The following is a 264,263-nucleotide window of genomic DNA, read 5'->3' on the forward strand; positions in this document are numbered from 1 at the left end:
GTCCATCACACTTTGTCAGGAAGCCACTGGATCTAAGAAAGTTGCAACATGTGCAGTGATGGGCAGCTGGAGTGGGGAGCAGGAAGACACCAGTGCCATATGGGAGCTGGGACAGGCTAAGTCAGGAGCCCTACAGGCCTGAACCAGGGCAAGGGCATTTGGCTGAAACAACAAACTCCTTCATCTCCTTGAAGGAGACCCACTTGGATCCTCTCCAGGCAGGAGAGGTGGCTTTAGTCTTAAGAGTTCTGTGTCATCTGTCATACTACAAGTCACTGCTACACTATGTTGGCACATAGGTATTCAATAAATATTTGTTGATTGAGTGAGCATACTGTGGTGATCAGGGGACTTGGGAAGGCAGGGATGGGCTTTGAAAGTTTGACAGGCAGTGAAGGAGATGGCTGGCAAAGCTCTGGGTGGGAGCTGACTCCTGATATTTTCAGGGCTGATGGACCTGTCTTCAGAGGTGAGCTCTATCTTTGTTGCATCAGCCCTCTGGGACTTTCCACTGCTATTTGCAGCCCATTCCTGTGCTGTGTGGCTGCATTCCTAGTGATGGCCAACAGGTGGCAGTGCTGCCTGTGCCATGAGACAAAGCTCAAGGATCTCACAGCAGGGCAGGCTTCATGCCCTCACTCTGGGTTAATGTCCTCTGTGAAAGACCATATAGTCCCCAGGGTGGAGTAACCAGTCATCAAGGACCTACTGAGTCCAAGGCAGGGATAGGGGAGAGTCGAGAACTGAAAGGAGCCAGCCCAGTGGGCACTGGGCATTACCCACGTCTTTTCCAAACTCAGCAGTCACTGTGGCTGCTCCACCATGACAGGCCACATACATTGCTCAGAATCCTGGGCCCCAGGATCCTTGTATTCAGGATATTTGGTGCCATCAAGCTTGGCATGGGCCTGTGAAGGGCCTTTGCAAGGGTGACGTCATCTGGGTGCAGAGGGAGGTAGGAGCTGCCAACTGGACCCGGTTCTGTAGTAGTCACTGGGCATCGCAGAGGAGATGGGTGTGTCTAAGGCAGGAGATTTGGGAAGGTGGTAGGTGGGCCTGGTGTGTAAGAATGTGTAAAGGGAAGGAGTCGGAAGTCATGGAGATACTCTGGGGTCAAATTTTAGCAGAATCTTGTTTTCTCAAAACAGCTTTCTGTGGTGGGCAAGGCCTCATGTGCAGCTTCAGGCACCTGCCCAAGCACTCAGGATGCTGATTACTGACTGGCTGTGGGCAGCCATAGGGATGATCTGACAAAGTGCCATGTCCAGTGCTAGCTGCCCAGCCTCAGTTCCCTGACTTGAAGGTCCAGCTTGGATAATAGGGTTTTCTACTGTTTCCATTTGTCCCAGGCAGAAGCTATACCCAGCTGTTGCTCAGTAGGATGGAGAACACAAAAGCCATGGGGGGCTTAAATGGTGGTTCCTTTTTTGGTCCCTGGCTCATTTCACATTTCAGGGGACTAGAAAGGGGTAGAGCTTTGGGGTTTATGTTTTCACTCAAGCTTATAGCTGCTCCTGCCCTAGATTGGGGGATAGAGCTTGCATCCCCTCTGTACCCCCAAGCTCTGACCTCTTCTGTGATTAATGAGCTGACGATTCTGCATCGATAAGAAATTAACCTGGAGCCCCTACCCATCAATAGTCAGGAGTCCAGGTCCTGAGCCCCACCCCCAACCCCAACGGAGTGCTCCAGGGCCCCTGAGCAGACCAACCCTGCATTGCTTTACACACCCACAGCCAAGTTCTTCCCCCACACTGCTGCCAGGAATTAACCCCTTAACTGCCTCTGTCCACACCACCCCATCACCCACCCCTCCCTACACACATACACACAGGCAGCAGCTGTTTATATTGGTTTAATCCATGTCAAATGTAGTTTACAAAGGGAAAGGACAAGTACCTTTGTATAGAATATACAGACACAGCATCACACCATGGGGCCCACGGGAGGGGCGGGGGAGACAACACTTCTCCCTGGGAACAGCAGCTCTAATCCCAGGAAAGGTTCTTGGCAGAAGGCTGGGCAACCAGGAGCACCCTCACCCAGCCCGGATCTCAGCCCCTGCGACAGCTCGGTTCCCATTTCCTGTGCCTCCCCCCTCCCCCAACTCCTTATAAAGAGCCCCAGGAGCTAAGACTAAGGAGAGGATCATGTCCCTTGGGGCATGTGCCCCATGTCTGGGAGAAGAAATATACACCACTGAACACCGAGCACATGGGAGAGGGAAGGGACACCATGGGAGAGGGCGAGGCAGGCACCCCAAGAGGTGGATGGGCCGAGCTCCCAGCCAGCCCTGAAGGAGGCCCTGCTTTCAGGTGTTCTTAAAAAAAAAGAAAATCATACAACCAAAGGGGAAGGTACGGGGTAGAGGGCAAGGAGTTGTCCCATTTATACACAACATTGTAAACATACATGGTCTATATTACATGTGCTTCAGTCTGGTGTTTGCATGTCTGTCTGTCCATCTGTCAGTCTGGGGGCTGGATCTCAGGAGCCTTGCTGCTACTCCCCCCACCCCCACCTCCCTGCCCCACCATGGGAACAGAACCCGGAACAGGTATGGTCCCCAATCTTGGTGGGAGCCAGCAGGCAGGGCCTGGGCCTCAGCCTCCACTCTGGCTCCAGAGTCCTGTGTGTGCGCGCGCGTGTGTGCATGTATGTACACGGGGAACCTGTGTGCAAGTATGTACAAGGGGGAGGGTCACGTCACAGAGGCGGGGCAGGCAGGCTGCTGGAGGCCAGGCCTGCCTGTGGTGGCTAGCTCACAAGTAGATTCTCCGCAGGTCTCCGGGCGCTGTGATGGTGTTGCACTGAGGGCAGAGCTTCTTGGCACCCTGCAGGGAGAAGAGGGCGGGCTCTGGTTATACACACTGGGCTGCATGTTTGCTTGTGTGAGCACCTGAGCCTGCAGCCATCTCCCTGCACCAGCTGTGTGCTGGGACCTCGGTCCTGTCAGCCCAGGCTGGGGATGCATGGGCAGCCTCTGTGAGCAGGCAGGCACGCTCCTGTGTTGGGGGGACGCCAGGATCAAACCGCCTGGCTAGCCCCGCAGCGGGAGCCCCGGTAATGAGAACAAGGCTGGGTCCAGCTGTGGCTGCCGCGGCCCTAACGAGATTACATGCGGCCTTTGATCAGGACACAGAGCCCACGTCCGGGCCTTTTATTGCTGTCTCCGGGCGACATTTTAATGGCTGCTCCTGAGCAAAGAGCAGGGGCAGGAGCAGAAGGAGCTTGGTAATGGGAGGGGGAGGGGATGAGGCCCTGGTCCTGCTTATCCAGACCCAGCCTCCTCCTGACCCAGGATCTCACCAGTGTGTGTAATACAGTGGGCTTTCTGGGGGTTGGGGCAGGGGGAAGGGAGCAGGCTGTGAACCCGCAGAGGGGGAAGGGCTGGGGAGGAAAAAATGTAGTGAGTTTGGGGGATGAAAAACCTGGCTTCTGGCTGTGTTCTATGTTCCTGCTCCCCCCTGCCCCTTGCTCCAACCTCCCTCAAGCATGCTCAAGCATATGCATGAACACCCAGGCAGTACCCAAAACAGCCACCCACTCCCCAACCCCCACGCCACCTCACCAGGGTCCGTAGCCAGCACTCCTCGCAGTGCACATGCCAACACTGGATGGACGTTAGGGGCATCGAGTATGAGTCCTAGGGAGGGGGTGGGCAGAGAAAGGTCACTCTGAGGCTGGCCCACCCTCTAAAGAGCTCAGATCACAGTGCAGAGACCCTCTCCACCGCCAGGGGGCAGTGAAGCTCGAGCAGGGGCATGCCCAGGCTCCCTTCCTCTCACCATGCAGATGAGGCATTTGTAACGGTCCCCACGGGATAGCTGCCGTTCAAGTTCCCTGACCCGAGCCTTCAGGGCCTCAAACGTGGTCACAGCTGAATCCTCGGTGATTCTGTAAAGAGGACGGCATAGTTGGGCAGGTAGCAGGCTGGCATCCCTAATCTGAACCTCCAGCTTACACCTCCTTTGAATTCCAGAACCACATATATAAATGTCTCCTAGATATCCTCGCCCCACTACCCCACCCATATCCTGTATCTGCAAATTCCACATCCCAGAACTGAACTCCTCACCCTTCTAGTTCCTCCACCCCCATCCAGGTGAATTTCTAAACCAGATACCTGGGAACCATTCTCAAACTATTCCTTCCCAGTCACCCCGACATCCAAAATCTGTCACTAGCTCCTGCTATCTCTGGAATCTCTCTACTTGTACCGCAAGTCCAGGTTCTTTCATCTATTCTATGGATTATTCTGCTAACCTGAATGGCCTCTATGCCTCCAGTCCCCTCATCTCCATTCCATTCTCCCAGCAACTAGAATTTTAGAAATCTGACCATTTCTACTTCCAACATGTCAGTGTCTCCCTCAGAGTAAACGCTACCAAACTCCTCACAAGCCTTACAAGTGCCTCTGTGGTCCAGCTCCAGCCAGCAGCACCCCTTAGCACCCTGCTACATACTTTATGCTCCATCCATAGGGAACTACTAAGTTTCAACACACCACCATTTTTCATTTCCTTGGCCTCTCGCACTTTCTGCTCCTCTGGATCACCCCACCTCCTAACTCACCAGCTCCACTGATCTCATCATTCAGGCCTAGTTGCCACCTTCTCCCAGCAGCACCACTGGTGGCTGCCTTTTCTAGCACCTTGCACTGGACTCCACCACAGCAGCGTAATGGCAAATGTCTCTGTCTCCTCAGCTAGACTGTTCCCTGAGGGCAAGCTGCTTATTCCACCAATACTGACTATGGACATTAACCCACACTAGGCATGTGAGCAGACGTAAACACTTGCTGAATAAAGAACCAGTCCAACCCCCCGGGAGAGTAAGGGATGTGGCGACGAAGAGTCTTCATAGTCTAGGTCTCTGGGCTACAGGCCTGGCATACCTCAAAGGCTCCTTGTTGTGTTTTCCTAGGCATATCAGATGCCCAGGTAGTCCTCACCTGTTGTCCAAGTCCTGCACAAGAAAGTCCCTACAGCTTCTCACAGACTCTTTGGGCTGCAATACTGAACAGGGAACAGCTAGGACTATCTCAAGGAGTGGTCCCTCCCACTCCGAAAACAAGTGAATAGAACCCAGAGGAGCTCACAGAGGAAGAGTCCTTCCTGGAGGAACAGAAAAGATGGTACTGGAGAGAGGCCTCAGGGAAGAATGATGATGATAATACAAATAAAAGAGCTAAAACTTAGTAAGCACTTACTAAATGCCAGGGGTTGCACTGAGGGATTGATAATTATCTTATTTATACCTCACAAAAGCCCCATGAGAAGATTCTAATATTCCCATTTTATATGAGGAAACGAGAGCACAGAAATATTAAGTAGCTTGCCCAAGTTTCATAGAGAGTAAGGGAGACAGGATTGCCTGTCTCCAGCCCTGGCAGATGGATTCTGTGTGACTAACCATTACACTACACTGGCTATACCCAGGAAGAGATGGGTCTCCAGGCCCAGGCAATAGTAGGAACAAAGGCCAAAAGGCCCAAGAGCCCCATCTGGCTGGAAGGCTCACCTGTGGGTAGGCAGAAGGTGCTAAAGTGGGAAAGGAGGTCATATCCAGGAAGACCTTAGATGCCACAATCAGAAAGTAAAGTTTATCTTACAGGCAATGGGAAGTTGTTGAGGATGTTGGAAGAGGGCTGTGAGAGAAGAAGAGCTGAGGTTCAGAAGATGTGTGGTATGATGTGGGCAAAGATCATCTCCTAGGGTGGCCTGTTCTGCCAATGTCGGGGAGACAACTGGCTCAGAAAAGTGGAAAGCTAACAGGTGGTCTGTCCCTGCTGGGCATAAATGGCAATGGAGGGCACGAGGAGGATGGTGGGTAACATTCCAGAGGCAGAAACAAACTTTGATCTCTGACCTTTCTCTCTTAGGGCGCTAGCAGCAACACAGAATGTGACTTTCTGATGGCTGTGTCCCTATATCAGGAATGCTCTAGATCCATCACTTCATGGTCCATGATTCTCTCTGCCTGCCTCTCTCCAGGGAAGCTGGGAAAGCCTGTGGCTCCAGCTCCTTCTAGTACTGGCTGATTCCCTGGAAGTGTCCATTCAACTTTCCAGCTTTGGAAGCCTTCACCACCCCCTCCCTCCTGACAAGAAGCTGCACAGCTGTCTCCTCCTCCGGCATTTTGCCCAATGCCATATGTGCCGTCCCTATCTAGATTGCTGGTAAATTCCAGAGGAGACAAGGATGGGTAACTATGCTCCCTTCCTCTGCAAGGGCCAGGCTGGGCATTTGCCTGGTCCTATGTGGTTACTTCAAAGATGGGGAAACAAAGGCCTTGAGCTGGGGGCAGCCTACCCCAGAGTAGAGAACTAACTTTCCAACCCCAAACCAGAAAATGAGCTAGAGTTGGAAAGGCAAAAAGGATGGGGCCAGGAGAGAATGAAGCCATTTCCTCCTCCATTTTCAAAAGCTCCAAGGCCACATCCAACTCCAGAGCCCACCCTATCCTGGATTTGCTAAGCACATACCTGGTCTCTACTCTCTGCTCTGGTGAAATACACAATCCTCCAGCCCCTGACCTAGGTTGATTGTGGACTATTCCTAAGCCCATCCAGGGTATAGGGTGGAGAATTTCCTGGAAGAAGCCACGGCATCCTGCTGTCCTCCTTCCCTGGGTTGTGAAACAGATCTAGAGTGGGAACCCATATTGTGTACAACAAAGAGAGAAGTCATGGGGACCAAAGGGCCCCAATCTTGGCAGATCCAGAGCCAATGGAGATCTCTGCATATGACTGAGCCAGTCCCCAACTCATCCCAAAGAGCCCACCTATTGGTGCCTGTGCTCACACAGGTGGGACAGAAATCCTGATGTCCCCCAGCCTTGGTTGGGTAGTGCCTTCATGGATGGCCACTGGCTCTGGCCCCCACCTCCCACTTGGGCGCCATCCCTGATTAATGATCTTGTCTTTCTGATTTATGAGCAGCCCCTCTAGACGAGGGTGGGCGCCCCTTATGGCCCCGCCCGCCCCGCTCAGCTGGAGTAGAAGAGAATTATTAAATAAACATCCATACGTCATTCCACCCCCCACAAGCTGGTTGCACCGAACCCGTGCGGCCCGCTCTGGCGCTGACACGGAGCAGCTGCGGTGATTCATGGGCAGCCGGGCCCCGTGCTGCGGCCCATACATCATGCCAGCAGCACTTGCGGCCCCGGCCGAGATAAACTGATCAACCACAACGGGCTGGAATGAATTTATGACAACACAAAATGGAGGGAAACAAATGGGAGGTGACCCTGGGCCACCGACCTGGCCCTGCACTGGCCTGCAATCCACTCTCCTGGCAGGAGGCAAGATGGAACACTGGCCCTGGAATGAAGAGGCTGCCTTTTAACCCCAGGCAACCGAGCCTCCAGTGGAGGAAGGGGTGGGTGCAGGGAGTTAAGCAATGGCCAAAGGCAGCAGCTCCAGGCAGCTAGAACCGGACAATGCTACCTCCTGGGGCCAGACCTGCCCTTGCTTGGGCTTTCTGGAAAGGCAGTAAGGTACCCAGCTGATTCAAGTCCTTGTGGCTCCTGGGGATCCAGGCCAGGGGCTGCCTAGCCCTGACTGAAGCACTCACAGGTCCCCTTTTCCCCTGTTAGAGAACTCAGGCCAAAAATTCCTACGGAAGTGATGAGACCCAATGCTCCTGCCTAAAACCCACTGCGAGCGCCACCCGGGACAAGAAAAATGAAACCAATTTAGCTTCCGATTAAGAAACAGAAACTGGAGATGAATCAAGTGCGCCGGCTGGGCTGGGGGGACATACATCACGTTTCCCGGGCGGAGGCCGCAGCAGCGAGCAGGCAGGCAGGCGGACTGCCTCCTCCCTCCGCCAAGGCTCCCAGGGCTATGGCCCAGTGATCAATTCACAGAGTAACGCTTAGCACCAGCTGGGCCCCGGTGCCGGCTGTGTGCCCAGGGCTGCAGGACTAAGCTGTGCTTGAAAGGCCCAGGAGCCCTGGCAGCAGGCTGTCCTGCTTGCAAAGGGCCCATCTCCTCTCACTGAACTGCTGTCCCAGAGACCCCCGCTCCCGGCCAAACACTCACTTCTCGATGTCGCTATTCTTGCAGGTCTTCTGCATGGCCTCCTGCTTGCTGCTCTCACCGTTGCTGGTAGATGGCATCTCTGCTGGGACAGAGAGGCAACTCATACTCTGGCCAGACTGGGCAGCACAGGTGAGGGGTTGGGTTTGAATCAGTCACCACTACCCAAAGGATATCCCCTCTTCCCCATTACTAAGCTGGCTTGGGACTTACCATCACTGGCCCATTTAGAGAACTCAGGTGTGATGCGTGTGCTGGGAGGGCCGCCACTAGGGAAAGGAAGGAGAAAGAACACAGTGAGCCCTGAAGGCAGGCAGGACAGCCCTGAGGATGGGTACTGGGTTGACCCCTGCCTCAGGGCTTCCCATCCCTTTACCCCACCCGCCCAAGCCTGTGCCCACACTTGCTTTAGAACTGCGCCCCGGAGTGCCTCTCTCTCCTTGGCTTCACCAGGCTCCTCGCCTGTGCAGGGGATGACGTCAGCCTCCGTGTATCTGGCATGATGGTCAAGGACAATGGATCCTAGTTTGCAGTAGGCCATGAGGGTTGAATCCTCAGGAGGGCTTCCCCTGGCTAAAGCTGAGACACTGACCCTGGGTGGGTGGTAGTGTGGGTGAGTACCAGAGGTGCTAGCTACTTCTCTTATTTCCTTTGGCCTGTCCCACCAGCCCCACCTTGTCCCACAGTGCCCCAAGGATACTGTGGCTTCCCATACTCCAGAGTGTCATCCCCATCCACATCCAAGTCAGCATCACTGTCCGGATTTTCTTTGCCGCTGCACATGACGAAGCCAGAGCCTGTGGGAAGCAGGATGTGAGGAGGGCCAGGGGCCAACAAGACTAGGCCAAGGGTGCTCCTTCTGTTGCCTCTAGGTAGAGGTCAGGTTTGGGCCAGATAAAGCCCAGACAGAAATTTGGGCCTGGAATATAGAGAGCCACATACTTAGGTGCTCTTGACTCTGACATTTCAGTCCCTTTCACTTTGTATACCGCATCCTTCTCTGCCACAGCTTGCTGCTCCAAGTGGTCTCTGCTCATAAACTAGCCCATTCATACACTATGTCAGGTCCTCAGGAGATGCCTAGTCGAGGCCTGCTGTATACCTGTCTTCCAGGTCTAGGAAGAGCAGGAAGAAGACAGAGAAATTCAGGTCTGTAAGGCCACGCCCACCCATGACCTGGGTATCCTGTGTCCCATGGTCCAGCCTGACAAGTCCATTGGAGGGGAGAGTCGGCTGGCTAAGGCCAGTCACAGCCATACAGCAAGGACCCCCAGCCAACGTCCTGATTTTGGCCGCCAGGTCCTTGCCAGCAAAAACACCAGGCAGCTGTTCAAATATTTGGTGTCTGAAGCGCCTGACATTAATTATTCATCTCCACCTCACTCAGCCCAGATTCCTGGACAAGCGCAGTTATAAAGGGATTAGGAAGGGCCAGACGAGGGAGGATAGGCATGCACACCTGCTTCTCAAAGCAGTCCACGAAGGCACTGAGGCTGGGCAGAGGCAGGGCCAAAGGCCAGGAGGGCAGCTAACCCCACTAAGGTGCATTTGGCTCAGCCACAGGCAGACTCTTGGCCCATGGGGAGGGGTGAGTGGCTCAGGCTACAGAAGGCCTCCTCACCAGTCTGTGCTCTGACTCCCAGGACCACCCTTCCTGAAAGCCCAGGGTCAAGGGCCACAAAGCTGCTTCTCCCTTCCTGGCCTTGCCTTCTCCCAGTGGTCTCAGACAACATCTCACTAGCCAGCACAACAGCCCTGCTAGGACAGAAAGTGATGGAATTTGTGGTGAGTGGAATCAGCATAGAAATCCTTAAAGGGGTGAAGAAGCAGCTCGGGGTTCTGCCTGATAATCTCAGAAATTTCTTTTTATCCATTCTTTCCACTCAGGTCCTTACACTCTCATCAAGGTAACAGTTTTGTAATGGGGCCTCAAGATTCTTGTCTGTTCCCCATCCGTCTTACCATATAGTTCTGACCCTTCTTTTCCCTGCTCCAAAACCATCTATGGCTTCCCACTGTGTGCACAATCAAGTCTAGGCTCCTCGGCCAGATCCATGAAGATGTGGATGTACCTTCTTCTCTACATTCACTCTTTTCCTCACTTCACTCCATAATCCCTATGCATATGGACAGACTACCTACTGCACCTCAAACATAACCCCGTATGTCCTGCTCTTAAGACTTTTGCTCATGCTATTTACTCCATCTGGCATGCTCTCCTTCTGAAGCCCATTTCAAAAGCATTTTCTTCCTGATCCTGCTTCTCCCTTGTATGCCTCCGGTCTCTGGTCTCACAAAGGTCCCAGTCATCCCAGAGGTAAGCAGCACCCGGGAAAGACAGAGGCTAGCACAGCCTATGCTCCACCTCTCCCTGACACTCCTCATTTGCCCTCCACACCAAGGCACCAACTAACTTGAGGCAGCAGGCAGGTCAGCAGTGGGGCCATTAAGCTGAGAAAACACCAAGTTACAGCTCTGTCTCCTGCTCACAGCCAGGTGTCCTGACAAGCAATTCCCACCTTGTGGGTGAGTGGCACCTCTATAAACCCTCTGACAGTTTGGGAGACAAACTCTGCCATCAATCAGAATGTAGCTATCAGGTTCACTTACAGCCTGTGCCGAGCCCTGCCAATCCCCCTCCCCCAAGTACACCCAGCTCAGCGCTCAGCCTCATGTCCTCGGCTCACCCTGCCCTGCCCAGCCTGCCTTGGGGGTGGGCAAGAAGGAAAGCAAAGAACCCATGGCAGAGCTGAGCAAACAGGGCCCCCAGAGCTGCCAGGAAAAGTCCCAGCTTCTCAACACACAAAGCAGCCCTGTGGCCCGAAGTCCTTTCCCCTGCAGTCTTACTGCCTGCCAGGCCCTCAGTGGAACGCAGGTGTTGTGGTTTCTGACATCCTGCAGGTTTTCTCATGTCCCCAGGCCTTCGCACCTCCTGTTATCTCTGCCTAGAACCTTCTCCCTTCTAGTCTACAGAGCAAATGCCTGCTCATTCTGCAAGTCTGACTCAGCTCAACCATGCCTTCTGCTATTAACTCAGTGTCCACACAGAGTAGTTGCTCTATAAATACTTCCTGAATGACCTCTCACCTCAACAGCATCCTTTCTACCTTTACTGAGCTCATCCTCTGCCTGGCTTGGCACTGAGGACAGAGAGTTTCAAGATCTGATCCCTGCCCTCAATGTGCTGAGTGGGGATGAGACTTCCTCAGGTACTTCTACATAGGTGTCCCTTCCTTGGTATCCACCCAGACTCCTGTGCAACTCCAAAAACATATTTATTACCAGTAATGTCATTGTCTGTCACCAGACTGAAAGTGCAAGCCTGGCTCATTGCTGTGATCTCATCATCACCCAGCACAGGGCCCACAGTAGGTGTCATACAACGCGCTAGCAGTAATGGCTAAATGCCGACAACACTGTTCTATTGGATCCTGGGAGCCCTGTAGCAGAAGGAAGGCTGAGGCCTGATTGGCTGCTGGCCTAGAGAAACCTCTTAGGACACAACTTTCCCTGTCGGGCCCCAGCTCTCACCTAGGCAACAACCTTATGCTCCTCTGACCCTTGAGGCGGTATAGAGAGCACAACATATCCTGTTCTCCTGTTTGCCAATGCAAAGGCCTCTCTGTGTCTCTGGTCTGAGTAGCTTACTTTGACCCTGACCCCACCCCCCAGTGGAGACAGATGTTGGGAACCTCTCCCTACCCCCACAGGTGTTCAGAACAGGCTGTCGCTGCCAATTTCACTCTTGTGCTGCCCTAGCCTGTTCCAACCTCCTTCCCAGCACATTAAACTTTATTTTCTTAATGAAATGTCACTTGCTGACTTCTAGCAGAATCATAATAAAAAGAAACGGCCATAAAGCCGTTTTATGCAGACAGCGCCCCCGCCAGCTTGCCCCCCCTCCTGCTTTGAGAGGAAGGCTCCACGGTCATTTTATGTTCTCAGCTGCTGGAACATCCCAAGCCAGTACTCAGAGGCAAGATGGCACAGAGAACTCCTTTCCAAGCCTCTGGCTCCTGTTCTGTGTAGGGGATAACAGGCAAGCTGCCACTCCTGCTGCTACTATCCAGGGAAGCGACGCAGTCCCCAGAACCTCCAAGATGACCCAGAGTACTCTTTAGTCACCAAGGAGCCCCCCTTGCTACAGCTTGGCTCCACCTTAAAGTGGCACAAAGGCCTGGGCTACCACCCAGAGGCAAACTAAGCCTGATGGTCAGTGATGCTCAGCAGAGCAGGTACCCAGTCCTGGGAGGGTAGGCAGTGCAAAAAAAATCCCTTCCCTCCAAGTCAATACTCAGCAATAGAGAGGGAGAGGGTTAAGTGCAGAAATGATAAGTCTAAATTTTATAAAAACGACCCCTCTCCCATAAACTCATTTCTTCCTGGGTCATGGAGAAGAAGAAAAAAAATCAGTGTTAATTTAATCAATTGATTAGATGATCGATTGAGAAACTGGAGATGCCCGTTTACTGGGGCCAGTAACGTCCTGGAACCTGAAACCACAAAAAAGGAGCCATTGATTTCCTCACCTGCTACTCCCAACAAAACCAGAGACCAGGGAGAAAGGAAAGTCTTGGGGCCCTCCAGAGGCCTGTGCTCTCCAAAGGGGCGGGGGGCAGGGGGGCAGGGGGGCAGGGGCAGCAGCTTCCGGAGAGTTTTACAGTGGAATTAGTTACAGATGCAGTTACGGTGTCTTGTGTAAACGCCATCGATTGGGGAGCTGACAGTCTGGGGAGCTGCGATGCGGGACAATCAATCGGCCTGCAGTGTCACCTGCCACCTCGCTGAACAGTTGACAATGCAATTATCCAGTGTGGAGGCAGGGAGTTGGCGTGTGTCAAACGCACTTAGCCACTTTCCGGGCCTCCTCGATAGCGTGTTTCACTGCCTCATGTCAGGAGAGACGCATAGAGACAGACGCCCTTTAAAACCATTGATACTTGCTCCTTCTGCCTGCACTCCCTCTGTCCCAGCTTAACAATTGTGTTCCAAAAGGTGATTAAATCCCGTCACTCGCCACAGGGGACAGAAGGTACCCTGCTCCTTGCCACCTCTCCTCAGCTCTCCCTCCAGGCAACAGTTCTAACTGAAGGTGGTAAGGAGTCAGAAGGCAGCAGCCCTAACCCACTCCATCCCAAGACTGCCTCCAACAGTCAGCAGTTCCCACACCTGTCACTCACTGGACCAGGCAGCAGGGCTGCGCTGGGGCACATTTTGGGCATCTGGGGCTCCCATCTTTTGAGAACCAATGCCAAAGGAGGCAGCAGCTAAGGCCAGGCCTATTTCTCTGTGCCCTTGGACTCACAATACCTCTCACTCTCTTGACCCTTCAACAGGCGCTCAAGTTTTATCAAGCAACAGCCACTTAAATGATCTAAAGATCCGTGCCAAAGCTGCTCTGCCTGTCCTCTCCATGATATCTCATCCCAGGTTAGTTGGAACCAGCCTAAATCTGAGACAAGAACTAGAGGAAGATGTAGTCCCTAGGCCAGGATCTGGGCAGGAGAGAGGCCCTACATAGCTGCTTCTCTTGGTACCCACCCTCTCCCTCCCCTCTGCCTGTTTGATTTACAGGGACTCAAAGATACAGCTGCAGACACCTTCCATTTCCTGTGAAGCCTCCTGGGAAACTCTTTCATCTCGCCACTCTTGTCCCTATCACATCATTGTCACCTTATCTGAAACCAACCATTCCCATGTCCTCTCTCTAGCCTGTCTCTTCTAGACATGATGAGCTCCAGGCTCCTCAAATCCAGCTGGGTGAACTTCTCTGGCAACCAAGACAGGGGAGGGATCAAAGCTCAGTGCCCTAAGTCTTCTCCAGGAGATGGAGATAGGAAATGAGGAGAAGGTATGGCTCATTTGTCACATACCTGCTTTGACTACATGCAGGAATAGGTTTGTCCCCATGGGCTATATAGTTAGGTTTTTCCTGTGGCCTGCTGCTCTAGCCTAGAGGCCCCTTGCTTTGCCTAGGCCTGGCATGGTACCCCAGAAGAGAGTCCTTTTCTAACTGCTGAGCTCTTTTAGGGGAATGTGGTGAAGCACCAGGCTCTGTGTGCTGCCCTTCACGCGATTATAACTCTGGCTGGGGAGAAAGAGCAGCAGCAGGTTCATAAACCTAAGGTTCTGAGCGGACAATCAACAGCTTAGGCACACAGGCCAGGGTTTCTCCCAGAACTGGGAAGGCCAGAGTGTTTCCTAGACACCAAATGTTTCTTCCAACCGACTCTCTGCCGTCTTTGCTTATTTCCTTTAATCTCTTAAAGATCTATCTTTAAGACCAACCGGACTTATCTCAGTGCTTACTCAGTCCTTCATTTTGTCCTAAAATGCCAATTTCACTCCCGGGCCTGAGCTATCTGAACCTCCTGTCAGTAACCACAGGTCCCATCTCCAAGGCCCATGCCCCTCAGCCAAGTGTCTCCACCAAAACCCTTGCTTGTTCACTGGCTCCACAGCCGATTACATTCAAGGCAACTGACTTGCTCCAGCACACCAGCTTCCAGTGCGCCTGGTGGGAAGCTTTGCTGAGGACGATGAAGGGGCTCTGGTCTGGGAGGAGGGATAGGGGATGATCGGATACAGGAACTTATCTGCAATTCTTCAATTCTTTCATATCTAACAAGGACAGCAATCTCTGTTCTGTCAGCACGCACAGTGCAGCTTAAATGGGCCTCACCGCTCGCCTGCTCATCCTGCCTCTGCTCCCTCTCTCTGAAGTTGGCTGGGCAGCTTCTTCAGCCGGTGTTATCACTCCCTCTAACCGGTCTTGGCAGGCAATCTAATTCCTCCTGAAAAGGTCACCGCCATTTTAACTGCCTTTCAATCACATTAAGCACGCGCTGCCCAGCTTGCGGCCCGGCCCGCCCGGCGGGCGATCAATGCGCTGTACTGACACCAGCCCGCCTGGCGGAGCCACACCCAACCCCCCAAGAGTTGGGGCCTTTCGGTCCTGGCCAGGGAGGGTAGACTGACAGATGGCCAGCTTCTGCAGATGGGGTTTTGGGGGCAGAGGCAGTCAGGCTCAGCCAGGGCCTCCCTTTGATAGCCCCCCCCACTGAGGAGCCTCAGCCTCCTCCGCTCCACTGTGCCCCACTCTCTGCCTTGTGGCCCCCGCTGATCTCGCTGTAAAACAGCCTTTCAAGTCTGCCCGTCTTTTGACTGCACTAAGCTGTTTAAGAGGCGGCAGCGGCTTCTATCAGGAAAGCTGGAGCAATTCTCTGCAGATAAAGGCACCTCCGGCCCCTGTTCCCTCTTCAAGTCTCACTCTCATTCTCGCTCTCCAAATCGCTCAAAGAAAAGCCCCCTTTGAACTCCCCTCAGGAATTCTTGAAAGGAACAACCTCACAGTGTAAACACTCAGGGAAAACTGACACCTGTCCAGAGCCTAAGAGCCCCTCACACCCGCTCTGCAAGTGCATCCTGGTGCAGGGGAAATACTCTGTCAAATCAGCAGGCCCTATGCAGCTTTATCCGCCTTAAGCCTTGTCTGGTGCCCAGAAGCCATCAGGTCCAGTTATGTGCCAAGAAACCTAAGAAGTTGCCACAGCAATGGAAGATGTGACTATCTGCAGCTGCCAACAGAGTGAACCCAGAGCAGCATCCTGGAACTGACCCTGCACGTGCTGTCACCAGACACCTGTGTGTACAGTTCACAGGATCTTGGGCTTTGCTGCTCATCCTCCCAGGGCCTCAGGCATCTAAACCTCCAGAACGGGACCAGAGTGAAATGGCAAATGAATAGGCTCCAGCTCAGTGCTCAGGCTCGGGGAACAGTTTGGTCTGATGAACCTTCCTGATTTACACTTTGGCTTGCCCCCAAAGGCTTGGGTAATATGAGAGAAGCCCAGAGGCATAATGGCCCACCTGGATCTGTAGCCCCTTCATGCTGCCAGTCTGCACTGGATGGCACTGCGGAGACCACTCCTCAGCACCAGCCCAAGGAGCACAGCCCCAGTGAGGCAGAGACCCTCTTGTCAGCCGCCGTGAGATTCCCCAGGGAGCAGACACAGCAACACTCCCAAGGGTGTTGCCCAGAAAACTGGAGGCAGATGGGAAGCAGATTGGCTCACTTAATGACCACAAGCTGCAGTGCCAGCTGTGCTTGTGCACAGAAAGAGAGAAGATGGAGACCAGGAAGCAGACAGCTCCCCCTTTCTCCCGCCCAAGGCAGGGGAGTTAGACAAGAGTATGTTGACTGTGGGCACCTACCAGCCTGCTGTTGGACCTGGTGGGGGACTTCCACTGGACGGAGCCATATCCCTCCAAGGAGCTGAGAGGGCAATGGAGCTGGGCAGGGCCCTGCAGACCCCTCTGCAGCCAACTGGGGAGAGCCCAAGGGAAGCAGGGAGCAGCTGGGCCCAGGCCCCTCTTGCTTCAGGGCAGAGGGCGCCCAGGGAGAAGGGATGGGATCAGAGCTAAAATTAGATTCACCAATGAAGCTCATGGGAGGTCAAATTTTGCCATAACTCACTCTCTTCTCTGTAACTGATTTCCCTGACATGAGGCTGAGGAGGAGGAGGAGGAAAATCCAATGTGTTTGCCTGGAAGCCCTCAGGGCCCTCAGTGCTGGAGGTGTACAGCAGGTTGCTGGATTCTCATTTATCAGCCTTAAGAGGGATGGAGTGATAAATGCATAACCGTCCCTTTAATATTTTATGCAGGTGCTAACGCGGCTTGGCTGTCACCTTCAATGCATCACCCGAGGCTGAGAGCCCCCCTCGTCACTCCTAGCTTGCAGCCTCACAATTCCATTTCCCCACCCAAATACATCCATTTTAATATGCACATCACAGGCAGCGGCACGGTCACAAAGGAACCCCGCCAGCAGCAGTTCCCACATGGTGGAACGGATGACCAGCCACCAGCCCTGGACTCTTGGCTCCCAACAGATGGATACCCAGGAGAGGCCTGGCCACCAGAGTGCCACTGCCTATGTGTCAGCTGCTTGTACCTCGGAAACCACCTTCCAGGAGAGTGGTGGCCCGTATCCGCTTCTGCCCGCACCACTCATACTCCTCAAAGCGGTTGCTGTTCTCATGCTCGATGTCCACGGCATCATCCTCAGCCATGCAGGAACCTTCCCTCTGTGAAGAGCAGAGCAGGATCATGCGGGTCCCAGGCCACCCCTACCAGTTCCCCAGGGCCTGCAAGGATTGCACAGCTCTAGCTCCCAGTTGTGGTATGCCAGACATGCCCCCAGCTCTAGGGCTCCTGTGAAGTAAACGGATCTAGAGCCTGGGCCTCCTCCCAAGAATTTTCTACTAGAGCCCCAGGGGAGGAGTGGGAGAGTGAAAGTAAAGGAAGAGGGCAAAGAACAGAGAAGCAGCAGCTGCCGAGACCACACAGAGACCCCAACAGCCCATAGATTTGGGGGCAGACAGCAGCTAGTGTCCGGGGAAGGGAGGGAGAGGAGGGGAGGTAGGTGGTGATGGCCCCTCTACCTTAGAAAGGCAATGCTCCACATGCCTACTCATCTCCTGCTCCGATCCTGCCAGGGGGCGGTTGCACAGGGGACATACCTGCCCTTCATCTTGCTTCCTCCGTTTCATTTTCCCAATCCGAGCTGCATGAAGAAACCGAAAACAAAGCACAGAACAGGCAGACAGTCACTGTAGCTCCCAGGGTCCCAGGGGGCGTTAACATATCCTGACCTCCTGCCAGCCATTAGCCCTTTTGTTCAGTGCCTGATCTGGCCCTCATTATGCAGCACCTTCTGCTCCTTTGGAGAGTGAGCCTTGCCGAGAGCACCTGGGGAGGAGACTGGTGCTAGGCCCGCCAAGTGTCCACTCTTTGCCCACAGCTGGCTCAAGCTCAGCCCAGACCTCTCTATTGGCAGTGCTCAATGAATCAATAAGCAAAGATACTCCATGTTGCTGGGTATCTCCCCAGAAGGCCAAGACCATGGGCTCTTTTGGTGTCAAGAATTACAACTTTTGAGAACATCTCTTGGCTAGAACACAAGGTCCCTCCAGGGGCCTAATGTGGCCTGCTGTTCACCCATCAGCTAAAACCCCTTTTGTTCCTGCGCTAAGAGCCCCGAGGTACAGCCCTTAGTGTACTACCTAGAATTCCCTCAGGAAGAATTTCTCTCATGTCCTCTGGTCCCATTATACAGAAGAGGAGATCAAGGCCCAGTCACAATAGTATAGAGGGTCTGAGAGCCCAGGATACCTTGAGAGGGCAGACCTTACTGTGCCCACCCAAACCTGTTCCATCATTTCTAATCAGTGCAGAGGGGCTGGCAGGCCCCTGAGGCAGAGGGCTGCCTGCCATGCTGTCCCACAGGGGGCTCAATTCCAAAGTGCACACTGCAAGCCCACAGCACTACTAATTAATGCTGAGAGATGCAATCATTTCTAATTAGCTCACTAATCCCTCTCTGCAGCCGTCCTGTCACTGAAGCAGGAAGGGGTCAAAACAAGGGACTCTGTTCCCTCTGGCCCCTCCCTGGATGCAAGAGCAGGAGCAGAGCTAGCCATGCTGTAGTGGGGGTCGGCGGTGGGGGGGGCCCACCAGTGGGGAACCATTCCCCACCACAGGGCCAGGAAGAACTTTCTCATGAACACTGACCCTGGTGGGAAGCTCATGAATGCAGTTTCGGGAGGGGGACACAGGTGAGAAGTGACACAGGTGAGAGCTGATACAATTTAGAGCTTCAACTGTGTGTCAGACTCAGAGTCAGCACCTTATGCATGGTAGCTCATTGAACCCTATATGCTGAAGCTACGCTGCATTATCCCTTTTAACGGAGGAAGAAACTCAAGGCTGAGAGAGATAAGGCACTTTCCAAGCAGCTAAAAAGTGGCAAAGGCAGGCTAGGAAACCACACCTGACTCCAGAGCTTGGAATGCTCTCCTGTCCTAGGAGTGCCTCACAACTTATCAGCATCAACAAAAGCCGATCCCGTGAGTGTGTAAAGGTCGCAAAAATATAGACTTGAGCCCCAACTCCTGCCTGTTGAGGGTCTGAGGCAGGGGGCTACTCCAACTCCAAAACAGAGTAGCTCTAGAAAGATCTGAACCAATAGGAAAGGCATCACCCCAACAGGACTGAGCATGGAGTTGGAGAAGCCCTGGTCTGTAGCCTGGCCCATCTCTTCAATTTCCTGCCCTCTCACTATGGGAGAGATGACTATGCTCTGGTGCTCCACTTGATTTTTGTGGACAAAGATCTCAATCCCTTCACCGTGACTGCCCTAACCCTTGGAATCTCAAGCTTGAGCCACCTTGACACTCTAGAGCCAGGGCTGGGATGGAGAGGGGATGCTAGATAGCACAAAGGCAATGAGGAAGGGACCCTGAGAGTTCTAGAAGCCTGTATGGAGCAGTGTGCCAACAGAAAATTTCCTCATCCACCCTGCCGAGAGCATGAGGGAGTGCCTCCCTGGTGAGAAGGGGCCTATGAGGGACACTGTGGATGACTGAATAAAGAAATGAATCTCAAAGAATTGCCAAGGAGGGCGGCGATGCTGGACGCTCTCCTTGCTCAGGTCACTCAGGACAGAAGACCCCTGGGAGTCCCAGGAAAGCACCCTGAGGGACTGGGCATCGCCTGGAAAGTCTCAGACAAGCAAGGCAGGTTTGGTTTTTGTCTCAACACTCATCTTCTAAATCCTGAACTAAATTTACTAAAGCATGGTAGGGAAAGTTTTGCTCCCTAGCTAAAGGCTACCTCCGAGTAGGAAAAAGCCAAGTCTTTGCAAGGAGGTAGCATAATATGGTCGGAAGTAAACAAACTTCAGTTTAAATCATGGCTCAGTTACACCCCAGCTGTGTGATTTTAGACGAATCACCTTCTCCTCTCCCTGCCTCAGTTTCCTTATCCACAAAATGTTAACACTTTCAGCTCAGAGGTGTTATGATACTGATGCTTAACATGGTGCCAGCCCAGAACGAATGATCTTCCTTTCCCAGACTGGGGCTCGGACAGGCAGCAGAAACCAAGTGGCAGGAGCTGGGGATCCTGAAATGTCCACGGCCTCAGTCACTCACCAGCTGGCCCAGAGACCCTAAGCCCCTTACAGCCCACCCCTAAACATACCACACCCTAGTCAGCACAAAAAGCTGGATCATTCAATTGTGTTCAGCAAATAGGAATGCTCCAGAGGTTTGAATCCGGAAGGGGGGCCACCAGGTAGTGCATCCATGGCGTGCTTTCAGAGAAGGCCTCTAAGAGCTGTCGAGCCCACGCTGATCACCTTTGTGAAATGTGGGCCGACTGATAACTCAAAGAGCGCTGGGATGAGTTAGTTCCTGTTGCCGTGGGAACTCCAGATCTCACTGCATTGTCAAGTCTCAGCAGAGAGGCTGTATTCACACTACTGGGCGCTGATTAAAAACTGGAAGAAAAACATTCTCAGCGCCCTGCCGGCTTGTACAGTGAGGTCCCAGCAGTCTGCAAATTCAAAGCTGAGTTCCCGAGTGGAATTGTGTAGCTTGTTCCTCATTCTCTGGTACTTATTGCCCCCCCAGGGTTCTTCAGGGCCTTTAGAGAGGCTTGCGCCAAGAGTGGGAACCATAACCTCCATTGGACAGACAGAGAAACTGAGGGCAGCCGCCTTAGTTAGCACGTTGTCAGGCACTGTGATTGCAACGAAGCCAACAGGCCTCAACGTCGAAGAGACCCAGGCAAGCCAGGAGCTGCAGGCAGCGAGGAGGGAGGAGGCCGGGGGTGGGGCGGAGGGAGGGGCCGGGCGACACTCACCATTCAGTCGGGTCTGCCGGTTGGCTCGCACTCGCAGGAAGGTCTGGGAGAAAATCCCGGGCAGATGCAAAAAAAGAGGAGAGAGTGTCAGGCGCGGCCTGGAGTCCGGGCCCCCACCCCAGCGCCGGACCCCGGTCCAGGCCTGCCCCGCCCCGGACAGCCCGTAAACAAACCTACTTCCTCCCTCCCGCCGGCCCCCCTGCTCCGCCGGCCGCTCCGGGCCCTCGGCATAGCCGCCGGGGGATGCTCTAACGGGACCCCGTGGCCGCGGCGCGGTGCCGCCCCAGCCCCGGCCTCCGGCGCTCCGGGCCCCGCGGCCGCCCGGCCGGCGAAGGGGGCGATGCGGGCGGATTCCCCCCGGCTGCCCGGCGGCGGCGGCACCTCAGCTCCCAGCGGCGGCGGCGGCCATGTTGGCCCTGATCACGTGACCCGCCGCCGTCGCGCGCTCGGGGTGAAAGTTCACGGTGTGGGGGGCGGCCGGACCGGGACCAGGAAACAGCTGCTCGCGCTCCTGTAGCGCCCCGCTGGGGCCGCCCTGGGGTCCCGCCTGCTGCCCGCGGAGCATACCCGCCCGTGTTTTAGCGGCTCCCGGGTCCTCCCACCCCCTCCACCCGCCCGCCCAGCGCGGGGCTCCTTCCGACCCGGAGACCGCTGTCCTAGGGCAGCGGCGCCGAGGCTGGCGCTTTGCTGGAGAGAAGGCATCGGAATTCCTGATCGCCTGTGGGTGATCCGACCGCATGTCCCAACTGTCCCGCCCCCCGCCCCTAGCCCTTCAGCACTCCCTTTGTGAGAGGACTCCTAACGTTTCAGCTGTCTGCTGGACATCCCTTGGAGCTCCCACAGGCACTACACACCCACGCGGCCAAGGTGGAGCTCGACATCCCTCAAACAGGCGCCTTCCTCCTGGGTTCTCCATTCATAAGGGATACCACTGTCCACTCGGGTTTGCCCACACCGGAAACTTGAGAGTCGTCCTTGACGCCACCCTCCTTCATTCCTCACACTCAGTCCTCTAGATCCCAGGGAGTCTACCTTTAAAGGTCTCTTAAATCTTTTCATTTCTACCTCTGGGCATCTCTTACTCATCCTTCCAGGCTTAACGGAAAAAGACCTTTTCCTCCCATTAGAGTCTTTCCACCCCTACCCTCATTATAGCTCATACACATTTTTATCGGTGGACTGACCGCTTGGGGTCACCTATGAGTCATATGGGTGAACCCAGAACCCAGCACAGCACTTGGCATAGGCAAGTCATTCCTGAGTGTTTCTTCAATGGCTGTACCTATCTTGAATGTCACTGCTCTAGTTCATAATTTTATGAGCTCCATAAATTTGCAGCTGTCTCTCTTCTGGAACCCATCCTCCACATTACACACAGTGTGATCTTTGCATCGTGCAAAATTGACCTTGTGTCATCGTGCCTCCCCCCTCCTCCCGCCCCCAGTGTCATGTCGTCCCCTCTCCACCCCCTGTCTTCAAAGGTTCTCCATCTAGGAGATCTGTGACATAGCATGCAGGCCTTCTCTACCTGCTGTGTTCTCCAGATTCTTCTGCCACTCCTGCTCGTTCCTTTTGCCATCATGACACAGCTTTGCAGAGCTACCATAGCTCTTTGAGGGCTCCATGCTCTAAACTCTGGGCTAGATTACCCTTCATGCCCCCATATGCCCTGCTTGGTTAACTGTTGTTCATCCTTTCAGGACTATGGGAAGGCTTCACTTTCACCCCAAGGTTGAGTTGGTTCCCTTCTCTGAGTTTTCATGGTTCCTTGGCTTCCCTTTACATAACTGTCCCTTCTACTTGGAGGGGGTCATCTTTATCCACTTACCCAGCACAAGGTGTACCAGGGAGCAGATATCAGTGGGAAAGGGAGGAGAATATGAGGGAAGCCCTTGAGCCAGTGCAGGGCTGGGAAACAATCTAGGATTCAGGGCCAGACAGACTCCAGTTCAAATCCTGATTCTGTTACTCATAATTTATATGTTTTTAGAAAAGTCACTCCCCCTCTCTAGGCCTGTTCCTGTAGCAATAAATTGGGGGCAGTCAATCCTAGTCTGCACAGTTGCTGTGAGGGTAAAGTGAGGTAATGGTTAAGAGGGTTAGGTAACCCAGCAGGGGCTAAGTAAATGGGAATCCAAACCAGAAACCAATACCGCTTGCTTTCAAGGCCTAGTTCAATGACTTTTGAAAAAAATCCTATGTAACTGAGTAACTACTACATGCCAGGTATTGCCTAAAGATCAGGGGATGAGATACCCAGCTAATCCCTGGGGTACTTTGCAGCTTTACCTCCTACCGGTTTGCCTTGTGTTTTACATTTTAACAAAACCAAATTGCTAGCAGGTCCCCACATACATCATTCTGTGTTATACCTTTATACCCTTTGCACATAGTATTACCTTGATCTAGAATACCATCTTCCTTGTCCCCCAAAGTAAACTCCTACTCATCCTCTGAAACCCTGTTCAGTCATTACCTCCTCTGTGAAGCTTGCTCTGATTTCCCCCTCTTTCCACATGCTATCCTAGAAACTTATTTATACCCTGTCATAGCACTTAAAACGCTGGGCTCTAATTACCTATTGCAGATCTCACCCCTTGAATGCAAGGACACTGGGCTGAACATGAGTGAGTACTAGATGAATGTTCAAGTAAAGGAAGGGAGTAAAGAAGGATAAGACAGGGTCCTTGCCTTGGAGGAACTCCAGGTCTAGTGGAAGAGTCAGGCTTATTGTGAGAGATTAAATATGGCCACAATCCTTTGCAACTCCTCCTATCAAGAGCTGCATTTCCTTCTCCCTTGATTATGGGTTTGTGCAAGCTTTGCAACTTGCTTTGCCAGGTGATGTGTGAGTTTCAGAGTCTAGGCCTCAAGAGCCCTTGCAGCTTTGGCCTTTGCCCTCTTGGTGTGACACTGCCCTGAGACTGCCAAGTAAGGAAGCTGATCTAACACCCTGGAGGATGAGAGGCCACATGGAAGAGAAGCAAGACAGCCCCATCTCCCAGACATGTGGTGAGGCCATTTTGGACTTTCTAGCCCAGCTAGAACTCCAGTTGAATGAGTTGCATGAGTAAAGAAAGGCCCAGTCAACTGACAGAATCATGAGAAATAATAAACTGTGTTAAGCCACTAAGTTTTGAGATGGTTTGCTATGTACCAGTAGATAATAGAAACATACCTAAACAGGTGATCACAAAAGAGGATGATAAGGGCAATAACAGGGACACACAGGGGTCATGAGAAAAGATAGCTAATCCAGAAAGGCTTCCTGGAGGAGATGGTGTTTAGGCAGAATGTTGAAGGATAAATAGAAATTTGATGTTGTGGAGTAAAATAGTCCCATTAGAAGAAACAGCATGTGTAAAAATGTGGAGGCAAGAAAGGAATGGCATAGCTGGGGAGTGGTTAGCATTAATTTGGTGTGCGTGGCCCACAGGATTCACAGAGGGCAGTATTGGGAATAGAAGCTGGAAATCCAGGTGGAACCTACATCACAGAAGGCTTTGGTGCCATGCCCAGCACGCCTGGCCTAAGCCTGGCAGTTACTCTTCCTAGTTTAGTAGATGGTGAGGCTGAAGGCTGTGGCTGAAGTAAGAGGAAGGGCCTCTGAAGGCAGGGCTCTGTCTATCCCTTTGGAGTGGAACTCTCTGGGACAGAGCCTTGTCTCCCTATCAGACCAGAATTCCCTAGTGTTGGGTCATTTCTCCACCTAAACCGGGGTTGTCCGAGTGAGGGCAGTGTCCCCTAGGGGCTGGACTGGGCTGCCTCTCTCAAACCAGGGTTCATCAGGGCAGGGATCCCTCCTCAGGGCTGGCACTTTGGGTCCCATACAAAGGCATCCAGCGGAGAGCTGCCAGTGGAGGCTGGTGTCCAGCCCACCCTTGGTACTCCACTCTCCAAGCTCTGCACCCCAATGCTGGGCTCTGTCAGCTGGGAGGAAAGGGTGCCCAAAGAGAACACCTCGATTCCAACAAAGCCTTCGTGTGTGCCAGCATGGCCCCTGGTTCTCTATGCTAGATTATAGGTCCCTGCTGTCTTGTCTTTCGGCATCAGCTCAGCGCTGCTGAGTCAGGGCCGTTTTTCCCTTTTCACATGGGGGCTCCCTGAGAAGCCCTGTTGCTATTTAGATGAATGTTTCTTGGAGCAGGGCCCTGTTTTCTTCCATCTGACTGGGGCTCCCAAAGGCAAGGCTCTGTCTCTCCTCAGACAGAAGCTTCTGGGGGAAGTTCTTTCTCCTTCCCACCCAAAGAAGGTCCATATAGAGCTGGGATGTTACCTGTGGGCCCTGCTCCTGCTGTGATCCCTTAGGATTGTGTGATTACTCCCCTCCTACTCACCCAAGGCCCTCATGGGCAAATCTGCCCCTCTCTCTCTGTCTCTGGGTCTGATACCACCGTTTTGCAGGACTGAATAGGTATTTGTTCGAGGGATCCTAGCTTTGAAGTCGGAAGTCTTCAGGTGATTCTGGGCTAGGTCTCTGGGCCATTCATGAAAACCCACCCCATAGGATACCTCCCGATGGATGCGATGCTTCAGAGGTGCTCAGAGGCCACCAGAGCCCAGGGGACCTTGGCATCACTCCCTAAAGTCTGTCTATTTAAGGCCCACTCCCTGACACCTGTGCCTTCTGGGTTCAGTATGGGGCATTAGACACAGAGGGAACCAAGCACAGTTCAGGCTTCTCCCGTCACAGCCTGAGGAGGGAGGAGTTCGCACTGGCCCATCCTCTAGGTTCTCATCTAAGCGAGCTTCCTGCTCACACCTCTCCCACCCTCCTCACCTGGTATCTGTCTGAATGGTGCAGGTCGTCCGTGGCAGAGGAGTGTGGTGACGCTGTCGGAGACTCTCCTTCCCTCTTGATGGAAGCAGACAACAGGAGGGACTGGAAGAAGAAAAAGGACATGTGGCCTCAGGCTGAATGAGACCTATAGTCGGTCCCCTAGGGTTCCCAGTCCTATGGGGATTTTGAGAGACAGGCAGAGAGGAGGAGGGCAGAAGGACAGAGGGACCTCTCTTGAGTTTCTGACTGGCTCTGGTGGGTGTGGTCAGGCCCTGGGAGTGTGGTTGTGGGAGAGGATGACTTGATTCCAGGGATGGGTAGAGACCCCCTAAGAGGGTCCAGACCTTCTAGACCCCAGCTAATCTCTGCCCCAGTGGGCCAGGACTCACAGTCCACTCTCAGTGGGCTGAGTTGATACATGCTTTGTTTTCCCTTAGCGAGCAGAGACTCTGGGACCCCCCTGAAGGGGTGGGGGTAAAGCCACATACCTGCTGCCCTGCCTGCCCCTAATACAGGCTGATGGCAGCCCTGCTATGGAGACAGTAAATTAAATAGCATGTATGAGTTTCCTATGTACAGCTAGGGATGTACACTGGGTCCACTTATCCCTGCGCTGTGGCGATGACCCCAGCAAAAACCCCAGCAAAACTAATCCCCCCATGTCAATCCTGCACGGCCTCTTCTACATACGCCCGCAGTTTAGATTAATAAACTGTCTGCTTTAAATTGTGTACGAGCACCACAATTCTAAATACCACATGGCACGTTCAGCCTGCTCTTGCCGGCTCTTGCCAAGGCCTGTTCAGCTGCAAACTGGGGGCCTGGAGGCCTGAAAGCAATCCATACTTCCTCCCCCCCCTTCTCCAGCCTGCACAGCTCTGAGCCGGAAGCATACAATTCCCTAGGAGGCCTCCCCAGCCTAGAAAACCATGCCAAATCGCCAGTGACAGCCCAAAGAAAGCAATTTGGAAAAGATGGAGCAGCCATTTATCCTTCATCTCCGACTGAGCCTTAGGATGTGATCCGCATGCGGTGGCCATGCCGCACATCCTCAGGCAAGGGCCCTGGGAGGGAGGGGCGGCTGCTGGTCTGGCAGGGAGCCCTGACTTGGCCTCACCCCAAGAGCCAGAGGAGAGAAGAGGCTGGGAAGGGCCTGGGGTGGGCATCCCTGCCACTTAGAGCCCCTTCCTCACCCACTCAGGCCCAGTGAGAGGCCTCGTGGGTGACTCAGCTCCAGCTCAAAAAAGAGGTGGGCTTTTAGGCAACGTCTTTCTCTTTCTCTGGTCCCAAGGAGGATGCTGAGGAAGGGAAACAATGTGGGCCCTCGCTCCCCACCATGAGAAAGCTCACGCTTGTGTGCTTTCTCTCTCTCATTCTCTCTAGGTTAGAAGCCCTGAGAGGCCTCGGCATTACACCTGGGGCAAGCGGAATAAAAAAAGGTCACTGGCGCTTTTTAAACATGGACCAAAAAGCAGTAAAATGTGTTTTGAAAAAAAAATCCCGGCATTAAATCATGACTTTTTGCCTGGCTCTTCGCCTCATTAAAAGTGGCCTTTTGGAAGGTAAAATTATCATTGTAAGCGATAAGATCTTTAAGAAAATAATTCACGGCTTCTTCACCCTTTAATATGATAGCCGCCACCGGCTAATTTTTTTCTTAATGGCAACGAGGCCATCAATCTTGTCTAAGGCCCCCTAGCCCTCTCTGCCTCCTCCCTCCCTCCTACTCCCTGTCCTCTCAGTCTCTTGCTTGAACCTTCTACCTTATGCCTCTTCTGCCCATGACCTGCTTCCCTAAAGCCTCGGTCAAGGCAGAGCATAGACCCTGGAATGGTCAGCTTTGGGGGTGTGAGTGCATGTCTGGAAGTGGGTGAGCAGTGGCCCTGGCCTCTGAGTCTGATTATCAATATGCCTGTGTTGGTGGTTGTGGGAATCTGCATGTGTTTAAGGCTTCCTGTGTGAGTATCCTGATCTAGGTCTGTGTGTGCACCTGTGTATGTGGGGATGTAGGTATGGACATGGATTGTGTCTGTGTTTGTCCTTAGACCTCACTGGGGTCCAATCTCCAGGCCTGCCAGTCATGCTCAGGTGTCATTGGTTGTGGTGGCCCACCTGGCAGCTTGTCCATGACCTACCTTCCTTAACCACAACCATTGAATGCTGCAGGCTGGCTCTCTCCTCTATGATGCACAGCTGCCTGGCACCCTGACCTTTTCTCTTTAGGGCTGGGAGGGCTTTGCTTCCTTGGCTAGGGCCTGCACCAACCCAAGGCTGGGCTGGGTTCTCTGAGCCTCCTCTGTCCAGCTTGCTGTGTTGAGCAATTTCCTGAATGAAGGTGCAAAGTCCACTCCCAACCTTTTTAAAGGCCTTCAGGGGAGTAGGGCCAACCCCTGGAGGTAATATGGTCACCCTGGCTCCTTTTCCCAAAACTGCCCTCTCAGCGGTCACCACTGTCTTTAAGACTTCTACATACAATGGCCTCCTTCTCCAGCCCTTCTCTATTTGCCTGCTCACCACCCCTTACGTTTTGGAACTGTTTTCCCTTGGGAGTCTGGGATACCATGCTCTCCTGTGCTCCTCCTGTCTCGTGACTGTTCCCCCTCTGTCCCTTCCTGGCTCTGGTACCTTATCTTGACCCTAGTGCAGGAGTCCCCAGATTGTCTTCTTGGCTTTTGCTCTGGTCTCTCCATACACTCTCCCTGATGGATTTCATTCTCTTCAGCAGCTTCAATACTCACTCCTCGCACCTATAAAAAGGGCTAGGGATTCCTGCCTTTACAAGTCACTGGGAGAACTCTTAAGAAAGCATGCCTCCTTACTGAGGGGGGGGAAGGGAACACTCAGTGAGTGAGGGTTTAGTCCTTCTCCCCAGGTCCCCACTCCCTCAAAATCATCACCTTTGGGGAAGCAGTACCATCTGCCTCTGTGGCCGCCTATGGGAGTTCCTGGTGCAAATTACGTTATCGTGCTGAGGCCTCTCTGGTGCCTCTTTTGAGCCACCTACTTGCCCTTCACTCTTCCTTTCTCCATCTCATGCTTTCAAGACTCTCTCCCATTGTGTCTGTTCAGAAAGGGCAGGCTGTCTCCTCAAATGAGCCCAACATCTTCCCTGGCTCCCCATTACCCCCAAGACAAAGTATACACACACACACACACACACACCTATGGTCTGGCTTCTAAGGCCCTGCACTATATGTCTTGACCTGCACTTCTATAATTTCCTTTACCTGCTACAGGTCACCTTCCTTCTTCAAGTCTCCCCAGCCTTAGTGTCTGAGTCTCCCACCCCCCAGGTCATTCTTGCCTTTGAGCCCTGTCCTGACTGGACGAGAAGGAAGTCAGATGAGCATACTCTGGCTCACACCCAGGCCACACACACACACACAAACACTCACACACACACACACACACACACTCTCAAGCACACAGGGCAGCCTAGATCTCAGGCTGACTATCAAACTTTGGAGATAGTTGGGGATCTAGGAAGAGTTCCTTTTTCTCAAGAGGAACCAGTTCCGGGTGGGCCTAGGTTCAGATGAGTAGGAGGAAAACAGACAATTGTCCACCTACCTTGGGGGTGCCTGGAGCCATGGCATCCTTCAGAAGGGAATTCTTGCTGCCAAGAAAGAAGAGAACAGGGTGACCACTCCACTGACTGCCCAGGGCATGCAAGAGTAGACTATCGAGAAGACCCCAAAGAGAGAAGGCACAGCCAGCCTAGCCCAGCCCAGCCCAGCTCAGCCAAGCTCCACCTGGTCCAGTCAACCCCAGCTGGCCCTGCCTAGCTCAGCCTCCCTCAGGGGCCAACGGCCAGAGCTGGCTCCTGGGAGGGGGTACAGACACCAGGCATCGTAGGCTCCCTGATGGATCTGAGGGAAGGAGCTTTACCTGACTCCTGGTATCAGGCCTGAGGATTCTGCCTGTACTGGATGCCCCCTTCCTCCACCCCCATCCCTAGCCTGCTCTTAGCTCCTATGGGATTGGGGTGATGGAGCTGACATGGCTCTTGTCAATTCTCCCTCCAACACGCTGCAAACTGCGTTAGGCCAGGAATGATCTCCCCCTGATTCAATTTGTCAGCCCCAGGCCCTCCGGCATCGGGCGCGGCAGGCGGGCGGGAGCTGGGCCCTGAAATATGGTGGGTGGCTCGGAGCAGGCGGGGGCAGGGGCGGGAGGTGATGGATGGGCTGTGGGGGAGGCGAGGACTGTGTTTAATAACAAAATTGGTATGCAAGGCCACATCCCGCGCTAAGCATGAGTGATCCAGAGCCACAAAGTATTACAAATCCCCGCTAAACAGATGCTGACAATGGAACAAGACGTATCAAATCAGATCCACTTCAGAAACATTAATATCCCTGTTCCTGTCCCTCCCTCCCTGCTGCCCCCACTATGCTCACCACATCTGTGCTCATACATTCACGCAGGTGCACACGCACGCACACACACAAATACATGCACACAGAGATGCTGGCTGATACATGCAAAAGGCAGACACAGCCCATTCACCTAGGGGCCCTGCACAGACACACAAACAAGCTATACAGGTAGAGCACACCCACAGAGATTAATAAAGCACAAAAGACACACAGACACACATCCAAGGCAGGGCACACAGTGACTCACCGGGCACATACACAGGGAACACCCACAGGGTCAGACATAGACACACCCAATATGTGAGCAAAGGCATAGGCAGATTTGGATAAAGTAGCAGTTCTCACCTGGGGCCATTTTGCCCCCAGGGGACATTTGGCAATGTCTAGAGACATTTTCGATCGTCCTAACTGGGGGCAGAGTGCTTGCTACTGGCATCTAGTGGGTAGAGGAGATTACCCATCCTACAGTGTACTGGCTAGCCCCTCACATCAAAGAATTATCCAGCCCCAAATGTCAATAGTGCCGAGGTTGAGAAACCCTGGTATAAAGGCAAATATACACATATCCTATCCACTGTGTCTCTAGAATTCTATCCACAGTCACACAGATGCACAAGCACAGAGTCTTATTCCCAGAGACATGTCCATAAAGGCACATTCACAATAGTCACCCAGACCTGAATGAAGTCATGCACCAACATCCACATAAACACGTGCATAGATCCAGATGCACATGTGCACCAACACACACCCAGACACTCACATACCCACAAATGCAGAAACATGTGGACACATACCCACACAAATAGACACGTATATCACAGTGCAGGGGCCACCAGACTCGGCAGCAGGGTGAGGCCAAGGTCTGAGTGTAAAAGCAGAGCTGTCTGCCTGTCTCATCACACAGGAGGGGCATCACAGACTGGGAAGGACAGCCAGTCCAGGTTCCATTCAGTTACATTTTGTTCATAAATGGTCCCTGGGTTCCTGCTCCGTGCCAGGCGCTGATCTAGCATTGGGGATACAGAGAGGAAACTGAGCTGCTCTTGAGGAGCAACTCGTTTGTGAGTTCATTACTTTCATCATTCCCTCACTCAGTCAGCAAATACTGACATTACCACTGGGCCGGGCACCGTGCTGGACTGATAGGTACAGAAATGAGGCATCTGCTGTACAATGCTGTTCTCCCTGGGCCCCTGGACTGAGGTCTGATTATTATCTGAGTGGGATCAGGTTGGAACAGAAGAGGAAGGAATGAACAATTCTTGTGCACCCACCACATGTGTCAGGCATGGGCTGGTACCTTATGTGTGCCATCTCTTTAATCTTCACGAAAACTTTACAAAGTTGACTAACAGAGGTTAAGTGACACCTCTATGCTCACACAGTCCGTGCTGAGTTTGGGATTTGAGTTCATGTCTGACCAAGTCTGAAGGACTGCTTTTCTATCGCCCATGGCTAGGATGGAGGGCAGAGCTCTGAGTTCTGTTTCTCTCTCTGCTTTGGGGAGGGTTCTGCTGGCTCTGGGCTTTAGTTTACTCTGCTGGTGAGTAGAAATGGGGACATTTCGGGTCAGAACGTCCAGCCTCTCTTTTTGCCAGTCCTCTGAATCTTTTCCCGGCCACCCTCTTCCCTTTCCCTGGAGTTGGGCTGGTACTACCCTAGACTCCTTCCCTCTCTCTGAGCCAGCACCCGGGCCCTACCTTTTCTCCAACAACCTGATCAACTCCACGTGTGCTTGGTCTCCTAGAGACAGGAGTCTGGCGAAGGGGCCACCTTAGAGAGGAGAGGCTAGAACCCAGGAGCCGCAAGCAGCAGGGCTCCCGCCCAGCTCATCTGCTCTGTCTTCCGTCCCTCCCTGTTTCCACAGCCCACCCCCAACGATTTCCTCCCTTCTCAGTCACTCGCTGCCTAGTGATCCATGGGTTTTAAATTATAACTGGGACCCAGGAAACGCGTTCCTAAGTACAATATTCATGGGCTGGGCTGACACTTTTAATTAAGGTGATTTACACTGAATTATCCTTGGAAATAAAGAAATGGTGTGCTGCCCGGGAATAAACCATCATCACCAGCCGCCTTTGTAAGTTACACTTCGTTTTAATCTATTTGGGGAATTGTTTATCTAGTTCATTACCCAACCAAACACCGAGGCCGGCCTTAAATAAGGCTTAAGTGGGGGTGGGTGCACTGCCATCTCCACACCCTGCCTCTCCTCCAGAGTCACCCAGCCTCCCTCTGGCTCCTTCCAGCCCTTTTAAAGCACTGACGAGACCTCTGGTTTCCCAACCTAGAGGCCATATCTTGAAGTGGCTCTGGAAACCTCCCAGAAAAGGTCTCTGAGTTCAGGCCCTGCCAAGCCATGCCCCACTTTCAGCTCTGTGCAGCCCCTCCATGTCCAAGGCTCTTTCCTTTCTCTGGGTGGAAAGTCCTGTCTGAGGGCCACAGAGAAGTCTGGGAGCCACCCCCAACCTGCCCTTCAATCTACAGCCCCTGTGAATATTTCTGCCTTTCTGTCTGTACACTTCCAGTCTCCACCCCCTCACCATCCCTGAGACATCTTAGCTTAGCATGCCCAGAGCCCTGTCCGTTGTCCTCCTTCCCTCAGATACTTGCTTCTCTGCCATCATCACCCAAGTCAGAAAGCTCTTTCTAGTAAGTACCCCACAAGTAATCAGCTAAGTTCTCTTGCTTTTCCTCCACCAGTCTCTCATCATTCCCTCTTCTCTGTTCCCACTGCCACTGCCACTGCCACTGTCCTAGGTCAGCCTCATCACCTAGTCCCTGGACTCTGCGCAACCTCCTTACTTGCCTCCCTGTTTCTCCTGGTCTCCAGAGCAATTCTACAGCTCAGCTCTCTGATCAATGTTCTAATTCCCCTGCTACATCCAGGGCAACCCTCCAGCATCGAAGGTCCTCCACTATCTGTCCTCAATCTAACTTTGCTCTCCTGGTTCTAACTAGCCCAGTCCTGGGGTCTGTTGGAGTCCCGGTGCAGCACTGAGAAGGTGAAAGGCAGAGACTGGGGTGAGGGAGGGTGTGTGGGCACAGCCTACAATCTTGAATGTAAAAGTGCTTTGAAAAGTGACGCTTCTTCCTGTAGCCGTCTGCGTGTCCATGTGCCTGGGGAATGAGCATCTGTGGGAAGGGGTTCTTCCAGGGCGTGTGTGTGTGTGTGTGCGTGTGTGTGTGCTCATAACTGTGTGTGTTGGAATGTGGGTGTGTGTGTGCCTGGCTGTTGTGTTCCGTGTTTGCGCCTGTGTCCGTGAAAACCAGCCAGCCCTAGTTTGGGAGCTGGAAGGTCCCTGCTTCTCTGTGTGAGCTCTTGGGTGTGTCTGAAATAGCACCTTGCTCCAGGGGGCCTGCTCTGTGCTGGGAGGCAGACGGAGGCAGAAGCACAACACCAGGCCCACCCTGAAGAGCTCCTCCAGGAGCAGCCAGGTGGGAGAGAAGGACCCAGGTGATAGACAGGCACCCACAGACTGAGGAGCTGGCTAGGCTGAGGGAGGGGAGGGAGGGCAAGGGAGGCAAAGGCAGGGTAAGTGAGGGAAGGGGACAGCTGGAGCGAAGAGGAGAGGGAAGAAAAGAGGGGAGCCGAGAGGAGAAGCCAGCATAGAGCGGAAGGGAAAGCGGAGGATTGGAGAGCTGGGGAGGAAGCCTCTGGCTGCATGCCATGAATGGGGGATGCCCTCATTTGGGCTCTGCCCAGGACACTCTGAGTGATACACACACAAGCTCTGCCCTCCTGGAGGACTCAGTTTCCCCATCTGTGAGATGGCTGGTCGAAGGTCCCTGTCAGCTCGGGGAGCTGATAGCAGGGAGTGGAGGAGGGAGAGGGGTCTCAGGAGCCAGGGTGCCACATCGTTTCCCAAACTCCTCTGCTTTCCTTCTGCCTCCCGGAGAGCCAGCAGGGGCGGGACAAGGGCAGGCAAGGCTGGGGACCTCCCTGCGCTACCCAGGCAGCGCACAGCCCTCAGCCCGGAGGGAGCTGACACGCTCCTTGGGAATTTATCACGCACCCAATTACAATGTTAATTGGCAAGTTCCTGAAATCAATTAATTCGCAAATTTTTTCCAATTAAAAATCCAGATAAATCACGAGGGCGGCAGCGGGCCGGTCCAGCCTGCAGTCCGGTGGGCGCAGCGGCAGCAGGGAGGGGAGGGCAGAGCGGGAAAGGGAGGGGGCGGCGGGCGCGGCTGCCCTTGAACGCCTTTGCCGGCCGGTCGGACTGTCAGCGCGCCGGGCGCGGCGGGGCCGAGACAGATAAAACCATCGACCCGTCGCCGCCAGCGCTTCGGCTTTATCGATCCGACGGGAATTTCACTTGCTGTGCAGATCCCGCTGTCCGGCTGTCAGACACCGGTTGGAGGGGGGCGTGCCAGGGGTTAGGGGTGCTGGGCTGGGCCTGGACGTGAGGGGCACAGAAGTGGGGGACGCAAGGCATAGCCGTGAGGGGCGGAGCAGACGTGGGGGCTCTGCGTGGGGAAATGGACATGGTGGTAAGGGTGTGGAAGTAGAGGATGCTCTGGGAGGATGTAGGCGAGGAGCGATTGGTGCAGGGTCATGGGTGGGGGTGGAACACTTCTGTGGGTGGAAGTGGATGTCCTGGACAGTGCAGGGTGGGGCCACCGGGACTAGGCTGCAGTGTGGCCCCCCCTGAGGAGGCAGAAAGAGAGCTTGGGTTCCCATTTGGGCACCCCATAGACCCTTAGGGGTGCACTGCTTTTACAAGGCGCTGCAGGTCCCTCCACATGACTGCGTCTATTCTCTGTTCCTGTAGAGGGAAGTCCTCCATTGAAGCAAATTACCCAGGGACCCTCCTGGACAGCCAAGGTATGGAACTCAACTGCAGAAGGATGCTTCTTTCACTCTCTGCCTCTCCTAGGCTAGTCCCAGGTGTGTGTGTGTGTGTGTATGTGTGGTGGAGGTGGGGGGGACAGTGGTTAAGAGCATGGCACTAGAGTCAGATGGCTTGGGTTTGAATCTTTACCACTTTACAGCCTTAGAGAGGTCACTTAACCCCTCTGTACCTCAGTTTCCTCATTTGTAAAATGGAGTTAATAATTATTAGCTACTCCAGAAAGTTGTTGTGGTGAAGATAAAATAAATTAATGCAATGTAAAGTACTGGGCACATAGTAAGTCTTCAGGATTATTATTATTAGCATTAGTATAGTGTCGTGGTAGTTTTAAGTGTTCCCACAAATTCTTCGATATTCTTCGCTTATAGACTATTTTATTCTCCTCACTTGATTGTGGGCTGGACATGGTGACTTGCTTCTTTTTTTTTTTTTTTTTTAAAGATTGGCACCTGAGCTAACAACTGCTGCCAATCTTCTTTTTTTTTTTTTCCTGCTTTTTCTCCCCCAAATCCCTCCAGTGCATAGTTGTATATTTTTTAGTTGTGGGTCCTTCTAGTTGTGGCATGTGGGACGCTGCCTCACTGTGGCCTGATGAGTGGTACCATGTCCGCGCCCAGGATCTGAACTGGCAAAACCCTGGGCCGCCAAAGCAGAGCGTGCGATTTTAACCACTGGGCCACGGGGCTGGCCCATGGTGACTTGCTTTTTTTTTTTTTTGAGGAAGATTAGCCCTGAACTAACTACTGCCAGTCCTCCTCTTTTTTGCTGAGGAAGCCTGGCCCTGAGCTAACAACTGTGCCCATCTTCTTCTACTTTATACATGGGATGCCTACCACAGCATGGTATGCCAAGCAGTGCCATGTCCACACCTGGGATCCAAACTGGCGAACCCCAGGCCATTGAGAAGCGGAACGTGCGAACTTAACTGCTGCGCCACCAGGCAGGCCCCCATGGTGGCTTGCTTCTAATGAATAGAACAGAATATCCTGGAAGCAATAGGATATGATTTCTGAGATTAGATCATAAAAGACATTTTGGCCTCCTCCTTAGCCTCTCTCTTGGATCACTTGCTCTGTGGGAAGTTGGCTGCCATGTCATAGGGAAACTCAAGCGGCCCTGTGGAGAGATCCGAGTGTCGAGGAACTGAGGCCTCCTTCCAACAGCTATGTGAATGAGCATCTTAGGAACGGATCCTGCAGTCCCAGTCAAACCTTCAGATGGCTGCAGCCTTGGCTGACATCCTGACTGCAGTCTCATGAGAGACTCTGAGCCAGAAGCCAGAACTACCCACAACTACCCAACTAAACTGTTTCTGAACTGATGACCCACAGAAACTGTGAGATAATAAATGTTTGTTGTTTTAAGCCACTAGGTTTTGGGGTAATTTGTAACACAGCAAAAGATAACTAATACTTCTTCCTTCAAAGTTCAGCTCAGGCCTCACCTCCCTCAGGAGGCCTTCGCTGCTCTGAGCTGGGTTGGGCCCCTCCTCGACGGTCCCACAGCTTCACTTCTTCCCACAGAGCAGTCTCTAGCCCTCGGGGTTTCTATTGCTGGCTCTCCTTGCTCTCAGATTATGGACTTCTGAGGGCGGGGCCATTTCTCATTCACCTTTGGATCCCTTTGGGATTAGAGGAGAGGGTAGGAGGAAGGAGAATCAGTCAAGTCTGAAGTGGGATCAGGAGTAGTGGGGCAGGCTGTTTCCCTGCGGCAGACGTATTTTCCAAAGATGGCTGCGACCATCTCTCCCATCCCACATGCTCTTCTATAATGTGAAGAATACGCCACTTCTCCCATCAAAAGGTGGGGAGGATGTCCGCTCCCCTTGAATCTGGCTGGGCTAATACTGCCTCGACCAATAGAGTATAGTGGAAGTGACCTTAAGCGATTTCTGAGGCTAGGTTATAGAAGATGATCCAGCTTCCATCTTGTTGGCTGGAACATTTGCTTTAGAGCCCTAAGCTGCATGTAAGAAGTCCAGCTGTCCTGAAGCTCCATACTATGAGAAAGCCCAGGCCACATGGAGAAGCCAAGTGTAGGAGCTTTGGTCACTGCCCCAGCTGAGGTCCCAGGTGACAGCCAGCAGCAGCCACCACACATATGAGTGAAGGCGCCTCCAGAGGATCTCAGCTCCCAGCCATCGAGTCTTCCCAGCTGGAGCCCCAGACATCCTGGAGCAGACGTGAGCCATCCTCGCTGTGCTCCATCAGAACTCCCGACCCCACCGATTCCACGAGTATAATGAAATGGTTGCTTTAAACTGCTGAGATTTGGAGTAATTTGCTACACCCCTCCTCTGCTCCCTTTGATAATCTGGATCTTCCATGAGGCTGTCCAGGGGGCTCTGCCCAGTCCTTCAGGCAGAGACAAGGGAGGTGGGGTGGAGCAGCGGGGGACACGGCTGGGCACATTCTCAAGATCGGCACCTTTTAGCCCTTGAGATTCACAGAGAGGGTAGTGCTTCCTCTCTCGGATGGCAGCACCAGGCTGCACTTCTGATGGGGCGGCCAGGCCCGGGCCCTGCTTTCTGTCACCCTGCCCTGAGGCTCAGCATGGAAGTGCAGGGCCTGTGGCAGTGGCTCATCCCCTTTCCAGCTCCTTTTGTGCCCTTTTGAGGCTGAATCCTGAAGAGGAGTTACTCTCCTCCCATCTCCCAAAATAGAGCAAGAAGAGAAGGGCATCACCATTCAGCTGGGGGATCTGAGGACTGGAGCAGAGTGGAGGAGCATGGCGGCAGAGCCTCGTCTCCTACTGAGCAGCTGGGGTGTGGGCCAGGTGGCTGTTCCTGGAACATGGTGGTGGGAACCCTGAGTAGAATTCTCTGGCAAGCAGGCTCCCCTGGTAGGTGGCTTACCTGGTGGGCAGTTGGGCCAGCTGTTCCAATTCTTGCTCCATATGCTCCTGCAACTCGCTGGGCCTCAGCAGGACCTGGCAGATGGGGCAAATAGGGGCCTGGCTGTCAAACAATGCAGCTGCCTTTTTCTTACCTGGTGAGGGAAGGAGAAGAGACAGACATATAAGCTGGCACAGTCTGTGGAGGGAAACTCAGCGTTCCAGTCCTCCAACCCAAGCCTGCTGCTGCCTCCTAGGGCTTCTCGGTCTGGAGGAGAGGTGAGCCTGAGGGTCTCAGAGCCCATAAACATCACTGCTCTTTGCAGCTCCAGAGGCTGTGGCCATGAACAGCACCTCCTCAGCCAGCTACCCCTCTCAGAAATCTATCGGGACACAATCGATGCTCTGTGGAAGCAAACCTTGATTACTTCATTTCACACAGGTTAGTGAGGAAGGTCTTGGTTTAATCATACCATCCCCCGGGGTATCCAGTGCCCCCTCTGTCTCTCCCTTCCTTACTGCTTCCACACTCCCCAAATCTGAAGAAGGAAGAAAAGAGGGAGAAAGGGGATTCATTCCTGCAGTCCTTCAACAAACATTGTCTGATGTCTACTCTGAGCCAGGCCCAGAGCACAGCAGTAGGACACTGAACATAATCAGATTTAGGCCCTGCCCTTGAGGCCTTCACAGTCAAGTAGGAAAGACCAAAAGGACCCAGGTGACTTCCAGGGAAGTGTTCACTTCCAGTTCCTCACTTTTCTCCGGGGTTCTTTCCACAGCCTCTTCTCTCCTCCTTCTGCATGCTAGACCATCTTGTTCCTTCTTATGGCCCTAACTCCCGCCTGTGCCCTGTTGACTCCAGACTCTGTATCTACCCCGGATTCCTCCGGCCTTCTCCAGACCCCTACATTCAAGCACCTAATAGACATCAATGCCTGGATGTCTCATACGCATCTGAACTCAACAACCCCAAATCGGGCTCTTCAGCTTTTTCACCCGTCTAAACCTGCTCCTCTTTCAGCAGTGCCCATTGTAGTTAATGACACTTGCGTGCACCTAGTCACCGAAGCGAGTAACCTTCGCCTCACCCTAGGCCCCTTCCCTTGCCTTCCCACTCCTCCCACATTCATTTAATCACCAGGTCCTGTCTGTTCTGCTTCTTCAATGTTCCTGGAGTCTATCTTCTCCGTGTTCAGGTCTTCACTACCTCTCGCTTGGATAGCTTCATTGGCCTCTTGCGATTCAAACAGATTCTGGGTTCTCCTCCTCCAAAATGCCCTTCAAATTGTGTGCCCCCAGTACACAGGCACATGTGGGTACAGCGCTGGCTCTGCAGGTGTTGGGGCCAGCCGGGAGCCCAAACTCCATTCCCAACTCTGTCACTGATGGTAACTAGAACACCCCATGCTAGGAGGGAGCCTGAAGGTTGCCTGTGCACTGCCCTGGGGATGCCTACACCTTCTCCCTTGTCACTGTCCCCACCAATGCTCCCCCGGCCTCTGCTTACAGGCGTGGGGTTGGGAAACATCCCTCCCTACCCATGTAAACTCTGACTGTAGAAAGGACTTCTTTAGCTTAAGCATGGATCTTTCTCCCTGCTTCTTCTTCCCATTCGTGCTCGGAGAGGGTCAAAATCAGCTTTCAGAAGGAGAAAGGCCAGTGATGACCAAGATGGTTGCTTGAGTAGGGTTGGCAGATTAAATACAAGATACCCAGTTACATTTGAATTTCAGATAAATAATGAATAATTTTTTGGTATAAGTATGTCCCAAATATTGCACAGGACATACTTATCCTAAAATTATTCATGGTTTTTCTAAAATTCAAATTTACCTGGATGTCCTGTATTTTTATTTGCTAAATCTAGCAACCCTATGCCCAAGGGAGCTCCCAGTTCAGGCTGAGCACAAAAACTCACCTCCCTTTGACACAAGACTGAGGATGATCACAGCTCTCCTGGGTGCCCAGACTGAGTCATCTGAGAGCTCAAAGGAGGGAGGAATTCATTCTGGGTGTGTGTTTTCAGGAGTGGAAAAAAGAGAAGGCTTAACCAAAAATGAAAAGTAAGTTACACCTTGGAGTGTTCCAGGCAGAGAATGAGAGTGAATGAATGAATGAATGAATGAGTGAATGAGTTATGAACTCCTTGTGGGCAGGGGCCATTTCTTGTCCATGTTTATGTCTATAGACAATTGAAAACAGACCTGGCACAGACTAGATGCCTAATGATGAAGCAAGAGAGGAAGAGAAGGAAGAGAGGCAGGAATGAAGACCAGATTGTCCTAGAAGCTAGATAACCTTCACAGAGCTGGGATGTCAGCTGTGGAGGCTTTGCGTGTACCAGGTGGGGTGGATGTGGCTCTAGTCTGTGTGGCTGGGTCTCTGAGGAGAGGAAGGGGCCCTACTGATTATGTGCCTTGGTGGCTGTGCCTCATATGCTCAGGGGACAGCTGGAAGGCAGCTCTGAGTAAGAGCAGCAGATGGGGCCCTAGTCTGGGAATTGGGAGATGAGGATTCTAGGCTCAGCTCTCCCCGTAACTTCACTCAGCCAGGGAATCTCGGAGGTGAGAGAGACCCTCGAAATTCCCCAGGCCACTATCTTTATTTTACAGATGGAGGAACTGAGGCTCAGAACTGGACCAGGACCTCTGTACTTGGCTCTTGATCTCATTGCTTCATTTATTTATTCATTCAGCAAACATTTATTAGACAATTTTTCTACATCAGGTCTTATTCTAGGAGAAACTGGGGCTCAGAGATAAATAAAACACATTCTTGGCCTCAAGGAGATCACAAACTAGCGGGAAAGCCAAAAAAGCAAGTCAGTGTTTGCAGTCAGTGCAGCCCCTGGCAGGGGTGAGGGAAGCATGAACAGGTGAGCTGGGGGGCAGGCGGGGGGGCAGGGCAGGAAGGGGCCAGAGGAGGGTTGGTAGGATCCAGGGGGAGGCAATGTTTCACGGGAGGCCTGAAGGACAGTAAGGGAGAGTTGACAAGGCTGTTGAAACAGATCATTGAGGCAGGGCCTAGGGCATAAGGGGCGAAATGGTAAGAGAGGAGTCTGGAGGAAGAGGAGGATGCGGGGCATGGGGTCTGAGCCAAGGTGGAAATATCAGGATTTCAGCCTCTTTCAGCCGGAGACACAAATCTGGCTCTCAGCCCAGAGTCCTCTCTCCAAGCCTGGGACCAGACACAGCCTTCTCATAGAGCTCTTCTCAGTTCATCTGCTTTGCTGCCGCAGGGATCTGCCACTTTTCTGAGCTTGGTCTCAGTTTCCCTATCGGGACAATGGGCCCTTTTCCTGGCTCCTAGCTTCAGGAACAGCACTGACAGGGATCAGCTGAGGGATCCCACAGTCTATGCCCTCCATCCCATCTCCATTTTCTCCGGGTTTAGAGTGGCAGGTGTCAGCACGGCCATGGGCCCCCTGCTTCCCCTCCCCCGCTGTGTTCCCTATAATTTTATATTGAGACCTGTGGTCATGACGTGGGTTTTACTGCACTAACGACATGGCCTGCCCAGGTTTAATGACAAAATCCATACTCTGGCCCTGGGCCTGCTCCTCGTTTGCATAATTCCCAGAATACAGCTCCCTGAAGCTTTTGACCTGGGCCATTACAGTGGCCATAAAATGGGCCATAAAACCACTGGGGATGGCCAAGAGGAGGGGGCTGTGGTCTTGTGGGGGTGGGAATGAAGTCCTCAACCCCCTACTCTTCCCAGGCCTGAGAGGGGGCATCCTCAGTCTCTTTTCTTCCACAGTTCCCAGAATCTGGGAGTCCATCTCAGGCTGGAGAGGCCTCCGGAAATCTTTGGGCCAGCTGCCCATCCGATGCAGGAATCATCACTGCCAGCATCACAGGTAGGCAGACGGAGCCCACCAGGGGCAGGCTGTCAGAAACCATCTTCTCCTTGAGTATTCCTCACTCCTGCTCATGACCCCCCCCCCACCTCATACCTGGCCAAGCCCTTTGCCACAGATGGGTCCAGGTCATGCGGGCCTAGGTTGAATCCTGTCCCACTTCAGGAGGCCTAGCTCCCCAGGGAGGTCAGGAGCCAGGCTGAGCAGCATAGTGGGGAGACGTGGGAAGCATGAGGGGATGGGGACAGGGACTGGGACGGGCTGTCAGTGCTAAAGATGATGAATGGGGGAGGTGAGGCGGGAGGCCCAGTGTTATCGGCAGTGGATGGCGGCTGCGGGCGCTCGCTGCTCCTGCTAATCCCCGGGCGCTGCCTCAGCCCTTGCACTGATAACGAGGAAATGGGACTGACAACAATTTTTAGCTGAGAGATTCTTCACCAAAATGCCAGGCGGCCGGAGGTCTGACAGCGCCTGATTGAGTGTGTGAGTGTGTGGGGGGAACGCCCGCAGCCCCCTCCCCACCCATGCAAAGATGGATCGCTCATTCCGCCTCCCGTCCACATTCATTACCGCACCTCCCTCCCGCCACCTCAGTCGCTGCGGCGCCTGCCACCTCCGCTTCTCCGCCTGCCGCAGGTGTCCCCTGAAGCAGGAGGAGAGCAGGGAGCGGAGGGGGCCCTGCCCTATCCTCAGCCTTGCCCAGGGCAGCTCCAGCTCAAAGGGGTGAACAGTGCAGAGTGGGGCTGAGGGTCAGGTGCTACCTGGAGGCTCCCTAGTTGTGTGACCTCCAGAGGGTCCCTTTCCCCTTCTGAGCTGCTAGAATACCTTTCTCCCCAGAAAACAGGAGGCTCCAACAGGAAGTGACTGTGGGCTGTGAGGGCGATCGTCATGCTGAGGAGAGAGGAGAGGTCAAGCCAGGTAGCCTTTCCCTGTCTGAGCCAGGTCTGACCAGTCCAGGTGCCCTCAAGCCTTGGACCAAGGCCTCGGGTACCAGGGGTCCCAGATCAGCCCTCTGCTGCCCCCCTCTGTTGGGAACTGCTGACCATCGGGAGCAGGCAACTCCATGGCCGGCACAGCTGCTCCTTCTCTGCCATCTTCCATAGTGACGCCTGGCACAGAACTGGACATATGGAGATTGAGGGTCTCCTTCAAAGGGAAAGCCCTCCCTTCCAAGATCACCACGCCCATCCGGCCCTGGAACTCCCACCATGTGACTGACTCTCTGGCTCGGCATGTTTGGTTTTATCCTAGTTCTGTTGCTTGTGCCTTCCATTCTTGCCTCTCTGCTTGTTCAAATCCCATCTCCGTGATCTCTTCTTTACAGACCACGAAGGCAAGGCTTGCCTGCCTGGTGCCTGATTTAAGAATGAGGAGGGTTAAAATAAGGGTGAGGGTAATTCTAGTGACAAATGGCAATGGAGGCTGAGACTTTGAAGAGTATGCATGTGTGTATAGGTGTTTGTGTGTACACACGTGTGTCCCGCCCTTCTCCTCCCTGCACCCCCAGTAGAAGGGCTTCCATTTCCTAGTGACCAAGATGCAGAGGAGCCTTCAAGCAGAATTCAACAGAGGTGCTCTTACTGGCTGTGAGACCTTGGGCAAATTGCTTAACACTTCTGAGCTTCAGTGTCCCCTTGTGTGTGACAGGGATCCCAGGATCCAATTAAATCAGGGCCATGTACAAGTGACGAGTCATTAGTTATCTCTAGTAGGACACTAGCACAGTTTGTTGTTTGGGCCTGTATCTACCCCATCGTGACACCAGCCTGGCCTTGCCCTGTCTCCGGCCTTCTTCCCTGCTATGATCAAGATTGTGTACCACTCAGTAGGTCCTCTGGCCCTGGCCCTTTTGGCCTCCATGGAGTTCCTTCTTCCTATCCATCTCTACATCTATTTATTGGTTTATATGTCCCTATATCCATCTGTCCATCCATCCATCGATCCAGTTATCTATTATCTGTCCATTAATAACAATAACTATTTATTGAGTGTTATTATATGTTAGGTTGTAGGTTTGATGCTGCACATATTTTATCTCATTTAATCCTTACAACAGTCCTGTGGGGGAGGTATTATTATCTCTATCATGCTGATGAGGAAAATGGGCTCACAACAATGAAGTGACAGAACTAGAAGGTTCCGACAGGGATTTAACTCCAGGTCTGTGTGACTCCAAAGCTAGTGCTCTTAACCATTGTACAATACCCAGCTACCTACCTGCCCACCCACTCCCCCAGGTAATGATTCAATAATATTCAACAAATGTTAACTGGATACCAACGATGGGTCTGCTATAGTATGGCTGCCATGAAATAATGAGCAAGACAGACAAACTCTCTGCCCTTAGGGCGCTTCAGGCCTAACTGTGCATAGAGACAGTAAACAAATGTCCCCAGAGTGGTCTTAGAAAAAGGGAAGTACATGGAACTATGGGAGTATATCATCTGGTCTGGGAGATGAAGGAGGTGACATTTCAGCAAAGGCCTGAAGGATGAGAGGGAACCAGTCGGTCAATGATTGCGAAGAAGTGGTGTTCTAGATAGAACACAGCATGTTTGAAGCTATAGAGGGGTGAAAGCCTAAGCAGAGAATGGAAAAGAGTCCAGTATGGCTGGAGCAGAGAGAGTGAGGGGCCAAGTATTGAGAGATGATGATAGAGAGGCTGGATCCTGGAGGACTTTTTAACTACGTTAATGATTTTAGTTATTTTTTTTTTACACATACAGTGAGAAGTCATTGAAGAGTTTTAAGCAGGGGAGTGACATATCAGACTTGCATTTTTTAAACTTTTTTGTTTTTTTTTTTGGTGAGGAAGATTGGCCCTGAGCTAACATCTGTTGTTGCCAATCTTCTTCTTTTTTTTTTTTTTTTGGTGAGGAAGATTGACCTTGAGCTAACATCTCTTGCCAATCTTCATTTTTGCTTGAGGAAGATTGTCATTGAGCTAAAATCCGTGGCAATCTTCCTCTATTTTGTATGTGGGATACTGCCACAGCATGGCTTGATGAGCAATGTGTAGGTCCATGCCTGGGATCTGAACCCATGAATCCCAAGCCACCAAAGCAGAGCATGTGAACTTTACCACTATGCCACCAGGCTGGCCCCTAGACTTGCATTTTTAAAGGATCATTCTAACTACAAAGTAGAGAACGGTCTAAGGGGACAAGGGCAAATCCAGGAAGGCTGTTTAGGAGGTCATCTCACTAACTCAGGCGAGAGATGATGTGACTCGCTCTAGCGCAGTGATGATAACGGAGATGAACAGAAGCAGATGGATTGGATATGGGGGTTAAAGCACTGAAAGGAGTCAAGGATGACTCCAGGGTTTCTGCTTGAGCAACTGTTAGCTGGTAGACCATTTACTGACTGTGGAACAGGAGGAGGAGCAGTGGGCTTGGTAAGGAAGAAAATGAGTTCAGTTTTGGATGTGCTTAGTTTAAGGAATTGTTAAGACATCCTCGTGAAAATGCTGACTAGGTGCTATTTGTGAGCCAGAGCGAGAATCACAGAACTGGAGACATTGACATACAGGTAAGAACTGAAGTTCACCACTGCATCCTCTGTGCCTAGAGCAATGCTGGTGTACGGTAAATACTCAGTAAATATTTATTGAATGAATGAATAAATGAATGAAGTTAAGAGTAAATGAGATCAGCAAGGGAGAAAATGTACAGTAAGAAGAGGCTGGAACAGAACCCTGAGTAACTCCAACAGGTGGAGGAATTTAAGTCATCAAAGACTAAGAAGGAGCAGCCAACAGGAGGAAGAAAACAAGTGTGATGTCATGGAAGCCAAGAAGGGAAGAGTTTCAAGGAGGGGGAGTATCATAAATAGGGTCACATGCTGCTGAGAGGGCAAGAACACAAGGCATGGAAAGTGTCCAACTCACCCATCATATCCGCAGTACAACCATCTACCCCCCACTCCATCCATCTGTCATCCATCGAAACCGGCTAATTACTCATCCACTCTCCCCTCTCACTCGTCCCTTTCCTCCTTCTCTTCTCTCCAGAAAACCATGATTGGCGCCTCTGCTGAGTGTGGGACAGGAAGAGTTAACATGCTGACAGACGGCATTTTTTTACCTTCAGTCAATATGAACAAGGCCCCAAGACTATGATTCCAAACATCTGGATTTCATCAATATGTGATCTGTCATCATATATTGGCATTCCCCAGTCCCCGCGCCAGAGCAATGCGGCTGGTTTTATTAATACGTCAAATACATTATCCGTGTAATACACTTGTCTGGCTGGGGCCTCCCGCTGGGGCGGGGCGGCGGATTTGAATGTATGATGAATCAGTTTGCATTACATGTTCGTAAGTCATCATTTGTCAGGATTAATAGGCATCCTTGGTCGAGGAGGGGGGAGGGGCGGGAGGAGGAGAGACGAGTGCTTAGCTCTCGCCCGTGCTTATCTGCCAGTGCCCAGGGATGCCCTGAAAACAGCTGTGCACCCTCCTGCCCAGACCCCAGGGTAGTGCTGCTGCTCAAGGGGCAGAGGTGACATTTTTAGCACTCCCAGGGGCACTTGGAACATAGGCCTATTTGTCTCTGCTTTGGGCTTGCCGAGCAACCAAAAAGGATATGGCAGGGGCCATTTGCTTAAGCTGGCTAACTTTTACTCATCCTTTAGGACTCAAAATTCCTTCTTCCAGGGAGCCTTCCCTAACTCCCCCAGACTGCACTAGGTGCCTTCTCTGTGTTCCCACAGTCTCTTGCGCTACCTCTAGGCACACGGTGTTATAATGGCCTATTATGTTTCTATCACCCTCTTTCGACTGTAAATTTCTTCTTCATTTTTTTTTCTCCCCAAAGCCCCAGTACATAGTTGTATACCCTATTTGTAGGTCATTCTAGTTCCTCTATGTGGGATGCTGCCTCAGCGTGGCTTGATGAGCAGTGCGTAGGTCTATACCCAGGATCCGAACCGGTGAACCCCATGCCGCCAAAGCAGAGCACATGAACTTAACTAGTCGGCCGTGGAGCCGGCCCCATGACTGTAAATTTCTCGAGGGCAAGAATGAACTTTTTCGCTGTGATAGCCCCAGCATCTAGCAGAGGGCATAGCCTAAAGTAAGAGAATAGTCATAGTAACAGCAGAAATCAATAAGTATTCCTTGAATGAATGAATAAATGATCATTGACCTTGCTAAACCCCCCCAAAGATGCAGACGTTAGCTGGGAGACATTGTGGGAGTTTTCTCTGATTCCTTGCCCTGACTCTGACCCTGGTCATCTATCCTACTATATATGCTTTTCTTCACTTGCTCCTCTTCCTTCCATAACACGTGTGTAGACCCCCTCTCACAGCACCAGTTTCCTTACATGCAACATATTTACTCAGATATAATACACAGGGTGACGCATTCATGCCCACATGCCCTTGCCATCTTCCCTTCTCCCCCCACTCTACCTGCAGAAGCTCAGATTGGCACTGCCCACTCCACATGGCCTCCTGCCAGCTCCAGGTCCTTGTGAAACAAGGACGGTTTCACATCCTTCCACATCCTGGCTGATGCCCTGACCCGTATTGAGATGGATGCTATTTACTGTCTCTGGCAGTGGAAGGCGGTTAGATTGAGTTAGACATGGCTCCTGGGTGGCCACTGGCAAACATCTGCAAGACAGCCAGGTGGCGGTCAGCTTGTGGACAGGTTTAAGCTCAGACTTGGGCTCGAGCTGGAGCGAAGGGCTCTGGGCCAAGGCACAACCACGCTCACTGAATCTTGGGCCTGGAACCTGAATCCTTGGCCTCATGAGCCTTCACTCCAGCCAAGTGCACCAGCCAACCTGTTTAGAGGCTAGTGGGGCTTCAGAGGTCACAGCTATTTCACACCACTGACCTTGGCTGTCCCAAACACAACTGTGGCCTCTCTCTTCTTCTGGAGCTACAATTCAGTTCCCCTTCTCCCTTAGCTAATAATTTCCAGACAGCGCCCTGTGGTGGGTGGGGCAGGTGGGACCTCCCAGAGTTCCCTGGGATGAGGCTTTACAAACTGCAGAAAAGGGCCCAATTCAGGAAAATATCCACCTATGGACATGCACACATCTCTCAAATGTCTGGAAACACACAAGCCCTTGCAGGCATCGGCGCAAACAGGTGCTGCTTACACAAGTGTGGGTATTTTTTCACATCTAGATAAACACACCTGAGCACCTAGGCATATGTTCAAGTGTAGACTGAGTCTACCTGTACGTGGACTCCCGCCAGCATGCCCACATACTCCACTCTCCCCCAGTGCCTGCCTTGCCATTGAGCCAAAACGCTAGTACTGTACTGTTTAAAGTAAAGTAAATCCAAGTGTGCTTTACCCCCCGCTGGCTCTGACTATGGGCTTATAAAAATGAAGTGGGAACCTCCGCAGCTGTGGGCAATAAATCCTGAACCGCCGAGGAGGGCAGTGTTACCTGCTTTCTAGGCTGATGGGTGGAACTTGGGGCACTGATTACAAGTGCCGGCGGGGATGGACGGACAAGGGGCCAGCTGTGTGGCCTCAGGCACTGCCTGCTAGCCCAGCTCTGGCCAGCTGTCTCCCACAGACCTGTGGGGCCAGGAGACCCAGGGCCCTAGGGGCTAAGCAAGCACCAAGAGAGGAGCAGAGAGAAGTAAAGGAAGAGAAGGGCTGGGGTGGGCAGAGTGAGCAAGACAGCCACGTGCTGCTAAGGCTGAGGGGAGCCCTCGCATCTGGAGATCAATTAGCATCAATTACTGACTTCATTTAATTGTCGTCCAAGATGAATTTGTCATTTTTAGCTGGGAATTAATGGGAGACCTTCACCTCTCCCTGGCAGCAGCCACGGAGTCAACAGCGGTCACCTCAGCCTCCTAGGAGCCCTGAATCCTGCCTGGGGCTGGGGCCAGGCTGGGGCAGACAGTTAGTGGGGCTTCCGTTCCCCGGGCCAGCTCTGGCCTGCCCCAGGCCCAGCCGGCTTGGCCCACTGTAGCCCAGGGCCAAGGTGGGGGCCGTGGGTCTTGCATACCAGTCTTTTGCAGCCTCTGGCTTCAGCCAGAAATTAATTTGCTGGGCTGAGCATGTTTACCTTTTCCCAGCAAAGGCGAGACAGTAAACAGCAGACCAGCGGCTGAAATTGAATTGATAACTGCATCAACGTGCCAGATAACGCCTAAAATAATACGCCGATAAGGAAATTCGATTTGATTTGCTGCTGCGCATCAGATTGGCCCCATCTGTAGCTGCCTGTAATCATTTTCAATTGCGTTGGGAAACCTTATTTGTCCTTAAATATTTCTGTCATTTTTCATTGCTGGCGACAGATCCTTGGGCAGGTGGCAGGGGTGCGCTGCCTCTGTGGGCGCGGGGCGGTGGCCCGAAGAGGAGGGGTGGTGTGGACTCGCAGGGAAGGAGGCAGGGAGCAGGCAGCCGGGCGGTGACAGCTGTTCCTCCAATCAATCACGCTGTCGACAGGGAGGGACGACTGGCTGGCAGAAATTGAGTTTGCCTCACAGGGGACGATTGAGCAAATTAATAGCCCATTAGCCAAGCAGTGACCTGAGAAATGAAGGTGCAGGGGTTCCTGCTCACTCAGGCCGGCTGGGGTGGGGCAGGGCAGGGGGGAGGGTTTGGGGAGGGGAGAACCGGGAGGAGGTGTGGGAAGAGAGGAGGGATGTGTGGATGGGCTGGGGAACATGTGTGTGGGAGGTAGGGTGGGGAGTAGATTGTGTAGGAGCAGAGGTGTCAAGTTGGGGGAGGTGGGCTAGAGATGTGGACAGTCTTAAGACAGATGCTGGGGAAGGAGGGGGCAGAGGTAGCTTGACTGATGTCTCTTTACCGTCTTCCCATCATGCCCTCTGGGACTGAGTACCATGCCAATGAACTCTCATCCCTGGTCCCTAGAAACCCCCTTTCCTTCCTCTCTTCACTTTCTGGGAAACCTACATATCCCCTGGAGACACCACTCCCTGTAGTCCTCTCCAGTGCAGACTGTTTATTCTCTCAAGTCCAGGTCCCTCAGGCCAGGAGGTGGGGTCAGTGTGGGGGTCAGTCTCCCTTAGTGCCCACTGTCACTTCCAGACCGCTGCTTCTCCACCCTGTGGGCACTGAGGTCAAGCGCCACCTGGAACCCTCATCACTGTTAGCCCCCATTCTCCACATTCACCGAGGACTTTGACATTTACCTGTCTCCCCCAAGCCGTGTCACTGCCCTGACCTCCTCAGCTCTTGTTATTATTTCCTGGACTCCACTTCCTCCTGGGGGACCTTGTCAACAACTTAGTTTGCTCTGTGAAAGAATTCCCTCTCCCCTAAGCCCTCTCATGGCCTTGCACCATCATACTTCTCCCTCCATCCTTCTCACATCTCCCCAGGCACCTCTTACTCACGGATTCTAGCCTGGACCCCAGGGAGCATCCTTTCAACACCGTCTTGCCAACACACTCAACCTCTTTACTTCCTTTACCTTCTCCACAACCCAACCATTCTCCTTTGTCTCTTAGACACACAGGCGGCTCAACGCAGCTGGGGAAAATCACAAAACCACGCAGATATGTGCCAATAAAAATTCACAGTTTCCAATCTCAGCACTACTAAGCAATCCTTTTACATGCCCTTGGTCAGCTGTGTCTCCTCTTTCCCACAGAGACAATCCAATAATATTTTATTATCTTGAGTCTCCCTCCCGATCTTCCGTCCCTCTCTCTCTTACTAGGTGGCCTTGCCTCCTACTTCACTCAGAAATTTGAAGTCCTTAGGCATGAATTCCCTCGACTTCCGCGTTCACTTCCTTTCTGCCTCTTGCAGTTTCAGTGGAAGAGGTATTCATCCTCCTGTTTCAACTTAATCCCTTCTCCTGGACTTAGAATCCCATTCCTGCCCATGTTCCCTGGGAAAGCTATCATGGTCCACCCCGCTCCTGCATCCTCCCCTTTCCCTCCTCATGCTTCCCTTACCCAGCATATACACGCAAGTCTCTGCCATCACATCTCCTCCGCCATTATGACTCATCTCCCTCTTTCACATGGCACCTTGTAGCTAATGCCCTTTCCTTCTTCCCTTTTCGCTCTAAGATGCTCCAAAGAGTCTTGCTTGCTGTCCATGCTCCTTTATCTCCTAACCATTTTGTAACTCATCGCAGTCTGATTTTCACCCCCCTTACTCTTAATCACACTGTTCTCAATCAGATCCTTGATGATCATCATTTGCCAAATATAATAGATACTCCAGCTATATTCATTTATTTGTTAATTCAATAAATATCTGTTGAGGGTCTTCCAGGTACCAGGCACTGCACCAAGGACTAAGGATACAATGAAATCTCTGTCCTTAAGGAGCTTACAAAGTAGTGAGGAAACAGACGCAATAAAATAATTATACAAACAATTGTAAAATTATAGTTATGCCAAAGAGAGGTGAATAGTGCTGGGGGAGCCTTATAAAATGGAGATGTGTCCTGCTCAGAGTAATCCAGAAAGGCTTCTCTGGGCATGAGACACAAGCTGAGATGGAATGGATAAGCAGGAGTTGAACAGATGAGGAGGAAGGGAAGTGAGAACATTGATTAAATGCTTATTTTGTGCCAAGCACTGTACCGTTTTATCCCCGTTTTATAAAGGAGGAAACAGAGGCATAGAGAAATTCTGTGACTTGCCCATGGTTACTGGTAAGTGGGGATTCCCGTCTTTCAACCCGGGCAGTGCAACACCAGAGCCCATGCTCTTAACCACTCTGCTCCCTCTGATGTTGGCTATTATCTTCGTCATCACCCACTCCTCTCTCCGCACCCTCTATTCCAGTTTCATCTCCTCAGTTCGTACCTCCAATCCTGACCCACATGTATGGCCATGTACCAAATTCTCTCCTCGGATGTCCCACAGGCTCTTCAAGCTCAGTGTGCCTGAAACACGACTTGTCTTTCTTTAGACCTGCCCTCCACTGCTTTTTCTATTTCAGTGAATGTCACCACCACCCACAGACGTCCCTAAATTGGCAATCTGGACTCTTACTTTTTGCTCAGGCCCCTGTATCCAGTAAATCAACCTCTTCGCTGTTTTTCCCTCTTAAGTACCCTCTGAACCATCTTGTTGTCCCCACCGCCCTAGTTCGGGCATCATCTTCTCCAGTCCTTCCTATTAAGTTTCCTAACACATCTCTCTCCCCTTTAACCCATTTCTAGCTCTACAGCTAGAAGGATCTTCCTAATACACAAATCAGATCCTATCATTCAGCCACTTAAGACCCTTCTTTGGCTCTCAAAGCCCGCAGTGTAAATTCTGAACTCCCTATCATACAGCCCCTCTCCAGTCTCATACCTCCTCCAGCAATGCTGTGTGCTATGGCTGCTTAAGACCTAGCTCTTCATGTGTTATTCTCACTGCCAATAATGCCCACGCCATCCATCTCCCCATGGGAAGCTTGTAACTCCTATGACCGTACTCAGACACTGCCTCCTCTTTGAACCTTCCCTGAGATTAATTACTCTCTTTTTCATGCTATGTTTCTTACATGTCTATATCTCTATTATTGCACACATCATATAGTATCACAATTATTTGTTTATCCCTCTGTCTCTCTGGGTAGACTCTGAGCTCCTTGAGGGCAGGGAGAGTATCTGATTCATCCTGGTACACTCAGGACCTGACATAGGGCTTGGCACAGAGTGGGTAGTTGTGATTATTGAATGATTCGGTGGCCAAGTTAACGGGAGGAGGACTTGAAGGGACTGCAGGAGAATGTCCCGAAAGAGAGTGGGAAGATGAGGGCGGGTGGGTGGTGGAGGTGTGGGGGTGAGAGGGGTGGGAATGGGGGAGGAAGGCGATTGAGGTGATGTTGAAAATTCCTTTGGCTTAAATGAAGCCCGGCTTCGTGGTCAGTGAGAGGCAGAGGTCTCAAGGGTTTCCATACGTAGAGGCTCTCAAACCACAGAAGCTCCATAGCTGCTGTCCCAGAAAAATACCAAGTGTTCATCCACCTGGTGGGAAGAGGGTCGGCAGAGACCACGTGAACACAACCAGGCGGTAAAACCCGGATCCTAGAAACATTGACAAACAGACACACCCACCAGGACAGACAGACACCCACATGCTCAAAGAGAGTCCCCAGCAGCCTCCCCCATCTCAGAGCCCTCACTGGGCCTCTAAGCTGGCCCACCATTCCACCCGGAACCCCTGGGCTGCTCTCTCTCTCAGCAATTTCCCTACCCAAGAAAGCTCTAAGGGTTTCAATTACCGGCGCGTGGGATTTAGTGCCCTGGGCTTCTCTGACTGGAGGAGATTTATTTGAAGGTTTAGTGTCGTGGAGAATTCACGTCTTCACTCCCAGGAGCCCAGCTTCCGTCCTGAGCCCCTAAATCAGGAACCAAGATGGGCTATTGTCACTTACCGCATTAGCCTCGTTAGCGGACCAGGAGGGGTGATTAATAGCAATGCACACACAGCCATCCTGTGTGCTGGCCCCTCTGCCGCTGCGTGTGACCTGGGGAGGGGGTGGGGAGTGGCTGAGCCCAATCTAGGATAACTAAGGAGTCTGGGCTAGAGCCCCCAGCCCATTGCCAGGCAGGAAAGTCCCTGCAGCCCTTCCAGATCTGGGTACACTTCAAAGATTAGCAAACCTAGCCAGAGAGAGCCCTGTTAGAGGCCACTGGGGCCTGACTCCTGGAGGGAGCAAGAAAGCAGGAGTGCACAATGGGGGGCTGGCTCTAGGATAAAGTCCAGAGTGTACGCCTGTGCGTCTGAGAGAGAAGGGTGTGTGGGGTGGGGTGCAGTGGGGAAGCAGAAGAGTGGGGTGTGTGTGTGTGTGTGTGTGTGTGTATGAAGGATGCAGACAGGGATGAGTATGTTTATTTCATTTCCCACACACTCTGAGTGCTTACGACGTACGGGCCAAGTGGTGTTCTAAGAGCTGGAGATTCAGTGCTGAAGCAGACAGACAGGGCCTGAAAAAGAGCAGGTGTGTGTGTGAGAGAAGGAGGTATGGACAAGCAAGTGAGAAAGAGAAAGAAGTGTGTGAGAGAGAAATAAGGAAGAGTGGCTGAGAGAGAGAGAGATGTGTGAATCTATGAGTGTGAGAGGGAGAGGCTGGATGTGTGAGCAGGAGAAGAAGGGCAGGTGTTTGAGAGAGGTGTGTTGAAACAGTGCAAGAGAGTGAGTGTGTAGATGGGGACTGAGAGAAAGGGGTGTAGGATGGAGAGGTACTGTGGAGAGGGAGAGAGGTGCAGATGGGAGAGAAGTATGGGGGAGGGAGAGGTAGGATGGAGGTTTGTGTGTGTGTGAAACAGAGAGGAAGAGAGAAGGATGTGTGTGTGTGTGTGATGAGATCAAGAGGATGTGTTACAGGACAGAGAAAGAGCAATATGTGTGTGAGAGGGAGTGTCTATATAAGGAGAGAGATGGTGCAAGAGAGAATAGTGGGTGTGTTTTCTCTTTGTGTCTGCAAATTCTCCTCTCCATACTGCTTTTGTCCCCATAGTTTTTGGACTCAGGCTAACCTGGGTTTCAATTTCAGTTTGGGGTACTTCATTCATTTATTGATCCATTCATTCACCAAAATGTCCTGAGCATCTACCAGCTTTTCCTTTCTGTGTCTCATTTTTCTTACCTACGAAATGGAGATCAACAGGGTAGTGATGATAACTCAGTGATGTAAGTTATTAAAGTGTCCTCTGAGGGCATAGCGTTAGGAGCTGGGTGCACCTGGCATGGCACCTGGCACGTGGAGCAGGAAAAGGTAGCTGGAGAGCTAGGCCCCTCTGCCAATCCTGTCTCCTTTTCTCCTTTTTCCATCTCCCTTACCTATCTCTTGCCCTCTTTCAACCACAGCTGAGCCATAGTATTAATTATTAGAACCAATTGACTGTTTAGACTCTGATGTTTTAACTAATCACTGCTAATGGCAGACACTGGTGGGCAATCACAATCATTTAGTTCTCAGACAAACCCCTTCTCATGGCTGAGGGCAGACTAGAAGGGGGTCCAGCAATAACCGGCATCTGTGGATGATGGGAGAGAGATTACTGCTGACAGAAAGAGGCTCCCCTCTCCTCCCTGGTTCCCTGGGCCAGCAGCCTGGAGCCCAGGGGGCCCTCTGGACCAGCCAGGTCCCCTGGGGCAAGTCAGCTGAGCCCTGCCTTGGAGGTGGGTTGACTTCCTTCCCCATCCTCTTACTTCTCTGCCCTTTGGCCTCAATCTCCCCTTTGGACTTAGAATCCTGACATGGGAGTCTCCAGCAACCACCACCCTAGACCAGAAATATCCTAGCTGCTCCCCTTGCCTGACTTGCTTTTCAACTGTTGTAGTTCCTAAAAGTCCCCTTCGAGGAAGAGTTGTTTAGACATAGGTTCAAATCCCACCTCCTCGTGGGGCATCAGCTGGACATTGGTTGGGATGGGAAGCTGTACCCTGTCCATTCTGGCTGAGGGCTTAAGTGAGGAGAGCAGAAAAACATGTGCCACGTGCTGCTGGGTGTGGAGAGAGCTCCATGCTCGGGCTGTGACCTGAGCGCTGTGTGCCTGCAGGACACTTGCTTACTTGCCTGCCTTCTTCATATTGAGGCCCCAGAACCCCAGCCCGCACACAGCCCTGCCCGCCCTGAGGCCCTGACCCACTCCACACCTGCTCCCGCCTAGCTGGGGAAGCCAGATATCCAGAACTCAGGAATGCCAGCTTTGGGGTACAGGCCAGGCAGGGCAAGACCACAGGGTCCAGATGTCCTGGAGGGGATGGCCTAGGTGCCTATGGCCAGTAGGTGTCGCTGTAGCTCCAGCACTGGGAGGGGGTATCAGGCAGGGGGCCCTGGAGCAGGCCCAGGTGCAGGGTGCCCCTTGGCCTCCCCTGACCCCGCCTCAGGCCCTGTTGCCAGGAAAGCTTCCCCAGGACTTCTCAAACTTTAAGTGTAAGCAGAACACTTAGGAGTTCATGTTAAAATACACACTATGATTGGGTAGCTCTGGAGATCCCAAAAGTTTGCATTTCTACAGAGCTCTGAGGGGAAGCTGACGTCGCTGGTCTGTGGACCACCCTTTGAGTAGAAGGTCCTAACCTAGCCGGCTCCCTAGTTGGGGGACACTGACTCTGCTCCCTGCCAAAGCCAATCCTCATGCTCAGTCCTATTTCCTCAATAAAGCTCCCAGAGCAGAGGTCACGGGTACCTAGCAGGGAGCCCCTCTTTTTGGAGACGGGCTCAGCAAGACCAGCGTGGAGCAGGCAGTTGCTAGGGAAGCTCTGAAGCAAAACCTAACCCCAGTCCTCACAGCCAACCCAGCCCTGCCTTCTAGCTCAAATCCTGAACTTAAATCTAACCCCAAATCCAACCCTAATTCCCCAAATTAACCCCAGTTCCCACCCTCAGAGTTATATCCCAATACCAGACTCAGCCCAACTCTTGTGCCCCCTTAAGTCCAACACTTGGGCTGTCCCTGCTTCAGTCCTGTCCCAAGACTGAACGCCCCCTTAGCCTCTCTGACAAGCTTCCTGGTCCCCTGCAATACTTTCTTCTCAATACCAGCCTGAGCCAGGACAGTGGGGCAGTGGGATCTGGCACATATGCCACATCAAGTGAGTCCAGGCCTCAGCAATGGGGCCCGGGCATTTGCCCCAGACAGAGGGCAAAAGCAATTTGGCAGGCGAGTTGAGAATAGGCATCCCCACATGCTTCCTGGGAGGCCCCCTCTGTTGGGAACAGGGGGGCTCTTGTCCTTGCCCCATGTCCTCCTCTGTCCGAAGGGCTCCATTTCCTGGGATGTGGGGAAGGCAGGGAGGAAGTATGTGCATTGCCCAGCCTTGACCACAGGTGGAAAGGCAGGAGGTGAGTATGTGTGTGTGTGTGACTGTGTGTGTGAGTGTGGGAGGTAAAGGGGAGAGTGTGTGTGTGTGTGTGTGTGTGCAGGCAAAACACCCTCTAGGGCTTTTCTTTCTAAATCAAGGTTTCTCTGAGGGGCCCTTCTCTTTCCCAGCCCTGTCTACTGTCTGGCTCTCCTGGTCACTACAGAAGCCGATTCATGCAGGGGTGGGTATGATGGGTTGTATGAGCTGGACTGTAAGAGTTTACCCCTGCCAGGTCTAACATTTTGTGATTTTCAGTAGGAATGCTATTCTAAATAGGAGCAATGTGGCCTTGCCCTGGTGGGCTACCCATTGTGACCCACTCCCCAAGTCCGGACTACAGGAGGTGGGTCCAATCAGAGAAAAGCCCTCTCTCACACGGTGAAGTATCGTGTCATAAGAAACACTCCTGAATGTGCCAAACACTTCTGCCTCTAAAAGGCCCCCACCCCTCTTTCATAAGTAGCTCTGTTTAGGAAAACTACCTCTGCCTTTATAAAGCACGTCCACATCTACTAAATACCTCTACAGTTTTACAAATCACTTTCTCATCAACCATTTAAATAAAAAGATCCTTTTGAATATCTTGGAAAAGTTACTTAACTTCTCTGTGCCTCAATTTTCTCATCTGGAAAATGGAAAGAATAAAAGTACCTACGTCACAGGGTTTTGCACAAAGTCATTCGAATAGTGTCTGGCACATACCCGCCCTTTATGTCAAGTGTTTGCTGTTACTAGTATTGTTATTATTATCACTATCCTGTGATATTTAGCACCTTAGATAGGGAAAGGTAAAGTACTTGCCTGAAGTCTGCTGCTAGGAAGCTTAAAAAGGAAACTTTTGGCTCCTACTGTCCAGTGCTGTGTTCTGTCTATTACACTGAAAACATCTGGCCAGAGTAATCATATCAGGAAGAAAGACTGACGGGGCAGGACGGTAGGTCCCCTGGTCCCCTGCCCTCTGCTGGCTCTAGGGCATGGGAGGGGACAGGCAGGGGGGGTCTTGCCTCCGCTTGTTGAATCCTGGGAACTGATGGGGTCTGCGTGCAGGAGGAGACCGGGTGGGCTCTGCTACTGGGTCTGTTCTGTGGCTGCGTCCCAGGCTTCCATGACCGGGAGAGACAGCTGGAGGAGACACTTACCATGGCAGGTCTGGACCCAACCCCCCACCAGAAACATTTCCCTCTCCCCTCAGGCTTGTGTCCTTCTCCTTTCTTCCCACGTTGGTACACCCCTCCACTGGCACTCCTTGCATTCTGCCCTGGTGGCTCATCCATAGGCAGAACGCAGGGCCAGGGCTAGGCTGAAGGTAGGGAGCAGGAGTTAGGAAGGAGCCTGCGAGGGTGGAACGTGAGTTCTGGAGTCAGAGAGACCTGGTCTTGAAACCCAATTTGGCATTACTAGCCATGTTTCCTTTGGGCAATGCCTTACTCTATCTGAGTCTTCATTTCCTTATACCTAGAGACTGAGGAGAATAATACCGGCCTCCCAGGTTGCTTGAACAAATGAATGAGATGAGTGTGAATAGGCTGAAGCACAGAGATTTGCACAGAGTAGGTCTCAGCATGCCTTTCTGTCTTGCTGGGGAAATCGGGGAGCAGCTGTGGGCCTGGGAGTGCAAGGGGGAACAGACTGACAACCGGGGAGCCTTGGGGAGGCTTTGCCCACAGGCTCTAGAGTTCCTCCTTCCACGCAGGCCTGGCTCTCCCCCAGGCGTAGTGGTCAGTGGTCATCAGGACAACGCAGGCCAGTGTCATGAGGAAGGCAGCTGCATGGGGGGTTGGGCTGGAGATAATGTGCAAAGAGGGCCCGAGACAAGGGCAGCTGAGAGGCCTGGCCAGGCACAGCCTGTTACCAGCTGCACGATGGGCCTTTACGTCCTGCCACCACCAGCACCCCCTAGCTGAAAGTCACCAGCCCAGGCTCCCTTGTCCTAGTTCTCAGTTCAAATTGTGGAGTGGAGCTGAGGGAAGGAATCTGGGTGAAGTCTGACACAGCTCAGGCTGGGTCTGCTCAAGGGTGAGCCTGCCCTGTGCCCTCTGTCTGTCTGTCCATTGGTCTGTCCCTTTCTCTCTCTTTCATTTTTATCCTGAGCAGTTCCAAGCTTAGTCCTGGAGTGCCCTCACCGTTTGGGGGCCAGTGCTCTGCGGTGTGGAGAGAAGCGAGGCACAGTCTCAGAAGCTCACAGGCTGGGCACAGAAGAGACCACTCAAAGGCTGAAGTGAGAAGGAGAGGGAGGTCGGGGCTCAGAGGAGAGGGCTTCCTGGAGGAGGGTGTGCAGGAGGTCTGCAGTGTAGGATGGCAAGAGAAGGAAGGGTGGCACAACCACCGAGACAAAGGCGGAGAGACAGTCCAGCAGAGCTGGTGAGTGTCGCGGGAATAGAAGGAGGATGAAGGGACGAATGGGGTCTGGGCCATAGGGGTTGGCGAGGGCTTCCCCGGCCTTTGCGCTGTAGGTGTTTGGAGCCAAGGGTGCGCTGTGAGCCAGGCAAGAACGTGGCCTTTGCATTTCAGAGCTGGAAGAACTTACAGACCATGTTGTGGACCCCCTCGATCTTCAGACAGGGAATAGAGGCTTGTGACTAGAATCGTCCTTTGCAGAAGGACACGCCTTGTTTATGTCTATAAACCCACCCTGATGAGCCAGGCGCTGGCCCGGCAGTTTGCTCCTTGCACCTGGCAGGGGTAGCTGGGATTGTTATTCCCGTTTTACTGACGAGGGAACTGAGGCTCAGAGGAGTCAGGTGAGATACCGGAAGTCCCACGGCAGCACACAACGGAGCCAGGACTTGAAAAGGCCTGGGTTCCTTAGCAAGGCCGGCCAGGGCATTCCTGTGTGGACCGCTGCTTACCTGGCCAGCCTCGTGCCTCCCTACTTCCCCCGTCCACACCATTGCTCTGGTCACATCAAATTTTTCAGTTTCTCAGATGGGCCATTTCCTCTCACCTTTGGGCCTTTACATGCATTGTTCCCTCTGCCCGGGAAACCTCCTTTCAGATCTTGAACTCTTCTAGGAAGCAGTTTTATTTGAAACTTAGGCTAGACTATATGTCCCCATAGCCTCCAAGACTCACCTGTCACATTGTCATCACACTACTTGTCTATTTTCTCAATGGGGACTGGCACAGGGAGTGATATGAAGTGAATGAATGATGGAGGGTGAGCTAATGCCCACCCCAGCCTTCCTATTCGCTAGCTCTGGTGTTGGCAGCACCTATTCCCCATGGGATCCTGAGTAGGCAGCTGGGAGAGGGGCTGGGCTCAAAGAACAGAGATGGTGCTGAGTACGGCGCTGGGCCTGCCGGGAGTAAACACTCAGGAGGGGCGCACTGGAGAAAGCAGGGACTCATCAAGTTTCAGTTCAATGCGAAACCTGGCCTGAAGCAGGAAGTATTCAGGGCCCCAGTGGAAGGCCCCATTGGGCTGGGAGGGCTCCCAGGAAGAATGGGGCTCCTAAAGGTTGACAAAGTGCCATGGAGAGGAAGGCCCTTGAGCGATAGGGAGTACCAAACTTCACGGAGAGCAGAGCACTAAAAGTCTGGGAGCAGGGGGACAAGTGGGAGCAAAGACAGACAGAAGAAAGAATTCAGCCCCCTACCTACACTCTGCTTGCTGGGCAGGGCCTGGGCTGCCCACCCCAGCAAAGGGCATCATGTGGGTGATTGCCCAGGAGGCTGGCCCTCCTAACATGCTGAGTGGATGAACTGGGATGTCATAAACCACACCTGTGAATCCTGGCACCAGATGCCTGATCCCCAGCTCAGGGCTTACCACAGAAAATGCATTTTCTGAGGACCAGCATCCCCATGGTTGCAGAGCCACACACATCAGCCCCAATGTGCCCTGTCCACCCCTGACAGTACCTCTGTCCTCATATCTGGCTTTGCCTGGGGCCCATGACCATCACCCATTTCTCCTATAGCCCTTTGCATCTTAACCTGCACACCTCTCCACGCGGCCTTAATTCAACCGGCTAATCGATCACAGCACCCCTTTTCCCTGTGCTGTACCCTCTCCAGACCAGGAGCTCCCTGAGTGCAGGGGTCTCGTCTTAGAATCTTCTTGTTCTTTGTAGTTCCCGGCCTAGGTGTTGTGTATAAATATATGTTAAATTTAACTATTGGGAGAGACAGAGAAGTAAAAGACACAGGGATGAGGGTTTTGCCTTCCTTAAGCCTGTTTTGTTATGTGTAAAATGGAGATAGTAATTTCCATCACCTGGGACTCTTGGGAAGCATAAGTGAGATTAAGTTTGACCTTACTCCACCTTTAGGAGGTGGACATCCTTGTTGTCTCTGTTTCACAGCTAAGCACACTGGGGCTCAGAGAGGCTTGGTGACTTGCCTAAGGTCACATGACAGGGAAATAGAGAGCCTGGGATTCAAATGAATGCTCTCTACACCATACCACTCCCCACCCTCCTGGGGGATGTGAGTTTGGCTGGAGGTAGGGAGGTGTAAGTCATGTTGGGGAGTCAGGTAAGGCTTCTTATCTGACCAACTGGGTTTAGAGTTGAACCTGAAGCACGCAGCAGCCAGGCAGGCGAGTCAGAAAGGAGAAATAGTGGGAAGGGGCATGCTGAAGCCAGGGGTCTCCTCAGGGGATTTCTCCTTGGCCTTGTCCTCTGGAAGGCTGATGAATTCTGGGAGGTGAGGTGGCCTCAGGCGCAGTAAGGGCAGTGTGAGGGCTGGTGTAGAAGTGCATGGTGGTAAGGGAGGCCCACGATCACAGGGTCTGAAGGTGGGAGAGCCATCGGATGGCAGAAGAGGTCCACCCAGGCCTGGGACTCTACACGCCCTGGTCCCGCAGGCAGGGGCAGGGGTTGGCCATCTGCCACCTTCCTCACACCTGGGCTGGGCCCCGGCCCATAGGCAGCTCCAGCCACCTCTGCCCCTGGCCCAGCAGCAGGCCCAGCTGGCTCCCCTTCTCAATCAATACTGCGCTCTTAATGGGCCCAGCCACCAGCACCAACCAGGGGCATTAAATGTTAATTATATCTATTTGGATTTGAAAAATTTTATTACTCGAGTTAATTATGGCTGGAGTCATAAAAAGGTTTCAGAGTGAAAGGGCTGCCTTATTGGGGCCACTTTCCCCAAGACAGATTGGAAAGGAAAAGAAGAAATAAAAGCATCTGGCTCCAAGGGCCGGGTGCTCCACATCCACCAGGCTGAGAGCCCTGCGCTCAGGATCTGCATCCTCCAAGACCTCAAGCAGCTCACACATGGGCAGTGCTGGTGCCCGGAACACAGGAGAGGCCTCTCCTGGAAGGGCAGCCCCATGGCTCTCAGCCCCGGTGTGAGTGGTGCTGTCGGCAGAGAAGGGCCCCCTGCCAGGGGAGGCTCCAGGGAAACTGCCACCCTGCTGAGAACAGGCGGGCTCCCAGAGATCTGGGATTGCAGGATATGCCCCAGGCTCCTCTCCAAGTGGTCCTAATCCTGGGAACTCCTCCAGCCCAGCTCCCCACCCTGGCCTGGCCCCACCCAGCCCAGTCTGATTGCTTCCTGCCAGCCCCACTTATGATTCATGGGCCTGACCTTGGGCTATAAAGTGTTCACTCCAGCGGGCATAGAGGCAGGATTTACAGCCCTGGGGTCGGCTGTAGGCAATGACACACACAATAGCTGACTCACAAGGGTGCCCCATTCTCAGCCCACACATAATTCTCTCTTGCACACACACGCGCACACACACACATCTTGACAGAGACACAAATGCACATTCATGCCCAGGAGGTGTCCTACTACTGCATCCAGTCATGGGAGTTCCATTCGTGGATCTAGTACTGGGTATAAGGTGCTTTACGAGCATCTGTCTAATCCTTAATGCTGATCCTGTAGCGGAGAAGTCAGCGTCACTCATTTTATACAAGAGGAAGCAAAGTAAGGCTCAGGCAGTTTGAGTTATTTGAGCACATGTGCCCTACAAGAGAACCAGCTCTACAGAGAACCCCATGCCCCGACTGTTGGTCAGGGAAACAGTAACTACACTGGAGAGGCGGCGCTGGAGCAGCCTGGAGGTTAAGAGAGGCCATCCCATCCCTCTTTCTCTTCCCCATCAGAGGAGCTGGAGTATGGTTCAGAGGGAGAAGGAATGTTCCAGAGGCAGGCCTGCCCCCAACCTGCAAAGCGATAGAGAGGTGGGATAAACACCAGGTGAGAAATGCCTTAAAGCAGATAGGAGATTGGAGTTCAAACTGCACAAACTTTTAAAAAACAGACGTAATTGGGAATTAGGGGGGAATTTGCCCATGTCGTTAGGGGATCAATTACCAATCCAAGAAAGGGTATTTGCCAAGGTATAGTAGGTAGAGACCGAGGGGAAAAGATCTCATATTTGTACCTCCCAAGTTGAGCTACTCAATAAACTGTTTTTATTATTATGATTGTCATTATTGCTATTATTCTGTTACTGAGAAGACCAAGTTCAGCTCGAATACTGTTTGCCTTGACTTGGTTCCTGCCATTTTATCAGGTCTCCGAATTTCTACCTTTTCTCCAAAACCAGTGCCTACTGTCCTTTAGAGCCAGTTCCCTCTGTCCTCAGGGGGAATTCACCCTCACGTCTGTTCCTTCCACTCTTCCGTTTTTGCCCCTAGATTAGTTCTTTCTCTTCTGTTTTCAAACTCATGTGTAACTTCTCTCTTACAAGGGCCAGCCCTTCCCTTGACCTTGCTAATTCCTCTACCCCCTTCCTAATTTTCTTTTGTCTCTAATCTGCCTCCTGGAATAAGGGCCCCTGTGGCCTCCTTCTCAGACACCTGTGGCTTTTCCTCAGTGCTCCTGCTCTGCCATCTCACAGGGCTGTCTACCTCTCCCTGTCCCTCCTGCCTCTCTGGCTGACCTGACGCCAGTATCTTGTCTCCTCTTCCCAGTTCCCCTGACTCAAGGCTCACTCCTGTGCTCTTTGCTCTTGAAGAATTTATCTTCTTACCCTCGTGGACCTCAACTTTCCTCTCTGTACATGACTTCCAAAACTGCCTCCAATTTGATGTCTCTCCTGAATTGCCAACCTGATTGTCAACTGCCCAAAGGACATATCCATTTGGATGCTCTACTCTACTCTCAAATGAAAAGCTGAAAATTAGAAGTAATAATCTCTTCAAAATGGTTCCCTTTCCTCCACCTCGTTTCTATCATTTCTGGTCACCTAGCCTCCCCAAACACAGAGCCACTGATTGTGTTAATGCATTGAGCAAATATTTTCCAGGTAACTACCATGTGTGAAGCTCAAATAGCCCAGGGCACTGGGGGGGTGGGGTGGTGGGGGGCAGGAAGAATGGGGAGGTAGCTTGCTGCCACCGAGAGTGAAGGCTCTGGAATCAGGTAGCTTTGGGTCCAAAGCCTGGCCCCCCCATTTGCCAGCTCTTTGATATCAGGTGAGTTACTTCAAGTGGACGTGGACAGGGGACTTGCTATGCACCACACACTGACCTAAGGGCTTTACTTTATAATTCACTTCATTGTCACAACCATCCTCACAACACCATCATTATTCCATTTTAGAGATGGGACAACCAGGCACAGAGGGGTTAAGGAACTTGCCCAAGGTCACATAGCTTAGTGAGTGGCAGAGCCAAGAGATGAACCCAGGCAGACTGGCAGTCTATGCTTATGACCCTCTCAGGGTCTCAGTTTTGTTCTTTTTTGCTTACTATTGCGTCACCAGCATCCAGGAACCCATTAAATACCTGTTGAGTAAAAGAGTACAAATAAATGACTAAAATGCACCTATTAGCTTTGATAGATTGGGTAGTTGCTGACCTTGGCAATAGCAGGGTCAAAGGAGAGGTGGGGCCACAGGTGGAGCTGAGGCAGTGTAAGGAACAGATGAGAGGGAGGGAGGGAGGGTAGATGGTATCAAGTGTGGATGACCATTCCAGAACTTGAAGGGAGTAATGAGAGGGGCACAGGGTCTGGATAATGACTATTGTGTGCTTCCTTTCAGGGTATGGAAGAGTCTTGGAGGTCCAGGAGGGTGCACCATTGCTGGAGCCAGGCCTCAGAGAGGACATGAGGAAATAGGACCCTAAGTACCAGGAGAGGGAACAGGCCTTGCCCATGAGGCACATTCATCTGTTGGAGAGAGAGATGGGTTACACAGACAGTGGCAGCCTTACCAGGGAAGACGCAAGCTTCAGGAAACCCCCAGGAGCTACGAGGCAGGAGAAGGGAGATGCCACCTTAATACCATCTTTGCCGAGAGAGCCAGGTGACCTGGAGGGTAGGCATTTGAGCTCCTTTCCTTTGCTTTTCCCCTGGATGCCTACTGCCAGCTCCAGAAAGAGGGGCTCAGGTGGCTGGATTAGAAATGGTTACATCTGGCTGTGCCAAGACAAGCTGGGGGCAGAGGGGGTGAACTCTGAGGCTACATTATCTGAGCCCCAAGCCCCAGGCTTGCTGGTATCAGAAACTACTAAGGGGCAGCCAGCTAAGATTTCCCCAGCACCCTACACCCTGAGCAAGGAGCCAACTCCTATTTCCAGAGCTGGAGCCAGCTAGGCTTTCCTCGAGTGAAGCAATAAAAGGGGAAAATCAACATCCCAATGAGCTTGTTTATGGTGCTAAGTAAGCTGTACAGCTTAATCCATTCGAGGTTAATGAATTTACGACTTGCTTTGGAATTTGACAAGGGCTGTAAAAGAGGAATGAACCTCTGGGCAGCTCCTCCCCTAGTGGCTGCTTAGGGGTAGACTAACCTAGCTTGGCCCACCCTGGTGAAGGAGGGGAGAAGATTTAAGTGGTGGGTTCATGGCCAACTGTCTGGGCTCTGAATTGAGTGGACCAAAGGAGGGACAATCCAAGGGCCTTTTTGTAACCCTCTGGTGGGCCGCAGTGAGCTGAGGGCCCCAGGCCCTCAGGCCCTTTGTATTTTGGGCAAGTCATTTAACCTCTCTGTACCTCATCTGTAAGAGAAGGATGATAGCATCCACCTCGTAGCATAGCTGTGAAAATGATGTGAGGTAAGGCATGTAATGAAATTAGCATTAGTCCTCAATAAATGTTAGCCATGGTCATGATCATTTCATTCAGTCTTACGTTGTCATTTGCTGTTTACTGGTTTATATCCTTCACCGTTTATCTATTCATTTAGAAATCCAATAAATCTTTATTGAGAAGTTACAGTGTGTGCCAGGTCCCGTGTCAGACACAATTTGGTGCGAGAGGCATATATCCTAAAACACATTAAAAAGAAAGGGAGACCCATGCTGGGAAGGAGGAATGTACAAGTTACTCCGGAAGCACAGAGAAAGGAGGGGCTCAGCCTGCCTCTCTGATCTAAGCCAGTTAGAATAATGCCTTCTGCGGATACAGCACTTGGCAGCTCACAGAATACTTTCATGTGATTAATTTTTTTGATTCTCACAACAATCCCATAATGACCACATTTTCTAAATAAAAAATTAGAACCCAGTGTGGCCACCTGGTACAGCAATAGGTCAAAATATTTGGAATTGGGTCAGTCTAGAAAATCTGGGACATGCCAGAGTTCCATAAACAGAGAAGGCAGGGATTTCTAGTATCTGTTTGCACAGTTAGGAAAATGAAGCTAAAATCGTCGGTGGGAGAGCTGAGGCTTCATATCACTCATTCACTGATTACTTTTCAATGCCACGGTCAAGGGCTGTGCTGCATACTTCTGGGTACATAGCGCCTAGTACAAAACCTCGCAGGGATTAGGGCCTCAATAAATGCTTCTCGGATAAATAAATGAACCTTTGTATAATTGTATATTGTCTCCTCCTGGGAGCAAAACTCCTCAGAAGAGATGTCAATACAGTATTCCTCATTTCTCTTCCTTCCCTTCCATCCTCTCTTGAAAGTGCTCTTGCTACGATTGCCAGTGACGGCTAGTTGGCCAGTTCCAATGGTGGAATCTCAGTAATTCTCATCTTATTCTACCAGCAGCAACTTTAGCACAGATCACTTCCTCCTTCTTGAACACTTCTTTTACTTGGCTTCCATCACAACACATTCTCCTGTTGTCTTCTCGCCTCATTGGACACTCCTTCTTAGTCTCCTTGCTGGAGGCCCCTACTTTTCCTGTCCTCTAAACACTGGAGTGCAACAGTAGATACATAAGAAGGTGCACACGAGTGTGTGAGTGGACCGGTGCCGCAGTTTAGGATCCAGGGCCCTCTCTGCTTGTGCTGGGGTGCTGGTTTCTCAGGCTTTCCCTGAGGGAGTATCTCTTTCCTGTTTCCCTCATCCTAGCTCACTGACCCCCACTTCTAGTGTTTTCAAAGTCATCTCTTCTACTTGGACTGTCCTCATTCTTCTACTCGGAATCTAGAGTTCCTCTGTGGTCTATTGGTAACTCCCAACAAACAAACCAAGAGCCCAGGGATCAGGCAGCTCCCATTTAGCTGGTAAGGAGATTGCCTCCTAAGGTGAGTGCTGGCTGTTTCATGCTGACCCAAGACCAACACAGGTCACACACAGGAAGTGGAGGAGGAACGGATGCTGGTGCTGCCTGGCTCGTCCCTTGGTCACACCAACGCCAGCACTGACAGATAATGCCCGTTCCCATGGACCTGGCTAGTGGGCACAGCTGCTTCATACCTAGAGGTGAAATCCAAGAGTGTAAAGAACATAAGTGTGGAGTAAGAAGACCAGGCTCGGGTCCCAGCTTTGCCAAAGAGGAATGAATAAAATACTAGGAGATCCCAGGTTCCATCCAGGTTCCCCAAAGAAAGGCCCCGGATCCTGCCTCTGTGGCCTGCCAGGCCTCTTTCTTCCCCTGCAGCCTTTAGCTCTTCATAGCATCCACTCTGTACCTCAGCTCTCTCTCCAGAGTCCCTCAAATCTCCTTCCCTCTGCCCCAAAGATGATATTCTTAGGAAAACACTGAGGTTTCAGCTCTGTCTTTCCCCTTCCCATGCACTCCAGACCTGAAAGCTATGGTTGCCTGGCTGGGGGCTTTATTTTGCCTGGCTACCACCCCTCCCTACTTCTCAGGCATGCATGGGAAAGAGCATAGCCGAAGCAAGGATTCCCTGGCTAGCACCCTGGGGAATCCTTTGCTCTCCAGGGAGGGTCCCTGTGGGCTCCACCTGTCCAGCTGGCCCCACTGCTGGGGACAGGCAGCTGGGACCCGTACTGCAGGCAAAGAGGCTGAAACAGGCTAATGAATCCTGATGGGAGAAGTGACCTTTTCCAAATGCCACATGTCATTGGATTTTATATCACACAAGGACAATGTGCCATGGGTATTAAAATCGTTTTTCCAATAGTTATATATGTGTGTGAGTGTGGTGCAGTCTGTATGACGAGAGGAAAATCCTAATGAAGATGTCATCAAATGAGCCTTCCCTCCTCAGCACCAGACAGGCAGTCCTTCGGGCCACGCCCTCTCTCAGCTAGGGTGTGGCCCTAGACCTTAGCTCTGGAGCACAGACAACCCTTTCTCTCATGAAGTTCCCCCTGGCCCAGATGCTGGCTCTAGGCCTGGCCTTGGCTCCACTTCCAGGACAAGGAAGTTCTACCCAACGTCAGAGGAAAAGCAAGACCTGGAGGAGCCGGTCACCCAGCAAGTTGCAGCCCTTCTAGACACAGGCCCTAGGCATGCTGGTCTCCTCTCCTCTGTCTTCTAGAGAAGCTGGACACACTTCAGGAAGGAAGGACACACAACCAGAGAGGGCAGGCAGGTGGCAAGTGTGGTGTTCAGAGGCTTTCAGAGCTCTGAAGACCAGGAGAGGCTGGACTTAGTGCCAAGAACCCCAGACTATTCTGTTTAAAGCCTCAAAGGGTCTCATGGTCCAGCCTAGTTCCACAGTATTCCTGACAGGTGGCCTGCCTAAACACCTCTAGAGCCAGGAGGCCCCAGACATCTCCAGGCAGCATTTCTGCTCTGGAAAGCTTTGGCTGTTTAGAGAGTTTACACACTGTTTGAGCTAACATCTATTTCTCTAGAAGTTCCACCCATTGGTCTCTCTTTAACCCCTTGGGCTCAGACAGAAAAGATTTGATCTCTTTCTCACAAAATAGCCTTTTGGGAATCTGAAAATGCTAATAATGTCCCCTGGAGTCTTCTTTTCTCTAGGTCGAGCATTTCTAGTCTGTTTGATGATTCCCAGTATGACCCAACTTCTAGTATCATAACTCATAGGCACTCCAGTTCTGTTCCACTGAGAACATTATGCCCATTTTCTGTTGTCATGATGGAAAAAGGAAGTCTGTATGATAAAGGGGGAAAAGCAAGCAAGAGTCAGAACCCAAGCTTCAAAACCCCAGCCTCATTATTTAATGGCAATATCAATTTGAGTAAGTTACTTCACCTTTTTGAGATTCAGTTTCTTTATCATAACACTAGATGAAGGGACAACTTCCTCACTGGAACAACTTCTTCAGGATGTCATCCAAAGACAGGCCAGGACCTCACTGGAGACCTATCCATGCAGAGGAGGTCAGCAGAGGTCACAGGATGAGGCGAGGGGCAGAAAGAGTAAACAATATGCACAGATAGCTGCTTGTCCCAGCGAGTGCCCAGAACTAACTGCCCCAAAGTCCCAGTAAATAGCTTCAAGCATGCAGTTTGTGCCCGTTCTTGTCCTTTATACTCGGACAAACAAGCCCATTTGTAAGAGGCTGCTCCTCTCAGCGATGGAGCCACTTCCTTCGTAGGCCCCACACCACAGAACTCAAGTGTCCTCAAGTCTAAGGAGAGATTAAGATCCAGCCTTGCACTTCCTGCCAAAGCAGCTAGTGCTGATTCCCATAAAGACTCCACATCTTTGGCTTGCTCAGACTCTTCAGTAGTCTGGGTTTGAAGCTTGGTCCAACTGCTCGCTGATTGTGTGACCTTGGCCAAGTTACTTAACCCTGAGGGCCTGTTTCTTCATTTGAAATATGCAGACAATTTACCTACCTTGGGGTTGTTACAAGGATTATGTGATTTTTACATGTATAAAACACTTAGAACAAAGAATGTTGGGCACATGGTAACCACTCAATAAATATTAGCTATGATTATTATCCTACTCCCAGGACAGTGTGAAGGTCATGGATGCTAAATAATAGGAATGTGTCATTCTTGGCAAACTATCAAACTCTGTGTTCCATGGGGGTGATTTAGTTGCTGGTTGGTGCCCATTCTCCCACCTTGGACACAGGCCTCCAGGGAGGTCCGACCAGTGCAAAGTGGAGCAGAACTACCTGTCCCCTCAGTTGTCATGGGATCCAAATGACACCAGATGCTTGAGGGAAGCCATAGCACTTGCTGGATTCTTCTGAATTTACTATCCAAAATTCCCCAGAGCTTCTCTAGCTTTGTCTCCTTTCCCTCTGCATGTACTCAAATTCAAATATTTATCCCAGTTGCATTTCATTTGGCTGAAAGATTCTATTCATTATTCAAGCCAATCAAGATCATTTGATATTCTGATTCAGTCATTTTTCACAATTCTTCAGAATTGTGCCTTCTGCGGGTCTCATCATCACGGTTCTAGGCCCTTTGTGAAATTCTGTAGTTCAGAGCCAACAGAGAGAAAGCACACCCACTGCCGGGCAGCCAGCTGTCTCAGGTCCTCCTCGTTCACCTGGTAAATTCATTCTCACCCTTCAAGACCGAACTCCAATGTCAAATTTCCTTGAGAACCCCTGGATTAGTATTTAGTTTAAAAAACATTTGTCAGAACACTTTATACCCACTAGGAAGGCTATAATCAAAAAGACAATAACAAGTGTTGGTGAGGATGTAGAGAGACTGGAACCCTCATTATTTGCTGGTGGAAATGTAAAATGGTGTGGCTGCTTTAGAAAACAGTTTGGCAATTCCTAAAAATATAAAATATAGAATTACCATATGACTCAGCAATTCCATTCCTATGTATATATCCAAGAAAAGAGAAAACATATTTCTACACAAAAATGTGTATGTGAATGTTCATAGCTGCATTATTCATCATAGCCAAAAAGAAGATGCCATTCCAATGTGCATTAACTGATGAAGAGATAAATAAAGCATGGGCATGGTATATCCGTACAATGGAATATTATTTGGTCATAAAAAGGAATGGACTACTGACACATCTTACAGCATGAATAAAGCTTGAAAACATGCTACATGAAAGAAGCCAGTAACAAAAAAACACATATTGTAGGATTTCATTGATATGAGCAGGCAAATTTATAGAGACAACAGTTCAGTGGTTGCTTAGAGCTGGGGTGGGTGGGGGGAAGGAGGGAGATTGCTAATGGGGTTTCCTTTAGGAGGGACAAATGTTTTAAAATTAGATTATGGTGATGGTTGCACAACCCTGGGAATATACTAAAAAAACCCACACACACTAAATTGTACACTTTAAATTGTATATTATGTGAATTATATCTTAATAATGCTGATTAAAAAATTTATCAATCATCTTCTAAATGCTAGACATTGGTAGCAGTAGGGTTGCAGGGCTGGGAGAGAGACTGGGGAAGAGCGGTAGGGGAATGTTCCCCTAGTGAATAATTCTTGAGCTCAGTCTTTATGGATGAGTAGAATTAGGCAAAAAAGTGGAGATGAAGGGTGCTCTCAGGAGAGAAACAGCAGAGCAAAAAGCATGAGCTCTGCAGGTAGACTGACAAGTTTTGAATCCTAACTCTACCATTCACCAGCTGTAGTAAGTAACTTAGCCTCTCAGTGCCTCAGTTTCTTCATCTGTAAAATGAGGATAATTATAGCATAGTATGTATAGTAGTAAATTAGAGTACAGAGTAATATACTGTGGTATGGATCATGGTGGTGATGAGTTAACATATGTAAGATGCTTAGAACAGAGATAGATACATAAGAAGTTCTCAATAAGTGTTAGCTATGTTGGCTATTTGGTACAGCATGTTTTGGTGTTAAAGGAAAAGACATAGAATGAAGAGAGATGAGGAGGGAAAGGTAGAGATCAGACCACAGGGGGACTTGTATGCAGGCAGACAAGCTTGGTCCTGAATGAGAGGAGGTAGGCCTCTGGGAAAGCGAGAAGGAGAGAAGAAGGGTTTAAATGGAGTTGAAAGGAAAAGGCTCAAAGTTGAGGGACGTCCTAGTTTTCTAGATAAAGTAGGAAGTGGGAGTGATAGAGGCATAGAAGAGGGTCAACACTGAAACACAGATGATTTGGGGGAGAGGTCTGCAGAGTCGCGTCATTTTGCTGGCAGCCTTCAGCTGTGGGCAGAGAGGTGGATCACAGCAGTGCTGCAGACTTAGGGCTTGTAAGCTCATTTTATGGGACAGGTGCAGAGGACTCGAGGATTAGTGGTTTGAAAATAGTTCAGGGGTTGAGTCTGGGTGAAGAAACAAGTGAGCAGGGTGTACTGACTTCTCGCTGGGAGAAAATGTTAGAATTAGGTACTGGAGGTCTTGATGAGGTCAAAGGAGAGGTGTTCAACTGTCTGTTAATTTATTTGATTATTCATTCCCTCATGCAAACAAGATTTACTGGAAACCAACCAGGTGCCAGGGACACAGGGGTGAAAACTGATGGAGGCTGACTTTGCCTTTCTGGTGGGAGGGGGGTAGGAAATGTAGTGGGAGCATGGGTGTGAGAGAGAGGAAAGCACAGGATACTGGAGTGAAATTTTCAGAGGTAATGTACTTTTATCTAATGACTTAAAAACCTTTAAATAGCTTCCCATTGTACTTAGAGTACATCCAAGTTTCTTGCCATAGGCTATAAGGCCCTATTTGTTCTGGCTCTTTCCTTCCTCTCTGACTTCTTGTACCACTTTCCTCTTACTACACTCTGGCTGCTCCAGCCTCCTCATTAGATCCTTGATCACTCCCAATTCTTTCCTTTCTTAGGACCCTTCTTTGCATGTCTGACTCCATTTCACCCATCAGTTCTCAGCCCAAATGTAATGTGGAGGGTCCTTTCCCTGATCATCCTATATAAACTAGTCCCTCCCACCACACCCTCTATCTTATCAGGCTATTTACTTCCTTCATAGTACTGATCACTCTCTTAATTATCTTGCATTTTTTTCCTTGTCTCTTTCCTACCTCTAAAGCAAAAGCTCTTTGATAATAGGGTTTTGTTCACCAATCTATTTCCAGTGTTGAGAACAGAGTAGGTGCTTAATAAACATGTATTAAATGAAGGAATGACATGGGACCAGGGATGGACAAGTAAAGCAATTGTAAAGGTCACTGAAGTTGAGATGGTCAAGATGCGGGAACTGAGGTGCTGGATGGTTCATCATTTCCTGGGCCCTGAGATCTCCTAAGATGAAGGAAGGAAATGGGGTAGAGAAGACTGACAGGTATGCATGTTGGGGAACAACAAAGAAGCTGGTGGATGATAAAGACAGCAAGTGATAAATGGTCTAACCAAATGTCAAGAGCTTGGAGGGAAAAGGGATTCTGTTTACATGAAGGTAGACTAGCGACAGCCCAAAAGTGGTGCAGAGAGGAGAACAAAGCGGGGATCTTGGGAGAATGCATGGCCTCTGCTGGAGAGAGCTGCAGATGAAGCAGACGCCTTTGCAGAGAGTTGACTTTCAGTTTCCTTGGGAAGAAGAGGGAATATTAAGCAGAGAAGCTGAGGTTGTAGGGGAGTTTATTTGTGGCTTAGGTGGCAGAGGGGAAAAGCTAGGAGGGCAGGTGGCAGCGGGTAAGGGGAGGGAGGGCACAGTAGTTTGGAGAGGAAAATGCTGCGGACAAGGCTGCAGGGCTTGCACTTGGGCAGTGACCAAGGATGACGGGGATGTGAAGCCACATAGGCATGTCAGTCCTAGGGTTCCAAGTGGAACTTTGGGATCAAGATCACTGCAAGGTTAGAGTGACCTCGCTTTGCAGAGTCAGAGTAGGGGTGTCCGAGACAATGTTGTTCAAGCCGTCTTGACTATTTCTATCTCTGCTTGACGTTCTCACAGTACCTTGGATACACCTCCATGCATGTACAGAAAGTTGTCAAATACCCAACTTCTTACCCTCCCATCAGCTCCTGGAGCCTGCCCCCACTTATTTGCAGTCCCCAGCTTTGGCCTCTTTCCCAGAAGTGAGCCTGGAGTAGAGAAGGCAGAGTGAGTTGAGGCGAGGGGAGAAGAGAGAGATGAGGTAAGGAAGATTACTGAGACTTTACCTTGGCCCAATTCAACCAAACTAGTCTGGCCCAGCCCAGCCCAGCCCAGCCCGGCAGTCAGCACAGCAACTGTCCGGCTGAAATAACAAGTCAGAGACTAAAAAACTGGCCGGCCCTTTTTGTTTACTCAGCTTTTTTACCCCCTTTTTCTTTGGACAATGCCCTGCTGGGCTGGGGCTGTCCTGCTGGGTTGTCGCTGGGGCTCCCCTGCCAAGATGGAGCCCAGCTGCTCAGCTGTTTACAAGGCGAATCCGGTTTACACTGGGGCCCGTCCTGTCCTGGCTGAGTTGGGAGCTTGAGTCAGAGCCCAGCCAGTGGCCTCTCCAAGCCTACAGCACCTCAATCTCAATCTTAGGCTGAGCAGCAATAGGGCTGGGGGGATCCTATATGCCCAAGAGCCAGGAAAGGCACTGGCTTCAAGATGGAGTGAAAATGGAGTAAGACTTGCTCCCAGAGCCAAACTTCTACCCTTAGGAGCCCCTGAGAGTGGAGAACTGCTGGAATCCCATGGCCTCCATCTCTCTTCTTTCAAGTGGTGAACTTGTGACAACAAAGATGGCGGCCTCCCCCTCCCCCCATTCTTCCTAGTAGCTAAGTTCTGAGAACTAATCTCTGTTTTATCTACCACCCCCCTCAAACTGCTATGAGGATCAAAGGCAATTATGTACATGCAAAGACTGGAAAAGCATTTGTTACTAGAATGAAGTGATCTATGGTAATTCATTGAAGTGAAACAGCTAGTCTCTAGGGAAGAGGATAGGAGCCCCTAGATTGTCAGGGCCTTTGTCCTTCAACCGGGTGGCCCCAGGGCCCACCATGGAGCATGGCACACAGTGGGGGCATAATTATTTCATTTTTTAAACAAATATTTCTCAAGAAGCTCTCAGCCTAGTGGAAGAGACAGGTGATAAACATGGTGAGAGCAATGATAGGACAGGGATGTGCATGGGGGTGCTGGGCAAGCACAGAGGAGGCAGTTTCCTGGGCTGGAGGGCAGGGAAGGCTCCTCTGAGGCAATAGCATCTAAGATACAGTGGACAATGTGCTTATTAAATGAAAGAAGAAAGGACTTGCAGAATCCCTAATGGTGGTGCTGGGGCAGGTGGACCTGGGTGATCTCTCTTACTCCCTTATCCTCCCAAAATAGCACTGAAGGGTCAGGCCACAGGCTCTTGGGCACTGGGGCCAGTGAACTCTCTGAATTTGGTTTCTCTAAGCACATTTATTAAGGAGTCATGTGAAGCCTTGGGAGACTTTTGTCTATGCTACCCAATCTTCTTAAACTGAAGTATGAAGGGATGTGAGATGGTGTAGGAAGCACAGGATAAACATATGTCCTCCTGGACTTAGAGCATCAACTTTCTCAATGGCAAGCAATTTACAGCTTGATTTTTAAATGTGATCTGGAGGACAAGCAGGAGTTAGCCAAGTGAAAGGTAGGGCAGAGGTGGTTCTAAACAGAGAGGAGAGCCCAGGAAATGGCCTGCAGGTGGAAGAGCATGGTCCAGCTGGGGAAGTCCAAGAATTACAGAGTGGCCAGAGGGGAGAACAGCTGCGAGGGGCACTAAGGGATGCTTCTTGAGAGATAAGGAAGAGTTAGCTGAGGAAGGGCCTCGTAAGCCCAGTTCTTTGTCCTGAATGGGGACACACTCCCACGGAATCAACTGCTATCTATATTCTGCTGACTCTAAATTTTTGTCTTTACTCTTGAGCTCTCTTGGGAGTATCAGACTCTTATATCCAACTATCAGTGGCTGTAAACTCCCTAAACTCAAACTATCCAGTATGAACTCTCCTGATCTCCTTCCAAACTTGCTCCTGATCCTAGTTCAAGCCTCAGCCCTGGTTCAGGTCAGCTTTCCACGATGGCCACCTTTAGCTTCCTTTCGTGGATTCTGGTCCCTTCTCTTCTCTCTGGCCTGGTGGCCCCATGGACTGGTAGCTCAGTAATGACCTCATGTTTTTCCCCATCTTGACATCTCCCTTTTTTGTATGCTGCACTCCACGTGCGGACCCTAGACAAATCCAACCATGCAACTCTCCTCCTTCAAAGCCTTCAATGGATCCCCATGCCCTCAAGACAAACAAGATGAAGTTCAAACTCCTTAGCCCCTAACTCATAAAATTCTAGTGAAGGGTAAATGAGACAACGTACGGAAAGCACCACCTGAGGCATTTTAGGCGTTCAATTAATAATAGCTATTATTACTATTAAAATAATTTAGAATTATATGGTTTATATCATACATATTATATTATAAGCTTCCCCCAATCTGCGTTCTGGTGCCCATCTTTCTCTTCAGTCTCCTTTCATGTGGTTCTCCCACCTGCTTTCTTCCATGAGCTTCTTTCCATGAGGTCCTAGAGAACTCCTCTTTCAAGCCTCCATGTCCTTGTCCATTTCATCCAAAGTGATTTCCACCTGGAGGACCCTTCTCTTTATTGTTGTTCTTTTTAATTATTTTATTGAGGTCATATTGGCTTATACCATTGTGTAAATTTCAGGTGTACATTATTATATTTCAGCTTCAGTATAGACTGCATCTTGTTCACCACCAATAGTCTAGTTTTTATCAGTCACCATATGTATGTGCCCCTTTACCCCTTTATTGTTTACTTGGTGAACTCCCCATCATCCTTCCTCATGAGCACCTTTCCCCAAACAGAGCAAAATTCTACAGACAAATGTTTCCATTGAGCAGCAATGATTCCTTGGCATTGTAGAAAAGAGAGGTGAGAATGACCTGAATCCTTAGCGGCAGTAGCTGATGGTAGAGATCAAAAGTTACCCTGAGGCAGTAAGTCACAGACACTAAGAGAGCTGAGAAGTGGCTGGGCCAGCGATCAGCCTGGTAGAATGGCTGGCTTTCCTGCTGTGGGGGCTGGCTGGTCAGAAGGAGTAGAAGGATCAGGAAATAGGACATTGCAGTGTACCAGGGAGAGATTCAGTCTGCCATTTCATTAACAAACATCACTGAGCACCCACTCTGTGCTGACAATTTAGCTGAGAAAGAGGGCTCATCGGGTAGCGAGGAATCAGACAAGTAAACAAGAATTACAGTACAATATGATAAATATTATAATTGCAGTGGTGGGCTGCCATTGAGGCATGGATTTCGGAAAGAGTCCCTTCCCTAGTGAATTTCAAGGTGACAATCACATGCCATAAACATTCATGAGCACCTGCTCTGTGCCAGGCACTGTGCTGGGTCCTGAGGACACAGAGGATACAAAGATGAATGAGACGACCTCTGCCACCTAGTGGGAGGAGACAGCCAAGGTAAAAAATGCCACAAAGGCAGTCAAATGTCACATGTCCCCAGACTGCCTTCTCTTCCATTTAATGTGCTAGGAGTCATTATCATCTAATTCCTTAAGCTAGAAGACTAGACATTATCTCTGACTCCAAGATTTATGTTTTAGATAAAACATAAAACATCCTATAGAGGATGGATTAGAGGGAAAGGAGACTGGAGGCAGGGAGACCAGCTAGAGGCTGACGCAGTAACTCAGGCGAGAGATGATGGTGGTGGCCTGGGTTAGGCTAGGAGCCTTGGAGATGGAGAGAGGTGAATAGATCTGAGAGCTATTTGAGAGTAGGATTCACAGAATTTGGAGATTGAACGGACAGAGTGAGAAAGAAGGAGGAGTCAAAAAGGATCCCAGGCTTCTAGAGTGACCATCTAAGACTGGTGCCATTTAATGAAATGGGAACTAAACGAGGAAGAAAAACCATATGTTCAATTTTGGATGTACTGCTCTTTAGGTATCTTTTTGGGGAGACGTCTAGTAGGTGGTTGCAAAGTGACTTGGAAGCTCAGCAGATTGATTTGGGTTGAAGTTAAGATTTGGAAGCCACTGGCATATTGGAGCAGCATTTGCATGGGAGCAGATGAGATCGCCCAGACCAGAGCGTGTGCAGAGAAAAGCAAAATGAAAATTCATTCATTCATTCGATAAATTTATTGAGCACTTACCATGGCCCAGGTCCTGTTCCAGGCGCTGTAACTATAACAGTGAATGTGGAACTTACCTTCTCCTGGTGGAGGTAGATGACCAACAAATAAAAATACAATAGGCGGGCAGAAAGGGACAAGTGCAATGAAGAGAAATAAAGCAGGGTGAGGAGATGCTGAAAGCGCTGGTCAGAGGTCAGGGAAGATACCTCTGAAGAGGTGACATTTGAGCAACTGTCTGAACGGAGCGAGGAAGAGAATCATGGGAACCTGTGGGAAGAATGTTTCAGGCAGAGGAGACAAGTTCCAAGGCCCTGATGGGAAATGTACTTGGTGTATTAAGGAGCAGCAAGGCTGATGTGGCTGAAGTGGAGGGAGCACATGGGAGAGTGGTAGGAAATGGGGGAGGAGAGAAAGCCAGGAGCCAGACCATGGGGTCCTGTAGGCTAGGACAAGGACACTGGGTTTTATTCTATGTGTGATAGAAAGGCCTGGGAAAATTTGAAACAGGGGATTCATATAATCTAATTGATGTTGTAAAGAATTATTCTGGCTGCTATGTGCAAATAGATTTTAGAAGGGCAAGAAAGAAAGCAGAGAGACTATTGCAGTGGTAGAGGTGAGAGACGCCGGCAGCCTGCATTATGATATAAGCAGTGAAGGTGGTGAGTAGTCTGAACACCTTCCCATTGGCTGATATACCGGACAATAAAGACAAAAAGAGGTGCTAAGAATCCTAGGGGAATTAGAAAGGAGGAGACTTCAGTTTTGGTCTCTGCTCTGCTCTAACTATGTGGTCTCAGGTACATTATCTGACCATTCTACACTCCACTGCCATTCATCCGACAGACATGTATGGAGTGCTTACTGTACGCACGCCCTGTTCTAGGTACTGGGCACCCAACGTTGAATGGGACGGACAGAGAACTTAAATTCTAGTAGAAAAGAAAACAAGCAATTTTGAGAAGTGAGAAATGTTGCAGAGGAAATCAGAGTACTGTCACAGAAAGTGAGAAGGAGAGGGGGTGGTGCTAGATGCGATGTGTAAGAAAAGCCCCCCTGGAGGTGACATGTGAGCTGAATGAGGAGCGGGAACCGCACCCCTCGCTGGGTCTGCCTCCCAGCTTTGCTGGTGTTCGTTGAGACGACGGATAGAAAAGCATACTGACTAAAGCAGTTACAAATGATTGTCTTAACTTGGCTCGGCTCTCCTCCTCATTACCCCAAATATACACCATCATTTCCATTAAGACCTGGGAAAAAACCAAACCACAACTTCTCCCTTTGTGCTAGGATGGCCCTGAGGGGCACCACCTTCCCCAGCACGTGTCTCTAGGGGCCTTCACTGGATTAACCCAAGGATGCCAGATCAACCAGGAGTTCTTGGTATCTAGAACCACGGCCAAGTGCCATCCCACAAACTGTCATGGGTCTGAGCTCCCCTGGGGCCCAGAACAATGAAGGCAGAAGGCATCTAAGTAAATGACTATTGAAAGAATGGTCTAGAAAGGAATGCCCCTTCCTTCTCCGTTTCTCTCTCCTCTCCTCTCCCCTGGGCCTCTCTTCTCCCTTTCTCTCTGTTCCTCTCAGCAGCGCCCCCACACCTTCTCACCAGTCCTCGGCAGCCACCGCCTCTGGAGGTAGTGCAAAGATCCTGGGCTCTGCCAGGGTGGGGTCTGGGCTAGCCGGTGCCTAAGTCACAGCAGCCTTCGCCCACAGCCCCACCTTGACAGGCGGTGCTTCTGGCAGCAAAGTCATGGCCCTGATTCCTCTGTCTCCACGTTTAAGAACATCTCTAACTGCTCCTTGGATAGCTCAATTAGTAAAGTGAATATATTATATAAAGTCTAAAAGATTAAACTATCATCGTCAGCCCATAATTTCATGAAGAAGTCAGGGGACCGTATCCCTCTTATTAACTCTATAACAAATGTGATGAAAATGTTCAAATAGAATGTTAATGCAATGTTACGTGTAATTTTCCCAGGCGATTTTCTGCTGAAATATTTCTTTATTAATAGTAATTGAGGGTATAAATTATGAATGAGGCGATTTTCTCCTTTCAGTAGGAAAGACGTACTAATGGCAATAATTCTTTATAATAATTTTTGGGGAGAGTGGGGCGGGGAGAGAGGCGAATCTCAAAACAGACAAAGCCCCTTTCCAAAGTCTCCCTTGAGGAGACGCCACCTTTGCCACGGTCACCTCTCTTTAGCTCCACACACCCCAGATCTCCCGCAAGAATAGTCTTTGTTCTTCAATTTTCCAAAAACTTCAAGGTCTGTTCGGAGGGCATGGAGGAAGTTTTTGCCTCTAGTCCTGAAATGGATCAAGTTCTGAAGCCAAACTTTTCTGCCTAGAAACTGTTCTGCCCGCAAGACCAAAGCCAGGCTCCTGTGCTGAGCTTCCAGACCCAGTCAGTCTGGACCCAAACTGTTTTTACAGCATCCTAGAATATACAAGAAGGAATGGCCCTCGGAAATCTTTGCATCTGATCCCATCCCATTCCATAAATGAGAGGATAAAAGGGCGGCGATGGGGGATGAGTTATGCTGAGCCACACAGTATGTCAGCGGGAGAGCTGGGACTCGGCCCAAGTGACCTTCCGCACACCTCTGCAGGAGGACAGCCTCCAAGCCTGTCCTCTCCTGCCTCCGCGACTCCATCCCCACTGGTTCCCAGCCTGGGCATCTTCCTCGTCTGTCAAGACCCAGCTCAAATGCCGGAGCACCTACGAGTAGTGGGCCCATTGCTCATCAGTCTTAGTCACAGGGCCTTGACTTCTGTCCGTCTAGGGTGGCCAGAGGTCTGGACAGAGCTCCAGGAGGGCAAGGGTTGTAAAGAAACACCTTCCAAACTGTGCGGAGGGTTAGACTAGGACATTTCTCCAGGATCTTTCTCTATTCAGGATATCCCGTTTGGCACTTGCCCATTCATGTATTCAGCAGACCTTAAACAAACATCTATCATGTGCCAGGCACTGTGCTTGAGCACTAGGATTACGAAGATGAATTTATCCAACAAGAATTAAGATAAATTCAGTGTTGTCAAGATCACAGGTGGGAAAGCCAAGAACAGGTACACAAATGCCTACGTGAAATAATACATGTAATTAATACATGCCTATTTCATAGCGTTTATTATTATCACTGGAATGTCTAAGGAAGTGCCAGGTGATGTGGCTGGAGCAGAGTGAGGGCGGGAGAAGCAGATCCTGCAGGACCCTGTGGCCACAGGAAGGATGTTACCCTGAGTAAGAGGAAGGGTCACTGGAGGCCTCTCAGCAGAGGAGTGGCATGGTGTCACCTACATTGTTGAAAGGGATACTCTGATGGATCACTAGTTGGATGTAGAGATTCAGGGTGAAGAGGGAATCTAGAGAGAGCTGGAATTTTGGCTCTAGCGACTCAGGGTACCATTCCCTGAATTAGGGACTTGGGGGCAAGGTGACAAGTTCAATTTTGGACAAGTTGAATCTGAGGAGTGTGAGGGTCAAACGGGGGGAATGTCCAGGAATCCAGGTGAGTCTGCAGGGTGAGAGGTTGGGCTCTTCACGCTGGTTTTAGCCGGGGACCTCTGGGCTCACACAGCGCCTCACATACTGGATTTCATCATTTCTTTACAAGTCTATTTCTCTTTACCAGACTTGAGCTCCTTGGGGGCAAGAACTGGGCCTGGTTAATTTCTCCACCTTCAGTTACCAGTACGAAGCAGATTACACAGTTGATGACAGCAAGAGTACACTGAATGAGCAAATGAATGAATGAATGAAGGGAGGGAGGGAGGTAGAGCAACACTTATGCCCCCTGAGACTCCTCTTGGGGTCTTAGGGGCCACCTCAGAATCTCTCTGGATTGCTCCTAAACAAAGGCTATTGCCACCCCTCCCATCCCCCAATCCAGAAAGGATAGTCTCTTTCCAAGTGACCTGAAAGATCAGGGGAGAAGTGCTATTGATGACCTTAACAACTGCCATATTGGGCATTCTTGATGTCATTCATAGGGTTCAGTCTGTCACTGTGATGAGTGCTTGGCTCTTCTCTGGAGCAGGAGAAAAAGTCCCCTTCAAGACTCTGGCTGGGGGCTATACGGCTGACTCATGTCCCTGGGCCAGGATCCCACACAGCTAGGAATCTCACCACATGCCCTTCCCTCCACCTTCTTGCTCTGTCCTCCTCATCACCAACAGCTGGTCAGAAATGGGGTACCTATAACAGGGAAATCTTGTTTTGTTCATGATAACACTCTTCTGAGACTTCTCCTTGGATTATTCCTGGTTGCCTAACCAGAGCCCGCAGCAGGAACATCTCACCTCCTGCACCCTGATAAGGAACCCTGGCCTACCCCCTTGATCCCATTCCAGAGAACCCAGATTTCAGAGAGAAGCCTGGAAAGTGCCTCATGGACCATTCCAGGATATTTCTCCACTAGCTCTTCCCTGCCCTTCAATATCTCTGGTTTTTGCTCCTCTTTAGACACAAGAACCTTGGCAGGAATATTCTAGGAGTTCTTGGTAGGGGCAAGGGCATGGGCCTACATAACTAGGTTGGCTCAGCTTTCTGCCCTCAGAAAACAATAGGAGGATGGGATGGGAAATAGGGCTATGTTAACGATGTTCTTTGAGTGGCCATAGTGACCTCTTGACCAGAGGCCACTGGGGTGACCTCCAAGGGCATCTCTATGTCTCTCCAAGCAGGGCCCTGGGGCCAGGAGGCCGGGCAGAGCTCCAGAGGTCTTTTCTCCCTCCCTCAGGGAAATCTATCCATTAGCAGTTGCCCTCCAAATTAGGGTAATGCATGTGCTCCTGCACAGACCCCCTACTGTATAACAGCCGGCCCTGAGGCTTCTCCAGCTTCTGTCTCAGATCTGTAGCACTTGTCTGGAGACACCTCATCCCCTATTCAATATGAGGTCACTTCTAGATAAAGAAAGCTCAAGTGTAGCCCAAAGCAGCCTTGATGGGGAGGGGGAGATGAATCTGACAGTCAGGATGGAGACTCCTAACTCCAGAGCCTACCTTCTGGTCCCTTCCATGCCCCATAGGCCAGGGACTTGGAAACAGGCAGGCTTAGCCAGAGAGGGGCTGGGACTTCACCCCCCGCAACTCCCTCCCCCCATACACACACACTTAGTCTTGGCTCCCGTGGGCACCCTCCTCCCACCTGGGCCCCCTTCCTTGTTGAGCCAACAGCTCGATCTTGATCTCTTGAACGGGAAGGTCGACTCCAGAGGGGCCTTCTCTGAAAGCCAATGCTAATCCGGTTAGGGGCCAGGCTGGGCGCTGCATTCCCTCTGTAGGACCAAGTGCAAGTGAAAAAATGCCAATTACCAGATGACAAAAAGGGTCCCTGCCCCTGGGGAAGGGCAAGCTGGGGGGAGGGATGGGAGGGGCACAGTAACTGAACACCTTGCCGGAAATAGCTCCTATCAGTCCACTTAGAGAGCCATCAGCCCCGGCAGATTTATGGGCAGCGTGTGCCCCTCTGATAGATCGGACTATTTAAAGGCAGCCGAAGCCTCCATTTATATCAATGTGGAGCAGAGAGGGAGGGCGAGAGGCTGTGAGGTGGGGAGTGAGGAGCAGCAATGGGGGCCAGCCCTGAGGTGGCATTTGGCTTCAGAGAAGAGGTAAGGCTGCCAGCCAGGAGGACTGGGTCACACGGTGGGGATGAGAGTCTCTGGATCAAGTCCCATCGGCGCCCAGGGAGGGACAGGGAATGGGGGGGGTTCACAGGTCTCCCAGCTGCATCTCTGTCCCAGTCTTAACCCAGACTCTTTGCCAGCCCCTCCAGCTAAAATGGGTAGCTCAGGCTAATACTGAAGTGGAACTCCTGATTGGATTTCTAGCCATGCCCCCCACCCTCCCCAGCTGCGGGGCATGCTTGCCCTCCATGCAACCTCCCCCGTGCCTGGGCTGAGGGAGAAGGAAGGGGTAATTGTGTTAGACTGGGGGCATTAGCCGCTGAGGAATGGCCTGCTGCCTCCTGCCTGCTTGTCTCCAGCCTGCACTTCCTGGGGGCAGATTAAGCTGCTCCCATTGCTCTCTCTGGTTCTGCCCGGGCCTTCCTCCCTAACTCCATTACTCCCTGGCTGAGGTGCTTGCCCGACCCATGGTGGTCCCTCTGATAATTCACCTCTCAGGAAACTCTGCCTTTCTGACCTCTTACTGCCTCTTCCCTCCTGCCCACCCTCCCTCCTGTCTGGTTTTTTCCCCAGGCTTCCAGATCTGTACCCAACTGGCCTTATTCTCTTGGCTCAGCTGCTATATAATTCACCAACATATTCCTGGGCACAGAACCAACAGTTATCTGTCAGTTTGTTGACCGCTGATTCATTAGTTCATTTATTCATTCATTCATTCACTCATTCATTGAATGCTGACTGAGCACTCTTTACAGAGGGCCCTATGCTAGGGACTGGGGATACAGAGCTGATTCAGATATAGGCCCTGTTCTGGAGGAACTGAAAATCAAAGGGCAGGTAAGCAACGGAATAGCCTGACCAGGCTTGTGTTTTATAAGGATCACCCCAACTACACATGGCGTGGAAAGCAGATTAGTGGGGATGAGAACAGAGGCAGAAAACAGAATAGTGGTTGTCAACCGTGGCTGCACAATAGAATTAACTGGGAAGCTTTAAAAATGCTGATACCCAGGCCACACCGAGATCAATTAAATCTGAACCTCTGGGGAGATCCAGGCATCAGATTTTTTTAAAAAAAACCCTATCCCATCAGGGGAGTCCAATGTCCAGCCAAGGTTGAAAAACTCTGAGTTAGAAGGCTACTGCAATAGTCCAGGCGAGAGATGACAGCGATCTGAACAGGGATAGCAATAACAAGGGTGGAAGGGAGAGGGAATTTGAGAACTATTTCTCTTTCGACTATTTTTAACTGTTAACACTGTCTGCTCCCCTAGTCATCCTCTACTCCCACCACTCTTAGACTTCTCACAGAAGACACCGAGGCCACTGGGTAAAACCGTGGGATTATACGTCCTCGAGGACAGGCACCAGTTCTGAATCCACAGGGGCCAGTAGAGGTCTCACAGGATAAGTGTCTAATGAGTGCTGAATTGGACTGAATCTAGTGGGCACCTAGAAGTGTGGGTCCCCAACTCAGGAGAGAGATAGGAGGACAAGATACAGATTGGGGGGACGCCTGCCCTGGGCAACAGTAAGGGGCTTGAGGAAGAAAAGGAACGCAGGAACAAGGCTGAAGGGACAGTCAGAGAGGCGGGGAAAGGTGGAGGTGGAGGAGAAAGACCAAGTAGTCAGCTCTCCGGCAACACTGTCCTGGGCGCCTAAGAGCTGTCATCTGATTTGAACTGCGTGACAATCTTTCGCAGAAGGTTCTCTGTTTCAATTTTCCAGATGGAGACACAGGTTCAGGGAGCATAACTTGCCTCAGGTGTTATTAGGGGATTCAGATTCAGGAGCTAAGATTTGAAACCATGTCTGTCCAACTCTAAGGCATCTTTGCACTATGTCATACTACAGGAAACAATAGGGTCACAGAACCCAGTGACAGGGAATTTCAAGAATGAGGGAGGAGTGAATCATGTCAAATGCAGCTGCTTCCCCTCTTCCTGCTCACCTGGCCCCACTTCCCTGGATGGCCTTGGAAAAGGCCACATCAGGGCCGGGGAGGACAGCCCTGCACCCCTCGAGTCCTCAGCTGTTTTGGATAGAGCCCCTTTCTCCACAGTCACTGTGCCACTTCAGATACTTCCTGCAGCAAGGGCCCCAGAACCCAGTGGGTCTGCTTAGCCTCAGCTCAGCCCAGTTAGAGCAGGCTCAGCTCGAAGGAGCCCAGCCTGGCCTTGTCTCTGCGAACCTAGGACCCTGCCAGGAAAGAAGGTGCTGCCTTGCCTCGGCCCCAGCTCACAAAGTCCTTCTTATCCAGCAAGGTTCAGGCCCATTGACCCCTTCTTGGTTAAATATTCCCCAGCTTTTCCCCATGGCCTTGGCCTCATGAGGTGCTCCATTCTCTGCGTTCCCACCACAGCACTTCATTGTGCCTATGAGAACTTTGACGGCAATGGATTCTGGTTCCTTGGTTGGTGTCTGTCATTCCCAGCCTCAATCAGATCACCAGCTGCCCAAGGGCAGGGAGCAAGTATGATTCTTGACTGGATCCCTGGCCTCCTTCTGTGGTGGCGTTGGATAAATACATGTTGATGGAATGAATCAAGAAAGTGAAACTCTAGGACAAACCAGGGCACATGTTGGGTGGAGGAAGAGAAGGTAGGAGAAATGAGGCCCCTTTTCATTTACAATGGTCCCAGCCTCTCCAGCAACAATTTCCAGTCCTTAGGAAGACCCCTTGGGGACGTAAAGGCAGCTTGCGCCTGCCTTTTGGGGCTTCCTGGAGCTAAGCGTGTCCCTGTGTCCTCTCGGCAACCCGTCTTAGTCCCTGCGGTTGTCAGCGACCTGCTGAGGCTGAGCCGGAGACTGAAGCAGTGGCAGCAACGACATGGTGAGGAGGGGCTGAAGGCGCTCCTATATCTTTGCTCAGGAAATGGCCTCATAAAAGTGACAGGGAGACGCACCTATGGATGCTTGTTAAAGTTTTATTACTAATCACCTCCAAAGTCAGCGAGGCAGAGGGAGGGAGCTGGAAAATGGAGTCATCAAGGCCTGGGAGCAGGTGTCAGCTGCCTCGGCATCAGAGGCAGGGACTGCCATGTGGGTTGGAACAGTCCCAGCTCCCTGCAGCGCCCTCGACCCCTCACCCTGCCCTGGGTCCGCCTGGATGGGGCACTGCCATGCGCTCTCCTTCCTTGTGAAACGGAAACCGCCTCCTTCATTCCCCAAATCTAGCAGATCTCTGAGCCATCTGATCCATTCTGGGCCCCCCTTCCCAGTGCCACTGCCCTGATGCCTAGCTGGCACCATCTCTCACTGAGTCCATGGAGACGGCCCCCACCTGGGCCCTGAATTTGCTCGGCTCCTCTCGACAACCTCCGCCACTGCTGCCGAAGTGGTCCTTCCCCTTCAGTGACCTCCAGTCGCCTTCAGAATGGGTCTAACTCCTTGAATTAGCGTGGAGATTCCTTCAGGACTTGGGCCCCGCCTCATTCTCATAACACCATTTTCCACTATTGCCCTCCATGGCTCAATGACTTGAATTTCCCCTCAGATCCCTGTTCTGTCTGCCTAGAAATTCCTTCTCCCAGAATGCTTGGTAAACATCTGCTCCTTTTTAAGGACTCAGCTCAAACATCTTCAGGAAGCCTTCCCTAATCTCTCAATGCATCTCTCACACTGTTTGAGAATTGTCTGTTTCCTTGTCCACGTGCTTCCTAGACTGCAAGCTTCTCTAGGGCAGGATTCCTGTCTGATTCATTTCTCCGTCCCCAGGAGTCTGGCTTGGCATCATTGTTTGCTGAACGAAAGAATTAGTGCAGAATTGTTATGAAGTTTGCTTTGCATGAGGGTAGGGGCAGTAAAGGCCTCATTGCCAGCAGTGACCCCAGGGCTTGGGCAGCGCCGGGCAGGTAACAGGGGTTCGACAATTATTTTCTGAACAAGTGAATGAGGATTAAATGAGATTATGTGTGTGAAAACACTCTGAAACTCTAAAGATACAGTTTTTATTGTGCTGTTCCCATACATTTCCTGTCAGTGTCCTTTTTCTTATCAATTTGGTCACCATGACCTCTACTCTCCAGGAGTCAAACTGAGGAAGGTAAGAAAGAAATTTGAAGATAGTGGAGAATCTTGAGGCTGTTTTTCCGGTTTGGAAACAGTGCCTGCTCCTTGAGTCACGTCATGATTCTTCCCCCTGCCAATGCCTAAAAGGGTGGGAGGGGCGGGCAGAATACTCACTCACTCAACCAGCCATGTATGTAAGCCTTATATGTAAGAAGCCCTTTTTTGGGCCAGGTTCTGTGCTGGTGCTGACAGAGTATCAGACACCTTCTTGCTCACCACGGGTTCTCGCCATGTCTCAGGAGGTGATACAGTCAGCAAGTGGCTACAGCTTTTTAAGCTTTTTTTTACTCTGGAGCTCTGAGCCCTCTGGGGCTACCTGGATGGACACTGAAGAGGAAAGAAGCCAGAGAGTGGGGAGGGTGCTGAAGGAGCCATGACTGCCTGGGCTCAGCGGGCTCAGGATGCCTCTGCTCCCACCAGAGGAATGGCCCTTCCTGGAGGAAGCTCAGGGCTGACGGAGCTGTAGGCAGGGGAGTGTGGGGCTCTGCCAGAGAGAAGGGTCCCTCAGAGGGGTCAATTATGGGGCAGCTTCACCCCACTTCTCTGTACTGGCTCATTCTTCCTGACAAAGCACGAGTCACCCTCTTGCCTTCACAGTAGGCCAATGACCAGGGTCAGAGTTCTTCAGAAATTATGTGCCCAGGGCAAAGGGAGCGATATTTGATACAGAGAAGTGAGCATTCTCAAAAGTGGGCCAAGATGCCTCGACCCCCGAGGGCCAAGTCCCTTCCATCCTCTGCCCTACATTGACAGCAGCTTCAGTTGGCATGGCTCCCTCCCTCTGCTCTCGTTCCAGTGAGTCAGAGCTGTGACTCTCTTCCTCACAGGCGCAACCCACCTGCTCCAGCCCCACTCCTTTTCCTTCTGGGCTGGACAGAGGTTCCCCCCCCCCCCCCAGATGCCCCCTGCCTGGCCCCCTTGAGCTCGGTCTGATCCTGCGCTGCTGCCTGCCCTCCCTTCCTCCTTCTCATCTCTATATATCTGTCTAATGAACATTTCAATAAGCCGAGCACAGCTTTTTCCACTTAATAAGCAGAGTGCTGACTTCATTGCGGGTTTGCTCTTCACTTATCTGTTCGGGGCCTTAAATCATCCCCAGGAAAAAGCTTAGCAAAGGGAAACCTGGTATCCTGGCTATTGGCTGCTCGTGTCAGCACCCTGCCCTGCTGGGGTGGAGGGGTGCCCTGCTTCCACAGAACAGCACAAAAGTACAAATAAAACTCCTGGCAACCCCAGAGAGGGAAAGGCCGAGGACTGAGGCGAGGGGATGTCGGAGCATCACCACTGAAGTAAGGTCTAGAGGTGAGGTGGAGGCGGCAGAGGAGGGCTGGCTCGGGGTGTCCTCCTCCAAGTGGGGGCAGAGGCGAGGGTGGAAATCCACTGAAGCTCCATGAGGGAGACATTCTGAGAGGTAAGTTTAATGAACATCTACTATATGCCAGGCTGTATGCTCAGTGCTAGGGACAAAACAGTGAACAAAATTGTCATAGGCCCTGCCCTCGTGGGCTTGCCTTCTAGGAGGGAGGGAAACCATGAAACAAACAATTGCCTAAATTCAGCTGTGAGGGACAAACACAGGTGTTAGGGAATGAATAATGGGGGCTGGGGAAAGCTTCCCTCAGGAAATGAGGTTTCAGCTAAGGTCTGAAACGATTAGCTTGAGACAGGTGACAGGTAACCTGGGAGGGACGAGAAGAATCCCATGACTGATCACCTTCACCAGAGCGACGTCATGTCGTGTAACTGTTCTGTGTTGAGACGGTGTAAAGTAGCGGCAAAGGACAGATTTTGGAATCAGACACATCTGGGAACAGATCCTAGCTGTGAACTTACTAGCTGTGTGATCTCGGGGAAGTTATTTCACCTCTCTGTGCCTTGGTGTCATCTGTAAAATGGGGTTAAAATACCCACCTTGTGGGGCTGTTGTACAGATTAAACTTGATCCTCATTATAAAGAATGTACACAAAGTACCCGGCATGTAGGACATGCTCAATAAGCAGTAGATGCTACTAAGAGTGCTATCATATGTGTCTATTTTTTCCCCCAGGCCTACAGCGAGGCCCTCGGAGGCTTAGATAAAGTCTTATAGGTTTTGTGTCTTATTAGACAGACAGAGAGAAATGGAAGAGATTGCTATTTCACATGGTGCAAGGACTCTCCCAGAAAAGAACCCCAGGCATCCAGCCAAAAGTATGACCCTTGGAGTGTAGATGCCTATGTGGTGGGGGATGGGCTAGGGGATGCCGTTTTCCAGGATCCTTCTGGATCTGGTTGGCAGGAAGACTTCAGGGCAAAAGGGTGCAGACTCAATTAAATGTGGGCAAGTGCAGGCAATGCCTTTTGTGATAAATACATCAAACCGGCTCTCCAGTGTTCAACTCTGCATGGTCAGCCACAGTTCTGGCAAAAGACCTGGAAATCCTTCTTCATTTAGACAGTTCCCTGAGGCTGTTGGCCAAAAGACTAAGAGAACTGTGAATAAGATATTAAAGATGGAGAACACATGGCTCGAGGTGTCCAGCTGTGTGTGTGTCCTACCCACTGGGCTCTGCCGTGTCGTTCTGTCCCGACCCGGAGAAGACCCAGGGGATGCGAAACTTCCTTAGTTGGAAAGCCTAATGATTCAGTCTCAAGTCTGCAAATGTGAAGGCTGCTGGGGGACGTGGAGGAAATCACAAATGGTGTAGAGAAGGTGACTAGAGACTTATTCACGAAATAAGTCTTATTTCTTATTCCTGAAACCCTAGGTGGAGGGGGTTTGCTTTGAAACTTGAGGACATTTAGGATGAACAAAGGTGATTGCTATTTTACACAGTAGCCAATAAACTTAAGAAATTCATTAGCCCAGGTGACGGGTCTAGCAGAAAACAAATGAATTAAAAAGTATTCGGACAAATTTATGAAAGACAGAGTCATACATGTTCCTTAATTAGGGTTTATTCATTGAATGAACAAATGAATATGGATGAACCTGGTTCTCAAGGTATTTCAATTCAATGCAATAAATATTTGTGCAGTGGCTACTATGACAAAGCATTGTGCACGATGTAAACCTCAACAATTTCTATCCAGAAGCTTACACTTTCATAAGAGGATTTGAAAGAACACTGTCAACAGAGGGTGGACATAGGGAGTGCTGTAAGGAAAATGCAGGAGACTCTGGGTACTCACAGAAGGGAGAGATTCGGTAAGGTTTGGAATAGGGATCAAAAGAGATTGTGTGGAGAAGGTGACATTTGACACGAGCCTTGAAGAACAAGTTGGCTTTTAGCAAGTGGAGAAGGAAATAAGGCATCCCAGCAAGAGGAATGACAAGTCAGTCCCAAGATTTGGGGGTGGAAAAATAAAGGACATGTCTAGGTATAGATAATAGTACAGTGAAGAGGATGGGGAGGAGAAGAGACACTTGGAAGAGAATAGAGTAGTGTCAGATGAACAGCAAAGAAATATCTAGGCCACCCGATGGAGAGTAGAAACAGAGTCAGAATTCACAAGGCAGGACCCTCAAGATCCTATGACAATCAGGCCCTGAGCCAGAAAGGGGCAGATGGGGATTCCCATAGCTCTCAAATTTAAGACTCACAATAACTGGTAGATTTCAGAGCTAAGCAGAAAGAAGCTCCTTCAGCGCAGACCCTAGAGAGATGCAGAATGAGGCCCGAGGGTTCTCCATTAGCACAGGGCTTGTCTTCACCTTTTCTGGCCTCCCGGGGTTCTCAGTGAGCAAGGACATTCAGCTCAGTGATGCTGTGAGCTCCCTGGGTACTCCCTTCCCTGTCCAGCAACATTTGCACAGAGGGGAACTTTGGTTAAAAATGCACATTAGGAGCAGCCAGGAAGAGACAAGAGAGGGAAGGGGATCTCCTGAATAGGTCCAGCCTGTCTGAGGGAGTTGCATTAAAAAGTGGGCAGGTGTAGCAGAGGACAGCAGCCAAGTCTTGAGATCCAGAAGGGCTCATTTGTTCCTTCAGCTCATCATTAACTGGCTATTAATTGAGCACGTTTTGTGTACCAGACACAGTGCTAGATCTGAGGAAAAACAGTACCTATCTTTAAGAAGCTTATAGTTTGGCAGGGGAGAAAAACACTTGGACAGATCATTAGAAGATGGTGTGGTGACAGAAATAAGTTCTGGGTAGAGGCACAAAGGAGGGAATGATCAGCAACATCAAGGAAGACTTTAAGGAGGAGGTGTCACTTGAGTTGGGTCTTGCAAGATGAGTGGGAGTTCAAGCGGTGGATGAAGGGCCAAGGGCATTCTAGTCAGAGGGTGGGGTGTGTGCAGTCACAGAGGTAAAAATAAATTGGCATTTGCAAATGAAGTATTTCAGTATAGCTGGAATTTAGGGTATGCATAGAGGAGCCCTAGGGGCTGAGACTAGGGGGGTAGCTGGACAGATCATAAAAGGTTTTGAAAGCTATGTGAAGGAGTCTGGACTTGGTCCTATAGGCAAAAAAGAACCATTGAAAGGAGTTAAGGAAGGAGTGAGACATGTTGGATTTGCGACATGTTTAGAAATATCACTCTTGAAACAGTGTGGAGGAGGAATTAAGGAATCAGAATTGTTGGCAGGGAGACTAGCTAAGGAGCTATTGCAGAAATCTAGGAGAAAGGATGAGGACAGGTCTGAGCTAGCACAGTGGAAGCAGTAGAGATAAAGAGGAAGAGACCAAAACAGAGTAAAAAGAGGGGTGGGGAAGGGGAGCTGGGAAGGCCAGTGCCTTTCACCTGCTCGCTATGAAATTCCAGCTTGGACCTAGAGCAGCTCCCCACCTGGAGGCATGCAAGAAACTGCTCTGTTAGGGGGCATTGGGTCCCCTGGCTCACAGGTTTGCCTCAGATGATGGCTACAGAAAAGATAGATCTTTCTCTCTCTCCATTCTCTTGTCAGCTTGTTCCAAGCACCAGATCAACACCCTCCACAGCCCAACTGTTTCCAGTTCTTGGGTCTGACCCTGGAGCCCTTCACTCCACACACACTGAAGAAGCTTTTGGCAGGCTCTCAGCTCTTCCAAACAGGGAGCCTTGTTGAGTATGACTAGATCAGGAAATGTAGTTGGAGGTACCTGCCAGGATTCCTACTCAGTCTTAGTTTGGGGCCTGGTGCTATGCCAGAGGAAAGAGGTAACAGAAGAGTAAGGGCAGGTAAGGTCACGCCCTATGCAGTGGTGAGTTCCTAGATTTTTGGCTCAAGTCTCTCCTCGGTGCCCACCAGGCTGCCAGAGCCCCAAATTCTGGGCTTTGCCTCTTCAGAGGCTCTTGCTCTTTGTGCTGGGTGAAGCCTGAGTGGATAAGGAGACCCAGTCCTCTCCATCTCCATCCTGCCTCCATGCTCAGGGGCAGGAGCTGGCTGGATATCTATTTATCCCTCCAGCTCCACACGCCACCCTTCTCCATTCTGTCCCGTGCTCTGGAAGCTGACTTCTACGGACTGCCTCAACCAAGCTCTCGCTTTCAGGATTCCTATTGGGTTCGGCACATGGAGGACGCTGGAGGATAGGAGGAGAGAAGCAGTCAGGATAAATATCATATCCTGGGTCCTTCTTTCTCTGCTGAAGGTCACAGCTCCTAAGCACAGTCACAGCCACAGCTAAATAGCCACAGCTCTTTCTGGGATCTGGTGCATGCTCACTCAGGCCTGGGGTAGTAACAGCTCTCCTGCTGCGCTTTACCTTCTCTTTGTAAATAGTCCCTTCATTCAACTTTCCTCAGTTGCTCCATTTGTGGAGATCTGTTTCTTGTTAGAACCTAGGCTAGTATATCAGGGATCCTCAGAGATATGACACTAACTGGACACGTATTTGTTCTAGCAAGTTCTCTTTGGTCCCATCCTATTTTGTCTACCATGGGCTGTATTACTAAGTGCCTCTCCCTCTTGGGTTGATGGGTAGGCTGTAGAGAAATGAAACAGAAACCTAATTCCGTGCCCTTGGCCTGGCCAGCTTCCCATAGCTCTACTTAGATGTTCATTCCTACAGCTTTGCAGAGAGTACAACGGCTAAAAAGAAGTTAAATTGAAACATGGAGAATGTCAGACCTGGGGAGCTGTATGGCTTGGAGCATTCATTCATTCATTCATTCTCATATTCATCAAATATTTGTGGAGCACTTTTCATGTTCTGGATACTGTGTTAGGTACCATGGATACAAGAAATAGTAAACGAAATATAATCCTGGTCTTAATAAGCACAAAATTTTGTTGGAGAGACAGATGAGTAATCAGGCAATTATAATACGATAACCTTTTCAGAGGGGTGAGTATGGGGTGATGTGCAGATACACAAAAGTGGCACCTGTGCTAATCTTGGGGGTGGGGCGGAGAAGGCGTCCCAGAGGAAGGGAGTCTAAGCTAAGATCTGAAGGAAATCTTGGAGTTGACTAGAGTGGGGCATTGGGGAGAAGGGGAGGGAGGGGCAGGGAGGAGGAGGGAACAGCAGGGGCAAAGACGAGGAGTTGGAACTCAGTGCCTTGGAAAAGTCAAAGTAACTCAGTACGGCTGGAATTTGTAGACCAAGGGGGAGAGTGGAGCGAGATTAGGCTGGAAAAGTGGTAGAGACCAGATCCTATAGCCTTCTAGAGATATTGAGGAGTTTAGACTTTGTTCTGAGAGCAAAGGGGAACCATTGGGGGTTTTTAAGTTGGGAAGGGAGATGATCAGATTTGTGTTGAAGTAACTGGCTGCAGGGTGGTGAATGTATTGGAAGAGGCAAAATAGGCGCAGGGGGCCATCTCAGAGGCCGGCACAGTAGCATGGACAGGGACAGGGACAGTGAGGCTCGATAGAACATGAACTAGTGAGTGATAGATGTTGGGGAGAGTGAGGAAGACAGAGGAATCAGCGACTGCTCCCATTTCCACCGTAGGTGAGTGGGGAGACAGGAGGCAAAAGAAGAGGGGGAGGAGCAGGTCTGGCAGGAGGCTGAAGATGAGGAGTTTCATTTCCATTCTTGAGGAGATGCTGAGATGCATAAGTCTGAGGACAGCCTAAAGGAAGCCCGTTACAGGTATCCGGAGTTTCCACATTCACAAGTTCTGAGCCTGCGACTGAGCTCCTTTCTCTGAGCACCCTGAGGTCATCTTGGATGAGGTTAATCAGCACCGTCAAACAGCCTCCGTACTTCCTGTTTCAATAGCCTGTCCTTTGATAACATCTCCCAGGCACTGGAGGGCAATGGCTTTCACTGGCACACATCAAATCCGTTCCAACTCTGGGTCAGGCCCTTGGAGGGACTAGCTCCCATCCTTCTCCCATAAGGAGGTAAAATGGAGATGCATGTCAGGAGGAGACAAAATATAAATCTTGGCTTGTGAAATGTCAGCCTGCGGAGCTCTAGTTTATGCAGGAGGCAAGTCGGGCAGCAGGAGCAAGTCTGAGCAGGGAAGGAACATGGCGAAACTGTAACCTTAGGATGTGAAACCTGGTGATGACGCGAGGTGAACTGGAGGTAGGAGACCAATGGACCGACAGGGAGGTTGCTACAATAATGCAGAAAGTGGTCTTTTGTTTGTTGTTTGGGGTTTTTTTGCTAATCAAATTAGTAAAGATTTAAAAATTGATAATGTGGATAATGGTTTAAGAAAATGGGTATAATCATTCACTGCTGATGACATTGTGAATTGGTATAACCTTTCTGGAAAGCAGTCTATCAATACGTATCAACAACTTTTTCAAAGTTCATACCATTTGATTTCTTTTCTAGGAATCTAACCTAAGGTAATTATCAGAAGTTCTCAAAAATATGGATGTTCAAAACTCATCAATGTGTTGTTCATAATAGCAAAAAAAGAAAGAAAAAGCTAAGGGAGAATACTTAAATGTATTAAAATACACTAAACAATGAAATATTTTAACATCACTGGAAAAAACAGTTTTGGAAGCATATTTAATGGAAGTAGAAAATGCTCATGATATAGTGATAAGTAGAAAAATCATGCTACAAATGGAATGTAGTATCCTGGATTGAATCCTGGGACAGAAAAAGGACATCAGTGGAAAAACACGGGAAATCCAAATCCGGCTGGGGTTCCATATCCACGGATTCGGCATCTGTAGATTCGTCTGTACTGAATGTGTGCAGACTTTTTTTTCTTGTCATTATTCCTTAAACAATACAGTGTAACAACTATTTACATAGCCTTTACATTGTATTAAGTATTATAACCAGTCTAGAGATGATTTAAGGTCTACGGGAGGATGTGTGTCGGTTACATGCAAATATGAAGCCATTTTATGTAAGGGACTTGAGCATCTGCAGATTTGGGTATCCCTGGGCATCCCGGAACCAATCCCCTGCGAATACTGACGGACGACTGTACAGTCTGTAGTTTAGTTCATAGTAGTTTAATAGTTTAGTTAACTAATAACATCGTACCAACGTTAATTTCTTAGTTTTGTAAATGCGCCGTGGTGATCTAAGATGTTAACATTAGGGGGAGTTGGGGGAGGGGTATACAGGAACTGTTTGTACTGTCTTTGTAATTTTTCTGTAAATCTGTAGCTAACATTTCTTGAGCCTTACTACATGTCAGGCATTGTGTTAAGCACCTTCCTTACAATATTTCATTTAATCTTCACTACTATCTTATGAAATAGATACCACGATAGCCCATTTGAGGAAACTGAGGCTCAAAGTCATACAGCATTTAAGTGGTAGAGCCAGGATTCAAATTCAGACATTCCTGATTCTAAGGTCTGTGCTTTCTCAATTCTGCATTGAAAAAAGAAATACGGTATCAAATGGTGAATAGTGGTTATCTCTGGGAGGTGGGATTGTGTTGGTTTTTTCCCCCCCGTTGTGGGTGGTTGTGGGAAGGGAAAGGATAGAGGAAAGAATAGATAGGACTTAGGTCTGATTAGATATCTTTAGATAGAGACAAGAATTGAAGATGACAGTAAATTTGGTGCTACTTCTTGAATCACAGAGGAAAGGGGGCCAATTTTGGGGACGGGGACAGGGACTAGGGGAAGACAATGCCTTTAGCTTCTGCTTTGCTGAGCTGGAGGTGCTAGGGGATATCCTAGCTGTTCCGTGAACAGCGTGAGTGATGGGTCTGGGCCTGCCTGAGTCCCCACGGTTCTGGGAACCCCGGCTCAAATATGCCATGTGACACTAGGAGAACACACACATTTGGCGATGGAGGGTGGGGATGAGATGACCAGGGGACGCATCACAGGAAGTAGGACAGGCCCAAGAACTCCCTGAGCTTCTCTACTGAGTTGCCACTGAAGCCACTTGTAGGTTCAGGACTAGAAGGCTTGGATGGAATCTTCATTCGTAGCCCAGCTATGATGTACTTCAGTACGGCCCCTGAGGCCTAACCTCTGTGCCGGGACAAGGTGGAGCTCGAATCGGGGGCAGCTCTTAATAAGGATTTTGCTCTCTAGAGAGGTTCCTACTTCTACAGGTGGAAAAGCAACCTTTCTGCAACACTTAGAACCTCTGGCTCTCCTGATTTCCCTGTTGCTTCTTGCTCCCATCAGCTCTTCATTGATGACAAGCCCTCAGATTCTCCTTATGCACCCAGAGGAGGAGCTTTGCCCTGTTGTCCCTGAGTTCAGGGAACTGAATGTTGCCCCCGAATGCTGTGAAACCAAGGGCAGCTGCCCGGCACCTGGTGGCTTTCCCAGCTAATGTGCACTGAGACTGGCACATAGTAGGCTCCCCCTGGGGGCATGTCTCCCTAACCCCAAATTATCTCCACCTGCCTCCTCCTTAAGGCTGCCTCACTTGGTTGTAGTAGGAGAGGTCAGGTCTGAGCCTTCTTCTCTGGAGCAGCCTTGGACCACCTCTCCAAAACCTCCTGAACCTCCTGGCCTTGCCAAGAAGACTATGGAGGGACACCAGTCAGTGGTCATGAGGGCTCAGGACTGCACTTATGTTCCTTCTTGTTCGATTTGCTCTTCCTATCTCTCTGGACAATTGTGCCTTAGGGCCTGAGGCCCTCCCAGGCTTTGGCCCTACAGCGGAGCAAACTTCTCAGCTGGCTCTAGGTCCCTGCAGAGCTGCAGGCTGAGGACAGGGCTCCTATGGCGGCTTGGAGTCCTTGCTGCTTCTCTTTTTGGAGGTTGGACAGATGGAGCCCAGGCATAGGATAAATAAACCAATTAAATCTGAGAAAACAACATCCTGCTACTTCTCTCCAGAGCCACTGCCCACCCCCGACTCAGGGTGAGCGTGGGTCTGTCTGTGAGCTAAGAGGCTGGTGTGGGGACTCTCCTGTCCCTGGCTGGAGACCTCCTCCCTCAGGTGGGCTCCTGCAGCTTGGCGTGTTTTCCTAACGTGGTGAACACATGCTGTCTCTGGAGGATAACTATTTTTCCTCTGAGGCCCTCGGCCACACTAGGGGAGGAACAGGAGAGGCCATGAGTCCCCCAGCTAAGAGGCAGAGAGAGGAAGGGGAAGGGGTTGCTAAGGTTGGGGAGGCAGAACTGGGAGAGATGACAGATCAGGCTGGTCAAGGGTGGGAGAGAGAGGGGGCCCAAGACTTCAGGAACCCATGGCTGGTGAACACCTCCTGTCACTGGACACACCAGAACTGCTCTAGGAACAATGTGATGCAAGACAGAGATTATTGCTCTTGGAATCTGCCCCTTTTGAGAACCACAGAAAACGTGGAGAGGGAAAATTCCCACTGTAGGTAGATGAAGCGTCCTTGGTTTGCTGTGCCGCCTTTACTTAAACGTGACCTGTGTTTAGCAACCATTCACAGAGAGCCTCCTAGGTGGAAGGCACTGTGCTGGGTGCTGGGGCTGATGAAACGAAGAGGACGCTGCCTAGCTGGGGAAGACGGCCATGTGTACGAAGCATTACAAGGCTACAAAATAGTGGCAGGAACAAAGGGCTTAGTGGAAAGAAGGGGCTCATTTATGTCCAGAGGGGGAGGGGAAGACTTCCTAGAGGAGAGGACCTCAGCACTGGGTCTTCAAGAGTGACCGAAAGTGTTCCAAATAGAGGCTGAATGCAGGGTCAGGGTGGGGAGCCTGGGTGAAGGAGAGCATGGCAGATAAAGGGAATAGTGTGTGCAAATGTTGGAGGCGTTAGAGAGCTTGGATATTATCCTGGGGGCAATGAGGGGAGGCTGGCGGGTTTCAGGCAGGTGTTACAGTGGCATTTTAGTGAGATCATGCTGGCAGCAGGGTGGAGGAAGATGGTAGAAAGGAGGACTGGCTGGTGAACACTAGCCGGGAGGATTTTGGGACGATATAAGTGAGACATATTGAGGACCTGAACTAAGTCAGTAGCAGGGGCTGGAGATAAGGGGGCATATATAAGGGATGATAAGGGATCTCTAGGATTTAGTGACTGATGGGACCTGGGGGATGTAAGGCCAAGATAGAAGAGAGCAAGAATGCCTAGGCTTCTGGCTTAGGTGCCTGGGAGGAGAGTGGTGCTGTTCATGCTGAGAAAGAAAGAAAAGAAAGAGAACAAGTTGTGTGTAGGCATATGTGTGTCGAGGCGTAAAATGGTTGTGTTAAGATCGAGGTTTGGCCCTGGTGGAGGATATTCAGTATGCAGTGGGTATATGGGTCTAGAGCATCTACACCAAAGATCACTCCAAGATTTCATGACTGGGTAACTGAAAGGATGATAATATCATCAACAGAAATAAGGACCACTGAAGGTGAATTATGATGGGAGTGGGGGCTAGATGATGGATTCAATTTTGCGATGTCTATGGGACACAGCACTGAAGACATTCACCAGGCAGTTGGAAAAATGGGATCAGAGCAGCAAGAGGTCAGATTTGGAGCTTTATATTCAAGAGTCCTCTAAATAAAGATGATGGCTGCAGCGGCAGGAATGGATGAGATCATCAGATTAAAGTGTACACTGAGAGAAGAGGGTCAAAGACAGAACACTGGGAAACACCTACTTTTATTTAGGGTGGGAGGAGGGCAAAGAGCCAGAGATGGAGCTGTCTGCAAGGAGAACCAGGAGCGTGGTACCAGAGAGAGAGGAAGGTTTCCAAAAGGCGGCCAGAGGTCAGCTGAAGAGATGCTGAGAATGGTGAGGACTAAGATAGACTTGGGGGTTCAGATTAACGACCTTTAAGAAAACAGATTCAATAAAGAGGTAGGGATGATGGTAGAAATGAGCCGGGGGTGAGAAGTGGAGGTGGTTAACTATAAATAAAGCTTTGAGCAGTGAGGCAGTGAAGGGGACAGAAGCTCAAGGAGTGATGAGCATTTACGTGATTTTTCAAATGGGGAAAACTTGGTCCAGTTGCATTTTTGTGATACACACAAGGACACAACTCCACTTCAGCTGTCTCACACGGCTCTTGGCAATGACCTTCCCCTGTCCTGAGGCCTCTCGTGTTTATAGGTCCCCAGGGTGCCAGTGACCCTGGAGGATGGACACCCTTCAACCTGTGACACACATGAACACCCTGACTCTCTCCTGCTCTCTCTCTGCCCCGACTCCTCTTTCTTTCTAAAACAAACATTTATTGAACACCTATTGTGTGCCATCTGCATGAGGTGGTACAGTGCAGGGATTAGCACAGGTGAGGAGGACAGCAGGGGGAGACTGGCGAGGCTAGTCACAGTGCAGTGAACCAGGAAGGAGCAGGTGGATGGAGAGGAGTGTGGATTTGAGAGAGATGTTTGAAATGGGGACTCCAGGGCTTGGAGGCTGACTGGAAGTGGGCCGAGGGGACCGAAGGAGCAGACGCTGCCTTAGAAGTCCCAGCTTTGGTGTGCCAGTGAGGCATCAGGAGTAACCCCTGAGGCCGCTCCTGCCTGCTCATAGCCAGAGCTGGGTGCATCAACGATTCTGAAGCAAGCACTCCATCTCGGGGTAACATGATCCTGTAACGCAGGGCTCCTCTGATGTGGGCTGCTTGCCTTTTACAGCATTAGGGGAGCAACATTTCATGGAAAATTCAATAAATCCCCCTGTACAGCCAGACGTCTGTAAACAATGGCTTCCAAATTCAATCAGGCTGGGGACCCGCAGCAGCATTTATGAGCTCTAACGTGGAATATTATATAGGGGAGTGAGTAACAGGGGGCTGGGGGAAGGGACTTCCTGGAAGATGAAAGCTCCTATGTGGCTCCTGCTCTCAGATCCATGCAGTGGAAGTGATTCTCCAGGTGGACGTCCTGGCTGTGGGGACTCTTGGGCTAGGCCTGGGGCCACTAAGCCAAGGCTCTGGGCTTAGGGAGGAGGACAAGGGATTCAGCCTTCGGTATTGGGTGTAACAAGGTTGAGTGGTCAGAACAACCAATCTGAGAGTGAGCTCCCCAATTCCTCCCACAATCTGCATGAGATGCCCATCTGGCCGCGTACGTGAGCTGTCACATGTGCTTACCATCTTTGTCCCGTGGGAAGGCCCTCCAGCTTTCACATCTCCTTTCTATAACCCTTCCCCCCTTTGGTTCTATGGTCTGGCAATGATCTTCAGAGAACTGGTCCCTCTCCCTCTCTCAGGTTCAGAGTGCCCCTCACCTAGCACAGAAAGACGTGCATGAGGTAGGGGCAAGGACCAGGACTATAAGGTGGGAAGGGAGGCTCAGAGGTCTCACCCACGCTTTAGGCCCACCGAGATTTCTCCTCTCCCCTGCCTTTTAATACTTCTGTGCTCTGGCCAGCTCTCCCAGCCTTTGCCTCCTCCCCAGGTGTTGCCTTTGAACCCTCTGGCAGGCCTTCTCCAGCAAACCAATATGGCGCATTATGGGGCAGAGGAAAGAACAAAGGCTCTGGATCCAAGTCCAGTTCTTGTCCTTTACCAGCTATGGACCTTGAGTGGGTCACATACACCTCTGAATCTCAGTATCCTTATCTGTATGGAGAGAATAATTTTAACTGCCTTGTAGAGTGCATGTGAGGATGAAATCGGACAATGTATGTAAACATGCCTGATGTTCTGCATGGAATAAGCACACAATACGTGCTAGCTTCCTTCTCCGTGTTTCTCCTCCTCTTCTCAAACCTCCCTTCAACAAAGCTTCTGTTAATCATCAGAAACTGCCCTCCCTCCAACCAAAGGTGCCAGATGTTCCATCAGCTCTTCTCTCCTGTCCTGCACATCTCCCAGGCTCCCTTCGTGAGGGGCTTTCCTGTGCGGGTCTGATTTGAATCCAGTGGAAGAGCATCAAGGATCACAACAGGCTATGGCCACATTGATAAGCCCATGTAAAGGGTGGCGGCAACTCTGAGGTGTCCCAACACTGAGGTGCTTTCTTAGAGACTGGAATGTAAGCTTCAAGAGGGCAGGATTTTCACCTGCTTTGTTCATGGCTCTATTCCTGGTGTCTAGAGCAGTGCTTGACACCGGTGAGTGTTCAATAAGTATTTCTTGAATGAATTAATTACTTCAGCTTCTCTCACCATTTTCCTGTGGTTTTTCTGTGGTCCTAGAGGGAGAACGGTGAGTTTGCCTTCCAGAAAAACAAACCATAAACCCTCCTGAAAGCCAGGAATCCTCTCTTCCCTCTAAATGTCCTTGGAATGTTGGCCAGGCTTCCCTCCACGGAGTGGATAGGAAGCAGATTCGCGGCCAGCAAGGATTCTCCTTCAAATCACTGCTAGACACACGGGTTTGGGAAGGATGAGGGGAAGGGGGCCATTCTTGCAGGCAGGGTTGTATGAAGGCTCCAGGCTGATCTGCGCAGCCTCTGGAGACAGTGGGGATCTAACTTTTGTGAATATGACCTGGACATGCACTTCCCTCCCTCTTCAGAGGATAGTTCCATAGAGCCCCCTTGTCAAGCTTAAAACATGGGACAAAAGGGAGAAAAAGGCGCAGAGCAATACCAAGTACCATTTATAAAGGGGTCACCACATGCCAGACTCTGCACCCAGCACTTCATGCATTAGCTCATTTAAACCTCACATTGGCCTATGTGGAAGGTATTAGTATTAGCTTCATTTGACCTATGAGGAAACTGAGGCTTAGAGAGGTTAAATAACATGCCAAGATCGCAGGGCCAAGAAGAGGGACAGGATGGGATCCCAGGTCTGTCTGACTCAAGAGTACGAGATATTAACCACTACACTCTGCCACCTCAGAGAAAGGTGATGGAGAGTGGTCCTCGGCTTGAATGGTTCTGGGGCCGTGGCAGAGATCAGGCATTCTCCACCTGCTCTTGCTCCATCCCACTGCCCCTGCCCCCCCAATTTCCAGTGGGCAACTGAGATTGTTTGGGAGAGGTTATCTCCTGGGTCTCCAGACCTCCTGCTGGGCACTCCCTGGGGAAGAGAAAAGAGGTGGGATGGGGCCAAGGGAGAGCTGCTGCTCCCTGAGCCCAGCTACAGATGCAAGTGGGATGCTCTGCTGCCCAGGTGGGACCAGTTCCAGCCAACTGGGCACACTTGCAAGAGCCCCGTCTCCAGTCTCAGGCTCGAGAAAGGCTGCTTGCTCCACCACTGTCAACTACCCAGTAATCCCACCCATCTGGAGGGAGGAGATCCTTCAGGATCGGAGCCAATGTTGACCTTTTGGTTTTCCATTTGGCAGGAGGGGGGAGGGGGTCCAAGGAGACAGATCCCAGGGGTATCTCCCCCCACAGCCAGATACCCAGCTTCTGGGGCTCTGGGGTTTACTCTGAGGCAGTCACGCAAAAGGCTTGTTTTTTTTTTCAAATGTCCAAAATATGATGCCATGTTCCCTGTACACCCCGGTCACGCACCCATGTCCGTGCACAGGCGGCTTCAGCGGCGACTTCGGTGACTAGCTCAGTCTGTGCTCAGGCTTGCTTTCTCTCTCTCAGCTGCCCCTCCCTCTCTCTCTCATTCTCCCTGCTAGCTGCAGTAAGGATCAGTCCCCAAAGAAAAATGCCCAATTTGTCATGTCATGTCCAGCTGTTAACCTCCCGTCGGTAAGCCATGGGGAAGACTTACTTTCTCCTATTTATTTATTTGCCACTTGGACAATAGAAGGCCCCAGGCCTGCTGAGTTCTCCATAATAAAGCCACCAACGATCTCCCCCATCACCCCTCCCCTCCCCCCACCCCCATGTCAACAACACTAGCCAACCTGCAGGTGTCACTGGGCATTAACCCCGGGCTTAACTCTGGCTCAGCTGAACCGGAGGGAAGGGGGAGGGGGTAGCGAGCGAAGGTGGGGGGTCTGACGGGGAGGTCTCTGCACAAAGACGAAGGCCTGGGGATGGGCTGGCTCATAACCATCCCTCCGGAAAGCTCACTGTGCGGAGGCTGGGGGAGGGAGGGAGGGATCAACCAAATAATGCCGCTCCTTCTTCCCAGCCTCCCCAGTGGTCTCCAGGCAGAGCCTTGGCCGGCGGGTGGCAGGCACCCCGCCTCACCGCACCTAGCAACCCTGCTGAGAGACGGGGCCCTCCAGGAATGAGGCTCAGGGCGGCTGGCAGGCCCGGGAGGGGCTGGGGCAGGGCGGGGAGGCTCAGACCCTCCAGACTCCAGGTGGCTCAGGGAGCCCTTACTTTCTTTAGCACTCCCTTGCTCTCTTCTCCAGGCTCCTTTGGCCTGGCCCAATTTGCAGAAGAAGGGCGCTCAGGAGGAGCAGCTAGCAATACCGCAGGCCGGGCTCCTGGGCATTAAATAAAAGGTGGGGGGTAGGGGATGGGCTGCTCTTTAGTCATCGGCCCTTCCTTCTGTTCAGATGTCAGAGTGAGTTACGGATCGCACTGAAGTGCAGCCCCTGTGGCCTTTATCCGGGGCTCCCTGCCCTGTGTTGTCAATAATAGCATCTTCTCTTCCTGGGATCCTAGCTTCCCCTGGACAAGCTGTGGAGGGGAGAGCACAGATTAGGATTAGCCAGGATTGCCAGCCCAGCCATCTCTGCAGTGGTTCCCTACTTCCTGGTGACCACCCCTCCACGCCAATGTCCTCCCCATCCCTCAGGGCAATCTAAAGTATAGAGACATTAGCAGGGCATTTTCCAAGTCTAGCCACGGGATGCTCAATTTGTAACCCACCCCTGACTGTGTCCTCAGTGAGGCCTCGACCTTGGACTAGCGGCACCTGGATTCACATGAAAGATTTGGTCCGCTCCTGCCCACAGAGATTTCTTGTGCATCTTTGTTAACTGTCTGCTTCACAGTCGGAGCTCACTGTTTGCTGAATCAGAATGGAAAAAACTAGGAAAAGGAAAAATGATGGTTACTGTAGTGTTGCCTCGAGGGTCCACGGGGTTCTGCACTAGTACTCACTCTCTTCTTGGCCCAGTGCTGCCATCATTTATAGGAGAAACAGCTAGAGAGACTATAGAACCTAAAGAACCAGAGTGCAGAGACAGGCGTCAAAGATCATGGAGAAATGGGCCAGCCAGGGATAGTTAGGTCAAGCCAAGACTCTCCTGTAGAATGGGTCCTGGTTACCACAGCAAAGGAAGCAAGGACCACCTTCCATCAAGGGACTTCAAAAGCTAAATTTTTTCTCAAGAGGAATTTCTCAATATTTCACTTTATAAAATTACCTGTATCCGGGAGACGCATGGTAGGAGGGATGCTGACAGTTGCTATGTTCCAGAGTGAGGTGACTGGAATGGGAAAGCACCTGACCAAACCGAAGATGCTCAGATCACTGTTCAGCGTGAGAAGCACTTGGGACCATCTAGAGCTGTTCTACAGTACCCTGGGCTCCCTTAAGAAACATCACCTTTCAGCAGGAGCTTGGTGATGACCTGTCCAGGACAGAAAAGGGGAAACTTCTATGATGGGCAGAAGATGGGACTATGAAATAGTTCTCCGAGGAACCTTCCAATTAGTGCTCAGAAGTCATGAGTCTAGAGACTTCATGATTCAATCTAGGAGACAATGTGTACAGAGGAAAAGATCCAGACAATGGTGTGAGATAGGCCTGGATTTGAATCCCAGCTCAGTTGATTACTAGCAATGTGACTTTGGATAAGTTACTTGACTTTACTGATGTTCAGTTTCCTCTTCCACCAAATGAGCAGGAGGATACCTAACTGCCAGTCGTTAAAAAGATTAAGTGAAATAATCTAAGTGAAAACACCTAGAATAATGCCTGGTGTATAGCAAACACCATAATAAATGTCAATTACTGTCTCCTTTCCTTGCCTGAAACTTACTTGATTTAGTCTCTGCCTCACAGAGGAAATCCTATTGGTTGTATCCAGCAGCCACCCGACAAGAGGGAGATACGTTAAGTGCCCCTATTCGTGGCACCAGGCTTGCCCTCTCAAAGAGTTTGGTCTTCCTCCCTCCCCACTTCCGCATCACCCTCCATTCTGGACAGAGACATTGCAGTGGCTGGTTTGTGTGGGAGGCATATACACATTTCTTATCTGGCCTGAATAGCAGGCATTAAAATGCATTTTGGTTCACCCAGGACAATAAAGAAAAAAAAGGAAGCTTTAAGTCACTAATAAAAATCAAATGTAGGCAGTTTGCAGGAGTGATCAGCTCAGAGCTTTGCTGTTCTCTTGTTAAGGGTCTGGAGCCATAAATAACTTCCCCATAAGAAGGCAGAGGCGAGGGGGAGTGAGTGAGAGGGAACGCAACAACACAAAATTTTTCATTTTTCTCCATAAATCATTTCAGCGTGCGATAATATTTGTTTTTTCTAATGAGTCTCTTGTGATCCATTCCAGGAGCTAACATCAGGGCCTGTCAGGGGGTGATGTGTGGTACAGTTCAACGCTTTACAAAAACTGCCTGCTACACAGATTTTTTTCTTCTCTTCCTTATGCTAAGTATTCATGAAGCCCATTATTCTGTGCTCACGCTTTACAGATTCTTCCTTTCTGATCTCTCTCCTTTGGGCAGCAACCACCCTGCTCTCTCTTCTGTCTGCCTGTACTGTAGGGCTTTGCTGCACCCTGGGAAAGAGATCTGGGCAGTGGGGGAGGAAGGCGGCCCACAGGTAGCCTTAGGAGGTCTGCAGGTGTAGACTTTGAACTTGAGTGAGTAGGGGGAGCACTCTTTAAAGTTCAACTGAAGCCAATGTGGGAGAATGCCTTTATAGGCTGGATTTCTTATGGCCAATGGTGGTGGACCCTATCCCACCTGCCGAGCCAAAAGCCCCCAGAGAGAACTGGCAACTAACCAGAAGCCGGATTTGTAAGAAAGACTGTGCATACCATGCTGAAGAGTTTGGAGTTTATCCTGTAGGCAAAGGGAGTCAATAAAGTATTTTACAAAGAATCAGATTTGCATTTTAGACTCTTCTGCATGATCAGCGTGGATAATAGATGGGGGAGGGGTGCATGTTGAAGGGAGCAAGGAGTGAGATGGGAATCAGAAAATTTTGGAAGAGCATTGCAGTGATTCAGATGAAAAATGATAAAGTAGTGGATTCAGAAATGAGCGATTTTTAGGAGAGCTTAGTAAACCCCTACTCATCCTTTTAGGACTGATTTTAGCGTTCCCTTTTCTGTGAAATCATTTCCACCCTCTCCGGGTTGGCTCACTCACTCTTGTTGGCTCCTGTAACATCTTTTTCATACCTCTCCTCCTTCAAGCACTCATCACATTGTATCATGATGATCAGCCTGCGCTCCTGGAAGGGAGGGACTGTGCTGCCTGAATCCTCATATCGTACCAGTGCACCTCACATAGACTTGCTCAGTGGTACTTATTTTGAATAAGCAAACAAACAAATGAAGAAATAAAAAGAACAGAGAAGACAGAACTATAGGTAGAAAGCCGAGGGCTTCAGGGGCAGGCAAAAGCACAGCAGCCACCCAAGGAAACTGAGAGGGAATGCTCAGAGTTAGGAAAGATCCAGGAGAGTCACGTGGGCTCACGGCCAAGTCATGGAAACAGAGCTTTTTAAAAAGAAGGCAATGAGTTTTGGTGCCAAATGCAAAAGTGATACTAAATAAGACAAAGACAGAAAAGCATCGACAGGGTTTGGCAATTCAGAGGTCGTTCCTGATCTCTGTGTGAGCAATTTAATTGGAGTGGTGAGGGCAGAAGCCAGACCAGCTGGTTCACTTCTGGATGGGAAGTGAGAACGCTTAGACTAGTCTTTCAAGAAATGTAGCTTTGAAGGGAATGAGAAAAATACGGGGTAGTTTCAGAGGAAACACAGGACCAAGGAAGGAGGAGGAAGGAGGAAGGGTTTAAAAAATGATTATAGGGTAAATCAGATAGAAAAGAGAGGGTGAGAATCGCAGGAGAGAGAAAGTTAGGCAGAGCCAGTGCTCACTGGGTGACCATACCAAAGGGTACTGATCAGTGTTTGAAAGAGGTCTCCAGTGACATATGACAGGACATATGTCCTTTGCCCTGTTCAGCATTTTTATCAACAACTTTAAGCTGTAAACAATATGGCTAACAAATTTACAGTGAAACAAGGCTAGGGACAGTCAACAAGATGCAGTATAGAATCAGAATTCTAAAGTCACTTCCATAAATTGGAACCCAGGTGAAAGTTAATAGAAAAAAGTAAGTGTTCTACATCTAGGCTAAAAAAATATAAATTCTGAGAGTGTAAGTTGGAGGAGTTACACCTTGAGAAGAATTCATGGGAAGAAGACCTGGGAGTTCTAGGTGAATTTACACTTGCTAAAAGACTTCCAAAGACTTTGGCCACATTAGCAGAGGTACAATGTACAGAACAAAGGAGGGCTGGTCACACCACAAGCACAGTGGGAACATTCTGCTCTGATTTGGGCTCTTCATACTATTTGAGGGACATTGATGACTACGGCAGGTTTGGTCAGGATGGAAATATGTCTTCAAACCATGACTTGTGATCATTGGCTGGGTAAGCTGGGGGAGGGATAATTTGAGAAATGTGATAGGAATTCTTAAATATTTGCCAGTTTATCATATAGAAAGAGAATAGTTTTCCTCTGAAGCAATTCAAAGGGCAGAACTTTAGTCCCAGGGTGAGAATTAAATAAAGGCAAATTTGGGGTCAATATGAGTAAGAAGTCTATGGACCCCCATCTGTGAATATAAATATTGTGCATATGTGGATATTTATGTAGTCCATGACTTTCCACGAATTCTTAAATGGGTCTCTGATACACACACACACACACATTAAGCACCACAGAAAAAGGGAGAATTTTCTTTCAATTATGGCAATTGGAATGGAACTATGACTTCTAGAAGGAGCAAGCTTCCCATTACAGGAGATGTTCAAACAGAGGCAGAAAAACCTAGTTAAACCTCTATCAAGTTTGGAGGTCTGATTCGAGAAGAGGTTGGTTGTAGACCATGCAAAGGAAGGGGTGTGTGTGTGTGTGTGTGTGTGTGTGTCTGTGCAGAGGGGTAGAGAGAGAGAGAGAGAGAGAAAGGAGAAGGCAAGACAGAGGTAGTGAGATAAACACTGTCATGGGCCGTTTCCATCATGTACTCACAAGAGCATAATAAAGCCCTTGTAATATACTAGAACTTGTGTGGTCCCGGGGCCTAATTTGCATACTAATTACTGAGTGCAAATGGGACCGAGGGGTAGGGAGGGAGGGTGGGGGAGGCATGCAGGGAGCGAGGGGCCTGGACTGTTTGCTCTGCCATTTCATATCATGCTAACAAGCTAATCCGGCGTGCAGTTAGCTCCTGATATATAACTGCTCATTAGTATTATAATAAAGTACATGAAACAACCATAAAACGTTATATACTGCACAAGTGTTGTTTTCTTGCCAATTATCTGCAGGCGGATTTATCACCACAGTTGTTTCGAATTCCCCTTGGTGAGGTTTGGGCGGAATAAAGAAAGGTGTTGGTGGCGGCAGCAGCAGAGGGGGGCCTTTTCAAGGGGCAGACCATGTGTTTTCTTAAGTAGCACTTACTGATGCGCCATTTCATGAGAGTGAAGCAATGAGATCCCATCCTTCCCCATCTCCACAGCTCAGGAGGAACGCAAGGAGGGCGAGCGCTGAGGAAGGCTGCAGGCCTACGCTTCTGGGACGAGGAGAAACAAGGCCCACAGCCCTTTGGACAGCCCAGATCCTCCAAGCATAGAGGCCTGTATCAATCCCACGGGCCGTTTAATGAGATCCTGTAAATTTGTACCACTTGCCCTTCAACCTCCAGAGTGGCCGCTCATGAAACCCCGTTCAAAGCAACATTTCACCCCCACTGCCTTATCCCAAGAGTGCTTATTGAATGAGTTGAGTGAAGGCATCCTTGTTCTGGGAAGATGTTCTGGAGATCAGTGGTTCTTGCAAAAAGTTTCTGTCTGCCTCTGTGCCCTCAAGGTACAACCCAGCCCCCCACTCAGTGCTCCCAGAGAAAATGAGAATAAGTGAGGGAAGCCCAACTTTTCTGGCCAGTCTATTGGGCCCAAGCCATACCTCCTAAGGTCACTACTTCATCACCACCAGCGATCAGAGGAAAGGCTCAGCACAGTGCTGGGAGGGGAAACAGAGAAGAGCCCCCTTCCCAGGTTTGTATGTGAGATTTCAAGAGCTCCCCTATTTAGTAATGAAGCAGGAAGAGGCTTCAGGGCTCTGTCATACTTCTTCACCTCTCCCCCCTCGTCCCCAGCTGAAGGAGAATTTGCAGAGTTCTCACTATATTCTACCAGAAAGGTCTCTTTTTGAACTGCCTACACCCACAGCATAGAGCCAGCTCCCAACAGCCTCAGTCAGGAACGGGCCACAGGGTCAAAGAAGCCGAATCTTAAAAGGGAGCTCTCTGACCAGAGCCTTAACTACGCCCCATATGTCCTCCCAGACCTGTAAGGGGACATCAACTTTAGTAGTTCCCCAGGAGCCGTGGCAGGACAGCGAGTCAATTCCGCCTTGCTCTGTGCTGTCTTGGTGCACCAAAGGATGCATGTGGGTATCAGGAAGTGGATGTTAACTTCAAAGGCTGGGGATGTACCCCAAACAGCCATACTTCCTTTAGGGATCAATAGTGGATCTGCTAATTCACAAATTAAATTCAAACTTTGAACACCCAGAGTCTGTCAAGAACCCTAATGGTGAACAAGGCAAGGCAATACCAGCAGAAGCGCCACACATTTCTCAGAAGCAGGGGTCTCCTGAAGGGAGGGCATATCAGAAGCCCCATCCACATGGAAGGAAGGAAATGGAATGAAGCTGTTCCTTCTATACCACTACCATCCCCATGAAGCCAGAAAGCTTTACTCCTAACAAGAGGGGATGCTGCAACTACCTCTAGTCGTATACAATCTGGACAATTCAACAGCTTACCTTTTCCCCCTTTGAATGACATCCCTACTTGAAGAGCTTAATATTATGTCACAACTTTCTGTTCTAGATATGTTCTTTGTTGCTAATTCTCTACACCCTTCAAATATCTGCCTGAATCAGACTACAAATGGCTACAGCAGCGACCATTTGGCTATTTCCTAGTGCCAGAAGCATGCTTTGATGTATCACAGACTTTGGGTTGATGAAATGGAGGATCACAATTCTCTCCCATATGCCATTCCAAGTTTTATTATTCAGTTATTATAATGACAACCATCATGATGATGATGGCACTGACGATAAAGGAATGACCACCTCATTCTGATACTTGATAATCTCCAAATCTCAAGAGAGAGCAGTGAGCCAAAGGGGGATTCACGTCTCTAAAGCAGACTAAATACCAGCGCTCTGGCAGAGTCCAACAGTGCATACATAGTATTTGGGATTTAGCTGCAATGGTTATGTGAATTGACTCAAGAATCCAGTTCAAGCTCTTCAGCAGAGCCGACAAGATCTTCCATTTGGGGCTGGCCCTGTGGCCAAGTGGTTAAGTTCGTGCGCTCCACTGCAGGCGGCCCAGCATTTCGTTGGTTTGCATCCTGGGTGTGGACATGGCACTGCTCATCAAACCACGCTGAGGCAGCGTCCCACATGCCACAACTAGAAGGACCCACAACGAAGAATATACAACTATGTACCGGGGGGCTTTGGGGAGAAAAAGGAAAAAACTAAAATTAAAAAAAAAGATCTTCCATGAACTGGTCCCACCTCCCTCTTCAGCCTCACCTTTTGTGCCCAGCCCCTCACCCAATGCTGAATTGGGTCTAGTTCCCCCTAACAAAGAATGCTTTCTTGTACCTCTCTGATTTTGCTCATTCGGATCCCTCTACCTGGAATGCCCATCCACTTTTTCCACTGCCAACTCTTCATCACTTGGGTCAGGCGTTATTTCCTGGGGAAGCATTTTCAGACATCCCACCACTAGTCTGATCTAAGTGCCCCTTTACATGCCTGTACCTACTTCTGTCTCATTGTCAATTTGTAGCTTCTGAACCTCTTCAGGGCAGGTGTCTTATTCTTTGCAGTCCCAGCTGGTCTAGAGCCTGGCCCAGACCAAGCACTGAATGCATGTTTTTACTTATTGCACAGTTTTAGAGAACCAACTTGGACTGAAACTTTAAACTCATACCAATATAGTCAAGTGCTGCATAACAACACTTTGGTCAACTGTGGACTGCATATACGACAGTGGTCCCATAAGTACCATATAGCCTAGGTGTGTAGTAGGCTATACCATCTAGTTTTGTGTAAGTACACTCTATGATGTTCGCACAATGACAAAATCACCTAATGACACATTTCTCAGGACATAGCCCCATGATTAAGCAACGTATGACTGTACACCAAACCAGAGCCTTCAGTGGACTTTTCTTTGCTCTCCAGGCAACAACCACTAATTCAGCATGGGTTACGCACTCAAAGCCAGGCGGTCCCCTCCAGAACCAGAGAGAAGGGGCAAACCCCAGTTTCTATGACATGGAAAGCCCTCTACTTTATTGTCATCTACTCTGTCCTCCCTTTGAGTCTAGTCCTTAAAGGTGCAGGTCCAGGGACAGCTCCACTGTGTCTCAGTCCTATTGAGCTGGGCAGGCTGCCACTGCGGTTCCCCCAGGACAATGGAGCTCCTTCTTCCTCTCATGTAGTTGGTGGGTCTTCAGGGGCTGATTGACAGAAAGCCTCAGTAGCCCCCTCTGCTTTGGGCTGCTCCCATCTGCAGGAGACTTCAGTGGACCGCTAGTGGGCCACCAATGCCTTTCACAGCATTGTCATGGGGGTTCACTGAGATACGTGATGCAGTGCTCCCAACGCTGTGTCAGTCACAACAAGCGCTCGAGTCATATCGTCCTCGTCCTTCTTCCCCACTGAAAGGCGCGCTGTGATAATTTAAAAAATAAAAGAATCTGGGCTTTGAAGTTAGAAAACAATTCTGGCTCTTATTCAACCTTGGGAAAATTGCTTGCCTTTCTTAGCTTCAGTTTTTCTACCTGTAAAATGGAAATAATAATGCCCACCCATAATTTTAGAAAGGAGTAAAATATTTGATAAAGGATATCAATATATGCATATATCTGAAGTGGCTACCCCTGGGATATAGTACAGACTCAATAAATAGTAGAAAATAATAATAATAACAGTAAATGTAAAGGTCTGAATTTGGATCTGAAAACTCAACAGTGTAAGAACAAGATGAGAGACATGACTCAGCAGTGAAAAGAGTTCAGGGTTTCTGTTGATTACAAGCTTGATATGCACCAGCAGCTAATATGATATTCAGCTGCATTCACAAAGCAGTGACGAGCTGGCCCTGCTCTGCCCTGGATTGGCCACCTGGGGCAGGGCAGGTCCGGGCACCATTCTTTGCGAGGCCTATCATATAGCATGGAGTTTTCACATCCATAGAGCACTATTATAAACCACCAGCAGTGCAATCATAACTGAGGTCGAGATAACGTGTACTGACTCCAGAGGGGAGTAAAGAGTACTTCAAGGGAGGGCGGGAGACTTAGCACCATATAAAGAAAGGGGGAATCATCAATTTGTGAAAAGGAGGCTTATAAAGGGTTGATAAGGGCAGAGGGAGCTGATTCCTGTACGTCCCCATGAGGGAAACCAAGAAGAGTAGGGGAGGGTTAAAGCTAATTTAGGCTCATTATAAGATTTGGGTTCATTTTAAGAAAAGTATTTCCGAACAATCAGAGCTGTCCAAACAAGGACGGCTTTGAAAAGTAATGAGCTCCCCCTCATAAAAGGTATTCAAGTAAAGATTGGATGATGATACTTGCTCCACTAGAGGGAATTCAAACATGGAAGTTGGGACCGGATCACCTTTAAGAGCTCTTCGGACCCTGAAATGTCACGGCTAGAGGGGCTCCCTCCCTCCTGGTCTCTGTCATCAAAGGGGCAGGGAAGAGTCAGAAATCCTTACTGTCATCACTTGTCCGATATTCATCAAACATCTACTACATGCCAGACATTGTGCTAGGTGCTCAGAAAATAAACAATAAGGAAAAGGCTTTGTTTGTGGGCTCTCACAGTCTAACGGGGTTACCTGCTATGATGGAGGTCTGGCAGAAGACTTTGGGCGCACATCAGAGAGAATAACTAAGTCTTGGAACACGGAGAGCCCTTGAGCTGAGGTTTGATGAAATACTCTTGCTAGATGGAAAAGGGAAGGGAGAATACAGCATGTAGAAGGGACAAGATGTGCAAAGCCATGGAATCGTGCAAAAGCAGGTATGTTTAGGAGAAGATGAAGTACATGGGAAACAGGACTGAAGGACTAGGTTGGGGCTGGATTGAGAATCACTAAGTGCAACTCACTGAGGACCTTGAATTGACCTTGAGGATTAGAGAAGGATTCAGAGAGGAATCTGAAAAGAACGACACAGTCACACCTGCGTTTTAAAATGATCACTGCCAGAGGTGGTAAGGAAGGATTGAGGTGGAAGGAAGCTCCAGAAGGTGTAAGCACAAGCATTGGAGGATGTGTGGTGACTATATAATCAGAAGTTTTTAAATAATATTTTTTCTGATTATAAAAGTAATATATACCCATTGTAGATAATTTAGAAAATCAAGAGAACTCTAAAGAAAGAAATCGAGTGACCTATTATCCACCACCCACTGTAATATGTTGGTGTAATTCCTTTTATTTTTTTCTATGCATAGTTTTTACTTACCATTATTTTAGGATCTCTGCTGAAATATTCCTCGAAAATATGATTTTTTAATGGCTGCCCAAGATTCCATCATATGATTGTATTATAATTTATGTAACCATTCCTTTGTTGTTGAACATTAAGATTGTTTTCAGATTTTCCCTGCTATGAATAATACTGAAATGATTATCCTTCTACATAAATCTTTGACCACATTTCCAACTATTTTCTTAGAATAGATTTCAGAAAGGGAATTACAAAAATAAAGAACATGAATATTTTAAGGCTTTTGCTACACATTACAAAATTGCTTCCAGAAAGGTTACACAAATATATGCTTTCACTAATAGTATATAAGAATGCCTGTTTAACTCTACCCTTATTAGCACTTAACTTCGAAATTTTAAAAGTTGCCAGTTTGTAAAGGCAAAATGTTATATCATTTATTTAATTTATATTAGCTGTATTAATTTGAAGATTTTCACATTTCATTTTTGAACTGCTTGTTGGTGCCTTAGTTCATTCTATATTGAACTATTAGTGCTTTTTATTGATTGGTAAGAGCTCTTTACATATTAAGGATATTAAATGTTCTGCTATGTTTATTGCAAATCTTTGTTTCTCAGGTGGCATTTTGGCATTTGCCTTTGATTTTTGTTTATGGTGGGGCTTTTGTTGTTGTTGTATAGAAATTTCAATATTTTGGTGACTTTTTCCATCATGTTTATTCTAAGAAGGTCCTTTCCTAAGCAGATATATATTCATATCTGATACAGATCTAGCTACAGCTCTATCCTCAGCATTTAACTTCGTAATTCATCTGGAATTTGTTTTGATATGAGGTACAAGGCAAGGGACTCACTGCTCCTCCACCCCGTAAGATTTTTTTTCTTTTTAGGTAAAAGAGGATAGGTAAAGGGCAGAGAAAGAGGGAAGAATCTAGGTTGAACCAGGTTTCTGCTTGTGTGTTTGGCTGGATGGTGCTTATGGATCACTTAGGTTGCAGGCTTGAAAAATATGTTATCAGTTTGAATACACTAAGCAGAGGGCCTCTGCAAGGATCCAGGGGAGATAGTGAGTTGGCAGTTGGAATATGGGCATGAAACTCAGGAAAGAGGTTGAGGCTGAACTTGTAGACATGGGAGTCATCAGTGTTTAGATGGCAAATAACACCACAGGCATGGGTGAGCTCCCCCGGGGCAGATGTGTAAGGAAGAAGAGAGGAAGCAAAGTGTGGTACTCTGGGCAGCAACCATATAGGAGGGACATGGAAAGGAGGAGAAGCTAGGCAATGAGAATGAGGAGTAGATAAGATCCAAGAAATGAGTTGGATAAGCTAAGGAAAAAGAGAATTTGAAGAAGGAAGAGGTGATCAAAATATCAGTAAAGTAGCGAGATACAGCATAGCCTGCAATGGGCTGAGTGAACTGGAGATGGGGGAGTGGAGGCCACAGAGGAAGACTGCTTTTGAACAAGTTTATAAGAGGAAGAGGAAGACGAAGACGAGGCAGTAAGGTACTTGGAAGATAACATTAAAAGAAGCTTTAAAGGGGCCCCATGAGCGTGTTTGAAGGTAGAGGGAAAGGTACCAGGAGGAATGCAAGAGAAGAGATGGAGGTGCAAGATATCAAGGAGCAGGAGTGATGGGCGCTGGAGTGCAGGTGGAAGGATTAGCACGGAGTCAGGATGCAAGGCAGTGAAGGCGACCGCCGGGGCCAAAGGTCAGGTCAGGAGGGGAGAAGAGTTGAGGCTTTTGGTCTCTGTTCTCTCTGTAAAGCAGGAAATGAAGTCATCTTTGACGAATGAGGTAAACAGAGGCAAGGAAAAAATTTTTCTGAGGGACGGAAAAGCTTAAAACAACTGCTGTGGGAAGTGGGAAGGAGAATTGATTATGGGACCAGCCAAAGGACTCGTGAGAAGCGTCAAGGGCTGGGCTAAAGTTGATACCAGGTGGAACGGTTATGCAATTTTCTCAGTCAAGTATCGCAGGCCAGAGGTAAAGAGCAAATGCTTATATGGATTTGGATCTGAGATAGGCAGATAGGTGGGACAGAAAGGCTAAGGAGTAAGGAAATTGACCCAAGCAATTCTTTAAAGAGATTGATCAAAGGGTCAAGGTTGGGTAAGAAAGGAAGTGAAGCTAGGAGGGGAATGATGGGGCTTGTTAAATGAGGAACAGTCCAATGGTCTAAATAAGGTCAAAAAACAGATTCACTGGGAGTGAGGAGGTAGAACAGATGTAAGGATAGAAGGTTCTGGTTAGAAAGTGGGATTTCTGAGTTCATGATACTGAGGGGAAGAAATTCTGGGAGGTGGTCAAACAGAGGGTGGGGCCAGGTTCCTACTGACTTCTGCTGTAGGAGTGAAGGAGATGGGAGTAGAGAATCCCAGGACTTGCATGGTCCATGCAGGTGCTGAAATTCCTAGGATGAAGGCAGGAATAGGGGTGAGCAGGGAGATATTGAGCCAGGTGCCAAAGTTCACACTGAATAGAGGGGAGATGTCATCAGTAGATGACAGTGACAAGAAGGTAGAGAGGGTGGCATAGCCTCAGAGAGCGGGGTTGATTGTGGGAGAGTGAAAGAAGACTTACGTGGACACAGAGGTGTCACTGCTTACGATACTAGGGGGGTCAACAGGTACGGGGCACAGTTAGGCCAGCCAAAATGGGACAGCGGCTTCAAGGCTCCATTTATTTTGTTGGTTGGTTGGTTCAATCACCCATTCATTCAAAAAGGATTTCAGGAGATGTGTCTGATGAGGCCGGAACACTGTGCTGGGGGTGTGCTGAGGCTGCCTCCTCCAGAGGAATGCACTAGAGCCAGCAGCCTTTCCCCTTTTTGCCAAAGGTGGTCCCACTCTCTCCCAGCAAGCTCCGCACACCAAAGTCCTGCCACCAAAGCCAGGCAGGCCCTGACACGGCTGATGGCTGGTAGGGGATCTTCTTGTTACAGCTTTTCCCCCAGAGATAAATAGGCCACAGTAAAAAAGATTGCTACATCCTTTCAATAAAGATTTTTTTTTCTTTTCCAGACAGCTTGAGAAATGTTTTAAAAGCTTCTCACATTTCCAGTGAAACCCACAGAGAAGAATTTTGCTTGTTATCAGCCCTGGAAGCCTCTGATAGACGGGTGACATTTTTTTTCTTTTTCTTTCTCCTTTTCTCTTTTCCTTTTTTTCACCAGCTGAAGAGAGAGTCACAGTGTGTTTTATAACTGGCTCTCTGCATTTCAAAAGCTCAACGAGAGCTCTCTGCTAACCCCGATAAGCCTTGGGCTCTTAGCGTCTTAAATACCTCTGACAAGCTATACATTACAGCGCTAATAATTTGCCAAATTTGCGCCCATAATATGATATCTGTAAAACGTCAAGGGCAGTAATGCGATTAGCGGTCTCAAATGAAATATCGAACATTCAGCGTTTAGGTCCTGAATAGGGGGAGAAAGGAAAGGAAATCAATTTCAAAAGCAGGAGGGAAAAAGGCGATAAGCGTGTAATAAAAATAGAGAGAGACAGAGAAGAGATGCAGAGGAAGAGAGACAGGCAGGGCAAGACTCGCCAAGAGACAGACCCGTCTCGTATTCATTTTTTAGGCAGGTAAGAGATGTAAAAAACTTTTACAAATTAGTTTGAACACGAAGCTGGGAAATAACATTTGGTAGCCACAGCAACGGGGTTTGGGTGGAAGGAGGGAGGTGGGGGCTGGGAGCTGAGCAAGGGGTTGGCCAAGCTAGGGAGCCCTTTCACTCTCTGCCCCCAACAGCCTGCTTCCATAAAACACAGGAAGTTGAATTACAAGGAGTCTGAGGGTGGGCTCTCACCCTGCCCCCACCCACCCGAGGTGGGAGAGTCGTAATGGACTAATTATCTGGCCAGCAGAGGCGGTGGCGGCAGTCGCAGGAGAGAGGGCCCGGGCTGTCACATACCAGGCTCTAGACTAAATAACAACATCTCACACCTGCAGCTTTACGAGCCCTTGCCGGGAGGAGCGCGAGCCCTCCCCTCTCCTCTGCCCCCTCCAGCTTCTCCCGTGCACTTGCGGCCACTCTGCTATGGGGCACCAAAGCGGGGTGGGGGGGGGGGCGGGGGCGGGGGTCTCACACTGGCTGAAGCCATGGCCTGTTACTCAATCCTCACAACCTGCAGGCATTTCTACATGCAATGCTCCTCTGGGGTCCTCCAGGTAATTCTCCAGGGGGCCATGCCATTAAAGTACCGCATCCCAGAGTTCACTGGTGAGCATGTTTGTCTGCACCTGCAGTGACCTGTCTCAGACTGAGGGACTGTCTCTAGGATAGGGCTGCACTGGAGCACGAAGGCAGGAATTACTAATGAGTCCCCCTAGACGTTGGGGGACAGCAGAGGCAGGAGCCCCTAGAGTCCCTTCCGCACATCTCTCTGCTTTGCCGCTTTCATGTCTCTCCCTAATACCAGGCTTCACAGGGAGAAGCAGCTCTGTCAGAATGTGCCGTGCCTGCTTTTCCTGCACTACTTGGTCTTGGAAGTGTCCCCATAACCCTGAACCTCCCTCTTTTGCAAAGAGATGAGACAGAGCTGCATCAAAAGAAGAAAGAAAACCGTGATGGACGTAGGAGCCAATGCCTTATCAAGCGGACGGCAGTCGGGAAGAGTAGGACTGAGTCCTTTGCCCACTCTGAGTGCCAAAGTCCCACGGTCGCCCCACAGGCAGTCTGAGGCTCCCACCCAGGATGCAGGCCAGCTCACCTAGGCAGAGGGGCAGAAAGGTGGTAGACGGCCTGGGATGGGAGAAAAGCAAACAGGCTGCCTGGGGCCCGCCCCAAACCCTTCCCCAGGGCGGCCTGGAATGGCCATTACAGGGCCACTTCTTGCGGCACCACGAGCCATTAAAACAGGAGTGCTCAGGGAGCCATCAGCTCAGCACAGATGACTTCCCCAGATGTGGCAGTGGGGCAGGATGTGGAAGCCCCCAACCCAACTCTACAGACAAAACATTCCCGCACTACCATCCTCGGAAACCCCACAGCCCAGAGCCCCTCTTACAGATGCTTTCTAGACCATTTAGCAGGAGGCAGTGTTTATTTTTGAACATATGTTCTTCCCCATCTCTCGCCTTCCCCCTCCCTTGCTAGTCCTTCCATACTCAAAGTTACCCTCTGGATGGGCTGCTGTTGGCTGTTACGGCCAAGGTCCAAGGCTAGTGTGGGCAGCATGCTTTGTTTTGGCTTTGCTGCACACTTAAATGTGTGCACATGTGTGTCTACACACACACACCCCTACTTGCTCCAACCTCCATTAGTGGAGTCCATGCCCCACATAAGCTCAAAGAGAGCAGACTCTCAGAGATTGCTTAAGTTTGTGAGCAAATCTTGAACCAGGCTGTAGGTTCCCTACCTTCCGAAAAGGGGACACACATCAGAGATGATTGCTTGGCAGTGCATTCTTGTTGGGAAGGTGAGATCAGAGGGAGAAAGTCCCTGCCTAGGAGGGAAATTCTTGGCCTGGAGCTCAGACTGGGCTCTACTTGGTTCTTTCTCCATGCATAGGGCCAGCACAGTGCTGTGCTCAGTTATCACCCACTGCCCTCAACTAGGGTCCCTCTCTTTTCTTCAATAAAATAGAGCCCCCCCTCAGCCTTAAGGGACCAGTTCAAATTTTGCCCTCTTCAAGAAGCCTTCCTTATCTCAAACAGCCCAGCCTTCTTTTTCTTCTAACAGAGGTGGGGCTTGCATTTACGGGTGCCTGTTGTGTGTCAGGCACTGTGTTAGGTATTCTACATATTATTTTATTTTACATATTATTTTACATATTACATATTACATTTTACATAATACATTTTACATATTATTTTATTATCAGAACTGTGGAGATTCTGATTTCTATTTTATAGACAAGAAAACAGGCTCTGAGAAGTTAAGTGATTTGTCCACTTTGGCTAGCAAGCGGCAGAGCTGGAATTCAAATTCAGGTGTGGCTGAGTCACAAATCCCACGATCTTTCCATTATGTGATGGGGCTTCCCCCACGGAAATGTTTTGCAAGCATTTGTCACAGTCCTTTCTAAAGTGTGGTTCCCAAGACTGAAACAACACCCTAGGTTTCATCTAACCAGGGCAGAGTGGAGACAAGGTTTTTCTCAATGAAGTCTAAGTTTGCAGCCACCTTACTTTGTCATTTCATACATAGTGACAGCCAACCAAACCCTCAGATTTCCTCAGACACAGGGACTCCCTCTCACTGTGTTCCCAGACACATTGGTCTTTAGTGCTTGTCCCTGTTGCTTAGAATGCCCACCTCCTCATTCACTCACTCACTCACTAATTCATTCCTTCATTCATTTAATCAGTAAACATCAATTGAGAGCCTACTATATGCCAGGTGCTCTACCAGCCCCTAGGAATACACTGGTGAGCAAAAAGAGACAGGTCTCTTCACTGTGTACACAGTCTGGTGGGGCGAGGGGCATTCATCAAGTCATGACAGAAATCAACATGAAGCTGCAACAGACCTGAGTTCTGCAAGGGCGATCCATGTGCTCTAGGAGATGGGACCGTGTCAGGAAAGTCAGGTAAGGCTTACCTAAGGAAGTAATAACGGAGCTGAGGACCACATCTCCCACCCCAGCCCCCACCCTTGGGTCCCCCCAACCCTTGACTTTGCCTGGAAAACTCCGGCAATCTCTCAGGTCAGCTTGTATATCACTTCCTCAGAGAGTCTTCCTTGACCCTCCAGACCAGGTTAGTTCTCCACGGTACTGTATAACCTTCTCTATAGCATTTCACTTACATGTATCACTTGTTTAAAACCTGGCATCCCAGTTGACTATAAACTCCATGAAGGCAAAGGATGCATCTCCCTGGTTGCCTGATTTGTCCAGTGTCAGGCATGGTACCTGGCATGACCTTGATAGTCAACAGATGTTTGCTCAGTGAGGGATCTTGCTTTCCCATCCTGTATTGGTGCAGCTGAAGTTTGGGATCCAAGTGCAGGAACTTACACTTATTAAAATTCATATTACTAGATCATCCCAGTTCATTAGTATTCCAATAAGTTTCAATCCATCTACTATTTATTGAGTACCTACTGTTTACCATGAACCATACCTGATGTTGGGGATACAAAGAAACTTGCATAGTCTTAGCCCTTGGGGAGCTTAGAGTCTGGTTTGGGAGGCAGATAAGAAAAACAGTAGTTCTAAAGCAGTTGTTCCGTCCAGAGTGATACGCTAGCCCAGAGAACGGAACTGTTAGATCTGTCTGGGAAAAGAGGGGTAGGGAAGGCTTGAACTGAGACCTAAAGTTTTTGTTTAAGATGGACAAGAGTCAGAGAGGACCTTTCAAGAAGAGGAGGCAAAATGTGTCCGGTCACAGAGGCAACACAGGACATGTGATGCAAATCGCAAGTAGTTCAGTTGACTCATAAAGGTCAGAACTGGGACTCACGTAGACAGCTTCTTCTGATCACACACGCACACACACACATTGTCTTGGACTTCAGTATTTTCTTACCATTCTATTTTTTTCAATCTGAAGAATGTCTTCTTGATAGACAATATGGTAGCTTCTGGTCATGTCTCCACTAATCCATTTTTTCACAATAGCCATGAGTTATCTTTCTAATATATGTGATCTGATCATGTCGCCACCACCATCCTTCCCAAATAAAACTTTCAATGGTTACCAGTTGCCCCTGGAAATCATACTCTTTATCATGGCAAAGAAGGCTCTTATCAATTTGGTCCGAGGTTATGATTCCAACCCCACGTTCTCTCTCTTCCCCGTCCTCTCACATACATTACCGTGAGCCTCAGTGACTTTCTAACATCTGTGCTAGACTTTCAGCTCTGTCTATTCTCGCAAAATGGAGAGACAGAGAGGAAGAATGTCTAGGAGGTCCACAACTTGGGTTTCTTACTCTTCTCCATGGAGCACACTGCTTCCAACACCATGATCCCCACTCACTGAACTATTTATAGTTCTTTGAATGCTTTTCTTTCTTTTGCCCCTGGGCTTTTGCACATGCTACTTCCTCTGCTTAGAACACCCATTCTCTGGCTTTTAGTCAAGCTGGCACCTACTTCCTCGATTCTTCAGGATGTGACCGAGGTACTACTTTCTCCAGGAAGTCTTTCTGCCTCCACTTCTGAAGTCCCACAGCACTAGGTTCTTACAGTTATAATAGCCTTAATCAGTTTGCACTTTAATACCTGTTTTCTCATCCATTGCCCTCACTTGACTTTATCTGATTTATTGTCAAATGTTCAGCACCTAGCATAGTGCTTGACATATGTTAAGCTTTTAATAGACATTTGCTGATTAAATGAATGATTAAATAAGTGAATAAATGACTGAATGAATAAACTTCTCATTGTTCCTGAAACACATGCTTATTGACGACTGTGCCTTTCTCTGGATTTCATTCCAAAACTAAACTCTTCATTTCTCCCCACCTGCCAATAAATCTGCTCCTCCTCTCCCCTCTCCACCTCAGTAAATGGTACCTCTGCCCATTGGCTCATATGAGAGACCTGAGAGTTTCTCATCGCTCATCTGTCCGTTCATTTGCCATTTATTGAGCACCTACCCTGTGCCAGGCACTTAATTAAACAGTGAGGACATGGCACCTAGCTCCACAGAGTTCATTGTCCAATCAGGATGAAGTTTCTGAAGGTTCTCCATCCTGTCTCTGAAACAAGCTCCAGATAGACCGCAGGCTGCCTGGCTGCCTGCGCTGGGTCTCGCCCGCAGGAAGGCGGTGTGATGGAGAGGAAAGAGCGTGGGCTTTGATGTCAGGAAGAGGTGGGTGTAAATCCAAGTTCTTCTTTATCCTGAACTAGTTTCATTTAACATTCCTTTTTGACCAAAAATATATAATATTTTAAGCTGTAACACATTGAAAGCCTACTGTGTGCTCGGTGCTGTGAAGGTGTGGATGATTCAGTGGTGAACAAAAGAGACAGTGCTGTCCTCACAGAGCTTCCGCTCAGTGGAGGAGACAGACATTAAAGAAACACACATAAATAGATCATTACAATTTGTCAAAACCCCTTAAAGACAGAGATGATAAATAGAAAAATAGGAGAAATCTTTATTAGACTAGGAAGAGTTCTCAGAGGAAATGGCATTTAAGCCAAGATCTAGAGGATGAGAAGTTCCCAGCTATGCAAAGAGGTGGGGGACAGCGAGCTGGGTGGGATGCAAAGACCCTGAGGTGAGGGGAGGGTCAGTGCAGACATGGAACAAATCTTTCCAAGTTCAGCATTACGGGCTTGACTCTAGGGGCCATGCATCTTAAAAGGATTCCTGGGCTGCCAGGTGGAGAGGCTGGATTGGGAAGAGAGAAATCAAATAAGAAGACTGTTCCAGCCATGACAGATGATGATAGGTGGGGATGCCTGATTGAGGGTGGTAGAAGCAAACACATTGGAGAAATGTTGTAGAGATACAGTGGTCGAGACAGTGACGCATCAAATGTGGCGCTGAGGATGATGGGAAGGTCAAAGAGTGATTCCTGGGTTTCTGACTTGAGTAAGTGGATGGGGAGGTGCCATGGGAAGAGTGAGAGGGAGTGGGTTTGTTGGGGGAAATTATTAGCGGCATTTTGATGGTTGGGTCAGAGTGTCTGTTAGAGATGTGCACGGTGGTGGTAAACAGCAGTTGGGAGCTTCAAAGAGAGGTCTGCGGTAGAGGCGGAGTGGGAATGGAGGACAGGAGAGGACTGAAAGTGAAGCGAGGGCGAAGGAATTCATTTGTCTCTCTGAACCACCTTTTCTTGATTTACAAAATGGGAACAAAAACATGAAATGAGATCATGTAAAGCCATCTGACCCATAATGGGCACTCAATAAATATTGGTTTCCTTTCCTTTCTCTTCCCCCTTCCCTCTATTTTATTCCCATCTTCCTTTCTCTTAGTGGCTCTTCAAGCCCCTTGCCTTCCTCATTATCCCCATTCACTGCACACGATTGTCACAGAAATGAAGAGTGAACTTCTTAGAAACTGCTAAGGAACTAAGGGCTAGGATTAGTTGATTTAAATTCAGCCTTTCAACAATTACGCTATGCCTTCTGCTTGGAACACCCTTCCCTTTTCTCTTTTGCTGCTTCGTGACCTTCTATCCCTCCCTAAAGAATCATTTCAAGCTTTGCCAGCTCTGTGAAGGCCTCCCCGAGGTCTCTAGCTGATGCAGGGGCTTGCTCCTTCTAGGTGGTGCTGCAACTTGGCCATACATCTATCTTAGCTCTCATCCTAGGAGACTGAAATGGTCTCTTTAGTTGGTCTGTCTCCTCAGTGGACTATGAATTCCTTTCAGCGGGAACTGTTTTTATACCTCTGTATCTCCAGCATTTAACTTGGACCAGGCAGTGTATTAAAAAAAAAGTGTTGCATGACCTTGAAGGCTCTGAGATTCTAGAGTTTTAAGCAAAAAGTTTAGATGAGTAAAGAAAGCAAACACCACCCATAGCTCCTTTGCTATCCTTGTAGGAGGGTATGGTGTGACAGCTAAGATCATGTTCAATGGAGTCAGACTGGAAAGTTTTAGCATCTCATCTTCAGATCAACGTGCTGCATTAACTGGCAAGCCAAGTGGTACCCAGAGGCACCTGCAGCAAAGTCGTTATTCCAGAGCCCAGTGAAAGGACTGTATTTTAGGAAAATGAATGTGATTTACAATTTTAATATTCCTACACAGAGGTAATATTGGAGGACAAGGTTACTGTCTCTGTGCCAAAGGAGGAAAAGTCTGTAAACTGTTCCCCTAGACTCTTGGAGCATCTTCAGAGCTTGGAGAACGCTGAGGTTGCCAAGAGAGCCTTCTCATACTTTGTGATTTTCCTGGATGGAATGTCAGCCATTGTTTTTCTTTACTCACAATCTCAGTTCAGCATATAAAGGAAAAATAAAGGGGAAGTGACTCAAATTAAATAGTAGGTCTGAAGGGCTTTGATGAAACATGATGCCCGGAACAGAGTAGGCAGTCTGTAAATGTTAGTACATATAACTGGCTCTAAAGCCCTAAATGCCTCAGTTTTTCTTTAGGAACTTGTATTCTGACCTTAACTGATCACTTCATCCTCTCTACTCCTAGAACGCATCAATCCTGTGAATCATTTATAATGTGACCTGCTATTACTGTACCTAACTCAGTACTGGGCACAGAGGCCACACCGTGTATTACTCAAGAGCCGTCTACTGAATTTGATTGTCTTGCCATCAGTTGGTCTCAGTGACTGCCACAGCTCTAGGTGCATCAGTTCCATTTGATTCTAGACACTACTGCCCTTCTCCCACCCCCAGCAATGTCCACCCAGTGTTCTGGATTCCCCTGGTGGTCTTGGAAACTCCTGGCTTGCCTAGGCTGAAATTTTCTTCAAACATTGAGGTAAAATGGAAAGAACATAGAACATTGCCTGTCCCAGTTCCTGGTGGCTATGCATCCCCATTCTACACCAAGCTCCTGAACTCTCCTTTCAGAATCGATTCCCACCTCCACAGCATCTCCCTGGCACAGTCCCTTGTAGGTCTTCCCTTTCTAACTCTGTTTGTCCTCCCCATAACTCACCCATTTGAAGGGTAGGCTCTTGCCTTCATTTCTTGACTCTTGCCAAAACATGCCACTCTTCGCAACTGGAGCTTAAGAGGTTATTGTAGAGATTATGCATGCAACCAGTACAAGATGAACTTCTAAAGCCACTCCCCATCCAAGATTCTGTGTTTCTGGTACTTCACCTTGAGCTCATGTGGGTAAAATATTCAATTTAATTTCATTCATGGGTCTTGTTATTGTGTTAGTCAGAGTATATCTTTTTAAAAAATCTAAAAAGTGGACTGATAGCTGACTAGTTCTCAGCTTAGCCAATCCATTATGCCTAAATCCCAGGTAAGACAGGGAGCTGAAGTACATCTTGCAGGCCCCAGGTGCACCAGTCTACACTGGAAATGGTCATTAGCATTAACCAGTTGATTGGAGTTTGACTGTAGAGCTCCGAGTACAGTTCATAATGGAGAAATCTTAACCATCCTGACTGAGGGATGAACATCCACTATTCTAGTTTCACTGCCACCTCTGAAGTCTTCCTGTCAGGCCACATTTCCAACAAGCAATGAAGAATCAACTATCTGAAGATTCTAGTGCCCGAGACAAAAGTCTGATTTGTCAGCATTTTATATTCAGGAAGGTATGGTCTTCTAACACAACTGCTGTCTCGATGTAATTCCTTTATTCTGAGCCACCCATTTAACAAATACTGAAAGCCTGCCTTGTGCTCGGCTCTGTGCTAGGTCCTGGGATTATGGCACAAAGCAAGATGAACAGCGTCCTGCTCTCAAAGGGCTCACAGTCTGGAGTCAGACCCTGAGCAAACAGAATTACCCAATCTATTATCTGGTAATATTTAGGACTAAGCACTATAAAGAATAAATACAAGATGCTAGCCGACTATATAGTGAGTCTGAACAAGCACCACGATGGCGGGATTAGGAAGGGTGGCCTAATATATTACTCAAATGATTCTCTTTTTCTTCCTTCTCTTAGGCTCTTCCTACTTCTGAAAGAGAAACTTCCAAAGCAGACCAATGCCTCCATTTGAGTAAGGGAGAAAATAGAAGGCATTGATGATGTAGGTATAAAATGCACATGTACCTGGAGGGTTAGATGCGTGGCCAGGTGTGCATACATGTGTACACACGTACACACACACACACCCCCAGCAGAGGAAGACCTAGGAAACATGCCCGGGGGGAAGAAGAGGAAGAAAAAAAATGAAATCCAAACAGTCTTTTTCACCCCGAAAACATATAATTTTGTGTAAATTTTTACTTTAAACATCTCTCTTTTCCTGAGCTGTGATATGGGCCCTGTCAAAGCCAGGGCCAATTACTGCCATTAGGTTCCCATCATGTCACCGCTTCTCCCCCCGACAGGAAGGCCCTCGCTTCACAGGCCTATAATCTGCACTCACTTTCGCTCCATCACTTTCAGAAGGAACAAAATTGTTTTGTGTGTTTTTTTAAAAGGGCCTTTATTTGGCCCCTGTCAACTCTGAAAAGAAGAGAGAGAAAGAGAGAGAGGGGGAGAGAGAAAAGAGGAGAAAGAAAGATTGTTTAAGTGTTTAACCATGAGATTGCCGAGAGGAAGCATGATGAGAGGCAGCCCCGCTCTCCCAAGGGTCCAGGCTTGGGGACCCTTTGGACACCAGACCCTGGGCCTTGCCACTTGTCCCCTCTTTTTGGAGAAGTTCTTTCTGCTCCTAGAAGAGCCCTTCTCGCAGGTTCTGATCCACAGCTTTGGAAGACTATCAGAAGGCATCATCAAAGAGAAGCCTGACTAGGAATTGCCAAACCAGCCACTAAGAACATCACAGGAAAAATTTGGGCTAATCTTTTTGGACTCCAGACTCCCTAGGGCACTGGTTGTGGTGGGGACAGTGGGCCAGAGAAGACCTTCAGGAATGTCGAAGATGCTGTGAGCAGCAGGCAAAATGAAAGCTGGTTGGTTGGGACAGAGCCTGCTCAGAAGGTGGGCTGGCTGGGTCCCTCCCTTAGCTCAGCTGGAATGTTCCCGACCCTTCCTCTCTTCTCCTCCAATCAACCGACTACTCCACGGTGTCGAACTCACTGTTGGGAAACACGTCCTTGGTTTCCTCCCAGTGATGGAGGCTGAGGCCCTTTGCACCACCTGAGCCAGCCACTCTTCCCGCACTGGAGTTACACCTTTCTGAAATCTGCAGACAGTTATCACACCCCTCGGCTTGGCCAGGCAGGCCCAGCATGCCTCTCCACTCCCGCCGCCTCAGTCGTCACTTAGCCAAGCTAAACAGATTTAGCTCCTTTAATCTTTCCTCATTAGCTGGCAATCTGGAAAGGAAACAAATGCTCACCCCATACAGGTTCAAGCTGTTGCTTTAACCTTGTAAAAGCGTGCAGGGCGCTGGGGCTGTGGAGTCAGTCAGGATCATTACCATGAGAGGCCACTCCCTCTCAGCCAGCCCCCTTAGGGGCCTTCCTCACTCTCTTTGAAACCACTCCAGGGTGTCACCTCCTTTCTAGGCCCTCGAGCTCCACACCCAAATTTTGTGCATGCAGCTTCCAAAGCAAGGCAGCTTCCAGGGCCTTCTTATGGACCTCTGGGAAGAGCAGGGGGAGTCCTCCCCCCAGACGTATTCATTGGTTCCAACCCGCCCCCACCACACACACATAATTAGGTGCTCACTCAGGACTTCTTCAGATTCCTGCGTTATTCCTCAGCCACACCTACCTAACAGCTTCTTCAGTCACTTGGTTTTCTCCCAGTCCGAAATGAGACCTTGTTAAGTAGGCTCAGGATCTTCTGTTCATCGGGAGGGTACCCTGCTCCCTGAATGGATTCCCTCCCATTGATTTTTCCTCTCTGTGCAGTTTTCATTTACATATCTACACCACCAGCGAGAACCTGAACCTGTTTTAACAACAGCCACTTGTGGCACACCCATTACAACACATCTGTTTTTCTGTTTCCAATTTGATCACTTAGTGTTACTCTGTTTGGTGTGGTTTGGCTCCTAGGCATGCACACATACACACACACACGGAGCTCTCAACTCTATTTTTCTCTTGAAGATGACAGATTTTTCCCCCTTTCATTGTATCTAGCTGCAAACGGACAGGATGAACATTTTTAGGACTGTTGTACTATTTTTTAGAAGACAGGAGTCACATCCGTTTCACTCCCCCAGGCTTCTGATGGCCCCTTTTGCTTTCTATGATTTTCCAGACATAATTATAAGTGGTTCAATCAGCTCCCCGCTTAGCATGTTCCCAGAACACTAGCCTTAATACCTCGTGATGGATGTCATCCTGGCTTGCTGATTTGTGAAACCTTTACATTTTCTGAGTATTCTCCTACCTGCTTTCTATCAGTAACGATTTTTGCACCGTCTGCATTTACTTCCTAATTATCCAAATTCCTTTTTGTCATTTTTCTTCTTAAAGACTGATCTAAAAAATGAGCTGAGCATCTCTGCCCTGTAGGAGGTAAGATGAATCTCCTACTTCTCTTCATTTATTAGCGGTCTATATGCTCGCTGGTCTTTCTCCCACCTTCCTTCATCTCACTCTCAATATATTGCTAAATATGTTTATTTCCTTTAACCCTTCACTAGTTCAAGTTTCTCTCCATTTCCTCGGGTTCATCCTCTTGTCCACAGGCCCCAGAATCTATCCTCTGCTGGCTCCTGAAGCCAATCCCTTGACTTTGCTGAAAACTAGACCTCACCCAAAGCTATTCTAGCAAGCAAAGCCTTTTCGTCCTCTTATTCTTCACCAGTTCTTAGCATTCTTCTTCTAAGGGCTCCAAATTTGGACTGGCATCTTTGAAACATAGGGGAGAAACTGAAGTTGGCTGCCTGCTTTCCATGCCTCACCTACAACACCTCAACCATCAGCCCCGTTCTCTCCCATGGCTCACCCTGAAAGTGTCCTCTGCACCGTTCAGGCCTACTGGCTTCCATTAGGGGGTTCTAAGAAATTTTCTAGGTCTCATAGCCATAGTCAGTCCTCCTCTTTACCTCTGGGAAAACCTGGTTTTCATTTTGCTCATTTTCTGTGAGTTGCTACCTTTCCCCCTTCTCCTTTCGTTCATTCATTCATTCACTCATTGAACATGTATTAAGTGGCTCAGTGCCTGCCATAAGCACTGGGGATAGAGTAGTGAACAAAATGGCAGGGTATCTGCTCTCACAGTGCTTAAGGTCTAGTGGAGGAGAGACATTAAATCCTCTCCAACTCAGTGGATGCGTTATGTCGAGGAGGCACAGACTGCTATGTGAAAGCACAACCGGAGGACACAGTTTACATTGGGAGGACAGAGAAGGCTTCCTTGAGCAGTAAAATTCACAGAGACAGGAAGGATGGGTAAGAGTTAGGTGATGAAGGATATGCAAAGGAAAGCTTGAGCGTTTGACGAACCACAGGAAAAGCAGTTTGACTGAGCACAGGTAAGGATGGGGAGAGCCTTGAGCTGAGACTGGAGAGCAGTGTCCTTAAGTGAGCGTGAAATACAAGACAAGGAACAGGCACGGGAAGGAGGCTCATGCTCCACTGTGCCCTGGGAGAGCTGAGGGACAACTCAGTCCCATGTCTATTTTCCAACAGCCTCCTCTGCTATTGCTTTGATGAAAACCAGGGCTGGTGAAAAATCAAATGAAACCACTGGATTTAATCCCTCTTTGGCCTTAGCTAACTCAAGTGGCCTTCCTGATTTTCTCACCTATAAATGGGACTCTGTACTTAGCAAATGGAAAATGTAAAAGATACAATTTCAGTCGACCATTCTACTCTGGAGTGGAGGTAGGGATAGGAGAGGTGAGAGTTTGGGGTGTTTGGGTAGGAGGGGCAATTTGAAGGAGGCCCCTAGGTGATGCTGATGTGCCATCCAAGCAATACCCCATGTTTCAAAATGAACCACTCTTGAGTCTCAGTTTCCTTATTATAAAAAAGGGATCAATCCTATCCATCTACCCCCACAGATTAAGAGAAGATTCACATGAATCCTTCGAAAACTACAGAGTGTTCTTCAGGTATGAAGAGTCATTATGGTGAGAGACATCTTCACCACTGGGGACTCAGGAAGAGGTGAAGACCGGAAAATCTGCTCCCAGATCCCAGGGAAGATGGAGAAAGCCACGGGCCACACAGCGTCGGGGATGTGACAAGAGCACCACCTGGACTCCTGGATCCTGATTTCTGCCCGTGTTATATTCCACATTGCCAACAAAACAGGGCTGGAAAGGCCTTTGAGCACAGCTAGGTCAAAGACGACCTGAGGCAGAATCCCTTCCACAAGCGTTCTTCCGCGTTCTGGGGCACCCATCCCAAGAGTTGGAACTAAACAGCAGGACTTCTTGAGGAAAAGAAGGCAAGATGTGTGGGGAAACAGGGATCGCCTTTAAAGGGGTAAATAAGGGGTAAAAACGTTCTTACTGCTCAGAAGCGAGTCTTCACTCCACCTGTGGACTCCATGCAGCTCGCCCCATCTCCTCAGGGTGTGTACTCTGGGGTGTACGCACAAACCCCATCTACACAGGTGGGACCTGGGGCCAAGGACACCAAGAGCTTCTCGGAATATTTACCAGAGGAGAGGGTCCCCTGCACGGCCTGAGGAAACAAGCCCACTGCTCCCCACCCCCGCCCACCCCTGCCTCAGGAAGAAAGGTCATCCCCTCCTCCTGTCTCCACAGCAGCTTTTCAAAGGTTAAATTCAAGCAGCCTGCTCCACAAGCCCCCTCACGCCCACCCCCAAACAAGAGAGGAAAAGTTAATTGAAAATGCTGTTTAATTTTTCAGCTCCAGTGGATCCTACCCCAGCACAGATGGCTCCCCCAGGACTGTCTGTCCCCAGCCCATCTCCACCACTCCATAGCTCCCCCCACCACCAAGCATGGGGGCAGAGGCACAGCCAGCAGTGGCTCAAAGGGAGAAAAAAGAAGGGGGAGTGTGGGGGGGGGCACCTCCACACAAAAGAGCATTCTGAGCCCTTGGTTCCCTGGCCCAGAGAACAATGCTCCCGACTTGATCCTTTCATAAAGAAAGTTTCTGGTGTCAGGAGACAGCCGCCCAGCGCCCAAGCCGCCCGCACCGGCCACTTCACTGCCCACCACCAACTGCTGTGCTGGCTGGGCCTCATTCCACACCCCCCTCTGCGTCCAGCTGGAAATGAGTGCAGTACCAACCCCCACCCGACTCGGAGCCTGCCCGCTACTTGTTGCCCCTAAAGGCTCTGACAGGGCCCCAGAGAGGCCAGCCAGCTGAGATGAAAGGCTAGGACTCTAACTGGATTACCCCAACCAGCCCCAGGACTAAAGAGGCCAAGAAGCCCTAATTAAAGCCATCCCCCTGCCCCCTGCCCCCCCCACCCCAATCACCACAGCATTTCTCCTTTCATCCCAGGTTCTCCACTTTGTTCAAATTTCCGCTATTGATGAGTTACTAGGCTCTGGAGAGGTGGGGTGAGTGGAGAGAAGTACCAATCCCCTCAGCTTCCTAGAGCTTAAAGCCACTGGCTGTCAACCTGCTTGGATTCTGTTGTCCTCTCCATTGTAGTCAAGAGGAAGAAAACCTAGAAGGAGATGAAAAGGAGCGGGAGGCAAGAGAGACAAAGAGCGAGCAGGGATGGGGCTGGAGGACGAGGAGACCTGGCTGCTGGTGGGCTGGTGATCTGCTAAGTCGGGGCACCGCCTGTGGTCTGCCCTGATGACCCTCTACATGGAGCAGAGGAGCAGTGACTTCCTTCTCCAAGGAGAGCCACGTGGGCCAGGGGAGCTGTGCCACCCTCCCTTCCCCTCCTTGAATCACCCCAACTCCCCCACCCCACCCCCTTCTCTTCCTTACCCAGACTTAGCCACTTGCCTTTGGCTGGAGAACATGCGGGGACACCCGAGCCTCATGACAAACCCACTACATGTGGTTCTGGAGTTTGTATCCACCCATTATCTCCTTTTGATCTTCATAATCATCCCAGAGGGCAGGCACTTTTGCCTTCACTTTACAGATGAAACCAAGATGGAAAGAGTCCAAGGAACTTCCATTTCCACAAGTTTACCACCACCCAGCAAGTCAGTGGGAAAACTCCGGCGAGGGCCTAGGCCTCCTGACTCCTAGTGCAGGGTCCTCGCCTCTGCCAAACTCCCTGAGAGTCAAAGAGGCCCAAGGTAAGCCAGAGTGCCCTTTGACGTGGCTGTGGGCCAGCTCTCTGCAGAGGGGTAGGGGCCTACTGGGACCTTGCTGGAGGCTCTGAGAGAGGACCCTCAGAGCAAACAGATGAAAGCCAGGAGTACTCGCCTCTGGGAAAGCAAAAGGCTGACCCCGAGGGCCCTACAGCACCCTGCCCTCTGCTCCATTCCGTGGCCTGTGATGATAGCCTACGTCTGCAGACCAGGGAAACATGGGGAGGACACATGGCAGGCGGTGCTAGTGGTCTTCCTGCCTTGGTGTGATGGCACAAAGAGAAGAGGAAGGGTCCCAGAGGCCACTGGAGGCCATTTCCCTGTGCCACTATCAGGAAGTGGCTGGCAGACCCTGTCCTCCTGCGCATCCAGCTCCCTCTGACCACGGCAGTGGTTGGCAGGACTGTCACTTTTGTCAGATGGGCCCTAAGGAGATTAGTAGCCTAGCTGGTGCCAGGACCTAGCCTCTCTGTAGGAAATGAAGGGACAACAATCTGGGCTGAGAGGCCTGGGCATTGCTTGGTCCCGGGTCCAGGCAAAGGAAGGCTCCTTGTTTGTGTTTATTCTTTTGTTTTGTCTGGTTTGCTGCCCAGAGAAGAGGTAAGGAATAGGAGTGCTCTGTTAACTGAATTTTCAAAATAAGGGGGTAAGATGGGATACCTTCCTGAGGTGTCAAGTGTGGGGGAGAATGAGGCTACCAACCAGAGCAGGGCGGAGACTGGGCAGGGCATGGGGGGAGGGGAGCGCAGAGGATTGGAGGGAGGTCAAGGGAGGAATGAAGAAAGAGGAAAAAAGAAAAACCCAGCAGTGCGCCATGTCGCATTGTTCATGCTCAGCCCTTCAATTTGCTCTCTGCATTCTCCTGCCGTGGGGAGAATGTTACGCTGGCTTAAGGGACAAATCAGACACAAAATAAAGACCAACACTCAGCAGTAAAGCAATTATCGCAACATTTTATGCCAGGACTGTTCCTTTTGAAGGCAGCCTGGTGCTACCCGCATGTACCTTAACCCGTTCCTAATAACCATAAAGTTACCATTATTTACGGTACAAGACATTAAATAAATAATGCAAACTCAGGCAGGCGAGCAGCCTGTGCAGAGCTGGGCGAGAGGGCTTCCCTGCTGTGGGCCAGCCGCAGGGGTTAACACGGGATGGAAGGGACACTCACAGCAACCTGTCCAGGCTTCACTCTGCCCTCTCCCCTGGGAGCCCATCCAGAGCCAAGAGGGCGCAGAGCCAAGAGGGCGCAGAGCCCAGCCGGCCAAGAGAAGGAAAGGACAGAAATTAGGTGAGGCCTGACCCTGAGCCTAACCAAGAGGGGATCCAGCCAGGACTGACACAGCCCATGGACTTGGCCAGAGTCCTGTTTCCTTGGTGTTGCCTGGGAGGGAGCCAGGACCTAGAGGAACTCTCCTGAGAGGATGTGGGAAGAAGGAGCAACATGTGTCTGAAGTCAGTTAGATCTGGGTTCAAATCCTGCTGCTACTTAAAAGCTATGCAAACCCACACAACTGACAAACTCTCCAAACTCCAGTTTCTTTATTGATAAAAGGAGGAAGTAACATATAGTTTATGGGGTTGCTATGAAATGAATTACGTAAAGCAAGGAGCACAGTCCTGAGTACGTAATGTCTACTTCATGCTGATTTTTCTTTCCCTCTGAAAGGAATTCTTAGCCTCACTTTTCTAGATCAAAATTAGTCATTTGATTACAGCAATCTGAAACGGACCTGAAGACATTGAAGTTTCCAGTTCAATGTGAAAGGGAAAATTGGGAGCCAGTAGAGAGGCTGGAGAGACAAATTTGAGAAAAGGATAGATGCCAACTTCTTGAGACAGAAATGGTCGTATAACTTTGGCAAAGGGACTTTTCCAAAAAGAAACTCAATCTATGCCAAGAAAGATGTCAATACCAAGGAGACACAGGTGCCGGGCTCTCTTGAGCCTTGTCCCTGAGGTATTAGATACTACAAATATGGAAGAGAGGACTTTGCTCTCTCCCTCCGTCTCCTCCCCAACTCTAATCAACCCTTCATGATCCATGTCCATCCACAAACCCCAGAGAAGCAAATTGCCTTACGCATCATTACAAGCCTGGATTCCTGAGAGAAATCTCAAGAGGACCAACCATACTGGATGGTCCCTTTGCACTTCCACGAGCCTCTCTATCTCTCCCAGGCCCTGTTCCCTGAATGTGAGCACAGGAGGCCAGTGGGGATCAGACGGGTCTGGGTCTCATGTATCCAGGAGAATGTGGTCCTTAAAGCTTCTGTGTGTCACCATTCATGTCCACCCCCTGAGCAGATGAGCCCAAGGACTAACCAAAAGACAGGTGCCAGGCTGGATTGGCCCAGTGGCTTGGCTTCTACCTAGAGCAGGTTATTTTGGAAGCGCATCAGGATTATCTAACTAAGAGTAGCAAAATGATCAGCATGCCTGGAACTTTAGGGAGCATCAGAATTAGCTGGAGAGCTTGTTAAAACACAGATTGCTGGGCCCACCCCCAGAGTTTCTGGTTCAGTCGGTCTGGGGTGGGGCCTGAGGATTTGCATGTCTAAATTCCCAGGTGATGCTGATGCCGCTGGTCCAGGGACCAGGCTTGGCGAACACTGGCCTAGAACTCTTCCCCTGGTTAACTTTGCCAATGCCCGCTCTTCCCCTCAGATCTGGCCCTGAAAGATGAACTGAAAGATCTCCTGGTGGAGGTGGTGGCGGGCGGTTGGGGGTGGGGGGCTCTGGGATTATTCTTGGCTGCAAACCAAGTGGAGAACAAAATTAGAAAAATTCTGTCAGGGTGGCATTGGATGAAGGGCCGCACAGTTATGGGCATCTTCTAGCACATTAATTTGTGTGCACACAAAGTGGACATACTCCTCTTTTTTCCTTTAGCCTGGATTTGGGGTCCAAGCCTCTTCTTGCTTGGTGAGGCATGTTCTCACCTCTACAATGCTTTCCCTTTGTAAATACTTCAAAGGTATCAAAATTAAGGACAAAAATGGGACTGTAATCTTAAATAATTCACACATATTTCTGTAGTATTCTCTTGTCAAATAAAATTAGATGTGACTTATGTTACAATGTACTGTGTGGTCTGCTATTACTATTATCTCATTGGATCATAATTATTTGTTTATGGTTTGTTTTTCTATTCTTGACTATGAGCTCCTTGAGGGCAGGGCACAGTTATACTCCCTCTGTGTCTCCTCTCCCTCCAAGGACCTGGCCCAATGTCTAACACAAGGAATGCTGAATTGATATTTAGTGAATGAATATTCGCTTCATGAGGATGAGGCCTAACACTGTGCAGATGTTAATTAAATGTAAAAATACGAATAATCCCATTTGCCAGTTCCCTTTTCCTCTTCCTCAGACCCTTTTCCTCTCAAATATTTCCAGGCTGGAGCTCAGGGATTAGTCTGGGGGTATCACTGGCAGGTCTGTAGCCCATGGGGCTAAGAGCACATCGTGGTACCATTTGGAGAACGGACCATTCCAGCAGATTCTCCACTAGGATTCCCAGAACACCGGATCATGCTTCGGCCTTAGTCAGGAGCCTTATGAAGTGTGGGGTGTGTGTGTGTTTGTGTGGGTGTATCTGTCACAAATTCGAGGAAGAGAAAGACCCGAGGACATTGCACACTTGTCATGTCAGTGGTACTGAGCTGAGGAATGCCAGGTCCCCACACCTCGACTTGGAATTGCAGATGTCTAGCTCGTTTCACGGCTATAGCTCCCTTATTCTTTCTCTTTTTTCCTTGTCTCAAAGACTACAACAACTCCACGTTTTTATGGTTCATTTTTGGAGGAGTTAGGGTACAGAGGAGGGTCGGTAGAGGCCAAGAGCAGGCAAAACAGCTGACTCCTGACCACCAGGAGGTCCTAAGCCACCCTCGCCTCCAAAACTAAGCCTGCACTTGTCACAAAGTCAGTCCTGGCAAATGCGCTGCTGCTGTGATTGGGTGGGGCGGGATGGAGGGGAGAGAGGGAGGGAACTTCATTCTTTGCTGGCTTAAAAAGTCAAAGGCTCCCTAAGGCTCGAAAAAGGAAGAAAGAAGCTGTCCCGCTCTGCCCCGTGGTGCTTCCCCTTCCCTACCAGATCCTTCTGCTCATTCCCAACAACCCTGAGGCTGCTCTGACGGGCACTCCTCAATCTGGTCCTGTGAAAGGAGATGGGACCCCTGCCGCTTCTCTGCTCTCCCATCTCAGCCTTTCTGCCAGCCTGGGTGTCCTACAGCTGACTGGCCTGCAAACAGGACTCTATCTTCAGAACCCACCCCCTCCCCCTCAACTTTAGCATTAACCTTTCTCTCTTTCAACAAAAGCCAAACTCTTTCAAAGCCAATCTGATTGAAATTCAAAAACTTTCCAGGGCCTCTGCACCACTCTCTACTCCTCCCCATATTGACAGCCGCTTACCACCCCCCCAACCTTCCAACCCCTCACCCCCCAAGCAATGTATAAAATAGCGGGACAAAGGGCTCTCCCACCACCCTCCCCCCAAGCACAAGACTCTCCCTTTGTATCATTGTATCACTTCAGGCTGGTGGAAAAGGAGAGCTGGCTCTGGGCTCTCCATTGTCTCGCGGCCACCCCCACCCCCACTGCCTTCTGCAGCTCGGAGGCCGAATGCTGGGCCCAGCTTAGTTGGCCAAACCAAGAGAAGTTGGGGCGTCTATGGGGGCTCAAGGCCCACCCTCTGACAGGAGAGCAAAAGAGTCAAGAGCAAGCCCAGGCCAAAAAGCGGCCTGGCCCCATGACGCCCTAGCCTCACGTCTTGGATCTAGAACAGCTGACCCAAGCTTGCTCCCTTATTCTCCTGGACACCAGATGGAGCTCCTCCCTCCCTCCTCTCTCTTTAGAGACTAACTCCCTCCCTCTGCAGCAGAAGCAATTAGAATGGTCGGCTAGGCTCTGGGGAGAGGAGGGGGCCCAGGTGGTGGCCAGGAGGCTATTAGAGAATGGCAAAAGGCAGCCTGGGGACACCTCCCCGAACAGGACTGCAGCCACTGGGGAGGAAAGACCTGAACAATGTGCAATTAATTAATTCAACAAGTATTTATTGAGCACCTACCGTATGCTCACTGGGGACACGGCAGAGAACAACGTAAGTCTCTCCTCACAGAGCTTACATTCTAGTGGGCGAGAGGGACAGTGGTTGAATCAATGCATAATATTCCAAGGATAAGTCTGTATCGAAAAATAGAGCAAGAAAATGGGTGCTAGGTGGGGGTTATGTTACATGGGGAGGGGGATGATGGTGGGCATGTCACGAAGCTCTCCTGATGTAGTCAGAATCTAGACAGAGACCCACAAGGAGGGAGTGTCTGGGAGAGGAGATTCCAGCCTGAGGGAACAGCAAGAGCTAAGGCCCTAAATTATTAAGGAACAGAAAGGCTGAAACAGAGAGATCAAAGGGAAGACCGTACAGCATGACATCAGAGAGGAGCAGGGAGCCCAGATAACATTGGGCCTCTTAACCCTGGATAAGGGGTTTGGATTTACTCTGAATGAGGGGGAAGCCAGAGGCCTCAGAGAATTTGATTTATATTATAAAAGGTCCCGCGGCAAGGGGAAGTGCGGAGACTTTAGGAGACCGTTGCAACCCTCTAGGTGAGAGATGATGGTGGCGTGGACCAGGCTACTGCAGTAGAGATGGAAAGAAGTGGTCAGATTTTGGATATATCTTGATGGTAGAGCCAACAGGATTTGCTGATAGGTTGTTTGGAAGGTGAGAGAAAGGAATCAAGGATGACTTCAAGGTTTGGGGCCTGATCCAAATGGAAAACTGAAGTAGCCATTTACTAATAGGGCAGAGAAAAAGGGGATAATTATTTGGGCCTGTGCAGTTAGAAGAATCAGGAGTTCAATTCTGGGCTTATAAATTTGAGCTGCCTATTAGACATCTTACTGGAGATGGCCAGTAAGCAACTGGGTGCGTGAGTTTACGTTCAAGGGAGAGAGAGGGCTGGGCTAGAGATATAAAGCTGGGAGTCACCAGCATATAACTGGTATTAAAGCCATGAGACTGCGTGAGATTACCTAGGATGGAAGTGTAGATAGAAAAGAGAAGCAATCTGTGGACCAAGTCCAAGGGTACTCTAAAGTTTAGAGGTCAGAGAAACGAGGAGGAACCAGCAAAAGAGGAGCAAGCTGTGAGGCAGAAGAACGAAGAGAGAGCAGTGTCCCAGAAGCCAAGTGAAGAAAGTCTGGGAGGAGGGAATGACAGGTTGAGTACGATGTGGACTGAGGATTGGCCATTCGATCTGGCAATAGCGGAAGTCACTAGTGACCTGGACAAAGCCATTTCAGAGGAAGGATGGGGCAAAATCTGACTAGAGAGGGTTCAAATGAGAACAGAAGGAGAGGAGGGTGACAAGTATAGACATATTGGGGAACGGGACCAATGGAAGTTTTTTAAAAGGTGGTAAATATTATCACACGTTTGTATGTTGACAGAAATGATCCAGTAGAGAGAGAAAATCTGATGATGAGATGGGGGGTGAGGGGAGATGACTGCTGGGACAGTGTCCTTGAGGAAATGAGAGGGACTGAGATCCAGAGCATAAGTAGAGGGGTTCTTCTAGAAGAGAAGCATGACAAGTCACCCAGAGCAACAGGAGAGAAAGCTGAATAATGTACTGGTGCAAATGGGTTGGTACATAAGATGGTGGGAGCAGGCAGAAGTTATCTTCTGATGGCTCCATTTTCTCAATTAAATGAGAAGCAAGAATTAAGCAGAGAGCGGCTGGCCCCGTGGCCGAGTGGTTAAGTTCATGCGCTCCGCTTAGGCGGCCCAGGGTTTTACTGGTTTGGATCCCGGGGCGCGGACATGGCACTGCTCATCAAGCCACGCTGAGGCAGTGCCCCACATAGCACAACCAGAGGCACTCACAACTGAAATACACAACTATGTACTGGGGGGCTTTAGGGAGAAGAAGAAAAAATAAATTAAAAGAAAAGAATTAAGCAGAGAAAAGGCAAGAGATGGACTAAGGTAGGAGTTTTGCTAGAAGAGAATAATGAAAGAAAGAGGGGTAAGGGAATTGGTTGAGGGTGTATGCAAGGCAACAAAAATAATAGTAGGCATGGAATCTAAGCTAGGTAGGGAGAAGGTAGGGCATGATGGGGTGAGGGACAGTGAAAAGCTGGTGGGATTAATGGAGTGTTGCCCCGCTGAGGTTGGAATGGGGGCACTACAAGGAGTGAGCTGGTGGCTGGGGGAAGGATGTTTAATCTGGATATTACGAAGGGGTGCAGTTATGGGTAATGACAAGGTTTCAGGAATGAACTTGGGAGTCCCTGACTGAGGTTGGGTGGAGGACAAGATCACTGGAGGAGAGAAGGTCAAGGAACTGAGAGAGCCGGAAATTGGAAATCGTTTTCAAAGTGGGGTCCGTGGACCAGCACCAGTGACACTTGGGAACTTGTTAGAAATGCAAATCTTGGGGCTGCACTCCAGACCTACAGATCAGAAACTGGGAGAAAGGCCCAGCAATCAAGCCCTCCTGGATGAGTTGGTGAGGTTAAAGTTTGAGAATTACTGGTACGGTGGATTCGATGGATTCTGGGAGTTTAGGAAGGGTGAGAGTGGGGTCAGATTAGGGCAGTGCCTCTCAACTATGGCTGCACAACATCACTGAGAGAGCTTTAAAAATCCCAGTGCCAAGCCTGCACCCCAGAATCAATGAAATAATAATCTGTCAGGGAGGGGGCCCGTAAGGATAGCTGTATCTTTAAAAGTTTGTCCGGTGATTCCAACGTGCAAAGTTGAGATCCACTAGATTATGAGATATACAGAGCCCTAAGGAGTGACAATCCAGGTGATGAAGGCTTCCTGGGAGTGGGGAGCTTTTGTGGTGAGTGAAGTAAACATATAGCATGATGACATTGGTCCTAGTAGACTCTGGGGCAGAATTTGGTGGTGAGGCTGTGTGTGCTAGAGCTGAAGGTGTGACAGTATTATCAGGAGGGTGTGGACCTCTGGGGCTACTTCACACCTGCCAATGCATCTTTTTCTTCTGGGAACCCAGAAGAAATGTAGTTTGGGAGGACAGATCTACGAATGAAAGAAATAGGGATGTTCACTCTCCATGAAATATACTCCATAGTAACGCTGGCTTTCTTCTGGCATGCCCGCATCTAGGGAAGCAACCGCTGTCAGAGCCAAGGGAGGGCCAGGCCACTGCTGATCCACTGCTTCCAGCCAGTGAGCTCCTTGGCCAGCCCTGCCTTTTCCCCAGCTGGTTTTTGTTTTCATGGAAGCACAAGCAACTTTTCGCATGTCAGGCATCTTGGCCTCCAGGTCCAGTCCAGATGCCACGGGAGTTCAGATGAGAAGAAGGAACATCATTAGCTTTGGAGAAAGATTTATCCTAAGAATTTAGGAGGCAACTTCTAGCAGAAGGAAGGGCAACATGAGAAAGGGGGTCTTGAGGGCAGTATAACATGTGCTCAATAAATGTGGATGGTAAATGAAGTGAGGAATGAGGGGAATTGTTGAATTTGGGGGCAGGGGGTGATTCTCATGCACTGGGAAAAGGGAGTAGGGATGATCGCGTATCCATGAAGTTTGGCCCGTATGCAGGAAGACTTGATTGGGCAGATTATCTCATACAATAAGACAACACTAAGGTCAAGGAGAAGGCTTATCACATGACGGTGATGGGGTGACGAGGGATTATCACGCACGAGTGGATGAGAGGAATTGCCAAACGCTGGCATCTGATCACACTCTGATGAGACCTGGAGTTCACTCAAGATTCTTGGTGATTACCCCACACAGGTGGATAAGGGTCCAAGAGCATAAAGGGCAGGTGATTTTACACAGGAGGAGCTTGGTCTCTAAGCATAGGGATGGAATATTGGTGGTGGTGGTGGTGAGGAATTATCACATACCTACATGTCCAGAGCCAAGATCCTTAAGAAAGTATCCAGACTGTGGATACGGTGGACCCAATTGGAAAGGATGAGACAGACACATCCAATATGTCTGTCAAAGCAGCATTGTTTTAAAGGAACCTCTAGAGATGCCTCAGGAAGTCTGGGCTCTATGACCCAGAATTTATTAGAAAGGTGATAACTAGTGCAACCCTTGCTCTGCACCAGGGAAAGGGCAGAACTGGCCAGAGAAGAAATTGTCCTGGAGGTCCTGTCCCCATCCTCGGGCCAGTGTCACAAAGGAGACATTACTGGGCAGGACTCTTCACCTTTGAGGTAACAGGCAGGTGGGCAGGAGGCAGGCACCTCCATCTTTCTGTCCATCAGGAGTTTGGAAGGGGAACCACGAGAAAGCTCTCATGCTGTAACTGTCTGCCCCAGCAGTTCCTTGCTCTCTGGGATGGGCTGCAGAATTATTCACCATCCCCAAGTGAACATGCTTGATTAAGTTTCAATTTTTAGCAAGTTGCTAGGTGCATAGGGGAGGCTGCTTCATTGCTGGGGGTGGGGAGGGAAAAGCTAGAATAAGAATTGGGCTCTGGACCATCGGCCCACATCACACAGCAGCACCGTCCTGGACTAGAAAGCCGTGCTACCGGCGAGGTGGCAAAGGGCGAGAGTGAAAAGCAGGAGCTGCTGGTGTGGCAAGTCACCCTTGCCTACTCCAGGGCACACAGCTTTCCTCCCTTTCACTCAGCTCCGCACCGTGGGGTGGGGAGGGAGCACTGGTTCATTAATTTAAGCCTTCCCTTCTTTCCACAGCATTCTTCATCCTGCAGGTTTCCAGGCAAAGCTATTCAGAGCAGGATTTTGCATTCATTCACTCATTCATTCTCATGCCCCTGCATCCCTCTTCCGGGGATATCTCATTTACTTCTACAGCTTTAGTTATCATATAAATGTTAGTGACTTTATCACCAGCCCAAACTCCTCTTCTGAGTTCCACCCTGATAAAACTGCCTGTGTCCCCAACCTCACCAGGATTTCCATGGGCACCTAAATTTAATGTCAAAGCTGAACTCATTCTCTCTCCCCTTCACATTGATTTTTACTTCCATCTCAGTGGATGGTCCCTCCGTTCACCCATCATTCAATCTCTATGCTGGAGCCACTCTTTACTCTCCACTCTGTAGCCAGACTGCTCCTTCTAAAATATGAATCTGTCAACATTTCTGCCCCACTTAAAACTCTTCACTGGCTTCCCATTGCCTTTAGGATTCAGTCCAAGCTCCTTAACAAGGTTTATAAAAGCCCCACATGACTGGCCCTTGCTTATCTCTCCAGCATCATCTCTTGCCACTTTTTCATTTATTCATTCATTCAGTAAACATGTATTGAGTGCTTACTATGCAACAGACACTATTCTAAATGCTGAGATGCAGCAGCGAACAAAACGGACCTCTGCCTTCCTGGAGCTCTAGCCATCCTGGTCTATGTTCTCTTCCCCTCTCAACTTCTGGGCCAATAAATGCAGTTTATTCTGCTTAGAAAGCTCACTGGCCTTCTTCTACCAAAATCTCTCCCTAACCCAGTTCCCCCTTGCCTAACTAACTCCTACTCATCATTTAGGTCTCACTCCCCAGGCTAGGTTAGGTTCTTCCACTAACTATGCAATACCAAAGCAACTTGTATCACCGCCATCAAAACACTCACCACACTTTATTGTAACTACTTTTTAGTAGTCTGTATTCCCTTTAGACTACACATTCTTTGAAGGCAATCTTTGACCTCATCTTATTGTATCCTTAGTGCCTAGCACTGTCGAATTAATTAGATATTTAATTACCATCTGCTCTGTACCAAGCACTGTGGAAATCTGAAAATATTTATCTTGCCATCCAAACCAAATTTTCTTATTTTGTATTTCCTGTTTCTGTTAATGGTGTTACCTATCACTCCCAGCCACCCAACTTAGAAATTTTATCATGAAATGATTCTTCTTCTCACTTGTCCATAAATAAAAATTTTAGCTAAGTCCAGCAGGTTCTCTCGCCTGTAATCTCTATTTTACCCCTGTTCTCCATTCTCACTATCACTGTTCTCGTTCAAGTCCTCATGATTTCTTTTCTTTTTTTAAAGATATCTTTATTGAGATATAGTTTACATACCATACAATAGACCCATTTAAAGTGTAAAATTCAGTGATTTTGGTATATTCAGAGAGTTGTGCAGCCGTCACCACAAGGAATTTTAGAACACTTTCACCACCCCTCCCAATCCATACCTTTAAGCTGTCGCTCCCAATCCTCCTATTCTCTCAGCCCTAGGCAACTACTAATCTATTTTCCATCTCTATAGATTTGCCTATTCTGGACATTTCATATAAACGGAATTAAAGGATATATGGCCTTTTGTGTCTGGTTTCTTTTACTTAGCAGGATGTATTCAAGGTTCACCCATGTTACAAAATATATCAATACTTCATTCCTTTTTTTTCCCAGCTTTATTGACATAAGTGATATATAACATTGTATAAGTTTAAGCTGTACAACATGTTGACTTGATACACATATATTGCAAAATGATTACCTCAGTAGGGTTAGTTAACACTTCCATCACCTCACATAATTACCATTTCTTTTTTTTGTGGTGAAAACATTTAAGATCTATTCTCTTAGTAACTTTCAAGTATATAATACAGTATTAACTATAATCACCACATTGTACATTAAATCCCCAGAATTTATTTATTTTATAACTGGAAGTTTATACCCTTTCATCAACATCTCTCCACTTCCCCCACCTGCCAGCCCCTGGCAACCACCATTCTACTCTCTGTTTCTATGAATTTGGCTTTTTTAGATTCCACACATAAGTGATATCATATAGTATTTGTCTTTCTTGATTCAACTTATTTTACTTAGCATGATGCTTTCAAGGTCCACACATGTTTCCCCAAATGGTGAGATTTCCTTCTTTTTTATGGCTGAATAATATTACATTATATATATACACACCACATTTTCTTTATCTATTCATCCGTTGATGAACACTTAGCTTGTTTCCATGTCTTGGCTATTGTGAATAATGTTGCAATGAGCATAGGAGTGCAGCTATCTCTTTGAGATTTTGATGTCATTTCCTTTACATACATACCCAGAAGTGGAATTGCTGGATTATACAGTAGGTTCTATGTTTAATTTTTTGAGAAATCTCCATACTGTTTCCCATAGTGGCTGCACCAATTTACATTCCCACCAACAGTGCACAAGGGTTCCCTTTTCTCCACGTCCTTGTCAACACGTGTTATCTCTTGTCTTTTTGATGACAGTCTCTCTAATAGGTGTGAGGTGATATCCCATTGTGGTTTTGATTTGTATTTTGCTGATAATTGGTGATGTTGAGCACCTTTTCATGTACTTATTGGCCATTTGTATGTCTTCTTTGGAAAAATATCTATTCAGTCCCTCTGCTCATTTTTCAATCAGATAGTTTGAGTCTTTTTGCTATTGAGTTGTATGAGTTCCTTATATGTTTTGGATATTAACCTCTTATCTAATATGTGATTTGCAAATATTTTCTCCCATTCAGCAGGTTGCCATTTCATTTTGTTGATTGTTTCTTTTGCTGTGCAGAAACTTTTTAGTTTGATGCAGACCTACTTCTTTTTGCTTTTGTTGCTTGTGCTCTTGGTATCATATCCAAAAAATTGTTGCCAAGACCAATGTCAAGGAACATTTTCTCTGTGTTTTCTTCTGGGAATTTTATGGTTTCAGATCTTATGTTTAAGCCTTTAATCCATTTAAAATTAATTTTTGTGAGTGGTGTAAGATAGGGGTCCAATTTCACTCTTCTGCATGTGATTATCCAGTTTTCCCAGCACCATTTATTGAGACTATATTTCTCCATTGACTGTTCTACTTGCAAGGGTTTATTTCTGGCTCTCAATTCTGTCCCGTTGCTCTACGTGTCTGTTTTTATGCCAGAACCATATTGTTTTGATTACTATCGCCTTGAGGTATTGTTTGAAATTAGGCAGTGTGATGCCTCCAGTTTCGTTCTTCTTTCTCAGGAATGCTTTGTCTATTTAGCGTCTTTTGTGGTTCCATACACATTTTAGGATTTTTTTTCTGTGAAAAATGCCACTGGAATTTTGATAGGGATTGCATTGAATCTATAGATGATTTTGAGTAGTATGGACATTTTAACAACATTAATTCTTCTGATCCATGAACATGGGATATTTTTTCCATTTATTTGTGTCTTCTTCAGTTTCTTTCATCCAAGTCTTATAGTTTTCAGTGTACAGGTCTTTCACCTCCTTGGTTAAACTTATTCCTAAGTACTTTATTGTTTTTGATGCTATTATGAATGGGATTGTTTTCTTTATTTCTTTTTCAGATATTTCATTGTTAGTGTATAGAAATACAACTGATTTCTGTATATTGATTTTGTATCCTGCAACTTTACTGAATTTGTTGATTAGTTCTAATAGTTTTTTGGTAGCGTCTTTAGGATTTTCTATATAAGACCATGCCAGGGCCAGCCGCATGGACAAGTGGTTAGGTTTGTGTCCTCTGCTCCGGCTGCCCAGGGTTTCATCAGTTTGGATCCTGGGTGCAGACATGGCACTGCTCGTCAGGCCACGTTGAGGTGGTGTCCCACATAACAGAACTAGAAGGACCTACAACTAGAATATACAAATATGTACTGGGGGACTTGGGGGAGAAGAAGAAGAAGAAGAAGAAAAAGAAGGCTGGCAACAGATGTTAGCTCAGGAGCCAATCTTTAAAAAAAAAAAGATCGTATCATCTTCAAACAAAGACAATTTCACTTCTTCCTTTCTGATTTGGATGCCTTTTATTTCTTTTTCTTGCCTGATTGCTATGGCTAGGACTTCCAGTACTATGTAGAATAGGAATGGTGAGAGTGGACACCCTTGTTTTGTTCCTAATCTTAGAGGAAAAGCTTTCAATCTTTCCCTATTGAGTATATGTTAACTGTGGATTTGTCATATACGGCCGTTACTATGTTGAGGTATGTTCTTTCTATGCCCAATTTGTCGAGAGTTTTTATCATGGAGTGATGTATTTTGTCAAATGCTTTTTCTGTATCTACGGAGATAATCACATGATTTTTATCTTTCATTCTATTAATGTAGTGTATCATATTTATTGATTTGCTTATGTTGAACCATCTTTGCATTCCAGGGATAAATACCACTTAATCATGGTGCATGATCCTTTGAATGTACTGTTGAATTCAATTTGCTAATGTTTTGCTGAGAATTTTGCATCTGTATTCACCAGGGATACTGACCTGTCATTTTCTTTTCTTGTGGTATCCTTACCACCATGGCTTTGGTATCAAGATAATGCTGGCCTGGTAAAATGAGTTTGAGGGTGTTCCCTCCTCTTCAATTTTTGGAAGAGTTTGGGAAGGATTGGAATTAATTCTTCTGTAAATGTTTGGTACTCCAGTCTTTTTTATGGCTGAGTAGTATTCCATTGTATGGATAAATCATATTTTGTTTATCCATTCATCAGTTGATGGATATTTGGGTTGTTTTCACCTTTTGGCTATTATGAATAATGCTTCTATGAACATTAATGAACAAGCTTTTGTGTGGAGATATGTTTTCAGTTCTCTTGGGCATATATCTAGGAATGGAATTGTTGGGTCAAATGATAACTCTATGTTTAACTTTTGGGGGAACTGCCAAACTATTTTCTAAAGTGGTTGCACCATTTTACATTCCTAGCAGGAGTGTATAAGTGTTCCAGTTTCTCCACATCTTCACCAACACTTGTTATTATCTGACTTTTTGATTACAATCATCCTCATGGATGAGAGCAGAATCTCATTGTAGTTTTGATTTCCATTTCCCTGATGACTAATGATGTTGAGCATCTTTTCATGTGTTTATTAAGCATTCTTATGTCTTCTTTAGGGAAATATCTATTCAAATCCTTTGCCCATTTTAAAATTGGGTTATTCTTGTTATTTTTGAATGTATTTCTTTCTTCTCAATCTGAATGCTTTTTATTTCATTTTCTTGCCTAACAAGCCCTGGCTAGAAACAATATTGAACAGAAGTGGTAAGAGTGGAATCTTTCCTGATCTTAGGAGGAAAGCATCCGGTCTTTTACCACTGAGGAAGTTCTCTTCTATTCCTAGTTTGTTGAGTGTTTTTATCATGAAGGGATGCTGAATTTTGTCAAGTGCTTTTTTTTTGTATCTATTGAGATGATGTGTGGCTTTTGTCCTCTATTTTATCGATATGCTGTATTACATTGATTTATCTCATGTATTAAACTAAATTTGCATTACTGGGATAAATCTTATTTGGTCACAATGCATGATCCTTTTTAGATGCTGACGGATTTGGTTTGCTAGAATTTTATTGAGGATTTTTGAGCACTATTTATAAAGGATCTATAGTTTTATTTTCTTACAATGTATTTGCCTGGTTTTGGTATCAGAATAATACTGGCCTCACAGAATGATTTGGGAAGGGTTCCCTCCTCTTTTGTGTTTTGGAAGAGTTTGTGAAGGACTAGTATTAATGGTTCTTTAAAAGTGTGGTAGAATTCCAGTGGAGACATCTGGGCTTAGGCTTTTCTTTGTGGGAAGTTTCAAAATAACTAATTCAATTTCTTTACTTATTATAGGTCTATTCAGATTATCTCTCTTCTTGAGTCAGTTTTGGTAGTTTGCATTTTTCTAGAATTTCTTCCATTTTATCTAAGTTATCTGATTATTTGGGTATTCAGTTGTTTATAGTATTCCTTTAAAATGATTTTTTGGCTCTGTAAGGCTGGTAGTGATGTCTCCTCTTTCATTCTTGATTTTGGTAATTTGAGTCTTCTCTCTTTTTTGTCTTTTTCATTCTAGCTAAAGGCTGTTCTTTCCAAAGAACAAACTTTTGGTTTTGTTTGGCTTTTGCTTTTGTTGATTTTCTCCTTTGTTTTTCTATTCTATATTTCATATATTTTTTCTCTAATCTTTATTATTTCCTTCCTTCTGCTTGCTTTGAGTTTAGTTTGCTTTTCTTTTTCTAGTTTCTTACAAGGTTAAGTTATTGATTTGAGTTATTGATTTGAAGGTTAAGTTATTGATTTGAGATATTGCTTCTTTTTAAAATATAGATGTTTATAGATATAATTTCCCTCTGACTACTGCTTTAGCTGCATCTCATAAGTTTTGATATGTTGTGTTATCATTTTCATTCATCTCAATTTCTAGTTTCCCTTTGATTCCTTCTTTTATCCCTTATTATCTTTAACTGTCCCTAAGAAACATATCCAGTATTTCCCTTTCTAGTTGATATTACATTTTGCTGCCCAACTAGTCTTATGAAGAACAGTTTAGTTTAATAAACATTTGTTGAGTACCTACTATGTTCAAGCTGAGTGCTGGGAATACGAAAATGTTTAAGACAGTTCCTACACTGAAGTAGTTCACAGTACAGTGGGAGAGATGACCTTGAAACAGACAACTATAAAACAGGTTGATACATTCAATGACAGACTTATGCTTAAAGTATAAAAGAATATAGAAAACAAAGTAATTAGCTCTGTCTAGCAGAGTAGATTTCACAATGGAGATAATTACTGAGCAGGGTTTCTAAAGACAAATAGTAACTCATTAGTTAGGGAAAATGATGAAAGACTATTTTGCAGGCAGTGGAAATAGTATGTATAAAGACTTAGAGTTATGAAACAAAATGGGGTATTCAAGAGTGCCTTTTCCCTCATCTTCAATCTATGAGATACTTGTGAAGCAAATTCTGCCACTCACTCCAGGGTAATGGATGTGACCCCGGCATAAGACAACTGTAGATTATGTTGCTGTGGCAATGGTGATTGGCTCAGGAACAGGCACAAGTCAAACCAAAAAGGTGCACTGGGACTTTAACTGGGATTTTGAGAAAAAAAAAAGACTTTTGCTTTTTCATGCCGGAAAATGCCTAATAAGTAGCTGAAAATCAAAGTCATCCTCATGTAGTTGACACCAGGGAGATGGATGAGAACCAAGGGAGAGTGCCTGGCACATAGTGGGAACTCAAGAAATATTCATTGAATAAATAAATGAATGAACAATGTGTAGAACAGAATCCTGAGGAACATCAGGAACTCCAAGTTGAAAGCCATCTCGTCTTCCTCTGAACTCCTAGAACAACTTCTCAGAATTCTTCTTATGGTGTTTACCACCTTCTAGTTCATAGTATAGCCATCTATAAATCTACATTATCTCTTCTCTTAGGATCTAATACTTTGCTGATCCTACTTACTTGTATTATATATAAGATTTCATATTACCTTGCCCCTTGCCTATGTCTTTGGCATCAACTTTTATCACTCCAGCAGTATTTTAAAACTTGCTATACTCTGAACATGCCATGCATACTTGTCTCTGTCTTTTCCATATTCTAGCCCCTCCTCCAGAATACTTCAATTCAATTCAACATGCACTTACTGAGAACTAACCAAGTGCCCATCACTTGCAAAGTGAGATCCATTAGTGGAGGGTGATATCAACCTAAAAGTGATGATCAGCACTTTTTAATGAGATACAGTAGAATAGAGCTAAGACAGAAAATGGCAGTGTGCATTGCATGAAGTAAGGATAAGTACTATCTTTGTGAAACTTTTGTTTCAGTTGGCGAGTGTGTACTGTGTCACATTATAAAACATATTTCTTACTGTAGATCACAGTGAAAAAAGTTTGAAGGCCACTACTCTAAGATACCCCTATTACCAAGGTGAGCAGATCCTTGGTTTATAACTCAAACAACTATCTCCAACCTAAAACTTGAGACTTTGTCCCCAAACCCATTCTCTGGGGAAGGGTCACAAATCAGGTTAGTGTCTTTACTTCTGTTGCAACAACCACAATTTTTAAAAAATTGTCCTTTCAAATATAACACACAGCCTGGCTAGCAGCAGTCTGCTGCTGTTAACTTTGTTGCTTATAATAATAGTTAGCACTTACTGAGCACTTGCTGTTTGCCAGGCATTGTTCTAAGCTCTTTACATGGCTTATCTCATTTATTCCTTGTAACAAATTTAGAGGTAGGGAATATTATTGCCAATTTCGTGTTATAGATTGGGGAGATTGACGCATGGACATATTGACACAACTTCCCCAAGGTCACACAGCTAGGAGGTGGTGGAGCCAAGATTTGAACCCATGCAGTCTAGCTTCCCAGCCTATGCCCTTAACCACTAAGATCTATGGCTTCCCAAGTGGGCCTTACTGTGGAACAGACACATGTATGTCTCATGGCACAGCTCTTCTGGAATGGCACTGAGTAGCTACTGCCTGAAGAATATTCTCTATACTGTGGCTCTTTCCTATCCATCTGTTTTGACAAAAAAACAGCCTAATTTCTTTGGCCCTGGGTTTGTAGTTCAATGTTAACCTGCAGGTTGGTCTAAACTCTCACTAGTTCCCTTGGAGAGAGAGAAAAGAAGGAGGAAAATGAGGCCAAAATTCATTTCAATTTTTAAAGTTATTTTTAAAAAGCAAGATGATGGGGGAAGACAGCATATGTCTGTCTCTTGAAAGGAATGAGCCTCTGTCTCTTGTCTATGATTTTCTCTGACTTTGAAGCTCTCCTCCCTGCTGGAGCCTCTGAGCTCTCTCTGCTCTGGGCGCTCTCTCAGCCCGTGTGCTCCTGTTGAAGGTGATAAGGACAAAATTGGGACAGGTCACCAAAAAAGAGCCCCCTTCCTTTGTTCCGAGTGAATGCTCTCTCTTTCTGAAAATTCTCAGCTTTATCTAAGAAAGGGAAAGGGCGACCCTATTTCATAAGAAGAAAAGGAGTGGGTCTGGGAGACTGTTCCTTCCCCAAGTATTCAGCGAGTGACTGAATAACAGGGAGAAAAGAGTCACAGAAAGGACAAAAAAATAAAAAATAAAAATAAATAAAAAATAAAATAACACAGCACAGCCCTGAGGCTGCTCCTATCAGGTTTTACAGAGGGGCAATAGATTTTCTTCATTGCCAGGCCTGACTTATCACAGCCTTGTTTTTAATGAGGTATAATAAGGGGAACATTTTGTAACAACACGGTTCCCCTATTTTATCCCGCAAACAGCTGTGTCATGCTTGTGGCTGGAAGAATGAATCATATCTCTGCCTGCATATGCTAACTCCCATGTAATTACCCCAGCATCTTAAATAAAGCAGGCCCTAAACCTGTCGCTCACATTACAAGCAAACGATGCAGACCTCGTAACTGGGGCCTCTATCATTACAATTAATTTATCACAGAAGCAACTGAGATTAGAGGCTAGAATTAAAACCCAGAGCATGGAGAGTCACCGTTGTGACACTGAAAAACAGGCTCTGGAGAGGCGGCTGGCTCCAGCGGCTGCCTGACTAATGTCTTTCCTGGGGAAAAGCAGCCTTAGTTGGATTTTGTTTTCTTTCGATTTTTCCCACTCAAAGATTTTCCTGAAGTGATTTCACTGCCTCTCTTGATTCAAAATGGTATCGGAAAAATTCTACCTGATATTTTACCAGCACTCTGAGCGGGAGTCACCATTTTCTCATTCTTAAACGACCACTGTCTCTCCATTGGAACAGTCCCCTGAGATCTCCCATTTGTTTTTGTTATTAGAAAGGAATTTCTCATGACATCAGTTTGTTTCCTTTTGGGGGCAGGAGACTGAGGGGAAGGGAAAGAGCCCAGAGCATTTGCCTCAGATGTAAAATGTTCGCGTCTCCTCAGGCCATGTTTCTCAACCAGGGTTCCTCCACTGAACCACAGAGACAGAAACATGACTTGAGCAGCTATTTTCTTAGTTCTCCCGAGCACGGTACAATTAGTACATCTAGACGGTACATTCTGGACACAGAGAAGTTAATTCATTATACTCCCGTGATGTCTTAGGGCATTCGTGCTTACCCTGGTTGAAAAAGGTTGAAGAGAGACAGTCAGATTGACTCAGTTGTGGCGTTATTCAGAGATCCCAGCGGAGAACCCTCTTTTGGACCACATGAGTCAACTCCCATCTTATCAAAGCAGTTCTCACTCATCCCCCCGTGCATGCGCTCCTTTCACTAACGGGGTGGATGGTGCCTCTCCCAGCCACCCCACCTAAAACCTGAAGTAGAATGCGCTAGGTCTCCAGACACGGATGCTGGGGCATTCTGTGATTGTCATCGTCCGCAGCGCTCAGGAGTCTACTCTCTCGTCAGTTCTACCCACTGTGCAGCAGAGTCCACTGTGTGCCCACTGAGAACCATTTCCTCTTCTTCCTGGGCACACAGCTAGACTGCCTTCCCCAGCTTCCCTTCCAGTTAGACATGCCTAAATTCTGGTCATTGGTTTGTAGGTGGAGGTGATGAATGCCATTTCCTCTGGGCCAAGAAAATCTCCTACATGACTCCCCATGCACTCTTTGTTTTCTCATATGCCAGCTAGAAATTCAGCAGAGGATTCTAGGGACAGACAAACCTGAATTCCAAAATCACCATGATGAAGGTACCTTCTAAACAGGGTTGACTTGATGTGGTAACCACCCTACCCTGACTAACAAACCCTGACACTGAGATGGCCCAGCCCTTCTCAGGAGGCGCTACAGCTTGTGAGGAATAGAGAGGGATGGAGAGCCCGGAGTCCAAGGCTGGAAGCAGATTTTGGAGATATTTCAGTGCTTGGCTAGGACAAGGGGCTTAGGACAGCTGAGGTCAGCTGTGGGCCCAGACTCTTGACTTGGAGAGGGAGTTCACAGTTTTGGGGGTTCCTTGGTCCCTCCCATACCTGACAAGTTTCATTCCAATAGACTTTGGAAGCCTCAAGGAGAAAAGGTAATAAGGCGGAAATCCATGAAAATCTGATTCAAACAGAATAATGAATGTGTATATGAAAGCAAACTATAAGTCACAATCTCTAATCAGATCAAGATGCACCACTGCTTACACTCTCTGGCCCTCCCTGATCCGGTTCCTCGTCTACCCTGGCACTGCTTGTTCTCACAGCTCCTTGGACATATTTTCATTGAACATCTTTTCAGGGTAATCTGCTTGCCCACTAGCTTGGGAGTTCTTCCGGGTCAGGAGAGCCTCATTCACCTCTGTACTCCTTCAGCCAGCTCAGGGCCTGGAAGCCAGAACTGCTCACTATCTGCTAAACGAATGGGCACAAGGTACTGTATATGTTAACATGACCAGTATACCTTCTGATACAGGCAGGGCACTCCTGCTTCTCCTTGCTCTACACATTGGGATGCTTTCTAAAGCAGTGCTGTGACATGGGAGATAGTCCCTCCACAGACCTCCACTCAGCTTTCTTTCTGATCAAGAGCAGTATTTGAAAGCTGGGCTTCTGGCATTGAGCAGGCAAGAGCAGAGCTAGCTGGCCCACAAGATGGAACTCATCCCCTTAAAGGTGCCTATTAACGCTGTGCTTGAATTAGCCATAGGCTACGCCAAGGGCTGGCGATGTGAAATGTGAAGAATCCCATTTCAGATCCCCTAGTACTTAAGTACCTGGTGGCTACCTGAAAACAGCTCTTTTTCTTCCTGCAGAAAGACTTCTAGCTCCCTTTAAGCTATTCATTACTCACTGAGAGAAGGAACGCAAAAATGCTTTGAAAAATATGCAGTATATAAAGGGGAACAGATTGGTATTAGCATTAGTCTGCTCTCCTTCCTTCCTTCAGATGTCTTCACAGCAGCAGTCTCTCCCCACTCCTCCTGCCCACTCGAGAAGGGAGCCTACACAGATCTAGACCAGACCAGTTCTGCTCCGGCTTGCAGTACATTCTTGGTTTTATCTCATTTTAAAAATATTATTCTTCTATGGAAAAATGAACCGAATCAGTTTGGAATAGATGTTAAAAGTGTGGGTTCAGGGTCAGACTGACTGGGTTCAAATCCCCGCTCTGCTACTTAGAAGTTGAGAAATCTTAGGAAAATTACTTAATCTCCTTAAACCTCTGTTTTTTAATCTGTAAAATGGGGATGAAATAAAACAAAGTTCACAGGACTGAAGTATGGCATGCAAAACATTTGGCACAATGCCTGACACATAATAGGCACCCAGGAAATGCTGCCATTGTTTTGGTTTCTTATCTCTGAATTAACACTCATCTTCTCCTTGTTCTCTCCTGTTACAACTCAGAAGATGACCCTCTTCCTGTTAGAGTCTAGTCCTCTACACGTGCTCTGGATCCCATCCCTTCTTGCCTTTTAAAAACTGCTTCATTAATCATCTCTTTCTCTCATGATCAGTCTTTTTCTTTGTCTGGATCATTTCCATTAGCATACACAAGTGTACTAACACCCTCTATCCAAAAAAACCCCACAAAACATCCCTCATTTAAACCCACATCCTCTCCACCTGCCATCATGTTTTTATGCTCTTCTTTACGGCCAAACATCTCCAAATTGTTGTCTACATCTGCTGTATACATTTCTCACCTCCCATCAACTCCTCAATTCATGTCCATTTGAGTTTGCCCTGTCACTCCATAAAATGGCTCCCGAGGTTGCCAGTCACCCTCCATGTTGCCCAATCCTGTAGACATATCTCTTTACTTGATCTCTCAGTAACATTTGACATAGCTCACCATTTGCTCTTTCATAAAACACTCCCCCTTCTGCTCCTTGGTTTTACCATCTCTCTGTTCACTTCTCAGACTCCTTTCTTCTTTCCATCTACTAAATCTTTAAATGTTAGAGTTCTCCAGGGGTTGGATCTGTGCCCTTTTGTTTTCTCCTTTTTATGTTATTTGCTTTCGTGATTTCATCTTTTCCAATCACTTTAAATATTGAGGTGTTATAACAAAAACAACAAAACATCTAAAATATATGGCATTGGCTTTGGAACTAGGCAGTGGGCAGCAAGGAAGCTGATATAGAAGACTAGAGTAATAGCAACTTTATTATGTAGTGGTAAACATTTGGCTAAATAATAATCTGGAAGGCAGAAAATGTATCTAATGAACTGGTGCAGTTGGAGGAGGAGATCTTATGGCAAAATATTGAAATCATGAGCTGGTTGCTTTTAGCTACATTTGATGAGGCAATAATAAGAAACAGACAAACTCAGGAAAGAGCTTGCTAGTTTGCAAGCAGAATTCAGTGGGAATATAGAGAACTCAGAACTTATTAGGTTGAAAAATTAAACTTTCTCACCTCCAGCCTCTCCTGTAAAATATTTTTCAATTGAGATCCATCCTGGGGCTAAAGATCAAATTCAGGGTGCTGCCAGAAGATAGTTCCAAGGTGGAGTCAAAATCAAGGGTCTTCATTAAGCTCTGAGGGACGTAAGGTAGCATCTAGTAGGCTCTTTGAGCTGGAAAGGCTTTCTCCTAGAAAGCTCATAAGCTTGGTTCCACAGCAGCCTGACATGCCCAGAGTACCAATCATTAAGTCTGGATAGATCATGTCTTGTCAAAACTGTGGGTATGCTTGTGGAACTTAGAGTTGACTAGTATCAAATAAACAGAAAACCCACAAAGTTTGTGAGACAGTTGTATTGGCAAAAGTACTGCCAGCTCCAACTAAAAGAGACTGAGACTGCTCAACATGTAAAAAGATCTCCAAGTCACTAAATTTCTACAGGCAGGCAGTAGGTGGAAAAAGCTGCTCAGACACCAAAAAGACATATTATATAATGCCCTCTTCAGAAGTGTCCAAGGATGATGGGAAAGGAAGGATAGAACAAAGAGCCATGGAGAACAATGGGTTGGAGATCCACTCCCAGGAAGTAGAACCGGGGCCTAATCAGAGAACATTCCTGACTCCCAGGATGGTGGGGCCTGTCAACATTTGCCCAGTAGAATTTCAGAACTGCTGTGGACCAGTGATTTCTATGTGCATCTAGTTCTTCCCGTTTTTGAATGGAATAATTTATTGTACCTATTCCACCAGTGTATATTAAATGGGGGGGGGGTTAATGGTTTATTTTTTATTTTTTGGTTCTTAGAACTTCAGATCAAGAGAAACCATATTTAGGCCTGATATAGAGATGACAAGATCCTGGACTTTAAGTTAAGTATCATGATTTAAATAAAATTTATGGGAGTCTTGAGCTTGTGGGTGGGTATATTTTGCAGGTGAGAGGCATGTGAATACTCATGAACAAGAGGTGGACTGTGATAGATTAGATTACTGTCCAAAAATATTTACTCCCCTGTTACCTCCACACAGGAGTTTACTTCCTTGCTCTTTGACTTTCGTCTCAATTATGTGATCGCTTTGGCCAACGCTACATTGGGTCAGATGTGACAGAAGCATGGGCTCAAAAAGTGCTTTTGTGGTTGGTCCTCTGGAGAAGAAGAGTTCTCCCCAGGAGGTTGTTCTCTTCAGCCCAAGCTGCAGAATGAATCCATGGATTAGTCTAGATCTCAATCTACTGCCAGGAGCAGAGATGCCTGCCCAAACTGAACCTAGATCAGGTGACTTACAGATGAATGAGAAATAAGAGCTACTGTTGTACGCAACTGAGATTCTTGTGGTTGTTTGTTACATAGCAATAGCTAAGTGATTCTTTCTCATTCTTCAAATGTAACAAGCACTTTCCTGCTAAAAGTGGACTGCTAAAATAACCTGTTCCTTCCTTTTGAACACACCCTTACTCATTGCAGGTCTTCACTTCAGATCTTTATTTAAAAGCACTTCTTCAGAGACTACCCTTAGTAAATCACTCAATTATTCTATATTGTTGTGCCATTTATTTCATAGCACTCATTCGCATTTGTAACAACAAATATTTATGTTTACTTGTTTTTTTGTTTTCCCCACTGGGTTATAAGCCTTATAAGGGGAGGGACCATATCCATTTGCTCACTAATGCATTCTGAGAGTCTAGGATTAAGACTGGTGCATAGTAGGGTGAAGGGGCACACTTATATGGTGTCTGACAAATATTAATGTACAACTGAATTTTCACAATGTTATAAACTCTTATGATCACAATAAAAAAAAAAAGACTGGTATATAGTAGATTATCAGTAAATACTTGTTGAATAAAAGAATTTTAAAGTGAGTGAAAGAACCTGGATATGTCGGGAAACACTTGGAACACTCTTTGGGCTACCCAGGAAACAGTTTTAGAAAATGGAATTCAATTTATTTCCATTCTCCTTATTTTTAAAAGGAACAACTGTTTTGTTCCATTTCTAATGTTCTATGCTTCCCAAGGAATTAGGTTGCCTTCTTGGTAACCAAACCAACCAATCTAATACACAACTAATGGGCTCCTTGCTTACAGTATATCTGATTGCTTCTGGACAAACATTATGACTTGGGGTCAAAGATGCAGGTCAGACCATCTAGTGTTTCTGCCAAGGCAAGAGCAAATTTTTTCACAAAGTTTGGTCGGTGTATTCTATCCACTCCAACACGTAAGCATACCCACAAAAACACCTGCAGACACACAGAACTTGGTTCAAGGCTGTGACAGCAACCTGAAGCCCAAGGAGATCTTCAGCCTAATGGCTCCAAGCCGGCAGCCTGGCAACTCTAACATAAACCTTCCCCAGACTACCTCTAGCTTCCTCCCTATAAGGTTTGCTGTACCTGCTGCAAGGTCCCAACGCCAGTCTCTGTAATGTTTCTGAAGCTGTAGGCCACGCACTGAAAAAAGGAGAGGTTCCAGAGCATGGCGATCCTCCCATAAGGGAGGGGTGGAAAGAAAAACCAGGGCCTGAATCCTGGTACAAGCTACCAAGCTAACAGAATTGTTTTTGGAAGTCTGGCTTTCTGGTTCCAACATCAAGCTTCTCCAGTCAAGACCTTTGACTTTTTTAAAAAAATATTTTATTTTTCCTTTTTCTCCCCGAAGCCCCCTGGTACATAATTGTATATATTTTTTAGTTGTGGGTCCTTCCGGCTATAGCATGTGGGATGCTGTCCCAGCATGGCCCAATGAGTGGTGCCATGTCTGTGCCCAGGATCCAAACTGGCGAAACCCTGGGCCGCAGAAGCAGAGTGCGTGAACTTAACCACTTGGGCACGGGGCCAGCCCCAAGATCTGTGACTTTAATCTCTATACTTTTCTACTTTCTTTTCCTTCTTCAAGGCATTACAATTTTATTAAACATAAGTTATATGATATGAAGATCATATGAAGATATGAAGCATAATAATAAAGTGAACATTTATGACCCATCATCCAACGTAAGAAATAGAACATAACCACTAACAGCTATGTGCTCCTTCTGCGTCCCATCTTCCTACCTCCCCATCTCCCCCATGTAACTACCATCCAAGACCGTTTTCTCCCTCAATCCTTCCTTTTCTCTACAGTTTACCAAATATGTATGTCCTTAAGCAATATATTGCTTGTTTTGGAACTTTATAAAAATGTATCACACTGCATGTATTCTGCAACTGCTGGTTTTTGTTTTTGTTTTTGTTTTTACCCAACATTATATTTCTAAGAGTTCTCTGTATTGATTCATAGGGTTATAGTGATTTCATTTTCACCACTTTATAGTATTCAATTATATGACTATACCACAATCTGTTTATCCATTCTCCTGTTAATGGACATATGGGTTATTTATAGGCTTTGTTTGGTTGTTACTATGAACAGTTCTGCTGTGAACATTCTTGTAATCACATCTCTTGGAGTACAGGAGCTAGAGTTCCTCGAGGGAATATAGCTGGGGGTGGAACCGCTAGGCTGTAGGAGACAGACATGTGCAGCTCTCTAAGACTGTAAGCTACAATGCATGAGGTTAGAGGTTTTTGTCTATTTGTTCACTGCCATTTCCCCCAAATCTAGAAGACTCCTTGGCACAGAGTAGGTGACTCAGTAGCTATTGACTGAGTAAATGAAGATAATGTTATGTTTTCCAAAGTGATGGTACTCATTTATATTCCCAGCAGCCTATCAGGTCCTAATTATTATTACTTTTTAAATTAAACACCAATACCTCTTCCCCTGTTCCACTTGCTTACATATTGCACACTAGTCTTTCATTTTCTTCTTCTTGGCTCTGCAGCTAACAGACCTGGGACGGTCACTGCTCTGTGTGAACTAGGGCAAATGTAACCACATTAAGCCTCAGTTTCTTCACTTGTAAAATGGGGACAGCAATGCCCTCCTCTGTAAAGATTTAACACACTCAATAGTGGCACCAATAAACAATAAGTTCTATTACAGAGAAGCCCTCTTATACAACGCACTGCTTGATTATCCAAAAGTCCTGTGAAGCAGAATATCACTTTAAAAAGATACATACTTACCTCAAACATTTTATTTTAACTTAAAATATATAAATGTAGATTCATTCTCTGATTTTTTGATGTAAGGCCAAGGCATATGTCTGCTGACTGGTTTTCCAGATCTTTCCTGCATAAATCACACTCATAATACATTGTCTACAATTCTTGGTTTTAGTGTTTTATAGTGGAACAAGAATTTAAAGAATTAGAGTGCAGATTCCTAGATTGTTGTGATATTTTTCCTCAGTCTTACCCACACATCTTTTAATAGCAATTATTTTAAAAACTCACCTTCGTTTTCAGCTTGGCTTTCATAGGACAATGACAACAAAAACACCTCTCTTTCCAACTTCATAGTGTTGAGTGTACAAAATAGTCAATGAAATTAGGCAATTACAATAACAACTACCACTGGCATAAACAGGCTTAGGAACCAGTACAGCCGAGTCTTGGTGAGAATATGAGCCAACTGGTGGGAGTGGCAGTGAGTGGCCACACCGTGAAAGAGCAAAATCAAGAATAGCCATCAGCTGAGACTATGTTGTAGGCATCAGTTGGGATGTTTCACAAAGGGCATGGAGACTGTGTCAGTTAACCTGTCAAGTAAGTTAAGTGTAAGTTGGTTAAGAGAGCTACTATATTATTATTCTCTTTGTTTCTACCTTTGACCCAGTTCTAGGGCCCACCCATCTCCTCAGCCGCTCCCCCTGATGTCAATCATCTCCCAGGTGGGCTTCATTCATTGTCTAGGTTTGCCTCTCAGCCAGCAGGACACGGAGGAAGACATGGACTCCTCAAGGAACAAAGCCCAAAAGGTTGGAGTAGATTTTAAAATATTAAGTTATTAAAGGGTTCCTTTTGATTTCTAAGATTTCCTTGTCCCCCTAAGCTGAGCTAGGAACAGAAATGGAGAGGAAAGTTCCACCTTTCTACGGTGTCCTTTGACAGGGCACAGCACTGTGGCAAGGAAGAAGGTCTGACTTTAATTAGTCAGACCATCACCCTACTAAACTCCACTGAAACCAAAACAAACCAGGCAGTCCCATATGTCATAAGAATTAAAGGCATGGTTCCCACTTCCTAACGATGCTTTTACAGAAACCGTTCCACTGTAAAACTTTATGATTTGAATTTTTATAGCCGCCAGCAGAGCACATGTTCACTGCCTTAAATTATAACTTAATCACAATAGAAGCTGACTTTCCAGCCCTTTGCAGTCAAGACAAGAGAGGGAAGGGGCCTACAGAACAAATTGCCAGCTATTCCTCCGCCCACCTGCCTCCTCCTCGGTTGTACAGACCCAGGAAAGTGGAGGGACATGAGGAAACACACACCTCACAGCCCAGGAAGACTTAAATGCTAGAACCTTCCAGAAAGGTCTAGAGACAGGAACATAGTCCTGTCCAGGACTTATCTGGCCTAGTCAGGGCAAAATGAGTGCTGCCAAGGAGTGAGGCAAGAGGAATGAGAGTGAGAAAGGAAAAACCAGCAGGAATCTGCAGGTGTGTTGACCCGACTCCGTCACTCCACTGGTCAGGGGACTCTTTTCCTTAACTGTGGTTGAGCATCCTCTATTGTTAGAGACTTGGCTGACAAAAAGGAGACAAAAGTAAAATGCCCCCAACTCTCCTTAGTTCAATATGGCTAAAACATAACCTGCGAGGAGACTAATAGAAGAAGTTGAACAGAAAGGCTGAGGTCAGATCCTGAAGGGCCTTGGATGCCCCACCAAGATATTTCGATTTTATTATTTAGGCAATAGAGGGTGTAATTTTGAGTATTGAAGTAATATGATGAGATTGCTTTTTATATAGCCTCCACCTCCAAAGAAGATACACAAATGAAAAGATGCTCAGCATCTTTAGCCATTAGAGAAATGCAAATCAAAACCACAATGAGACACCACTTCACATCCACTAGAATGGCCTTTAAAAAAACAAAAACAGAAACAGAAAATAGCCAAGTATTGGCCAGGATGTGGAGAAATTGGAATCCTCATATACGGCTAACAGGAATGGTAGCTATAAATGATGCAGCCACTACGGAAAACAGTTTGGCAGCTTCTCAAAATGTTAAACACAGAATTATCATATGACCCAGCATTTCCACTCCTAGGTATACATCCAAGAGAATTGAAAACATATGTCCACACAAAAATCCAAAATGTTCATAGCAGCATTATTCATAATAGCCAAAAAGTGGAAACAACCCAAATGTCCATCAATTCATGAATGGATAAGCAATATGTGATATATCCACATGATGGAATATTATTCAGCCATAAAAAGGAATGAAATACTGCTAAGTGCTACAATGTAGATGAACCTCAAAAAAACTATGCTAAGTGAAAGAAGCCAGATACAAAAGGCCACATGTTGTATGATTCCATTTATGTGCAGTGTCCAGAATAGGCAAACTCATAAAGACAGAAGGTAGATTAGTGGTTGCCAAGAGGTGGGGGAAGGAGGAAGTTGGGAAGTACAGGGCTTCTTTTTGGGGTGTTGGCAATGTTCTGGAATTAGATAGTGATGATGGTTGTACAATGCTGTGAATATACTAAAAACTATTGAGTTGTACACTTCAAAATGATTAAAATGATGAATTTCATGCTATGTGAATTTTATCTCAATTAAAAAAAAAGACTGTAGAGGAGCAAGATAAAGAACAGAGAGACTAGCTTAGAAACCTGCTAGAATAGTCTAGGTGAACTATAGTAAGAGAGGGAAAGGGAAACCAGTAAAGATCCGGTGAGGACCTGAACTAGGATAGTAGCAGTAGGGACAGAAAGGAGGAAGTAGATTTAAACACATTTAGGAGTAAAGATAATCAAATCTTGGGGCTGGCCCAGTGGTGTAGTGGTTAAGTTCGTGCATTCTGCTTCGGTGGCCTGTGGTTCGCTGGTTTGGATCTTGGGTGCAGACCTACACACTGCTCGTCAAGCCATGCTGTGGCAGTGTCCCACATACAAAATAGAGGAAGATCGACACAGATGTTTGCTCAGGGACAATCTTCCTCAAGCAAAAAAGGGGAAGATTGGCAACAGATGTTAGCTCAGAGCCAAGCTTCCTCACTAAGAAAAAAAAAATCAAATCTTGGTGTTTAATGTGAGGAGTTTGGTTGACTAGACGGGTGATGCTACCATTAAGCAGAATAGGGAACATAAAAGGAAGAGGAGTGGGTTAGAAGGAAAGGATGATGAGTTCTTTTTTAGACATGATAACCGTGAGGTGCTTACAAGAGCTTATAGGTGCCTCATTCATTAAACCAGTATTTAATGATTACCCACTAGGTGACTGGTGAGAATATCCAATAGGAGGTTGGAGACACATTTTTGGAGTTTAGTAGACAGTTCTAAGATGGACATAGATATCTTGGGATTAATAACATAGGGAGAGAGAGGATTATTTAGGGAAAATGTGTAGAGGAGAAATGAAGAAGACAAGGCAATCCTTGAGGGTTAGGATCCCTCAAAGGAGACAAAGAAAAAGCAGTCAGAGAGGCAGGAAATGCAGAGTTCAAGGAAATAGAGAGTTTGAAAAGGAAGGCAACAATGTCGGCAACACTAAGGAGAGGTCTGGTAAAATAAAGGCTGAAAAGTATCCACTGGATTTGGTAGTTAGGAAGCCTTATTGGCATCACTTATCGGTAGTGCAGTGATGGAGGTCAACACTGGACTACAAAGCATGGGGAATGACGAGAGGTAAGGAAGTGGAGACAATCATTCTCTCAACAAACGTCTAGTGAACGTCTGCTATATGCTGAGCCATGATAGGGAGGAAATCCTTCTGGGAGGTTTGGAAATAATTGGAAGGAAAGAAATAGGATAGTAAACAGAGGAGGACGCAGGGCATGGAGGAAAAAAATGGGAGAGCTGGAAGGATAGGCGGGTGTAGTTAGAAAGTGAGAGAAGTTTGAGGTTGATGAGTTCTGAGTGATAAGGTTCACGATGTGGCCATGGGACCAGATAGTGAAGCGGAGTGGTGATAAATGCCTTTAGAAATTAATAGGCCAAGAAACTACAGATGTAAGGTACTGGATCATTCCATCCAACAAATGAGCAGTGGGGAGAGTCGGAAACAGACAAATGACAGAAGTAAGAAGGAATAGACAACAGAACAGTGGAAGACCAAGAAGGGGGAGTTCTGTTTATCCTTTTCCTCCCCCTTTGTTACAAATAAACAAACCTGTATATTCTGCTGCCAGCTGCATAGTAGATACGCCATAAGTAAATGTTGCTGACTGGCTGATGTGTCCTCGCAAAAGCATCTCATATTTGGCAATTTCTAAACTGAACTCTGATAGTTCCTCCTAAAGGTAGTTCTCTTCCATTGTTTTCTGTGTCAGCGAATGGCACCATCGCACATCCAGTTAGGAAATGTTATTGACATATTTCTTCTGATCTGTCACTCTTCACTAATCCATCATCAAGTCTTGTCAATTTTACTTCCTAAACCTCTTTCAGACTTGTCCTGTTTGCTCCACCTCCAACACTCTAATCTAAGCAACCATCCTCTCTCATCTATTGCATCTGCTTCCTAACTCACCTGTGCACATCAGCTTTCGCCTCCCTCCAAACCAGTTTCAAAAGGTGAATCTGATCTAGGCACTCACTCCCTTCCTCTCCATCCCCAAACCCTCTGAGGGCTTTCCATTACTCTTTAGGCTACGATTGAACGCCTTAAAGTCAGACTCTTGTCTCCTCAGCCTGACCTCATACCACACATTCATCACTATTTCCAGTCTTTCCCATCCTAGGCCTTGTCATGAGCCCTCCTGACAGGGTCTTTGCACATATTCTGTCTAGTATGTTTTCTCTCTCCTTGTTTCCTGGTTAAACTCTCATTCATCCTAATCAGCTCAACTTCCCTAAAATCCCTGACTGGGTCATGTCATACCCTTAGGCTTTCATAGCCTGCCACAGTTGCAATTTTACATTTGTTTGAATAAACATTTGATTAATGTCTGACTCCATGAGGACAGGGGCTGTGCTTGACACACAGAAGTGACAAATCTGGGACTGTGTCCCAAGAGACAATGTATTAGGTGGGAAGTCTGAAACATGAGCTCCAAGAGCACTTCCATTTCTGAGATTTTGTGCTCTCTAGGTGAACTTTCATTATTTTCCTTCTCCTTCTTTCCCTAGGCCTTGTCAACATCCCTCTATTGGGTACCATAAGGAATTAAAGACCCTAAAAATTGGAAAGAATTAGTTCCTTCAGACACTAGAAATCTTTCCTTTGTCAGATGCTTGAAAGAAACCCCTCAACAACAACCTTAATAATCAGTCACATAGTTCCTACCTAAACACACCTAATAACAGGGCTCATTTCTTCTCTGAAGGATTCCTATTGACTTTTCTTTTCTTTTCTTTAATAATGTATGAGTTAAGCATCTTTTTCATATAATTATAGGCCATTTCTAGTTCTTTCTAAAACTAGTGCTTATATCCCTTACCTACTTCTCCCTCTGTTTTAATTTAACTGATTTATAAACTCTGTAGATCAAGGAAATTTACCCTTTGCTATATTAAGTTGCAAATATGTTTTCCAGTTTGTTGAACTTCTGATATTGTTTCTGTCATCTAAACAATTCTATTCTATGTGGAACAAAACTTAAAAGATGCAAAAGAATACACAATGGCAAAGAAATCTTCCTCTCACCCTTGTTCTCCAGCTCAACTCCCCTCCCAAAGGCAAGTGCTATTAATGTTTCTTATATAGCTTTCCAGAGCTTGCCTGAGCAATAACACCACATATGTATATGTTTTTCTTCCTCCAACACACACAAAAGGTAACAGTGTACTCCGGGTTCTGCATCTTGCCTTTTCACTTACAACACAGGATACATTGGAGACCTTCTCATATCGGTACATAAAGAGCTGACAGATACTGCCAACTGCCCTCGTAGAGGTTGAACCAATTTACACTCCCATCAGCAATACATGTGAATGTCTTTTCCTACACCCTTCATGTGTACAGTGTTAAAATCTTTTTTGATCTCTGCCAACCTGATAGGTAAAAAGTGGTATACGCATCTAAGAGTGAAGTTGAGCATCTTTTCATATATTTAAAGTGCTTATGGCCATTTAAAATTTTGTATGGTTTCTAGACCTTTCCATTTTTGAAGAATTAGGATTAGGAAGGATTATTGTGATTACGGGAGAAAGAACCTTTAGTTAATCTAGATCTAGTAGCCTGCTTTTCTACTGGTGTAGCAGTGGGAGGGTTTGAGCTTTATCCTTATTTTTATCAGCAACACATCTGTAACTAAGGGTAAATTACGGTAGTGTACAAAGAGTTTAGGCTTTAAGGTCATACAGACTTAAATTGGAATCCCGTCTTCCTTCTTTCCACCTTCACTTATTGAAGTTTTAGTATGTGTCAGGCTCAGAGCAGGATGCCAGAGATTCAAAGATAAACAAAACACAGTTCTTGCCATTCAGAAACTCTCAGTATAATGAAGGAGCAAGGCACATAAACCAGTAAGTGTGACGCAAAATAGATAACAATAATGATGATGCTGATGCTGATGAGATACTGATAATAGCTGGCAGCTCTGTGGATGATGAATTAGGAAAGGACAAAACCAGAGACAAGGAGCACAGTTAACAGACTGTAGCAGCAATCTAGGCAAGCAATTCAGTGAGAATGTAGAAGAGGAATCAGATTCTAGATAAAATGAAGCAAAATAACTAAGACTTTGTAATTTTGGTAAAAGCAGGGAATGAGAAGAGACTGTAGGGGCTGGCCAGGTGGAGCAGTGGTTAAGTTTGCACATTCCACTTCAGCGACCCAGGGTTCACTGGTTTGGATTCCAGGTGTGGACACGGCACCACTTGTGAAGCCATGCTGTGGTAGGCATCCCACATATAAAGTAGAGGAAGATGGGCACAGACGTTAGCTCAGGGCTAGTCTTCCTCAGCAAAAAGAGGAGGATTGGCAGCAGATGTTAGCTCAGGGCTAATCTTCCTCAAAAAAAGAAAAAAGGGAATAGAGTGTAGTGGGTTGAGGACTGAGAGGTGATGAAATCTTTCTCTGATATGACAGCTCTTTTGTCATATCAGATGCTTGCTCATCAAATACTCACTCCTTCCTTTCCTCCACTGCTGTCTTCCCTGCCCCAGTGATGCTGCCTTGTCCATATCTCTTGCTTCGTCTTCAAAGCAGGGTGGAATGATTTTCCGACCCTTGAATTTGGGCTTGGTTATTGACGTGTTTCATCCAGTGGAATGTTAGCAACATAATGCAAGTAGAGGCTTGAAATGTGCTTACACGGTTGGCCTTGGTCATTGGGCTCCTGCCTTTCACCACTAGAACATGCCTCTGGTGGGTGCTGGTTCAAGGAGGATAAAGGATACATGGAGCACATCTGGACCTAACCTACAGCTTGGAGCCAAGCCCAGCTAAGCCCAGCCTAGATCAGCTAACCCTCAGCTAATCCACATATCTGTGCATTCAAGAAATAAATATTCACTACCTTATGGCTCTGAGTCTTGAGTAGGTTTGTTATGCAATGTTGTTGTGGCAGGAGCTGCTAATATGGGTCTCCAACACAGATATCTCTTCTCTAGTCTAAACATCCCCACTTCCTTCAACCAGTCATCATTATACGCCTTCTCCTTTCTCATTTCTGCCAAACTTCTTAGCAAAACACACCAAATGGGACGAATTAGGAGGCACTTCCCAAAAGAGTCATCAAATTAGAATTCTGCATGCACGCAGCCCTCTTCCCTTTGACTCTCCCTCCATTCTAGAGCCAGCCAAGTGGCAAAGGAAGAAGGAATCTGTCCCTGGAGCCTGGGCTCAGAGAGACTTATTTTTTTTTTTCTGCTTTATCTCCCAAACTCCCCCTGTACACAGTGGTATATCTTAGTTGCAGGCCCTTCTAGTTGTGGGATGTGGGACGCCGCCTCAACATGGACTGATGAGTGGTGCCACGTCTGCGCTCAGGATCCGAACCCTGGGCCGCCGCAGCAGAGCGCGCAAACTTAACCACTCGGCCACGGAGCCGGCCCCTCAGAGAGACTTAGAATTAAGAGGCTCAGTAAGATTAAAACTCAAGCTCCATGAGTGAATCAGAAGGGAGTGGTCCTCAGCTCCTGGTTAATTCTAGAAACCCAACTTATTCTATAAACCAAAAAAGAAGGTCAGGAGCCATCTAAAATGTCTACAAGGAAACCAGCCATACACCAATAGTCTATCGTTGGGGCTCAAAGATGATACTGCTTCACATCCAAACCACCGAAAGCCAGGAAGGTCAAGGAGGATATGGGGCAGATGCGCGTTTTGTGGTCTTTGGAGCTTAGCACAGACAACTCTGAGGGCCCTCTTAAAAAAAAACAAAAAACAAAATCACAAGTGTAAAATTCGGTTAAAAAATGAGTATTTATTTAGAATGACAAATGGATAGCACAACAAATCACAAAATTTTAGAAGTTGAGGAAAACCATAAACATCACAAAAACTTTTTAATAACATAATTTTTAAATTAATTGATATACCCGTAAGGGTATATTTCCTACAATTTTTAGGCTGTAGACTCTTTGACTGACTCTCTATGAATAATTTGTAAGTATCATTTTCTATAAAGAAAATAGAAATATAATTCAGCCTTTCTGCTACTATTGTTGATCAAACTTTGTTTATTGATAATTTAGAGAAGTTTCTTTCAACTTCAAAACTCCCCACTAGTATTGTTATGTAATTTTTTAAGGATTATTGTGAAATTTGGGGAAACATCTATCAAATTTCTTTCATGTGGGAGTTGTAAGACTTCAGGGCATTTCAAATTTTCCCTAATACTCTTGGACTTTATTGACACTCTTTTACCCATTTATTATTGATGTCCTATTTATAGTGGCATATTAAGAGTTTTATGTTATCTTTGGTTCCATCAATATTTTGGGGACGTGTAAAATATATGACTTCACATAAGAATGCACTCATTATTTGTAGCATTGCTACAGGTTTATGCCCTATAAACACAGGAATTTTAACAAACTCCATCTCATGTGATTCCTATTAAAACAAAGAAAAAATATATGCAACACATTTATCACTGTATATACTGCATTAAGAAGTATATTCCTGATAGGCGAGAGGTTCTGTTTTGACCAGACATCAACAAGAATCAAAATTTCCACTTACAATTTTATGTATGTGATGACTAGTTTCTGGATCCATACATTTTAAGCCTCGCTTCTCTTCCTTTGCGGGCGCCACGGGGCGCAGTCACGTCCCCGACAAGCTCTGGCCATGCACTTCCATGCCCCGACCCTCGGTGAGTTGGCAGAGGGGCAGGAGCAGTACCCCTGAGAGCTGTCTCTACACCAGGACAGCCAGCAGCCAGGGCTAAGTTAACTCTGCACAGAGGACATTACGAACCACATAAATAGGTCCCATTAAATCCAAATAAATATATTCCCAGCTCAACTGCCCCTGAACCAGGTCCCCAAAATACCCTTAGCTACTCCAGAGCCCCTCCACGGGGGGGAAGTATGAAGTTACAGTGGAAACAGTGGTCTTATTCAACTTTGATTAAGCTATTTGATTTTTGCAAATTTTGTGAATATGACTATGTGAAATATTGCTAAAACCTCTCTCAGGATTTTGAAAGGAGTCCATGCAAGTAAGGGGCCCTTAAGTTTAAATTTCATTGGCTTCATAGAAAATCCACCTTTGGAAGGATAAAGATCTCAGCTTTTTCTTGATCTATGCACCATCAACAGACAGCATTACTTGTTTTTTTCCCTATTAAGCAAATATGTATTAGTACTGACTATGTGTCAGGTGCTGGAGATATGATAGAGCTAACATGAATACAGTCCCTGCCCTCATGAGCTTATGCTTCAGTTGAGAGATAGACATCAGTCAAATAAAGAGCCATACTTTAGATCAATGTCACAGGAATGTTTCTTTTGAGGTTATGCCTGTTATGCCCCAACCAAACCGATTATTGGGATTTGCTGGCATGAGAGGGGAAGGCCAAGAAAGCAAGGGGCCACTTGCGGGGAGACCTCTCGGGAGCAGCTCTTCTCTGACGTTGTGCTTCTCCGTGGGCTCAGAGTCCGGCCACTGGGCTCCACACCCGCCCCGATCAGCTCGGCACTTCCAGTCAGTCTATGCCTCTGGCTCATCAGGCTTAGAATTGCTGGGCCCTTGAGGCTGGAGAAGGCTAACTCAGCAGGGCTTCTTCAGCGGGGGATCCCAGGTCCCAAAGCCTGGCAGAGGAAACCCTGGATGCTGGGCCAAGGAAGCTGAAGGAGGACCCTGCAGTGAGAACTGGTTAGCTGCACTAACTACTCACCCAAAGTAAAAATGGGAAAATGTGCATTTCCTCACTGACCATCACCAGGAAGTTCTGATCTCCCATTATATCCTGCCCTTCTTTCCTACCCTCCACAGAGGCAGCCTACTGACAGCTATTTTATCTTCTTTTTTCAGCCAAGCATCTTGAAATAGTTATCTACACTCAGTATTTCCACTTCTCACCTCCAATTTACTACTAATCCACACAAGTCTAGCTTCTGCCACTGAAACTCAGACACCAAGAGTTACAAGTGCTGTTGCTGCCCTGTCTGTATCCCCGCCCTTACTACTCGAGAGCCCACCGGACTCCCACCTGCCGGTGCCTGCATTCATTTGCTTTCTTGCACAAGTGGGTCTGCTTTGCTCCCAAGCAGCAGGCTGGAAATGTCAGCGAATTAATGCCCCCTACGAGCAGCCCTCAACCAATGACCTGCAAGATTTGTTATCTAAATACCCCGGCTCCCTCACCCCTTGAGAGGGGTAACCATGAGCTGAGTGTTCTGCGCTGACTTCCAGAGCTTTCCCAATGGGATTAAGTTCTAATTGCCCACAGTGGTTGCTGGTTGCACTCTTAGCTACTCCCCGGCCCTGTTTCACTCTCTCACCTCCCAGTGTTCCTTCATTTTCCAAATAAACTAATCCTTGTCTCAGGGTTTGCTTCTAGGGAAACTCAAACCTAGCACCAAGATCACCAATGACATCCTAATTATTTCAGTCCTAATTAATTAGTCAGTTAACAAATACTCATTGAGTACCTAAGTGTCAGGCACTGTCTAATCTTACCTCACCTCCTTGTTACATTTGATACAGGTAATCACTCCTTCTGGAAGCCCTCTTTCCTTGGATTCGGGCTTGTATGCATGTAGAGATCCCCTCTTTCACGGGCAGCTCCTGCTCCACCTACTTCTTACATAGTGACATTCCACAGGGGTCTTAGCTCAGCCATTGCTCTTTCCACTCGACACGCCCTTTTTTGGCGATGTGATCTATTTGCAGGGGGTCAAATCCCACTTATTTGTTGACGATTTCCAAATCTCTTTATCTACTTTTACTCTCTCTCCTGGGTTCCAGACTTTTATGCTCAACTGCCTATTGGACATTTCTACTTGGAAGCTTCAAAGTCATCTCAAATTCAATATATGCAACGTGTGTGGCGTTATTGGTTGGGTTCTGTGTAAGGACAAGTATGCAAGGAAACGGGGTAGAAGATATTAGCAAGAGAGCAGTTAAAAGTGATAGATCATGGAATCCAGGCTCCACAGGGAGGGGAATGATTCCAAGAGGGGGCCGAGAGATTGGGGAGAAAATGGAAGAGTCAAAGGCAGTGCTGACGTACCCAATAGATACACTTATTCTCAGAGCACCAGCAAAGCCAAGAGAACTCCTGCAACATATTTGGGGAAAGAATTAAAAAAAAAAAATAGCACTGAAATAATCACCATGGGAAAAGTCAGAACTTTATTGGACTTCCTTATAATTATTTTACAAGTTAGTCTTGTTTATATTTTAAATTCCATAGGGGAGCATTCTCTTTTTTGGTGCTTAGGACGACTATAGGTCTGGCCTGAGACTAGGAAGCTGACGAGATTAAAACATAGCTATAATAGGAGCAAGGAAGAGAGGATGCTGAAAGGATAGAGGCTGTCATCCAAGAGTAGACGCTTTCTTAACTGACCTCTTCGGTACTGACCTCCTGAGTTCACTAGAACTTTCCATTCCCACTGTAACACATACCGGTTAACGGCCACAGCACCCTGAATGTCCCTGGCCAGCAGGCGACTCTCTGGCATGCCCACGTCTACGCCCGCCAGTTGAGTAGTAAGTCATTACGAGTGTTCATGCCAATGGTAATAGTTACTGTATTTCCACAATTTAACTAAATAGTATATAAACCAATAGTGCAAAAAGAGAGTTGTTTTTTCTAAGAACAGTAAACCAAAGGCTTCGGAAAATCTCAATAAAGGTAAATCTCTTTTTACAATGCTGTTGAATTGGGTGTTGGGTGAGACAACTGGAAAATAGCATCTATTGAATTTTTACTATGTCAGGCACTATATTAGGTCTTTATATAAAAGGGTGCTATTGGACCCTCACAATAACTCTCTGAAGTGGGTATTAAGGAAACTGAGGCACAAAGAAGCTGAGCAACTTGCCCGAGTTCAGAAGTGCTGCGTGCTGGATTTGAACCCAGGCAGTCGGGCTTGGGGACTGTGCTCTGAACCATTATGTAAAAAAACCTGAAAAATGCATAATAATGGAGTTTGCACTGAGTTATTTTACAAGAAATATTTACGTTTCTCGTTCTACGTTAGAGAAGCTGAAGCTTTGGGGCCAGCCCAGTGGTGCAGCAGTTAAGTTCGCACATTCAGCTTCGGCGGCCCGGGGTTCGCCGGTTCGGATCCCGGGTGCGGACATGGCACCGCTTGGCAAGCCATGCTGTGGTAGGTGTCCCACATATAAAGTAGAGGAAGATGGGCACGGATGTTAGCTCAGGGCCAGTCTTCCTCAGCAAAAGAGGAGGATTGGCAGCAGATGTTAGCTTATGGCTAATCTTCCTCAAAAAAAATAAAAAAGCAAAGAAGCTGAAGCTGAAATCCACAGATGATTCAATATGGGTGTGGTCTTTCAAGGATCAAGGACTCTGTGCTTATGGACAGGCCTTGGCCCGCTACCTGAAGATTAGCAAGTGGCTGTGTATTTATTTGTTCTAAATTAGAATAAAATGTTGAAATTATATACATGGCACTTTTTATGACTTCCCACTTAACTGATTTTGATTAATCAACTGAGTAGCAATGCTGAATGAGTAGGACTTCTCTGTTTTAAAATTTAAAATTTCAGAGATGGAATAGCAATACATAAAGAATCAGTTATCTTTGTAAAACACAGATCTGAAAAGAAGACTCTCTTGCTTAAAAACCTCTCATTTCCATCACCTTCTCCCCCCACCCCAACCGGGAAAAATATCCAAAGTTACAAACAGGATCCCGCTTACCTTTACGATCTCATTTTCAGCCAGTCCACTTACTTGTATTTCTAGTCATGTGCCAATGACTTCGTGCCCATTCATGGTTCTGTATCTTTGCACGTGTCATTGTCTTTGCCTGGAATTCTCTTTACTACCTTCTCTGATTGGAGAAATCTTACCCATAATTATTCTTCATTCATTTATTCAACAAATAAGTCTGGACATCTATTTGTTTGAATAATGAACAATATATATAATATGTATGTCCTTATTGAAATGTTATAAGCTGTTCTTTTCCTTCAAAGCATTTATCACAATGTACCATTTGCTATTTATTTTTGTGTTCATTTGTTTGGTACTGGAGGGAAGGAGGGAAGGAGGAGAGGAAGAGGGGATAGGAGGGAAAGCACAGGTTGTTGTGAGAGTACGCGTGGCTTGCAGGAAAAGGGAAATGGTAGGGAAAACTCTGAGGAATTAACTTTGGAGCTGAGGTCTGAAAAGTGGGACTAACTGGGCAAAGTGGGCTGGAGGGCGGGGTGGGTAGGGGCAGAGATGGGGTGGGAGGACATGTGTTCCAGATCAAGGGAACAGCAGGTGCCAAGACCCTGAGGCAGAAGGAGGGGGGACATGTTCAAGAAACTGAAAGAAGGCCAGGGTGGCAGGATTGCAGAGCATGAGGGAGACTGCAGGGGGATGAGGGCCCGATCCCTTGGGGCCCCACAGGCCATGCTAATATAACTAGGATCTTTCTCAGAGAAGCCATGGGTGACCCTAAGCAAGGGAATAATGTGTTCAGGTCTGTGATTTAAAAAAGTCTTTCTGGCTGCCCTGTAGAAAACAGGTTGGGGCTGTGGCAAGTGTCACTTAAGCCTTCCTCGGTCCCCCGCAGAGTCAGTGCTTTCTCCCATGTGCTCCCACCAAAATCTAGGAAGCTTCCTGAGGGCAGGACCGTGGTCTGTTTTGTTCACTGCTGTATCCCCAGTGCCTAAAACAGCACCCAGCACTTAGTAGCTTCCTGATTTAAGGTGACTTAAATAATGCAACTTTATTGTGCGATTTCTCACACTACACTGTAATTATCTTCTTATATAGGACCTCGGCTCCATGGGCTTTCCTGTGCTCTGAGAGGTAGATGATCTTTTTGTAAAGGGGGAACCGAAGTCCTACTTAATGCAATGTTAAAGCTGTGAATGAAAATCATATAATCTGAAGAGAGAAGACATTTGTCCTGCCACCTGGTTTTTTCTCCCCATCCCAACATTTAGGCTCCTACAGCATGTAGTAACTGTACTGCATTATAGGAGCTTTGGACAACAGATTCTGCAGTGGAAAGGAGCTTCCTCCTCTCCTAAATGAGACAGCTCCAGAGATGAAGGGTAACTGTCTTGGCTTGGATTACCCAATAGCCATCACTCTTTCTTCCCCACTGAGGTCTTAGGGCCTTTCTCCAATTCAACAGAGTCCTTATTCTTATCCTGGGAACATGACACTTGCACAATGTTTTCACTAGAATCAGAAGATCCCAAGGCTAGAAAGGTTCTTCAAGGTCATTTAATCTACCCTCACCCTCACTCCAAAGCTTAAACACCCTCAGTATCACTCCTTGCTTGCCACTTGGCTGTCTGGCCTCAGGGTGTCCCTAGACAAGCTCAGGTGTCAATCAGGGACAGATGGCAGGAGCTGGAGCTAGAGAACTCAGAAGTCATCATTGATATTCACTAGGTTTTCAATGTTTATTCCCAAAAGTTTGTGTTATATTCATAGCTTTCTGATTGGCTGATTCTCTGTCTCCATTGCCAACTCCTCTGCTTACCCCAGACCTTTAAATTAGTTTTCAGGATTCTTTTTCCCTCTCAACTTATTCATCTTTCCATATTGTTTCACTGTCTCCAGTTCATTCATTTGCAGTTCTAACAAACCTCTATTTCTTGCAACCAACTTAAAATATCAAGCTCTTTAATTAACTAATTAAACATTTATTGAATACCTACTACATTTTCCATCCCACAAATTTCTCTTTCCTTTGATAATACTATGAGCCCCCAGACTCTTACAGCAGCCTCACGGCTGACCCCATCTCCAGCCTCCCTCCTTTTCCCAAACCCCAATCCTGTCTCAAAAATCACTGGAATACAATCATTCCCCTTTTCCAAAGCCCACAATGGCTCATCTCTCTACTCACATCAAACCTTGGAACAATGGGCCTTCAGGATCTGTGTTTGTGGTTCCTGGCCCACCTCCCCTACCCTATTGCCCTCAAGGCCAGTGCTCTTTGTAAGCCTCCATGACATCATGACTGTCCATTAAGCTATTATAGGGTAGCACTCCCCTCTCCCCTCTTATGTATCATTTTGTTTCATTTCTTTCTTCCCCTTCTTCTGCTCTCCTTTTTTGTCTTTCCTTTTCCTCCTCTCCCTCCTATTAGCCCCACGGATGTCTCACTTGGGAAAACTTAATATCATCTTGCTCAACCATTTCCCAAGTCTCGTCACTGAGGCACCCTCCCTGGCATTTTATGCTTGAGGCATTGTGGTGTGCCCTATGCCCTTGCTAAGCGAATCTGCATGAGGAGAGCAAACTCACATTCTACAAAAAGAGATTTGACAGAAGCAAAGGAAAGAACAAAACAAATAGAAATCCAGTAAACAGAGAATGATAGGAAAATGATTTGGCAATTTCTTATAAAGTCAAACATATACTTACCATACGACTGAGAAATTCCACTCCTAGGTATTTACTCAAGAAAAATGAAAACTTACGTTTACAGAAAAACCTGTTTGCAAATGTTTATAGTGGCTTTATTCATAACTGCCCCAACCTGGAAACAACCAGAATATCCTTCAACTGGTAAATGGTTAAACAAACTGTGGTATGTCCATGTAATGGAATATTACTCAGAAATAAAAAAAGAATAAACTATTGAAACAGGAAACAAGATGCCAGGAACTGAGGATCACAGGAAAGGCTGACTACAAAGGGGAAGGAGGGAATTCCTGAGTGGGGTAGAATTCCTCTATAACCTGATTGTGCTGTTGGTTACATGATTGTATGCATTTGCCAAAACTCACAGAACTGGACACTTTAAAAAAATAAACCCACCAAAATAAAAGAATTAATAAAGACAGGTGCAGAAACAAACAAAAACCAATAAACTTGATTAATCGTACAAAAAAACTGGCTCTTTAAAGCACACCAACACAGCAATAAAATAGATAAACCTTTAGCAAACCCAAATGAGAATAAAAGAGAAAACACACAGGTAAACACTATTGGAAATAAAAAAGAGGATTTAATTTTTGACAAAGAAAACCTAAAAATTGCAATTGAAACTTAACTTTATACTTAAAAAATTAAAATCTACATTAAATTGCATGATTTTCTAGGTAAATATAAATGTACAAATTGACTCAAGAAGAGATCTAAAACCTGAGTAGGCTAATAACTGTGGGGGAAATTGAAATAGTAGGCAAAGATATACCATTCCCAAAAACCATCAGTTCCAAATAATTTATAGATGAGTTCCACCTTCAAGACATAAATAATTTCTGTGTTGTTTATATTAGTACAGAAAAAAATGGAAAACTTACAACTCATTCTGCTAGACCAGCAGTCCTCAAAGTGTGGTCTAGGGATCCTTGAAGATCCCTGGGGCCCTTTCTGGGAATCCATAAGGTCAAAACTATTTTGATAACAATACTAAGATGTTTTGGCTTTTTCACTCTCGTTCCTTCACACAAGCATACGGTGGAGTTTTTTAGAGACTAATGGAATGCCATGTGATGATGTCATCGCTCTGTCAATTAATGAAATGTGTGCTTATACATTCTTGTGTTTTAAATTTTTGTCCATTTTAATTTCCAATATTGTCAGGAAATTCACATAAACAAGAAGTTCTTTGAGGATCCTCAATAATTTTTCAGATTGCACTCAAAGATTTGCACATGGGTCCTGAGACCAAAAAGTTTGAGAACCATTGTGCTAAACTAATATTACTCCAACATGGAAAACAGACAAGGAAGAAAACCATCAGCTTACTTAAGAACATCAATGCAATTATCTTAAACTTAATTGTTCTTAAAAGAATAATTTTCATGACTAGATAAGATTTACCCAGAAAGGGATGGTTCTATATTAGGATATCTATTAATATAATCCATTTCATTAATAGATTAAAGGACAAAAACATGATAGTCACAAAAAAAGATACTTTAAAAAGTAATATGTTTGGGGGCCAGCCCTGTGGCCTACTGGTTAAGTTTGACACCCTCCACTTCAGTGGCTCGAGTTCAGTTCCTGGGCATGGACCTACAGCACTCATCAGCAGCCACGCTGGGGTGGCAACCCACATACAAAATAGAGGAAGACTGGTACAGATGTTAGCTCAGGACAAATCTTCTTCAGCAAAAAAAAAAAAGGGGGGGGGCTATGTTTTAATGTCCATTCTTAATTATACAAAGCAAACAAGCAAACAATCAAATAAAAAAAAAAACAAAAATTTAAAAACTCTTAGTAATTGAAGAAAATTTGTTTAATTTGATAAAGGGCATATCCTATTCTCTCTAAAGTCAGGAACAAGACAAAAGTTGTCTGCTTTCATTGCTATCATTGCAACTACTAACCATGGCACTGGAAGTACTAGCTGGTGCAATAAGACAAGAAAAAGAAATGCAAGTATTACAGAAGCAGGCATAAAACTGTCACAATTTACAAGTGATTTAATTTTCAACTTAGAAAATCTAAGAATTAACTATAAAAAATCAAAACTAATATTAGATTTTAGTAAAATCTTGATAAAAGATCAACAACAACAATCACTCCTTTTCTTATACACCAATATAACCAACTAGAAAAATGTAATGGAAAATATCTTTCTTATAATAACAAGCAAATTGTAACATACATATGACTAAACTCATCAGTATGTCCAAGATTTATATGAAGAAATTGTAAACTTTATTGGAAGACATTAAGAGTAGACAAAAATAAATAACGAATACATCATGTTCTTGGATGAGACGCAATTTAAACTATAGATTTAATGAAATTCCAATCAAAAACTTATAGGATATTTTATGGGACTGCGAAAATTTATTCTAAAGTTCACCTGGGAGAGGAAATGTACAAAAGTAGTTAAGAAAATTATGAGAAAGAAAAACAATATGACTCAGAGAAAGGAAAGATAATAAATGGTAAAATACCCAATTTTGGGTCCCATATGGTATAAAAACATCCTATAATGCTACAATAATTGAAACAGCATGGTACTGGTACAAAAACGGACCAAGAAATCAAGGGAGCAGGATGGAATCAGAAGGAGACCCAAGTACAATCTAGCATTTCAAATCAGTGGGAAAAAGGTAGACTGTTTAATTTTGTTGGGATGACAGGAAGTCATCTTAGAAAAATACTAGTTACAATCCTAATTTGCACTACTGATAAAACTTAATTTTAATGGTACTAAGGATACAACTTGGACAATAAAACTACAAAGGTATTGAAAGGAAAATCTCCTGGGAGTAGGAATACGCTTCTAAGCAAAACACAAACCCTAGAACTAGCCATAATAGAAAAGACTGACAGATTTTACTACATAAGAAAACCTCTTGTGGGGCCGGCCGTGTGGCTGAGTAGTTAAGTTCACATGCTCCGCTTCGGCGGCTCAGGGTTTTGCCAGTTCGAATCCTGGGCGTGGACATGGCACCACTCATCAGGCCATGCTGAGGCGGCGTCCTACATGCCACAACCAGAAGGACCCACAACTAGGAATGCACAATTATGTACCGAGGGGCTTGGGGAGAGAAAGGAAAAATAAAATCTTTGAAAAAAAAAAAGAAAATCTTTTGCATGATGCAAGACAATGTAAATAACGACAAGCAATAGACTCGGAAAAAATATTTGTAACACATATAACAGAGAAAGAATTAATACCATAATGTAATGATGCAAGCCTTCAAATCAATAAGAAAAAGACAACAATCTAATAGAGAAATAGGCAAATAATATAGACAGGGAATTCACAGAAGAAATACAAATGATCAATAAATATATTAAAGCATGCTTAAACTCACTAGTAACCACAGAAATACAAATCTATAAAAGATTATTGTAGCTTTCTTTTTAATCATTAGATTTGCAAAACTGAAGGCCTGACAACATCCAGCGTTGGTGCGGTGAGGGGAAACGACCATTCTCATTCACTGTCGGATGGGAGTGTAAACGGACGCAGTCTCTTTGGAGAGTAACCGAACACATTCTAACAAAAATTTAAATTCTCACATCTTTTAACCCAGCACTTCCACGACTAGAAACTTACTTGCAGAAATAATTGCATATGTCCACAAAAACATATGTGCAAAAAGTTCGCTGCAGCATAGCTTGTAACAGTGAAAAATTGGAAAAGCAACTAAAAGGCTTTCACTAGGGAAATAACTAAACAAATTATGATAGCTACAAAATATGGAACAGCAGTTAGAGGTTAAAAGAATAAGGTAATTTTATTATGTATTGACATGGGAAAATTTTAAAGATATATTAAGTGAAAAAAGCAAGAAGTATGTTTATGGTATGATCCCATTTGTGTAAAAACCTCTATTTTTATCTACATAAATATACACAAATGTACACATGGATAAATGGGAAAAGGTCTGGATGGGTGCATACTACACTGTAAACAGCTTTTACCTTTGTGAGGGGAGTAGGATTAAAGAAGTGGAGTACAAGAGACTTTTACTCTGTAATTAGTCTGTACTTTATTTTTTTTTTTACAGTGAGTATGTATTTCTGTTTATCTGTACATTTTCAAAATCAATAAAAAGAAGAAGAAGAAAAACCCTCTGCAATACCTACAGTAAGAGGTGACGCAGGCTTAAGCGAGAGCATTGGTTTTACAAGAAGGAAAGGGTCTCTCTTCCAGGCTCTTTTTAACCCACTATGTGCATTTCCATTCTGTGGATCATCTGAAGGCTGCAGCTATGTCTGTATCTGCCTCCACAGACCAGAGACTGGTAAGTATTCATCTCTGTGTCTTCAGTGCCTAGCAACGTGTTTAGCATTCAGCAGATGTTGAATAAGTGTCTGTTGAATGAATCATAATCTCAAAGATAAGAAAAGGGAAGAACATAGTTTTTGGTAACTAATTAGATGAGATGAGGTGAAGGAGAGGGTTGGACTGGATAGTGGCATCTTTACCAAATTAGAAAAATAGGAAGTTTGGGGGAAATTATGACAATAGCTAACATTTAATGATTACTGGCTATGTGCAAGTACTGTGTTAAATGCATTGCCTCCATTATCTCATTGAATCCTAACCTTCTATTCTCTCACACAAGGAAAGAAGAGTTGAGAGACTGTCCCAAGGTCATTCACCCAGTTAGAACGGGAGCTGCAATTCAAACCAACATCCAGACTCCATGCTCTTAACCCCGAGGTGACACTGCCTCTCCAAACATGGAAAGTTCATAAAATCAATTTTGATATGCTGTGATTGAGATGCTGATGGGTTGTTCACTGAGGTAGAGCTATCCAGCGAGTAGCTGGATATCACAAGTCTGCAGTTTCTTAGAGAGGTCAGAGCTGACACAGGGACTGGAAATCGTCTGTGAGAGAGCGGTATCTGGGAGGTCAACATTCAATAATCATTCAACAAGTATTTATTGAGCTCCCACATAAGCTCCAGGCACATATTATATCAAACATTCTCTTCAAATCCATTTGATTCACAGAATGCTTATTATGTGAAAGTACTGTGATCTGCTATTTTTAACGGTTAGTCATTTCTTTTTCCATGTCTAATGGTCTCTATTACACTGTAAGTATTTTAAAATACTAAATTTCTTTGTATTACCCTTGTTATAAGGCTCAAAACATGTTTGTTGATTGAGTACTTGAGAAAACATTAAGAAATGAGCAGCCATTCACGGAGGCCAGCCTAAGTCTCAGGAAACTGTGTATAGACAGTCTTCATCTCTGTTACTACCTAAAGTCCATAAAAGCAGTCAGGTTTCAAACCAAATAAAAGATTTTTCATTAATGTCATCAAGGTTAGTTGTAGGCATCAGAAAGTTGTAGCTTGAAGCAGCAGGCAGGTTGCCAGAAGACTCCGACCAGGTGGTATTTTCTTTGGCAAATTTATCAAAGTCCAGAGTCTGGCCCTCAGCCTTGCTGGTCCAGAAACTCAATCCTGTCAGAGTTGAGAGAACCCAGGGAGGGTTACACATGTTCACTAAGTCATAAAAAAGAAAGTGTAAAACTAGAGTGGCAGTTTATTAATATATGACCAGATATTTGCATCCGCCATCACGTCCCTGTAGCCAAGCGATGTGCAAAGTCAAATTACGAGAAGATGGTATGAGAAACCCAGAATCAGCCACAGGGAGTTAGCAATCGGATTAGGATGTTTAACAGCACCCGACTTGGATAACCTGAGGCAGGGGCAGCACGAAACAGGAACAGAGCAGAGACTTTGGAACCAGATAAACCTGGATGTACACAGAGTGCCCCGCTTCCTAGCAGAGTGGCCGTGGGCAAGTCACTGAATCTCTCCAGCCTCCAGTTTTTAAAACGTGAATGATGCCACCTACTTCATGGGCTTATTGTGAGGATTAAATGAGATAATGCATAAAAGGCTAACGCAGCCCCTGTGATGTGATAGGCACTCCATAAATGGCAGCTACATATCCGTCTCCATACCAGGGACACACATGTTAAGAGTTCAAGTCAGCCTTTCAGAATATCCTTTGCTCTGGACAAAACAGGGTAAGCAAGACTGGAGGGGAAAGACCAGTTAGAAGGCAGCTGCCGTAATCCAGAACACAGACACTAGCGGCTTAAAACAGAGATGCAGATGGGGGGCGGATGGGGAGCGGGTGAGAGGTATACAGATTTGAAAGCTATTTAGGAGGTGGGCACTCTGCTGGGTGTTTTACATGATTATTTATTGTCCTGACAGCAACTTATAAAGTAGCCCATCTTTCAGATGAAAGTCAAAGATATTAAACAACTAGCCCAGGATGACACGGCAGAGACTGAGCTGCAATATGGATCGCAGTTGGTGTGACTCCAAAATCTCTCTCTTTTCTACAAATTAAATATACCACCGTACGTATCTAGCTTTTCAACCAAGATGTCAATTGTGAGGACACAGTAATTTCTTACCACTAATAATTAAAGTATTGAAGTTTAGAGAAATGATTGAGTTTTTAGAAAACGTAGCTTGGAGCAGATCAAGGTTAGCACTGTAATAAATAATGTCACTATTGCTCACTTCCATTATGATATGCTTTCTTGAGGGGGAGACAAAGGGGAGGAGGCAGAGCTCATGGACCAGAAGTTATACATCACTGTAAGTTTGTCTATGACAGAGTACCATGCACGTGAACTTCATCCATTGCGATGAGTTGAAAGCTTCAGAATGGTTACTCCCAGGAACAGGCACTCTTTTTGAGCAAAGGAAGTCAGCTGGATCATCGACAAGATTGCAGTGTAAACGTGACCAGATCTTCAGATAGCAGAAACAGGTACCAACCAAAGGATAATCTGCTAGCACTGTGTTCCTTAGATTTTCATCTTTCCAGTCACGCTCACATACAAATTATAATCTACTGCAAAAACTTAATTTTTTGGGTGAAGGGCAGTATCATATAACAGATTTGAGCTCCTTTCCCACATGAACTGACAAGTTAGAATTTTCCCACTCTTACTTTTACAGTTTAAATTTTTAACGTAAGCATAAACTTTTTACATTTGTTCTTATAAAAGTTTGCTTTGAGTAAGTTTGAGCCTAAAATTTTATCCTTATAAGATGGATGTAAATCAGCTTTCTTTCTCTGAAAATTTAATAGCATGGCTTCTATATTCCCACTCTAAATATTACTTTAAAGCAACTGTTGTTTTTGGAAGTTTTCATAAGTGATTCATTCATTAGACAAGTACCAGGCCCTCAGCGAATTCACAATCTAATAAGGAAAAAGGCATGTACTCACAATAATAGTAATAACATTAATAACAACTTCTACTCTTTACCACTGCCTGCTCTGTGCCAGACACTGCGCTAGGCCCTGAGAATAATAAGAGGAATCAGAAATGTCCCTATCTTCAAGGGGCTTCCTGCACCTTCGGAGGGTTAATGTACAGTCTGATGGGAGAGGCAGGTATATTAACCAATATGTGCAAGAGATACAGTAATAGTGTCTTTAGTAGAAGGACAAAAGATGGAGAGGTTAATGAGGGATGAGAAGGAGAGTAGGAAAGGCTTCATAGGGGAAGTGATCTGTGAATTGAGTTTAAAAAAGATGAGTAGATTTTCTCCAAATTGAGGGCAGAGGATAAAAGGGCTAACTTTGGCAAAGGTAGATATAAAACAGTTTTATCATTCAAGGAACAGCAAGCAGGTTGGTAGAGATGGAGGTTACAGTAAATAAAGAGGGAGGAGGATTGAGAGGTTCCAGCAAGAGCTGAAGAAGGTTAGGCAGAGGGCAGATGATGAGAGGCCTTACAGCTGTGTTGTCCAGGGGCCCATGGGAGTCATTAAAGGGTTCTAGGTATGGAAATTACAAGAAGAGGGTTTGTCTTAGAAACACACCTCTGGTAGCTGTGAAGAGGATGGAACAGGAGGGTTTGAGTTTAGAGATAAGGAGATCACTAGATTACATAGGATAGGTTCCTAGGAGGTATTCTTAAGGGGCAATGGTTGACTAGAAGGAGAAATACTAAGCTATGTGAAGAAGTCAGGGAAGAGACAACCCAATAGGAAAACCAGCAAACCCTGAACAGAGACTTCACAAAAGAGCAAAGTCAATGGCTGTAAACATATGAAAAGGTGCCCTACCTCATCAGTAAGCAGGGAAATGTAATATATACAGCTGAGAAATCACTGTATATCCACAAGGCTGGAAAACTAAATACCAACTATGGGTGAGAATGTGGAGCACCAAAATCCTCATGCACTGCGGCCAGTGGAACAAACTGGTAGAACCTGCTTGGAAAATCATTTTGCCAATAAAGTTGAAGAAGCACTTACCCTAACATCTGGCACTTCTATGCCCAGATCTCTACCCTAAAGAAACTTGTGCCCTGTACACTGGGATACATATTTTAAAATGCTTAGAGTAGCATTTGTCATAAGAACCAAAAATTGGAAATAACCCAAAATGTCTATCACCATTAGAATCGATATATGACTCAGGGTACAGTCATATAGTGGACAATCACACAGCAATAAAAATGAATGAACTCTAGCGACATGCAATCATACGGACGCATCCTACAATCTCAGTGATGAACAGAAGACACAAACAGTACAAAAAACAGGATTTCACCCATATGAATACCCAAATATGCTAAACTAAACTATAGTGTTTAAGGATGCATACATAGGTGATAACATTATAAAGAAAAGTAATACACAGAAATCAAAATACAACGATGTACACCTGAAATTTATAGAATGTTATAAACCAATGTTACCAACAGTTTTAAAAAAAACACTGCAAATAAGAATAAGATTTACATATTTGAAAAAGAAAGTAGGAAAATAGTCACCAGAAAAGTCAAGATAGCGATTACCCAAGTAAGGGAGGGATGGATTGTGATCAAGGAGAAGTGTACAAGGGGCTTCTAGGATGCTGGAGAGGTTCCGTTTCTTGAGCTGGGTGTGGTTTCATGAGTGTTCACCATATAATTATTTGTTTAACTGTACACATATGTTTTATGTACCTATATAAATGAAAAGCTATTTTGCTGAAAATAAAAAATAAGAAAAGACTTCACAGAGGAGACATATGGGAGTTGAAACATAAAGAATTGATTAAAATTTGTCCCAGCCAATATAAGAAAAAGAGAATTCCATGTCAGGAAAAGAGTATGCCCAAATTCACAAAAGTATGAGAGAACAGAGCATCATGAGGGAAATGGCAATTAATTTAGTCTGACTGAGACAGAAGCTAAGGGAAGGTGAATGGTGAGAAGAGTCCAGGAAGGGAGGCTGAAGAGTCTTGGATATCTTGTGATAGGAATGAGGAGTATTGGGTAGGAGAATGATATGAAAAGTTTTGCTTGTTAGAGAGATTCTTATCAGCAGTGTATGGAATGAATTGGAAGAGAGAGAACAGTAAAGCCAAAGAATGTTGAGAGCCTATCAGCATAGCTTGGTAAGATATCATGAGAGCATGAACCACGGAGAAAGAAGAGGACAGAAGAGGTACTTAAGTAGAATTGTGAGGCTATGGAAATTGATTAAGGCATGAAGGGTGAGGTGATGGAGGGATCCTAAGAGTCTAGTCTGAATACCTATTAGCATGATAAATCAAAACAGGTAATATAGGGAGAGAAGTAGATTTGGTGGGAGAAGGTGGTAAGGTCGTTTTTGGTCTTATTGAGCTGGAAGTGCCTTTACAACATCCAAGAGAAAATGTCCAGAAGGTAGCTAGATCTACACGCACAAATCTCAGGAGCAGAGTTATTTGGTCTGAACTATGATAAATCTAGGTCTCAAAATTGTTAAATAAGTCAATGTGATTTGAACCACCACCAATTTGAGATGTCTCACTTCCCCCTGGGCATGAGAGTAGAATAAGAGGGTCCCTGGATGTGAGGGTAAGAGAGGAAACAGGGATGATTCCTAACTTTTTGGCCAAAGCAACTGAATAAATGGTGATGCCATTACCTGAGATGGAACAAACTAGGGAAAAAGCAAGATTATTCTAATTGTGTTTGTTTTGAAAGAGGTAAAGAGAATCAAGAGCTCTCCTTTAGACTCTGTTTTAGACATTGTACTTGAAGTGTCTTTTAGACATCCAACTGTGTGCAGCTTGGAGGACAGGTCATGGTCGGAGTTATAATTTTGGGTTCCATTAATATAATGACAGCATTTAAGGATTCCCTGCTTTCCAACCTGGGTCTGGCAGAATGGTCCCCACCAAGAAGGGTGGCAAGAAGAGGACCATTCTGCCATTAACAAGGTAGTGGCATCAACATTTACATGTGCATTCATGAAGTGGGCTTCAAGAAGTGTGCCCCTTGTGCACTCAAAGAAATCTGGAAATTTGCCATGAAGGAGATGGGAACTCCAAATGTGTGCACTGACACCAGGCTCAAGAAAGCTGTCTGGGCCCATACCATATCTATCCATGTATGGTTGTCCAGAAAATGTAAGGAGGACTAAGATTCACTAAACAAGCTCTGCACGTTGGTTACCTGTCCATTACCTCTCCAACACCACTTTCAAAAATCTACAGACAGTCAATCTGGGTGAGAACTAACCACTGATTGTCAAATAAAGTTATAAAACTGAAGGGAAAAAAAGGATTCCCTGATATAATTCTAGGTTGGGGGCTAGTCCTGTGAACTACACTATGTACTTATCCATCTTAAAATACTTACCTCAATGTAATATATTTAGCTGTTTACATATCTGTGTTCTCCACAACTGTAAGCTGCTTGAAGGAGGAAGCTGGGTCCTGTTTACATTGCATTCTTATGACCTAATGGTCCATAGCATATAGTAGGTACTCAATAAATTTGTAGAATGAATGAATGATGAAATGCTGCTTACTTCTCTTATTATCATGTCTTGACTATTCTCTGCACTACTTTCAACAGAGATCACAAACCTTCTCCACATAGTAAGTTTCCAGATGCTACTCCATCATTTCCTCCACAGTTCACCACAAAGTATCTTGCTTCCTACTTCAAAGGTAGAGGCTACTAGCATCTTCCCCCCCATCAATTAAAAAAAATCTCTTCTTTCACTCTTCTTAGAATCACTGCTCATCTCCAAGGCTAATACTTTCATCTATCATCTTGACTGTATCTCTTGTACTTCTTCCTCAGACTTGCATCCTTCATTATTCCTGTTCTGGATAATCACACATTTCCCCTTCATTCATTCATTCTATCTCAGAGAATGTGAAGGTACCATATTCTCCCTAGAAAATATTAGATGTTGGACTTAGGGAAACAGACTGACCCAGAATTTGTCTTCTGATGGTAATGGTCTCTTTAATATCCTTCCATGCATGACTTTCACAGGCTTAGAAAATACCTGGAGTTGTGACAGCAAATTAAAAGCCTCAGTCTGAGGCTGGCCCTGTGGCATAGTGGTTAAATTCAGCACCTTCTGCTTTAGCAGCCTGGCTTTGCAGGTTTGGATCTCAGGTGCTGACCTACACCGCTCATCAAGCCATGCTTTGGCAGCGTCCCACATACAAAACAGGAAGACCGGCACAGGGCTGATATTCCTCAAACAAAAAGAGGAAGATTGGCAACAGATGTTGGTTGAGGGCAAATCTTCCCCGACAACAACAAAATAAATAAAAGGATTAAGCTATAAAAAAATTAAAAAAAAAAAAAAGCCTCAGTCTCTATGGCTGCTTAGGGCTGGGGCAGGCATGGCCTGACACACTCTTCTCTCAACAGCTGGACAAGATGAGACTGCACCAGGGCGAGGACTTCCCCCTTTAACTGGGGATCAGCACTCTTTCTTTCCAAAGACAGTATCTTAGAAGTGGCCACCACAGTGCGTTCTAGGTCACAGGATGAATCAAGTCACACATTCCGATACCTAGGAGTGCCCCTGACAGGTTTCAGGTGGGGTCCTTCAAGCTGCTCTCCTTGGCAATGCAATCCTGAGGGTCAGCCCCTGGGCAGAGCTCCCCCTTGAATTTGGCCAATGGCAAGGTCTCTAGGGTAAATGAAGGAGTTTCTCTTTGAGACTCAGGGAACAGGAAGCCTGAGGCTCCAAAGAAAGCTCTGCCTCTAAGCACTCTCCTGTACTTCCAGGCTGGGTCCCAAGCTCAGCCGTGATTGATATGCCCTCAACAAGAAGTACCAAGTTGAGAAGCAGTCTATTCTAAGTCAGAATCCTTCCATCCTGATTGAAGAGATCATTCGGTGGAGCTTCCTGCCATCTATTGCAGTGATAAAGGGAAACAGAACAGGTTTTTGACATCAGACAGGTCTGGCTTTGAATCCCAGCTCTGCCACCAACTAGCTGTGTGTTAGTCAAATGTCTTAAATTCTCTGAGTGTCTCAGCCGCATTGTCTGTAAAATGAAGATAATATCTACCTGAAGAGTTGTATAATAAATCCGAAATTGATTTCCCTGCTTCCACATCCTCTTTAACAGGCTAAGAACATCAGCCCCAATACCAGGGTCAGCTTTGACAAAACCCTTCCACCCTTTGCTATGTGCTCTTCATCTTGCACCGCTCCCCTCCCTTGCACATTACGTACCTGCTGGAGTGACCCCTTTTCAGTTCCCTGAATACATCAAGCTCTCCCTTCATAGAAACTGTTTTCTGCAATGATGAAAAAGTTCTCTATCTGAGCTGTCCACTATAACAGCCACTAGTCACATGTGGATAGTCGGCACTTGAATTACAGCTAGTGGGACTGAGGAAATAAAATATTAATCTTATTTAGTTTTAATTAACTTAAATTTAAATAGCCCCATATGGGTAGTGGCTACCATAACTTACAGTTCTAGACTGTAGGTCTTTGCGTTTGCCACTTCCCTGCATGAACTGTATTTCCCCATTCTTCACCTAGCTAACTTCTACTCAGTCTTAAAGTCTCAACTTGAACAGGATATTCTTCCAGGACGCATATCCTGAGACCCCGGGCTTAGTTAGGTTTCCCCTTTGTTACCTGCCTTAGCATCCTCTACACTTCTTCTATTATATCTCTTATCACATTTTATTTCAATTACCATCTGTCTGTATTTTCCACTGGGTTGTAAACCTCATCGGTTATCTTGGGGTCCTATGGACTTCCTCTCGCAGGTCTGGATGGCTCTTATCTTTCCTTTGAGTGGACATCCACAGGAGCTTAGGGTTTAGACTTTTTCCAAGTTGGGGACTGTTATCTTTGAGATAATTACTGCACATTTCAATAGCTTTGAGGATTGATTAGGAGTGGCCTTACACCTCTCTAAAGATAAGTCAAAAGTCAAGAAATAAAAAGGAAAGGAACAGGGGCCAGCCTGGTGGCGTAGCAGTTAAGTTTGCATGCTCTGCTTTGGCAGCCTGGGGTTCGCTGGTTCAGATCCCAGGCACGGACATACACCCCACTTATCAAGCCATGCTGTGGCAGGCATCCCACATATAAAGTAGAGGAAGATGGGCACGGACATTAGCTCAGGGCCAATCTTCCTCAGCAAAAAGAGGAGGATTGGTGGTGGATGTTGGCTCAGGGCTAGTCTTCCTCAAAAAAAAAAAAAAGGAAAGGAACAATAAAATGCTTCATTAAAAATTAAAAACTTCTGTATGTAAAATAAACAGTAACAAAACCCTGCCATTTTGATACATCAAGACAAAAGGTAAACTAAGGGGAAAATGTGCAATATATTATAGATAAAAAAAGGGTTAATATCCTTCTTATAAAAGGAGCTCTTAACATCAGTAAGAGGAAGATGGACACTCCATGGATGAAGCACATAAACAGGCAATTCAAAAAAGATAATCTAACCCCAATAAACTTTAAAAAATGTTTAACTTCACTAGTAACTAAAGAAATGTAGATTACATAAACAAAACACCAGTTTTTGCCTATTAAATTGGCAAAGATTAAACAGTTTTATCATAATGTGTTCATAGAGCATAAAGAAATAGGTAAGCTGGCAATAAGCATAAAAATTTAAATATGCATACTTTTTATCCAACAATTCTACTTTTAGGACTATATCCTAAGAAAATGATCAGACATGTGACAAAGGCGAATTTACAAAGATGTTCTCTGCAGTGTTTTTTATAATACTGAAAAGCTAGAAGCAACCTAATTAGACAGCCAGAAATGGGTTAAATAAAATATGATACATGCCTGCAATGGAATACTAAGTAGCTATTAAGAGTGGTGATATGGATCTCTATGTATTGACATGGAGCATTATCTATAACAAGTGAATAAGCAAAAAAAGAAAGGCACAAGCCAGCACGTTAGTAACAATTATTTACTTACATAACAATTATTTGTCAACTTATCTATCTACTTATAAAAAAGAACCTGGAAGGATATATGCCAAAATATTATTGGTTCTCTCTTGTGTAGATGTTTCACTGTCTTTCCCTACTTAAAACCATGACAGAAAGCCAGGGGGAGGTCCTTTCCAGGATTCTCTGGTGTAGGGTTTGCTGTCCCCTCAAATGAGTCACAAGGGACCTGAGAAATATCCAATACTAGGTTTCCTGGCTGATGTAGCTATAAGTTCACTGGGAGCCCAGACCCTATTTATCCTTGCTCACAGCTGTATCCCTGGTGTCTACAACTGCCTGGCACATAGTAGGCATTCAACAAATATGTGTTGAGGGGCCAGACCCGTGGCCAAGTGGTTAAGTTCGTGCGCTCCATTTCAGCCGCCCAGGGTTTCGCCAGTTCGGATCCTGGGCGCCGACATGGCACCACTCATCAGGCCATGCTGAGGCGGCATCCCACATGCCACAACTAGAAGGACCCACAACTAAAGTATACAACTATGTACTAGGGGGCTTTGGGGAGAAAAAGGAAAAATAAAACCTTTAAAAAAAAATGTGTTGAATTAATGAATCATATCAGAGCACCAATTCTACTTAACGATAAGCATATTTAAACCTTATTTTGATAAACTCAGAATGCAAAATTCACAAAAATTTAAGATAATACAAGACTCCCAAATATGTTATACTTTCTATATACCATTGCCATGCTGGGGCCAGAAGTTTATTTTCTCCTATCATTTGCATACTTTCCTAGAAGAGTTTGCAAAGCAGGGAATAGTGCCTTTGTGTAAGGCCTTCCCCACTCCCTCACGAAGCTAGGTATTATAGTCTTTAACTCGCAGATGAGAAAATGAAGGTTTGGCGGTTGCTCAGGGTCACACAGTTAAAAAGCAGGGGAATCAGGACTCAAATCCAGGCCCATTTGTCTCCCAAACTCATCTGTGGCTTTGAGAGGTGCAAAGAAAGACAATGAAAAGGACATTGCAGGTCCGTGACAGCTAATGTCTGTGCTTCCTAACAAGTCACCACCACTTAGCCCTGAGCTCCATGTGTCTAAGAGGTGGTTTTTCTTAACCCTTGGAGAATCCAGAGGACGATTTGTCACCAGGGTTATTAGCATTTCTCCCTGGATATCGACAGCCTGTCTTTCCTCCCTCCAACCAGTGACTGATTTCTTCAAATGCTCGCCAAATACAGCCCAAGTCACCATGGTAAACGTATTGACAGAATCATATTAACAGCTACTGGGCATTTACAGGGTTGTAAGTTATGCAGGGGGAGAGAACGATAAGAAAAAACACAGAGAAATAAAACGAGTTCAATCAGCAGTGACAATTATTTATTTAGAAGCTGCTGGTTGGAACAGTTTTTTAAATATATTTTAATTGCTAATTATGGTTTCTTGAGGAGACTGGCCTCAGAGTTGCTCCTCCTTAAGGTTAATCGTTACTATTTTAGTTGCTCAGCTCAGAAAGTGTGCTCATGCAGTCGACCCACCCACAGCTGGGTCTATGCAGTTGACTTTATCTTCAGCCACTTGCTGGGTAGGAGAAATTCTACTGCATTGGTTGGTTCGCTATACAAATCCCAAAGTCTTCTAGCCCATTTACCAGAAGGCAGCAGACATTTAAGTCCTTATTTCTCTAAAGATTGAGGCTGGCTCAATAAGCAAAATTCTGCTCTAAGCCATCAAGACAAGTGACAATTTTTCAAAGGAATGACCTATCTTTCCTAAGTTAATTTACACCTTTTATTGGGGGACATAAGTGTTGCCTTAGGCAAGACAGAGAATACAGAAGAGTTTGTTTTCAGTTTCTAATTCCCTGGGCACTCCTATGTGAACCTTATAACAAATAAGGTCAGCCTCGAGGCCCGGGGAGGTACTGCGCCGTAAATGGGGGTAACCAGGCACCAGGGCACTCCGGGGGCCCCGTGTGCGAGGATGTTTTGGCACAGCCGTGTCTCCCATGTCCCCAACTTTGCCTGCTTCTTAAGGAGAATCTAATCCTCACAGGAGAATTTAATCTGGTCATTTGCACGCATCTCATCAGCACCCTGCTTTGTTGAGATCTGTTTGATGTCCCAAGGAAAAGACTTGGAAGTCTTTTAAAGCCTTTTTGATGTGAACCAGAAAATCACGTTTTGTCGAGAGTGCACTCAACTTGAACCTCAAAAGGTTCAGGACTCAGAAACCACACGGTTCAAGTGGGATTTAAACTGGGCAAATCACTTCCTTGTTTTCCCTTGCAAGTGCTTCCCCTGGCCTTTGTGCCAACAGTTTTTGTACACTGTTGGGCCTTTTTTTCTCTTTCTTTTTATTCTCTCTCTTTCACTCACACACATACATCTCGACAAGAAAACCTTAAGAAGAAAATATATCACCTCCAAAGACGGAGCTATTTCCCACTAAGCATAACAGTCGTCTCCAGCTCCACCTCATCCTCACAGATTCAGACTGGTCAGTGCTGGGGCCCCAGAGGCCCGGGCCGGGCCGCTCTAGGGAGGGTCAAACGATTTACAGAGCCAAACAGCTATGATTGCATCCTTATTCAAGGCATTTAACTAGGAATGAGACTAGAGCTCCCTGGGCCCCAGGGAGCTTTTTGCAGAGAAAACTGGAAACCTGCTTCGGGGAGTAGCTACTTTGTGTGTGAAGGAAGCACATATCTTAGGACTTCACTGTTCAACTTGGAAATGAAGAGACGGGAGATTTGACTCCTCCTAAAATCAGGGGGAGAACTGAGCTGAGAGAGAATACTGGAACTCTTTCTCTTCCCAAAGCTCTCTTCTTATATTTCTTCCTCTTTAGACTCAAAAATCCACCTACTCAAAGGCCAGCAAAAGTTTGGATTCAGGAGACAGAATCTCCATTGTGAAAAGGTCCAAAGAGTTCCTGACATCCTAGGGAACACCGGATGCCTTGTTCCCCGTGGCCGTAACCACTTCAAAGCTTCCTGGACCACTATCTCCTGTCCTGCTGACCATAAGAGGCACCATTCATCGAGTGGCTTCCATGGAACATGCTATAAATACATTATGTCATTTGTTCAATAAAACACAAAAGGTGTGTCAGCTCATTCCCATTTTGAAGACAAGGAAACCGAGACTCAAAAAGTTGAAGTCACGTGCTGCAAAGCGGCACAGCTGGTAAGCACAAGAGCTGCAGCGAAAGCCCAATCTGTTGAACTCCAAGGTCAGTGTTCTTGGCTTAACACCATGTTGTTCAGCACCTACTCTACTGCAGTTTGGGGTTCTTTTTAAGGCACTTAGTGTTTTTATAAACATATTTATTTAGTATTTACTAACTACTATGGGAAAGGCATTGTGGATATTTCAAAAAGTATAAGACACTATTCCTTCCTCCTCACTGACTTCTGCAATGGCCTTTTCACAATGGTCTTCTGTTACTAACACTTTCTCGGCTCCAATCTGTTATTCAAGCAGCAGCTGGAGTAATCATTTTAAATTATAAATCACAACATGGTACTTCTCCCTGTTTAAAACACTCTGCGGCTTCCCGTTGCACCTAGAATAAGATCCAAACTCTCTGTGGTTTAAAAGATTCACAGGGGTCTGGCCCCTCTCCATTTCGCCCACTGCCGCATTCCCCAAATTCACTCCATCCCAGCCCTCAGACCTGTCTGCTCCTGAAATGTGCCAAGATGCCCTTTCCCCAAACCCTTAGGTGGCTGTCACCCGCTCCTCACTCATACTTCAATTCCAGCATCACTCTAGGAGTGTACTGGGCATTTTTGACACAGTGGATCATTTTTTTATGACAAATAAATAATGTCACAATCAGTCATATCATTTTCTTAATTAATTCTTTAGTTTTAACATACACGATTAACAATTTAACAAGAATGTATTTTTAAAGATACTCTAATTTAATAAACTATCAACTAGACAAAAAATTTGCACATACCGAACCAAAATGTCACACTTGAAGTTCACAGTTTCTTTCAGTGTTTCAAAATTTAAACACAATTAAAGAATGGCAGAATTGAAATAACTCAATTTGTTTTTTCATCTTCACAAGTAATATGCTCTCATTATTTTGAATCTACTGTTCACATGCAGGAATGTGCAGTATCTCAGGAGGTGGAGATAGAAACTGTGCCCTCAGGGAGCTCAACTGTTTCTGAACTGTTGGGCACTTACTCTCGAAGTGAATGGAGTCTGCAGATGTCAGGGCCTCCGGTATAACTGGAAGATCTCCTTATAGAATTCTTCCTGATAGAATACAATGTTTATTAAAGAATAAATAATACTAAACGTGCTGACTTGAAACTTAGATACCTAATATTAAAACTCAAGAGTAACCATAACAATTTTTTAGAACTTAGACCAGCAAAAGATATTTTCGGGGAGAAATATTTTATAGCTGACATTGGTTAGCATTGCCAGCACACGGTGGTATTAAAAAGTAGACCAACTTTTAGTTGATTGATTTAAAATTCCTCTACAGAATAACACAGCACCCTGCTGCCTCCATCAGTGCACACTTCACTCTCTATCACAATAAAAAAATTTTAAGTGCTGTGATACGGGGAAACGGTATCACGGGAACAGACAAGAAGAAGCAGCAGGAGAAGAACAATGGGAGTATAAGGTTCCAGAAGCCAAGGGAGGGGCATTTCTAAGAAGGGTGAAGTCCTCAGTTGTATCCAGTACTGGAGAGGCTCACACCTCTGAGCTGGGTGCCAGGGTCACCTGGGAGCAGGGCCTAGAGTAGAGATCTCCCTCTACTACATGGGAAGGTAAAACAAAGTTTGCCTTCCTTTGGCTGGGATGTAAATTAACTCAAAGGGAAAATTTCTTATACTTGGTCTTAACAATTTCTTACTATCAGAGGTGGAAAGATAGATCAGCACAGACCATATTGAACCAATGGCAGGTCTGTGCTCTCCAGACCCTAATCCTGCAAAGAACTCAGCCAATGGTCACCACCAGCCCCAACGATGCATGAGGAGGGAAGAGATCCCACTGAGAGGATGGCTAGGGATGAAGACTTGTGGCCTGCTCCTATTTGTCCATAGTGCCAGCTTGTGGGGAAAATCTCATAGAAATGGCCACAAACAGAGCTGGTTAAACGGGATTCCACTTACCCCTCACATCTGCTCTCTGTCCAGCCCATCTTGCTTGCTTGAAGAAAGTAGCAAGAATTTGACCACCTTTAAGTCTCTTTCATTTTTAAACTCCCTTCACTATATAGCTCCCTGACCAGTCTGTACTTTTTGGATAGTGAAACTGAAATAACCATTACTTAACCTTTTTACAAACTAATTCAGAGAAGAAAACTAACTTTGTAAACAAACAAACAAAAAATCACTTTCTCAGCAATTGTGACTATACACCCCATCCCACTTGGCCATTTGGAAGAAACAGGATCAATTAGTAATTAGTTCTAGAACTAGAGGTCTCATTCAATCTTAGCAATTCATCTCTCCAAGATTTAACCTTTGTTATTTATTTTTAAATTTTTTTTAAAGATTTTATTTTTCCTTTTTCTCCCTAGGAGTATGATTCCTTCGAAGAGTATGACTAGGATGGAAAGTAGGAGTAATGCTTTTTATTTTATGTTCTCCTCAAAGGAATCTACATTCACAATTTTTTCTGTACCCTTCCAAAAGTTTTATATGCATATATAAGGATACATGTATGTATGTATCTTCTTTTCTATACAAAGTGGTCATATGTTTCTCTGTATCTTGTTTTATATATAAGCACATATGGCCCTAACTCATTTAAAACCACTACATAGAATTCTATTATATAGATGTATCATAATTTATTCTACCAACTCCCTATCAATATACTTTTAGATTGCGTCTGCTTTTTCAAATTACAGATAACACTGTAAAGTACATACATCTTTATGTTCTTGAGCAAATATACGTAGGATAAATTCTTATAGTTGAATCCCATCAAAGGATATTTGCATTTAAAATTTTCAGATAGAAATCGCCAAATTGCCCTCCAAAGAAACCACACCACTCCACACTGCCACCAACCATGTCTACAGGGCCCTGTTTCCCCACACCTTCGTCAACAATGAGCACGTCATCAAAGTATTCATAATTCCTTGAAATGCTTCAAATTTCCATCGTCTCTAGGAATTCTTTCCTTCTTTTTAGCTCTCTGGTCCCTTTTGGTTTTCTTCCTGCCTTCTCTGCCAAGATTGTCCTGCATTTTTTTTCTACCCTCACACTCTTGATTCCCTTCCCTTATTTCTCCAACTACCTCATTTTTCCTGCTCACAAATTTCTCTTATAGTTTCTCTGCAGCTCACCATGATTCAATAAAAACCAGACACTCTTCCCCCGCTCTCCCAACCTGCTGGCCCTCCTGAACCAAGTGAGAATGCTAATAGGGAAGCCTGAAAACCTTTAATCTGGGTCAAAATATCAGAAAGAATAAATTCATCGTGGCATAACTCTGAAGAAAAAAACATCGGGAAGAATTCTGCATTGTTTCCTTTGTTAGAATTCAATCTGTTACTTTTTTTTCTATATTCCACACCTGGGTTTTCTCCTTTTGAATCAATAGTTCATAATTTTGATTCATTAATCTTGTTTTTTTTTTTTACTGTAGCTAGAATTGGAGTCGAGGCAAAACAAGGGGCGAAAGGAAAGATAGGCAGGAAAAATCTAAAAGTGGCTGATTGAAGAGCAGGAACAAATGGGCAGGGAGGGCAGAGGTGAGGAGCAAAGTGCAGCTCAGAAAAGAAAAAAAGCCAACTTCTTAAGTCCTCTAAGAAAACTTCTTTAGCTCCATCACCACTCCCTTCATTCCTGAGCTCTAAAAACAGACTCACAGGGCAGGAATGGGTTGGAGGGTGGGGCACAGTAGAAGAGGGAGTGAAAGTAGCCTGTTCCTCTAACTGCAACCCCCCACTCCGCCCCCAACTTCTTATCCAGCAAAGCTCTATCCACCACCACGAATCAGCTTAATAGAATAAACCACTTAGGGCTGAGGCTCAGAGAAAGTCAAAGACCCCACAATCTCCTTGCCTATTAAGCTTCTTAGAAGTTAGAATGCCGCTAAAGAAAGTGATATTATGGCCAAACTACTTAGAAAGAATACAAGGATGCTAAGTTGGGGAGAGGGAGGCCAGTTTGGGGGCTTATAAGCATCTCTCATTAACTAAAGATGATGGGGCAGGGGGTGGATGCTGGAGTGGGAGCAACAGTAGCCAGCCATGAGAAGGGACGCTCTTGTAAGTCTTCAAATGGAGATCGAGGATAAGAGCATTTGTAGAATGTACAGATGGGATGAGAATCTGAATAGGGAAAAAAGTAATTTTTTTCCTTAGGATAAAGGAGAAAACACATGTAAGAAATTAGAAAATAAGAAATTAGAAAATAAGAAAAATAAGGGAACCTGCAACAGTTCCTTCCTAGCTCAAGTTTCCCAATGACTCTGGCATTCTGCCACTTCCTTATCTTCTCCCCTAACATAGCTGGCACAGAGTCCACAGCCTTGCTATCTGAGTGGCTGGCAAGGGAGAGGGCAGGAACAAGACTAACCAAGCTCTTTATCCCAAAATAAAGCATGATGGCTCACTGTCCTTCCCCAGGTAGGAGTTCAGTGTAGAATTCTAGTTATCTCCTCCCTATGCCTTTTAGTAGTTAAAAAGGGGGATCATCAGGTGAGCTCTAGTCATCCTTGCTCCAGCCTCCCTTGAACTAGAGCCAAGAAGAAAAGACAAGATTATAGGTGCCAGCTCCTTAATACCAATCAGGAATTTTTTTCTGCTATAGAAAGACCTGTCACAAATTGCACAAACCCATAAGAGCTCAGGGCTCGCCAGAGTCACTGTCCCTGTAATGTAATCAAGAATAAAGGCAGGGGAAGAACCTGGTTCAAGAGACTTCAAATCTGTGCCCAAGCCCTCGTAATGGGGATTATAGCTAACATGGATTGAAGGCTTACTTTGTGCCAGGCACTGTTCTTAAGATTTTATTTGTATTTTACATAACTCACTTAATCCTTATAACAATCTAGGAGATTGTTTCAGTTGACCCTGAGGAAACTGAGGCCCAGAAAGACTAGAAGCATCTATCCTGTCTCACTGAGTTAGCTCTTCTTGAACCACTATATGCATGAAGTGCTGAGCATCCCAAAGGCAGACACCGCACCACGAAGAGCAGGAGGAGTCAGCAGGTGCCAAATTACCTTCCCCCCTCCCATCAAGAGGACGTTTGACAAACTTTTTTTTTTTTTGAGATCATAACTACCAAGTTCCAGGCAATGCACTGGATACTGGGAACAGAGATGAATAAGATATAGTCCCCACCCTAAGGAACTCACAGTGCAGGTAGGGTGACAAAGCGTTGTAAGTGGGCCAAAACAGATTGTCCTAAGGGCTGCCTCACTACAAGACTCCCACAGTTTCTCTGAGTGTGGACACAGCCTGACATGCATACATGAGATGCTGAGAACAGGGTCTGGCACAGAGTGAGCAGACAGAAATAACTGTTCTTATTCTTGTTATCTCATGAATCTGACCCATATCCTCCCTCTCTTGGAGTTTTCCTCCTTCCCAAAGATTCTGGAGCCAGACTGCCTCAGCGTGAATCACAGCTCTGCTATTCCTTGCTTTTGTGGCAATGGGCACATTACTTAAATGCTCCGTGCCTCAGTTTCCTCATGTGTAAAATAGAGATAATAACAACACCTATCTCATAGGGATTTTACGAGGATTAAATAAATGACTACCTGTAAAGCACTCAGAATAGTGGCTGGCACATAGAAAGCTCTCAAAAGGTGGTAGCTATTCTTATGAGGGGTGGCGCTCTGCTCCTGCCTTTGCCCACAGTCATTTCACTTGCAATAAAAAGGCTGAATTTAAATGCATCTGGTATGGTTAGTTTAAGGAGGATAGGAAGTCTCTGGGACTAAATAGGAGGAGAACAGTTCCCCTGGGAAGTTGGAGGAATAACCCTGGAACTTGTTAATTAAGATCTTGTTAATGAATCTGCTTGTTAATGGTCTATTAAATAATCACACAATGAAGTTTACCGTACAAGTAAAGCCCTTTTCAAATGCTTGCTCTTTCCAATCTGCCTGGCCCAGCTCTGCCTTCTAAAGATCTCGCCTAAGGGCAAGCCCTTCCAAATCCTTGCAAATCGGACACGGCCCTCTTCATCTTGTCATGGCTGCCCGTGGAGTGTGGAGCGTAGCTATTCTTGCGGCTGAGGAAAGGGCTCTGGGGCAGAAAGCCCTCTACATCTCGATTCTGCCCATCATTCCTTAGGCCGAGGCATTATGCCGAAGAGCCAAAACATTTCCCTCCACACAGTAGGAAGAGAGTCACTGGCCCTGGAAACCAAAAAAGAAAGGTGCTCTGAACTTTGCAGAGAAGAAAGACAGAGGGTAAATTCCTTTCAGTGGGAATCTGGCAAAAGAAAACTTCAGCTGAGATGTCACAGATCTGTATAGAAAGTGGCCAGCCAGCCTACATCCTCAAAAAGTCTGCAAAACTTTTGTCCCAAACCACCTAGGGAAATAATTCTGCAGCCAGTGTCCGGGAATGCAGACTCTTTTGGAGCCCAACTCCAAGGATGAAACGGCATGTAAGAGGGCTCCCTCTAGGTTGAACACTCAGGTATTTCATAAACTCCATTAGTCTCCTAAAACCCTTCTGCTCTTTAGACAAGTTCTTGGAAGGGGATAGATATACTGTCTGTGTGTTAACTATGGTGGTGGGGGGTGGGGGCATTTATATGGTCACTTTCAGATTATAAAACACATCTATGTTATCTTTTCTGATTCAACAACCCTGTAAGGTAGGGCAAGGATTATTCACCACCTCTCATTTTATATGAGTTGCTGGGGCTCAGAGAAACAAAGTGATTTACCCAAAGTTGCATAGCTAGTGAATGACAAGCCAGAGCTCAGCTCTGCGCTCCTGCCCTACCACTGAGCTGTCCCCAACACCTCTATTTCTAGTCATCGCTTCCCACTTGTAAATGTGCCAGGAGATGCCCAGCTCTGTGGAGGACCCTGTGTGGTCCTTCAGACTATGTCAAAGTGGATGGAGCCAGCTGGCATTGCTCAGCACAGCTCAGACAAGGAAACAGCGATCCTGGGCTCACTTATTCTCACAACAACGTTTATTAAGCTAGGTGCTACCTGAGGAGAAACACTGGAGTCACACAAGGAGACAGACATGGGCCCACAGAGGAGGGTCAATTAGGCAAATAATTACAACACAAAGTGATGAGTGTTTACAAAAGGGAAAGTATACTGAGAAAAGGACACTACCCCCTGAGTCTATTAGCAAAGTTGACGAGAGCATCCTCTAGCGTACAGCTGTCTGAAGCCACCTGAACTAGGACCACGCCCCTCTTCACGGTTCATTTAACCTTCTACCCTCTGGCAGCTGTCCCCAGAAGGGTTAAATATTGAAGCAGAGAGCCAGTCTGCAGATGTTGGTGACTAATTCTGCCACAGAGAGATTCCCCTAACCCCCCAACCCTATTTCTTTACAAATGAGCCTTTTAGCATAAGAAGAAAGCTTAAGGGCTGGGGAGCAAAGAGGGGAGGCTGGCAGCCCCTTCTGGGCAGTATAACAGCAGTGAGAAGACAAGCTGGCCAGGGCCCAAGGAGCAAAGCGTGCACTGGCCTCCCTCACATCTGGCTAAGCACCGCGAAGCCCTCCGCTGGGCCACCTCATGATCACAACGTTGCACTGAGAAAGGGGCGGTCTGAGCATATCCAGTCAGCTGATCAGCAATAAGGGGAAAAAAGGGAAACAGGCTGAGGAGGAGCAAAGGCCAAGCCGGGAACTAGAGGCAGCTGGATAGATCCTCTCATGACAGGAGACTGAGAAGAAGGTATTGTCGTCAGCAGACCAAGGGTCTTCATGCTTACCGTTCCCGAGCTCCTCAGTGGAATCCCAGCCTCTTCCTTTCTACTCCACTAGTCCTAACTCCCCGTCATCCAAGGCCAAACTCCTCTGTAAAAGCTTCTCTCGAGACTCTCGCCCTAGGTGAGCGATTCACAAACTTTAAGGAGCATAGGAATCACCTACGTGCCAAATAGACCGATTTCCAGGCCACATTCCCTGTGATTCTGATTGGGAGGTCTGGTGTGGACCCTGGGGATCTGCATTATAAATAACATTCTCCACCCACCGCCAACCTGCCCTTCCTCCACCAACCACTACCACAAGCGAAAAACCCAGCCTTGGAAATTACTCCTTATCCTGAACTCTCCGAGCCCTTATTGTCTGTGACTTCACCTTATCATTTCTTTTTCATACATACATCCTAACTACTCACCTTAACCACGGGCCCTCGAGAAGAGGAAGCATCGCCTCTTACTTCTTTGACTCTCCCACAAACAGCACTGAACACAGCGCTCCACACACAGGAGCTCAGGAAATGCTGTGGATGTAGAGCGATGATGACGATAAGAGGCCAGGGGAAGGAAAACCACAAGAGAGATGGCAGAGTCCCGAGGCCCCAGCTGGAAGGAACTGTTTTTAGTACGCCTACGTGTGCCAGGCTGGAACAACGGTTTGCTTTGCCTTCTTTTTTTCCGTCTTCAATAGTCTTGGCAATGTACGCCTAACCTCCCTCAAGAAAGTCAAGCTTGAGCAATGCACCTCCCATAGGAAACTTTGCCAAGAAATCCTGCCAAGAATCCTGGGTGCTATGTGGCTTAGTTTAACAGCCCAGGAGCACTCTAGGTTCTGAGACCTATCAGGTCTCTGTGCAGGGCAAAGTATAGAGCTGAACATGAATTTTAGCACAAAGACCAGGGCCCTTGATCGACCTCACTAAACATCAGCAGGGTAACAGTCCTCCTTCACTCAACAAATATTTCCTGACTGTCTACTCTGTACCAAGCACGGTTCTGGGTGCTCATGGGTCTTAAGACATCCTATGTCATCAGAAAGTATTTTACAGTGACTTATCTTTAGAAAGTGACTTTAAAAGTAAGACCCTATGCGATGTTGGGGCTCAGAACCACATAAGCACCAAAAGGACATTCTCAAGAAAGCCTGGCTCTAGGGTGAAGTACTACACAGATCCACGGTCAGGTCTCAGGCCCTGGCACAGAGAAATCTTATTCTTACTTTATCGTGAGCAATCCGTGGCAGCTCTGGAGTTCTGTCTTCCACTCTCAGATGCTATGCTTTGTCCAGAAGAGAAAACTGCCACACCTAGCATGTTTGAATAAGTAACTCCTTGATTTTCAGATATCAGCTTAAAGGTCACTTGCCACAGAAAGCTATCCCTGACTCAGACAAACTTAGGTGCTCGTGCTTCTAATCCCACGCGTTTTATACTTCCCCTTTTATAGTACTTTTCACAACATCCTGCAATTGCTCCAGTAAGGCAGGGACTATAATCTGTCTTGCTCATTACTGTATCCCCAGGTACTCAGTAAATACCGGTTGATTGATTAAATGAATTAGTGAGTGCATCATACTCTCTGTCAAGATGGAAACTGAATCATCCCGCATTTACTCTGCCACAGTTTTACCCACAATGCCACTAATAAACACCTAGGATGGAGCAGTACTATTCTTTCTGCAGGACCAATATTTTATAGAGGTATAACTGAGGCTCACGGGATCACCCTAATACAGACTCCAGGAGGCACTTCCCATGATCAAAGATGGATACAACACTCCAAAGTCAATATAATGTCACCAAGAGCCTGAGCCTTATACCACCCATAAGCCGCCATGCCAGCTCTGTCATAGACTTGATGGAACAATCTCTTTCAAGTCAGTCAACTTCTCACAGACCCAGCTTTTTCGTGAAGAGGGTCTTAGGTCCTTCAGCAGCAGGTACTCCCTTTCAGTAAAGAAAAAATGACAATAAAAAGCTACCCACACCATGACGGGAGGCTGGAAGAAGACGGCAGCATGCGCAATGGGGCAACTCCGTGGTTAGGAAAGGGTTAAGCCCACACGTCTGTCTGGGATCTCTTACCCGTAAATCAGCCTTGACTGCTGCTCAGTCTGAATGAAGCCCCACCAGGTTGGCCTGTCAGGAAGGAAGCCCATGCGTCCAGACTTTTGTTGTTCTAAGGACTTTTTTTTTTTTTTTTTTAATTTTACTGCTCAGGAAGGAAGCCGAAGCCTAGGCCCTCACTGCAGTCCTGCTGATTACTTCTTACCTAGCAGGCGCTACTGCCCTTACCTCTCTCCACCTCTGAGACCCAACTCTTGCCTTTTCTAGAATTCCTTCGAAACTATGGCTTTGGCATTTGGGCCTAAATCCCAGACTTTCCTCCCTTCTTTAAAAACTGAAAATTAAGCATGTTCAGCATTTCCCTTCCCACCTCCCATGCACCTTTATGTCCATACGTGGAAAGGACTAGTGATAGGGAGAGAGGAGAAGTGGGTGCTCTATGACCTACAGAGACATTTCGTCCCCAACAGTGAGTGATCTGAACCCCTCCTCTCAAACGGAGCCATGAAGGAACTGCTAGGGACTGAGGTATCAGACAATTGGCCTCCAATGGCTGTTTCTGCTACACACATATGTGAACAGAAGACTCTTCAAATATGAGCTACCATATTCAAATGACAGACTTAAATCCAAAGTCCTCAGGCAGAGGGTCAGCCTTTCCCACTCCCATCCTCTTCCTCCCCACCTCTCCCACTGACTGCAGAGTCATTCTCGAGCATTCCCAAGCCCCACGGGGCTTTCTTCCTACAAAGAGAAAAACACTGAGTTTATTTGTGCGCTCAGGGTAATGGACAGCCCTCTTTCGCTCCTTGGAGAATGCCCGCACACTATGGAAGAGGCCCAGCCCCGCCCAGCCCTGCCCTCCCCTTCCCCTGCTAATCCCTCCCCAGCTGCCCCCCCAGCGCAGTCCTGCTGCTGTATTTCTCTCCTGACCTACAAGGCCCCTTCAAGCCCCTTCCTAAGCCTCCCCCAAGCAGAGACAATCCATCATGCTGTGGGACCGTGACACACACAGATGGGGGAAGCTTCACAGATGTCTCTCACATAGGCAAGAGGGGAAAAGTGCCGTGTAACTTAAAATCTAAGGACGTGCTGGAGACTCTGGGACTGTGAATTCTAATACTAGCCAAATACTATTACAGCAAATCTGATTATATAGAGCCCAAATCTCCACCACACACAAATTCTAATGGCCCCTTTATTTCACACAATATCTGATAATACAAAATCCCAGAATAAGAAAAGATGATGAGATTTGGATTCTCTGACCTGGGCCACTGCCCCGACATCTCACCCTAGTCAAGTCCCTTCCTGATCCAAAGACTCAGTTTCTTTAATTCTAATATTACCTTTCTTCTAAATAAAATGAAGGGGAGAAAAAGGTCAGCGGGACACCAGGGCTAACCCTTGTGGGAGGATAGAAATGGAGTGAGGTGAAGCAGCTGGCTATCATAGAAAAGGGCTCTGAGCCTTTCTCCTTCCCTCTGTCCACACTGCCATAAAGCCCGAGTGTACGAAAGGATCCTACATACACGCTAGCCGTTAATGACCCTGTGTTTGGCTACATCAGTGCTTCTAACAATAAAGATTATGCCACTGGACTGTCCTTGAAATAGTAACAGCCATTATGAATTGAGCACTTAGTATGAGTTAGCAACTACTCCAAGCATTATCTGTGTATTTAATCTCACTCTGTCCTTCACAACAACCCTTTAAGATTGTATAATTCCCACTATACAGGTGAGAATACTGAGGCCCAGAGAGGTTAAGTCATTTGCCCAGGGTTACAAAGCAAGTAAGCTAAAGGGTCAGGATTTTACTCCAGAGGCTGAACTCATTAACTGCTATGTTATATTGCCCCCGACCTGTGATCTGAAACACCTTCAAGTTGAGACTCAAAGGGGAAAATGCAGCATTTATTCCTCTAACAGGTATTTATTATGCTAGGCCACTCTGACTCAGTTCAAATCAAACCCCAAAAAGCGAGATCAAATGAGAGCAATATAGGATTAGCTGGCACCTTAATGGGAATCATATACCTGAAAATAAAGCGAAGGTCTCTCCAGGGCTGGCCCTTGCCCCCTCCCTACAGCTTTCTGACTGTCTGCTCCTCTAAGATGGATGCAAAGCCCTAAGTCTCAGCCTGCAAATGAATTTCAGTAGAAAAAGACAACCCTCGTCTGGTGAGTCACACTCAGGCTTACTGGGCTTGATTTCTCATGAGACTATACCAAAAGGTTCCTCTTCACACACGCAGCTCTAGACGTTCCTAAAGCTCCGCATCTGCTGCACAGAATGTACTGGACGCAGCACCATGTCTCCCTCCAAAAACACAACTTTCATTTCCTCTAGGTCATCTTCAATCAGACACATTCCACAGAGAAAACCGACGGTCAAATGTCTGAAGTGCCAGATGGTTATATGTGTCTACAAAACCCCCACATCATTTGTGTGTCTCCAGCTTCAACCAGGATGTAGGTAAGAACTTTCTTTCTAAAATACACACCAAAAGCAGATCCGTATTTGTGGACTCCACGATAGCGGATGTAACGCTGTGGGAAAACATTTGGGAAGGGAATACATTCCAATCTTAGGTTTCTAGAGAGTTAGGAGAGAAGAGCAAATTTTAAATTATTTTTTAAGTTATGGAAGATTTTAGTACCCAAAATAATCAACAAAATAAGTCTATATTTGAGAAAGGTAATTGCACACGTCTTGAAAAACTCCCCACATACCTTTGTCATTATCAAACTTCAGGGCATCAGTAAATTCTTTCTTTCTTTCCTCAAACCTCTACCCTTTCATGATAGCACAGTCTCATAGATACTATCGAGCACAATGCTGAAGGGCGGCAAATTGATGAAAATGTAGAGGAAAAATTAGATTATAATCACCACCATCAATGTATTCAATACTCAGCTAACATATACTGAACTCTTTGATGTGATTGGCACCAAAGGGAAAAAAAAATTTTTTTAACACTAAAACTAAAATGTGATTAAGATAATAAAAAAGTGTGATGCATTAGGTAAGCCTGGAAGGAGATGAACGACTCCTATTTACTCAGCATCCACCAGGTTTCCTCATTCATACCACAGCCTATCATTTCTCCAGGCCTAAACTCACAGTCCCAATTCAGGATCTTTTCCTGGAAAAGGCGTAAGAGACGAAGAAGGTGAGAGTTCTTTTGCGGAAAATTCTCTTCCTTGCCCCAAAGAAAGAGATATTTACAAATTCCCATCCTGTAGCACACACTTTGAGGTTACAAAGGATAAAAACACACTCTAGTGTTCAACCACAAATGCCACAATTTAAATGGTATTTTTAAAAAAAATTTAAGGCATTTTAGCTACTACATAGCAGTAAGTTATTCTTAAGTCTGCAGTTCATCTCTCTTTAAAGGGGTAAAAGGACACCGAGAAATGGTGTTAAACTGTTGGAAGAGAATACTCAAATCCAAAAATTATTGTTATTTTGGTGTCAAAATCGTGTAGATTTCACAATAAAATGTATCATCACTCCAAATTGCAAGTAATTATAGAGAGTACATTCCAACATGTGCTCTATCTATCGACCAGATGGATGTAATAAGAGTTAAAAATATGAAAAACCATTACAAAAATCTAACTCTATTAAAAGTATTGCCACGCCAAATCCCGAGTATTTACAAAGACTACATTTCAACGTGTGCTATTTATCAACCAGATGGCTGTAGCTAATAAGGGTTAAAAATAAGAAAAACCAATATAAAAATATAATTCTATTTTTCAGTTTCCTCTTCCCTGCCTCATGAGGAAGGGGGGTTGGGGAGGGAGAGAAACTTTTGTTATTTGGATACAATGTGTGTTTTTTGTTTTCAAACAAAAAAGGGCCACCAAATAATCAACCTGGGGCCGCTGACCGGAAGGCAGCCCCGGAAAACTTCCCGTGGGAAGAGTTCCAGAAATTGCCCGGACTTTAAGCAGCCCCGCTGTGCTGGCTGTGAGCCTCCGACCGTCAGAGGCGACCGCGACTCGCCTCGCCCGAATACCAGCCATCCTGCCGATTCCCGAACCTCCGGACTTGGGAAACGTTCCCCGGAACGTTTTGCAGATTTGAACTGCAAGACGGGGAAAACATTTCGAATCTACAGGAGAAACCTCGAAGTCTTCGGGCGCCCAGGGAAAACGGAGATCCAGATGCGCGTGGACACGCGTCCATCCCCCCTCATCAACGCGCCACTCCCTCCTCCCACTGCCGCCTCCCCCCAGCCTCGGACCCCACGCCCCCTCCCCGCGCAGGGGCCACCCCCGTACGCCCGCGCAGTGTCCCCCTCGCCTGCTCACTCCGCCACCCGCCCACCTGCACCTCCTGCCCGGTCCCCCATCACCCGACATCCGCGTGGGCGTGCCCCCTCCCCGGTCACGCTCCCTCCCTACCCCTCACTCGGTCCCCACACTCTCTCTGCGGCTCAGACGACGTACAGGAAACGGACCGAGGGCTCGGTTCTTAGTGCGACCTGGGGGCGCGGGCCGTGGAGGGCGGGGCGGGGCGGGGTGGGGGACGAGGCCGGCGCTCGGGTCCCCGCGGCCGCACGGGGCTCCCCGGCCCAGGGACAGCGCCCGAGTTCTCCCGCCGCCTCCAAGTCCGGCCGAGCGACGGCGAGGTCACCAACATTTCTGAAACCGCTTGAACGCCATCTCGGCGGCGGAGGCTGAGGGGTCCTTTTCAAGTGAGCCAATGGTGCCCACTCTGTGGTCCTTCCTCCCCCGGGCCGCCTCTCCGCGCCCCCTCCCCCAAACGATCAATTACCAGCCACCCTTCTGCCGGGAGCGGCGAGGGGCTGGCTGGCGGCCGCGAGGAAACGGCAGCCCGGATCACTTCTGCATGACAATTGATGGGAGGGAGGGCGCGAGGCGAGGAGGGAGGACGGCTGCGGTGTCCGTTTTCTCACCATGGTGATTAGGCATTCCGGCCGTGCGAGGAGGCAGCCGCCGACCAGAGCGGCGCGGCGTGGAGCGAGGACGGGGGAACAGAGCGGGAGCGGGAGCGAGCCCAGCCGCCGGGCGGGCGGGCGGGCGGGCGGGCGAGCGGCGCGCCGAGCCAAGCCAAGCCAGGCCAGATGGCTCTGCAGCCATCAGGGACTGCTCCCGTCCAGCCCGGCTCCACTTTAGCTGTGCAAACATTTCTTTATCCCAACAAGACAATTAAACCCAGCAACATGAAAAGGAGTCTCCAGGACTGTGTCAGGAGTGAACAACCAGAAACAACCACACACATCACAGGAGTTCTTGCCCCCACCCCCTACCCCCTGGAGGGGGAGGAGAAAAGGGACTCCGGGAGCACCCGGGGAGCAGCTGAGAGCGACAATCAGGCTAGGTCTGGGCAGTCAGTACAGAGGAAACCACCTGACCCATCTCGCTCTGGCGATTTGCTGACCCTTTCACACTGGTCATCTGCTCCAGCTACAATCCAAGAGTTCAGTCTGGTGACCTGGGAACTGCCCCAAACATTCTCCCCAGCAAGAGCAATTCTCCTTAAAACCTAGATTAGGGTCCCTGCCTGCCCCAGTCCCAGAGCCCTCCTAAAACCCGCCTCACCCCCATGATGTAGCTGGCCCTCCTCCTTCTGGGCTGCCCTGGGTCTACCTGGGCTCAGTTGATTCGATTCTTAGGACATAGGGTCTGCAATGATACATTCCTTTAGAAAGACACATCTCAAATGACAAAATACCATCTCCTACTCAGGGCTTTGGGGACCCAGAATGACTTTTCAAACATATCAAAGATGAGAGCAAAATAGAACATTGAGGAGCTGCTGTGAGCAACCTGGCTTCCTGCCTACCTGTGAATCTGCCCGACCACAGGGAAGGGCCAAGGAAAGAGGGCCACTTACGGTCAGTGCCCAGTGCCCACCCCTGAGGGGAGCCAGAAGGCAGGGTCAGTCATCACTCCACACAGGCTGTTGTGGTCCCTTTCAGCCCTGGGGTGAGCATGCATACTAGCCAACTCCAATTTGGGCTGACAGGCCGGCCAAAGACTGTGTCACCCAGGCAGGAATCTAGGAACAGGGGTGGCCCTCAGAGAACAAGCAGGAAATGCAGGAGATCAGAGCCAGAGTGCTAAGGGGGTAATAAATGTATAGATTCTAGCACAAGGCAGCAGACAATACTTATCTTCCCTTTTGTTGTAAAGTTTCCTTAATGAGGAGATGTTTATTTTAAAAGCCCTGGGAAACATATCTGTAGACACTTCATCTGTAAGACACACGTGGACTATTCGTAATTGGTCCATAAATTTTAGCATCATTTCCCTGGACAAGGAGTCTTGGAAATGGGTTCAGGGGGTGACAATAAACAGGAGTTACCTCAGTCCCCTTCCTGGGGAATTATGCATCCTCCACGAACAGCTTCTCACAAAATACTTCTCCCCTTTTCCAGGGCAAATAAGTCAGTCCTGTCGAGTAAAGGCTTCTTTTTTTCCATAGAGCCCAACACCTACCTTAGGGATCACCTGTGATGCCAGGTAGATGAACAGGCGAGCAAGCCGGACTCATCTACTAGGAGAGAGAAGACTTTACCCAAGTAGCTACATTTCTTTCTACAAAAATGCATATTTAATCACAAAAGAAATCCTGCTATCAGTACCCAGATTTAAGGAAAGAACATGTGTGCATTATACCATGTCTGCAGGCCCTGCTTTCAAATGCTCTCAGATGTGGACATATCTGCATATGGATGCAGTGTGTGAGCAGGGGGTGGCTGCGACAGTAAAAACTGTCAGTGTTTCCATTGTAAAACTGATTTTTCATTGACCTAAAACTCAGTCATAAAACTTCTACACTAAGGGACACACACACACACACAACCCCACTCACCCGCCCCTACTGCAAACAAAACCCTAAAGCTAAATGCTTATTTAAGAGTTTTACTGTTGAACGTAATTAAAACATTTTTTTTTACATTTTATGAAAAATTTATTTTATGTATATGAAGAGGACTGAAAAATGAGTCAATGCTATTAGAAATTAACTCTACCTTTTAAGAATTAAAAAATTAAAATATACATGGTTAATTTTGGCAATCTGGGCAGAAGCCTCTGTATGCTGCTACTCTGCTCTTTTGAACACTCTTCATCCTCTCTCTTCTCGCCTCCCCACCCCCCTCGCTGCCCCATCTACCCCTCAAGCTCTCCCATTGGAAGCAGTCCTGTATACTGTCACTCGATTATCTGAGAAATATTACTTATTTCAAAACGGTTCTGTAGGGAGGACCTGAAAGGCATCTAGTGGGAATAATCAGGCCTTCTAACGGCCCTTAAATATGTATTTACATAAAACAGACCATAAATATCCCGACACACGTCGGCATATGACAGGAGCCAAGAAAGCTGCAGCAGACTTGGTCACAGTGCCTCCTCAACCTTTCCCTACAGGAAAATGTTTCTTGTGCCTTCCAAAAACTCAAAATCACAAGCACAAATGCTCCCCAGCACCACCCTGTGAAGGCTGCTGCCCCACCTAAGGAAGGGAAAGAGAAAGGAGCACAGATCCAGGGTTATCACAGGCTAACCGGCTCCTCTTCACTTTGCACCTTTGTTTCTTGTTAAAGATTAGTCACAAACGCAACTCTAGATAATAACGTGGGTGTACAAACATCCGACACTCACAAACACGCCTTTAGGTTTAATGTTTGCGTAAGAGAAAAAAGAGACGACAAAGTACTCTCTAAAGGGAGGATATTTTAAGCAAATAAAAAAGGAGAAGGCTCCAATTTATGTAACACTACAATTTCAAATAAAGAAGTTTCCCCACCCTTCTGATCAGAATCTCATTCATTTCAAGGTCAGAATTCCATTTCACTTTGGGAGACAGACTCATTTAATTTTTCTCCACCCAGGCGTATTCCTGTGTGAGGGATCCATCTCCATAGGGGATGGCACCACCACACAATGCAACCCAGGCAAACAGAAGAGTTATGGCTTTGACACTCGGAGGGGAATGGAGATCCCCATCTATGGGTTCTGACTTGACTAACAAGCTTACCCCTGCTCTGCGGGTCTGAGACAGGTTTGGGCTAAAAAGATAGGAAAATGGAGACAAGCTGGATTTGTTAGGAGAGAAGAAAGGAATCTTGATCTCCAGATGTTACTTTACGGCATATTAGTTTTGAGAGGATTTCATTTTCAACTTGTATTTGGAGACAAAAAGGAACAGAATCTGTCACACCCTAACCTAGGGCTGTTTTAGCCAGAGGTCAGATTACAGCTAGCCTTGATCACTTGCATACTGACAAATGAAAACTAAACTAAACTAAAATAAAACAGAGCAACACAATGCCAATCCATGTTCTGCAGGTATATCCAAAAAGCAGGATCATAACACATACACACGCGCACACACACACACACGCACGCACATGCGCGTGTCAGCTGTACAAAAAAGGAGAAGGTGGCAAAGCCAAGTGAGAGAGCCCACACGGGCAGCTGTGCTGTCACAGAGCCGCCTTACTCCCTTAAGTGGGGAGGTCTCCAGCTTACAGACGCTGACATAAAAGACACACTCACAACATATTTCAAAACCAAAGAGCGATGGATTTACAAGGCAGGTTGATTTTATGATGACTTTTATTGAAAAGGTACGCTGGGTTTAGGCAGATGCCTTTTAGCGCAGGAAAGTTAACACAGTGCCTAATTCAAGGAGACAGCCTAAGGAAGCAGTGCCGACAGGGGAGAGAGCTGCAATGTCTCTATTACTCTCCTCGGCATCATAAAGAGAAGAGAAAAAATGGCATTTGTGTCGGTGGTTATAGAGAGGACGGGAGCACAAAAAATAGAGAAGAGGGGAAAGCAAACCTCGGATGTAGTTTTCTTAAGAAAATAAAATGAAGCAAATCTTAGAACAAAGGGTTGGGTGGAAAAACACCCTCAGTTCATAAATTCTCACCAGGCTTGAAGAAAACTGCTCTGTCTACCCACAGCCCAAAAGCTTCAAAACACAATTATTTTCTGATTATATCAGAGGAGAAGATTGCAGAGTTCAGCACTCCTAATCCACAAGTTCCACATAAAGGTTTAGTTCCAACTCTTAGTGAGTCTAGCCAGGGCCCAACAAGGCACTTGGAGAACATGAGAAAGCTGTTCCATAAGCAGAAATTAATAATAGTTGTGAACATCAAATATGGAGCAGTCACACGGGTCAAGCGTGTCTAGTCCTAAAAGTGAGCCTCAGGATAAGGATCCAGCAAACCTGTGAAATCCCAAGAGAAGTCGGCTCTCTAGCCTTGCGATCGCAAGGAAAACACAGCTGTTTGAAATGCTTTATGGTGATTGACGACACCTTTGTCCTTCTCTGAAAAATAGCCTGATGTGGACAAGGGCTGAGAGTTGTGAAAATAAAATCGTATGGAGTCAGCTGGATGGGATACAATGGAAAAGCTAAAAAATAATACGGAGATCAGAGAAACGTAATGGGGAGAGCACAGAGAGGAGGCATGGAGGAGTTCTTTCAGGCCCCCCAAATTCCCTGGGAACCTACGCTGTCTAACGAAATGACATTCATGCCACTACACATGTGGCACCCCCTTCACTCCAGAGTCCCCAGAGAATAAGCCAATCATGCCCTGGAGAGAGGCGGTGCAGAGGCCAACTTGCCGCTGGCTACCCTCAGAAAAACATTTCCTACCAAAACTATCAATGCTCATTGACAAGAGACAAGTAAATGTTAGCACTCCACAGCTATCGAACGGGAAGTAGTTGGCCCTTCCCATTACCAGGAGCGTGAAAAATGCCACCGACCTGTTGAACACTACTGTAAGGCAGGGCTCACTGGGGGCTGGGGAGGGCTCGCACCGAAGTACTTACATCTGTCATTCCGATCCTCTGGGCTCGATGAGGCTTCCCGATCCGAAATGAGGCCAGAGACAGCAAAAATCTTCTTCCCAGTGTCGTCAACCTTAAGTGAACCAGGGGAGCTAGATGGCAGCTGTGTCCCAAAGTCATATTCCTTGCCATCTGCATCTGAGAAGCGCAAGTGGGGAGACTCGGTGTCATGGCAGTTCTTAAGTCGCTTGGCCGGCGTGAAGGCTGACTGATAACTCTCTCGGTCCTCAGTGGAAGCAAAGGGACGGAAAGCCCCCACTCCACTGTGATTCAGCATACTGATTGGGGTGCAATCTAGATTTGGGGGAGCAAACTGAGGGTGGAGGTGTAGTAAAGAAGGGGGAAAATCACGATTGGCAAAAGTGCCTGGCACCCCACCTTGCCGATGGTACATAGAGGCAAAGGTATAGGAACCGTTGGTGAAGGGAATATGCACATCCTTGTCTACTGAGACAGGTACACCAAAGGGTCGTGGCTGCTGACAAGGGATGGAAGCATCACGGCTGGCCTCAGCCGTGGACGCCAGGACCATCAGCGCTGGGGATGCCAGGGGGTTGGGGAGGTAGGACGAGTTCTCCATCTTGAAGGCTGCCCGGTGTAAGTCCATTGGAGTCTCTTTCTATGGCCGGCGTCACACAAGAAGCAGTCTTCCCTGGGAGGGAGGCCAAGCGGCACCTGGGATCAGGGCAGGGAATATTACTGGGGAATCATCCCCTTCTAAGACCTGCAGAAACAGCAAAGAGAAAAAAAGAGGGGGGAGGAAGGTCAGGAGGAGGAAAAAAAGGGAAACCCCAAGTGATCGAAACACCATCCTTCTGGCTTACAGATGCTCCAGCAAGAGACACCACAGGCTTTAGGAGCCAGTGGGCAGCAGCCTCAGACCATTTTCATTCAGGAAAATCAATAGACAACTTACTGTGATGTACGCGTAGCTGACTTTGGTCCCTACACGTTCCGGGTGAAATGCGCTTGAGCCCAGCAAAGGAAAAAAATCATAAAACCTCCAAATACAATATTCCCTGAGCAAATGAGCTTTGGAAAGCCAAGTCACCCAGTAGATTAGGTGGGGTCTCTATTTTAAAGGGCTTCCACCTGCACAGACCACTCATGGCAGGCCTGATGTTCAGAGACCAGGTTCTACCTATGTGACCCCCCCACTTACGCATCCTTTCTTCATCTCCCCTAACAACGCCCTGATACTGACAAATCCCTAAATCAAGCACATCTAGACCACGAACATCTGTACATGTTAGTTGGTACAAACTCTACGTGTGGATAAATCACACACATTGACACATACATAAACACATATCTTCACGTATCATCTAAGACCGTTTCCAGAAAGAAGTGCTATGCGAAGAAACAACGGCAGCATTCTTTTTGATACACACTCCTCTCGAATCACGCAGGCTCTCTCTTTTTCTGAGAAGGAACAAAACCTTCATCAATAAAATGCCTGGCGTCTCTGACAATATTTAAAAACATAATGGGTGCCTTTGGCATATGTTCTCTACAAGCGTCTGTCTTCCAGGGGCAGCAAAGAACGGATTGGTAATTTTAGTTACTAATGTACTGGCTCTTAAGTAGATTTGTAAACAGCCTCGAATTTGCCATTAACATTTAGAGCAAAATGTTAACAAAATTTCTGACTTATTTTGCTCTGCTTATTGGCCTGGTCAGAGTTGATGTCCCATAAAGGCCCCGGCAACAAATTGGAGCTCGGAGACACTTCTTTCAATTTCCCTTTTAAATTTAGGTTGTACGTTTTCATAGCCACTGATTCCGTTCCCAAATTTATTTTGAGTGGGGGTGGGGGAGGGTGGGAGAAGGACTATATATCAAGTCGGGATAATATAAGATGAATACTAGGACTTATTAGCTTCAAAAATATACACTAAAGAGAAACCTAGTGAAACTCAAAGTGTAACCAAAAATCACCATATGCTACAAATTTTATCCTTCAAATTGAGAGTCATGTCTCAAATAAAATTTACCCCCTCCCTTAAAAAAACCCACCTAGATAATGGGGTATCTTTGGTATTCCCTCAAATAGAGAACTTTAAACTGTAGATGAATCCTCCCGGCTTAATGCAGTGCAAAGAGAGTATTTCCTTCTTCCATCCTGTAGCAGACGTGTCAATGACTATTATTAATTGGGAAGATGAGTGCACACCATCAGACTGTTTCCTCATTTGGCATCTTTCCTTATAGACATCATTGCTAAATTACCAGATTATGTATCTCACATTAACGGATTTTTCTCTCTTCCAAATTTTAAATAACTTTCCTGTCAAGTTAGAGCAGTGCAGGGGGTGATCTGCCAAGGACAGCCAGTTAGCCTGACAAGTCTGGGAATCCTGTTCTTGGCTGTTTCCAAATCAGATTAATGGTCACACAACATGGACGCTCTGAAAGTGGCTCCAAGCCTGTTCCAAGGGGTCGAAGCAGCTCTTCGCAACAGAAATAACTATCTACTTGTCTATCAACAAGCAATATTATATGAAATGAGCTGGAGAAAAGACCAAACATAATACACTGGGGGTCAGGAGAGGAATGTTTTCCCCCCCAAAATAACCATCACCCAGAGGATTCGCTTTCTACTTTTACTTCCTGGATCACCTCATTATGTTAAATGAGTTTCATAAATTAGTAATCTGGCGACAGCACCGGACACTCCAACAGAACACGGTGAATCACTCAAACCTGGTTATTCATTTGAAACTTCATTACACTGAAAATAAATCACAATATTTTTCCAAGCCACATCTCTTTTACTCTACTGTGTGGGCGGGCGTTGGTCTCTGTTGGGGAAGGGGGGTGCTTTTTTCTTTTCCCTTTTCTTCCTTACCCCCTCCTCACATTAACAACTTGTATAGATGAGGCTTCAGCAGACCACAGTCATTATGAAAATCTATAGTTAATACACTCCCAATGTCAAAATGTCATGGGTTTAAACACAGAACCCAAAATAAGAAAACTAACTGACCCTCTTAATTAAAAAAATATGGATTGTAAGATAATCAGCTTGATGGAGCATTTGGGTGAGTGTAAAGAACCGGGCAAAGAGAAAGTAACTAACTGTTACTTTTCTGCCTCTATGCTGATTTTTTTTAATTTAGCACTTCGTGCAAATCCAGATTAAAATAACTCCAGTTATTGATCCGAGCAGTGGAATTGACATTAATTTTAGTTCACTTCTCACTTTGCAAAGGGATCAATAGGAAGTAATAACAGCTGACATGCCCGCTGAAAGGAGGAGAAAGAAGGGCTGAAGACAGAAATCGAAAAGCAACCAAATAAATCATCAGCTACTTTTCCACGGCATCAGACAAACTCCAAACAGATTGCAAAAAGTCTTTGTTGAATTAACTAAACAAGGAGGAGGGATCAATCCACGAAACTAAATAAATTGTCTGGCAGGCAGTGAGGTTGGAAGGAGGGACCAACAAATATTGAGTTTTTAAAATTTCAAATCCTTGACGGGATGGGTTTGGGTCAGGTCTGTACGTGTGGGAGAGTTTGTTAAATCACACAGCCGACCCTGGTTTAAAGTGATTACAAAACGCCAGCTAACTGAATAATTAGTGAGATTACTAATTGCATGGTTAAACATGCCAGAACCAAGACAAATGGAACGAAGAAGCTGGCGTTTGGAACGTGAAAATGTCTGAGGCTGGGCTGATGCGCAGCGCTCCGCACTCTACGGCGCGAACTAGCCACTTTCGCATTGAAAAACCGAAAGCCAGACAGAAAGTCCCAGAGAGTGGGCAGTCTCCCACCCCAGCCTCTGACCATCCCTGCCCGGGGTCTGGGCTTCCTGACCCGCGCCGGGATCCGCGTAGAAGGAAGCGACGCTGCTGCTAATGCTGCCGGGAGCCAAACCCACTTGCAAATGACGGCCACAAAGAAAGCTGCAAAGCCTCTTCCCCGGAGCCCAAGCTCTGAACGCCCACCAAACTACGACTCTGCTGGCAATTAAAACGCACACACAACACTCCTCCGCTTATTACAACAGGTGACATTTTTGTGGTCTTTGAACCGTTTCCAAAAGCCAGGAATTAAAATAATAGAACAAATTAAACGGTATTTTTCCTTTGCATAAATAAACTTTTAAAAAATTAACAGGCAACTTAAAAAGCAAAGAACAATGGGAAATGGGGCCAGGGGAGTAGGGGGCTGTGAAGAATTCAGGAAAGAATTTTTTTTTTCTTAAGTTCACAGACTTCTTCGCTTGAAGAGAATTCCCGCATACCAAATGCCCAGGGGGTGTTTGGAAAGACCGCTCTAACAGAAATTTTACCACCATATGCAAGAGCTCAGGAAGCGTAAGGCTAACACGGTTCCAGGGCTGGGGCCAACGCCTGCGGTTCAGACGTGGCCGGGGATCGGTCCCAGATTTGGACCCCGATCCAGGCCGGGCTTGGCTAACGGGCGCGAATCCGAGACAGCCCGGCCTGTCCGAGTGCGGGGCTGCGGGGCCGCCGGCTCAGCGAGCGGGTGCAGAATGCAGCCGGTAAGAGTCTTAACCGGGAAAAGCCAACTCTTTTCGGGAAAACGGAGGCGGAAGAGGTGAAGGCGAAACCTACATAAACTGGGGGCCAACGCAGAGCCGAGCCCACCACTCCCTGGCCTGACCTCTCCCTCCAGGTCTCGGTTGCCTTTGCACAAAGAATACTTTAGGTCCGACAACCTCCTCACCAAACAATCTGCTTGTAACTTTGGGGAACGAGGGCGCTGGGCGGGGAGGAACGGACAAGCGCTAGGGGCCCTGGTCCGCAGCTGGTCAGGGCCCGCGGGGCAGGGGCTCGGAGGAGGCTGCCTTCGATCAAAGTCCAAGGACCTCGTGCCCCTGCACAGCCCCGCCCCGCGGGTCACCCAGGTCCGGTCGCCGCGCGCCACCGCTTCGGCGGGCAGCCACCGGGCTCCTGGATTTCGGATCTCCTGCACAGGCGGGCCGGCGCCGGGCAGCCAGGCCCTCCCCGATCCGAGACTGCGGGCCTGGGGTGCCGGAGGGAGGGTTCTGCCTCTCGCGCCGCCGGCGCCTGGCCGCCGCACACGACGCAGCTCGCAGAACAGGTGTGTGTCCCTGCTCCGGGCCCGCCCCGACCCCGTCGGTCGCCAGCGGCACGGCGCCGCCCTGTCCTCGGCCTTCCCCCACCTCGTCCCGGAGCGCAGCAAGCGAACTCACGCCACTTTTGCCGGCTTTCCGCGGGCCAGGAGGGATGGGAATGGAAGACGCCCGCGTCGCTCTTCCTCGACGCTCTTTCTGCCTTTCCCCCCTCGGCTCCTTTTCCATTTGCGGGAAGGACCCCCGGGATGGGCAGAGGAGGAGGCCAGGCACCCCTGCCCGCTTGCTCCCTACAGTCTGACCCGCCGCGGCCTCACTGCCCGCCCTTTTTTCTCTTTATTTTCTCTCTCCCTCCCCTTTGCCCCTCAAGCCGGGTCTGGAGCGGAGGCGAGAGGCTAGACGTGGCTGGTTGGCATCGCGGGCAGAGAGCGCCCGAGTCCTCCCTCTCAGCTGCCCCCGGGGCAGGGAGGCGGCGCAGGCCGGAGACCCCGGGCAGCCCGGCCCGGCCAGGCAGGGCTGAGCTCCACGCGGAGCGCCCCCGCCCCATGCACCCACTCGGTGCCACGCGCGCCCGGCTCGGGCCCTGCCCTGGCCCTCCACTGGAGCCGCCCGCGGCCCGGGCCCGAGAAAGCAGCGCGTTCTTAACGGGAAACCAGAACGCTTCCTCTGCCTGCAGGCAGCCCGAGCCCCCGCTACCTCAGGGCTCCCGCGCGCCCTCGCCGGCCGGGGTCCACCCGGGCCTCGAGCTCTTGGAGGGGTTCCTGGAGCAGAGGACGGCCCCGGGCATCCCCTCGGATGGCCTCACCACCGTGGGCGGCCTCGCCCTGGGGGCCACACGGAAGCTCTCCGCCCAAGTTTGTTGTGCCCTGGAAGAAAAGGCTTTCCCTAACAAAGCACAAAGGCGAAACGCCCAGGCCGAGCCCTGAAAAGCCCGGGGTTGGGGAGGGGGGCGGCCGGAGGCTCGGGAGCGCGGCAGCGGGGCCGGGCTCCGGGGGGAGAAGGTCGCTCGGCCCAGGCTGATGAGCGCGGCGCCGGCGGCCGCCGGACTCCAGCGACCGGCGTGCTCGCTGAAAAGTTTTGTTCTCAAGTCAGAGGAAGAGAAATTGTTACTCAGTTTAACGCAGGTCTAAGATAAAAACAAAACTACAAAAAGAGCGACTCGCCGCTGTCTCCACGGTGGTCCTCCCACCCGGCTCCATAGAAGCCGTTGGGAGAGAGAGTCCCGACCCCGAAAATCCCGGGAGACCCCCCGCGGGTCGGGCTGCTCTAAGACCAGGCGGGTCCCGCCGCGCGGAGCGGGGAGTTTACCGGTTGCATTTCGATCGGTCCACCTCTGGGCCAGCACCTGCCTGCTTCCTGCCCGCTGCGGCTCCCCCCACCCCACCCCCACCTCCCTCCACGCCCTTCACACCCGCCCCGGCTGGGCAAAAGTGAGCCGAGCACCCTGGGGCCCAAGGCTCCCAGCCTCGCCTCGGGTGCCCCACTGGGCCGGTTGTGTGTTGTGTGGGGGCGGTCGGGGTCCTTTCTCATTCGGATCGCCCCTTCCCCATCCCGCCCGCCGCCTCGGGCTCCCCACGGAGTACCACCGGTCCCGGCCCCGCCGGAAATCACCGCGGGATGCACAGGGGAGCCCGGCGAGAGGGCATTCTCGCCATCGACCCAAACAAAGTGAGAATGGGGCTTATTAAAAGATGGAGAAAAGAAGTCCTGCTCTCTTCCCTGACTTGTCCCCTCACCCTCCCTACTCGTCCAATTCCCGCGTCTGGTCCCTCCCCCTCGCACCCCCCCAAATAAAACACATTAACGAAAACTCAAGACGGAAAGTTTGAGTGAGGCAGCGCACGGCGTGCGCAGGGCACCGATGCGGGAAGACACCGTCGCGAAGATCTAAGACACGCCAGTCCAGGTCCCAGCCCCTGCCCCTGTCGGGGGGGGGGGGGGGGAAGCCGCCCGAATCCCTAGGAAACGGACCCGGAAAGTTAGCCAGGTTCCTGAGCAACCCGGCCACCCTCGCACCCAGCCCTCTTGTGTACGCACACACATCCACACCCCTTTCTGGTCACCATACTTGCCGTGGAAATTCCTGGGGAGAATGGTCGCACTTTTCAGGACACGGAGGGAAGAAGGCGGTGAGTGTGGTGCATGAAAAGTCCCGGGTGCGCAGAGCCGGCGGAGGCAGCGGCGGCGGCGGCGGCGGCAGCAGCAGCAGCAGCGGGCGGCTGGCCCCGGGTTTGTGCTCGCGAGCTGCCTGGGATTGCATGTACAGATCAAGAGACTCGGTTGGTGTGAGAGAAGGAGCAGTGCTGCCTCTCAGCGCTGGCTCTAATCAGTGAATGAGCCTCCACTCTCCCTGGGACTCGGAGACACACACACACACACACACACACACACGCTCGCGCACGCACACACACGCACACATTCTCTCACACTCACACACATACAGGCACTCTGAGCACTGAATACATTAGGGCACTAAGGGACTCTGGGAAATGGAGTCCACACCCAGGGCACTCCTGGAGAACAGACCTGCTGGCCCTCACCAAAGAGCTCAGAAGTCTTGGGGTCGAGAGACGTTGTGAAAACTGAAGAGACCTCTGGCTTTTGTTCACATCCCTCTCTCCAAAGATCTCAGTGAATGGTTGGGTGTCCTTCTTCTTTCTTTCAACCAAAAGTGACCAAGAGTAAATGGGAAATCTTTAAGACGGACCCCTCCTGCGGCTAAATGGCCCCCAAATCCCGGCTCCCTCGTAAATTCTGCCTTCTTCCAGAAAAATCTTACCTACTGCTTTGCTCCTGGAATGCTTCTCCGGGTCTCTGCCCACAGTAATAAGATAATAAATGAATATAAATAAAATTGTAACTTTTAGAGGGAATGGAGAGGGCCTACCTTAGCACTCAAATTTCAGAATAAAAAATTTTATTGGCATTTATATTTGCAGCTATTTCTTTTCAAATCGTTAAATATATCGTCCTTGGGGCCAGCGCGGTCGTGAAGTGGTTAAGTGCACACATTCTGCTTCAGTGGCCCAGGGTTCACCTGTTCGGATCCCAGGTGCGGACACCGCTTGGCAAGCCATGCTGTGGTAGGGGTCCCACATATAAAGTAGAGGAAGATGGGCACGGATGTTAGCTCAGGCCAGTCTTCCTCAGCAAAAAGAGGAGCATTGACAGCAGATGTTAGCTCACGGCTGATCTTCCTCAAAAAAAAAAAAGAGCCGATAAATATATTGTCCTATAATTCACCATGTACGGAAAGATAAATAGGGGAAATGGATGGAGACCTCACATTCCCTGAGTGCCTTCTAGGAGCTTGGTTTCTGGACTAAATGCCTTTACATAATCTCGTTTAATCCCTAGATTAATTCTGGAGATAATATTATCACTATTTTTTATATAGAAGAGGAAACTGAGGCCGAAAGGCTTTTGTAATTTGCCCATAAGAACATGGTTAACAAGTCTAGGACAGCAGGTAGTCCTAGGTCTGAAAGCAAAGCCCAACCAAAATCTAAAAATCGAATCCTGGTTTAAGAAATCATTCTTTTGTTTTGTGGCTCTATTTCTGAAACCACAGATTTCTCATCTGGAAAAAAAAAGGGGTAAGGGGTGGCGGGGGAGGGGAAGTACACACGGATAGTCCACCCTGCAAAGGACCACATGGGATCAGAAACTGTGACCTAAAAACACAGAGCCCTCAAAGTCTCATCCTTGCTATAACTTCATGATCCTTTTTACTTAAATTTTACATTAAGGTAGCATCTAAATATTATGTATGTTTAGGTGTACACATATTGTTTGTATTTAAAATTTTTAGCTAGCAACTCTTGAAGTAAACAGTTGATTTGATCAACCTAGAGGTCTATGTTTATGACTGTTTCTGTCTCTGTAATTCGTGGGATTCGGGTTGTTTATTTATGAACTTCTAAGTCTTTATCCATCTTTAGTCATTCATTCACACAGCAACATTTATTCTATTAGGCACTATTCTTCCGTGCTGGATTTTAAGCTTCATGAAGGCAAGAACCAAGTTTGTTTTACGCAGCATTATTCCTCAGCATCTAGCAGCGTCATTCTCTTAGATGAATGAATAAATGAAGATATCAAAGTAAAATGAACATACAAAACTTCTGCCCCCAAAGAGCTCACCATCTAGTAGAGGAAACTAGAGTTAGAACACAATTTGATGGCTGCTGTAATTAGGGTGACCATGTATGGAATTTATTGGTCTGAGACAAGTTTCATAGTGAAAAGGAGCACGATTAATAATCACACTGAGATGGCAGGCATGAACAGGAACCATCCTGAGCCAAGCAGGTTGAATGGTTACTCCAGCTACATAAGGTGTTTCGTTCGTTTATTTAACAAGCATTTATTGAGAACTCTCTGTGTGGTGTGTTGAAGGAACTACAAGCCACTTGATTTCCCTGGAAATTGAAGTATGAGGTATTGAGTAGCAAGACATAGGAGAAGATGGGCAGATCACAAAAGGCTATGTATACAAGCTAAGGAAAGTGGCTTTATCGCATAGATGAAGAGAAACCCCTAGAGGGTTTTTCAGGGGTGTGACATGATCAGATTTCTGCTTTAGAAAGAGCACCAGTAACTGGGTGAGCAGGGTAGAGTCTAGATAGAAGGCAGGCAGACCAATTAAGAAGTCTATCACAGAAAATTCAGACAGGATACAGTAAGGCCTGAGTAGGATATTGGAATGGAGAAGAGGGGACACATGACAGTACGATCTAAAAGGTGGAATCAACAGTATTGAGCCACTTACTGTGGTACATGAACACAGAAGGGAGACCCTATATAAATCCTAAATAGGATTTTATTATTTATAGGACAAGATGCTGTCTGTGCTTTAACTTTTGTTAGTAGTAAAAGGCTTCCTCAGATCAACTTATAGAGTTCCCATCAATCCAGGGCACATTCTTACAGGTAGGTGCTATAGATAAGAAGCCCTGTGTCAATCATCAAGCCACACAGTTTTAACTGCTACCATATGCAATGGTCTGCACTACGATGCAACTGCTTAGGAATTACAGGAAAGACTCACTGTCTATAAAGACAATGTAAATGAAACAATTAAATGCACAAAACCATAGCAAAATTATATAATGCAAAACTGCAAATGTCATACTTCACTAATTCACAGGTCGTATGTCCAGCAAACCCAGCTATCCAAAACACAGTGAACCAGGAAATAAGCAAAAAGGGTCCCAGAATGGCCAAAATAAACATTACAAAGGCCGTGCACTAAAGTTAACACGTTTTACTCCTAGGAGAATTCCTCAAGCCTTCACTCAGGGCCGATTTACTCTTTCTTAGGTACAATTCTAATAAGCTTGATTATTTGGCTTTCCCATTCACAGCTGATTAAGACTGTCAAATTAAAAGGGGGCAGCCATTAAAAAGAATGAGATAGACTTGGAGGAACTGACATGCAAGGGTGCCTATTGTGTATTGTCGAGTGGGAAGAAAAGCAAGTCATATCACAGTCTGCATAATGTGATTTGATATTTGTATATACACGAGTGTACACACGCATTGACAGAACATGGCCTGTGGGGACACGCATTAAACTGTAACGATGGTTATGCCTAGAGTATGGGAGTGTGGATGTGGGTGAATGAGTGGGTGGGGAGCCAGGAAGGAAGGGAAGACTTTGACTTTTTATTTCAAATGCTTCTGTTTGTTTGTGTTTCAGAGAATATATATTAGTTTTGTAATTCTTTTTTTTTTTTTTTTTGAGGAAGATTAGCCCTGAGCTAACATCTGCTGCCAATCCTCCTCGTTTTGCTGAGGAAGGCTGGCCCTGAGCTAACATCCGTGACCGTCTTCCTCTACTTTATATGTGGGACCCCTACCACAGCATGGCTTGCCAAGCGGTGCCATGTCCACACCCGGGATCCAGACTGGCGAACTCCGGGCCGCCGAAGCAGAACGTGCCCACTTAACCGCTGTACCACTGGGCTGGCCCCTAGTTTCGTAATTCTAATATCCATGAAAAAGCATATACAAGGAGCAAGGGGCAGTGTTGTGAGAGCAAGCACACTGGCAGCAAGAAGTGGTGACCAAAACACAAGAAGCGAGCACAAGAACTCAAAACCAGGCGAGAATGGAGTTATTTGGTGTGGCAGCAAAAAGCCAGATCCCATCAGTGGCCCCAGAGGTTGTCACGAATTCCAAACCAGCATAACCTTGACGCTTTCAGGGATAAGTCATCAAGGGACACATTATGCTTCGTATATTTTACTTATGAGAGCAAGCGAGTGTGTAAAAACTTAGAAAAATAAATTCCCACCAAAAGCAGATTTTCAGACTTTAGGAAGTAAATTTGAGTTGTCTGGAAAATATACTTTTGTGGAACACATCATTCACTGAAGATGAGAAGTAAAGGGGATACTCCTTTCTAGAAGAGCAGAGGTGATGCAGAGTACGGAGTGGTCCATAAATCCAATATTTAACAAACATTTATTGAGTGCCTACCAAGTGACAGTCACCAAGGACCCAAACACAAATTTAAAACTAGTCCCTGCCTTAGTCCAGCCACAGAGATAGGTAAGGAAACAGTGAGCAGTGCTGTACCATGTGAGCAGTGCTGTAGTGGAAATTCTGCGTGAAGGGTGGTGGCAACGCAAAAGAGGTGGGAGCTGACTCCGCCTGGGGCTAGTAGGAAAGAAGGCAGAGACGTGAGTGAGTGTTCAAGAAATAAACATTATATGGGACGACATTTAAACTGTGTTAAAAATGACTATTATGAGCTAACACTTGAGTTGAGCTTTGAAGGATAGGTAGGGTTTACCTACGGAGACAGGTGGCAAGTGCACTCCAGGATGAGGGAATAGCAGATGCTAAGGCACAGAGACATGAAAGTTCTTGGCACGTTCAGATAGTGCATTTCAAACTTTTCCACAAGAAAGGGGTGCTGGTGGATGGTGGTGTCTCAGGGCAAGCCTGAAAGGACTTGCCACTAGTTTGGAATTCACGTATCCTTTTTTCGTGTTGAAAAAAGTCAATGGAAATTTTGCCTTCAACTCCACAAATATATTGTGCTTTAATATAAAACAATATTTTAAATTATTTACCACCTGCTAAAACTGATGCTCCAAAAAGACACACCACATTTATCCAGTGCTTTCTCAATCCCACGTGTAACACTAAATAATTCAGGGGTTCTTGTTCCTAATTTGAAAACAAAAGTATAGAAGATATAAGGGTGCAATGGAAGAGTACATCAATGGACTGTGAAGGGTCTTGTCTGTCATGTTAAGGAACTGGATGTTCCAGTGTCTAGCTAACTCCTAGTTACTTCGAGACTCTGCTCAGGCATAGTCTCTTCCAGGAAGCGGTGCTGCCCACCAGTCCTCTCATCTCCTCAGCCCCTGTTACCATAAGATCCTATGCATTTATCTATCCACTTACCACATTGTGCTGGAATTATCGACTAAGTATTCAGACTTCTCCACAAGACTTTGATCTGCTAAAAGCAGTTGTTTTGCATAATACTTAGCACAATAGATACTGATATCTGTCGGACTGAATTGGTTTGAATCTGAGGACGAGATTCAGGAAGCACTATCTGACTTCCCAAGATAGGACAGGTGCTGCTCTGTATCCTGCCCCAGAACTGTGTGCTTACTCTGTCAAGGCTAGTTTAACCTACATATACTGCAACTGTCTGCTTACTTGCCTGACTCTTGGTCCAGACTATAAGCCTCTTGAAGGGAGGGACTGTTTGCTCATCATGGCATCCTGAACACTTAACACGTGCCTGAATCAGCACAGGCGGTGATGGATGACTGTGTAGAATGAATGAATGAGTAGCCATTAAAAATTCTCAAGACACGGATGACACAATCAGATCAGAGTTCAGAAAAATAACTTTGGAGGCGATTTTAAATGTAGACTGGAGAAGGATAAGACTGGAAACAAAGAAATTAGGGGAAAATTTGCAAAAGAAACATAGGACAGGCTGGTAAAAGACTGTCTTTTCTTAACAAATGTGTTTCTAATTGGCTAATCTGATTAGATGTTTGTATTTATTTTACAAGGCTGATCTCTTTATTCTCTTAGGCTTCCCTGCCGGAGGATATTCAGTTACTTCGTTCAGGAAGCCTTCCCTGACCCCAGCCCCCACCAGGATGTGCCTTCGTGTACATCTGGAGGTCATCGAGGGCAGCGACTATGTCTTATTCATCTTAGTATCTCCGATGCCTAGGACATGCCTGCTCAATAAATGTTTGCTGAATGAATGAACACATAAATTGATCTATTAGTATACTGTACTCAAGCTCGACCAAGACACGGAGGACCTAATGATCCCCAGTGTGCAGGTTTCTGGATACAGGAAACAGAACAAATAAAGCAAGACTGGATACGGAGGTGCACCTATTCCACAGGTAACACAGGGTAAATTTCTCTTCCTGACCCCTCCATCCTCATTCTGAAGAATAACTCTCATTGAGTGAAAATCAATAAAAGTCATTTTAAGGGAAGTAGGTTTAGAAAAAGGCTCTGAAGAACGAGAAAGGAGGAGGGGAACTTCAAGTTTGACCAATTTGGACTTTTTTTTTTTCTATGAGAACTTGTAAGCTTCGAAAAGCCTTTACAAAATAAAAAGTCTGCTTTTCACACCCCCTTTCCAAAGGAAACTCCCCCACAGACAGACAAACCAATAGTCTTTTTGAGGTTCCCAGAAGAAAGAAAAAAGAAAAAAAGAAGTCCACAGAAGAAACAATAAATTCTCCATTTCTCAGGTTGACATCAACAAGAAACTTCCTGAAATAGTTGCAGACAGCTCTGAGAGACACCAACCAATATCGATGAGGAGATTGGCCCAGCAATCTAGAAACAAATGTTTACATGCTCTGGACAAGGCATTGGGAAGGAGTTTTAAAAGATGTCAAAAAAAAAAAAAAAAAAAGACACAAGATGCACTTCCTATCCTCTAAGAAGCTTGTGGATTTGTGGTGGTAAGTTGTAATCAAAAGAAAAGTTAAATAATATCCAACTCAATTATGGTGCAGGTGAGATTTATCAAATGAGTAACAGAGGCAAACAGTTGTAGGATTTCAAAGGCCAAAGAGACCACCAGGGTTTGAGGGGGTCCTGAAGTGTTTGGAGAGAAGTTTGGATTTAAGTAGGACATTGAAGGAGATAAGATCTGAATATGGAAGAATGGAAAATAGCACGAGAATAATGCCAGTGCCACATCAGGAAACAATTTACTCATGACTGCACCGTGGAGAGGATTTGCAATGGTGAGAGTTATTAAAATTTCAGATGAAATAACCCCACGGTTAAGAATGACTGAAGGCAGATCTGGGTTTGAATCCTGTTTCTACCGCTTATCGGTTGAATGACCTTGTCACATTTATCTTCTATGAAGCTCAGTTTCCACAACCTTAAAATGGAGATGGTGTTAATTACACCTACCTCATAAAGTTCATAAGGATTAAACTGGCAAATAATAAGTGCTCAATAGGCGACAGTTTCATACTTTCTTCTCAAAGTATAAGTTTGCGGCCTGAAACGTCTAGGGATTGAAAAATAATTTTTTTAATTAAAAAAAGTTTGCAACAAAACAGACCAGTGTAGAACAGCCAGCCAGCCCTTTTGCTTTCACTCCATCCAATATGGAAGCGTTTTCCCTGCTGATTTCCAGCTGGAGCAAGACTTGGGCATCCTTGTTGTTTGATTTTGAAACATCCCTTCCTAAAATACTCTGAATCCCACTCACCTCCACTCTCACGCCCATGCTTTTCTAGACAATAGGATGTTTCTGGAGGAAAATAGGGAACTGTGGGGATTTCAGATTTGTGTTACTTGCCTTTATTCATTCATTGATTTAATAAAGATTTATTGAGCACCTAGTTTTGAAAGATGGAAACCCATCAAGTGGAAACTTCTTCACTTGCCACCTCCTACTTGCACCTGGACCTCGCTTTGCTTGTTCTCTCCTGTTGCAGAGAGGAGAGAAGAGGCCCTCCTGTTAAAGGCTGGACCCTCCATCTGTGCTTTGGACCCCTGACCTTCTTTGGGGGCCTTTGCACTGGTAACGTCTCTTTCCTGTTTCTAACCGCTTCCTCTTTAATGGTTCTTTTCTATTCAGCATTTAAACGTGCTCAAATGTCTCTCATTAAAAAAATCCTCTTTGGGGCCAACCCGGTGGCACAGCGGTTAAGTGCGCATGTTCCGCTTCTCAGCGGCCTGGGGTTCGGTGGTTCGGATCCCGGGTGTGGACGTGGCACCTCTTGGCAAGCCATGCTGTAGTAGGCGTCCCACGTATAAGGTGGAGGAAGATGGGCATGGATGTTAGCTCAGGGCCAGTCTTCCTTAGCAAAAAGAGGAGGATTGGCAGTAGTTAGCTCAGGGCTAATCTTCCTCAAAAAAAAAAAATCCTCTTTAGTCCTTCCTTCACCTTCACCAGCTCTCGCTCTCTCTCTCCCCTCTCCTTCCCAGCCAGACTATGGAAAGTGTTGCCTACAAAACTTGCCTTTATTTCCTCACCTCCCACTTACTCCTCAACCCCATCAATCTGGATTTTGTGCCTGCCATTCCTCAAAAACTGCTCTCATTAAGATCATCAATTTTTATTTCTTATTTTACTTGACCGTTCCTTCTTTGAAATGCTCTCTTCCTTTGACTTCTGTGACATCACGTTTCCGATTTTCTTCTTTTTTCTATAGCTGCCACTTTTTTTTAAAATTGAAGCATAGCTGACACACAGTATTGTACAGGGGCTGGCCAGGTGGCGCAGCAGTTCAGTTCACACGATCTGTGGCCTGGGGTTTGCAGGTCTGGATCCTGGGTGTGGACCTACACACCACTTGTTAAGCCATGCTGTGGCAGGCGTCCCACATATAAAGTAGAGGAAGATGGGCACGGATGTTAGCTCAGGGCCAGTCTTCCTCAGCAAAAAGAGGAGGACTGACAGTAGTCAGCTCAGGGCTAATCTTCTTCAAAAATAAATAAAATAAAGGATACAGTTAAAAAAATGATATTGTATAAGTTTCAGGTGTACAACATAGTGATTTGACATTCATATACATTATGAAATGATCACCCTAAGACTAGTAACCATCTGCTATCAGACAAAGCTATTAAAATATGGTTGACTGCATTCCTTATGCTGTATATTACATCCTACGACTTATTTCTGACTGGAAATTTGTACCTCTTAAATCTCCTTCACCAATTTCACCCTTTCCCCCCTCCCCCTCCCTTTTGGCAACCACCAATTTGTTTGCTGTATCTGAGTCTATTTCAGTTTTGTTCTGTGTGTTTATTTGTTTTGTTTTTTTAGATTCCACATATAAGTGAAATTGTGCGGTATTCATCTTTCCCTGTGTGGCTTTTTTCACTTAACATAATCCCTCTAGATCCATCCATGTTGTTGCAAATGGCAGGATTTCATTCTTTTTATGGCTGAGTAATATTCCCTTGTGTGTGTGTGTGTGTGTGTGTGTGTACTACATTTTATTTATCCATTCATTTATTGAGGGGCACTTAGGTTGCTTCCATATCTTTGCTATTGTAAATAGTGTTACAATGAGGATGGGGGTGCATGCATCTTTTCAAATTAATGTTTTTCTTTTCTTTGGATAAAAACCCAGAAGTGGAATTGCTGGATCATATGGTAGTTCTAGTTTTAATTCTTTGAGGAAGCTCCATACTGTTTCCCATAGTGGCTGCACCAATTTACATTCCCACCAACAGTGCACAAGGGTTCCCTTTTCTCAATTCGGCTTATTTGCTGACTTTTTGATGATAGCCATTCTGACAGGTGTGAGATGATGTCTCACTGGGGTTTTGATTTGCATTTCCCTGATGATTAGTTATGCCGAGCATCTTTTCATGCGTCTGTTGGCCGTCCGTATATCTTCTTTGGAAAATGTCTATTCAGGTCCTCTGCCTATTTTTTAATCAAATTGTTTGTTTTTCTGATAGTGAGTTGTGTGTGTTCTTTATATGTTTTGGATATTAACCCCTTATTGGCTATATAATTTGCAAATGTCTTATCTCATTCAGTAAGTTGCCTTTTCATTTTGTTGATGGTTTCCTTCGCTGTGCAAAAGCTTTTTAGTCTGAGGTAGTCCCATTTGTTTATTTTTGCTTTTGTTGCCCTTGTCTGAAGAGGTAGATTCAAAAAATATTGCTAAGACTGATGTCAAGGAGTTTGCTACTTGTTTTCTTCTAGAAGCTTTATGGTTTCAGGGCTTACCTTTAGTCTTTAATCAGTTTTGAGTTTCTTTTTGTGTATGGTGTAAGAAAGTGGTCCAGTTTTACTCTTTTGCATGTATCTGTCCAGTTTTCCTACCACCATTTACTGAAGAGACTGTCTTTTCTTCATTATTTTCTTGCCTCTTTTGTCATAGATTAACTGACCATATAGGCATAGGTTTATTTCTGGGCTCTCTATTCTGTTCCATTGATCTGTGCCTGTTTTTGTGCCAGTACCATGCTGTTTTGATTACCAAAGCTTTGTAGTATAGTTTGAAATCAGGGAGCATGCAACCTCCAGCTTTGTTCTTCTTTCTCAAGATTGTTTTGGCCGTTGGAAGTCTCTCATGGTTCCATACAAATTTTAGGATTATTTGTTCTAATTCTGTGAAAAATGTCGTTGGTATTTTATTAAGGACTGCATTGAATCTATAGATTGCTTTGGGTAACATGGACATTTTAACAATATTAATTCATCCAATCCACAAGTTCAGTATATCTTTCCATTTATTTGTGTCATCTTCAATTTCTCTCATCAATATGTTGTAGTTTTCAGTGTATAGGTCTTTCAAGTCCTTGGTTAAATTTATTCCTGGGTATTTAATTCTTTTTGATGTAATTATAAATGAGATTGTTTCTTAATTCTAGCTGTTCCTTCTTGACCATCTTTGACAGATCTTCCTTTATGTGACTATTAAATGTTTTTCACATTCTGTTCTAATGCACATGTCTCCTCCCACTTTGACTTTTTCCTAAAGTAAATGCATTCATTTGAATGGCTTTATTAACATAGATGTACCTAAAACTGTCTAATCTATAGCTCCAGACCCACATATCCAACTGCCTACATCAGCTCTCCCCCTGAATACTTCACTGGCACCTCAAACTCAGCCTATCCAAACCTGGACTCATCATCTTCATTCCCAAACCTGGTTCTCCCCCGATGTTCCTTAACCCGGTAAATACCAGTAGCAGCTGCTTTGAATGTCATCCCTGATCATTCCTTCCTCACCATTCATTACAAATTAATTACTAATTTTGTCATTATGTTGCCTAGATATTTCTAAAAACCATGCTTTTCTCCATTTTTACCACTATCATCTCTTGTCTAAGCTACTCAACAGCTGCTTTTTAAAAAGGCCAAATCTGTTTATATCACTTTCAAAGCTTATATTATGGCTTTCCATTGACCTTGGGATAAAGTCCAAAATCCTTAATACAAGGTCTTATATGTTCTGACCCTTGCCTACATTTCCGGTTTCACTCCACGTCCTTTCCCCACATCTCTCTGCTTTCCAGCCATACTGGTTTCTCCCAGTGTTTCAATACATCCTAGTCTCTCCACCTCAAGACCTTGCCCTCCTTCCCTCTCCTATCAATCTCTGCCCTTCATCTAACTACTCCTATTCATCTTTTCAGCTTTCAGCTTACCTGTTCTGGACTTGGAAGCAGAGTTGGCTATTTCTGCCTTTATAGATTCACATGGTGCCCCATTCGCCTTTCTAACACTCCTCGTTTTTGTATCGTCTGCCTTCCCTAATAGTTCATAAGCTCCAAGAGGACAGGGGCCCTACCTGTCTTTCTTCTCAACGTACCCCTAGTGCATTGTACAGTGTCTAGAAAATAAAGTAGTAGGTAATAGGTGATAAAATATTTATTAATTCATTCATATAATTAGCTACAGGTTGACTTCATGTTTTTTTCTGCAAAGCCTTCCCCAAACCACCCAAGCAGAGTTGATAACTTGTGTGTTAACATCACCACTATACCAAAGACACTACCTCTATTTTTGCACTGAACTCACTGTTTGCAATTATTCATTTATTTACACACTTAACTCCCCTTCTAAAATGTGAGCTTCTTATATATCAGGACTGTAACTTATTTATCTTTTTATCCTTTATACTTTATTTGGTGTCTAGAACAAAGTAAATGCCCAAGAAATGTTTATAGAATTGAACTGACAAACTCTGCCAAATGGCTGGATATGAGATCTGAAGGAATATGGAAAGTCAAAGATAAACTCTAAAGTACAGTGTAGCCTTTCACAAATGGAGCAGTTGGTAAGGGAGGGTGCTTTAGAAAATAAATACATGCAGCTCTGAGCATAGGTATTGACAGTGGTGGTGACAGAAGTGAGAATTTATACTGAATAAGGAGGTCGGTAAAGCAAGGGAGTCCTGAAAGAGCAACATGAAGGTAATTCCCAGGCTAGAAAGCAGTCTGCTACAGCCAGGAGAGGGCTAATGGGTAGGGTACACTCAAACTTGCCTGGGATGGTCCCAGTTTACACCTCTTGTCTCAGCTGATAATTGATGGTGCTTGCCCCCTTACATACTCAAGTGTCCAAATAAATTATAAGGCCAGCCTACTCGAAGACCACATGAATTTGGAAAAGTTGAGTGAGTTAATGGCAAGAACATTTAGGACAAGAACATCACGAAGAGTTAGAGGGATATCTTGAAGGAATGTACGGAACTGAATAACTTTTTTTTTTTTTTGGTGAGGAAGATTGTCCCTGAACTAACATCTGTGCCAATCTTCCTGTATGTTGTATTTGAGACGCTGCCATAGCATGGCTTGATGAGTGGTGCCTAGGTCCACACCTGGGATCTGAACCCACGAACCCCAGGCCGCTAAAGCAGAGCATGTGAATTTAACCACTATGTCACTGGGCCGGCCCCTGAATGACATTTTATGAAGAGCTAACTATGAAATGAAACAGCTAGACACTTTTAAATATGCGGTCACTTAATTATCACAAAACCTCTGATAAGTAGGCATATTCATCCATATTTTACAGATAAAATAATTGCTCAGATTAAGCAACCTGCTTAAAAAGTTAGTAAAACATAGCTAGAAAGTAAAAATCACTAAATAAATATAAATAAATAATTGAAAAAAAGAAGCCAAAATGGGAAATATCAGGAAGTCCCTAGAGGTCTCTTCTCTGGTAACTTGCAAGCATTTTGAGGAGGAAGGGAGAAATCAGGCATCGATATGATCCTTCCCCATAGCGGAGGGCAGCCACTGCTATCGAGATCCTTCACTGTAACTCGTAAAATCGGTGCCCACTATTTTCTGGAGTAATGAGCCTCATTGTAAACCACCCTTCTTTTCCCAAGAGAGAAGTAATTCCGGAAAGTAACCTCAGCAAAATGAAAAATAGACACTTCCTCATTGGGACACACCTGGCTTCAAAGCAAGCTTGTAGGTAGAGCAAAATCAAATATTCAGGGACAAAAGATAGTTAATTTTGGCGAAAATGAATGTCCGATAAAATATCCTTGCAATGAGAGCAAAAGCAGGAAAGGGGTCATGCAAGGCGAGCCCTGAAATTTATGTGTAGAAGCGAAAGTTACACCAAAAGTCAAATCGAAGCCAAGCAGTGGAGTCACACAAGGGAGGAACGTGCAGAGAAGGCGCCACGCAAGACAAAGGAGTCCAAGCAGTTCAGGAGAAAGACTTCAAGGCTCTAAGCTAGAAAACGAATTGACTCCTGTGATGATTCCTTCAAAGTGAGTGAAAATTGCATTTTAGCAGTAAATAGCCTTCAGTCTTTCCCAGGAGCTAAATAGGGTGCTCTTTACTATGCAATAATCGTAGTTTCATTTTTTACTGCCTCCTTCATTGAACGATGCCTAATAAGCAATTATACGTCAGCACTGCTGCATCTTTTCTCTTTCCCCTATTCCCTTTCTTCTGAAGACTAGAAAGAGATGAATGCAACAGCACACATGTAGTTAGAATTTCACTTCAAGGAATCAGTTTTAAGAAGTACTTTCCAAAAATGGGCTGCATTTAGGGGCCAGCCTGGTGGCATAGTGGTGAAGTTTGCACAGTCTGCTTCAGTGGCTGGGTTCATGGACCCAGATCCCAGGCAGGGACCTACACACTGCTAGTCAAGCCACTCTGTGGTGGCATCCCACATACAAAATAGAGGAAGATGGGCACAGATGTTGGCTCAGGGTGAATCATCCTCCCAAAAAAATAAGGGGGCTGCATCTAAGAATGCTTTCAGAGGCCGGCCCCATGGCTGAGTGGTTAAGTTTGCACGCTCTGCTTGGGCAGCCCAGGGTTCACCTGTTCGGATCCTGGGCGTGGACCTAAGACTGCTCATCAAGCCCTGCTGAGGTGGTGTCCCACATAGAAGAACTAGAATGACTTACAACTTGGATATACAACTATGTGCTAGGGATTTGGGAAGACAAAAAAAAAAGAGGAACATTGGCAACAGATGTTAGCTCAGGGTCAATCTTCCTCACCAAAGAGCCACTGGGAGAGCACAGAAATTAAAAAAAAAGAATGCTTTCAGTCCATCTGCCTTTCCCTGGAACAACACAGTGCAGTAAAAAGAACAAGTACGGTAAACCAGAAACCAAAATATTGTTGTTTTTTGTGTGTTTTTTTTGAGGAAGATTAGCCCTGAGCTAACTACTGCCAATCCTCCTATTTTTGCTGAGGAAGACTGGCCCTGAGCTAACATCCATGCCCATCTTCCTCTACTTTATATGTGGGACACCTACCACAGCGTGGCTTTTGCCAAGCGGTGCCATGTCCGCATCCGGAATCTGAACTGGCGAACCCCAGGCGGCCGAGAAGCGGAACGTGTGCACTTAACCACTGCGCCACCAGGCTGGCCCTGAAACCAAAATATTGACCAGTTGTGAAACTTAGGTAAATCATGTACTTTATTATTTTTACAGTCATTTTTTTCTACCTATATTGCAGGAATTTTTTTGGTGACAAATTCTACAAAAAAGTAAGGTAGATATTATTGAGGAATGCCTTTTAAATATAACATCCATCCTAAATCATTATGAAAGCGGATAAATAATTACACTTTCCTTATTCCTTTCCTCTTTTTTGGTAACAATCTGACCTTTTATTGAATAAGGACTTAGGAACCTTAAGCATGAAGAAATGCTGAAGGTCAAGTTGAAGTTTATATTGAAGACATAATTCAAATTATACGGCCTTTTCTTAATTTACATATTAGTCAGTCAATAAACAAACATTTGTTCAGTGCTTATTGTGTGTGAGGCATTATGTTAGGTTGTGTGGGGTAATGATACAAAATACTATACTTCATTAAATCAAAGACAGTTTGGATTATAAGAAGCATCTCAACTTCAGAACTGTTGGAAGTGATTATATGTGGGTGAAAACACAAGAGCTTCCACATTGAGAAAATAACAGAATATATCCATATAAAGCTCCGAGTGTTAGAGACAAAAAGGATCTCAGAAGGCTGGTGGAGCAACAAGTCACAAGGAGCTGAGGGTGGGGACGGAAGTGCACTGGGTATGGTACCGGCCTAGCGCTGCTAATGGATTGTCTATTGATCCTATAACACACTGGCAAGAAAAGAACAGGTTAAAAACTTAGCTTTATACTTTCCCTCCTCAAACGTGACAACTTTAAGTTTTGTTAAGACGTCTGAATTCTATCACTATACCAAACATAAACCACGATTTCTCTTGTGTTGGAAAAGTTAACAAAAACAATTATGTAAATTAAAAATTAAGCGAATACATCGTATGCTAAAATAATAACGAAATTTGGGGGAAATCGCCCAAATCATTTAAAATTTGAGCCTGCAAAAGTAAGTGAAAATATTTTGAAAGAATAGGTTAAGCGTCATTTCTCTACTTGGAGAGTGAAAATAAAAATTGTGATCCAATGGAAGTTCTAAACTATGTCTGCACCTGTAGATCTGGACTCGATTCCCGGGCCACTGTTGAGTCCCTCCTTCCACACACCCCACCCCAAGCTACAAGCACCAAGACCTCCATCCCCTGATTGACCAGGACGCCAGCGGATGCTGCGCCGAAGAATCTAATCTTCTTAGGACCACTGTTTATCCCTCGCCTCCAGGAACCTTGAACTTGAAGCTTCTTTGCTCCCACTGCTGTCCTCTGCTGCATCTACTGCGACTAATCATACTTCTGCATGAAAACAAATACTTGCAAGACCTTCCAGACCACCGCTGACTTTTATTGAGTCCCGTGTCCGCTGTTTTCCAAGGGTCAGTTGTGACTAAACCTGCCAAGTTTCGTTCCTATTTTCACTGGTCAAAGCCCCAAATATAAGTACCTGTTGCCTTCCCAAATTAGTCCTCTATGGAACTGTCATTCCTAAATATTTCCTTATGCCTAAACCAATCCCCTTAATCTGTCCCTGCCAAAATCTTCCATTTGCTCTCTGGAATTCCAACTCCTCGACACCTTCAATCACTTGCCTGAATGTTCCTTCCATTTCTTTCCTTATCTAAACCTGGCTCTCTCTATGCCACTTTTCCTGCAGCTCCCTCCAGTGAAGTCTGCTCATATTCTCACACCTATGTAGTGTCAGGAGATGAGGATAGTCCCTAGCGCTACTCAGAGTCCACTGCTTCCCTTCTCGTTGGCTGGTCATTGTAATCTATCTACCTCCTTTGTGCTCATCATTCACAGAAGACACTGGCACTTAGCTTACTGTCTTCACTTGTACCACATGTCCTGCTATCATCCTAAGTGATTTCAGAGTCCTCATGAAAGATCCACCTGATCTCCAATGTCCTCCTACAATGCTGCTTGACCACCCATGCGCACAGTCACCCCCGGACCTTGTCGTCATCACCTGCAACTCCTCCACTTTCTCTATTTCTGAAATTGCTAATTCTAATAGTCCACTTTCTGACCATGATCCCCTGTCTTTCCAGCTCACTTACTAAACTAGCCCGCCTGCAGTGGTTCTTCCCTTTGTTTGAATATCAGACTATTGATCCCTTCACTTTCTTCCTAGTCCCCTTCCTGTCTTCACTTCTCTATTTATCTAGCTTAACTTTCATGGTCCATCATTTCATTCACTCTCTTAGAATTACCCTGAACTCTCTCCTTGAATATGCCCTTTCCTTGTCTTCAAAGTCACCACACTCATCCGATTTCTCTTACTTATCTGGCAGCCTTTCGTAGACATTTTTACTCACTCTTCCCTCCTCTGCTACTAAACCTTTAAATATTAGAGTGTTTCAGGGATCTGTCTAGGAGCTCTTCTTGTTTCATTCAATACCCTTTCCTTAAGTAATCTCAACTCTTCTCATGGCTTCAATTATCATCAGTATAGTTATGCTCCTCAAATTCATGCCTTGAGTTCAGAATTGTTTAAGCTCCATATTGATGTATCTAACTGCTCACCTGACATCTTCAAATGGATATCTCCCAGGCACTTCCAACTCAGCATGTTCAAAAGTAAACTCCTCACTTTACCATTAAATCTATTCCTTCCAGAAAACTGAATCATCTTTGACATCTCCCTCTCTCATATCTCCCCACATTCAAATAATCTTTAAGACCTGTTAATTCTATCTCCAAACTATTTCTCAAAATTTGTCCACTTTTCCCCATCTCTACTGCTACCTCCCTGGTCCAAGTCACTATCATTTTTCATTCAACAAGTATTTACTCAATATCTACCGGGTGCCTTGACCTGTAAGTGCTGGGACATAGAGCTTCAAAGGAGCTTCTTGCCTGGATCACTTAAATAACCGGTTTCCTTGTAATCATTCTTTCCCCCCTCCAATCTATTTTCCACATTGAATACAAACTGTGTGTGTGTGTTTTTAATGCAAATGTAATTTTGTCACCTCTTGATGTAAGGATTAAAGTAGATTATGTATATAAGGGACTTAGTAAGTATCTGGCACATGAGAAATAGTCAATAAATGCTAATCAGTGTAGATATGTTGAACAATTCAGTAAATGATTTTGGAATAGCTAGCCAGCCATTTAGAAAAAAATAAAGCTCTATCCCTACCTCACTCCTTAGACCCAACAGGAAAAGAAATGAAACCATGAATATACTTGAAGAAAACATGAGTAAATATTTACATAATCTTGGAGGTAGAGAGGCCTTTCAAAGTGTGTCCCCAAAGCCAAAAACCATAAAGGGAAGATATTAACCACAAATATAAACATCCTGCATAGCAGAAAGGCCATAAGTAAGACTGAAAGACAAATAACAAATAGGAAAAATATTCATAATACTTAATTAAAAAGAGATAATAACAAATATCTAGCTAGCTCTTATAAATCAACAAGAAAATATTAACGACCCAAGAGAAAAAGGTCAAACTGAATGAATACACAATTCAGAAAGTAAGAACTACAAATGGCTAATAGCCTAAAGGAAATACTAATAAACAATAAGCTATTATATTGGACCTATAGGTCGGCAAAGATTAGGAAGATGATTCACTGAAGGTAAGGAAAACAGGCACTCATCCATACTTTTGGTGGGAGTATAAATTTGTACAACCTTTCTGGAAACAGTTTGGCAACGGGTAACATAAAATACAATGTCTGTACCTCTTGATATACTAATGTCACTTCCAGAAATTTACTCTAAAGAGATTATGTAAATGAGTCAAAAAGATATATGCTCAGAATGTTCACTGCATAATTTATAAAATTGGAAATAAATATTCATCAAAACAGCAATGGTCTTCTTTGGCCCTGTTTTTAATGCTGGGGATACAGAAATTACAAAAGAGAGATAAGCTGCCTTCTCTCATGGAGTTTATGTTCCAAGGGTCAGAAAGACATTAAATTTATAAACAAATAAATAAGATACTCTCAACTACTAATAAATGCTTTGAAGACACAAAAACCAGGTGCTTTAATAAGTAACTAGAGAGTGGATACCCTTAGAAATGGTAGGTTGAGGAAGCCCCTCTGAGGAGGTGACATTAGAACTGGGGTTTGTCCGTTTTCCCCTAAGAGCTACAGTTTGAGGGTGGCCTAGGGTAGACTATCTACACATCTGTAGCCTGAGGATATATGGTGAGGGTAAGGAAAGCTTAGCTGCTGTGACTGCTAACCCCAGTATTTTATAAAACACTTTTCTGGTAATTCTAAACCAAGGTCATAAAATGTGAAAAAGAAACAAGAGGCATCCATTTATCAATTGTCTTGGAACTCTGATTGGCCTTATTTGTATATGTGCCCACTCCTTGAACTAAATAAGGTTGGAGAGGTGCCATGAAGAAAGTCTTTCACAACACCAGCACGATAAATGTGTAAATATAACACAGCAAAAGGAAAAGAACGAGAAACAAAGAAAGAAGGAACATGGCTCACAAAAAACAAAGAATGCACTGCTGAGGAAAATAGAATAAAAGGAAAAGAAAAATTGTCCGTGAATGGTTCACGCTTTAGAAGAAAATTTTTAAAACACCCATTCAGTAAAAGAACTCAAAGACCACATGATAAAACAACAGATTGAGATGAAAAGAGATATTGGAGAGCAGAGAAAATGACTTAGGGACTCAATCAACAGTACTGCATAACTGATAAATAAAGTAAAGCAACAAGAAACCAGCTGATTCTTGGTTTAATTAGAGTGAACCGGAGAAAAAAGTCAATGTTCTAAAAAATTTGAGAGAAGATTTAAAAATATATAGAAGACACATGAAGGTGGTACAGCCAGAGGAAAATTGGTGTCCTCGAAAGATGCAACAAGTTAAAAACAAAGGATGTTTTAATATGTAACAGAAGAAAATTTTCCTGATATGAAGAACTATGGAGAATTGAATGTACGCGTTAAGAAGATATACTGTGTTCTAAGAAAAACCGATAACGAACAATTGAAACCAAGCTATATCCTGATTAACTTCTTCAGCTTTAAGAATGAAAAAGGAATTCCTCCATCATCCAGGCGGAAAAAGCAGGTGACTTAAAAGAAGGAAGAATCAGGTCGGTCTCAGACTTCTCCACGGCAGCACTGAGCAGCTGCAAAGTTTCTAGGGAAAAAGAGCGAGCCCAAGAATATGATATCTGGTCAAGTTGTCCTTTAAGCAAACAAGCCAAAGACAGACATCCTCAAACAAGCAAGAACTTAGAGAATAAAGAACGTATGATCCCTTCCTGAAAACAAACAAACAAAAAAACCTTAAGATGAAATCAAACCAACCAAGAGATAAAGGAAAATGCTGGGATAAGAGAAGCAAAGTAACACTGAACATCGGAAAAACAATGGGGCAATGACTTCAAGATTCTGAGGGGGAGAAAATGTAACTCATGAATTTTATTCTTAGCCAAGTTGTCTTTCAAGAATAATAGCAAGAGTCACATTTCGATAAATACTTCTATATGGCCCTCCAAAAGAAGCTGTACCAATGTATGGCCCATTAACAGTATTTGAGAATATCTATTTCTCCACACCCTCATCAGTTGTATTAAAGACACCATCAATTTTTCAACTAAATAGTAGTGATATTACCCCCTCATGTATCTTTTTCAAATTGTATCAATCTTTTGGAAGGGGCGTATCACTACTATTTTAATTTCATTTCCTTAGTTAAAAGTGAACTTGAATCATTTTCAAGTGTTTGTGAGACATATTAAGACTGGATATATTTTCTGTGGGCTTCCTGATTCATATTCTTTGCCCATTTTTCTACTGGGTTGTTGTTCCCTTATTCATTATTAGGTTCTCTTCATATATTGCAGATAGTAATCCTTTTTTTTTATTATATATGTTGCAAATATGTGATTCTAGTCTATCACGTCTTCAAAAAAAGTGGGTTTTTGGTATATAAGTACAACTTTTTCACTTAATTTTTTTGCCTTTACGGCTTATAGGTACTATGTCGTACTTAAAAGGAGTATTTCAACCAAAAGATTTAAAAAAAATTCTGCTGTATTTTCTCCTGGTTTCATCTTTTTCACTTAGACCTTTACTTATCAGATTTGCATAAACTAAGATTAGCAGACTTCAATTATCAGATTCACATAAACAATGGAGATGTAATTTTCCATTGACCGGAATGTTGAGGTCCTATCACAGACACCCATCTCAGTCTGTAGGTCCCTGGGGAGCAGAATTAGTAAACCAGTACCCTGATGGTATTCCCAGAAGTAGTAATTTAAAAAGGGGAATATTTCTTCCAGGACATCAAAGATGAGAAGAATGCTGGATATCTTAACGAGAGAAGTATAATGCACAATGGAGCAGGACCTCTCCTGGCCAGAGGAAATAATAGCCCTGAAGACTAATGATTGAAATGCTCAAGTTCTCGTGTTTCCGATATCTTTCTCCGGTAGACAGTGCTGGATACAGCCAGCTAAAGTTTATCTCTCTGGCTTTCCTCTATTTCAGTTGCACTGCAGGCCACACTGAAGCTTTGTTTCCTTACATGTGCTGGCACCACTGATTACTAGTCAAATAACTGTTCCCAAGGGCCTAGGAGACACTGAGTTCTTTTCATCACCTGCTGATTAAGTTAAATTCTAGGAAGGGTAACCTCATTTTCCCTATTTGTAAGTTCTAAGTACTAACTACAGCAGCTTTACCTGGGAGGAGAAGTCTAACCTGGAGAAAAATTACTAATAATACAAACCAGTATATAGCAGAGAGAGAATTATATAGTACAGGAGAGTTATTGAAGGTTTTGAGGCATGGAAATAAGTGATGAAAGTGATGAGGAGGGCTCGTGTTCAGTCATACGAAGGTGGAAGTGGAGCCAGGGAACGGCGGAGGACAGTGAAGGCAGGGAGACTAGTCAGGAAGCTGTTGCAGTCATCCAGACAAGGCCACCTCCAAATTCTAGACTACAGGGTCTGGACCAACTCCTCTCTGCATCCTCAGCACTCAGCCCAAAGTGAATTGGAACTTTCAGGTACTTTTAAAAATGTTGTGCCAAAATATTGTTTATCCTATTAATTTACTAATACTCTTAATTTGGCTTAGCAGTATTTTTCTTTGTAATAAAATCAACCATTTCTCAAGGGTCCACAATGTGGCAGACATTTAAACATTTTTATATAATCCTTATAACAACCCTATAAAAATTTACAGACAAAAAAAGCAAGGTTCAGAGAGTTTTAAGACACTTATACAAGGTTTCATAGACAGAAAATGATAGCCCAGACACTAATAACATCACACATTAGGAGAAGTGAAGTTTCATCTTATCACTTTTCTGAAAACAGTAATTATTTTTACAAAACCTGAGCCACAGATAAACTAAAATAGTGGTCTCTAAATTTCTTGATCACGCACACTTATCGGTAAAAAAGCACAGACTCCCCTAATATTATATGTATATTTATTTCTAAATTACTACCATTCGCCAATTTCTCGAGGTACAATATATGTTCAGGGCAGAATTCATTACAATGTATGTAAATCCATGTTTCAAATACCCTTCCTAATAATTTTAAAAAGTTTTTGCTGACTTCTTGCCAGATCTGATTAGCTTGTAATTGTTTTTATCTGATAATCTGACTAAGAGCTCCTACTAGGAGTAGAAGTGATTGCTTATACTTGCATTTTTTGGTATTACTTAAAAGTCATGTTTTCTTTGCAGGAACATTTTTAAACTTTCTCTCCATTATGTGAAGATGTTTAGTGAAAACTAGTTAATATAATTAGTAAATCCCTTAACTGGGCACATGTTAACTGTAGTATATCATAAGTACCACTGTCAACCCCCCATGTTGTTGAATTCCCAGTCTCCCCTCAGGATACATCATGTCCCATACATGACAGGTGACCAGGTGACTTATCCGGTGAGGGTGCCTGTCTCAATGTGTATGTCAAATATCAGTAAAGCCCACTTTCTTTTTTTTACATTAAAAGTACATATACATTGTAGTTCTAATATTTTCTTCCTGACCTAAGGAATCATCTTTGAAGACCTCTAGAGGATTGCCTCAAGTAACAAGGTCAGAAGTTTTCCAGTTGGCTTTCTTATCCTTAATCCAGAGTCTTCCTGAAAATGCTGTTCCTGGGGAGAAGCATGGACATCTGGGTCCCTCTGTTATTTGCATGGTGGGTGAGCCTGCTCTGTGCCTGGAGCATGGGGGAGGCACGGGGGCTTGACCTGCTTGTCTCAATTTCAAGGTTCCAGGGCCTAAAAGAGTTATAGCAAAACCCTAGAGCTCAGCTCTGCTCCCTCATCTTCCTGGTGGTGACCCCAAGAAGATGCAGAATCTCAAACAGGCTTGTTGATGGAAGACGCTTTAGGAGAACATTGTCAGAGCCCTTTGTTTCACTGAAGAGGGAGATGTGGGATGAGGTACCCAACACCCCTAAGGCCTGGAGCTTTCTGGGACCCAGCCAGGGCCCAGGTTTCCTCGCCTGCCAGGCTCATCTCCACCCTATAACTGCTGTGGGTCAGGGCCAGGAACCTGGTTGTCCACCTTCCTTGGAGTAGTCACTGCTTCTCCATCCTCCTTGAGTCTCGAGGAGGCCCAGAGTCCAGAGGCAGAGGCCAGCAGCTTAGCCCTTAGGGCAGCGTAGGGCGGAGGCAGGGCAGGGGTGCAGGGTCACCAGCCACAGCAGATGTCCTGCTCCCGCCCTATGGCTTTCCCACACCTTCCTCCCTCCTACTCCTCCAGTCCACGTGCCCTTCCACAGGTGTCCCCGAATGCGCTCAGAAAGGAAAGAGAATACACCATTCTCTCCACTACTCTTAGATGTAATATTTAGTCCAGTCAAAGGGGATGTCCAGCAGCTCCCACCACTTAATGCACACCCAAAGGCTGAGGGTCTTTGTTCACCTGGAATCCATCCCTTTTGCTTCCACGACCCCTTTGGAGGTGGAATTCTCTGGACTTTACCAGGAGTTTCCTCAGCACCCCACTATAGACACCACTCCTAGCCTGTGTCTTGAATCCCTCCCCTTCACTTTGAATGACTTAGACATTTACTTCCAAATGCCCAATTGGGCAGTGTAAGTACCCCCAGGCTCTCCTAAGTCTAGTCCCGATAAGTAATAGTAGCTAACCCTAAATGAGCACTTACTCTATGCTAAACACTTCATGCGGATTAACTCATTTAATCCTCACAGCGAGTCTGTGAGGTAGATATTACAGTTACCCACATTTTACAGATGAGGAAACGGAATCATGGAGAAGCGAGAGCTCTTGCCCAAGGTCACCCATCTGGTGAACAGTGAAGCTGGAATTCGAACCCCAGCAATCCAGCTCCAGGGTTCTGCTCTTAAGCACTATACCATGCACTAAGATAATTTTATATAGAAAGTTGATATTTTATCAATTTTTGTAAACTATGGCTAAACGCATATTAAGAAATCTTATCGATCCATATCATACAAGCTGTACAAATGCAGCTTTAAGGTAAGTCTCCCCAGCTGCTTTCCAGACAAATTGTTGCTGCCCCAAAGACCTACCTACATAGCAATTCTGTAACTACTGCTGCAAATGCCCTTCATTTTGCTCCTCCTGGAGCCCCTTGATATTCCTGTGGACACCTTCATTGGTGGTCCTGTCTGCTCTCAATAATATTCCTTTCCACTCCTTAAGGGAACACCTGCAGTGCTCACTAGCTGAATGTTTACTCCGCTTTCTGAAAGGAAGATGAAAGCAAGCAAGGAGAGCTGGGTACACAGACATCCATCAAGGGGCCTTTTGATCTCTCTGCCCGCGAAGCCGATTTCACACCCAAGCCAAGTGCAACAAGTTTTACCAGTGAAGTTTCCTGGGATATCCCACCCAGTCTGGAAATGAATCTGCACAGTGGAGAGTCCCCTCCACGCCATGCCCCACGAGGGCGCAGGGCTTGCTCTGGTGTGGGTGAAGTGAGCCCTCTGCGAATGATATGACAGGACATGCAATCAATTCCTGTAGAGACTGAGCAGTACCAGACTCCAAACTCAGAGCTCCGACTATGCGCAGAGCCCGTCATGTATCCATACTTGCAGCCACAGCCAGCACAGGAGAGAGGCTTGCTGGACACTAAGGCCAGCCCGCCCAGCACTCCCGCCCTTGAGCCCTGACTCTGATGCAGGATCAGGTAGGTAACCTGGGTACAAGTGAATAAACCGCCTGACGGCTCTCTGAAGTAGAAGAGATTCAGTGAATGGAGGAGGGGGCTGCCGGGAGGAGATGCCAGGTGGCAGCTGGAGAAGAAGAAAAGCAGTCGGCCAAGGCAAGAAGGGCAGAGGACCAGCTGTGGCAGAGGCCAGACAGCTGGCTGGCCAGAAGAAATCCTTTAGGATGTCGTTCAGGGCCTGAAATGCACCCTCGGCAGGGTAAGTTATTGCAACGCCCTTGCAAATATAAAGTGCTGTACAAACACTAAATCTAGAATGGCTAATAATTTTGTTATGTTAAAGCATTCGTGTCAGGTAATTAATGTACTCATTGTGATCATTTAATTTTATGGCAGGTAGTGTAGGGCTGGACAGAAATAGGGCTCTTTGGCCCAGTTCTCTCATTGCTCATTAGATAAGCCAGCACCACAGTCTCCCTGCTCTGTTGCGCCAAGGTCCCGCTGGAGGGGGTGCCGCAGGGGGCTCAGCACCTGGACCTGGGGCCTCCATGCTTAGGGCATTTCATTTCCCTTGGCCCCTGGTGCCTAGAGGCCCTAGTGCCCCCTGGTGGTGCCTGGGGTACCACCATTTCCTCAAAGAAAATTCATAGCTGTATTAGTGGGGAAAAGAGAAAGCTGGTCTCCTAATAGAAACTTCTCTTTCGACAAGTGTGCCTCAAAGCTACCAGGTGCCATGCACTGTAGAGGGGGCGTGGGTGCTGCTGTGTGGTGCTCCTTGAGGGGCAGTGGAGCAGAAGGCTTTGTTGTAGTTGGAGCACCTGGAGGAACCCAAGAGGCCCAGCCATATTCCCCCAAAAGGACCCCAAGGAAGGCTGTTCAGGCTCCTGCCCACAGCGCAGGCCACTGTGGTACTCATGTGGAGAGGGGAGCTCTCCTTGTTCCTGCCCAGTCTACTGAAGGCCAGCTTGCCGCAGTGACTCCACCTTCCTTCTACTCTCTGTATTCCTTCTCCCTGCCTATTACCCTTCTGCCTCTTCAACATACCTGAGCCAAGGCAACTACTCATTCCTTTCTCAAAACCTTCTCATAATCTCTTCCATGGGGAGCCCTTCCTGCTTAAGTAGGTTCCAAAGAAGAACCTCACCTTCTCTCAGCTCTCAGTCCCAGTCTGTATGCCAACTTGGGGTGAGTCTCAAGAGGCTGTCTGGCTAGGCCTTGCTCTGCCCGGAATGAGTGCCCAATCTCAAACATGTCTTCATTCACATATATGCACAAACAGCTGTCTCCATCTTGACTTTCCTATTGATCCCTGTGTGCCTGTAGGTGAGTGACCAGAAGGCTTCTCCATGCTCCATGATATATTACGATGGGCTTGGCTAGATATTGAGTTATAACTTGTAGAATCCTTGACTATGGTCAATGTGCTCCTGCTGTCTCTCTCTCTGTCTCTTTCTTTCTCTCTCTCTCCCTTCCCCAACTCTGCCAGACACCCATCATTTAAGAAGATTGAGAGTATAAGCAGCCTGCTTGCCCAGTAACTAATACATTTATTACTGACCCAGAAAGATTTTGGGGGTATACCCTTCATACTGGCTTTCTTTGTTAAAGTCAGCAACAGCTGCCTGGATGACTCATAAACTCCAGGTCACTTGTAACCTGGTGGGTGGGGGCACAGGGAAGACAGTAGGTCCAGCCCATTGACCACGGCCCTGCCAGTCTCAGAATCAGTGTGTGCTTAGGAAGCTGTCTGTGTAGTAGGACCCTGCCTCACTCAGTTGAGGCTAGGACATGACTACCGCCTTCCAGACCAGTATTTAGCCCAGAGCTCCATGCTCGTTAGCATGAGTCTCACAAAGGAAAATAACACTGCTATTATTGAGGCATCACCCTGTGCCAGGAACTGTAGAAATGTACAGTCTCATTTAATGCACCCAGCATTCCTCTGTCATCGGGGCCATTTGTGGCTTTGTTTTACAGATGCAAGAACTAAGTCTCGGAGAGGTTAAGCAGCTTGCTTAAAGTCATGTGATTGCTGGGTGGCAGAGCTGGGATCTTAACTCAAGGAGTCTATGACAAGAATCCACGTGAAAAACCACTACTCTATACTGCTCCCTTCTGTGCTGCGCTGTCTGGATACACTGGCCTTCCATTCCAAAATACTTATGGTTGTCTGTTCTGTGCCTGGCACTGTGCTGGGCCCTTGGGAGGGGAGAATGATTAATTTACTGATGTCTCCCATTTGCCGGTAACTGTGCTAAGTTGTACCAGAAAGGAATCTGTACTGGAGAGTGAATAACTGCCATATCTACAGCTCCTTCAGGAGTAGGGGCTCTGGGTGCTTCCTTATGCATAGATGACCATGTTTTATATCAAACTACTTTACTACTCTGACCACAACTAACTGGATCAGGGACGGACACTTGACCCAAAGGCAGCCAATCTGTTGGCTGGCCAAGAGTCCTTGAAATGGCCCAGTAAGAAAGCTCTGCTCTTGGGCTGGCCCAGTGGCGCAGCGGTTAAGTTCGCACGTTTCCCTTTGGTGGCCCGGGGTTTGCTGGTTCGGATCCTGGGTGTGGACATGGCACTGCTTGGCACACCATGCTGTGGTTGGCGTCCCACATATAAAGTAGAAGAAGATGGGCATGGATGTTAGCTCAGGGCCAGTCTTTGGATTGGCAGATGTTAACTCAGGGCCAGTCTTCCTCAAAAAAAAAAAAAAGAAAGAAAGAAAGAAAGAAATTGATGGTCCACTAGATCACTAGATGGAAGTTAACATAGTAACTGAATTTTAATTTGTCACCTGAAAAAACCGAACACCTGTATCAGTGACAAGATTAAGACATAAAGTGCACAACCTTACCGCCAAAGAGGCACTATTCTTCTTAAAAAAAACAAAACAAAGAAAGCTCTGCTCAAGAGAGTTATTTTTATTTATTTATTTTTTTGAGGAAGATTAGCCCTGAGCTAACAGCTGCTGCCAATCCTCTTCTTTTTGCCGAGGAAGAGTGGCCCTGAGCTAACATCCATGCCCATCTTCCTCTACTTTATATGTGGGACGCCTGCCACAACATGCCAAGTGGTGCCGCGTCCGCAGCCGGGATCCAAACTGGCGAACCCCAGGCCACCGAAGCAGAATGTGCGAACTTAACCGCTGCGCCACTGGGCCCGCCCTCAAGAGAGTTATTGACCAGGGTACGGCCAAACCAATTCAATCCTTTTTCTTGGAAAATATAAATTCATGTTGGCTGGAAGTGTTAGGTGCTGTGGAAGCAAGGACAGAGTACTAAGTGACTATAATGGTGAAACACAAGAATAGAGATCAATGAATGCCCAATTCAGAGGCAGCAATTAAAACACCTCATTTCTAGACCTACAGTGTATCCTGAACAACCTTCCAGTTCTCTGAGTTTTTACGGTCTCTGTGAAGTCTCACTGTGTGGCTATATGTCTTGACTTCCTTGTTTCCATCTATATCCCCACAATGATCCCCTATTACCAGCACAATCTCAGCATGTCCTCATGGAGCTCAAGATCAAGTAAGTAACAGAGACAGAAAACGAGGCAATTACAATAGAGTGTAATAAATGCAACGATAGGGGAAGCCCAGGAGGCTGTGAGAGCACAGAGTAGGCACCTGATCTAGCCAGAGAGTCAGGGAGGGCTTCCTGGAGGAAGATGAATAAAATGTAGTGTCCATTTTACTCAAAGCAAAAGCCATCATCCTTAAAATGGTCAGTGTCCTATATAGTCTGACTCTCCTATCCCCACATTACCTTTCCAATTTCTATTCCTGTCACTCCATTCTCCTTTTGCTTGCTCTGCTCCACTCTCACTCACCTCCTGGGTGCTCCTGAAACACATTGGCTCCTGCCTTTTGATATTCTCTTTGCCTGGAACGTCTCCAGATACCCACCTGCTCAACTCTTTCACCTCCTTTAACTTTTGCTCAAATCTCATCCTCTCATCGAGGCCCACTTTGACACCTGAGTTAATACTGTATCCTGTCTGCCACCTCCCACACCCAGGCGCTGCTGCTCTCCTTGCTCTGCTCTACTTTTTCTTTATTTAGAACTTATCACACTTACCATCTTCCAACATCCTTCATGATTTACTTATTTATTATGTTTACTGTTTTTTACCTTCCCCCTCCCTAGAATGTAAGCTCAACAGAGACAGAGATCTTATTTTGTTGATGCACTGTCACAGGTTGTGTTCCCCAGAAAGCGGATTCTGAGACAAAGATTGGCATGCAAGGTACTTATTAGAGAATGCTCTTGGGATCAACACCAATGGAAGAAGGTGGGATCAACACCAACAGAGGAAAGAGGATTAGGCAGAGGGAGAAGCTGAGCTTTGATGCAGTCCCTATAAAAGTCTCAGTCAATCCTATAGGAGAGCTCTGGAGCTGGGATGCTCTTTCAAAATTATCAAGAGTTGGGACAAGTAGGCTGGATCTTTACATCCCAGTGTTGATCAGTCATTGATGTGAATTGCCCCTGGAAGGAGGTGGGACCTTGGGCAAGAAGATTTCTTCAGCTGCAGCAATCCCCCAGCAAGGCTAACAGTTGAGGGCTATCTGCTAGCAGCTCTACCAACAACAAGGAGGAATAAATCCTTCATTCTTGAAAGGGGATCTAGGCAACAGATCATAGCATCCACTGCAATCTAACCCTGGTACCTCTTGGATTCACTTCATATAGGTTCTGAGAGCATCTCCTCCAGGATTTCAGTGGGCCTCTCTTCCTAGGGGAAACAGAAGAGGAAAGCTTGCAGAATGAACTACAGATTCCACTGTTGCAGCTTGGCTCAGGGTCACAATTTACATCCATTATATTCCTTCTCTACTCACAATTCTAGATACCTTTTACCTTCAGCTAACACATCTGTTGGTCTTGGTAGTTTACCTGGTGGCATGACCCAGACTCTCATCCCTAAGGGATCTCAGTTAACTGCCCCCAGTTAAAGCCAATATTCAAGAAGATAGTGCCCCATTCTCATAAAATATACCTCCTAGCTGGTGTTTCAGCTGTGCTTTCAACAGGCCATTCCATTGCCCGATTAGTCTGCAATTTCTGGGTGTAGGAGCCTGTGATACAACCAATGGATCCCATGTTATGGGCCCACTCTTGCACCTCCTTTGCTGTAAATGGGGTCCTTTGGTCTCACATGGTGGATGTTATATGGGATCCTATGTTGGAGGGTCAGACACTCTGTAAGCCTTCACTTGGTGTGAGCTAAAGCCCTGTAGACAGGAAAGGCAAACTCAGAACTGGAACATGTGTCTGTTCCTGTCAAAGTGAATTTCTGCTCCTTCCAGAACGGAAAGGGCCCAAAATAGTCAATTTACCACCAATTGACCGATTGATCTCCTCAGTGGATGGTGTCATTTGTCATTAGTGTCGTGGAGTCATTCCAACTCCTAGCGACCCTGTGTACAGCAGAGCAGAACCCTGCCCGGTCTTTTTGCACCATCCTCTCACCTTCCACACTATATCAGACAATGCTCTGCTGCTGTTCACAGGGTTGTCATGGTCAATTTTTTCGAAAGTGAGCGGCCAGGTCCTTATTCCTAGTCTGTCTTAGTCTGGAAGATCTACTGAAACCTATCCACCATGGGTGACCCTGCTGGTATTTGAAATACCAGTGGCATAGCTTTCAGCATCACAGCAACATGCAACCACCACAGCCTGACAACCTACAGATGGGTGGTGTGGTTCCACAACCAGGAAATGAACTGGGCTGTGGCAGAAAGAGCGCCAAATCTTAACCACTAGATCATGAGGGCTGGCTGATGATGCCGTACTGGGGACTTAACATTGGTCTCTGTTACTGGTAGGTCAGATATTCCACAGTGGCAGTAGCTAGATCAGCCTTGGTAAGTAGGAGCCCATGCTGTTGGGCCTGTATGTAACTTCTATCCATTGCTGCAATCATAGCTACTTCATCCACATGTGCATTGTACCGACATCCGGGTAGCCAATGGCAGAGGCTGGCTGATGCCAATTGGCTGAGTCATTTTGTTTACCTGATGGTTTAGTCCCCCTTCCATGGTGGATACTCTCTGGTGGGCATTAATACACGATACAAAAATCTTCACACTTTGTGCCCATTCTCATATGTCCATCCACTGCCCAGTACCTCAGACCTCCTTGTCTATGATCTTCCAATCTTGCTCCTTCCAGGCCCCCAACTGGTCAGCCTAGTCATTAACCATTGCCCATGAGTCCACATATATTCTGTCCTTGAGTCACTTCTCTTTCCACAAAAAGTGGATGACCAGTGCTCTGCCTATTGGGAGGATTTTCCTTCACCATTTTCTTTCAGTGCAGCTACGGTCCATTTTCAGCTTGTGCCCACATACTGAGTCAACCCATCCAGGAACCAAGGCAGGGCTTTTCCCTGCTATTCCCTGGTCATATGGAACTCTTCTGTGCAAGCTAGGTGTGAGCAGAGGAGAGGCACTGGTGCACCAGCGGTAGACGCCAGGGGAGCCTGAGATACCCGCTCTGCCCTTTGCTTGTGCCCTCCAGTCCTGCTCGTGCTCAGTCTCACATGTAGCTCTTCCATCCTAGGGTGGATTGTTACTGCGCCTGTCCAACCTTATGACTTGGTGGGTCTCAGAATCTAGTTTTTATCAAAGAATAAAGTTATAGGATCTGCCTAAAAAACCACGCAGCAGCAGGGAAAGAACAGGCCCCCAGAAAAGTTTTGAAGGGATCCAAAGTGGAGGTGAAGGGAGAATTAGGATGATTTCTCTACTACTGTTTGAATTTTCTCTACTGTTTGAATTTTATTGAACCCCACCTCATCTGTGTAACAGTTATTTTCTGTGTGCCAGGCACTTTACTAAGCTCTCTACATGGACTATTATGAATTATTAATTTATTCACACAACCTCTGAGGTAGGTATTATTATTATCATGATACCCATTTTACAGAGGAGGAAATCGAGATTTTGGAAGATTAAGTAACTTCCTGGGGAGCACAGAGTTGGTGAATAGTGGAGCCAAGTCTGAATCCCAGGACTGTCTGACTCCAATGCCTATTCTTTAAATAGCCACATTATTAGCCATGACATAGAATGAGGAAAGAGGGGCGTGTGTAGGTGCGCGTTTGGTCGGGGGTGGGGACTTTTCTAGCTATGGCTGTGCTGTGCTATGCTGAAGAGTTGCAAGATTTTTACTAGTCAGTCCTTCATCCAACAAACATTCACTGAACACCTAGTTAATACAGAACAAAAAGGAGTAAAATAGATGTCTTGCCACTTCGCTAAGGGAAGGTCTCCTACAAGGGGAGGGGTGCTGCTCAGCACGAGAACAGAGGAGGGTGGGCCTCTGTAGGAAGGCCTTGCTCCTCCGCCCAGGACAGCTCTGAGGGCTGGAGGAAGGATAAGATGGCTTGGCTCTTTGGCCCTAAGATGCAAACTGCTCTCTTTCTCTGCTTCCAAGAGCTGTCCCTGTGGAGTCTGGGCAAAGGTGTCGACAGTCTGGTCCTCAAATTTCCTTTCGCTATGACCTATGTGTCAGTCTCCTGCTTCTCAGGGATCTCTGGTCCCTGATGTCTCAGCAGCACCCCGTCCCACCTCATCATTAGAGCGATTGATTTCTTTCTGCCTCCTGGGCCCAAGTTTCTACTCATCAAGTAGCCACTTGTCTGCTTGCTCCAGGGTGCATTTTGGAGCTGCAGTCATACCTCTGGTCCAGTTTTTTTTTAGGTCTGCCTGGAAATATTAACAACCAAAACAGTAATAACTTATATTTAGTAAGCACTTACTGTGTGCCAGGCCTCGTGCCAAAAGCTATGTGGATGATTTTATTTAATCCTGTGTCAGCCCCCTAATGGAGGTCCTGGTCCATGGTTAGAGGCAGAGCGTGCAGTCGGCATGCAGGAGCAGCTCTTTGGGCCAGGAGCCTGCTGCCCTCGGGCCTGGCCTGCACATTCCGACCACTGTAGGGCCCAGGCCTGGACTCCGGCCTCACCCAACGCCGAGGCCCACAGCTGAGCCCAGTGGTGTAGCTCACGGGCTTCTGGTGGTTTTCCTTGCCCATTCGCTTCTCTGAAGGGGCTGCTCTGCCAGGGCTGCTCCCTTTCCCTTGGCTGCCATTGTGCTTTTCCTGGCCTTGGCTCGTGCTGTTCCTTCTGCCCAGAACCCCTCTTTTCCCTTCTCTGCCTGGTAAAATCCTTATTTTTCAAGCCTCACTTTAATGTCATGCTGACCTCCCTGCCCTCCCCTGTCAGAATTAATTGCTCCCTCCTTTGTGTGGCTCAACAGCACTTATCACAGCGAACTGTAGTTACTTGTTTCGCCGCTCAGCCTAGGGGAAGAGAAGGCAGAGGCCCGCTCTGATTCACCTCCTTGTCTCTGGGGCTCAGGGGCCGCCCGATAAGTGTTTGCTGAAGCCCACTGGGATTGGGGCAGGGGGCTGTGAAGCTTGGCTGGGGACGTCCCTGGCATGAGCCTGGATTCTCCCTGCATCTCTGCTGTCTAACCTCTTTCTCCCTGGCTGGCCAAAACCGGATTTCAGGGACTGTGACAGGATTCCCCTCAGCTGGAATATGTGTATCTTCTCTCCCCTCCAGATGACTCTCCTTCTTCAGTGGCCAACCTGCTTGCCTGCCTCCTAGTATCCCGTCTAGTGTGGTATTCCCAGCTCTTCCCATTTAGCAGCATCTGTGGATTTCATTAACTCGCTACTTAACCCCTCTCACTCAGATCAGCTCTGAAGATGATAAATCAGACCCAGGGCTTGTCCCCGCAGTGGCGGTCCTCTGCACACCCCCCTCTAACGAGGCTCTGGCTGCCCCTATTCATCACTGGCTGCCCTCTCTTTCTCCTGCAGTTTCATTGCCTGTACCCCCAATGCCCCATGCAAACGGTGTCAGTGTTATCACAGCCCAGCCACTTCAGATTGAATCCTGGAACCAGATTTCGGGACAGGCCCTGGAGCTGGTGAGCTTCCTGGGCCAGACCACCTCAGTCCCTCGGGGGGGGGGGGGGGGGGGCGCGGGGAGCGCTGTGGGCCTTGGCTTCCCTGGGCAGTGAGGTTAGGGCCATGGCTGCACCTACGGGCTGCAGGGGAGGCTGGACCCTAGCCTGGGAAAGGATGGGGAGGGTTAAGAGAGCACAGGGCTCCCTTCATAGCCATAGGACCATTTTCATTTGTGCCTGAGAAGGGGTGCAGGCGAGGGCTAGAGTGGACCTATATTCTCACTCCCTGATTTTCTTCCTCAAGACTGTCCCCTCCTTCCCTGCCTAGATCTTCCCAAGAGCCTTCCTTTAAATCCCCTCCTCTGTGACCCTGCTAGCCTTAGAGGCAGCACCTCCCCCCCGGAACCACCTGTACCCAGGTCCTCACAGAGAGTGGGGGCGATGAGCATTGCTGTACCAGTGACCCTGGGTGGTGGGGCGTACAGAGTAGCATCCAGACTTCTCCCCCTGTAGCTCGCCCTGGGGTAGCAAGGCTGCCCCTTCTCTGGGGCTTCTTTTTCACCCTCATCTTTCTAGTTCACCCTCATTTCTTGAAGCTCCTCTGCTTACACTCAACCTGTGACCCCTCTACCCTATTGCCACCTGTCACTGAGGCTGCCATTCTGCTCACTGGGTGGGTCACCTGGGCCTCAGTGGAGTGCTAGAGCTGGCAAGCAGTCTGGTTGTTTCCCAACTTAGCAGAAGGGTCCTTTTCCCTCCCACCCTTCCGTTCCAGCTCCTTCCCTAAGCCCTGCACAATACTATCTCTAATTTTCCTTCCCCCATTTCAGTACCTTGCCCTCTCTCCTTCGGGCCCAAGGTCTCTCTCCTTCTCTCTCCATCGCTCCCATGCCTCCTTTCCTCTTCCCTTCTCCTATTTATAGGCACAGACTCCCTAAAAGGGACCACCCCAAATATGTTAGGGGCCTAGCATTTTTGTAGTTCCAATCAGGGTCCTTCTGCTTATTCCCTGCCCTTAGAGCTCTCTCCTCTCTGGGTCCCCTTCTATCACCTCCATCTGCCCTCATTCTGTCTCCCCTTGTAAACCCCCATTCTCAGCCTTTATTTCAGCCTTCAGAGGAGGCAGTGTTGGAGAACGTGGAGCATCCTGCCTGGCTCACAATAGGCTCGTGAAAAACATCAATTAAGCCCAAATTGAAGTCTCCCCATTCCTAGTTCCATCGCAACCCCTTCCCAGGCCCTGTAATGATCCCTGTCCCTCCTCATCCCATTGGTACCCTTCTTCTGTCGGGTTGCGGGGGTCAAGGCCATTGGATGATCACTCAGCATCCTGCACCCCCTCCAATGTGTGTTTTTGTCAGGTGCTATTGCTACAATGTCTTCATTACCTCCTAATTGGCCAAATCTCTTCTCTTTATTTTTCTTGTTAAAGACAGATTTAAAGAACGAGTTCAGTGGCTCAGCCATTTTCAGACCATCATTAATTTCCCGCCTTCTTATTTATTAATGGGACAACTTCCTTGCTGGTATTTCTTGTTCCCTGGATATCTCTGTAAAAGCCTGCCTGGCTCACGCGGCCCCTGGGACCAGTGCTAACTCACTCTGACTTTGTGCTGCCCTCAGCTGCTCTGGTATTCCCTCCACAGCCCCCCTGCTCTCGCAGCCCTCCTTGGTCAAGGCCCCTCTACCCACAGCCCACAGGGAGGAGAGGAGGGACCAGCCTCTGCATTTTACATATGGAGGCTTCCTTTCTATGCATGAAGAGGACTGAGGCTCCCAGTTCTCTCCTCCACCCCTTCTCTCCTTCCACCGTGTTCCAGGTCCTACACTAAGCTGAACACATAGTGTCTCATTGACTCAAGACCTTTAGGAACACAAGACGACAATAAACCTCAGGGAGTAGCAATGACTTGCCCAGGGTCACTTTGCTCAGAAGGCGCAGAGCCAGGATGTGAACCCAGTTTTACCTGGCTCCGCAGCTGAAGTTTTTCCTCCATGCCAGCCCACCTCAGGGAAGCCTGTGTAGAAAGGTCATGTTTAGGATAATCTTGATACAGAGGGAAATACCAGGACCAGTGACAAGGCAACAGCACAGTGGGAAATAGAAGCCAGTGGTCCAAGGATTAGCAGGGCTGTGATCAGCAAACTGTGCTGGGTGACCTGTCTCTCCCTTCTGAACCTTGACCTCTTTGTGTTCCACTTTCTTAACCTCCCATGCCAGGTAGCTAAAGTCCCATGTTCTAATAGTGACATTACTAACATGTGGGAACAGTTATCTGGGGACCCTTTCCATGCCTCTGAAGCGGGGCGGGGCGGGGGGGGGGGGCGGGAGGGGGACAGGGTGAGGGGTGGTCTGTGCACATGGCTCCCTTTGAGGCCTTCCAAATGTGTTCTGGGTTGATTTTTGATTCTGGTTCTCCAGGAGCCTTGGTCCTTCTCTCCAGGTGAGGGGGTCAGCCCTGCTGCTGCCCACAAACCCCTGCCCACGCATGGATGTAGATAAGAGCCAGTAAGCTCTGGATTCCTTGGGCTGACAGCTACCACCCTAGAGCCCAGGCCTAGATCTGAGCATATGCTGACTCCACGGATGGCTCCTCAACTTTCTCTAATATGAGTCACAGGGACTTGTGGTACGGTCTTGGTAGGATCCTCTTTAATCTTGCCATAATCAGGAATACTTCTGCTCTCCCCTAGGCTCTGAGCCTAGACTCCAGGTGAGGCCCTATTGTGCCCCAGGCCCAGTGGCTAAGGCTGTAGCTGCCTCCACACTGCTGGTGAGTGATGAGGTGGTGATGAGGATAGTGATCCCAAGTCAGAGTGCAGGCCTAACACAGCCACCAGACACCAAGTCATTGCCCCTCTCTTTGGAAAAGAGAGCACTGGGCAGGCCCTTAGAAGAATCAAGGGAAGGGAGGAGAGAGAGAACTCAGGGCAGAATCATGCTGCCTGATCTGGAGCCTCTGCCGCCCTCCAGCAGCAGTAGCTGGAAGCAGCAGCAGTGCTGGGGAGGAGTCCCCTGGGGCCAAACTCTGGGAGCCGTGTTTTTACACTAAAAGACCTTGTTTCTTGTCTCATCCTGGTCATAACCCTGCTTAATAGAGACATTAAGATGAATGATTGAAGCTGCCTCTTTCCCTGCAGCCGGAAGGAGAGGCAGCGTGGGTGACCCTGAACAGAGGTGACACTGCAGGGATGGGGTTGAGGTAGGAGGGGATCCACAAAGCATCACCCTCCAACCTGGAGCCTCAGCTTTGGTAGGCTGAAACCTCCTGCCCCACAAGCGCTCCCTGAAGGCTACCTCATCCAGGAGGGCTTCTCTGTGTCATCTCTATGGCTGCATCTGCCTCCCTAGCATCAGGGAGGGGCGAGGCAAGCAGGAAAAGCCATCATAGTTGGATAAGGGACAACAGAGGCTTTTGCTTATACAGGCTTTCAAAAGGGCTTTGATAAGCGTCCACACACACAGGTTTTTGTATCTATAAAAACAATAGCTAACAGTGCCCGGGTGCTCTCTGCATGTTTCAGGGGCTGTGCTTTATATGGCTTGTCACATCTGACTCTCAGCACAGCTTTATGATACAGGAAGAATTATTATCCCCAATTTACAGATGAGAAAACTGAAGCTTTGAGAAGTTGAGCCACTTGCTCAAGGTCACCCAGAAGATGAGTAGTGGAGTTGGGCTATGAACCCAGGCAGTCTGACTTGAGAGCCTGTGCTGGTGACCACTGTCATCACATTCTGCCTCCAGTTCTACAAATTGACATAGCTGGGAATTGGGAGGAGGGTCGGGGGGGACTAGGTTTTTTGTATCAGATAGGGAATTGATTTAGAGGTCAGAGACAACCGTTAGGGATAAACTGGCTCATCTCGTGCTGGGGCTGCAGAGGCGGTGGGGCCCCAGGGAGCACCACTGAGACAGGGCTCATTTACCATGTTTATGACAGGTCTAGCAGAGGGCAGCTCGCGGAAAGCCGCTCTTTCATAGATGATGCTGAACACTTTTGGGCAGGAAAATGTCTTGCTTTTTGTCTTCCCCCTCAACCCTCCACTCCCTATACCTGCATTTTGCCACGCATGGAGTAAATATTCAATAAACAGCTTCTAAAATATAGATGCTAAATAAAAGTGAAGAGCCACAGCAGCCCTGAACAATTTTCAGTGGAAAGCAAAATGCTCTGTGCCTGCAGATGTGAGTGGATGCATTCGGGGAAGGCAGCGAGGTGGGCCGGAGAGACTGCACCATCTAAAACCTGGCTACTCCAGGTAGCCTGAGGACCAGCAGCATCAGCAACACCAGGGAATTTGTTGGAAGTGCAGAATTGGAGGCCTTTCCCAGACCCACATAATCACAATTTGCATTTTAACAAGATCCCCAGGTGACTGGAATGCACATTAAAGTTTGAGTCGCACTGTTCTAACACTGAACTGACCGAGTCACCGCCCTGCTTTAAACCCTTTCAGGCTCTCTATTGCCCTCAAGATCAAGTCCAAACATTAAGAAGCATGGCTTATAATACTATACATGATTTAACTCTTGCCTACTTCTTCAAACTCCTCCTCCACCACCTGCTTTGCCACACTTTCCACTCCAATAGCACTGTTTCTTCCCATCCACACGTGGGCTATTTCTTCACCTACTGCCTTTGCTCATGTTATTCCCTCTGCAGGTAATGCCCTCTCCTCTTCACTTTTTTATTCTCCCCTTCTTGGCCTGGGAAATTCCTACTCAACCTTTAAGACTTGACTTAAATGTCACCTGTTCTGGAGAACCTTTCCAGTTGTGATAGACGTCTCACCTTCAGCCCCTCATTGCGAGTGGCCTCTATGATCACTGTTATCACTCTGAGCGATGCTTATTTCTTTACCAGTGTGTCTCCCTCGTTGGAGTATAAGCTCTGTGAGGGCAGGGACTGTGTCTATTGTGCATGTTCTTGTCCTGTGCTTTCAAGGAGCCCAGCACACAGTAGGTATTCAAAGAATTTGTTGAATCTTGAAAAAGTATGCACTTGGAGAAGGATGGGTTTGCTGGAGGAGATCCCCTGAAGCTTTTGGTGCCCTCCTAAAAGCCTGACAGCATTCTCAGGCCTTGGTGGCTGTGGTCAGGCACTGCCTAGAGATGAGAATGCTGAGCAAGCCCCTGCCCCACGGATGAGTGAATGCTGTGCAGGGCAGGACATGCAGACAGGGCTTAGGGGCTCAGAGGAGGGGGAGGAACAGCCACTTGGGGATCAGGAAATGCTTCCTAGAGCAAGGCACATTTCTCCAGGAGTTCAGTGGTAGAGCTGGGAAGGAGGAAGGCACTCCCAGTTGAGAGAACACGACCAGCAAGGTCTTGGAGGCAGAAAAGTGCAAAGCACCTTGAGGAGTAATAATTAGTCCCCTTGGCCTGGAACAGAAGGGGAGTTAAAGAATTACTAGGAAATAAGGCTGAAGGCAAGGTTGGAGCCCAAGTGTAGAGGACTTGAATGCCAAGTCAATACCGGGAAGGAGGAGCTATGAAACCACAGTGGGTCCAGTGCAAGGACTAGTCTGGGAAGGCAGGGGGAGGTGGCAGGCAGTAAAAAGAGTTTATTCACTAAATACTAGCGGGAAAATGCAGTGCAATGGGGGTCCTAGTGGGCTGGGGCTGATAGTCAGCTACTTCCAATGTGGAGAGTTAGGCAACACCTCCTCACCCAAAAATCTATTTGAATCCACTGTTTTACATGAGGGCTGAAAATCCTCTCAGAGAAAAACAAGTAAATTTGAACCAAGCCTATAACTGGATCAGGTACATAGCAGCATGGTTAAAGTAAGAGTGTGGACAACCCAATGGACACTATATTGCTGGAAGGGCCAGCAGAACTCCAGAGAGAGACCTGATGAAATAGGAGCGAGGAGTCTGGCAGATGAGCTAGTTTCCCTAACAGGACTAAGGGCTGAAGAGGGATCATGGCTCCGGTTCACTATGATGGCTCTTCTATAAACTCACCCTATCTTGGCTACTGTGGTGGTAGTAGGTGTGCACATTGAGAAGAAAAATGACTGACTGAACAAGTGGAAAGAGCTGTCTCTGAAACACTTGAGAGCTCAAACAACCCTGCTGTGGGGCTTCACGTCCCCCTAGCTGAACGTACTATGGAGGGAGTCTTCTTATTTTGTGAGAGAGTGCCATGCTCTCATGTTGTCCTGTTACCATGAGAATTGAGCACATCAAGCACAGGCATTCAAGGCCAGCATCCACGGTGCACTTAGCAACGGAAGCCAGTGAAGTATAGTAGCTTGGATTGATCAATGGGCAAAACTGAGGCTTTTTTTAGGAACATCGCTGGTAACTGGCATTTCTACAGGAGCAGGTGGAGGCCTAGAATTAGCAAGACTGATGTATTAATGTTAACGTAAACTCACTCGTACCACCAGCTGGTATAGATGGTAGGGAACATCTGCAATGCTGCAGACAAACTACGCGGCAGTCCAAGGAATAGAAACAGAGCCACCAGGAGGCAGCAGTTTGTGAGTGGGTTTGGAAGAAGTGAGGAAGCCTGGCCTGGAGAAGTCAGCATCACTCCAAAGGGGCCAGGGTAAATGCTGGCATCTGCTCAGTGATGGGAAAACTCCAGCAGTCAACAGGAGAGAGCTGAACCTGAAGCTGAGATGGGGACAGGCAAAAGGTGGGAGTGCTGGTAGCTGATGACCAACCTCAGGGGAGAACTGATGAAGGAAACTTCCCTCACTGAGCACCTACCTTATGTTGGATGGGCACTGTGGTAGGTGCTGTCTTCATTTCACTGGTTATGCAGGTATTATCCCCACTCTACCGTGGAGGGAACAGGCCCAGATAAGGCGACTTTACTTATTTATCAAACATAAGCACTTGGAATATAAAGACGATGAAGACACAGTCCTCTTCCTTGAGGACCTCAGAATATTGTAGGTGAGTGATATAGAGGCAAATCACATTATCACAGAGTGGTCCTTAGACAAGAGCAGACATAAGCACAAGGTGCAATGAGACCACAAAGAGGTTCTCCAAGTCACAGAGTCATTATCAGAGCCAGGATTCAATTCCTGGACTATCTGGATCCAAACCTTAGCAACTTCCACCACTCTAGCTGCACAGCTAGAGTCATCAGGACCCTTAGTCACAGTCCGAGTTCTGAAGAAGTTCCCTTGCTGCTGGTAGGGAATTTTGAAGAGCAAGGAGAGGACATTGGGAATTGGGATGTGGCGTGCACAGATGTCCCAGCAGCACCTCAGGCCCAGAAGAAGAGATGATGGTGCCCTCAGGGTTACCAGGTCATGGAGACCCTCCCCTGGGACAGGACTGATTCCAAAGCCTAGAGGTGGCAGTGAGTGGTTCCAGCTATGGGAGCCACTGAAGGCAAAAAACTAGGCTGGTTCTTAGAGAGGCAGATTGGGACCAGAGAATGGAGGGTCTCAAAAATCAAGTTGGGATTGAGGGGAGAGGCCATATTGGGAGTGGCAATGGGGATATGAGAATGAAATCAGACAATTCTTGCGTTGAAAGAAAAATTTGCCCAATCTCTAGGATCATCGCCTCCTTTTTGGGTCTGTGAGTTCAACAGATCCTGACAGGATTGTCTGCCTTTTTGAAAACAACTCTTTTGCTTTAAAATTTTTGCTTTTTCCTGCTTCTGAGCACCACATCTGGAAGAGACCTGGGGCCCCAATCTTTTCTAGGCCTGATTTGCCTCTGACTAGTGGCTGGATAGCCCAAGCCAACCTTCCACAGTTGGGACAGGGCTGTGAGCCACACCTTCAGGGCATGTGAATCGCAACTCTCTCTGGAACAGTGGGCAAGGCAGGGAGAAGTCAGAGGATTAGAGGTGGGGAGCCTAGGACTAGAGAGGGGACAGAGAAGGCGGAGAGTGGAGCAGCTTGGGGAAGAGAGCCTCCCTGGGCAGGTGGCTCCATTTGATTTCCGATTTAAAGGGGAGGCTTAGATAGCCAAGAAGAAAAAGGCTAATAAGAAAAATATTAAACTGCACTGTGTGTGTCCCCAGGGACTTCCCGTTGCCATGACTGACCTCCCAGAGAGCGCCATTCGTTCCGGAGCATGGCAGCTTTATAGGCACTTGTAGGCCTGCAAAGAACACCAATTTGCTGCTGTAGTTTGTTTTGATAACTGAAACTTTCAATAAATCTATATTAAAATCAAAGGGAAAATTAACTAGGCCCCAGTGAGGGGCACGGAGATAAGGGAGCACATTACCACCCTGGCCTCAGCCACCCCACATCCGTCTCTTAGTTCAGATTCAGGTCACCAGGGAGATGAATGGCTCAGGCTCATAGGGAACAGCCCTGGGGAGAGCAAGGCGAAGAAGGCATGGCCAGGTCCAGGCCCTACTGCTCCTGGAGAGAGAAGACTGTGGAGGGTAGGGTGGGGGGCAAGTAGGGGTGGGGGCGGGGTGAAGATAACAGTAATAACAGCCAATATTTACTGAACTCTTTATGCTGGATACTGTGCTAAGCATGTCACTTAATTCTAATAACAAGCAGGTACTAGTAGGATCTCCACTCTAGAGATGAAGAAATTGACCCTCAGAGAGGTACGTGACTTGCCTAAGGTCACAGATGGAGCCCAGACTCACATCTGAACAGGCTCTCTCTGAGCTCACGCTCCTGGTAACTGCACTACGCTGTCTTACGTAGCTTACGGGGACTGTGAATGGCAGAAGCAGTTTTTCTAATTCTTAGATAAAATGGTTTCAGATCCAGTCTGGGTTCTCTCAGCTGTGCCAAGTTTGGGGGCTGCCGTGCACTGTCCTTGGGTTCTCTGCCCTTCGACCGCGGGTTCAGGTCCCAGCTTTGATGGCCATCTTGCTGGTTTTCCTGGTGGTTTGACAGGGCAGAAGAAGAACCAACTTGGTCCTCTCTTTGGTTCCTGCTCACAATGTTCACTTTAGCTCAGCCACTTAATCCAGCAGCCAGGAGGCTGCCCAGGGTATATCTGTGTCTGTGTATTGGACGCAGTTCATCTGCCTCAAAAACTTCACTTGCCCCATTTGCACACCTACCCCGGGCCTTGGCCACTTGTTTTTTGGACAGCCCAGCTGCCATTGCTGTCACTTCATTTACTAACACATCTGGTTGTCTTAGCCTCCTCTGGGAGGAGGGTTAGGTTTTGACAGAGTCTCCAATGTGCTCACTGTGGTGGGACTCAGTGGGCCTAATTTGACCAAACTGGAGGCCTTGACTCCTTTCACCATTTCTAGTCTCAGATGAACCACTGTACTTAGGGCATGGGATCTGGTGCCCGCTGTGGCTACCGAAGTGGTGAGGTAACACAACCCTCCCTTTCTCCCCGAGAAGTCATGGTTTTATACAGCCTGTATGACGGAGAAACTAGTTGTGATTTCTTCGAAGCTCTGGTCAACTTTATAACATACTACCTCATATTTTCTTTCTCCTCTACCTCACTTCCCTTTTCCCCTTCACTCTTGCTGTCCTGGGATTATACTTCCCAATGAAGTCTCACGACATAAACTTTGTCTCAGGCTATCTTCTAGGGAACCAGAAAACAGAGGGAATCACAACAGAGCCAGAGGCTTGAGGGAGCCAAATGGTGGGCTAGGCAGCAGTGTAGGTAAGGCACCAAGTGTATACTGAGGTCTTAAACTGTCCTATTATTAGAATGCATTTTGCTCGGTCTTCATCCAAAAAGAGTTTACAGTCTAGTGAGGTCCTGGAAGCTGTACAGTTGAGGTCAAGAGCACCAATGAGGAAATAGCACATTCTGGGGAAGTCAAGGGGACCATGGAAGGCTCCACGGAGGATATTGAGGCTGGGCATTAAAGAAAGCCAGATAGTGTAGGTATACTTCATTCTTATAGCCAAGAAGGTTGGCTGTGCCCTAACCTCAGGCCAGACTCAGTATATGACAAAGCCAGAGACAGGAGAGGCCATCTCAGGGCCTCTTATTTGTCTAATTTTATTTATCTATTTATTTACTTGTTTATTGTCTGTTCTTCCTCTCCCTTCCCCTCCCCAATATAAAAGCTCCTTGAGGCTATGGGTTTTCTATGTCTTATTCACCAATGAATCCTCAGCAACAGAAACAGTGCCTGACACTCAGCAGAGGCACTATAAATATATGTTGACTGATTGATCAACTGAGATTAATGTCTAGACAACATTAATCGGAGGAGGAAGACCCAATTCCAGCTCCACGAAGTGGGGGATAGGCAGATGTGCCCCTACTTTACTGACCTTGGTTAAGTGACACCTGTCCCTGCTGATGTTTATTCCCTCATTTGTCCACAAACACTTACTGCATGCCTGCTTGACACCTGGCACTGTACTAGGTGTTACTGATACAGCATGAACAATATGGAAATAATGCCTACTTCAAAGGAGTTTGAAGCCCTAGGGGGAGACAACAAGGAAATAGACAATTATAAAATAATGCAATAAATTCTGTAGGTGCAGAGCAGACTCATCTAACTCATTATGTGGGATTAAGGAAGGCATTCCCTGATAGGAGCATTACTGGGCATTCCCAGCTCAGGTGGGAACCATTATGTTAAGGTCAGATCTCACAGAGGTGGTAGGGTCCAGAAACGTCATCATTTTCTTAAGTGAAAATATTTAATCATATTTAAGTGAAAATATGCAGATGGCAGTCAGAGGGCTTGGTGATCGAAGCTGGCTGATGGGGAGGCTGTCAAAGCTATCATTGGCTTGGCCAAGGCTGGGGTTTCCCAGCTCAGAATCTGGTACCCATGACTT

The 264,263-nt window shown here is 47.0% G+C and overlaps 1 protein-coding gene, 1 long non-coding RNA gene and 1 pseudogene across 10 annotated transcripts; 2 read left to right on the forward strand and 1 right to left on the reverse strand.

The window, feature by feature from the left end:
* Positions 1-1,839: 1,839 nt before the first annotated feature.
* Positions 1,840-220,045, reverse strand: RNF220 (ring finger protein 220). 9 transcript variants are annotated; one of them, XM_044770634.2, is made up of 15 exons: positions 219,681-220,045; positions 212,523-213,264; positions 37,631-37,763; positions 29,106-29,151; positions 25,536-25,637; positions 20,756-20,798; positions 17,572-17,615; positions 17,004-17,136; positions 8,748-8,844; positions 8,455-8,541; positions 8,261-8,316; positions 8,051-8,129; positions 3,789-3,897; positions 3,572-3,646; positions 1,840-2,834 (listed from the first exon to the last, which is right to left on the reverse strand). In XM_044770634.2, exons 2-15 carry the CDS (start codon positions 213,145-213,147, stop codon positions 2,763-2,765), a joined length of 1,701 nt encoding a protein of 566 aa, XP_044626569.1. In that variant the 5' UTR covers positions 213,148-213,264; positions 219,681-220,045; the 3' UTR covers positions 1,840-2,762. The 9 variants fall into 9 exon arrangements, with proteins under 9 accessions (XP_044626569.1, XP_044626568.1, XP_044626567.1 ...); XM_044770633.2 differs by having other exon boundaries at positions 8,051-8,132; XM_044770632.2 differs by having other exon boundaries at positions 17,494-17,615.
* Positions 33,257-45,704, forward strand: LOC123285844 (uncharacterized). Its single transcript, XR_011503434.1, has 4 exons — positions 33,257-33,355; positions 34,696-34,748; positions 41,368-41,467; positions 45,480-45,704. It is a non-coding gene; the product is annotated as an uncharacterized lncRNA (long non-coding RNA).
* LOC106822742 (large ribosomal subunit protein eL31-like) lies at positions 185,547-186,167 on the forward strand (annotated as a pseudogene).
* Positions 220,046-264,263: the final 44,218 nt, after the last annotated feature.

The sequence above is a fragment of the Equus asinus genome, chromosome 5, assembly GCF_041296235.1.
Source record: "Equus asinus isolate D_3611 breed Donkey chromosome 5, EquAss-T2T_v2, whole genome shotgun sequence".
In the NCBI taxonomy this organism is placed as follows: Eukaryota; Metazoa; Chordata; class Mammalia; order Perissodactyla; family Equidae; genus Equus; species Equus asinus.

Bases quoted from the DNA above. Each gene is read 5' to 3' on its own strand.
- RNF220 (XM_044770631.2), bottom strand. From the start codon at position 213,147: ATGGACTTACACCGGGCAGCCTTCAAGATGGAGAACTCGTCCTACCTC. The intron at 20,799-25,535 runs GTGAGGAGGGTG...ATTTTCTCCCAG, and splicing joins ACCATTCAGACAGATACCAG to ACCTTCCTGCGAGTGCGAGC. The intron at 8,317-8,454 runs GCAAGTGTGGGC...TCCTTTCCCTAG, and splicing joins CTCCGGGGCGCAGTTCTAAA to TGGCGGCCCTCCCAGCACAC.